The 288,358-nt window shown below is 42.2% G+C and overlaps 1 protein-coding gene, 2 non-coding genes and 1 pseudogene across 3 annotated transcripts; 2 read left to right on the top strand and 2 right to left on the bottom strand.

The window, feature by feature from the left end:
* Nucleotides 1-63,321: 63,321 nt before the first annotated feature.
* On the bottom strand, nucleotides 63,322-273,697 carry LOC124717038. The gene is made up of 8 exons (XM_047243693.1): nucleotides 273,598-273,697; nucleotides 184,528-184,667; nucleotides 167,215-167,245; nucleotides 119,828-120,079; nucleotides 110,443-110,829; nucleotides 104,975-105,140; nucleotides 82,884-82,985; nucleotides 63,322-63,998 (listed from the first exon to the last, which is right to left on the bottom strand). The coding sequence occupies exons 2-8, from the start codon at nucleotides 184,663-184,665 to the stop codon at nucleotides 63,410-63,412; spliced, it is 1,665 nt and encodes a 554-aa protein (XP_047099649.1). The 5' UTR covers nucleotides 184,666-184,667; nucleotides 273,598-273,697; the 3' UTR covers nucleotides 63,322-63,409.
* On the top strand, nucleotides 73,201-73,275 carry Trnas-cga. Its single transcript has one exon. It is a non-coding gene; the product is annotated as a tRNA-Ser (tRNA).
* LOC124717577 lies at nucleotides 183,698-183,815 on the top strand (annotated as a pseudogene).
* Nucleotides 196,943-197,017, bottom strand: Trnar-gcg. The gene has a single exon. It is a non-coding gene; the product is annotated as a tRNA-Arg (tRNA).
* Nucleotides 273,698-288,358: the final 14,661 nt, after the last annotated feature.

Below are 288,358 nucleotides of genomic sequence, written 5' to 3'. Positions count from 1 at the left end.
GATTTATATCTATCGGCGGTTGGAAGCTTTGTGGTTTGAAAAAGTTGAATAATTTAGCTGTTAGACCGTCTGGATAACTTTCAATAACTTGCAAAGACCGCTTAAGAAACAAGGCAGTAGATCGTTTGTGGACATCTGTGAGACCAAGGCCTCCCTCTTCCAGTGTTAAAGTCAACGCGTCCACAGCAACTCGAAAGATATTCCCGTGCCAAATGTAGCTACAAACGGTTGACATTATCGCTTTGGCTATTCCCTTGGGTATTGGCAAAATCTGTCCGATGAAAGTTGCCCTAGATAAAACTGCTAAATTTATCAACTTAATGTTTTGCTTGATGTTGACGTCCCTCATATAATTTAAAATGAGCGTGCCACGGATCTTGTCGAGTACAGTTCTCCAGTTAGATGCTATTATCCGAAGAGGGCAGCTGTAGAGAGTAACTCCCAGGGCTGTATGCCGGTCCACACTCTTCGCTCAAGTGATGGTGACGTCAGATTGTCCGTGCAGATTTAGAAAAACACTCTTCGTGTCAGTTATTCTCGCACCCGATGCGATGCAGTACAACTGCAAGTTTTCTGTGAACCTTGCTATGTCTGCGGAGCTTCGAATTATCACTCCTACGTCATCTGCGAATGCATTCGTCACTTGTTTCATGCCTGATACGAGCATTCCCTCTAATATGTCGTCTAACCTCCTTAAAACTGGTTCCAAGGCGACTACATATAACATCATTGACAATGGACTCCCCTGAGGGACTTCACTGGCTACGGGAATATCTTTAGTGCGATGACCATTAATAGTTACTTTCGTCGTTAAACCATTTAAGATGTTGGCTAAAACGTTCACATTACCATCATCAAACCCCATGCAGGTCATGGATTTCAGAAGATATTCACGATTGACCCTGTCAAATGCCTTGCTAAAGTCTATAAAAGCCAGACCACCATTTGACGTTGTATTTGCAAAAATTGAAACTATGTCCCGGTACGCTCTTACAGTTGTAAAGATACTGCGCCCTGGAAGACGTCTGATGACTACCGATGATCTTTCCTAAAATCGGTTGCAGTCTCTCTTTAAGAACCCTAGCTACGATTTTGTAGTCAGAATTCCATAGGCTTATGGGCCGCGTCTTAGTGATATCCTTTAAACCTCTGTTCCTGCCCTTTGAAATTAACGCTGTTATATGTTTGAATGCCACTGGGACATCCTCTCAATGAAGAATATCGTTTATCATTTCCGTAAACTCATTTCCTATAACATGCCAGTACGTTCGGTAAAATTTCAGTGGCAGTCCATCTGGGCCTGGTCACTTCTTGGAAGGTGAGCACCTAATTACGTCAAAAACGTCATCCTGAGTGACATCAGCATAGAAGTTGCGGTTGTCCTCTTCCGTTATAGTGTTCTCTAGGTCTGCTGATGACAAGAGCTCTCGTACAGCGTTTCGCCTATTTGATGCACACTATATAGTGTACTGAAAAATCGATACGCCTCGTTGATCGTATCCTTCTGATTGGTGAGGACATCTTCGGCTCTGAGGGACCCTATAAAATTTCGTCGCCTTTGTTTTGCGGTATATTGAGGTGGTATATTGAGGCATTTTCAAAAATGGTTCAAATGGCTCTGAGCACTATGGGACTCAACATCTTAGGTCATAAGTCCCCTAGAACTTAGAACTACTTAAACCTAACTAACCTAAGGACATCACACACACCCATGCCCGAGGCAGGATTCGAACCTGCGACCGTAGCAGTCCCGCGGTTCCGGACTGCAGCGCCAGAACCGCACGGCCACCGCGGCCGGCTTGAGGCATTTTCGTCTTCCACAATACTGTGTGAGTGCGATATTATTTTAAATCCTTCTAGCTGTGATCTCTTAATATTGAGGAGCGCGGCTTTTGTTTTGTTGATCTACATTAAATTTCCTGTGACATTAGCTCCTCGCAAAGATCACGTAAGCATGCGTAGTGAAACTCTGCTGTGTGTGTTATCCACCTCATTCTCTCCTTGCTAAATGCTATCAGAGTCGCCCTTAATTTTTTCTTCGCCACAGCGGTCCACCATTCGACGTTCGTCCGATGTTTGGGACGCACTCGTAAGGCGGCCCTCCAAGTCTCTTGTATTTCTGCAGCTAATGCGGTCTCCAATAGCACGCTTATATTCAGTTTCCAAAAGGGCCTGCCCCAGTAAGCTGACTGTTTTTTTTTTTTTTTTAAACCGTAAGCTGCACTTTACTCCTAGGTGGTCGGAAATAATGGTGGGTACTTCATTGCCAGCGACTTCATTTTCTAGAGTAGATAATACATAGAATCGGTCAATCCTACTTTGGGACCTGCTACTAAAGTAAGTAAATTTGACCATTGTAGGAAATTTCAGTTCCCAAGCATCTGTCCATTTCATGTTCGACACCAAACACTGTAGCTCCTTGGACTTATTAAAATTTGGCCGTTGGTCCTTGTCATTTAATACGCAATTCCAGTCACCTCCAAGCAAAACATCAGCAGAAAATCCTGAAGTAAAATTAAGATATCACTTTTGTAAAACTTGGCCCTTTCTTGTCGCGCATTATTTTCTGATGGTTCATAAACATTTACAATAGCTATATTATGAATGTTACACCGAATGCCCCTCCCAGAGTCTAATTTACAAATTTCTGTCATTTCGATGCCCTCTATGGCAAAAATAGCCGTCCCACAACTATGTTCGTGAGCTATATTTAAAATTGCATTGAATCCAGGGACACGAAGATCTCGAAATAAGCACTACCAGTAAAAGGGCAATATCGCTGTCTGACTGATAGATAAAATCCTGAAGAACGGCCACTTTAGTAGCATTTTGAATTTTGTTAATATTTAATGTGGTCACATAATAGGTTTGGAACATGTGTTGGAGTGATCAGGTAAGTTTACTGACTGCGTAGTACTTTCATATGTAGTCTTTCTGCCGTCATCCGTCCCACGTTTAGTCTCAAGGCTATCTTGCCAACTCGTCTAATAAAAAAGGTCTTCCTCTTGACTTGGGTCATCGTCCATGTTATCTACACCCTGATCTTCTTTGTCGTCAGCCCACTTGACTTGTGCTGATGATGCGCTTTAATCTGTCAGTGTTCCACTTTCTGGAACTTTGTTCGTGAGCCCAGTTTGCGAAGGATGATGTTCACCCCCCGGGTCTTCTTGTCTGTCCGTTCTTTCCGGGCGCCCAGTAGTCCCTACTGTCTCCAGATCTTCTGCCTCCTGATCCTTGCCCTGTATATCTTTCAGCTTTTCCCTGAGAGCGAAGGCCAAAGTCTCTGCCGCTTGGTGTGCCAAACGACGCTTTTGAGACGTCTTCCTCCTCCGCAGGGATCCCGTAGGAGACAAGCCAGGCGAATGTTCCGGTGGTTCGGTGGAAGAAGACTGTGGTGAGATCGGTTCTGTCGTTGTCTCAGAGTTCCTTGTATGAGTTTCACGGGGAGTCACAGTTGGTGGTTCCTTCACTTCCGCATGTGCTGGTTGGGGTTCTGTGGGTTGTCCTCCTTGCAGTTCCGGTTGGTGTACGTTTCGGTGACTGATATCCGCGTCGCCACTACTCGACATCTTGTCAGCTCATTCGCCGTGTGATTCTGGTGGGAGGTCGAGTAGTTTGTCGCCTTCCATCGGCGTCTTGGTAGAGTTTTGAAAGACGAGATGAAAGATTTGAGTTGTAAGAAATTTACATACAGTCTGTCTTAGCAAATGGAGGCATTGCGGTAGACTGGAAAAGGACCTGGCTTGATTTTAACGAACATACTTACTTTCCACAACGTCAAGTGAAATAATGATTGGACAGATAAACACATGCAGGAACTGCGAAGGGTAGTGGAGGAATGGAGGTTGGATGTAATCTGCCATACTCCCAAGCTGTTCATATTTCCTTAATGGCTGCCACATGGCAGATAATTTACACTGGAGAAGAGCCAAAATTACTCTAATTGTAGCAAATAAGGCCCTACAGGTCACTCCCATAACACATGTACTTCCAATATGGAGTTAATTTCGAAGATTTCTAAGATCATCTCACTCGATCCACCATGGCGTTACGAGGACCGACATCAATTCCAAATCCCCCCTCGGGTACTGCAGCACTAGATATGTCAATGGGGAGTAGGCTAAAGAGCTAATCATTACCTCCCAAATGGACGAGGAAATCCCCACCTATAGAAGTTGAGGCGGATTTGGAACGAACATAGATGTCACCCTGTCAACACCCAGTGCCATCAGCAACATCAAGAACTGGAGAGTCTTAGATCAAGTCACAACAAGTGACCACAATCTGATTGTTTTCAGCCTTAGTGACGGGGTGCCGCTGGGATCTGTGATGGGAGATGCAATACAACTTCAATAAGACGGACTGGGAATGCCTAGCTCAGGAGTGTGGCATTCCTCCATTGCCTGAGGGTGACGTAGACGTGGATAGGTATGTTGAAGAACTGGTGGGGTCAGTAGTTAGAGCGGTGAAAGCTGCTGCACCAACCAGGAGCAGAGCCATTATGGCCTCCCCATCACCATGGACTGCCGACCTTGAACGTATGTTCCAGTCTGTGAGATGGGCGAGGAAGTACTACCAGCGAAGTGTCGTCTGGCAAGAAAAAGAGTTCTGGCTGCAGCGATACCGAGAAGCCAAAGTCGTCTTCCAGAAAGAACTGAATGAGGTTAGGGATGAAAGCTTGTAAAGATATGTGCTGTGCCAACTGGCCACTGACCCTTCGGGGAGTACCCTATAAGCTGGTCAGAGAAAAAGTAAGATCTCCCGCGGTTCTTTCGACGATCAGAGATGGCGGCCAAATGTCAGAGTCATGGCATGCCGAGGTACTCCTCGGACTGGTAACAGACGATGAGGAGAGTGAGGACAACGAAATCCAACGCCAGATCCGAAGGGAAGATCATGAAGAGTACACCAACAACACCGTGGTGTACGTCTTTTTGGAGGAAGAATTGGAGATACATATCAAATCTCTCAATAGGGGGAAGGCTCCAGGACCTAATAGCACCTTCAATGCGTGCCTAAGGTTTGGTAAATTTCCGAAAATTCGGAATACGTTAAATGTTGTAATTATAAAGAAAGGGAAAGACAAAGACCCTATGGAAGACAAGTCCTACAGGCCAATACCTCTGCTGGATATGTTGGGGAAATTACTGGAGAAGCTATTGGCTGACAGACTTACGGCACACAGGATACTGTCCAGTATGAGCGACAGACAGTTTGGCTTCCGGTCGGGGCGATCGGCGTCTGACGCAATTGCCGTGGAGGCCGGGGTATGTGGTATAATGGTGGATATCAGTGGCGCCTTTGACAACCTGTGGTGGCCCTCACTCTTCTCCCGCTTGAGTGAGAAGGAGTGCCCACGTCCCCTCTATGGTTGTCTGAGGAGCTATTGCGAGGACAGGGAGGTTTGGTTATCATTGCCTAGCGGAAAAATAAGTAAAACCATTACGAAGGGGTGCCCCCAGGGATCTGTCCTGGGGCCACTCTTTTGGGATGTAAATATCGAACCGCTACTAGAAAAATTAAAACTCAGCGAGGACGTGCTAGACATGATAGCCTACGCAGACGACTCCTCCTGCTGGTTGGCGGCCATAGCTGTGAGGGCCTAGAACCCAAACTGGAACGAACAGTAACATCACTTGTTTAATGGTGCCACGAAGTGAAAATGGAGGTTGCAATAAACAAATCCAGATGTCTTTTGCTGAAAGATAGCGTGATTAGAAATACAACCGTAAGAATCGAGGGAACACCAGTTCTTTGGTGCTGCGAGGCTAGATATCTAGGGCTTATATTTGATGAAGAGTGGAATTAAACATCACATATAGATACCATACCTCAACGAGCGCTAAGTCTTAAGCAATCTCATCAACATAGGCCTCCAAAGATTCCATCTGCCAGCCAGTCTCATTAAACTTTATCACAAGAGCATTTTAACGTCAGTAGTAGGATGTGGGGTCTGGGCACACATGCTTACGAGGGTGATGCTTGCCATGACTCTAAGAAGCGTGCAGCGGAAAATACTGTTACACTCTGTTGGGGCATATCGAACTACTCCAGGGGGCAGGGGGGCGCTACTGGTGTTAATGGGGCTGTGTCCATTAGACATCAAGATGTGGGAACAGGCAGCATGGTAATGGATAACCAAAGGGAAAATCGAAAAGACCAGGGAAGTCACGGGTGTACAGGTAGGTGGCAAGTTTGCTATTAGAAGAAGTGGGAGGAGCTATGGCAGGAATCATATGGAAAATGAAGGAACGGGGAGAAGGGAATTTCAGCTGCTGTCTAGTATTAAGGAAAGATTAGAGATGGGTTACTTCGAGCCAAGTAGAGGTCTACTGCAGTTTCATACAGGGCATGGATCATATCTGACATACTTATGTCGATTTGGTAAACGGGCTACACCAACGTGTGACTATGGCGCTCAAGACGGCGCACCCGATCACATCGTCTATGACTGTCCAATATATGAGGACATGGGGAATGAACTGCAACATCTGCTACCGAACAGAGACACTTATTCCCTAATACGACGTGCTCACGCCTTTCATGTCCTAAATAGGCTTGGCAAACGAGGTATCATGTAAGATTATGAGGGAATTTATTAAAAACCAAAATGGTCAATAAGCAAAACACCGGCAAAGACTGAGTTGCACCTGCCCAATACCGCCGGGTGCAGAATGGCCGGCCGCTGTTACGACCGAGATCCGCCGCGCTCCAGGATCAGGCAGGCAGCTGTATGAAAATTCAACAGAAACAGCACTTCCAATTAGATACTAGGTATTAGAAGAATAAGTTAGAATGTAGATATAAACTAACAATACTAACAAGATTAGGGACTGCAGCGATTTTAAGTAATTGGCTCTGAGCACTATGGGACATAACTTCTGAGGTCATCAGTCCCCTAGATCTTAGAACTACTTAAACCTAACTGACCTAAGGACATCACACCCATCCATGCCCGAGGCAGGATTCGAACCTGCGACTGTAGCGGTCGCACGGCTCCAGACTGTAGCGCCTAGAACCACTCGGCCACCCCGGCCGGCGATTTTAAGTAATTCTGCCAGGCCAGTGCAAGGGGCACGCCCACTGGGATCAACTCGGTGGGCAAGCCACAGTGAGTAACGCTGCACAATAGACTAGCATTAGAGTAGATTAATAGATTAAATTAACCTTGTCCATAGAAATAGTGCCAGACACAAATTAAGTAGAAGCTGCATTTGTTATTGTATAAATAAAGGCCCACTAATTAGTTTAGGTGGTGGGTTATTTTGTATAGTTATCATTGTATTGTATTAATAAGGAAATTAATTAAAACTTAGAGCACTATGATTCGGATGCTATACCAGCCGATAAGTCTGACCAGGCCCTGATCTCTCAGGTCGAGTCGCCCCTTGCAGGCGACTACCCCAAGCAGCCACAACAACGAGCGGGTACACAGCCGTACGAACAGCCACGCAGACATGGAAACAGGCCTGTGAATTTAATGAAGTCTTGCCCTACATGTTTTGCTAGCCATAAAATACAGGACTGCCCATCACGTAACGCAGCGTGTTACATGTGCGGAAAAAAGGCCATTTCCAAGCAGTTTCTTTGAAATGGCACAAAAACACCAATTTTTGCCCGCTCCCAAAAAACCAGTCTCGTGCACATGCAATGATCGCTGGGTTTTCAAAACCTGCAACAGGCTCTGACAAAAGTGAGATTAAGGTTGTGCCTCCTTCTCTCCCTAGTGCCGTGCAACGACGTTCTGACAAAGTATTTGTCTCATTACGAACTGCTGGCCGTCGTGTGAACTTTCAGTTCGACACAGGTGCCTCAGTAACTTCGCTTAATCGTGGTACATACGAACAGTTAGGCTTACCACGCTTTTCTAAATCTAGAAAGCACCTCCCTGCTTAGAACGGACAGGAAATTGCAGTGCTTGGACAGTGTGGTTTGCCTGCCACTTACAGATCTCACACTGTTGTTGTTGTGGTCTTCAGTCCTGAGACTGGTTTGATGTAGCTCTCCATGCTACCCTATCCTGTGCAAGCTTCTTCATCTCCCAGTACTTACTGCAACCTACATCCTTCTGAATCTGCTTATTGTATTCATCTCTTGGTCTCCCTCTACGATTTTTACCCTCCACGCTGCCCTCCAATGCTAAATTTGTGATCCCTTTACGCCTCAGAACATGTCCTACTAACCGGTCCCATCTTTTTGTCAAGTTGTGCCACATATTCCTCTTCTCCCCAATTCTATTCAATACTTCATCATTAGCTATGTGATATACCCACGGATTCAGCATTCTTCTGTAGCACCACATTTCGAAACCTTCTATTCTCTTCTTGTCCAAACTATTTATCGTCCATGTTTCACTTCCATACATGGCTACACTCCATACAAATACTTTCAGAAACGACTTCCTGACACTTAAACCTATACTCGATGTTAACAAATTTCTCTTCTTCAGAAACGCTTTCCTTGCCATTGCCAGTCTACATTTTATATCTTCTCTACTTCGACCATCATCAGTTGTTTTGCTCCCCAAATAGCAAAACTCCTTTACTACTTTAAGTGCCTCATTTTCTAATCTAATTCCCTCAGCATCACCCGACTTAATTCGACTACATTCCATTATCAGCGTTTTGCTTTTGTTGATGTTCATCTTATATCCTCCTTTCAAGACACTGTCCATTCCGTTCAACTGCTCTTCCAAGTCCTTTGCTGTCTCTGATAGAATTACAATGTCATCGGCGAACCTCAAAGTTTTTATTTCTTCTCCATGGATTTTAATACCTACTCCGAATTTTTATTTTGCTTCCTTCACTGCTTGCTCAATATACAGATTGAATAACATCGGGGAGAGGCTACAACCCTGTCTCACTCCCTTCCCAACCACTGCTTCCCTTTCATGCCCCTCGACTCTTATAACTGCCATCTGGTTTCTGTACAAATTGTAAATAGCTTTTCGCTCCCTGTATTTTACCCCTGCCTCCTTCAGAATTTGAAAGAGAGTATTCCAGTCAACATTGTCAAAAGTTTTCTCTACGTCTACAAATGCTAGAAACGTAGGTTTGCCTTTCCTTAATCTTTCTTCTAAGATAAGTCGTAAGGTCAGTATTACCTCACGTGTTCCAGTATTTCTACAGAATCCAAACTGATCTTCCCCGAGGTCGGCTTCTACTAGTTTTTCCATTCGTCTGTAAGGAATTCGCGTTAGTATTTTGCAGCTGTGACTTATTAAACTGATAGTTCGGTAATTTTCACATCTGTCAACACCTGCTTTCTTTGGGATTGGAATTATTATATACTTCTTGAAGTCTGAGGGTATTTCGCCTGTCTCATACATCTTGCTCACCAGATGGTAGAGTTTTGTCAGGACTGGCTCTCCCAAGGCCATCAGTAGTTCTAATGGAATGTTGTCTACTCCTGGGGCCTTGTTTCGACTCAGGTCTTTCAGTGCTCTGTCAAACTCTTCACGCAGTATCGTATCTCCCATTTCATCTTCATCTACATCCTCTTCCATTTCCATAATATTGTCCTCAAGTACATCGCCCTTGTATAGACCCTCTATATACTCCTTCCACCTTTCTGCTTTCCCTTCTTTGCTTAGAACTGGGTTTCCATCTGAGCTCTTGATATTCATACAAGTGGTTCTCTTTTCTCCAAAGGTCTCTTTAATTTCCCTGTAGGCAATATCTATCTTATCCCTAGTGAGATAAGCCTCTACATCCTTACATTTGTCCTCTAGCCATCCCTGCTTCCTGTCGATCTCATTTTTGAGACGTCTATTCCTTTTTGCCTGCTTCATTTACAGCATTTTTATATTTTCTCCTTTCGTCAATTAAGTTCAATATTTCCTCTGTTACCCAAGGAATTCTACTAGCCCTCGCCTTTTTACCTACTTGATCCTCTGCTGCCTTCACTACTTCATCCCTCAGAGCTGCTGTACTTCTTTCCTCCATTCCTGTCAATTGTCCCCTTATGCTCTCCCTGAAACTCTGTACAACCTCTGGTTCTTTCAGTTTATCCAGGTCCCTTCTCCTTAAATTCCCATCTTTTTGCAGCTTCTTCAGTTTTAATCTACAGTTCATAACCAATAGCTTGTGGTCAGAGTCCACATCTGCCCCTGGAAATGTCTTACAATTTAAAACCTGGTTCCTAAATCTCTGTCTTACCATTATATAATCTATCTGATGCCTTCTAGTATCTCCAGGATTCTTCCATGTATACAACCTTCTTTCATGATTCTCACACTAGGACAGTGAATTTTACTGTGTTGAAGTCGACAGATGCCTCTGATTTATTTGGTCTTAGGATCCAAGACAATGTACTTTCAATGACAGCTTTTTCTTCGATAGAAAAAGAGCTAGCGTGCTTAAAGATTTCCCAGAACTATTTTCAGAAGGAATGGGATAAGCTACTAATTTTGTAGCGCATGTTCCATTTAAAGACAATGCTCAGCCTAAGTTTTTCCGGGGCTTCCAATTGCTTTAAGAGACAAAGTAACCAGTGAATTGAAAGAATTGCAAGATAATGGTATAATTGCTTCCATTCAAGCTATTCAATTGGCGAGGCCTCTCGTTTTGTTACCTAAGCCTTCTGGTCGCATCCGCATTTGTGTTGACTTCAAATCTACAGTCAACCCACAGACAGCAATTGACACTTATATGTCACCTCGCTCTGAGGAACTCATGGACACGCTTAGTACAGGACGTTACTTTTCTAGGATAGACTTTCGTGATGCCTACTTGCAAATTCTATTGGCTGAAGAATCACGGAAAGTGCGTTTGCCCTTCGGCAGTGTTTTCACACCTACCATTTTTCGACGTTACTTCGAACGGCTGACTGCAAAAGTGTCATTTTGTTCAAACTACCTTGACGATATTGTCGTCTCGGGTGCTACACCAGAGGAACATGTTGGCAATTTGTGTACTTTTCATGAGTGTGAAGCTGGACTAAAGTGTCGTCTCGAAAAGTGTGACTTTCTTCGAACTGAGCTACAGTACTTAGGTCATGTGATAAGCAGTTAGGGTGTGTAGCCCTTCCAGTCTCATTTGCGTGCAATCCGTAACCTGCATGTTCCTCGCAAAGTTTCTGGACTGCTGTCAGTACTAGCGAAGATGACAGATCACGTTCGGTTCATACCGAATGTAGTTCAGATACCGGCTCCATTTCATCGCTTGCGTGGCAAAAACGTACCTTTCGTGTTGACTAAAGAGTATCACGATGCATTTCAGGAACACAAAAATGCTGTGCTCAGTGACAGATGTGTACGGAATCGACGATGTGGTTTCACGCTAAATTGATGCACAAGACAGACCCATTACTTTTGTCTCAAAGTTGTTAACTCAAACTCAGTGCAATTATTCGCAAATAGAAAAAGTGGATCTCGCTATTGTGTACGGGGTGACAAAAATCCATCACTATTCGTTCTTTTTGGTGAAAGCCTTCGCAGTCCTTCTCTCATCCGTCAAAGCCGGTTCCTACACGCACTGCTCAAAAATTGCAACGTTTGGGTTTGTTGCTTTCGCAGTATCAGTATGTGTAAGGATCTATGCCAAAACATGGCATTGCAGTCGCCCTACCTCCACCTTCCGATTGACCCAGACTCTGATTTTGATGCATCTGCTGCATCTTTTTGCCATATCGAGGTGCACGCCTCTGATTTGCTGAAATCTTTTCCCTTGCACTACAGAAAAATTGCGCAGGTCACGGAACCAGACCCAGATCTCGAGATTTTGTTACATTACATTCGCACGTCTTAGCCGCGCTCATTGAACAGTATCCAGAACTCAGTTGTGAGCCGATTTTTGCACGTCGGCATAACCTTTCAGTTCAAGAGGGTGTGGTTCTAGTTCAAAATTGCAGAGGATAATAGCTATTGGTTATTTCCAAAATGTTGCAAGGATGTGTTGCGATTGCTCCACGAAGGACATCGGAGAATTGTTCATACTAACGTGACGACACCGTACTTGGCAGGGCATGGACGCCCACATTGAACAGATGATGTCACAGTGACGAGCATGCGCGGAAAGTCGATGTGTTCCACCGCAGACATTCTCAGCATGGCGAAAGACTCGATCGCCATGGCAATGATAGCACATAGACTTTGCAGGACCATTTTGGAACACTCATTGGTTCATAGTGGTAGATACTTTTAGCAAGTCTCCATTTGCGGCGCTTATGGCTTCTACCACATCGCGTAGAACCATTCAAGCGTTCTCCTCCATATTTTGCATAGAAGGTTTGCCAGAAGTACCTGTGTCAGACAATGGACCATAGTGCACTTCACGTGATTTTCAACAGTTTTGTGAACAAAATGGCATTCGTAATCTAACAAGTGCTCCGTTTCACACACAGTCCAACAGAGAAGCAGAATGTTTCGTACGCACTTTTAAACGACAAATAGTCAAGCTTCGTACCAACCACACACGCGCACAGGCGCTGTAACTTTTTCTCGCCTCCTATCGCTCCCTCCCAAAAGAGGGACCATCACCAGAGGAACTTTTCCATGGCCGCAGCCATCGGACCCTGCTACACTTGCTACACCACCGCAGCTTCCGGTGCCGCCAATGGTCCGCAAGTATTGCTTTGCGCCGCGCGATCTTGTTTTTTTTTTTTTTTTTTCAGGGTTTATGGCAACCGTTGGCGCTGGGAAAGAGGCGTGATCCAGGAACGCATTTCCTCTTTTATATACTTGATAGCAGGTCGCAATGGTTTGCAGCGCTGCCACCAAAACCAAATTCCTGCGTCTCATTTGCCCTGTGATTCTGCTGCTTTTAATCCCCCAGATTACCGATCTCACGGGACCATGCAGCCTTCGCACCAGCCCACTGGTTGCCTTCGGAGCACGCAAGGAGGAGCGGATGGGTGCTGCGTCCTCACCCTCGCCATCCCCATCTCGTCGCTGTCACCATCACTGTCATCGCTCCAGGAAGATGTTTCTGTTGCCTCACAAGCCAGATGGCGGGGTACAGTGGGGAGTAAGCCGTCCTCCACACTCACAGCTCCTGGTTCATCTCTACGTCTCGTCCTTACTCCATGTTGTCGTTCTTGTCCTCCCTACATGACAACGGTGCAGCATTTCGTGAAAGGGGGGGAGGGGGGAGGCAGGGAATGTGCTGATTTAAGCTGTCGCCAACATCGGTTGTCAAAGATGAAGTGTAAAGATCGATGAGTACGTACAGGATCAAGCACGCCAATCATGAGAGAGGCCAGAGACACACCTACAAGCCACACGCCGCCAACGCCCTCTCGACCGCATATATTTAGGCCGGCGCCACCGTCTGGAGAGCCTCATGGACTCACTATTCCAGTTGGCGTCTGTCAGCGCACATCACAGGCTACGGCAGTACACTGCGACCAGATCAGTGACGATAGTGGGACGACTTTACCAATAGCAAGACTAAATGTTCAAATGTGTGTGAAATCTTATGGGACTCAACTGCCAAGGTCATCAGTTCCTAAGCTTACACACTATTTAACCCAAATTATCCTAAGGACAAACACACACACCCATGTCCGAGGGAGGACTCGAACCTTCGCCGGGACCAGCCGCACAAGCCAAGACTGAAGCGCTTCAGACCGCTCGGCTAATCCCGCGCGGCAATAGCCAGACTAAAGCTTGTAATAGCAAGAATACCGATATTGTATGTAAGAGGATTATTACTGATGAGTTTGTACCACAGCACTTGGACTCTATTCGAGATAAGTACATGTTCATGTACATAAAGGACCGTATTATACCATGTTTGCATTTGTGTTACAGAAAGAGTATACCGGCCTCCCATAACAGCATCCTCTCCCTTCCTTCCTTGCGGTACAAGACTCTACAGTGGCGACGAGAATTCTACACTTATTCCACTATTAATACCAAACGCTTAAAGCAAGTTGACACTCGGTGCTGTGGCTGAAGGGAGCAACTGAGAATGGGAAATGCCTTTATGTCGCTCCCAACATCCGCTGCACTGAGTGTCAACTTACTTTGCCCGAATAGTACATTCGTCCCACTGTGAGACAGGACGGTCACTGCATTCGTGCAAAAATGTTTGCAGTTTCCTTTGAAACCATGACTGTACTCAGGCGTGCACTTCTTCGTCCAGAGCAAATCCACAGCCACGACATCAAAAACATGTAAATTGGTGGGGTGTGTGGAGGATGTGTAGCAGCTTTCATTGACTTCAAGGGCCACCCGCTGCTCACTAACCTTCTGGAACAGGGCACCACAATTAACACAGAGCTGTACGTGGGCACTTTGCAAAAATTTAAGCTTCCCATCAAATCCAAACGCCCAGGAATGTTGGAGGACAGCACTATTCTGCTTGTTGCTAAGGCTGTTTCGACTCCACTGGAGACGATTCCCTGAGAAGCGCTTACACATCCTTTACCCAGTCCTGATATCTCTTAATGCGGGTTCCATATTTCTGATGCCCTTGATTTGCTTCAAACGGCTGGGTGCAATCGTGGTTCCGTGGGCAACTTCAGCACTCATTTTCCATAAAGGCGTTGATCGCCTTGTATCACAGAGGGATGATGTTTGAAATGATAAACAGCTTACTTATTCTTTTGTCATGTGTCTCGTTTTCACTTGACTGCCACTTTTACTAACAACGTGGAGAAGGCATTTTTGTGAGATGTTTAAGCATACATAATGCGCCTGTCTCATAGATACGTGGTACAGAGTATGTGTATAGTGTTTGGTCTATGTGTGGAAGCAGTTGTTCATATATTAGTTCCACATGCTGTAACCTCCACCACATTACCATATGTTTATGCTAGCACAGTACAGTCCTGATAATTCCAAGTGAAACGGACCGGGGCCATCTCGAACTACTCCAAATCGGGCTATAGAAATCGATGTGGAAAAGAAAAGAAAGATGTTTATAGGAATAAACCACGTGAACAACGCCTCAACGTTTTTCTTAAAACCCCTACTTACTTATAGTTTTTCGGCTGGGAGATTCTCCAGTCAATTTCTTTGAAGAAAACGGTTCCAGTTTAAGTCGGTTCCTTGGCCAGTCAGCAACAGTTCCTTCGTCTACATCATATTCCAGAGCAACCTTTTGTTTGTTTCTCCTTTGCCAAGTCATTTCAATTCTTCTAACGTCAGCAGTCATTTTTAGATGTACAAGCAAAACAGCCAACAAGTAAGACGAAACACAACACTGTACTTTACTGATAATGAAAAACTTAAAACACCACTTTCAACAAAGGGTGTTCTTATGTAAACAATTGAAAACCAGGAGAAGCGTATGTGTGCACCCGTGGAACATTTGCTGTGCCACCCGCAGCTGAGGGAAGCGGATCGAGGTTCGATACGCTGTACAGTAATTTTTTATTTTATTATTATTTTTTTAAGAGGCTCGGATGTATGGAACACTCGTAATTCCAGGAATAGAAATAGCGAGACTCTACTGTGGTTTAAAAAAAATGCTATTATTGGCAACTTATGGGATCAAACGTTTGTAAGTGGTATCACACTCTTACCAAATGGTCATGATGGTAATGGTCTTTTATAAATAATTTATTTTCGTTACTTGTTTTCACTCCTCAGAAAACTATTGTCTACCCCTTAGGGCTGGGACTACTGCTCTACGGCTACAAGAATGTATGGATAACGTTGTCTGCTAGTCGTAGCAGGTCCGTACAAGTCAACGGCTGTCAAATGACGTAGTTTAACAGGAATGAGAGGGTACATCTGAGCAAAATATGAAGCATTTGATGTTTTAACCTTTTAATGTAATTTACATTTCACTAGAACGTGTCGAATCCATTTTTCATGTTGGAAAAGTAAGTAGTTTGTCGAAGTATGTAATAACATAGTGCCTGTAACCCAGACGAATGTACCATAAAAGTTTGCTACCAAAATCTTCAGTAATACAAACATGTCCTGTAGTACTGTCAGGTTCCAATTGTTTGAAAAGAATGTCGTGTCTTACAAGCTAAAAGAGCCTTACTGAAGAGTTGGTTTCGTCACGCCTCTGTTGCTTAACGTTTTTCCATATCGGGTCTTTGTCTCGTTCCGTTGGAATGTCAGTTAAAGCTGATGAAACGTAATTTTCCAGTGCTACTTGTTGTGTGTACAGTACGCTGAAATTGGACTGAATAAAATCTATAGATGAGCCACTTTGTACTACTCTCCAAAAGATTGTGATAAAGTATTTGCTACAACATTTTATTTACCAGGAACGTATACAATGCTAAGGTTATGTATTGTAAATACATTGCCCGTCTTGTTAATCGATCATGAATAAATTTGGCTGTCGAGAGAAACTGTTAGGCTTGGTGGTTTGTGTAATCTTTAGTGTGTCTTCCACATAAGAAATTTCGAAATTTAGCGAAAGTCCCAATTACTGCAAATCCCTTGAGCACATTGATGGTATAATTACGTTCAGAAGATGATAATACTCGGCTTGCAACTGCGATATGTTTTTGAACAATAACTTCCTTTTCTTCAATCTTTTGGAATAGACATACACCAGTCGCCAGTAGTCAAACAAAAGTCGCGAGAAAGATCGGGCTGTGAAAGTAAAGGTGTATCTAGCAAAGCCTGTTTTAAAGTGTCAAATTCTTTTTGAGCCTGGGTGTATTTGTACCACTAAGCTGTCATAACCGCGGACTGTCAAGAGCATTGTAATGAATGAAACGACGAAAGAAATTTATGAGGCCAAGAAACTTCTCACTTGCCGTTTATTTGTTGGAGTAACAATATCTCGAATGGCCTGAAGTTTGTCTTGATCGGGTGTAACTCAAGAAACTGGAATAATATGTCCTAAAAACATTATTGAAGTCATTCGAAATTCAGATTTATTCAGATCCACAGTAATTCCATGTTTTGAAACAATTTCTAACAAGGAGTTCCAAGTGCTGTTGTGTTGGTGCCACGTTTGCTCCGCAATGAATATGTCATCGACATATGTAGTGACTCTGTTCTTTAATTCTTCAGCCAGAATGGAGTTTAATTCTCTGATAAATGCTGCTGTAGAAATATTCAAGCCGAAATTGAGTTTTCGAAATCTGTGACAGCCTTCAAAGCCAAGAAACGCTGTTTGGATGCAGTTCAATTTGCGACTTTTTTCCGTCTTTGTGGTTCCGTTCAGCCCCTCCTAAATGAGAATTTAAGAATCCTGTCCATGGGGCTGCTGTAGCCCTGCTGTGTAAGTATCCACAATGAAGTTTCCACTCTGCAGAGGAGTGTGTGCTGATAACAGATTTTCTGGCAGATTAAAACTGTCTGCCAGACGGAAATTGGAACTAAAGAACTTTGCTTTCAAGACAGTCAATCAGTGGGAACACGTGGAAAGGTAAAAGTCCCGAGTTCGATTCGAGATGTAGCACACAGTTGCAATTCCCCAGGTAGTTTAACAGTATAAGCAGGTCGACTGGTCCTAACCAGATGTAACTTAGAGCAATACATCTCGCTCCGGAAAGGAAATATTGGAAGAAGGAAGAATAAATAGGTGTTAGTATCGTCTTATTCGGTTAGTACACTATAAATCAATTTCAGCAATATTAAATACAGATCTTGTTGCGTCATCCCACAAATGACAGAAAAGGAAATGATGATAATGTAATGAGCACACACACACGCTGCGTTAATTACAAATAGTGTGTAAAAACACCGTTTTGCTGGTCGGCTTATTGGCTGCGGGCGTAGGTTTCCCTTTTGGTCTGCATTTGTACGATGCAATTAATATCAACATATCTGCAAAATTTTCATTACATTTCTAGCACTTCTGTACTTTGATACGTTCCGCAGTAACGTAGAACTTTTAATGCACCAGACATTGCTTCGTTTTCTATATATATTTTACCTGTACTGATTGTGAGACTAGCTGGGTATTAGTTATTGTTATCCATTACCTTAGGATTGCACCATTAACCGTTCAGGAATGCATGACGACACCACAATCATAACACAGGGTATGTCTTCTTAGATCGTCAGGGGTATTTTCTTTGCTGTTTCTGCAGATACTAGCAATTCCTGCTTTGCAGTGTACTGCCCATCACATCTTTCGTGCAACACGCATTGTGGACGGAAAGCGTCTGTCTGTTTGCGGTTACAACCGAAATAGCTTTTAAAGCGGTACGTTACGCGCGCGACCTCCGGAGCGGCCCGAGCTTAGTCTAGGGCAGGGCCGGCCAGAAATTGTGGACGCGTGCGGTGCTCCAGCACATGTGCAACTTCCGGGTCACAGCGTGCACGCCGCAGCTGTCAGCGTTCATGTAGTGCATGTTTCCACCCACAGACGTCCCTTCATCCACTTGCTGGGATACTCTGTACCGGCGCATTCTAGTGCTCTTTCCACAGCTTGCAAGCCAACCATGGGAAGGTATTTCGCGTATTAAACATTTAAAATAGTCACAGTCTACTCATTGAGACGTCAGCTTTTATGTTAAGAGTTTAACCCAGTTTAACCCAGTTTATTAAGGCAGCTTGACTGACGGCACATAAATACGAGTAATGTTTTTGATCTAGTATTTAAGAAAGAGAGGACTTAGCGACTTCCACCCACCCCCGCCCGCTGCCGCGCCTGTATTCCCACGTCCCGCCCGGTCTCCATCTCTCCACCCTCCTTACCCTCTCCCACGGTGGCTTCCGCCAGCTCCCTCTCCCTGATGATGCCCTCCTCCCCTTCATCTACCCCTCCTACCAACTTTGATCCTCCCACCCTCCTCCTGTACTTACTCCTCTGGGCACCCTCCCTCCCTTCTCTCCCTTTTCCCTCCCTCCTCCTTTTCTCGTCCCTCGTCCCCCGGGCCTCCCCTCCCCTGTCCCTATCTTCCTGTCCCCGTCTCCTAAGCCGTGGCATCCTCTTTTCCTCCCCTCTCCCCCTCCTCACCCCTGTTCCCCTCTTGGCAGGTCCCCGGACTCGCACACGCTCAGTGGACATTCGCGCGCCGGAGATCACCGCCATCAGTGTATCGTGTGTGTCGTCTTGTTTAGTGTTCAGTTTCGCCGTCACGCTCCATTGTTCACCAGTGCCATCGTCTTCTTCAGTGTTTGTGCGTCGGGTCTCCAGTTCATAGTATGGATTGTCATCAAGTGTGAACGGCTTCTTGTGCTTTTATGTTCTTGTGTCTCCTGTTTTTTCCCGCCGTTTTTCTAAGTCATGTATCTTCTCTCTTTATATCATTGTGCTATATTCGGCTGAAGAGCGGCGTGTTGTGCTGCTGCCAGCCTACCTGGTTGATCAGGTATCAAAATTACAATAAAGTAAAAAAAAAAAAAATTAGCGACTTCCAACGGACTTTATTCATGATTTCAAATAACATTAAAATATGCAAGGTTTCCTATAGCTAATTCTCGGTGCCCCCAGTTACACCCACATAATTTCTGTCTCACTGACCTCTGAACAGAATGATAACCGCAGACCTCTCGATGATCACCTGTTATTTCAATACCATTATTGCTACATCTTTCATCAGCTCCGTCTGAAATCTGCATAATAACCGACAATTATATGAATGTTATGTTTTATCGACTTCAGCTGAGCGTATCCCTTCACACATTAAAAAAAAAAACCTAAATGTAAGTATCCATTGGAACAATCGGTTTAATGACCAACTTTCCTGATAATAATGTAACATGGAGCAGAATGAGGTACTAATGCACAGTTAGTAAACAATAATTTTTAATTGTGGAAGTAATAAATCCAAACACGTTTATCACTGGTCATGAGAAATGATAATCGAGTTGATGTGTCTCATCCATTTTCTTAAGGACATTTAATTTTGCTTGCCGTTCTTCACTCTTGAGTATACTACACTCGTCTTTATGATATGCACTGTAGTGTCTTTCAATTGAAAACTTACGCTGGCCGCCTATTATTCGGCGGCATAGCAAACACTGTGAGTTTTCACCAACGGCTACAAAAAAGAATTGCAGTTCCCAGTCATTTTTAAACGACTGAGAACATAGATCTCCCGTCCTTTGCTTTTTCACAGTACCTGCCATTTCTCAGTACTTCTCTGTTAAGGTTACGGTTACCAGGGGTAAACGAGACTGGGTATGTTGCGCTCTTGCTTGTACCACATAAACAGGTAAGTGGAGCCGCCGCCGTTCATTTAGGACACATGTCTAATAACAGATGTCGCTGTCGCTCGCTGTCGCACACGTGCGCACATGTGCAGCACTTCCGCACGTCTGCACACTGTGCAGCGTTTGACCGGCCCTGGTCTAGGGCGATATGCGTCCTGTGGATACGTAATAACAGTCACTGCCACACGTAAGGCAGCCCACCAGCGACGGCACCTCCCTGGCTCTCCAGCCTCTGCTGGAGTCTCCCGCTGGACCACTCTACGGTACGGGCACGTAGCATTCCAGTTTAAAAACCATTTTGTTTGTAACGGGAAACAAACCACACAAAAGACGTGATGAGCAGTATTTGTTTTGGCTGATTATAGCTACATACTGCAAAAAAATAAATTGCAAATCTGTGCAGAAACAGCAGAGAAATTGTGCATGATGACTCTTAAGACGCCCTGAAAACTACCTCTTCGTACCTAAGACATAAATTAAAGCTTCTGAATATTTTATTTCTTACTTAAAGCTGTTTTCACAATTTTCAAAACTGCAATTGTAAAATCGTCACCTTTTAACACAGTGACGGAATATGGGAAATGTTACACTGCGAACACCTTGAATGAGCGCTGGACCAAACTTACATTCCAGTGTACTCATGTCCTTGCGATATGTTTAATCTTTTTTTATTTTCAGTACATAAAAAGGCCATCCCCACAGATGAGTAATGGTGTTACTACGTTTGGGTGACTAAAACTTCAGCTAATTTGCGTGTCTAACTCTACTAGTATTAAAATGGCACTGCAATACAATTTATGGAAGTAGAGACGTACGTTCAAATGTAGCACAGAACCTGTCTCTTCTTTCTCACTTGTAGGCGTCAGCAGTGGGAGGGGTTGGGTTTAGGAGGGAGCGTAACGGAAGAGAGGAGAGGGGAGTACTCCCCCTCCCCCAACCGCCACCCCCACGCACCATGACTACACTGGTATCTGTAGTGCAGAGCTTTTACTCAGTACAGAACATTTATACGCTTGTAGAAGGAATCCCGCAACACCTCTCGCTCAGCAGTGACTTACCGCAGTGAGAGAAAGTTACGGCTGCAGCAGTTGTCGCACGACCTAGGTTTGTTTGGTTGTCACGACGAGTACGGCTCCTCTCCGCTTACTCACCCTTCCCGGGTAAATTTCTATGGACGTGCTTGTTCGCAATATATGAAAAAAAAACTTGGCATCTGAGCTGTGACACTTGTTCCGAAGTAGAGAAATTCCCTCTTGAAAACCTTGAGGCAAGTTCATTCTAGATATCGAAGGAAATTTATGAAAATGCCAATCAGAAGCGCATATAAAACCAGAGGTGCTCTTGAAAGGGACGTGTCTGCAGTAGCGGTGTAGTGACGTTCTAAATATGCAGAGCGGTTCCTGGCAGTCCTTGTTTTGTACCAAGTTGATACAATTTTCGTGTAAATGTACTTTGACAACTAAATTTTGTTCTGGAAAACTGACTGCTTACTTCACAGATATTCCTACTACACTGGTGTCCAAAATTAAAGCAACAATCGGAAATTTTGGAAGGTTGCGTTTATTTTGGCACAAAACAGTATAAACAGGTGACAGTAAAGTAGAAACAATGTAAAGAATGCAGAACGTAAACAAGTGCAACATGCAAAACGGTAGACGAAATGTTCTTCGTTTCTTTCCAAGTCAAATGGTTTTGCACACTCATTCTGACAACTGGTTAATGTGCTCAGTAAGGTTTGTGATTACCTCTAGCCTGACAACGACGGTACATGCTGTGAATGACGTCATCATTCCCTTGTTGAAGCAATGATGCCATTCTTCTTACCGAGCTGCTCACAAGTCTTGGGGAGTGGTTGATGGATGTTGACGTGATGCAAGCCGTCTCCCTAGTGCATCCCAGACATGCTCTATTGGATTCAAATCAGGAGAGAAGGCAGCCCACGTCATGCGTGCAATACCTTCCATTCCCAAAAGAACATCAACCACTCGTGCTCTATGACGTTGAGCATTATCGTCCATCACTACGAAATCGAGGCCCACAGAAACTCGCAACAACCGAGCATGAGATCCCAAGGTCTCCTCACTGCACCTGACAGCAGTTAAATCTCCCTGATTCACCGGCACAATTTCATGAAGAGGGGTTCCAGTGGTCAACATAATCCCTGTAAACTCCGTTAGGGATCCTCCTCGATAGTCATCCCTTTCCACAATGTTTGGGTTCCGAAACCATGATCCACGTGCCCTCCAGATGTGAATCCGTCGAGAATAGCATTGGGACAAGCAGCGTTTCAGGACAAAGAACCTTTATCCGAGAGGGCGGCTGTGACGTCAATCAAGATGGCGGATTTTGGCGGGAAGTTAGAATTTTGGTGGGAAAGTGCCACTCCCCCTCACCCAGAAAAATGGCGCAAAGTTCAAATTCCAACATGATAATGCGTCACACCTTAGTAAATGGCGGAAAAAATTGACTTTATTATTTAACCAATTTCAAGCAGATGTGTTCGACGCTGGGTTTGGACTGCAACTGGCTTAGTTCACATCGTCGCAACCAGAGGGCGCCACCGCGATGTCAGATCATGATGCAAGTACAGTCATTCAAGATGGCTGCACCCGGTGTATCCAGCACGAGCTCCAGAGCCCAACTGGCTTAGTTCGTATTGATGCAACCAGAGGGCGCTCTCCAAATGTCAGATCATGACAGAAGTACCGGTATTCAAGAAGACGACACCCAATGTGTTCACCGCTAGCTCCAGAGCCCAACTGACTTAGTTCTTCATATCGTGACCACCAGAGGGCGCCACCGTGAAGTCGTGTGAAGGCAGATCGTCTGCTCTCTTACTCGCAGTCGTTATAACCGGACACTTGCCACGCCGGCGACCCGCGAGTGACATCACAGCCTCAAGAACGCACCTTTATACTCGTGTTGGACATTGGACATAGTCTTCTGTAAATATGCTAATTAAAGTAACACTCACATTCACATCTAACCTATCAGTTACTGAAGTACTTAATTCCATTTCAATTTTAATCATATTCAATAAGTCAATTTACAATTTCAATAATCAATGATCAAATGAGAAGTTCCACATCTTCCCACTATCAGCGCTGTGTTCATCTATGACCTAGAATCCCCCCCGCCCCCCCCCCCCCCAAACCCTAGAATGCTGAACTCTTATTGGCTACTGCATTAGTCATCTGATTCAACTACATAGAACCTAGGACTAGAAATCATTCACCAATACCACACCCACCTGGACTTGGAATCAAACAGTTAAAATTTTCAACCACGATCCTCAACCCAGCTTCATGCCCCCTTACCGACCCACTATGGCATGCTAACGTTCACTAAGCTGTACTAACGTGTTCTAACTTGCACAGCGCATGACATCATCCAAAATGGTGGGGCGAAATGACGGGAAAACCGATCTGAACACAAGTCTTTATTTTTCAGGTGGTGTGTCCACCACGACGTTTACTGTCCAACTGACAAGTACACATTACTGCCATCAGATCGCACTGTCATCCATCCTATGACCTAATCCCATATGGTGGTTTGTAGTCGCTAGAATAATGCTAAAATTACTCAGTTTGCGCTAAGCTGCTGGGGAGAGTAAGGAGGGAGTCCACCCTATTTCCTTCGAACATTTTCTACATCTACATCTACATGATTACTCTGCGATTCACATTAATTACTTGGTAGAGGGTTCATCGAACCACAATCATGCAATCTCTCTACCATTCCACTCCCGAACAGCGCGCGGGAAGAACGAACACCTAAACCTTCGAGCTCTGATTTCTCTTATTTTATTTTGATGATCATTCCTACTTATGTAGGTTGGGCTCAACAAAATATTTTCGGAAGAGAAAGTTGGTAACTGAAATTTCGTAAATAGATCTCGCCGCAACGAAAAACGTCTTTGCTTTAATGACTTCCACCCCAACTCGCGTATCATATCTGCCACACTCTCTCCCCTATTATGTGATAATACAAAACGAGCTGCCCTTTTTTGCACCCTTTCGATGTCCTCCGTCAATCCCACCTAGTAAGGAACCCACACCGCGCAGCAATATTCTAACAGAGGACGAACGAGTGTAGTGTAAACTGTCTCTTTAGTGGACTTGTTGCATCTTCTAAGTGTCCTGCCAATGAAACGCAACCTTTGGCTGGCCTTGCCCACAATATCATCTATGTGGTCTTTCCAACTGAAGTTGTTTGTAATTTTAACACCTAGGTACTTAGTTGAATTGACAGCCTTGAGAATTGTACTATTTATCGAGTAATCGAATCCCAACGGATTTCCTTTGGAACTCATGTGGATCACCTCACACTTTTCGTTATTTAGCGTCAACTGCCAGCTGGACACCATACCGCAATATTTTCTAAATCGCTTTGCAACTGATACTGGTCTTCGTATGACCTTACTAGACGGTAAATTACAGCATCATCTGCGACCAACCTAAGAGAAATGCTCAGATTGTCACCCAGGTCATTTATATAGATCAGGAAGAGCAGAGGCCCCAGGACGCTTCCCTGGGGAACACCTGATATCGCTTCGGTTTTGCTTGATGATTTGCCGTCTATTACTACGAACTGCGACCTTCCTGACAGTAAATCACGAATCCAGTCGCACAACTGAGACGATACCCCATAGGCCCGCAGCTTGATTAGGAGTCGCTTGTGAGGAACGGTGTCAAAAGCTTTCCGGAAATCTAGAAATACGGAATCAACTTGAGATCCCCTGTCGATAGCGGCCATTACTTCGTGCGAATAAAGAGCTAGCTGCGAACGATGTTTTCTGAAACCATGCTGATTACGTATCAATAGATCGTTCCCTTCGAGGTGATTCAGAATGTTTGAATACAGTGTATGCTCCAAAACCCTACTGCAAACCGACGTCGATGATTTAGGTCTGTAGTTCGATGGATTACTCCTACTATCCTTCCTAAACACTGGTACGACCGCGCAATTTTCCAATCTATGGGTACAGATCTATCGGTGAGTGAGCGGTTGTATATGATTGCTAAGTAGGGAGCTATTGTATCAGCGTAATCTGAAACGAACCTAATCGGTATACAATCTTGACCTGAAGACTTGCCCGAATCAAGCTATTTGAGTTGCTTCGCAACCCCATAAGCTATCTACTTCTAAGAGACTCATGTATGCAGCTGTTCGTGTTTCAAATTCTGGGATATTCCATTCGTCTTCCCTGGTGAAGGAATTTCGGAAAACTGCGTTCAATAACTCCGTTTTAGCGGCACAGTCGTCGGTAACAGTACCATCGGCACTGCGCAGCGAAGGTATTGACTGCGTCTTGCTGCTTGTGTACTTTACATACGACCAGAATTTCTTCCGATTTTCTACCAAATTTCGAGACAATGTTTGGTTGTGGAACATATTAAAAGCATCTCGCATTGAAGTTCGTTCCAAATTTCGCGCGTATGTAAATTTTAGCCAATCTTCGGAATTTCGCGTTCTTCTGAATTTCGCATGCTTTTTCTGTTGCCTTTTATTTAGAGATCGAATATATTTATCGCACTGAACCAAAACACTCTCCATCGTATGCTTGTGCACACAATACACAATCTGCTGACACGCAAATAACTTGAATTACAGACATTCATACTCCTCCTAAATAATTCATCACAGGTATGTCTAGACACGCTCAGTACTCGTAAACTGTACAAATAACTCACAGCACAGCCTACACACCTGCTCCGCCGACCGGTGTCCAGTAGAGCGCACAGACAAGCCCACTGACGTGGAGCGGCCGCCAGCTGTCAAACCACGCACAGGCACCCGGCCGGGTCCCTCAAGCGGCGACATCCCTTTCATGCTTCATTTCTTCTTCATTTCACCTAGACGCCTATGATGACGCGATCTACATCTACATGTACATTTATACTCCGCAAGCCACCCAACGGTGTGTGGCGGTCCGCAGCTCGTGATCGTGCGGTAGCGTTCTCGCTTCCCACGCCCGGGTTCACGGGTTCGATTCCCGGCGGGGTCAGGGATTTTCCCTGCCTCGTGATGACTGGGTGTTGTGTGATGTCCTTAGGTTAGTTAGGTTTAAGTAGTTCTAAGTTCTAGGGGACTGATGACCATAGATGTTAAGTCCCATAGTGCTCAGAGCCATTTGAACCATTTTTTGGTGTGTGGCGGAGGGCACTTTACGTACCACTGTCATTACCTCCCTTTTCTGTTCCAGTCGCGTATGGTTCGCGGGAGGAACGACTGTCTGAAAGCCTCCGTGCGCGCTCTAATCTCTCTAATTTTACATTCGTGATCTCCTCGGGAGGTATAAGTAGGGGGAAGCAATATATTCGATACCTCATCGAGAAACGCACCCTCTCGAAACCTGGCGAGCAAGCTACACCGCGATGCAGAGCGCCTCTCTTGCAGAGTCTGCCACTTGAGTTTGCTAAACATCTCCGTAACGCTATCACGGTTACCAAATAACCCTGTGAAGAAACGCGCCGCTCTTCTTTGGATCTTCTCTATCTCCTTCGTCAACCCGATATGGTACGGATCACACACTGATGAGCAATACTCAAGTATAGGTCGAACGAGTGTTTTGTAAGCCACCTCCTTTGTTGATGGACTACATTTTCTAAGGAATCTCCCAATGAATCTCAACCTGGTACCCGCCCTACCAACAATTAATTTTATATGATCATTCCACTTCAAATCGTTCCGCACGCATACTCCCAGATATTTTACAGAAGCAACTGCTACCAGTGTTTGATCTGCTATCATATAATCATACAATAACATTTATCTATGTTAAGGGTCAGTTGCCACTCCCTGCACCAAGTGCCTATCCGCTGCAGATCTTCCTGCATATCGCTACAATTTTCTAATGCTGCAACTTCTCTGTATACTACAGCATCATCCGCGAAAAGCCGCATGGAACTTCCGACACTATCTACTAGCTCATTTATATATATTCTGAAAAGCAATGGTCCCATAACACTCCCCTGTGGCACGCCAGATGTTACCTTAACGTCTGTAGACGTCTCTCCATTGATAACAATATGCTGTGTCCTGTTTGCTAAAAACTCTTCAATCCAGCCACACAGCTGGTCTGATATTCCGTAGGCTGTTACTTTGTTTATCAGGCGACAGTGCGGAACTGTATCGAACGCCTTCCGGAAGTCAAGAAAAATAGCATCTACCTGGGAGCCTGTATCTAATATTTTCTGGGTCTCATGAACAAATAAAGCGAGTTGGGTCTCACAGGATCGCTGTTTCCGGAATCCATGTTGATTCCTACAGAGTAGATTCTGGGTTTCCAAAAACGACATGATACGCGAGCAAAAAACATGTTCTAATATTCTACAACAGATCGACGTCAGAGATATGGGTCTATAGTTTTGCGCATCTGATCGACGACCCTTCTTGAAGACTGGGACTACCTGTGCTCATTTCCAATCATTTGGAACCTTCTGTTCCTGTAGAGAGTTGCGGTACACAGGCGGGAGGGAAGCCATATTTACAGAGCGCAAACGCTAGAATCTCGGTCGCGCGCATTTGCGGTCGACGCGGCCGTCAGCCGTCAAAGCACACACAGACGTCCGCGCTCCGTCACTGCCCGGAGGTGCGGCCGCCGGACGCAGCTGAAAGTCGGGTCTATACAGTCTCCGTTATACCGTCGCGACTCGCCATCTAAAACGTTCTCAATATTATTCTTACTTCACAACGCTACCTCCACCTAATTCTATAGTCCCCAGAAACAGTTAACCTCGCTATCTTAATCTCTCACTTTTATGAACGGAAATTCTTCTCCTAACAGAACCTCTTTCCCAAATAAGATCCAATTCACTCGTCCCACCGCACCTAACTTGATACCCTTCCTACTCTCAACATATGTAAGCGTCCTCAACCCTGACGCTCATATATCGCACCACAAATAACGTTAATCAATGTAGCATTCTCATTGGCTCTTATCGAGTTTACACACCGAATTACAATTGCCACCTCTATCCAAGCACCATTCACTTTCTCTTTCTCGAACTTTCAACGGTAAAATTATTTTCACACAGACAGCTAAACCCCAAACACAGTTAAACTGCCAACTTATATACAAATCATCAAACACATATCACTCTCACTCAAGTGCTATCAGTGATAATGAATACCCAACCAGCGCACATAATGCTTGAGAAGACATCATCGACGTGCGCTTGTGTGCTGTAATCATCATCACAATCCATAGAACAAGGAAAACGCGAATTCGCTCGTCCTCGATGTTCTAATGTGACAATGTTTCCATCATGCATTACATTTCATACTTTCAACATACACATTCGTTCGCGCCGAACACAGAGCATCAATCAAGCATTATCATTTGCTATTATCTCTAATTACTCATCCATCTGATATGGAAGCAGGGTCTGCCTTTTGTTTCTTTCTGCACGCCTGACTTTCAACAGCAAACAACTATTTCACACTGATCGCTTTATTGCACCGGCAACTAAACATAGCTAATTGCCATACATACCGTCAAATACTGAAACACTCTTACTCAGTTACACTGCGTTCCCACCGAGGACATGAACTTGAATATTAATGTTCTAAATGCAGGAACAACCAAAACCAATACTAAATTGTCAAACCATATTTCATCTTTAATGCTCACAACGCTTAAACAAATCCCGGAGAGAAAAATTCAGTCCATAAACACTCTTTGCATATAGATAGGTCGAGCGTGCTCTATACCGCTGAGTAACTAGAAACAAACAGATAAAAAATGATATCTCCACCCGCAAATATCGATCACGCTCATCTAACAAATTTAAAACCATCCCTATAATTTACAAACCAACTAAGGTCTGTCCCGTGTCTAGAGAATAGTCAAACTTATCTTCCACACAACACATTCGATCTTGTCTTCCCTTTTTCTATAACAGTCATCCAGGTCAAATCCATACCTTCACTAAAACAGCGTATAGTCATCTTTTTTTCCACAAAGACATACTTTATAAGCCTAATTCTCAATTATGTACATATCACGCACCCACCGCTACTACTAAGTACAAAAGTTCGTCAATAAATCATTGCCTACGATACTAAATAATACTGACCCAAAATCAACGATTCGTGTGCATGTCCCGTAAGTTCTTCTTGCGAGTCCTAGCACTGTGTGATAGAAAGAGAGACCTAATCGAGCAGAAGTTAAAAAAAAAACTGAATCAGCGAAGTATCGGAAATACACCGTTCCGAAGGCGGTGGCTCTGGAAATTGACATATCTGTACCTACCTTATGGCTAGACATACTCTTTCCTTCGCTATCACTATACTTCAAGTCAAATCCATACCCTCACTACAACAACACATAGACATTTTCTTTACACAAACACGTATACTTTTAAAAACCTAATCCTCAAATGCGAACATATCACACACCCAGCACTAATACTGTGTATAATATTACCTCGTCAATAATTGGATGCATACGATACCAAATAATACTGATCGAAAATCAACGATGAGTGTGCATGTCTCGTAAGTTCTTCGTCCTACCACCCTGTCAGAAATGTAATCTAGAAGACGTTAAAGAAAAACTCTCGATCCCACTAACTACTGCATGTTAGTCTCACAAGCGCTCTTAGTTCTACAGGTGCACCCAAGTCTCCGTGCTAAAACGTATAACCGCTATAAGAATCGAAGTACGACATTACCCCTGAATGAGGTGGTGTTTTCTGGACAGATACCGTGACGGTGATCGTAGAAAGCCGGCCGCGGTGGTCTCGCGGTTCTAGGCGCTCTGTCAGGAACCACGCGACTGCTACGGTCGCAGGTTCGAATCCTGCCTCGGGCATGGATGTGTGTGATGTCCTTAGGTTAGTTAGGTTTAATTAGTTATAAGTTCTAGGGGACTGATGACCACAGATGTTAAGTCCCATAGTGCTCAGAACCATTTTTTTGATGGTAGAAATATGTGTATTAACAGTCAACGATGCAAGCTCGGGATAAAATCACTGATCTTTAAAAGTAATTCGTCTAAGGACCGTCGTACGTACGCGGTATTTGCGACTCCATCACACTGCACGCAAAGAGATAATTCATAAGTTGTGCAACTGATACCATTTCTACAGCTTCGCGCAAGCGATCTGTACCATTTAAGTCTGAACTGAGCACAAGGCGGAGGAAGACATATCCACCATCTTCTGCAACATCTGAAGAAACAGAACGACCTGAATTACTGCAACAGGACCGTGTTTTGACCAATCGGTGAAAATGCACGCAATTTCATTTGTCCCCAAACTAGATAGAAGCACTACAGATCCACGGCTATTCAATTCAGTCAGCCCAACACATAAAAATTACGAACTATAAAAGCACATACGTATTAGAAGTCACCAAGGCAAAGGTTTGACACACAGCTGCGGTCGGGCTCCAGCGTGAGGAAGCAGATTTCACATTACTTCCCACAATAGCGTAGCATTCCTAGCGGTATAGCCCCTTCCTCACCGGCTCTCACCTCAAACTGCTACTCCTACTGCTGCTGTATGTATGACACGATTCTATTAAATATATAGACACCGCCGAGGCCACTTTAAAGTTTGATCACCTATACTCTAGGCGAAATATCGTATGACACGCTCCCTCCGGTCCTGTTTAGTGGTCTCAAACATTGTTTCCAAACACGCTTTTGTACAACGCCAAACATTTCGTTTTTCGGCCACGAGTTCCATACCTGTCTCATGTTCTAAACTAACATTAAGACACCCTGATTCACGGCCTCTGACAGAAAACTAGACATCGCTCTGGGTAAATCATGTTATTACTACAACTACCATAACACGCCACACATCTTATTTTAAATAAAAACCCACTTACAACATAACAAAAGTAGAATACTTTTACGGTGTAGGTGTAGGTCTCCAAACTGATATCCGAAAGCGAATGACGACCTATACATTTAGACTCGTCTCTCACACAGACGGAATAGCTGACAGCTATGCGTCCCTTTCGACACATTCTTCATATTGCACTCATGAAGGCGATCACTGTTTCGGTGCTAGCAACCCCCATAAGTTGCTGTCCATCCACGAAATTTTTTGCCTCAACTCAAACAAGCCATATCAGTCAATCATTATCTGCTAACCAATGCAGGGATGGGATGGAAAAGACACCATCCATGTACTCTAATAATAAACATGAAACTTGATAGCGCGAACAATTTTATACTATCTTCCCTGGCCAATAATGTGACAGGATTTTTCCTCATTTCAGTGTCATAGCTAAACTACCCCTTCTCTACTTTGCGAGTACCATTGCGAACATGCATAGATGACTACTCAGTACGTCCATTCACAGTTAATTCTCGAACACTTAAATCACCAAAGTATACCAGACAGTGCTCTACATATTTCTAAGACCTCGAGCATAGTACTTAATTTACGATCCATCTCTCTGCGTATGGGAGTCACAGAGCATTCTCCCCGTCTTAGGATAAAAGACCATCCTCACACATTGAATAAACCCGCCCTGCAGCACCGTTAGAGAATTAATCTCCAACCGATCAGAAGAAGACCGCTACATTCCACGTCTCGTGAAAGAGGAAAGCTTTCCTAGTGCTAACCCATCCAAGTGCACGAGATTTCTCGAGATGTGACCCTGTCGAGGAGCTTAGCACTCCTTATCGATGTATAGTAACAGACATCAAAGTGCCATAATGTAATATCATAGTGTTAGGAAGAACTATAAAAGACCTATTTTTATACGCGATCGAGTTCGAGACGAATTGAGTTGGTCACATTTTTACCTAATTCAACGAAGCTATCAACTCCAAATTATTGTTCTAGAGTCTAGGATCTGTACCAGAGAGAGAACATAACCACACGCATTCCTAACACAACAACGTTCTGCACTTACAAACGGGCTATAATATTACATCGAATACCTTTCCGGCCTATCAGACATACGTCCTTCTTCACAGTTTCTCTACGCTGAACTATCTCATCGAATCGTAAAACGAAAAAATCACTTCCTTAAAACATTTACTTTGCATCATATGAGCACAATATATCTTTGTGGAGACGTATAGTGTCCACTGTTCACATCCGATCACAGTTCAGAAATTATAACATGCCTGCATCAGGGCTATGTAAAATGATAGTTAGTAGCAGGGGATACGTCCTACAAGGAAACAGATAAACGCATAGCAGCAGCGTCCGACATGTGAAAATTAAAAGTCATTCCGCCACTAACTCTGTAAACACAACATATGTCGGGCAAATGTGTACACTGGGATTGTAGCGCGTCACAAGCTCATACCGCTAACTTAGTTATGACGCTAAGCTCTCGATTTTACACACGAGATGCGACAAGGGCGATCGCATAAATAAAAGTTCGTTTAGAGGAGTATGTCAAGTTTCTTCACACATGAGATGGAAATCCTCTGATGACCGACAGGTTTACCGTTAACGTTCGTAAGTAGACAGTGCTTTAAAGCACATACGGAACACGTAGCTGTATATGAGTAGAATGCAGGCTATGTCACGTGACTTATGCATCCGACAGAACACTGGAAAAAAAATTTCACCACCATCAACTTATCCTTCTCTATAATGAATACATCACCCATTAAATCATACCTTCTTACAACTCCATGTCAATCGATCACTCTGTCCACTCTCTGTTATCCTTTCACGCGGAAGTAAGTTTAGAAATGAATCGTTCTATGTCACCTCAAAAATCATCAAATACAATAGTCAACTCGCGTGTATCACTGGTACCTCAATAGACATACATTATAATGCTGACTCAGTGGGAAAAAATTGACTGTCTGCCTTATTCCATTCATTTCGCTGTCCCTGTGTTTCCGGAGTCCTCCTGTTGCCGCATACTTGGTCCCATATACAAACTGTACGGCGCAAACCAGAAGATACCAAAGTACTTCCTCACTTTCACCACATTTGGGTCTATATTCGGTGAATTTATACCTATTAGCTCCTCATTTTTCGCATTTCAATCGATTTTAGGTCATATGTACCCATGCTATGATGACATAACATCCAGCTCCGTGTTATAAGATGCTTGTAAATGTAGCACCGCTGCCAACACCTACCGCAAATGCGTTGATCAGGGGTGGGGTGGGGGGTGTAATATAGCAATGTACTCGAACGTATGCAGTCATCTCCATATTCAGAGAGCATATGCTCTATTTTGTGAATGAATGTGTATATATAGCGTAATGCTAGAGGTCTGAGAAGTTAGTGTATATTTTTCTTCTTACGACCTCAATCAGCACATCATCTACTACTACTGTCTGTCATCCTGTAACTCAGCAGACATATCGCAGAACCTCTGATATGGTCTCGAGACAGAATGCGTTGCAAAAACTTATGAATTATCTCTTTGGGTGCAGTGTGATGGAGTCGCAAATACCGGGTACGTACCACGGTCCTTGGACGAATTACTTTTAAAGTTCAGTGATTTTATACCGAGCTTGCATCGTTGACTGTTAATACACACATTTCTACGGTCACCGTCACGGTATTTGTCCGGAAATACCACCTCTTTCAGAGGTAATGTCGTACCTTGTTTCGTGAAACGGTTATAGGTTTTAACGTGGATACGTGGGTGCACCTGTAGAACTAACAAGGGGAGGCCGCCAATTGTGAAATTCAGATTCGATTCATACTGCGCATAATAAAAGCTCATGGCCAGAGGTGTAATGTGGCAAAGCACCAAGATGCACTTCTCAGCCGATGTAGAGAAAATCGACAGTTAAAAGAAACCGTTGCGGTGAAATACTCTCTACGATGAATACTTTTCCATAGCGTCGTGGCGCAGCGGTAAGCGCTCGGGTTTGTAATCCAAAGGTCGCCGGATCGAATCTCGCACCATGCAACTTTTTTTTTAGTATTTCTTTTTGTAATTCAAATATATATATATATATATATATATATATATATATATATATATATATATATATATATAAAATTCCCGGCAATCAGTTGCAACAATTATGCATATAATAAGTTGTTGAATGTCGTTTGTCGTGGAAAAACTGGCGACTTCGAACATCATTATGGTTTTCCGCAAACAAAGTTGTATTTCACAAATGTTATTGTCTTCATAATGTTAACCACGTATAGTTAACGGAAGACGTAGAAACTATATTCCGAGACGAATACGTATAGCGTAAGTCAAACGTTCGAATTAGAATAGAGACCCCACGAACACAAATTCGCTGTGGCAGGTATGAAATATAAACTCCGTTACTCGCTCGTTACACTTGAAGGACAAATGTTGAATGGGCCGAAACGAGCCGCCGCATAATAGCGTAGTTGCCTGCTAACTTCGAAAGAAGGTAGATGCGGTCCCTAGCGCAGCTTATAACATCGTCGAAAATCAGTGCGGACGGGAGAGCTTTGGTACACCCTGTTAAAAAAACGGAAAAATGGAGGCGGTACAATTGGAGAGCGATCCGCCTTCACCAACTTGCATAAGCAATTCATTAATATATATATATATATATATATATATATATATATATATATATATATATATATATATTTGAATTACAAAAAAACTAATAATAAAAACATTTCATGGCGCGAGATTCGATCCGGCGACCTTCGGATTACGAATCCCAGCGCTTACCGCTGCGCCACGACGCTGTGGAAAACAATTAATCGTAGAGTGTATTTCACCGGAACGGTTTCTTTTAACTGTCGATTTTCTCGACAACGGCTGAGATGTGCATCTTGGTGCTTTGCCACATTACACCTCTGGCCATGAGCTTTTATTATGCACAGTATGAATCGAATTTTAATTTCACAATTGGCGGCCTCCCCTTGTAAGAGCGCTTGTGAGTGTAACATGCAGCAGTTGTAGGGATTGGGATTTTTTCTTTATCTGCTCGATTACGTCTATGACAGGGTGGTAGGACTCGAAAGAAGAACTTAAGGGACATGCACACTCATCGTTGATTTCAATCAGTATTATTTGGTATCGTATGCATCCAGTTATTAACGAGGTAATATTGAACATAATATTACTGCTGGGATTGTGATATTTTCGCATTTGAGGATTAGGTTTATAAAGTGTAAAGGAAATGTCAATGTGCTGTTGTAGGGAGGGTATGAATTTGACTTGCAGTACTGTGATAGCGAAGGGAAGAGTACGTCTAGTTGTAAGGAAGGTACAGATATTTCAATTTCCAGAGCCACCGCCTTCGGTAGGGTCTATTTACAATACTTCACTCAGTGTATTTTTTCCTTAACATCTGCTCGATTATGTCTCTCTTTCCTTGACACGGTGCTAGGACTCGCAAGACGAACCTAAAGGCCGGCCGATGTGACCGAGAGGTTCTAGGCGCTTCACTCTGGAAACGCGCTACCGCTACGGTCACAGGTTCGAATCCTGCCTCGAGCATGGAGTGTGTGATGTCCTTAGGTTAGTTGGGTTGAAGTTCAAGGGGACTGATGACCTCAGATGTTAAGTCCCATAATTCTCAGAGCCATTGAACCATTTTTGGTGAACCTCAGGTACATGTAGACGCATCGTTGATTTTGGGTCAGCATTATTTAGTATCGTAGGCAATGATTTATTGACGGACTTCTATACCTAGTAGTAGCGGTGGGTGCGTCATATGTACATAATTGAGAATTAGGTTTATAAAGTATGTCTTTGTGGAAAAAGAGATGACTATGCAGTCTTCTAGGGAGGGTATGGATTTGATTTGGAGTTCTGTTATAGCAAAGGAAATAGTATGTCCAGTTGTACAACAGGTACAGGTATTTCAATTTCCAGAGAAACTACCTTCGGTAGGATGTATTGACGATACATCGCTCATTGTCGAATGACATTCAATTGAAATCGTGATCATAGGATTGGGAGGGGGGGGGGGGGCTTAGTGATCAAGTGGAATTTTGAGAACATTGTGTATGGAGGTGTGTTTGCGCTGGGCCGTTATTCCCTCCCATGTAAGTTGTTCGGTTGACTGCTTCTGAACTTTTAGCGCGTTTATTTAGTTGAGACAAAATCGAATATGTTGTGAGGAAGATAAGTTTGGCTGTTCTCTAGACATGGGATAGACCTTAGTTGGCTTCTAAATTATAGGGATGATTTGGAATTTTTTAGATGAGCGGGATCGGTCTCCGTGGGTGGAGATATCATTTTTGATGTGTTTGTTTCTAGTTACTCAGCGGTATAGAGCACGCTCGACCTATCTATATGCTGTTGAAGCGTTGTGAGCGTTAGAGATGAAATACGGTTTGTGGATTTAGTAGTTGTTTTGGTTGTTCCTAAATTCAGAACTTTAATAATTAAGCTCACGTCCTCGGTGGGAACGCAGTGTAACTGAGTAAGAGTGTTTCAGTATTTGACGGTATGTATGGCAATTAGCTATGTTTAGTTGCCGGTGCAATAAAGCGATCAGTGTGAAATAGTTGTTTGCTGTTGAAAGTCAGGCGTGCAGAAAGAAACAAAAGGCAGACCCTGCTTCCATATCAGATGGATGAGTAATTAGAGATAATAGCAAATGATAATGCTTGATTGATGCTCTGTGTTCGGCGCGAACGAATGTGTATGTTGAAAGTATGAAATGTAATGCATGATGGAAACATTGTCACATTAGAACATCGAGGACGAGCGAATTCGCGTTTTCCTTGTTCTATGGATTGTGATGATGATTACAGCACACAAGCGCACGTCGATGATGTCTTCTCAAGCATTATGTGCGCTGGTTGGGTATTCATTATCACTGATAGCACTTGAGTGAGAGTGATATGTGTTTGATGATTTGTATATAAGTTGGCAGTTTAACTGTGTTTAGGGTTTAGCTGTCTGTGTGAAAATAATTTTACCGTTGAAAGTTCGAGAAAGAGAAAGTGAATGGTGCTTGGATAGAGGTGGCAATTGTAATTCGGTGTGTAAACTCGATAAGAGCCAATGAGAATGCTACATTGATTAACGTTATTTGTGGTGCGATATATGAGCGTCAGGGTTGAGGACGCTTACATATGTTGAGAGTAGGAAGGGTATCAAGTTAGGTGCGGTGGGACGAGTGAATTGGATCTTATTTGGGAAAGAGGTTCTGTTAGGAGAAGAATTTCCGTTCATAAAAGTGAGAGATTAAGATAGCGAGGTTAACTGTTTCTGGGGACTATAGAATTAGGTGGAGGTAGCGTTGTGAAGTAAGAATAATATTGAGAACGTTTTAGATGGCGAGTCGCGACGGTATAACGGAGACTGTATAGACCCGACTTTCAGCTGCGTCCGGCGGCCGCACCTCCGGGCAGTGACGGAGCGCGGACGTCTGTGTGTGCTTTGACGGCTGACGGCCGCGTCGACCGCAAATGCGCGCGACCGAGATTCTAGCGTTTGCGCTCTGTAAATATGGCTTCCCTCCCGCCTGTGTACCGCAACTCTCTACAGGAACAGAAGGTTCCAAATGATTGGAAAAGAGCACAGATAGTCCCAGTCTTCAAGAAGGGTCGTCGATCAGATGCGCAAAACTATAGACCCATATCTCTGACGTCGATCTGTTGTAGAATATTAGAACATGTTTTTTGTTCACGTATCATGCCGTTTTTGGAAACCCAGAATCTACTATGTAGGAATCAACATGGATTCCGGAAACAGCGATCCTGTGAGACCCAACTCGCTTTATTTGTTCATGAGACCCAGAAAATATTAGATACAGGCTCCCAGGTAGATGCTATTTTCCTTGACTTCCGGAAGGCGTTCGATACAGTTCCACACTGTCGCCTGATAAACAAAGTAACAGCCTACGGAATATCAGACCAGCTGTGTGGCTGGATTGAAGAGTTTTTAGCAAACAGAACACAGCATGTTGTTATCAATGGAGAGACATCTACAGACGTTAAGGTAACCTCTGGCGTGCCACAGGGGAGTGTTATGGGACCATTGCTTTTCACAATATATATAAATGACCTAATAGATAGTGTCGGAAGTTCCATGCGGCTTTTCGCGGATGATGCTGTAGTATACAGAGAAGTTGCAGCATTAGAAAATTGTAGCGATATGCAGGAAGATCTGCAGCGGATAGGCACTTGGTGCAGGGAGTGGCAACTGACCCTTAACATAGATAAATGTTATTGTACGATTATATGATAGCAGATCAAACACTGGTAGCAGTTGCTTCTGTAAAATATCTGGGAGTATGCGTGCGGAACGATTTGAAGTGGAATGATCATATAAAATTAATTGTTGGTAGGGCGGGTACCAGGTTGAGATTCATTGGGAGAGTCCTTAGAAAATGTAGTCCATCAACAAAGGAGGTGGCTTACAAAACACTCGTTCGACCTATACTTGAGTATTGCTCATCAGTGTGTGATCCGTACCATATCGGGTTGACGAAGGAGATAGAGAAGATCCAAAGAAGAGCGGCGCGTTTCTTCACAGGGTTATTTGGTAACCGTGATAGCGTTACGGAGATGTTTAGCAAACTCAAGTGGCAGACTCAGCAAGAGAGGCGCTCTGCATCGCGGTGTAGCTTGCTCGCCAGGTTTCGAGAGGGTGCGTTTCTCGATGAGGTATCGAATATATTGCTTCCCCCTACTTATACCTCCCGAGGAGATCATGAATGTAAAATTAGAGAGATTCGAGCGCGCACGGAGGCTTTCAGACAGTCGTTCTTCCCGCGAACCGTACGCGACTGGAACAGAAAAGGGAGGTAATGACAGTGGCACGTAAAGTGCCCTCCGCCACACACCGTTGGGTGGCTTGCGGAGTATAAATGTAGATGTAGATGTAGATCGCGTCATCATAGGCGTCTAGGTGAACACGTATTTGGATAGGAATTTCTCAAAAATGAAGTATGAAAGGGATGTCGCCGCTTGAGGGATCCGCGCGGGTGCCTGTGCGTGGTTTGACAGCTCCATGTCGTTGGGCTTGTCTGTGCGCTCTACTGTGCACGGGTCGGCGTAGGGCGCTTGTGGGCGTTGATTGAATTATTTTGCGAGCAGGTGTGTGGGCTGTGCTGTGAGTTATTTGTACAGTTTACGAGTACTGAGCGTGTCTAGACATACCTGTGATGAATTATTTAGGAGGTTAATGAATGTCTGTAATTCAATTATTTGCGTAAATTAGGAGTTGTTTGCGTGTCAGCAGATTGTGTATTGTGAGCGTGTGGTGTGCGTACTGTAAGACCTTCGGTACACACACCATCAGATTATTTGACTTGTCGCTCTAACGAAGTAGGTGAGTGTCAGCAATACGTCTCGTGGTCTTATCGTTTCGTGTTTATCTTCTGCCGGTAGGTCAGACGATAGAAATGCCACTTGCACGCTTAGAGTAGCAGATTGACGATGACTAACTTTAAACAGAACTTGATCAATTTTCACTGGATTCTGGATGCTGTTTACAATTGACAATCTGAAGTTCCTTTGGTCTTGGTACGTTAATCTTATTCTCACATATCTCTGATACTTGATGAAGTGTCTATTCATTAATCTTCATGGCTATGTACAGGAATATGTTAATCTTATTAGGCGCAGACTGAAACTTCACTATGGTACAGACTAATGCAGACTGATTCATCGAAGGTCTGTACACTCGTTACAATACCTCGCGCGTTCAGGTATCACTGCGCGAGTGTGATCCGCGAGAAGAAAAGGTTCTACGTTAGCAGCAATCTCATTGCCTGCGTGACATATTAATACGCGGATCGGCGGAAGCAGAATTTGGTCCGTCTCTAAGACAGCCCCATCTCGTAGTGCGGAGACGGACGAACGCTGCGCATGCGCTGTTGTGCTTAGCGGGGCGCGCTCTAGTGGGAAAGTTGTCTACGCGCTGACTACGCGGAACTACGTACACAACAGAGCTCAAGCATAAGATGGATAAATTTATGTTGTTGTTGTTGTTGTGGTCTTCAGTCCTGAGACTGGTTTGATGCAGCTCTCCATGCTACTCTATCCTGTGCAAGCTTCTACATCTCCCAGTACCTACTGCAACCGACATCCTTCTGAATCTGTTTAGTGTATTCATCTCTTGGTCTTCCTCTACGATTTTTACCCTCCACGCTGCCCTCCAATACTAAATTGGTGATCTCTTGATGCCTCAGAACATGTCCTACGAACCGATCACTTCTTCTAGTTAAGTTGTGCCACAAACTTCGCTTCTCCCCAATCCTATTCAATACCTCCTCATTAGTTATATGATCTACCCACCTTATCTTCAGCATTCTTCTGTAGCACCACATTTCGAAAGCTTCTATTCTCTTCTTGTCCATACTAGTTATCGTCTATGTTTCACTTCCATACATGGCTACACTCCATACAAATACTTTCAGAAACTACTTCCTGACACTTAAATCTATACTCGATGTTAACAAATTTCTCTTCTTCAGAAACGATTTTCTTGCCATTGCCAGTCTACATTTTATATCATCTCTACTTCGACCATCATCAGTTATTTTACTCCCTAAATAGCAAAACTCCTTTACTACTTTAAGTGTCTCATTTCCTAATCTAATTCCCTCAGCATCACCCGATTTAATTTGACTACATTCCATTATCCTCGTTTTGCTTTTGTTGATGTTCATCTTATATCCTCCTTTCAAGACACTGTCCATTCCGTTCAACTGCTCTTCCAAGTCCTTTGCTGTCTCTGACAGAATTACAATGTCATTGGCGAACCTCAAAGTTTTTGCTTCTTCTCCATGAATTTTAATACCTACTCCGAATTTTTCTTTTGTTTCCTTTACTGCTTGCTCAATATACAGATTGAATAACATCGGGGAGAGGCTACAACCCTGTCTCACTCCTTTCCCAACCACTGCTTCCCTTTCATGCCCCTCGACTCTTATAACTGCCATCTGGTTTCTGTACAAATTGTAAATAGCCTTTCGCTCCCTGTATTTTACCCCTGCCACCTTTAGAATGTGAACGAGAGTATTCCAGTCAACATTGTCAAAAGCTTTCTCTAAGTCTACAAATGCTAGAAACGTAGGTTTGCCTTTTCTTAATCTTTCTTCTAAGATAAGTCGTAAGGTTAATATTGCCTCACGTGTTCCAATATTTCTACGGAATCCAAACTGGTCTTCCCCAAGGTCCGCTTCTACCAGTTTTTCCATTCGTCTGTAAAGAATTCGCGTTAGTATTTTGCAGCTGTGACTTATTAAACTGATAGTTCGGTAATTTTCACATCTGTCAACACCTTCCTTCTTTTGGATTGGAATTATTATATTCTTCTTGAAGTCTGAGGGTATTTCACCTGTCTCATACATCTTGCTCATGAGATGGTAGAGTTTTGTCAGGACTGGCTCTCCCAAGGCCGTCAGTAGTTCTAATGGAATGTTGTCTACTCCCGGGACCTTGTTTCGACTCAGGTCTTTCAGTGCTCTGTCAAACTCTTCACGCAGTATCGTATCTCCCATTTCATCTTCATCTACATCCTCTTCCATTTCCATGATATTGTCCTCAAGTACATCGCCCTTGTATAAAGCCTCTATATACTCCTTCCACCTTTCTGCCTTCCCTACTTTGCTTAGAACTGGGTTGCCATCTGAGCTCTTGATATTCATACAAGTGGTTCTCTTCTCTCCAAAGGTCTCTTTAATTTTCCTGTAGGCAGTATCTATTTTACCCCTAGTGAGACAAGCCTCTACATCCTTACATTTGTCCTCTAGCCATCCCTGCTTAGCCATTTTGCACTTCCTGTCGATCTCATTTTTGAGACGTTTGTATTCCTCTTTGCCTGCTTCATTTACTACATTTTTATATTTTCTCCTTTCATCAATTAAATTCAATATTTCTTCTGTTACCCAAGGATTTCTATTAGCCCTCGTCTTTTTACCTACTTGATCGTCTGCCGCTTTAACTACTTCCTCCCTCAGAGCTACCCATTCTTCTTCTACTGTATTTCTTTCCCCCATTCCTGCCAGTTGTTCCCTTATGCTCTCCCTGAAACTCTCTACAACCTCTCGTTGTTTCAGTTTATCCAGGTCCCATCTCCTTAAATTCCCACCTTTTTGCAGTTTCTTCAGTTTCAATCTGCAGTTCATAACCAAGAGATTGTGGTCAGAATCCATATCTGCCCCTGGAAATGTCTTACATTTTAAAACCTGGTTCCTAAATCTCTGTCTTACCATCATATAATCTATCTGATACCTTTTAGTATCTCCAGGATTCTTCCAGGTATACAACCTTCTTTTATGATTCTTAAACCAAGTGTTAGCTATGATTAAGTTATGCTCTGTGCAAAACTCTACAAGGCGGCTTCCTCTTTCGTTTCTTCCCCCATGGATTCACCTACTATGCGTTCACTATGCTTTTCCTACTGACGAATTCCAGTCACCCATGACTATTAAATTTTCGTCTCCCTTCACTACCTGAATAATTTCTTTTATCTCGTCATACATTTCATCAATTTCTTCATCATCTGCAGAGCTAGTTGGCATATAAACTTGTACTACTGTAGTAGGCATGGGCTTTGTGTCTATCTTGGCCACAATAATGCGTTCACTATGCTGTTTGTAGTAGCTAACCCGCACTCCTATTTTTTTATTCATTATCAAACCTACTCCTGCATTACCTCTATTTTATTTTGTATTTATAACCCTGTAATCACCTGACCAAAAGTCTTGTTCCTCCTGCCACCGAACTTCACTAATTCCCACTATATCTAACTTTAACCTATTCATTTCCCTTTTTAAATTTTCTAACCTACCTGCCCGATTAAGTGATCTGACATTCCACGCTTCGATTCGTAGAACGCGTTTTCTTTCTCCTGATAACGACGTCCTCTTGAGTAGTCCCCGCCCGGAGATCCGAATGGCAGACTATTTTACCTCCGGAATATTTTACCCAAGAGGACGCCATCATCATTTAATCATACAGTGAAGCTGCATGTCCTCAGGAAAAATTACGGCTGTAGTTTCCCCTTGCTTTTAGCCGTTCGCAGTACCAGCACAGCAAGGCCGTTTTGGTTAATGTTACAAGGCCAGATCAGTCAGTCATCGAGACTGTTGCCCCTGAAAGTACTGAAAAGGCTGCTGCCCCTCTTCAGGAACCACATGTTTGTCTGGTCTCTCAACAGATACCCCTCCGTTGTGGTTGCACCTACGGTACGGCCATCTGTATCGCTGAGGCACTCAAGCCTCCCCACCAACGGCAAGGTCCATGGTTGATGGGGGGTGGGATAAATTTATACGACCTCTAAATAAAATGTTCGAATGTAAATGGAGTGGACTCCCTCCTTACTCTCCCCAGCAGCCTAGCGCCAACTGAGTAATTTTAGCATTATTCTAGCCACTACAGACCACCATCTGGGAGTAGGTCATAGGATGGACGACAGTACGATCTGATGGCAGTAATGTGTACTATGTCAGTTGGACAGTTAACCCCGTGGTGGAGGCACCACCTGAAAAATAAAGACTTGTGTTCAGATCGGTTTTCCCGTCATTTCGCCCCACCATCTTGGATGATGTTATGCGCTGTGCACGTTAGTACATGTCGGTACAGGTTAGTGCACGTTAGTTCGCCATCGTGGGTCGGTAAGAGGGCTTGGTGCTGGGTTGAGGATCGTGGTTGAGAATTTTAACTGTTTTATTCCAAGTTCAGGTGGGTGTGGCATTGGTGAAAACTGATTTCTAATCGTAGGTTATATGTAGTTGAATCAGATGACTAATGCAGTAGCCATTAAGAGTTCAGCATTCTAGGGTTTGGGATGAACACAGCGCTGATAGTGGGAAGATGTGGAACTTCTCATTTGATCGTGGATTATTGAAATTGTAAATTGACTTATTGAATACAATTAAAATTGAAATGGAATTAAGTACTTCGGTAATTGATTGGTTAGATGCGGATGTGGGTGTTACTTTAATTAGCATATTTACAGAAGACTAAGTCCGGCACGATTATAAATATGCGGGCTTGAGGCTGTGATGTAAGCCGTCGCTCGCGGTCTGCTGACACGGCGCGTGTCCGGTTATAACGAGTGCGCGCGAGAGAGCAGACGATCTTGTGTCTTCACGCGACTTCACGGTTGCTCTCTCTGGTGGTCACGATATGAACTAAGTCAGTTGGCCTCTGGAGCTAGCGGTGAACACAGTGGGTGTCGTCATCTTGAATACCGGTACTTGTGTCATGATCTGACATCAGGAGAGCGCCCTCTGGTGGCACCAATATGAACTAAGCCAGTTGCAGTCCAGACCCAGTGACGAACACATCTGCTTGAAATTTGTTAAATAATAAAGACAAGCCCATTTTTCCAACCATTTTGTTAGGTGTGACGCATTACCATGTTGGAATTTGAACTTCGCACCATTTTTGTGGGCAAGGCGGCGTGGCAGTTTCCCCCCAAAATTCAAACTTCCCCCCGAAATCGGACATCTTGATTGATGCCACAGCCGCCATCTTGGATGACGTCATCGTCGCCGTCCTGGATAACGGTACTTTGTCCTGGGACGCAGGTTGTCCCAATACTACCACACTACCATACCCAACACATCTACACCGTATGGGAGTAAGGCAAACCGAGGTTTGCACATGTGGCATGCTTGGAACGCCTGAACATGTTGTGTTAACGTGTAACCTACTCGACCATGCACGACCTGCTATGAGAGATGACGAGGTCAGTGCGGTTTTTCGAGACCCAGATAAATGGAACACCTTAAATAGTCTGGCTGACTCAGTGCGAACGACACTGCTTGACATATACAAAAATCAACATCCTACTGCCAGAACAAGAACACAGACAGTAACAGAACCTCAACACATTAATTGGGAAGATACAAGCTCCGACACTGGCACAGACACTAGAATAGACAGTAATTAATATTGACAGAAGGTGTAGAAAGGGCTGCGAAATAGATATTGATTAATACTATACGGATGTAGATGGGCCTAACTTACGATGATTGTGTCACAAACTGATGATGTACTTCATTAGACATATAATGTAGGCTCCCAGTTTTGCCTCACAGAGTATCAGAGATCTCACTGGACATTCATGCAGATTCCCCTTCCTGGTTCACAACCTTGTCACTTGTCTTGCCATATATACTGGATTTACTTGTAATCAATTTAAGCAACCTTACACTTGAATTATCACAGTTTAGACTTCTATGTAACTTAACTTTCGATTTGTCTAATATAGTCTTTTAGCTTTTATGATATATTAACATTGTTTTCTGTTTTTGTAATCTACTGCCCCAAATAAACTCTTGTATAGAAGAATTGATCATGTATAACCTTCAGCTAGCTGAATATTTCTGTAATTTCATTTGTGTTGGGGATAATTTTGGTATCAATTATAATTAACAGCCGCAATGTATAATTGTATTGCTATATGTCAATATTGATATTGTTTTACTATTCACGTGTAATTTGAAACAGTATTTATAATGTCATATAGAGGAATCTAGTTATGTTCAATCTGGAGGCACATACATAGCCTCCATACTCAGGAATTGCATGTAAGAGAATCAGACACTTATTTCCTTCTATTCTAAGTATAATTATATCCTTTTTATTAATTTTGGTAACTACCTAATTCTAACAGTTGATGATTGTATGTTATCTCATACTTAAATTGAATTTTTAAATTTTGAATTGAAGAATCCTATTATGTTTAAACATAGCTACCTGAATACTTCCTGTATCTAAGATTGTCTATGCAAGATATTTTAATATTCATTCTGCTATTATGTTTCATGTGAAATTCTAACATCGCTTATAATCTCACATAGAGAAATCTAGCTCAGTTTAATTTTTGGGGCACATGTATAGCTTTGTACTCTAAAACTGCATTAGGAAGAACTCGGTTCTCTGTAGATACCATATAGTTTAGAATTCTTATTCTTTGTTTTCCTTTGTGTATATATTTTTATATCTATAATGTTTTATTTTATACTTAATTAATTATATTAGTTTTTTATTAATTATTTTGCGTATAAACGTCACTCACTGTATTAAAGAGTGTACCAACACACAGAGCAACAGCCAGGGCAGAAACAATAGAAAAATGCCCGCCTTCAGGTGGCAGGGACGGTAACGGAATGGGGGCTTGTCAAGCTAATATAACTTGTCTGGCTTGTCACTTGTTTTAAGTAGGACACGGCCCACCTTATTAACCCAGGTGATGGGCTACTCTGTAGTGTTTAAATGAAAAAAAAAAATGTCCCAATACTGAGAATCACTCTTCAGCCTTAATCAGGCCTCATTTGTGAAAAGAACGTTGGCCCACTGTCCGACCATCCAGGCGTCCATGTTGACAGTTCCAGTCTAGATTATCCTTTCTGTGACGTATAAATTATGTGTCCTTTGGAAGTCATATCTGGGAGCTCGAGAGATCTGCAGATATTGAATAAGATCTTCAACATTTCGCGGCCCTGTCAGCAACTGTATAAATATTAATTTTAATTTAATAATCGACAGCCTCAGTTGCACCGTTTATCTAGAATTTACCCAGCCTTCTTCAGAATAACAGTAACTACCGTTTGTCCATAGTGGACATAGTCGCCGAATTATGGTACAGACTTAGTTTTTTCAAATGTAACTATATATTTTTTTGTGACATTTAGAAAAAATGCTAAGAGAACTTGAACGATACAACAGGTAGAGGACTTGATCGAATATTGTCAACATAAGAGCACCGCATACCAGTGTCCCGCCATCAGGACATGGGACAAACATCTGCCGTCTCATATTGAACGTATGTACATCGGCATAGTTCTTGTGTTTGCCTGTGAGTCTGAAGCTTAACCGTCTGTGTTCTACTGATGTAAGCAATCAGATATGTTACTCATAAAGCTATTGACAAATTCAAAATGTATACCACAGTCGGGTAGTGAATATCGTTTATGGCGAATGCTCCGAACTATTAGAGCAACAGTGCGGTTGAATGCTCAAGTGTAGCCAGATCGTGCCGAGCATTCATTATCCGTCTTTGCAAACATTTTAAAAAGATATGCTGCTGCCGCAGTTATTGGAAGACATCCCACTGCACGTAAGGCAGTCAGTATGGTACCTAAAATGTGAATATCCCTCTCATTTGGTACACATAATGAATATTATAGCAAGAACAAATACGCGTTATGGAACATAGTACTTTGTAGAGAAACACGTAAGATACAATGAAGCACAGATAGTGCGTAGCAGTAGCCGGCCGGTGTGGCCGTGAGGTTCGAGGCGCTTCAAAATGGTTCAAAACCAGGGTCTTCTAACCAAACAGCGTGTCTATGGAAAATCGCCTTAGTTGTACGCCTGGATTCGTGATTTCCTGTTGGAAAGGTTACAGGTCGCAGTAATAGATGGAAAGTCATCGAGTAAAACAGAAGTAATATCCGACGTTCCCCAAGGAAGTGTCATAGGCCCTCTATTTTTCCTGATCTATATTAACGACATAGGAGACAATGTGAGTAGCCGTCTCAGATTGTCTGCAGATGATGCTGTGTTTTACAGACTTGTAAAGTCATCAGATAACCATAACGAATTGCAAAATGATTTAGATAAGATATCTGTATGGTGCGAAAAGTGGGACTTGATCCTGAATAAAGAGAAGTATGAAGTTATTCACACGAGTACTAAAACAAATCCGCTAAATTTCGGTTAGGCGATAAGTGACACGGATCTGAAGTCTGTAAATTGAACTAAATACCTAGGGATTGCAATTAGAAATAACCTAAATTGGAACGATTACATAGATAATGTTGTGCGCAGAGCAAACCAAAGAATTCGATTAATTGGCAGAACACTCAGAAGGTGCAACAGGTCTACTAAAGAGACTGCTTACACCATGTTTGTCCGCCCTATTCTGGAGTATCGCTGTGCGTTGTGGGATCCGCATCAGGTCGGACTGACGGATGACACCGAAAAAGTACAGAGAAGGGCAGCTCGTTTTGTATTATCGCGAAAAAGAGGAGATAGTGCAGCAGGCATGCTACGTGAAATAGAGTTTCAGTCATTAAAACAAAGGCGTTTTTCGTTGCGACGGGATCTTCTCATGAAATTTCAATCACCACTTTTCTCCTCCGATTGTGAAAACATTCTGTTGGCACCCGAAGGAGAAATGATCACCACGATAAAATAACAGAAATCAGGCCTCGCACAGAAACATTTTAAGTGCTCGTTTTTCCCGCGCGCCGTTCGAGAGTGGAACGGTAGGGAGACAGCTTGAAGGTGGTAGGTTAACCCTCTGCCAGGCAGTTTATTATGAATATCAGGGTACTGACGTAGATGTAGATGTAGATGAAGCACTGGTACCGAAAAAACATTGGTACCGACGCTGGGAACTGAGTTTATGGGTCACAGAAAACACCAATGGTGGTGGTGACGTCCATTTCATTGGTCGACGGGAGCGGCTGTTCCAGCTTGTGGCAGTCAGCATGAGTAGGGTCGGAAGTGGCGAGGGAGCGGGTCGGCGCGTGGGAGGCCGTAGGGACGGGATCTCCACAGCGATGTGCTCGTGGAGACGTAAGCGGAGGCGTCAGAAACGATGGCTGCACAGCACCCGACGACCGGACCGTCTGTGACACGGGAACAGGTGTCGGCAGCGGCGGGGGCCGGGTAGGCAGTGCGCCATCCGGAATGGACCCCACCGTGCACAGCCGCAGCTAGTCAAAGTGACAGCAGTGCAGACGGCTCACAGACACCAGCCATAGCGATGCTGGATCACGGCAGGAATCGACCTCGGCCGGTGACCAAAACCACGAGCCCACACAGGCGCACCCGGCCGGAACAGTTGGGAGCCGGTGTCAGATACACAGGTGAAGGAGAGTCCTCGGTTGGCATCCGTGTAGTATCTCTGCCAGGCTCTTCTCCACCACTGGAGTGAAACGGTACGAACTTAAAAAATGGTCTACAGCAGATTCAGAGGACCTTCCCGATATGTACTTCCGCAACTGAGTTTTAAATGTCTGAACCGTGCGTTTGGGCTCACCAGCAGGTTGAGGATGAAACGCATGAGATGGTGAACACCACTAGCCTGACAAAAAGATGCAGATACTCGAGAAACAAACTGGGGGCCATCGTCAAACCCAATAATCTTAGAGAGGGCCTAATCAGTGGTAGCCATGGATGCAGACAGACAACACACCACATAGGGAAACGTGGAATAGGCGTCTGCTCCAATGAGCCACACTTATTTAGGAAGGGTCCAGAAAAATCACACCGACGGGAGCTACAGCATTTGCTGGTGGGGGAGAGACGCCCGCAGGGTTGTCTGTTGCTGAACACGTAAGTTCAAGCAGTGATAAGCCATGTAATGTCCCCATCTATGCCCGGCCAATACCCGTGCTTGTTCACCAAAACTTTGGAGTGAGAGGTCCCGCAATGATCGACATGCAGAAGCTGCAGTACATTACAGTGTAAGGAAGCGGGAATCACAATCTGAGGAGCAGTGCTCTACATAGCTAACTGACACACACAGTGGTTACGGTTACTACAAGCCACACCACAAGTGTGGTAGTTTACTAGTCGAGTTGAGATTTTCACTCACAAATGTTTTATTCATATCTTACAGAAACTAGCAGTACGGAAATAAATAGTCTTTTAAACACACCGCTAATGGCAATCAAAATATTTACAACAATGCAACAGTTTAAAAATTTCTTTTAAAAACGGCAATCAAGTCATTTGTAGTAATACAACAATTTAAATTAAAAAAAAAAAAAAAACACAGAAGCTAACAGTACGGCAATAACAGCCTTTCAAAACACGCCGCTAACGGCAATCAAGTAATTTATAGCAATACCACAATTAAAAGAAATTTCTTTTTAAAAAAAAACACAAAAGCTAGCTGTACGGCAATAACAGCCTTTCAAAACACGCCGCTAACGGCAATCAAGTAATTTATAACAATACAACAGTTAAAAAAAAACTACACCTGTCATCGGGCAGTAACTAGAGGAGGAGGAAAGATCACTGTCTTCAATTACACCCGATCGCTGAAGGCCACAAGGCAGAAGAGACTCTGGTTACGCAGACTTATTACTTAATGATTAAACCTTCCACTAACTTAACTTGCAATTATGCTCGAACAGGCAGTACACGACCTCCGATGGCAAGGATCCACACATCCGACCACGCACGCGTCGGCAGTGTACCCAACACGCCACGGTCACGCGACAACACGCTGTGTCACCGGAGTCCACGTCTTCTCTGCAACGTTGACGGGTAGTGATCGCTCCTTCATGTTAGGTATTTCCCTTTTAAACTCCAGTGTTGAAACGGAGGACTTAAAGGAGCTTGTTAACCTCCCACCGAGGTGAAATGAACAGCAACTACTCGTGGGGCGATTCTGTATACAACCAACCCGTGGGGAGCTCTTCCGTCAACTCGACCCGCTCGTTATACACAACCGATATGCATCACGTGGCGACTCGGTACAACCGACCACGCCTGGTCCGCGCTGGAGAGCCACACTGCCCTACCGTGTCCACCAGACTCTCTCAGCGCACAGCGCCCCTACTTCCGCGCCACCACACGAGGTTACAACTGGTCAAAGACATCACTTCCTCCATAGCAATTTCCCGGAAGCAAACGCAGATATCGATAGCAGAGGGAAAAGACAACCAAGCAGCCACTTAATGACAGACAACATACCAAACAAACATGTCAGGGGAAGAAAAGGAAAACCAAAGCAATCTAAGTACAAGGTGTAGCACGAGTCGATACACGGCTCACTGACAAAAGAAACCCGTCAAACACAGGAAGGCAGTGCTGCAGGGAGGCGTAATTACGCAAGGGATCCGAGACACGACCCGGAGAATTTCCCAGCCAATCGCGCTGCAAAAAGAGAGGACCCGACTAAGTACAGGATCCGCAGTGACGGCCGATGCTATTGTAGCACTAGTGATGGGAAAACCATCGCCCTCCTTCTGATTCCCAGTACCTAAATAGAAACTAAGCAAGTCGACTTAACTGAACACTGGGTCAGGCCAGAGGATGCGTCCGGTAAAAGCTTATGGTAGTACACAACTTTACTTGTAGTTCCTTAACAGAGGCCGCGCAGGATTAGCCGAGCGGTCTAGGGCGCTGCAGTCATGGACTGTGCGGCTGGTCCCGGCGGAGGTTCGAGTCCTCCCTCGGGCATGGATGTGTGTGTTTGTTCTTAGGATAATTTAGGTTAAGTAGTGTGTAAGCTTAGGGACTGAGGACCTTAGCAGTTAAGTCCCATAAGATTTCACACACATTTCATTTTTCCTTAACAGAGGCTGGCTTCAGCCAAGTTGCAGTTGCATCGGAATTGACCCCTGCTCAAGAAACCTCAAAACCTCCGTACTCAATTGACTGCTGAAATAATTGAGATTTGATAAGAGTGCACTAAAGTGCAGACCGCATAACGGAAAACAACGACCGGAGTTTTCTAAGGCGGTCTTCGGCGGAAGAACCTAAATCCGGTATTATCGTGGCAGTTGATGCTGCTGGGCACAGAGGCCGTCAGTCGTTCTAAAAGCCGATGAGAAATTGCGGACACGCCAGCAACGCCAAAAGGCAAGCGTTGGTATTGGTATATGTCGAAGTGTGTATTGACAACGAGAAGGCGCCTAGAAGCCTCATCCGAGGGCAGATGGAGGTATGCTTCCGATAATTCAGTCTGGGAAAAGTAGTGGCCCCCTGACAATTTTGCCAGCAACTCATCAGGGCGGTGCAAAGGGTATATACCTGTCACTGACTGTTAGATACTCGTGCCACTGAAGTCGCTGCAGAGGTGAACCTTACCCATCGGCTTCTTAGCTATCAGTGGTGGAGCCCATTCACTGGAAGAAATAGGTCGAATGACATCGAGCGTCGTCTAATCCAGCCTTGACAGAGTCACGCAACGCAACAGGCACCTACCACCCCCGAAAAAAATGAGGGTAGCTACACTCTTTCCTGGTAATGTCGGCCTGAAAACCGGTAGCACAACTGGATTCAAGTGAAAACAAAAACGGATGGGAAAACTGGAAATCTGTGTTCCTATGGGTCCAACACACATACCCATATCCAAGGGAGGTGCCAAACCTCCCAGGTGGGGGGGGGGGGGGCGGGGGAGGGAGCCACCATGCCGCGCGAACCGTGGCAAGGCGCCCTAGACAGCGTGGCTACACCGCATGGGCAGAGCAGGTGCTGATATACAACTTGATCTGAGACTACATTTACCTCATTGGCAATAGAGACACCGAAACCATTAAACGCATCTCACGCGAACACGTCTTCGGTGTGAATAACAGAGTTGTAAGAGACTGGAGCAGAGCAGAGCGTTGACCTAGGATCGGAAACTGTTGTTTATTGTAGCTAACCAACTTCTGTGAATCCTGCGTGAGGAGCGGGGGGGGGGGGGGGGAGGGTCAGCCCAAGTCGATACGTTTGTGCGTTTACTAATGTAACTGCAGGTCCTGCATTCACTTGCATTTTTATCGGTTTGTTAAACACACACGAGTCAATAAACTATTCGCTCAGGGAGACAGTCATTGTAGATATACAGTTTGTGTCCATCGTTACTGATGTGTCCACCACATTTGAAGAGGAGATACACACCGATGCAGTGCGGCCTTTCTTTCCACAGCCGGCCGTTGTGGCCGAGTGGTTCTAGGCGCTTTAGTCCGGAACGCGCTACTGCTACGGTCGCAGGTTCGAATCCTGCCTCGGTCGTGGATCTCCTTAGGTTAGGTTTAAGTATAAGTTCTATGGGAGTGATGACGTCGTATGTTAAGTCCCATAGCGCTCAGGGCCATTTTTCTTTCCACACTTGTTGCAAACAGCCCAACGCCTAGGGCACACAGCACATTTGTGCTGTACGAAGCAGCACCGTACGGGTAAGACGGAAAGGGGTGACGCGGGTGCTGTTGGGACGCGGCCTGTTCCTCTTGTAGCCGCAACGATGCTGCCCCATGCGACGCCAAGTCGAAGATTGTACTACTGAGGCGGTTTCCCTGTCATCCTGAACACCTGCAGTGTGCCAAACAGGGGCTCAATGACCAACTTCTGATACCTCTCCCCAAGTCGCAATCTGATGGCTGGCTTCACATGACACTTCAAAGGGCTGCGCTATATTGAGCACATCCGTAAATGTTTGGTTCTCCCATCAAATTGCTTTTTGACGGACTACCCTACCCGGGGCCAGACGAATAATAACATCACACACCGTGCGATCAGTGCATTGTTAGTGACGAGTAACAGTCTCAAATTTACAACGACGGCTCAACCCTTGTAATTCTGCACCCCTGGCTTTGTAAGACGGGTCTGGCATCTTTGACAATGATAAAATTCAACGCGTGTAGGACTGATATGCGTTTTGTCACAGTAACAGGTTGAGAGAACCTTGCACATTTTGTCAAATAATAAGCTGACCTGTTCTCAAAAGGCACAAGTTGACACAACAACTGATAAACGCGCGGCGAAAGCCAAGAAATAAAGAAAGCCCTGCACAGGTTTGAATCGCCCACACACACAAAAAATCTGGAAATGTTTGCGTAACCGTATCTAAATCTTCAAATGGCTCTGAGCATTAGGGACTTAACTTCTGAGGCCATCAGTCCCCCATAGCTTAGAACTATTTAAACCTAACTAACCTAAGGACATCACACACATCCATGCCCGAGGCAGGATTCGAACCTAAGACCACAGCGGTTGCGCGGTCCAAATCTTCAGCCAATTCATCGTGTGTCGGAAGGGACGACGGGTGTAGTGAGGGGACAGTGTCCTGCTACGAGCACACAGAGCGGCGGCGTGGGCCTGCAGTTGTTCCGCGACAGCTCGCCGCTGGGCAGTGGGGCGCTGGAGTGTTTCTTCCACCGAGATGTTTGTCCGGCGACTTTACACTGGCACTAACACGAAGAAGAAAATGTATCGCATCCTTGTTGCCAAGTTTGCTATAACATGAACAAACACGAGTTGTGGAACGTAGTACTTTATAGAGAAACACGTAAGATACAACGAAATACGCGCTGTGCGTAGCACAGAGTCCGCAGCTCGTGGTCGTGCTGTAGCGTTCTCGCTTCCCACGCCCGGGTTCCCGGGTTCGATTCCCGGCGGGGTCAGGGATTTTCTCTGCCTCGTGATGACTGGGTGTTGTGTGATGTCCTTAGGTTAGTTAGGTTTAAGTAGTTCTAAGTTCTGGGGGACTGCTGACCATAGATGTTAAGTCCCATAGTGCTCAGAGCCATTTTGCGTAACACAGAACATATGACAAACAGTTATTTACTGAGATGTCGTGGCGAAGGTATTATACCAAAATTTGCCAGATTTGTCCATTACGTAAATAAGAAAGCGGCCAATAGTATTAAGAGGCAAGCTAGTTTGGCCTTAAGGCGTCGGCACACGGACCGTGCATCCGAACGTCGAGCAGTGAGCGTGCCGAATTTCTGACGTCATAGCGTGGAATAGCACGTTCGGGAGTCTTTCCGAAAGTGCAGAGCAATAGTTTGCATGTCAGATATTCTGAGCGTGCGTCTGAGCGTTGACCAATGAGATGGCACAACGGCACCTACGTCACACGCACGCCGTCTCCCTTCAGTACAGAGTTGTGAGGCGCCATATTGGCGTTCATTTCAAGCCTATATGTATATATGCCGTTTCTGAGCACCAGCAAATTGAGAATCACTGGAAAACACGTAGTTAGTTGTGTGATTCGTTCCAATAAAATAATGAGAAACAACATATTCATGGCAAAAGAGTTATTGTAACTTGCGTATTATGAGAGTAGGCTATTTGAAGGCAGGGATACACTGAAGATCCACCAAAAACACACTGTTCTTGGTACAATTTGTTATAATTAAATTTCAGTTAGTAACATAATTATCTACGATTAAAGATTTTAGCAAGCACTAAGACACTATGGTTAATAAAAATATGGGAGTTGTTGGTTTAGCGTAATGAGTAGCCTCTCTATCGAGGAGTGAGATTTTGTTGGGGCGGTGGTTCGCGTCGTAACAGTTCCAATTTTTTTTCCTAACATTCGCGTTTTTATTAGGTTCTGATACTTTATTATTAGTTTAATATAAGTATACGCTAAAATATTTGATGTTATGTAAATATAAGTTCACCTTTTTTTGAGGGGTGACTATGTAGGATTGGCTTAATCTACAGGACAGCTTGCGCTACTTGTATAAAGATGCTCCTTTTTCTTTTACGCTTCGTAATTCACATGTTACAAAGATTCTGCTACAGGGTAGAAACAGTGATCAAGTAAGACTGACCTTGGGGTTTTACTAAAAAGTGGGAACAATGAAATAATGTTTATCTGATGCAGAGAAGTATTACAAATCCTTACCGCGCTGTTTGTAATGGAACTTTTATAAGCCTGTGTTCTTATTGATCGGACATGGTACTTTCCTTTTCGTGGACGATGGAGGAAATGTGCGTTTTAATAGAGCTAACGTGGTAATTCTACACACGTTCGTTGAGTAAACAGTATGATTTACGAAATAGAAACATCCCTCAACTGCCGCTGGAGTGCGTTGCGATCGCGTATACCACGTTGGGGCCCACGTACCGAATGCACAAGTCGCATCGTTCCTGAGCGTTCATCAGCACGTTGAACATGGCACGCTCAACTTTAACGTTCAACAGCACGGTCCGTGTGCCGACGACTTTAGTTAGAAAACGCATCCGTTTTACTCGTAGACGATTGGGTATTATATTCGAAGAATTATTTTATCTTCACTTGGAGATTTCTTCACTGCTATCTATAATATCTTGGGAGTGGGTTGATCTCTCTTCCTGGGCCTTATCAGATTGGGTGCACAGGAGTGCCTCTAGTAGGCAGTGCTCTACATTTCAAAGTCTTTGTCGTCAACATTTGATATCGGGAAACGATACTTGTCGACGGACTGTGATTAATCTTACAAGTAAGGAATTGCATGATGTCACGGTGTCAGTGTTGGAAAAAGGTTCAAACTTGGCATCCACGCCTAGAAGAATTCCCACCATGAAATTCATTTCTTCTATTGAACGAGTTGTGTTTCGTCTTCCGAAAGAACAGGCGGAAGAGATTAGACAGGATGTTTCTCACAACATGTCTTCAGCTGAACGAGCAGCCATTGGGTCGATTAGAGAGAACCCTGAATTGTTAATTTTACCAGCAGAATAAGGTAATGCTACGGTTTTAATCTCAAAGGCAGATTATGTGAATAAGATGTATGATTTACTTAAGGATCCGTCATATTGTATAGTACAGAAGGATCTCACGGATCGCATAAAACGGACTACGATTTCACTTCTGAGGAAGAGATCCTTACCTGAGGACACTATCAAAAAACTACGTCCTTGTGCGGCCGTTCCACGTATACGGTTTGCCAAAGATCCATAAAGATTGGGTCCCATTGCGCCCTATTGTTTTCCAATTTGGGTGCTCGAACTTACAACTCGGAAAAATATTTAGCGTCGGTTCTCAGCCCTCATGAGGATAAATGTGAACACCATATTTCCAACTCCATGGATTTTATTTAGCGTTTAAAGTTGCTTCATCGTGGTGCCTCTGATTTACTTGTTAGTTTTGATGTGGCGTCACTTTTTACTCGGGTCCCTCTGGAAGAGTCATTGATTTTAATTAATGGAAATGGAAATGAGCGTTTGGCGTCATTGGCCGGGAGGCCCCTCGCGGGGCAGGTCCGGCCGCCATATCGCAGGTCTTATTACATTCGGCGCCACATTGGGCGACCTGCACGCCGGATGGGGATGAAATGATGATGAACACAACACAACACCCAGTCCCCGAGCGGAGAAAATCTCCGACCCAGCCGGGAATCGAACCCGGGCCCAGAGGACGGCAATCCGTCACGCTGACCACTCAGCTACTGGGGCGGACATTTTAATTAATGAAAAACTTTGATATGGAAATGATGAATCTCTGCCGACATGTTCTGAAGTCCACCTATTTATTATTTGAGGACAAATAATTTCAACAAACCGACGGTGTGGCTATCGAGAGTCGTTTACCCCCCCCCCCCCCCCCCCCCCCCATAGTCGCTAATTTTTTATGGAGGACTTTGAGGATATGGCCCAGAAAACATCTTTGTTGAAGCCGTCGTGTTTTCTGATATATTTTGACGATATGTTTCTTGTTTGGCCACATGGAATAGACTCTTTACACCGGTTATTGTACCATTTTAATTGTCTTTATCCGACCATCAAATTCACAATGGAAATTGAAAAGGAGGGAAAGTTACCTATTTTGAATGTACTAGTTTATAGAAAAGAAGACGGAAATCTTGGATACAGGGTTTACAGGAAACCGACTCATACCGACAGATATTAACATGGTACCAGCTGCCACCCACCTTTTCAACGTACAGGAGTCCTTCGGACCTTGGTTAAACGAGCATATGCTGTCTCGGATGCTGAAAATTTACCGGAGGTGCAGCAACATCTTAAAGACGTGTTCAATAATAAAGGCTATGCGGACCGACAAATTCGACGTGCTTTTGAGTTTGGACCTTTACCTAAACCTTCTGAAGACACCTTCGGTCTGTGGCTTTTCTTCCATATTCTGGGAATGTGTCCACCAAGGTAGGTAGACATTTGAAGAAAAATAAGATCAGATGTGTTTTTCGTGCTCCAGCTAAGATTCGAGCACTTCTTGGCTCTGTCAAAGATGATTTAGGTTTGCGGAAGTCTGGCGTTTGCAAAATACCTTGTGAGTGCGAGAAAATTTACATTGGCCAAACTATTCGTATCGTCAACGACAGGTGTATTGAACATCATCGCCATACGCGATTATTACAACCAGATAAATCTGCGGCGGCTGAGCATTGCCTTTCAGAGGGACACAGGATGTTATACAATGAGACACAAGTAGTTGGAAATGCTTCTCGGTATTGTGATTGTGTTTTAAAAGAATCTGTCAGAATCAGACTAGCAGATAATATCATTAATCGTGATAATAGATACCCTCTAAGTAAAGCGTTGAATCCGGTTTTATTAGACATGAAGAAACAACGGCATCTGAATCTGCTGGCTATGAATAAATTTGTAACGATGTTTCTTTTTCAACAGTATCCACCATGGGAGGCTCTGCAACTCTTCTTGGCGCCAGGGGCAGCAGGAATGATTGAGCGCGTGCGCACTGTATCTAGCGCATGCGCTGTTGTACTTTCGATGTATATAAAGGTGCAGTCATTTGCGAGTGGAATCCCTCTCTCCATCTCCACACCCTCCATCTCCTTTCCCAACACAACTTCCACCATCTACCCCTCCCGGATGATGAGCTTCGCCCTGACATCTACCCTTCCTACCAACTCTAACCCCCTCCTCCTGCCTCCTCCTCACGGCTCCCTCTCCTCCCCCTCCCTCCTTCTGAGCGGCTTTCCCCTCCTACTCCCCCTCCATCTCTTGTGCCTCCTTTTAGTGTCTCTGCGCTCCCTCCTGCCCTGTCTTCCCTTTTCCTCTCCCGCCCCCACGTGTCTCCTGCCTCTTCATGAACCCACGGTTGCCCCTCCTCTCTTCATCCCGCCGCTTCCTCAGCTGCCCCATGCTCTCCCCTCCTTTTCCATCCTCTCTGACCTTTCCCTCGGCAGGTCCCACCTGGTAGTTTTACTCTTCATGGTGTGTGCTGCTAGTGGGTTTTAAGTGTGTTGTTTCGGAGTGTTTTTAATACTGTGGCCAACTTTTAACCTGTGCACGCGCATTCAGTGTCTTCTCTGTGTTTCAAGCATCGCCAACTGTGTTTTTTAACTTTCTGGTGACTTTTTTAACTGTCCCCCATGAACGTCTACATGTCCATGTCTTTTTACCTCCATTTTCTCCCCTTACTCTGTTTTATGTTCCCCTTTTTTATCTCCTTATGTATGTATCATTTTATTCTTGTTTTAGTTGTCGTGTCTCTCGGCTGAAGAGCGGCGGATTGTGCCGCTGACAGCCCTCCCCTGCCCATATGGGGCAGGGGAATGAAATCACAATAAAGAAAAAAAAACGAGTGGAATTAGTTATCGGTGAGAGCAGCGTAGCTTTTCTCACCTGATGATGGTGGCCAGGTGGTCCGCTGAAATATTGTCCTCAGATGGCAGTTTGATCCTTCTGCAAACCCGACAAGAATTTGATAAACAGTAATACAGGTTACAGAACAGGCCGAGGACTCGTTTGCGATAGCTCAAGTAAAACTGTTTGTTTTGCAGCTCACCAGGGCGCGCCAGGGGGTCGACCTAGATCGCCTCTATAAGCTGGATAGAGAACTGTGTGGACTTCAAATCTATGAAACCGCGTCCCCTTTAATGAAAGTACATCAATGGCAGAGCCTCTTAACAAAACATCTGGAATGGTAATTCAGCAAATGGAAAATGATATGAACACTCACCAAACTTAACAGTTCTATACTTTTACCTATGGCGAAAACTGAAACAAGAGGTCTAGGAGGGAACAGGCATGAAATGCCTTGTAACACGGTCCCTTGCCGCCGTTAATTCCAGAGGAAACTGAACATTCAATGTTATTTCTTCACAATAACTTTATAGCGCGTAGCAATGCTCGAGATCGACATTTTGAGCACTCGGTATGAGAGCCGAACACACGATCCGTAGCTGAGTTACGTACTTGCTCACATTTAGTATACTAGGGCAGACTTCTTACGCCAAAAAATTAGAGTTCTGCTTACTGAAAATCAGTGGAAATCTGGAAGCGGTTTTAATCACTGATGTAGTCCTCCGATATGAATAATCAGAGTTGGCCCCGATTTCTAGTAGAATTTCAGCTGTGATGAAAATAAAACCACCAAAATTTTGGAGTTTTTCTGCTTCTTAACATTCCTCCGAAACTAGGTGTTTAATGAAAAAAGCCAAAGTTACCAAAACTGCAGAGCACTAAATTTTGCGTCAGCTGAGCACCGAAACTCTGCTATTTCATTAAATATTCCTGACATTACTTTAAGAAAGGGAGATTATTAAGACATTTTAGAAATAATTGTTTCTTCGCTATAAAATTTTATAGCAGAAAATTTGTAGAGCATCAAATTGTATTTTCAAAAAGTGAATGAAAGATACAAAAACCTAGCTGGTAAGTATATATCACCATTATTCGATTATGTGTAAATCATATGGTTAACGACCAACATCAACTTTCAATGCTCCATGCAGTGAATTTTTCTATTATTCAATTTTTTGTTTTTGTTACTGTTACATAATCATCAACCTACACGTTATTCAGATAGTTGCTTTGAAAATTGTGAAATTAGCACAATAGTATTAATATATTAAACTATAAAAGTGGCACTAAGACTTACGTGGGAAAAATAGTTTAAAAAGGGTTTTTGTACTTTTATAAGGAATGAAGAAACTTAATGAATTACCAATAAATTTAGTTATGTATGATTATATTAAATTTCATTCAAGTAATACCATCAAACAAAGTACAGACACTCTCGTGATGTGACTCGTTGCTCAGGGAAATGTGGTTTAGATGAACATGAGGAAAATGTGGAAGAGGGAAAATTCGCTGAGTGACTGTAATGTGATAGCGATGGTCCTTCTACCTCACATGTGCTGACATGGTTTCAGATTATAAGTAGGTAATTTGATGTGAATATTGCTATCAACATAACATTGTAAATAAACACACTAGCTATCACATCATCTGTACTGCAGAGACATGAGTAAATTTGGTCTAGGTTAAAAAATAATGTGGTGTGAATACTTCCAATGACATCACACTTTACCTACAGACACAAATAACAGCATCATCCGAACAGGAGATACAAAAGTAATTTGCATTCAAATTTCAGAGCTTATATGGCATTAATCTGGGTATAGGGAAAGTTACAGTACTTTCACACGGCACAAACCATGAAATGCTAAGTACTTTTCAGCAAACAAATATTGCAAAGTATTGGTGTTTCTTAGTAATAGAGGATTTTTGCTTTTCATTGAGTTTCCAAAAAAGGAAGCTTGACTCTAGTCATTTACGTAATTTTATACGTACCTTTCGCTCTTGTTGTGAACATACTTGCATACTTACGTATAGCGAGAGTGTACCTAGGAACACATGATGTATTTTGGGTAGTACTTCAATCTAGCAACTGATTTCAGATTTACAAGGGGAAATGCACTGTAGAGACCAGAATAAGCAGTTTCTTCCATTTTCTGAAGTTCTCAGAAATGAGGATGTGATTTATGCAACATTTGCAAACAGTTAGGTGTTTGCATGTCTCAGTTGTGTATAACATATTAAAGCTATTTGAAATATATTGTAAATTTTTCATGTACAGAGTTTTATTGCCTGTAACATTCAGTATATTTTTAGAACTAGTTACATAACTTGTGGTGAGTTAAATCATAATTTTCCAGTGGTGCAGCTCCCATACCTCGGAAAGGTTGCAGGGCTACTAGAATGGAACACGTGGTACTTGCAAATGCTCTGACTTTTTTTAGTGACTTAACTGTTGGTAATAGTTACACTACTGGCCATTAAAATTGCTACACCAAGAAGAAATGCAGATGATAAACGGGTATTCATTGGACAAATATATTATACTAGAACTGACATGTGATTACATTGTCTCGTAATTTGGGTGCATAGATCGTGAGGAATCAGTACCCAGAACAACCACCTCTGGCCGTAATAACGGCCTTGATACACCTGGGCATTGAGTCAAATAGAGCATGGATGGCGTGTACAGGTACAGCTGCCCATGCAACTTCAACACGATACCGTAGTTCATCAAGAGTAGTGAAAGGCGTATTGTGATGAGCCAGTTGCTCGTCCACCATTGGCAAGAGGTTTTCACTTGGTGAGAGATCTGGAGAGTGTGCTGGCCAGGGCAGCAGTCGAACATTTTCTGTATGCAGAAAGGCCCGTACAGGACCTGCAACATGCGGTCGTGCATTATCCTGCTGAAATGTAGGGTTTCGCGGGGATCGAATGAAGGGTAGAGCCACCGGTAGTAACACATCTGAAATGTAACGTCCACTGTTCAAAGTGCCATTAATGCGAACAAGAGGTGACCGAGACGTGTAACCAATGGCACCGCATACCATCACGCCGGGTGATACACTAGTATGGCGATGACGAATACACGCTTCCAATGCGCGTTCACAGCGATGTCGCGAAACACGGATGCGACCATCATGATGCTGTAAACAGAACCTGGAATCGTCCGAAAAAATGACGTTTTGCCATTCGTGCACCCAGGTTCGTCGTTGAGTACTCCATCGCAGGCGCTCCTGTCTGTGATGCAGCGTCAAGGGTAACCGCAGCCGTGGTCTCCGAGCTGATAGTCCATGCTGCTGCAAACGTTGACGAGCTGTTCGTGCAGATGGTTGTTGTCTCGCATACGTCCTCATCTGTTGACGCAGGGATCGAGACGTGGCTGTACAATCCGTCACAGCCATGCGGATAAGATGCCTGTCATCTCGACTGCTAGTGATACGAGGCCGTTGGTATCCAGCACGGCGTTCCGTATTACCCTCCACCCACTGATTCCATATTCTGCTAACAGTCATTGGATCTCGACCAACGCGAGCAGCAATGTCGCGATATGATAAACCGCAGTCACGATAGGCTACAATTCCTACAATTCAACCTTTATCAAAGTCGGAAACGTGAAAGTACGCATTTCTTCTCCTTACACGAGGCATCACAACAACGTTTCACCAGGCAACGCCGATCAACTGCTGTTTGTGTATGAGAAATCGGTTGGAAACTTTCCTCATGTCAGCACGTTGTAGGTGTCGCCACCGGCGGCAACCTTGTGTGAATGCTCTGAAAAGCTAATCAAATGGTTCAAATGGCTCTGAGCACTATGGGACTTAGCATCCACGGTCATCAGTACCCTAGAACTTAGAACTACGCAAACCTAACCAACCTAAGGACATGACACAACACCCAGTCATCACGAGGCAGAGAAAATCCCTGACCCCGCCGGGAATCGAACCCGGCACGACCACGAGCTGCGGACAAAAGCTAATCATTTGCATATCACAGCATCTTCTTCCTGTCGGTTAAATTTCGCGTCTGTAGCTTGTCATCTTCGTGGTGTAGCAATTTTAATGGCCAGTAGTGTACTATTTCAAAAGTATTTAATGTGTAGCTGCACTTTAATAAATCCTGTTCTTAATATCGTCTTTCTTATTCATTTTTAAAGTGTAATGAACTAATAATGTAGCAGAGAGATTATTAAATGCGGTATTTATGAGAATTTCTTGACTGAATTGCTTCTAAGTTTCAGGATAGCACTTGTTCTTAGGTCCACTACTAGAGTGTACCTTGGAACATGTTTTCGGTTTGAGAAACCTTAACTTTGGTAAGTATTTCTTATAATATAATAAAAAACATGCACCACGTCAAAAACGAATGGCATCACTTAAAATTCGTATAAAAGATCTACTAAACGACTTTTACGTGTCTGGCGGGATGTGAAAACCTGGGAAATGTACCTCAGTACATGGGTACAAAGGACAGATTGCGTAATTAACATTTTCATATCATTTATTTGAAAAATACTGAAAAACATGTAAGGAAGCTCCTTTCATTTGAGTTCACAGATGTCTGTCGGACATCAGCTTAACAGATCGATAAGCTGCTGGTGGCTGTTCTCCCTGGCGAGGTCCAGCGGCGTTTTCCCGTTTTCATTTCTGGCCCCCTTGTCGGCCCCTGCTTCCAGCAGCGTACTTGCCATCTCTGCATGGCCATCCCGCGCCGCGAAGTGCAGTGGTGTCCAGCCGTACCGGTTCTTCGCACTGTGGTAGGAGGAGTGCGCCAGCAGCAGCCGCACCAGAGCCAGGTGGCCGTGCTCTGCTGCCAACAGCAGCGGCGTGCTCCGAATGTCGTTCCTGGCGTTGGCGTCTGCCCTGGCCTCGAGCAGCTCCCGTGCCACGGCCGCGTGGCCCTCCCTCGCAGCCCAGTGCAGAGGCGTGGCCTGATAGACGCCGTCCCTGGCGTCGACCTCCGCTCCGGCCCTCAGGAGACACCTCGCAACCGCCACGTGCCCCTTCTCTGCTGCCCAGAGCAGGGCATTTTTCCTGAAATTGTCGTCGTCCCTCGCCTCCAAATCTGCACCAGCTGCCAGCAAACTCTGCAGCTCGCTGACTGCCGCCTCCTTAGCTGCCTGGATCAGCCTCCTCCCCTTCACCTCTGCAGGGAGGCTCCTGTGCAGAAAAGGCAAGTTCTAAAATTTTTGTCGAAATGCACACTTACAGAGGAAACTACAATAGTTACGAAACCAGACCTGTCCAGTGACAACTAAATATAATTTTCCCATTCAAGTTGATCCGTATTTCTAGTTTTCAGGAAAGCTTTTGACACCGTTCCTCACAAGCGAATTCTAAGCGAAGTTATTGAACGCAGTTTTCCGAAATTCCTTCACCAGGGAAGACGAATGGAATATTCCAGAATTTGAAACACCAACAGCTGCTTGCATGAGTTTCTTAGAAGTAGATACCTTAGGGGTTGCGAACCAACTCAAATCGCTTGATAAGGACAAGTCTTCAGGTCAAGACTGTATACCGATTAGGTTCCTTTCAGATTACGCTGATACAATAGCTCCCTACTTAGCAATCATATACAACCGCTCGCTCACCGATAGATCTGTACCTACAGATTGGAAAATTGCGCAGGTCGCACCAGTGTTTAAGAAGGGTAGTAGGAGTAATCCATCGAACTACAGACCTATATCATTGACGTCGGTTTGCAGTAGAGTTTTGCAGCACATACTGTATTCAAACATTATGAATCACCTCGAAGGGAACGATCTATTGATACGTAATCAGCATGGTTTCAGAAAACATCGTTCTTGTGCAACGCAGCTAGCTCTTTATTCGCACGAAGTAATGGCCGCTATCGACAGGGGATCTCAAGTTGATTCCGTATTTCTAGATTTCAGGAAAGCTTTTGACACCGTTCCCCACAAGCGACTTCAAATCAAGCTGCGGGCCTATGGAGTATCGTCTCAGTTGTGCGACTGGATTCGTTATTTCCTGTCAGGAAGGTCGCAGTTCGTAGTAATAGACGGCAAATCATCGAGTAAAACCGAAATGATATCAGGTGTTCCCCAGGGAAGCGTCCTGGGGCCTCTGCTATTCTTGATCTGTATAAATGACCTGGGTGACAATCTGTGCAGTTCTCTTAGGTTGTTCGCAGATGATGCTGTAATTTACCGTCTAGTAAGGTCATCCGAAGATCAGTATCAGTTGCAAAGCGATTTAGAAAAGATTGCTGTATGGTGTGGCAGGTGGCAGTTGACGCTAAATAACGAAACGTGTGAGATTATCCACATGAGTTCCAAAAGAAATCCGTTGAAATTCGATTACTCGATAAATAGTACTATTCTCAAGGCTGTCAATTCAACTAAGTACGTGGGTGTTAAAATTACGAACAACTTCAGTTGGAAACACCACATAGATAATATTGTGGGGAAGGCGAGCCAAAGGTTGCGTTTCAATGGCAGGACACTTAAAAGATGCAACAAGTCTACTAGAGACAGCTTACACTACACTCATTCGTCCTCTGTTAGAATATTGCTGCGCGGTGTGGGATCCTTACTAGGTGGGATTGACGGAGGACATCGAAAGGGTGCAAAAAAGGGCAGCTCGTTTTGTATTATCACGTAATAAGGGAGAGAGTGTGGCAGATATGATACGCGAGTTGGGATGGAAGTCATTAAAGCAAAGACGTTTTTCGTCGCGGCAAGATCTATTTACGAAGTTTCAGTCACCAACTTTCTCTTCTGAATGCGAAAATATTTTGTTGAGCCCAACCTACATAGGTAGGAATGTTCATCAAAATAAAATAAGAGAAATCAGAGCTCGAACAGAAAGATTTAGATGTTCGTTTTTCCCGCGCGCTGTTCGGGAGTGGAATGGCAGAGAGATAGTATGATTGTGGTTCGATGAACCCCCTGCCAAGCACTTAAATGTGAATTGCAGAGTAGACATGTAGATGTAGATGTACATGAACAGTGTCCGTATATTAACTTACAGATGTACAGTTACATCGACTGCTCAAAATCTTCATCCACTCTCTATAAACAACTTCTGCCTTCCATCTCTCAGGACGTTTAGTCATCATATTTTCTTGTATTGATCCTCAAGAATGAGTTTCTTGACCTCAGAATGCTGCTGTTAAGCAGTCATGGACCGAAACTAAGAGAGATTCTTCGTGCAGCTAATTATATTCTGCCAGTTTGTAGCAAACCTATATACTTCCAACTGTGAGACTCAAGACTAATCTCATCTCCAGGTGTTAGAAAACAACTTCCTGTCATGGTAGAAATAAATTTAAGTCTTTCTTTTTTTTTTTTTGCAAATTTCTCAATACAGCCCCAGCGGAGAGAGAAAGCTAATGTTTAAGAGGAAACAAATGTAATCGAAGTAGTTCAGATATAACAACGACTAATTGAATTCCCTTACCCAGACACAAAAACACACTTGCATGCATGCACATACACACACACGCACGCACGCGCGCACACACACATACACACACACACCCACACACCACACACACAAACGCACGCACGCACCCATGTACACACAGGTTTCAACTTTAGTTCTTGTGGCTGCAATGTGTCTAAAGACAACAGCATCCTGCAATTTATGAGGATAAATTTATATATCATACATCCTTCTAGACTACCATTCGACATAAAACTCCAAATAAATCTTTGCTTCGTGAACACACTATAGACATTGCACTACCCACGTGTATTCTGAGGAACACAACATCTCATTTATATGTGACTGCCTCATTACAATGAGTCAAAGACACAGTACCCACAATTATGGTACTACAAACTGTGTGTTCCATGTCATTGGGAGTAATATTTTGCAGATCTTTATAACCTACGCCAACTACAAGTAATTTCTCTGTATTATTCTGCCAAGTGAGATATTACAGCAGACAAATGCAATATCCGCCCATCAATTGAATATTCACTTTCTTTTTCTACAAGTATTATAAGTGCATGTAGATACTAATGTCGCTGTTTCAACTGAAAACCATACAGTCCATATACTCAAATGGATCGTGGTGTCCTGATAACTGTGCGAAATACTTTTCGATGTTCTTCATCAAATATGAAGACATAAAATGTGAGTTATGATTATGGTGGCCGACAGCCTGGATGTCAGTTTGACCACCATGTTCTTTTAATAGTTGAGACCCAGTTGGAGGCGATGCGCCACTGCGTGCATCTGGTGTGTGCACCTGTTCACCCTGACCAGCGAAATGGAATACTGATAACGGTGCTACTCAGCTTTAAAACACACAGAGCACTTACAGATGGCAAAGTCACATCCGCAGAATCAAAAAATTATGCAAAAACGAGTCAGGCCGTAAGCTTTGGAACCAGACACATTGGTATACAGCCAGCAAGATGGTTCACCTACAGCCGGCAGGGGTGGCCGAGGGTTCTAGGCGCAGGTTCGAATCCTGCCTCGGGCATGAATGTGTGATGTCTTTAGGTTTTTTTTTTGGTCATCAGTCTACCGACTGGTTTGATGCGGCCCGCCACGAATTCCTTTCCTGTGCCAACCTCTTCATCTCAGAGTAGCGCCTGCAACCTACGTCCTCAATTATTTGCTTGACGTATTCCAATCTCTGTCTTCCTCTACAGTTTTTGCCCTCTACAGCTGCCTCTAGTACCATGGAAGAAATTCCCTCATGTCTTAGCAGATGTCCTATCATCCTGTCCCTTCTCCTTATCAGTGTTTTCCACATATTGCTTTCCTCTCCGATTCTGCGTAGAACCTCCTCATTCCTTACCTTACCAGTCCACCTAATTTTCAACATTCGTCTATAGCACCACATCTCAAATGCTTAGATTCTCTTCTGTTCCGGTTTTCCCACAGTCCATGTTTCACTACCATGCAATGCTGTACTCCAGACGTACATCCTCAGAAATTTCTTCCTCAAATTAAGGCCGGTATTTGATATTAGTAGATTTCTCTTGGCCAGAAATGCCTTTTTTTGCCATAGCGAGTCTGCTTTTGATGTCCTCCTTGCTCCGTCCGTCATTGGTTATTTTACTGCCTATGTAGCAGAATTCCTTAACTTCATTGACATCGTGACCATCAATCCTGATGTTAAGTTTCTCGCTGTTCTCATTTCTACTACTTCTCATCACCCTCGTCTTTCTCCTATTTACTCTCAAACCATACTGTGTACTCATTAGACTGTTCATTCCGTTCAGCAGATCATTTAATTCTTCTTCACTTTCACTCAGGATAGCAATGTCATCAGCGAATTGTATCACTGATATCCTTTCACCTTGTATTTTAATTCCACTCCTGAACCTTTCTTTTATTTCCATCATTGCTTCCTCGATGCACAGATTGAAGAGTAGGGGCGAAAGGCTATAGCCTTGTCTTACACCCTTCTTAATACGAGCACTTCGTTCTTGATCGTCCACTCTTATTATTCCCTCTTGGTTGTTGCACATATTGTATACGACCCGTCTCTCCCTATAGCTTACCCCTACTTTTTTCAGAATCTCGAACAGCTTGCACCATTTTATATTGTCGAACGCTTTTTCCAGGTCGACAAACCCTATGAACGTGTCTTGATTTTTCTTTAGCCTTGCTTCCATTATTAGCCGTAACGTCAGAATTGCCTCTCTCGTCCCTTTACTTTTCCTAAAGCCAAACTGATCGTCACCCAGCGCATTCTCAATTTTCTTTTCCATTCTTCTGTATATTATTCTTGTAAGCAGTTTCGATGCATGAGCTGTTAAGCTGATTGTGCGATAATTCTCGCACTTGTCAGCTCTTGCCGTCTTCGGAATTGTGTGGATGATACTTTTCCTAAAGTCAGATGGTATGTCGCCAGACTCATATATTCTACACACCAACGTGAATAGTCATTTTGTTGCCACTTCCCCCAATAATTTTAGAAATTCTGATGGAATGTTAGCTATCTCTTCTGCCTTATTTGACCGTAAGTCCTCCAAAGCTCTTTTAAATTCCGATTCTAATACTGGATCTCCTATCTCTTCTAAATCGACTCCTGTTTCTTCTTCTATCACATCAGACAAATCTTCACCCTCATAGAGGCTTTCAATGTATTCTTTCCACCTATCTGCTCTCTCCTCTGCATTTAACAGTGGAATTCCCGTTGCACTCTTAATGTTACCACCGTTGCTTTTAATGTCACCAAAAGTTGTTTTGACTTTCCTGTATGCTGAGTCTGTCCTTCCGACAGTCATATCTTTTTCGATGTCTTCACATTTTTCCTGCAGCCATTTCGTCTTAGCTTCCCAGCACTTCCTATTTATTTCATTCCTCAGCGACCTGTATTTCTGTATTCCTGATTTTCCCGTAACATGTTTGTACTTCCTCCTTTCATCAATCAACTGAAGTATTTCTTCTGTTACCCATGGTTTCTTCGCAGCTACCTTCTTTGTACCTATGTTTTCCATCCCAACTTCTGTGATGGCCCTTTTTGGAGATGTCCGTTCCTCTTCAACTGTACTGCCTACTGCGCTATTCCTTATTGCTGTATCTACAGCGTTAGAGAACTTCAAACGTATCTCGTCATTCCTTAGTACTTCCGTATTCCACTTGATTGCGTATTGATTCTTCCTGACTAATGTCTTGAACTTCAACCTACTCTTCATCACTACTATATTGTGATCTGAGTCTATATCTGCTCCTAGGTACGCCTTACAATCCAGTATCTGATTTCGGAATCTCTGTCTGACCATGATGTAATCTAATTGAAATCCTACCGTATCTCCCGGCCTTTTCCAAGTATACCTCCTCCTCTTGTGATTCTTGAACAGGGTATTCGCTATTACTAGCTGAAACTTGTTACAGAACTCAATTAGTCTTTCTCCTCTTTCATTCCTTGTCCCAAGCCCATATTCTCCTGTAATCTTTTCTTCTACTCCTTCCCCTACAACTGCATTCCAGTCGCCCATGACTATTAGATTTTCGTCCCACTTTACATACTGCATTACCCTTTCAATATCCTCATACACTTTCTCTATCTGTTCATCTTCAGCTTGCGACGTCGGCATGTATACCTGAACTATCGTTGTCGGTGTTGGTCTGCTGTCGATTCTGATTAGAAGAACCCGGTCACTGAACTGTTCACAGTAACACACTCTCTGCCCTACCTTCCTATTCATAACGAATCCTACACCTGTTATACCATTTTCTGCCCGATACTCATTTGACCAGAAATCCTTGTCTTCCTTCCACTTCACTTCACTGACCCCTACTATATCTAGATTGAGCCTTTGCATTTCCCTTTTCAGATTTTCTAGTTTCCCTACCACGTTCAAGCTTCTGACATTCCACGCCCCGACTCGTAGAACGTTATCCTTTCGTTGATTATTCAATCTTTTTCTCATGGTAACCTCCCCCTTGGCAGTCCCCTCCCGGAGATCCGAATGGGGGACTATTCCGGAATCTTTTGCCAATGGAGAGATCATCATGACACTTCTTCAATTACAGGCCACATGTCCTGTGGATACACGTTACGTGTCTTTAATGCAGTAGCTTTCATTGCCTTCTGGATCCTCATGTCGTTGATCATTGCTGATTCTTCCGCCTTTAGGGGCAATTTCCCACCCCTAGGACAAGAGAGTGCCCTGAACCTCTATCCGCTCCTCCGCCCTCTTTGACAAGGCCGTTGGCAGAATGAGGCTGACTTCTTATGCCGGAAGTCTTCGGCCGCCAATGCTGATTATTTAGCAAAATTTAGGCAGTGACGGGGATCGAACCCGGGATCGAAGAAGTTTTGATTATAAATCAAGGACGCTACACGTAGACCACGGGTAGCTCCCTAGACCACGGGTCTTTAGGTTAGTTAGGTTTAAGTAGTTCTAAGTTCTAGGGGACTGATGACCTCAAAAGTTATGTCCCAAAGTGCTGAGAGCCATTTGAACCATTTTGGTCCACCGCTACTGATATTGTACTTCGAATCAGGATCGCTGGTATTTTAAGATATTTTGCCTGGCCTACCACGTTCCCTTATTACTACTCTGCTTTTTCTGGGCCTTCCCTTTAATTAACAAGTGGTCACCTCATCATCACTTCCAGAACGAAAAATCCCTTGCACCTCTTCTACAGCCGTTCTCAAAGAAAGTTTACGCTCATTTAGAAAAATCGTATGCATGCTTCAGTTTCTCGAAGGTTTTGGCTGTTAAAAGATGTACAGCTCTACACTGTGCAACTCTGTACTCTTGTAGCACCCACCAACAGTGGGAGGGAATCCAGTTTACACGTGTGAGGTTACTGGGAATGGCAGAAGCGTCAACTTGTGTGGGTGTGCCTCCCGCTACACTCATGTAGGCTGGCAGGACATGGCACAACAGGTAGTTTTGTGAGTAATTTTCCTGGCACTAATGGACAGTTTGTGGACCTGATGAAAAATCGTTCATATCAAAGCATGACTGTCATGACATAAAATTTCTTAGCTTTTTAAAAAAAAAATTCCTCAAATACCACATAAAAATGCCTTCCGTAATAACAATGTTTCAGTCCAAAATAATCTAGTGTTATCGTGGGTTGCTAAGCCATATTTAAATTACTGTGTTTCGAAATGTTAACAAGAGACAATTGAATGTTATCATTTAGTGAGAAAACTAAGGACATTACCAAAAAAATTATTCTACTTGGAAGTATTTTTTACTACGTGGTTCCAGAAATTTTTTTCATTTGTAATTTTTATCATACATTTTTTCCCTCTCTCTCTCTCTCTCTCTCTCTCTCTCTCTACTGGTGAAAATTACTATAACAATGATTCATAAGATATTAGGTGGCAGAACAATAAGCTAATATAAAAACGCTATTCAGATGTAATGACTAGCTTTAAGAAACAGTACATTACATAAGCAATAATTAGGTGAAATGAATATAATATACTGAAGAGAATGAAAGACTCAATTACAATGAAATCAATGAAGATACACTGGATTCAAATCATTTCAGTGCAAACCAGGCAGATTTGTTGAACCTGGGATGTAATGCTGTGGACCTTTGGCGACAGTTTAAAATTTGTGCCAGACCTTGGACGAGAATCGAGGTTTTCCTGCTCATTGTGAGCACTCATCTTAAACGTTCTTTTCTAATCTCTCACTTTGAGAGATAATTAAAAGGATCCATTTATTCCTCAAAACAGGAGTTTCTTTGACCTTTCTATCAGTGTGAGAGTGATTCGTCCAATTCAGTTGAAGGATTTTCTCAAACTCTATGTTTGTCTATGTTCCTCTTGTGTTGAAAGCTATTTTTGTCCCACTATCCAGCTCAGCCTACGACAAGGTACTGCAGTCACTGCAGCTGGGGAACTCCTAGAATCTGTATAATGTCTCCGATACAGACCAGACCAAAAAATATGTTCTCCCCATTGACTTGGATTTTTGTGGTCGGCATGGGATTGCTTATATTGTCCCTTGTCAGTGGCATTCATGTAATATGGTTAGTATAAATCAGTTGTGATTTGTCAGGCCTACATTCATTGAAAAGTCTTTCCTAGGGGATTCCAACAAAATGAAAAGATACGAAATAGGACTGAAGTCAGTAGCCTTGATTTGTGGTTTAAAATTCCCTTATTGTAGTTCTCTGTCGTAATACATTTCAAACACTGGAGCAGGACCGAGGCTCCAAGCTGCCACCCTCATGTGTGTACACAATGTCCCACAACGCTGACAGAGTACAGCATGGCCGAGCGGCTCTGTAACACCTCTGCTTCCGTCAGTGACATCCTTCGAGCTCTGTGGCTAACGTAGGGGCCAGCATCCCCAGTACTGCGGCAGCCGTTACCCACTGCAGAAGCACTCTGGCCACTGCGCTAGTACACGAGAGCTCGGCGGGCACGAGCTGGTGGCAGCACTGCGTCTCGTGTCTCAGGACACGTTTCCGTGATGCGAGGTCGAACTGAGGACCTGTGCGGCATTTCAGACGTCACTCCAAGTGATTGCCCTACAGTGATGCTGTTGTGGAACCAACGCAACAATGTTTCAAGTGCAAAAGTTGTTGGGTATTTATAAGCTCACGATCCACACCAGCTGGGGTTTTGCTATGTTCTTGTGGTTCCCACACTAAACACTTCCACTCTTGAAACTTCCTGGCAGATTAAAACTGTGTGCCGGACCGAGACTCGAACTCGAGACCTTTGCCTTTCGCGGGCAAGTGCTCTACCAACTGAGCTACCCAAGCAGGACTCGCGCCACGTCCTCACAGCTTTACTTCCGCCAGTATCTCGTCTCCTACCTTCCAAGCTTTACCGAAGCTCTCCTTTCTTTCAGGAGTGCTAGTCCTGTATGGTTCGCAGGAGAGCTTCTGTAAAGTTTGGAAGGTAGGAGACGAGGAACTGGCGGAAGTGAAGCTGTGAGGACGGGGCGTGAGTCGTGCTTGGGTAGCTCAGTTGGTAGAGCGCTTGCCCGCGAAAGGCAAAGGTCCCGAGTTCGAGTCTCGGTCCGACACACAGTTTTAATCTGCCAGGAAATTTCATATCAGCGCACACTCCGCTGCAGAGTGAAAATCTCATTACTTCCACACTTGCTGGTATGGAAACACTTGTGTCTCACTCTGCTTAGCTGCTCCTGTGCTGGCCGTTTCCAGAGCTAACCTGGCGAGCTGGCGGGCTGGCGGGCTCGCCTCGCAGTAAGCGACGGCTGCCATGTTTCGCAAGGCGTAACATCTGCTCTGACCTGTGGCTGCCTCGGCTGCCATCTCCTTCCTACGTTGCACATTTCTGGCGCTGCGCTAAGTAAATTTATATGTAGGGTTCTGGTTTCTTCCAGTGTCTTCAGTGACGTTAAGCGCCATTGCTTGACCTACAGAGCCTCCGACTGTCAGCAGTACTCATGTGGCCTGGAGCGTTGTGGCACTGAAGGCAGTCTTGAAGCTGTTGCCACGTCTTACAAACTGATACAACACTGGTGGCGTTCTTCTAGAAAATGTGGTGGTCAGTTGAACAGCTGCTGCTAATAATTTATTTTAATGACGATATATGCTTTCATCAAGACTGCCAATCTGTGTTTATAATAATCACATATAATTAATATTTTTTTGGTTATATGATGACAGTATGCTTCAGTGTAGAAAATACTGATATCTCATAAACAATACCATGTAAGTTTCCGAAACGCACTACTTATAGTTTACATAAATGTCTGGCGAAGCTCTAACTATTTATAATATCCCTAATTTTGTAGACTTTTGAAGATGACAAACTGATTTGTCAAAACTGATAAGGTAAGATAAAAATATCTGTGCAACTGTTGACTGAATTTTATTCTGAAATATGCACTACTGTTGCTGAAGCAGTAACAGCTATGAATAAAATAATAAAGGCTACTATTAAGGCATTATCACAGATTTTGCTCAAAAATACCAGTCTAGATTGCACATTACTGAGCTATTCACAATGACCAGTTTCGGCTTACTGCCATCACTAGATCTGTTACACTATAGAAAAAAACACTATTGTAACAATAACAGGCCAAGTTTACACAAAATGTAAGAGAACATAAAAAGCATAAGATGGCTGACTGTCATCACATACCATTAGGAGTATTCTGATACATATACATATATAGATATGGTATCTGTTCTTTCAGGCATGTCCGATCGAACAGATACCATTGATGACCAGCAGCCGTCTAGAACGAAATTAGAATTGTATACTAATACCTTCAGCTGCTGACGGGCATTGATACAAATGTAGTGTGTGGACATATAAGGTGAGACTGTGGGTCTTGCGGGAGGCGTGCGCGAGATAGTCTCTGCAGTCTCACTGTCGTCTGTGCCTTTGGTAGCAGAGATAGATAGAGCGTCTGCCATGTAAGCAGGATATCCCCGGTTCGAGTCCCGGTCGGGACACACATTTTTATCTGTCCCCGTTGATATATATCAACGCCTGTCAGCAGCCCAAGGTATTAATATATAATTCTAATTTATTCTGATACAGGTCTCAGCATGACAATTTGGGTTCACAGGTAAAGGAGCAAGTGCTGTCGATACCCTGACGTCATCCTTACTAACACGAATATGAACTGTAGCTGGTAAATGGTGCTAGCACTGAGGTACATAAGTGACCAGCATCAAAGATGCAATAGATACGATTATAATATTCATAGTTATTAATTCCAGCTCTCATACCACACTTAGACTTCTGGCAGTTAAGCAATGGCTGGATTCGAACATAAGACGAAAGACATTTAATTACTAGTCGGAGATGCTAAGCCTAGAGCACAGCTAACAGCACATGTCATAGGAAAGGTAAAAAATCGAGAAAGGGGGATGCAAAGAGTCAATTTGGATGTAGTGGTGGTTCAGTGAAGTGAACTGGAGGGAAGATACGGATTTCTGATCAAAAGAATACAGAGTACATCAACATCAGCCGAAAATAATATGAGCAGGACCTATTATGACCAGGAAAGTAGGACAGGGAGTACGTTGCCGTGAACAGTTCAGGGACATGGTTGTTCACGATTCCACAACAAATCAGTGCTGCCATCAATAGCTCACATGCACATGCCGACATCGCAAGTAGAAGATGAAGAGATGAGACCCAGTATGAGGGTATTGAACGGGTACTTCAGGATGTAAAAGGAGAAGAGAATTTACTAATCATGGGGGATTGGAATGTGGTTGTAGGAGAAGGAATAGAAAGGAGAGACGAGAAGGGCTAATTGGGTTCCATAAAAAATTCAGTTCGGGGATCACTAGAGGAGGAGGTACACCGGAAAAAGACCTGGAGACATGGATTGAATCCAGTTGGATTACATCGTTCTCAGACAAAGATTTCAAAATCAAATATTTCATTACAAGGGGTATCTAGAGCAGATATAAACTCAGATCAAAATTTAGTAATGATGATGAGTAGACTCTAGTTCAGGAGAAGTATCCAGAAGCACCAGTGTAGAAGAAAGTGGGATATTGAAGTACTGAGAAATGATGAGATGAGTTTTAAGTTCGCTAAGGGCGTCGATACTGTGATAAGGAATACCAGGATAGGCAGTGTACCTGAAGAGGAGGGGACATCTATAAATAAAAGATCGTCACAGATGTTGGACAGACAAACATTGGTACAAGGTAGGTAAATGTGAAGAAACCTTCGGTAACAGAGAAAATACTTCAACTGATCAATGAAAGATGGAAGCACAAAAATGTTAAGGGAAAAACAGGAATACAGCAATATAAATCACTTATGAATGAAGTAAACAGTAAGTGTAGGGAAGTCAATGCTTAATGGCTGCATGGAAAATATGAAGAAATCGATAAAGAATTACTCATTGGAAGAACTGACTCAGCATACAGGCAAGTAAAATTAAACTTCAATGAAACTCAAAGCAAAGGTGGTAACAATAAGAGTGCAACAGGGATTCCACTTTAAATGCAAAGGAGCGAGCTGAGGGGTGTAAAAGCACACTGAAGGTCTCTACGAGGGCGGTGACTTGTCTGACAGTGTGACAGAAGAAGAAACAGTAGTCAGAATTCAAAAGAGCTGGAAAACGTGAGACCATATAAGGTAGAAGGGGTACATAGATTTCTAAAATCATTGGGGGAAGTGGCAACAAAAGGACTATTCTCATCAGCGAGATGAATGTACAAGACTGGTGATATACTGTCTGCTTTCGGAAAAATATCATCCACATAATTCCAAAGATTACAAGGGTCGATAAGTGAATGAACTATCACACAATCAGCTTAAATGCTCGTACATTCAAGCAGCTGATGCGAATAATATACAGAAGAATGGAAAAGAAAGTTGAAGATCTGTTAGATGGAAATAAGTTGGTCCTCAGGAAAGGTAAAGAAACCAGAAAGGTGGTTCTAATGTCGCATTTGATAACGGAAGCAAGACTAAAGGAAAATGGAGACACCATCGTAGGATTTGTGGACCTAGAAAATGTGTTCAGCAATGTAAAGTGGCGCGAGATGTTCGATATTCTGAGGAACATTGGAATAGGTTACAGGAAAAGATGGGTAAAATATCGTATAAGACTGGAAAATCAAAACAAAATGTTGGGGTTAAATAGGGTGTAAGACAGGGATGCAGCCTTTCATTACCACTGTTCAATCTACATATCAAAGAAGCAATGACAAAAGTGAAGGAAAGGTTGACAGCTGGATTAAAATTCAGGGCGAAAGGATACAAACGAAATGACAACATTCGTCGATGACATTTCTGTCTTCAGCGAAAGTGAATACGAATTACAGGATATGTCAAATGAAATGAACAGTCTAATGAGTATAGAATGTGGACTGAGAGTAAAACAGGAAAGGACCAGAGCAATGAGAAGCAGCAGAAAAGAGTAGTGAGAAACTTAACATCTAGTCTGGTGATCACGGCACAGGTGAAGTTAAAGAATTATGCCGCTTCGGAAGCAAAATAACCGACGACAGATGAAGCGAGGAGGACGTAAGAAAAAGACTAGTAGGTGGACCGATAAGATAAGGAACGAGGAGGTTCTCCGTAGAATCGGTGAAGAAATGAACGTACAGAAAACACTCGAAAGGAGAAGGAAATATGCAGAGACATGAGGGAAGAGCCACCATGGACCCAGAGGGAGCTGAAGAGGCTATAGCCTTTGGAGGAAAACTGGGACTGGAATACATCCAATACATAACTGAGGCCGTCAGGTGCAAGTGCTGAAGGAACTGGTGCAGGAGAGAGGTTCACAGTGGGCTGCACCAAACCAGTCAGAAGACTGATCACTCAAAAATAAAAGCCATTAATTAAATCATTTTCAGATTAAAATTGAAGACACTGCAAGAGAAGCGACAATATTTCCAAGAGAAAATTGTGGACTCACTAATGTAACAGACATGTGGATTAAAATAGAAACTACAGGCCTATAAATAAGTTTACTGATGAAATAGTAGTAGATGCTTGAAATTCTATGGCCACATCTGCTGAATGCACAACACTAGATTAACAAAAGAACTACTGAATATAATAAACTCGGAAAAGTAAAATTCACTTAGTTAGAAGAAGTGAAGTAGGACTTTAAAAAAATTACAACCACATACAATACCGTCAGGAAAGGCAAAACCTCTGGAATCCTTGCTGAAAATCGTACGTTTACAGGGACAACTAAAAAAGTAATTGGAAAACAGTGGGCCGAGGAACGTAAGAAAATATGCGGTAGATTCATGAAGAGATGTTAGGTGAAGAAGAAGAGAAGTAAGCTGTCACACCAAACTAACCAGATTATATACGCTCTTTAACTGGGCAGAGTCAAAGGGAGACCTTTTCGTAAGGCGAAAGTGTATGTCTAGTAGCAAAACGTAATCTACAACATGTAAAAGAAAAATCCGATGATACTCCAAGAATGAAACGTGTTGAAAAGATACAAAATCAGCTAACTGCCGCAGCACCACCAGAACATACCATCCCTCACACAGCCCGCTCGAAAAGTTCTATAAATGCACTACTGACCGCCGAGACTTTTAATTACACTTTTCCTTCAACACGGCGTCATGTTCTTTTTGCAGTGTCAGACTACATTTCCTGTCAGCAGAGACATGCTGGTAGATTTGCTACTAGTTCATTCGATGAACACTCAACTATTACTGATTTTTTTTCTTTTCTCAAAACCAGTATGAGAACATTTCGAGAACTGGTATTTCAAGCTGAATGAATGACGATTCTATTGCAGTCAACGTACATTTTGCATAAGGTCAATAAGGTTGAAATTAGAGCTCTTACAGAAGCTTACAGACAGTCGCTTTTCCCTCGTTCTATTTGCTTGTGGAACAGATAATGAACTGACTAGTAGTGGTTCATGGTACCCCCTGCCATGCATCATACGGTGGCTTTCAGGGTATATATGTACACGTAGATGTAGATATGTACTACTTTTACACGTTTTATTGTCATTTTAAGTATGGGTTTTGTTGTTACACGTCGTAATGTACATTTACTGTTAAGACACACACTCCAGCCACGTGGAAAGTATTTTAATTAATAACTGTTTTAACCTATTGCTTGTCACCTAAACTATCTAAGTGAAAATACCCTCTACCAACTACAGCTCTTTTTTGTGTAAGTACAGGATGCTCTCAGGTCATTGCTAGCTACTACTCACATACTTGCATATACAAGTTGTGTAATGTCGATACTGATATGAGAGTACTCATAATACAATGTTACGGCTTTCAGTCTTCTTACCCTTTTACATATTCTAAGATTTTTCTATAAACTTAACTCTCTGCCAACATAAGATATTGTTCCATTACTATTTCTTTTCCTATTTTGTAACTGGTCTGATTACGGCAGTCAGACGAAATAAGCAACTGTGAATTTATGAATGAAGTGTCAAATATGATTGCAGACTTGTTTACAGGCTTTACATCTTCAACTGAGTACCAAAAATTATCGTGTCATAATCCTTGATCGCTTCAAGTTTATTATTCAAGTTTATTATAATCCGAGTTAACTGAAACGATGTTTTCCAGACTGGCAACTATAGGAGTCTCAACAGTACAGTCCCCGTAGTTACATTAAGATTTTCATGCTTACGGTAGTTCCATTAGCCAGAAAATTCTTATAGTCAATTTTCTCACGTGTCACTTTGATATATGTTAATTTTTTTTTTGTATTTTTTTGCAAATCTTCCTTGTAGTTGATCAGAAGACTGCTTTCATGAGGATATTCCTTACATATTATCTTCACAATGAAAACCCTAGAGTGCTTGTAATGTTTACGGATGTGGTTTCATATCACTTACATGTAACAGCCCTGTCGAATCAAATTTTTTACTGATAACGATGTCGTAAGTTTTCGTTGACATTGGTACTGGATGCCTCATCCATACGATGTTGTGTATAACATTTGCCATCTGTTCATTACATCCCACTGTCCTAATACAGAAACGGTTTTAACACAATCATACACTTTGTCTAAGTGCACGATCATTGTGGCTAGTTATGATCCACACACTGAGTGAGACATAATATATATCTTTATATTCTGCCAGTATATCTAACTATAGTTATCAAGGAATACATTATGTTTCATAAGTAGTTTTAGTTTGCCATTTAATAAACATGCTAAAATTTGTAAGAGGTATTAAGTAATATCGTCAATCTATAATATTACACTTTATAAGTCACGGCACTGATTTACACTTCACTGTATCTCCAAATAACATTTTTCCACACGTCACCTACATTGCATACTGTCTCTATTTAATTTAATTGTTTTGTATTTCTTGTAAGAAAATTATACCTAACTCCGCTGTGTAAAGATAGTCTTTGAGAGTTTGTACCTTTACCCATGACTGTAAACAGTTTACGTTTAAAGTAGCTGGTTTTAGTTTTCCATGCCCTGTGATATTTTACACAAGACTTTTTTGTCATTCTCAAAACTGTCTACTGATAATCACAGAGGGAAGTCTTCACTTTCTTCACCCTTACACCGCTATTCTTATTAGTGCCATGCCTACATGTTGTTGCTCAGTACACATTCTGCATTCCAACCAGGTTTACCTATTCTCTTTGTCAAAAACATTTTTTCTCCTTTTTTTAAAGTCCTGTCTTAGTTCATTTTAGCTTCTTCCTTTATTTCCTCTTGCAACTGATTCTTTATTGCATTCACCAAATGTGATGGCACAGAGGTTAGCACACTGGGTGATAGTTCTAGTTGCCATTCACCATTGAGATTTAGGTTCTTCCAGTATTTCCCCAAATCGCAATGGGAAAATACCTGCATGTTTCCTTTGAACACGGTGTGGCTGATTTCTTTTGCCATACTTTCCCTAATCTACGACTCTGCTCTGTCTCTAATGAGTGCATTTATGGTGGTATATAAAACAAATTTCCTTCTTTTCTTATAGCTTTTGTCGGTTTTTTGTAACCTTTTTGTTTGCTTTCAGCATGTTGTCTTCATTCTTTATTGTGATGCTTTTGCGGTGTAAATTTCTCGTTTCCATGTCTTCTTTATGATTTCATTCCTTTAATTTACTTTCTGCTTTGTCTTCTGTCACATTCTCTACCGATATTCTACTGGATTCGATTTTACTATTCGTTGCATCAATTAAAGTCCTTTCCTGGACGCCATGTTCACTCTGTTTAATATTACTGACCGGCAAACGAAAATGTACGGCTCCAGAGACTCTTTCAAGTAATGGGTAAATGCAGACTTAAGTGACTAACGAAATTTGTAACAAGGTTGGGAGTTGAACCCAGGTCTGCTGCTCACTAGAACCACTACGCCACCATGGCACAGTGGCTTTGCAAAACACCATGGGCTACCTTAGTTCCCCTCTCTCCACAATCCAAATTCCCATGCAGGCCTCAGCCTGCTCAGTACTCCCCCTAAACCCAAACACTATTGCATAGGTTCTCCAACAGTATTGGAACACCACATCAGCATCGAACGAAACAAGGCATCCTGCCTGAAACCCAGGCATAGATGCTTTAAGCAAATGAAATTATATGGTTCGAAACAGCCTGCACGAGCAGCGAGACCCCCAAGGACACCTCATGTTACAGGAGTAAAATCAAGCGGTTATGATGTCATGGTGTTCCGTGCAGAGCACAGACAGATGGTCAGACACACGGTCTAGTAATCTAAAGAATCGGTACACTGATAAGCAGATAATCGAGGTTTTGCTCTTTGTCTGATTCTCTGCTGTTATACACGTTAAGATTCGAGCGGGAATGTTAATTTATGTGTGGTATTCAGCCATGTGGCTTGATCTTAGGTCCTGAAACCGACTGAGAAAACTACTCGCTCACTACAGTGTTGAATCTCACGATTTGCTTTACACACTAAACAGCACAAATAATAGATAATTGCACTCCATATTTTGACGTGTTCAAACTCAACTAAATAAAGAAAATAAATACCAACACTCTGTTTTTAAATATTGTTACATAGCCTCTTCCGAAAAACATCCCCACCTACAGCGGTAGTCGGAAGTCTCCCTCCCACTGTACTTTTATAAATTAATAAGTCACATATCTAACAAATTTCTTTGACATTTCTGTACGTGTGCCTGAGACACACTTACAGGTCACCTACAGTGCTTCTTTCCACGCAGGATATAACAAGTCAACTTCCAGTTCTTAAGGAATTGGACACGCCTGGTTAAAACAGCATTAAACTCTTGATTACTGTACAAACGAGTTTATGTGTGAAATATTTGACGTCGGGAATGTCAGCGAGGGAAACTGTAGAAAAATTTTGAAATTACGTTTAAAATTTGTTGGAATTGTCTAAGTGCTCCCGTTATGAAACAGTGGATTAGTGTACTCTGGGTAGCTTCAACTTAATTTTATGGAAACTTAGTTTTTCAGGCGTCTCATTCATTTGTGTATGTGGATACTATCTGCAAAATATACTACAAAAATGTTACTGGTAAAGAAGTTACAAATTAAAACGTCATGCCTGATGCGGCAGATTTTCATGCATCACCATATTTGTGATGTTATATGTCCTGAACTTTGTATTGTAGAGTTATATAACTTTTCAGGCACATTCTGTGTTATATTTTAATACTGTCTGCAAAAGCCATTACGAACGGAGTCAATATTAAAGAAGCAATAAATTTAAAAGTTCCTGTCCTAATTGGCAGTTTTATTGCCGGAATAGCGAAAGTGCAAAAAGTGATAATTTTTTCCTTATCATTGAAGGGACTGGGGAAGTCAGGAGAAAAAGTTTGTAAAGTTTGAAATTACATTTTGAGTTTGATCGCAAGTCACTAAGTGCTCTCATTCTCAAATAGTGGACGAATACAGTCTGAATATTTGTGCAGCATATCACACTTCTTTTTCTCGTCCACACTCACTGACTCAGCCATTTGAGAGGTTGGTGGTTGTTACTCCCATGAGCTTCAGGCTAGATAGGAAGCGATATGTGTACCAAATCTGGTTGAAATCAATACAGTAACTTTGGATATGTTGCAAATACATTTAAAAAAAAATCATGCAGCAGTTTATGAGATGTTGAACATACATACATAATACATACATACATACACACTTACATTTATATTAGTTGACCATAACACTCAGTTGCAGCTCTCATAAGATGTACTGTGAATGTGGAAAACGTGCACACCGAGTGACGGAACTCACCGCATGAGAGAGACGGTGGGGTCGTCAGGTGGAGGAATGTGGCAGGCGGCAGTGTCTGGGCGAGTGACAGCGTTGGCCTCGCTGTGTGCGGCGGCTAGGGGGCTGCAAAGACAGACAGACAGACGCGGCATGGGAAGCATATTCACGTGGCGACCAGAGGGCACACCATTACAGACAGTATCACTGAGGGACTCTCCACAAACACACGTCACAGAACACACACTGCCCGAGAAAGTAGTGGGCTGGCTAATATGAATGAGTAATCATTGAAGTAATCAGTTTACGCACTGCCTCTTACCAGTTGCTTAGCATACCAAACATGAATTTGCACAAAATTACAGCACGAAGTAAAGACATGCACAAGTTTCGACAATGAAGCTAAAGTGATACGCATCAGCTGGACGGCACAGTTTGAAAACATAACAAAAACAATCACAGGGAAATTAAAACTGCAAATACCTTTAAAGGTACATAATGCGGTACTATTATAAAAATATTATTCAAAATATATTTATGTTACCTTCATCAAACAGAGTGCACATTTGAAACTGAATGCTTTCATACACACGAAACTAAATATAAAATAAACATGCCACGCTTTGTTGTAGTATTTCACATTAACATAAAACATGTGCAATCATGGAACTCCTCAAAAGTGTGCACAACATGTACTGAGCTGTCAATATGTCAACTCTGTCATGACCAATGGAACACTTGGTGCTTGACTGTGTCATGACTCCATTATTTAAATTACAAATCGTTTGACTGATTTGATGTAGCCTGTTACAACTACCTCTCATGAGCAGCCTCTTCCACTCAGAATGACACACACAACGTCCTAGATTAGTTATGAGACGAACTCCAATCTCTGTCTTCCCCTGCAGTTTTAAACTTTTACAGCTCCCTCAGGTACCATAGAAGTTACTCACTGATGTCTTTAACGAAAGCCAACCATCCCGTCCCATCTTATTTCCAATATTTCACACACGGTCCTCTCCTTGACGTTTCTGTGCAGAACCTAATTTCTTTTCACGTCGGGCCACCTAAATTTCAACACCCACTTTCAGCACCACATCTCAAACCCTTGCATTCTCTTGTTTTCCATAGCTAAGCACCATACAATGTTGTGCTCCAAATGTGTATTATCTGATATTTATTCCTCAAATTACCACCGACGTTTGATGTTACTGAACTGCTTTTGGCCAGGAATCCTACCAATGCCTGCTGGAGTCACCTTTTTATGCCCTCCTTTCTTGTTTGTTATTGTAGTTCACTTGTAGCAAAATTTCTGCACTTTGTCTACTTCATGGTCTCCATTGTTGATGCCAAGTTTATTGCAAATCTGATCTCTGCTGCTCATCATTACTTTTGACTTTCTTCCGTTAACTTTCAGTCCACAATTCGAGCCGAGCGAGGTGGCGCATTCGTTAGCACACTGGACTCACATTCGGGAGGACGAAGGTTAAATTCCGCGTCTGGCCAACCTGATTTAGGTTTTCTGTGATTTCCCTAAATAGCTCCAGGCAAATGCTGGGATGGTGCCTTTCAAAGGGCACGGCCGAATTCCTTCCCTGTCCTTCTCTAATCCGATGAGGTCGATAACCTCGCTGTTCCCCCCTCGCTGATCCCCCAAACAACCCGTCCATAATTCGTGCTCCTTAGACTTACTTCTATTCAACTTTTTTCTAAGTTTCAGTGAGGATAATAATGTCATCAGCAGTATCGTTTCACCTGTAAGCTTAATCACATTCATTTAACTTTCTTTTATTTACGTCATTGTTTTTCCGATGCACTGATTGAACAGTAGGATACAATGACTACATCCCTGTCTTATACATTTTCTAATCTGAACACTTCATTCTTCATACTCCATTCTTATTTCTCCCTATTGGTTCTTGTACATATTGCGTAATACCCATCTTTCCCCATAGCTTACACTTATTTTCCTGCTTTACTTCAAGAAACCTTTTTTCTAGGATGACAAATCCTGTGAACGAATCTTGATTTTTCTTAAGTCCTACCCCCATTATGAAACGAAACCTCAGTACTGCCTCCCTGTTGAGTTTACCATTCCTAAAGCCAAAATAGGCATCTAACAGACTCTCAACTTTTTTTTTTCTTTTGTACACTATTCTTGTTAGCAACTTGTAGGTTCGAGCATTTAAGCTGACTGTATAATAGATGCTCTTATCTTAGATCAGGTGGCATGTCTCCAGACCCATATGTTCTACAAACCAACTTCGGTTCCCTTTCCCCAATAATTTTTGAAATCTCACCAAGCCCTATTTCGTTTTCTACCTATTATCAGAGGTTTCCTCCCTACTGTAGAGGCCTTAAGTGTTCTCTTGTGATCATTTAGCTCTCTTCTCTGCATTTAAGAATCAAATTCTTCTTGCTCTTTTGCTGTTGACACCACAGTTTTTAATTTCACTGAAGGCTGTACTGATTTGTCTATATAGTGATTCAGTTCTTCTCACAACCATAGCTACTTCGATGTCTTCCCATTTTTCCTGCTGCCACTTTGCTGTGACATCCCTGCACTTCCTATTTATTTCATTCCTAAGTAACGTAGATGCTGTATTACTGTGTTTCCCTGAACACTTCTGTACTTTCGTTTTCTTCAGTCCACTGAAGTATTTCTGAACAGCTATCGATGATCGGTTCAGGGACAGGTAAACATATTGGTGACACATCACTCCTGGTTATGTGATAACATCGAAACTGATATACAGTGAGATAGTAACGTCAGTCCAATCCAAAACAACTATCTCATCACTTCCATTTCAGTCTATACTTCCAGTGTCAGGTTACGCACTCAGGTGTCTTACAATCATGATTACCCCCCACCCCTCTCCACTAGAGCAACCACCAGCACGTGTATGTGGTCCATTCATGTCATTGAGAGGAACCCTCGCCCCTGCTCCCTCTCCTGCTCTCCCCAGAATAAATAGTAGCACATGGAAATGGTGGAAAGCCTCTCCCATCCACTTATCTCTCTCTGCTACTAGAAACGCAATAAAATGATGGGAAACCCAATGGACCTAGCTCTTCCTTTACTACCTTTACGTGTCAATTGTATAGGCCTGTTCAGTCGAGGTCTGTCCTGCATGGGGAGAGTTTCAGATTTGTTATAAATAATAATTTCATAGGGAAATGGTTTCAAAATAATAACATTGATGTAAGAAACTAGCTTTATAGTTTATTATTAACAGTTTCTTATTTTCAGTACAATTTTTTCCAAAAATTTTTATTGTTTATTCACTACTTTCTTCTTTTATTTAAAACCTATTGCTTCTGATGACATATCTTATGATTTTTTACAAAATTATTTTTGTTATCATTAAATGCTAATTTTTTCAGTTTATTTGTTGATGTATTTACATGGCTATTTTATTACATATATAATCCCTTGGATTTAGTAGTAATTTTTTATTTTTTCTGATGGCTTATAACTATCACAGGCATTTATTGCTGTGCACACTTCTCTTTTATGCAATATGTTTTATGTCTGATCATTCTATATCCACTATTTACATTTTATTTCTGATGACTCTATATACAATATTTACATTAAATCACTTCTTATTATGTAATATTTACATGGGAAACGAAGACTAGCAGCAGCAATTCGGGACCAACCCACCTCCACCCTCTTACCACACGCACGTATAACTATGACAAGTGATTCACCCGACTATTCTGCGCACACTGTCACATACATATCAACTATATACATGTGATTCTTGAGTTTCTCCCGGCGTATTTGATAGTCAAAATATCCACGGGTGTGCTGCCGGTCTACAGTGTCCAACGGGCACAATATTTCGGCGATCATACATGTCGCCATCATCAGGTGAACTGACGGACTGAGCTCCTGTGAACGTGCCGGCACGGAGATCCGTACGCTATGGCTGCTCAGAGGGAACTGGGTTCGGTCGCGGCGGCGGCCGATTTAAATACCCTCCGCCCGCGGCGCGCTCCCTCCGCCGTCCGCGCCCCGCGCCACGGTCGCGCGGTGGAACAGATTGCGACGGCGTCTGAGATGACGTCGGAGTGATGGCTCTGTCCGCCGTGGTCGTCACAACTATACGTTTGCTCGATTTACTCTTGATTAACCCGATCGCTGCTTCCCAGGCCTTGCTAAGATTATAGCCACAGTCACGGTTTATGAGGTCGTCATTGGTGCGAATTTCGATGGCCTCTCTAACAACGCTGTCCCAATATCTCGACGTCTGTACCAGAATCCGCGTGCGGTCATATTCCATGGCGTGATTTTCCGACAAACAATGTTCAGCGACCGCCGACTTGCTCGGATACATCAGACGAGTGTGCCTCTGGTGTTCACGGCATCGATCCTCGACGGTACGCATCGTCTGACCAATATACGACTTGCCACATTGACACGGAATCTGGTACACGCCGGCCTTCCTCAAACCTAGGTTATCTTTGGCACTCCCCACCAGTGCACGAGTTTTATTTGGAGGACAAAACACAGTTCCGACCCGGTGTTTCTTCAGAATGCGAGCGATTTTCCCCGAGAGTGCGCCTGTGTAAGGAATAAATGCAGTGCCTACCTCCTCCCTCGTGACTTCATCCATCTCAAGAGGTTGTGCTGCAGTGGTTGGGCGGAGAGCACGTTGAATCTGCCACTCTGAGTACCCATTTTTTCGAAATACAGTTCTCAGATGTTCCAATTCCTGGGGTAGACTCTCTGCGTCAGAGATAGTGCGCGCCCTATGTACTAGAGTTTTAAGTACCCCATTCCTCTGTGAAGGGTGGTGGCAGCTGTCTGCGTGCAAATACAGATCAGTGTGCGTAGTCTTCCGATACACCCCATGACCTAGGGTGCCGTCAGCCCTTCTCTTGACCAAGACGTCAAGGAAAGGTAATTTATCCTCCGTTTCAGTCTCCATAGTGAATTTGATGTTGGGGTGTATGGAGTTTAGATATGTAAGGAAGTCAAGGAGTTTATCCATACCATGTGGCCAGATGACGAACGTGTCGTCCACGTAACGGAAAAAGCAAGTAGGTTTCCATACGGATGACGACAGGGCTTCCTCCTCGAAGTTCTCCATGTACAAATTCGCTACCACCGGTGAGAGTGGGCTACCCATGGCGACTCCCTCCGTTTGTTCGTAGTATTCTCCATTAAAAAGAAAATACGTGGAAGTCAAGACATGCCTAAAAAGTTCAGTGGTCTTCTCGTCAAACTTCTGACTAATCAATTCTAGTGACTCTCGCAGGGGTACCCTCGTAAACAAGGAAACGACGTCAAAACTCACCATGATATCTGACTCATCCAACCTGAAGCTGTCAAGGCGTTTAACAAAATCCACGGAATTACGGATGTGATGAGGGCATTTACCCACATAAGGACTTAATATTCCCGTCAGGTATTTGGCCAACAAATATGTAGGTGCCCTGATGTTGCTGACAATGGGGCGTAATGGTATCCCCTCTTTGTGAACCTTCGGGAGTCCATATAGTCTAGGCGGTACCGGACCTTGGGGTAACAATTTCTTAGCGTCACCCTCCGGTAAATCTGCGTCCTTGAGAAGCGCCCTCGTCTTGTTCTCCACCTTCTTTGTAGGGTCAACGCTGATCTTCCGGTAGGAATCGTCATTTAGCAGGCTCTGCATCTTATCAGTGTAGTCCTTATGGGAGACAACAACTGTAGCATTGCCTTTGTCAGCCGGTAAGACCACAATTTCAGAGCGCTCCCTCAGATCACGAATGGCCGCCCTCTCTTTACTGCTGATATTTGACTTCATCGGCTTGGATTTCGTCAACGCACGACAAGTTTCACGACGTATTTCCTCCGCTGATTCTGGCGAAAGTCAAGCTGCAACCTGTTCAACAGCACTAACAATTTCTGCGACCGGAGTGAACTTGGGGGTGGGAGCGAAGTTGAGACCTTTCTGCAAAACCGAGACTGCATCATCACTCAACACCATGCCACTCAAATTGATGACAGTCTTGCACGGAACCTGTAGAGATGGTTTGTCAAGGAGACGTGAGAACTTAGCTGTTTGACGTCCCGTAGCCTTCTTATGGGCGGAATCAGCTTACACCCAGGTGACACCATCAATCCAATCCCAGGAACAAGGAGTAAACTTACTAGCCAGTTGCAAATGTAGTTTGAGTAATTCCTGTGAGATAAACTCAAGGCTCCGGCGGGTGAATTGCACTCTCTCACGTACCAATGCGAGGCTGGCTCGTTTCTTGATTCTCTTAGCTGCTGCAGAATCGATGTGATGCATAACCTTAGCAAAATTTGGAACAACATTCTCGGAACGACATCTCTTTAGAAAGGCAAGAGTACTTAGCAAACGACATCTACGGTGGCGCAACTTTTCAAATTTCTTCATGCTGCGATACATCTCCTCCCCGTAAAGGTGTATGATGTGATTCTTGAGTTTCTCCCGGCGTATTTGATAGTCAAAATATCCACGGGTGTGCTGCCGGTCTACAGTGTCCAACGGGCACAATATTTCGGCGATCATACATAACGCCATCATCAGGTGAACTGACGGACTGAGCTCCTGTGAACGCGCCGGCACGGAGATCCGTACGCTATGGCTGCTCAGAGGGAACTGGGTTCAGTCGCGGCGGCGGCCGATTTAAATACCCTCCGCCCGCGGCGCGCTCCCTCCGCCGTCCGCGCCCCGCGCCACGGTCATGGGGGTGGTCATGGGGTGTATCGGAAGACTACGCACACTGATCTGTATTTGCACGCAGACAGCTGCCACCACCCTTCACAGAGGAATGGGGTACTTAAAACTCTAGTACATAGGGCGCGCACTATTTCTGACGCAGAGAGTCTACCCCAGGAATTGGAACATCTGAGAACTGTATTTCGGAAAAAATGGGTACTCAGAGTGGCAGATTCAACGTGCTCTCCGCCCAACCACTGCAGCACAACCTCTTGAGATGGATGAAATCACGAGGGAGGAGGTAGGCACTGCATTTATTCCTTACACAGGCGCACTCTCGGGGAAAATCGCTCGCATTCTGAAGAAACACCGGGTCGGAACTGTGTTTTGTTCTCCAAATAAAACTCGTGCACTGGTGGGGAGTGCCAAAGATAACCTAGGTTTGAGGAAGGCCGGCGTGTACCAGATTCCGTGTCAATGTGGCAAGTCGTATATTGGTCAGACGATGCGTACCGTCGAGGATCGATGCCGTGAACACCAGAGGCACACTCGTCTGATGTATCCGAGCAAGTCGGCGGTCGCTGAACATTGTTTGTCGGAAAATCACGCCATGGAATATGACCGCACGAGGATTCTGGTACAGACGTCGAGATATTGGGACAGCGTTGTTAGAGAGGCCATCGAAATTCGCACCAATGACGACCTCATAAACCGTGACTGTGGCTATAATCTTAGCAAGGCTTGGGAACCAGCGATCGGGTTAATCAAGAGTAAATCGAGCAAACGTATAGTTGTGACGACCACGGCGGACAGAGCCATCACTCCGACGTCATCTCAGACGCCGTCGCAATCTGTTCCACCGCGCGACCGTGGCGCGGGGCGCGGACAGCGGAGGGAGCGCGCCGTGGGCGGAGGGTATTTAAATCGGCCGTCGCCGCGGCACGTTCACAGGAGCTCAGTCCGTCAGTTCACCTGATGATGGCGACATGTATGATCGCCGAAATATTGTGCCCGTTGGACACTGTAGACCGGCAGCACACCCGTGGATATTTTGACAACTATATACAAGTAAATATACAGCCATCCACTCAATTGCTCCAACAAATAGTGCGAGTACAGTAGGCTGCCGATTCAGTCCCTACAGATGAATAAGTGACAGCCTTACTTTCACACATACTGTGCAGTATGTTTCTCATGAGCTCTTGACTGAAATATTACCTGATGCATCACATTTGGAGCAGAACCAACCCCCTCGAGTGGGCACGTCCTGTAATCGTCAATTGTGAGAGCCTTTGAGGCAGCACTATGCACATCCAAAGCCCTGCTCTGGATGGCATCTACATCTATGTGGCATGTGTACATTTTGGATGCGAGCCTACACGTTCTACAATCTGCAATCCGTTCACCATGTCATCCATCAGGCCAATAACCTTCTTATTTTGAGCTGTCATTACAAAAAGCCACATACACAGATGTGTCAAATGTTTCAGGGTTGTGCCTAAGTACTAATATGGATTGCAGCCTTTCACCCAGTAGACGAACCTGTTTATACCCATATAATGTACACTGGGATCAGCGAAGTTTGACATCGCAAAGTAACAGTGAAAGCAGTACATGGGGCGTCCAGAACACATATTCTGGCAGACAGGCTTTGTGAATCGCATGGAAACCCTGAACTTCTCCACGGTGACTACTCCTTCATTGAAGATGGTGACCCATTTCAAATTTGGTGTTGCAATGAAACTGCTTGTGCCAAAACGCCCATCCCACCAGTAAAGTAAATGAATTTCACAGTACTTTCTTAACATTTTCCATGGTGTTTCCAAAAATAGAATTGTTCATTAACTTGTAAAAAAATCACGTCATGAGAGCACTCTATTTGGTGTTAAAATCATGAACTCCTTCAATCAGCAATACTGTTTGTAGAAGGTGCCACTGGTTATACAAACAAGTTCCATCCCCAACTTTAGACACAGCTGAAAGTCTCTGAATAGCAGACATATTGCTGCTTGTTCCCTAGCATAACAGATTTGTAACAGAGCCGTTATGTGGGACTAGGCACTCTGGATACAGTAGTTAGGTGCTGTGTGCGTCATACAAACTGATGGGATATGCCAGATCTACCTCCAAGACACGTCCTCCACCAAAATCCGCTGGCACATCACAGAATTTTCTTTGGTATAGTGATTTCCCTTTTCAACAGCCAATGGAACTCTCAGTGGTAGCTTTTGTTGTGTGGCGTACCTGCTGAGATTGTTTACATACAAGTAAAGGATGTAACTTAAATCGTCAGATGGCCTGTACTCTTCCCATTCTTTCATGGGTTATTCATCTTCTCATACCTGCACATGCATTGGCAAAGTCCACCACCCATCTAGCATCTGAAGAAGAACAGCATGTCAACTTCAACCAACAGTTCAGTGTTTACACATCTCCCTTAACATCTCATCCCTTCAAATCCCTGGAATGGTGCAGTACAGGGCAGGATCACATCGAGGATGCTGATCTCCTGCCAAACATTTATAGCATACTAATATTTCCCATCTGTTATGACTTTATTAGTTTACTGGAGATTGTGGTTACATCTGGGAATGTGGTTTCATGGAATATCCCTAATGAAGCCACCAGAAGCTGAAACTTTGCATCATTGGGTTATGTGGTTGTGATGAAATGCATGTGCTTCTGAAGCGTTGTCTCAGCAAGTTTCCAATGAGACACGTGCATGAGGAGAGTGCAGTAATAAGAGCAGTATCACATGATTCACACAGAAAATGATAAGTTGATCTTAACAGTATCAGAGATAACACTGACTTTAAAATACTTAAAACCGAAATCATCTAAGAGGTGAGCATGAAAATGAGTATTGCACATTACATGGAAGTAGGCAAGCGATTCGGCTGCCTCGAGTTGGCGTGAGGGAGGTGAATTTGTTTTCTTAGCTGAAGATATCTTATAGCCCAAGGGCTGAGGGCGCATTGCAGCTGTTGTGCTAGGTGAGAGAGGTACACAGACTAGAAACGTGACTGGATATGGGCAAATCCTAGGATGGAGAATTTTGACGATGCTCAGTTGCTATAGTGGACAGACAATGCTCCAAGCAATACTGGAGTGTCAGACAATCTTAAAGATGGCTAAGTTTAAACTCTTTCAAATTCGGCAATAATTCACGGTCGAATACTAAAGCATATCTGAATGCATCTTTGATGTCTTAAAAATAAGACACATCAAATGACACAATATTTTCAATGTGTTTAAAACTAATTCACAGTGAGTAAACATTAACACCATTAACCTTTGAATTTATAACTTCTAAACTCTTCATGCAATCAGCAAACAATATCTCATGAAGAACCAACTGTGTGCGAGGTCGCAAGTTCAGTTTCTAATTTTATTTTACAAGTCTAGTTCAGTAGGACCAAATTCAGGAGCAAATTTCCAAATTACAATGTAAAAGTAATTACAGAACAAATAAAATACTTATGAAGCCAAAAATAGACAAGCCATAAGCTTAAGTAAACATAATCAGCAATACAACAAAGGAATCAGCTTAATTTTTCATGGAACTCCTTGACAGAATAAGAGGAGTGACGCATGCGGAAACTCTTCAGTTTCGTTTTGAAAGTGTGTGGAATACTGTTAGGATTTTTGAATTCTTGTGGTAGCTTATTGAAAATGGATGCAGCAGTATACTGCACACCTTTCTGCACAAGAATCGAGGAAGAGCGATCCAAATGCAGACTGGATTTCCGTCTAGTATCAACTGAGAGAAAGCTGCTAATTCTTGGGAATAAGCTGATATTATTAACAAGAAACGACAGTAAAGAATACATATACCCCCTGATAGGCCAATGTCATAATACCCAGACTAGCGAACAAGGGTCGAGAAGAGGTTCGTGAACTTAAACCATTACTGCCCAAACTGCCCGCTTCTGGGCCAAAAATATCCTTTGAGAATGGGAAGAGCTACCCCAAAATATCATACCACACGAGATAAGTGACTGAAAAATAAGCAAGGTAGACTAATTTTCACTTACTTCAGATATTGTTCGAATAGTAAAAATGGCTGCAATAATTCTCTGAACAAGATTCTGAATGTGGCACTTTCCACGACCGTTTACTACCTGAATACCTAGAAATTTGAACTGTTCAGTATCATCAATCATATGTTCATTCTGTGAAATTAAAACGTGGCGTTTTGTTGAATTGTGTGTTAGAAATTGTAAAAACTGAGTCTTACTGTGATTTAGCGTTAGTTTATTTTCCATAAGCCATGAACTATGTCATGTACTGCACTATTTGAAACAGAGATAATATTGCACACAACATCCTCTACGACCACGCTAGTGTCATAAAGGAACAGAAATATTTTACACGTAATACTAGAGGGCATATCATTTATATAAATAAGGAACAGGAGTGACTCCAACGTGGATCGCTGGAACATCCCCCATTTGACTATACCCCACTCAGGCCCCACATCACACTCATTCCCAACACTGTAACGATCTTTTGCTGTCTGTTGCTAAAGTAAGAGGTGAACCAATTGTGAGCTACTCCCCGTATTCCACAATGGTCCAACTTATGGAGTAATATTTTATGATCAACACAATCAAACGACTTAGTTAAATCACAAAAATATGCCTAGTGTTCGAAACCTTTTGGTTAATCCACCCAGTACCTTACACAGAGAGAGAGAATATAGCATTTTCAGTTGTTAAATCAATTCTAAAGCCGAACTGTTCATTTGATAACAAATTATGTAATATAAAATGATCAATTATCCTTACAAACACAGCCTTTTCCACAACTTTAGCAAACACTGATGGCATAGAAATAGGTCTAAAATTGTTTACAATATGCCTTTCTTCCTTTTTATAAAGCGGCTTTGCTACTTTTGCTTTAATCATTCAGAAAACTAACCATTGTTAAAGGAAAAATTACAAATGTGGCTAAGTACAGAGCTAACATGTGCAGCACAGTACTTCAATATCCTGTTACAGACTCCATCATGTCCATGAGAGTCCTTAGCCTTCAGTGATTTAATTATTTACTCAATCTTCCCCTCGTCTGTATCACGGAGGAGTATGTCAGACATCAGTCTCGAAAGGCATTTTCCAAGAGAGTATATGATTCCCTGTAGAAACTAAGTTTTTATATAATTCGCCAGCAATGCTCCGAAAATTATTGTTAAATACTGTACATATATCTGATTTATCAGTAACAGAAATACTCGTATTTTTACTACGAACTGACTTCACGTTGTCTGTTGACGGGACACTTCCTTCGGAACTGACCACATGGTTCTAATTTTATCCCGTGAATTATCTGTTCTATTTGCGGACCACATACTCTCTGCCTTCCTAATGACATTTTTAAACACCTTAAAATTGAGCTACTGTAGCTTGATCGTGGCTACTTCTAACATTTTCAAATAATTCCCAATTTGTTCTACATGATATTCTTATCCCACTAGTCAGCCACGCAGGCTGCCTTTTACTGCTAATGGAAAGCATCTCTCAAAGAGCATGAAAGATGTGTTAAGGAAAGCATTATATTTGTTATCTATGTTATCAGCAGTATAAACATCCTGCCAATCATTTTCCTTGACGTGGTTGAAAGAACTTTCTATTGCTGTTGGATTAACTCTACTACATAGTTTGTAATTATATGTAACATTTGCTTGAGCACAAAAGCCTTTTAGTGTTGAAATTTGTGCATCGTAGTCTGAACGGCCATTCACCCTTTTACTAACAGAATGCCCATCTAGTAATAAAGAATGAATAAATATATTGTCTATTGCTGTGCTACTGTTCCCCTGCAGCCTAGTTGGAAAAAACACAGTCTGCATCAAATCATATGAATTTAGGAGATTTACCAACATCCTTTTTCTTGCACTATTATATACAAAATTAATATTCAAGTCACCACATATAATTTCTGGTACTTCCTCTAAAGTGCATCAAGAACCCTCTCTTGCTTGAGCATAAATGCTCTGATGTCAGAGTTAGGGGACCAATAAACAACAAAAATTAGAAGTTTAGTTTCGCTAAATTCAACTGCCCCTCACAACGTTCAAATATCTGTTCAGTGCAGTGCTGTAATACGTCTATGGATTCAAATGGCAAACTATTTTTCACGTACATGGCCACTCCAAACTCCGCAAAGAATTCCTTGAAAAACTGCCAGTTAATCTGTATCCTGGTAGACAAAGAACAGTAATCCTTATTGTTGTTTTAGTAGGTATGACATTTACTGTGTTCTGTAGTTGGCGATGTTATTCTGCCAACACAAAGCAGGAGGTTATTCCAGTCATGTTCCTGCTACTGAGAAGAACTTAGAGAAAGTAGTTAAATGATGGAGTGGGACAGATAGGATTTTGCTGTGATGGGAATGAGTTTTCAGCCATGTTGTTCAGGTAAGAGCGTTAAAGTCAAGGGGAGGTATGAGGGACACTGCACATTGATAAGACAGTACAGAAGCCAGAGGGTATGGAAATCTCTGCACTTGTTTGCACACAGCCAGGATAGCTGTGCATAAGATGATGAAATATGAGTACAGAGCTGAACATCACAGATATCATGAATTCAGGTGTTCATAACAAGTTCCAGGTGCAATGAGCTTTCTTGGAAAGGTCTTGCCAGATAACATCGCTGTAATCAGTAACTCAATGTATGGGTGTTTGTACAAATTTTCTCATCATATGAAGAGGAAATAGCTTTTTCATATCACCGCACACTCCGCTGCAGAGTGAAAATCTCATTCTGGAAACATCCCCCAGGCTGTGGCTAAGTCATGTCTCCACAGTATCCTTTCTTTCAGGAGTGTTAGTTCTGCATGGTTCGCAGGAGAGCTTCTGTAAAGTTTGGAAGGTAGGACATGAGATACTGTCAGAAGTAAAGCTGTGAGGACCGGGCGAGAGTCGTGCTTCGGTAGCTCAGATGGTAGAGCACTTGCCTGCGAAAGGCAAAGGTCCCGAGTTCGAGCCTCGGTCGGGCACACAGTTTTAATCTGCCAGGAAGTTTCAGCTTTTTATAGTTTTGTAGAACATGTAGAGATGTTGATGCCTTCTTACACATTGCAGTTACATGCTCAGTCCAGTTTAGATCTTCATCTGTATTATTCAGACTTTTTTCTGAAGCGGAAACGTTGATATTTGTCCCATTTGTGGTCAAAGATGGTAGGGATTCCCAATATTTTGGGATAATTAGCCTATAATGACCAACCAGTATCACCAGGGTTTTGATTGGATTGAGCTTTAACCTTATACCCAGTGTCCATTCTGGCAGTGCACACACGGCAGTATTGAGGTTCTTGATTGCAGTCTTCAGATTTATTTGTTTTGCAGTTAGATACAACTGGAGGTCATCTGTATACATGTGGTATTTGCAGTAGGGCAAAAGTGATGACGCAGCATTTACGTACAATGAAAAGAGTGCACGACCTAATAATGAAGCCTGGGGTGCCAGTTTCAACCTACCTGCATTGTGACTATACAGTGCCAGACATAATACATTACTGTGGAGATGTCACGTATGATTGAAAGCAATGCACTGCACTTGGCAAGAAATTTAATATGCTACGTCAGTGTCAGAGGCTTTTCTGAAGTCTGAAACACATAGTAGTTGGTTCTTGTGCATCCGTGGCAAGATTCAGGTCATACGTTATCTTCATTATTGCAGATGTTATACTTCAATATTTATGGAAGCCTGATTGGTATTCATCTAGTAGGTTGTTTGTAGGTAGGTGGTTTATTAGCCGGTCATGTAGTATATATTTTAAGGAATTAGAGAGTGCAGGAAGAATGTAAATAGGTCGGTAATTGGAGGGAGCTGTGGCAACGCCTATTTAGATGGTGGCTTAACCAGTCCCTGTTTCCAGATTGAAGATACCTCATAGTGGGCATAAATGGGTCAGTAGTAAGCTTCGTCGTTTCGACTGTGATACCATCGTGTCCAGTAGATGTTGATCTGATACGCATGATGGGATTTTTGACGGTCACAATTTTTCATGCTTGAAGTCGTTTAGCCCCGTGAAGTAATAAATGAGTCTCTGTTTTGTTTGTGGTTCAGTTGTGGGTGTAGGTAAGAAGTGCTGGTTCAGTTCTTTGACTAGGGACAATGGGGTCAGCTGCAGTTTTTCCTTTGTCTATACCGAGACCACACATGTGTGTTGTCCTTGAGACAGCTCTTCTCGGTTAATGTATGGGCACGTCTGAGCTTTGAATTTCTCATGCTTGACTAACTTTTCCATTTCTGCTTGTAAGCAATATGATTTTCAGGCATGGGGTGTAATTTGTATGCCTGATTTGCAGCATCTCAGAGATTCATGAGCTGTTTTAGTTCTTCAGTTATCCAAGATTCAGGTTACTTCTTACTTTTATGGTGTTTGGGGGAGCATATTTGTCATACAACTGAGTAAGTTCGTTGTGAATCCATGAAGTTTTTCATTTACACCTGAGAAGAGAATGAAATATGTCCCCCATACTATTTATTGTGTCTCAGTTGCAAGTTTGGATAAACTAATGCATTTGAAGTCTCAGTATTCTGTCAGTTGCTTTTCCCTTCTGGGATATTCCAGTGAGTTCATCTGAAAATTAAGTCGTGCACACACATGCCAGGGGCAGATATCAGAGAGGTAGAAATTACTCTAAGGATTTTGTTGGAGATATATCAGTGAGAGTAGAACAAGCTGAAGTAGCAACACATTTGAAGACGAAAGCATCCGCTCATATTTCACACTGAATGGATTATTGTATAAAAAACATATGCTGGTGTCACTATCTATAATCATACGATTGTGAACCGATTCCAGACTTGAAAGAGCAGTTTCAAAGCAGGTAAGCCTGACTACTTTAGGAGGATTGTAAATGACTCATATCAGGTATTAGGTGATTAACCAAAGCGCCTGTATGCACCTATTCCACCCCTCTGTCATGTCTTCTAACGGTGTAGCTGTTTAAGCTTACTGCACTTGTGGAAATGCTTAGTTTAATCCATGTCTCCAACAGAAATATTACATGGATGTATACGTCTTGAAATATGTAACAGAACTCAATATGAGTTGGCAGAGATTGGACATTTTCATGTGCAATATGTAGCTTTGTGCACTCAGGTGCAAAGCTCACAAAGATTTTCGCTGCTGGATGTTAGCCACTCTGGGCCAGTGAGGGTGGGAGAACAAAACATGATGGGTGATAGGAGAGCACAGGTTTCCAGAAATGAAAGCACTGGTACCTTCAGGGAGAAGGGAAATTGTATGGCCGAGACCAACAGGTTTTGGCAGTGGTTACTAAACAGCTGACAAGTGTCAGGAACAGCAACTCACTAAACAGACCTAAAACAATTTGTGCCCAACGGTATTGAACACAAGCTAAACAGAATAAAAACAAATTGAACTATCAATGGTTATAATGATAAGTAACAACAGAGACATTGTAAATTGCTGCGCAAAACTAGAAGCAAGACAGTAAATTAATCGCCTGAATGAAAACCCTGTCAGAGTAGTGAAGTAATAGTGAAATAAGAAACTACGAGTGTAACGGTGTTGGAAGTATGAAAACTGAACAGAAAATATATAATTAGTATTAAAATTAAATTTGAACGAATGCATGAAAGACTGATCTTTTCTCCATTTTCCGTCTTCACCATTATCCTGCTGTCATTTCCCCAAGTGTTTTGTAGCCAAAATCTCAAGACTGAAGTATTCAAAAGCTTTAGCCTTTGAGAGTTGAGATCCTGCTATACTGTCAGACCTGACTTACGAGTTTCTTCTTCTCTTTGAAGGTATCAGATCTTTTCCTGTAAGACATGAACTTCACTGTTTTGAGTCTAGGTTTTGAAGATCCTGACGTCTTATGCCGAACTCCATGACACCTGTCTGTATCATTCAGTGTCACCTGCAAGCTTAGCTTCTCTCAGACAAGGCTGATATTTTAATCATCTTTATTCTCTCTGCTGTTCTCAGGAATCCTGAACTTTCTGAGATTATCGAATCTCTGGTACTGTTTGAGCCCATCAGATTTCTCGACTAGCTCCTGTTAGAGCAATTGTGCCCTACCCTCAGCTTCTTTTAAGGATCTGTTAATGCAGGAGTCTCGTTCACATTTGTCTCCAGGGTCTCCCGTATTTTGGTCATCACTACTCCAGTGACCCCATCAGTGATGGTCTGTACAACCATCCTGAGCGTGTCTTCTTGTGCCTGGAGCATGACACTCAGCTCGGGCTTCATTAATGTGGTGACGTCGGTGATGTTGGGCGGTGTGACCACGGCCCCTGGTGCTGGTTCGACTCCAGTACTGCCTCCCGACTGCCTGTTGGCGATTCTGCGTGTTGTTACACAGATAACCATTTTAAATTCAATTTCAGGTTACATATTTTCAAAATGAAACGCTAAATGACACTAGTGATTCGCAACACACTTCTCGTATAAAATAGCTTAAATGCTTAACAACACCTCCAAAATTCATGTGAATTTTCGAGCAAAATTAACGGGTGTTATTCACTTGCTGCCAGCTTCTTTTCCATATAGGATTATATTTCAGTACAGGTTCATACTGGTCTTTCATGCAGGCCCCATTATGCTGTTCAAAGAGTAAGAAGAGTTTACGGATGCTGTCAAGGCCTGTTGCATCAGATAATGCTGTCAAGGTATACCACACACATTTTAGTAGTGCACCTTTTGCAGATGTTTGGTAGCACAGAAGTCATCGACCTAAGTATTATGCCACTCAGTGCTGTGTTGGTAGGAAGTATCTCGATGGCATAGGATATGAAAGAGTCATTAAAATGAAAATACTATGTTGGGCAGCGTGCTCAGTAAATGGGTGGTCCACCTGTTTCTTGGCCACAGTTTGTCTGTTGTCATTCATACAGACAGAAAGCTTGTTGGATGTCATGCCTACGTAGAGTGCAGCACAGTGGTTGCAGCTTTACTTGTGATTCACATTATTGGATTCACAGGTAGCTTCTGATGGGACAGGTGTTTCTTGTGACTGGACTGGAGTACGTGGCGGAGGAAGAACTGATGGGACAGGGATTGCATCCAGGTCTATTACAAGGCTATCAGCCATGAGACAAGGGTCTTGGAGCAGGGGTTGTGTAGGTATGGACAAGGACATTGTGTAGGTTGGGTGGGCGGCGGAATATCATTATCGGAGGGATGGAAAGGATAGTGGGTAGGACATTCCTCATTTCAGGGCACGACGGGAGGTAGTCGAAACCATGGCAGAGAATGTGATTCAGTTGCTCAATTCCTAAGTGGTTCTGAGACACAAGGGGATTGCTTCCTTGTGGCTGAACGGTGGGATTTTGAGAGGTTGGGGGTGACTAGACAGATCTATTTATGTATTTCTGTTCAAGGTTGGGAACGTAATTACAGTCTGTGAAGGCCACGTTCGGTTAGGCTGTATGGAAGGAAAATGTAGCATTTAGGTTCTTCTCCTCTATACTAGCTTTATCATACAAACATGAATTAGATAACTGTAAGCCATCAGAAATATATAACTTTGCTAATAAAACAAAGCTATACATGTGTAACAAGAAAATAGCTGTAACACATCAACAAAAATTAGTAAAAAGATTACAGGATGTATACATGGCAGAGGAGAAAAACGGTTTCTTAGGGACTTTCTGGTTAAAAATAAACTTCCTCAGAGGTGAAAATACACTTTTTCTGTGTTGACTGACAGTATACTTCCCCTCTGAACTGTAAAACTTATCAATCCTTTGAATGGTAAAAGTTTTATACACCGGCATAGAACGTACCGGCCCTTTAGGACATGAAAATCAGCAAAAAAAAGAAAAAAAGTTAAAAATAGGAAAGAAAGAAAAGACGTTTTGGGAAGGTCTTTGATGTGCACCAAAATGTACACTGCATTACATAAATATCAATACGAATTCCACCAAACACAGCACGAAAGTTTCCGAAGCGTTGAAATCGATATGGTGATGCGTTTTCGTCAATCTCACCTCACGTCACGTGATCTCGACAGCCAATGACAGCTGATATTCCGAGCATAGGACATGTGATGTGGTCAGCCAGCAGCAGGATCACTGTTAAGCAGCGCAAACTCACAAATAGAAAAAATTAATGGTTTAAATTACTATGTACAGCTAAAAGAATTATGATCTTTTTTTGCTTGTATTATCCTTTGGGAAATACCAAACACAGATGTGTCTGTAAAATTTTAAATAATTACATGAATGTCTGGTCTTCTGGATCCGAAATTTTGCGAAGTGGCTGCTCCTCAAAGTGTTAAGTTTTGAATGCTCTGTGATTTAAGAAATTCACTGTACATTCTTACACATAACACAACCCATTTTGCATAAAAGGAAACTTATTTTGAAAGTAACGCTTCTCAAATCACCATTCACAATATTTTCCTGCAATCTGTTGGAAATTAAACAGTTGTGAGGGGATGCTCGTCGAAAGATGTTCGTCGTTACGAAGTGTTGAACACTTTTCATCCTAAATACTTTCCTTTGCCAAATTTTGCTGTCGGCAGACGTTTATGTGCAAACTGTGTTTTTTTTGTTGTAAATGGAGCATTTTCTTTGCAACTTAAGTTTTATTTTGGAGTTTTTCTTGCATTTGTCTGTTGTTGCTGCAGTATTATTCAGTAGCAGCAGGCTAAAGTAAAATTCTTTGTTAGAGTATCAGTTCTTACAAGTCAAAATCCCAAAAAGTTAACTGAAAACTAAAACAATGAAAAATACACGGAATTTTAAACAGTTCCCAGAATTCTGAAAACTTATCATGTTTTTTTCTATTTTCTCCCAAATGAAAAAACTTGCAGGAGTTTCCCAGATTTCCCGGTTGTCCCACAGCATATACATCGTAAATTACTTTTGCAAGTTACTGTGTACAGGAAATAGCCTGATAGAACAATCCAATGAGATATGTTATCAGAAAAAAATAGGAGTAGCTTTGTAAATAAAAGAAAATATTGTTAACAAATAATGAAAAGTTCTTGGAAAAACTGTGTTGCAGAAAAGAAACTGTTAATAATAAACTATAAAATTAGTTTCTTATATCACGGTTGTTATTTATAAATGCTTCCACTGTAGAATTATTGTTTATAAAATATATGAACCTCTCCCCATGTTGCACATACCTCAACCAAAGAGGCCTACACAGCCTTAGTTAGTTGTAAACGATGGCAAGAGAGAGGACGGGAAGATTGGTCCATTGGGTTTCCTACCATTTTATTGTGCTCCCATTGTCTCAGAGAGATTGGGGGATGGGAGGGGTTTCCCACAACTTTAATGTGCTCTTGTTGGTTCAGAGGAGAGGGCAAGAGAGGGGAGCAGGCACGGGGGTTTCACTCGATTACCTTCAATTGACCTCGACTGCTTGTCACCCAAATGGGTAACCTGAGTCACAAGTGACAAGATCGTTATCTTCAACTGAATTCTCCTTGCTATCCTACTACTTCTCATTACGACATTATCATACAGGGTGTTTCACAATTTGTGATATATTCTTCTAGATGTTGTAAAGGGCACTTAGATCAACTATTACATATAACCTCATATCTGGAAACGTCATCCAACCATGGCATAGATCGTCAAAGTTACTGGCACCAGTGTCTTTAAAGGATTGTATATACAGGGAGAATCTCATAATGTTACAAACTCTCTAGGATCATGGAGAAGGATAATTGTATCAATTTGAGGTAAGGGTCTCTCTACTTGAAAGGGACAAGTCAAAAGTAATAAGTGAAAACTGTTTTTATATCTGCGACAGTGGAATACAGGCACTGGTACTGTTGTCGCTGAGACTGTAGAGTAGGCAACCTTCAGAGATGGTAGTATGGACTAAAACAAGGAAACGTGTCCAGCAAACATTGGCTCTAAAACGTATATCTTAAGAGCTATTAACACATGTTCAATAGAGGAGATGTGTTTCAATGTAGCGAAGATGAACCCGTGCTCATAGCTTATTGGTTTAGAGCCAATGTTTGCTGGACACGTTTCCTTGTTTTCGTCCATGGTACCACTTATGAAAGTTATCTATCACACAGTCTTAGCGACAGTATTACCAGCACATTGTTAGAGGTATCAGAATGATTTTCGTTTATAACTTTCGACTCGTTCATAACAGGTGCAGGGAATCTTACCTCAAGCTGATATATTTATACAGGCGCCAGTACCTAAAACTTAGCTCTGTAGCATCAGTGGATATCGTTTCCAGACGTGGGTGCCTATGTAAAACCTGATCCTCTAAGTTCACTCTACAACCTCTATCTAACAGGAGATTGCCAAACACCCTGCATCAGTGGAACTGATGTGTCACCTGATGCCCTTAATAACTACTTTCCTTTGCATTTAACTTCTTTGTATCTATACTTTCTGCAACTTTGTTTTTAGATATGTCCAGTCCTCTTCACTTGAAAAGCCTATTGTGGTATTCGTTATAGCAGTATATTAGCTTTAAATAAATTCAACTGTGCCTACCCGTTCGCTTGTAATTCTTTACTACAATACTTTCACATGATAATTCGTACGATTTTCTTCAGCCACAAGTCTACCCTTTACTATCACTAAATTGTTACATCACTATGTATATCTGATCTCTTGTACTTGACATTGGTTTGCTGTCCATTATAATGAGAATAATCCAATAGCTTAACTGTTTGTAGTCACTCCATCTCTGCCCTACGTTCCTATTTTTGCCAAATCTTATTCCTGTTTCACCATTTTCCGCTGCTCTTTGTATTACCCATATTCATAGGACAAGAAGTCGTTGATTTCACCCCTATTGATTTCAGTGACTCCCAGCAGGTCTAGAACGAGATTTTGCTTTTATTCTCAAATTTATAGAATGTTACTCTTTTTTTTATGTTCGCTCTAGCTTTTTCTCATTGGCATCCCTTCCTTGGTAGTTCCCTACCGGGTCCGAATGGGAGACTAATCATGGATGTTTTACCAATGGAGACTGTTTCTCAATTACGAGTCATATCTCTTATTGGTATGCGTTATACGTTTCTGCATCAGTGCTTTCCATTGCCTTATGCATCCTCATGTGGTTGAGCACTGCTGATTGTTGCACCTTTCGTCTTCTGTTAATTGTTACCAAGGAAACGAATATGTTCCCAATCATGCATAAACCCAGCACAAGCAGAGCTATTAAGAAATGACATCTGCCGTCCAGAATGTGTGTGCAGGATGCAACTGTTTATAAAGCAACAAATGCATTTCTCAGCACACTAGCGAAGTGTTCTGCTCGAAGACCAAAACGAAATGGCATAGCTCATTCTTAAAGTGGTTAAGAACAAACTGACAGTTGCTAGGGCAAAATGAGAAATATTTAGTCGTATTTCAGTTGCACAGATTGTTGAGGCCTTCGTTCCTTTCCCTGCTTTTTTCCACAACGTTATTTTTGTATGCAGCAAGGAGAGAGTCGCACCCTCCTACCTGTGTTCTGGGGATGTCAACTCACTTTATGGGCACTATCTCACAGACGAAGGGCAGTTCCAGGTCGCAGCGCACGTCGTCGTAGAAGCCCGTGTCCGACAGCGCCAGGCAGTCCTCGGAGTCCTCTCGGGTCTTGTTTTTTGGCTCACCAGCCTTCCACACTTGAAATTCCATGTCTTTTAGGTGCCTGCCTGTGAAAAATAAAAAAGCTATGGACACTACAAATATGTTCAGATATGACACAAAATATCACTGGGGCATAAACCTGCTATGAAAAAGACGGAATTCCTGTGACACATTATGAATACTTCCTCAGCCAGCTCTCACACCCAGCCTGCACAAAACACACACACACACACACACACACATACACACACTAGTGGCACAGGCAGGCAAGAGAGAGGGGGGAAGGGAATGAAGGGTGAGGGAGGGAGGGGGAGAAGGATAGCAGCAGATACAAATTCTTCAACATTTTATTGCAATCAAAATAGATAAAACGTAAACAAGGTCATAACATACAATGTAATTGTGGAAATCATCATAGTAGTAATAAAGCATTTAACATTCCTCATATATATACTGATTTATAGCCCATTCAGAATAACTGAAGGTGTCATGAAATCTCGTCTTTGTTTTGAAACCTCTTAGAATATTAATACTGTGTCCGGGACCACGACTCGAACCAGGTACCTTTGCCATTCACACACAGATGTTTAACTAGTAAGACTATCCAGGCAGAACGTGACTCACCCTCACATCTTTTTATCCACCAATACCTCTGCTCTACCGTGCTAACTTCACCAAAGTTCTGTACACGTTGTGGGAACAGCAGTCCTGGAAGGAAGGCTATTGTAGAGAAACGACTTAGCCACAGCTGAAGGGATTATTTCCCGAGTGAGTTTATACTCAGCCGTGACGTGCCTGTGTGCCAGAGCAGCCTTGAACCCTGAACCTTTGCTTCTCACAGGCAAATGAATCAACAACTGATACAAGCAAATTATCTCAGTATTAAAGGTATGAGACTGGGTCACGAGTAGTGCCTGCACAGCACAACATTTACCTATGAAAGGCAAAGGTTGCAGGTTCTAATCCCAATTCAGCTTTCGGTTCTAATCTCATAGCAAGTTTCCAACTAGCACACACACCAGTGTAGAGTAAAGTAATCCCCTAGCCTAAATGTAAGCCATTGCTCCACAATAACCTTTCTGCTTGACATACTAGACCGCAAGTTATGTGGGAGAACGTTTGTGTAGTTGGGTTGCTAGGACATATGGTATATGTTATGTGGGAAGAATTAAAGCTATGAGCATGGGCCGTAAGTCGTGTCTGGGTTGCAGAGTCAGAAGGCCATTTTCGGGTGGAAGGCCCAGTTCGAGTCCTGGTCTGGCACAATTTTAACCTAACAGGAAGTTTCAAATCAGCACACCCTCTTCTGGAGAAAGACAATATTCACAAATCCGACTGGCATGCTGTCGTGTGTCATCCGCGTAAGTGCTGGCTGGAGGCAACTGAAGATATAATTACATGAGCCAGAAATTAAACAGTGTCTAGCAAGTGCCCTCCGCCACACACCAATGGGTGGTTTGCGGAGTATAAATGTAGATGTAGATGTAGAAGAGCCATGACTGCGGTTGAAAGCAATCGTGAAGCTAAAATTTATCTCCAGTTGGACATGTTACATGTTATTACTAGGGTTAACTGAAAAGATCGTAATTAATGCATCTTATTTTGTACTATCCCTGAATGATTACAGCCAGCCATTAGGTTCAGCTATAATTTCATGACGAAAGTCATGCTGCAGTGAAAGTAGTACATGACAGTTTGAAAAGTGTGTAGTATTGAGGCTATGTAATTTTGTACAAGTATGTCTGCTGAAGTACAAATTGATCTGATAATATCAATAATGTGGGATTTTTATACTTATTCATGAATAATATTTAAAAGGGTCACCATTCTATGCACAACGAAAATCAAATGTACATTAACACTAAGTAATGACCATACAACCGGTATTTAGGTAAAATGCTTGTACGAAATAGAAAACTGTGGAGTCATGACAAACTATATTACTACCTCTGGTACTTTCATCATTTGAATCTGAGAGGTAACATAAATAGCGTCGCAAAAATTTTCGGCTGTTCACTAAAATACATGACACAGTGTTGCCTAAAAAAAATGGTTCAAACGGCTCGGAGCACTGTGGGACTTAACATCGGAGGTCATCAGTCCCCTAGAACTTAGAACTACTTAAACCTAACTAACGTAAAGACATTACACATATCCATGCCAGAGGCAGGATTCGAACCTGCGACCGTGGCAGTCACGCGGTTCCGGACTGAAGCGCCTAGAACCGCTCGTTGCCTCAAGTACCGCCTTGCTCGTTTACTCATAACCACTTTCTACATAAAAATATAATTGTTAAGCATGAATTACAGTGAGAGACACTTAGAGAATTTTAACAAAGTTGTTTATTTCACTCCGCAGTCAGTGAAATAAACAATAGAATGTATTCACTGTGGAAGAAGATGCTTGCTGTATTAAACCTTGCTATACATCCCGGAGAGATGAGAATACATGATAGCTGCCAAATGCGTTGCAGCAATCTGTACTTTTATTGTCGTTAGTGTGAGTGATATAAAGGCACAAACTGGATTCAGTGTGGATGAATGACAGCGTTCAAATTGCGATACATACATCTCACGACAAAATAGTACACATTCAGGATGTCTACAACTTCAATTAAAATACTATCTACTTCCAAATATGCCATATCAAACTGTAACGTTTGCTGCTATCTTCGCATGACATCAAAGATTCTAATCAACAGGTACACGTACGACAGATTGAGAAGAAACATACAGTCTCATCACATTATCTTACAAACATGTCGTTGCTGATTTAAAGAATCCATGGCAAGTTACTTTAAGGATATACATTAATAGTGTTCACACATATGAAACATACCAAACGTGAATGACTTCAAAACAAGGAAATATAATGCAAAACTTAAGTTCTACATAATTATAAGGTCCATCTTTGATTTTATTTCCTGTCCATTGACAAGGTCAGATCTTTGTAAAACTCATGGTTGTATTCAGTCAGATCAGAGCATGTTGCCAGTGTGCCAACTGCAATTCCATTTGGGAAAATCTAGAGGAATTTACAAGTCCAGGAATAGCCCTTCATTCAAATTAAACATGTGGTTATACATTTTGAATTGTACGTTTCATTCCTCCCAAACGAACACAATTGGCAGTAATATATTTCTACATCTTCTTATTCTTGTTCCTCTTCTCCTTCTTCTTTTTCTTATTTTTTAGCATATGAACAGGAGGACAATGCTGTTGCTCTACACTGTCATTGCAGTTACTTCACAAGCCAATGGTGGCTCAATGACAAGAGGGTAACAGAATCCTGTAGGAGAAAACGAACTTGATGTGGAGGTTGATCTTTGGGAAACAAATCATTCGAAACCTTGTAGAGATGTGCACGGCAAATTACTCAGCCCGCAGCTCATGCAAGTGGTTAACGACTGAACACACAATAACAGCACGCAGCCGAAGTGCAGGGCAAGGTCTTTAGTGGTTGAATTTGGCATAAGCACTGATCCACTTGGCTTACAGTTGCCGGAGATGTAAACGTTTCACCTGCCACCATTGGAATGTCCCCTGGCAGGAGTATGATATCTCTCCGCCGTGAAAAGGCCATGCAGGGCCGAAAATGGTCATTCGCGGACTGCAAAAACCAGACGAGGTCCGACCACCGAAGGAGGCAATGTCGGTGCCACATGCTCTGCCAGAAAGGTGTGGGGATATGGAGGCTGGGGCAGTGGCGGATCCACTGGTGAGAGCGAGGACGAGTGTACCCATGTCAGGGAAAGGGGAAAGAAGTAGAAAGTCGGGGGCAGTTCGAAATCCATCGACTCCAGCCCAGTAGGCAGAGGCATGAGGCATAATAAGGACTCAGGCTGGAGGCGATGGGACTATAGCTATGCTGTGAATCGGGATGGAATGGAAGGTGTGCTTCCACAAGTGGGAGCCGACCTCTGGAACAACCTTGTGACCAGTCTTGCCACTCAGCTCACCAGAAAGCGGCAATGATGAGACCCCATCAGGGCATGGGAGCAACTGATTTGCATGACGGATCAGCTGCTGTCTGACGGTATCCACCACCAGGAAATGCCGACCTTGTGGCCCACCGTGACTCTCGGCAGCTACCCCTACCACTGGCCGAAACACCAAGCCAAAATAACAACCCTGGAGGGACACATGGCAGACCTCAATGCTCCACGGTTAGATACTCAGGCTGCAAAAAATTCAAGAGACCGTCTGGCAGACTGCATCCAAAAAAACATAGAGCAGAACCTCATACATGGATAAAATTTAAAAATGGCATAGTACAAGGAAGCACACACATGCACATGGGAATCTTTTCCCAAAATGCGTTATGTAAAATATGAATAAAGGAAAAAGGGACTGGTAGCAGAAAAGTTGTTTATAAACAAGCCCATTATGTTCACAGTCGTGGGCTTCCGAGAAAACAAAAAAAAACTATGATGGACAAAAGCAGAAACAAAAGTTGATGTAGAAGAGATAAGGGATCCAGTGTTAGAACCAAATTTAAAAGAGCTTTGGAAGACGTAAGGAGAAGGGACAGATAACACCCAATCAGTATTTCTAAAATCATTGGAGGAAGTGGCAACAAAATGATTATTTATGTTGGCGAATAGAATACCATCTGACTTTCACAAAAACACCATCCACACAGTTCTGAAGATTGCAACAGCTGACAAGTGCGAGACTTATCACAGAATTAGTTTAACAGCTCATGCAACCAATTTGCTAACAAGAAACACAGAAGAATGGAAAAGAAAAATAAGGATGTGTTAGCTAGTGATCAGTTTGGCTTTAGGAAAGGTCAAAGCACCAGAGAGACAGTTCCAACATTGCGGTCGGTAATGGAAGTAAGACCAAAGAAAAGTCAAGACACGTTCATTTGATGACCTGGAAAAAGCATTCGACAATGTAAAATGGTGCAACATTTTTGAAATTTTGCGAAAAAAGGGGTAATTCTCTAATTCATTACTATACCATTCCATCCTAGAGTTTCCAATGTTTGAAAAATAGGGGTAAGCTTTACAGATAGTTGAGTAATAAACAGGGTGGGGCAAATAAAAGTTGCCCAGAGTTCCAGGGTAAAAAGAAACAGCAGAGGAAATGCCCTTTTATATCTCGAGTAAGCGACGCTGCCTCCATCTGGATACACGCGTATCGCTATCGCACGACTTTTGCCACCTTAGAGTAGTTCCGGCAACAGCGGTAGTAAAAAACTCTAAAGGCTTTCTGTGTTGCATTCCGATATGTAGGTATCGGGAAAGAACCGGAACACGATCTTTGTAAATAGTGATAAACCTGATCACAAACATTAATCTGCTTCGCATGTAATGTTTCGAGGAGCTGATGGAAATGCACAAGAAGTATATAACATACGAACCTGTTTCAGTAAAGAAGTCACCTTCGACGGTTTTATCTGTGAAGCCTATCAGGTAGAGTTGGGTTTTCGGCTGTAAGAGGCTCAGCACTGCCTCGGCGCGGCGCGACGTGTCGGGGACGGCGAGCGTCGCATTCTCGGAGCGGCACGCACTGGCTGCCGGCGCGTGGGCCCTCAACTCCGTGTGCACCTTGTAGAAGCGGCCGGCGTCTTCGATCCACACGTAGCTGTCCGGTACGCCCACCGAAAGCCGGCGCTCACAGAAAAACGGCGCAGGGTTCTGGCAGGACACGACGCCCGTGAATCCGTCTCTGTCCAAGATGACGCAGTCCTCGTCGTCTGCACTGTGGGGCCGACTAGGTAGTGATGGCAGACCCGACACGGGACGACCTGGTGCAGTACGGGAGTGTTAGTAAGGTACAGGCTTACGCCAGACAACAACGTAGATCATAACGTAAGTACTGCAACAGACATTACAATCGAACCACAAAATAAACCTAGCAGCAAAACGACATTTTGGAAGCTGACGTACATTAAAGTACTTCAGTAACAATTTTACTTTACACTGTTTTGCCGAGATCATTCGTTGAGAAAATTAAAACACCGCGACAAGAATACTAAGATATTTGTCACATGCATCACAGAATTTGTGAAGTGATAGGAGAAAATATAAAAATGCAGTAAATGAAACAGGCAAAAAGGAATAAAAACGTCTCAAAAACGAGATCGACAGGAAGTGCAAAATGGCTAAGCAGGGATGGCTAGAGGATAAATGTAAGGATGTAGAGGCTTATCTCACTAGGGGTAAGACAGATACTGCCTACAGGAAAATTAAAGAGACCTTTGGAGAAAAGAGAACCACTTGTATGAATATTAAGAGCTCAGATGGAAACCCAGTTCTAAACAAAGAAGGGAAAGCAGAAAGGTGGAAGGAGTATATAGAGGGTCTATACAAGGGCGATGTACTTGAGGGCAATATTATGGAATGGAAAGTGGATGTAGAGGAAGATGAAATGGGAGATATGATACTGCGCGAAGATTTTTGACAGAGCACTGAAAGACCTAAGTCGAAACAAGGACCCGTGTAAAGGCTCTGAGCACTATGGGACAACATCTGCGGTCATCACTCCCCTAGAACTCAGAACTACTTAAACCTAACTAACCTAAGGACATCACACACATCCATGCCCGAGGCAGGATTCGAACCTGCGGCCGTAGCAGTCGCCCGGTTCCGGACTGAGCGCCTAGAACCGCGAGACCACCGCGGCCGGCAAGGCCCCGGGAGTAGACAACATTCCATTAGAACTACTGACGGCCTTGGCAGAGCCAGTCTTGACAAAAATCTACCATCTGGTGAGCAAGATGTATGAGACAGGCGAAATGCCCTCAGACTTCAAGAATAATATAATAATTCCGATCCCAAAGAAAGCAGGTGCTGACAGATGTGAAAATTACCGAACAATCAGTTTAATAAGTCACGGATGCAAAATACTAACGCGTATTCTCTACAGACGAATGGAAAAGCTGGTAGAAGCTGACCTCGGGGAAGATCAGTTTGGATTCCGTAGAAACGTTGGAATACGTGAGGCAATACTGACCCTACGACTTATCTTAGATTCTAGATTAAGGAAAGGCAAACCTACGTTTCTAGTATTTGTAGACTTAGAGAAAGCTTTTGACAATGTTGACTGGAATACTCTATTTCAAATTCTGAAGGTGGCAGGGGTAAAATATAGGGAGCGAAAGGCTATTTACAATTTGTACAGAAACCAGATGGCAGTTATAAGAGTCGAGGGGCACGAAAGGGAAGCAGTGGTTGGGAAGGGAGTGAGACAGGGTTGTAGCCTATCCCCGATGTTATTCAATCTGTATATTGAACAAGCAGTGAAGGAAACAAAAGAAAAATTCGGAGTAGATATTAAAATCCATGGAGAAGAAATAAAAACTTTGAGGTTCGCCGATGACATTGTAATTCTGTCAGAGACAGCAAACGACTTGGAAGAGCAGTTGAACGGAATGGATAGTGTCTTGAAAGGAGGATATAAGATAAACATCAACAAAATCAAAACGAGCATAATGGAATGTTGTAGAATTAAGTCGGGTGATGCTGAGGGAATTAGATTAGGAAATGAGACACTTAAAGTAGTAAAGGAGGTTTGCTATTTGGGGAGCAAAAGAACCGATGATTGTCGAAGTAGAGAGGATATAAAATGTAGAATGGCAATGGGAAGGAAAGCGTTTCTGAAGAAGAGAAATTTGTTAACATCGAGTATAGATTTAAGTGTCAGGAAGTTGTATCTGAAAGTATTTGTATGGAGTGTAGCCATGTATGGAAGTGAAACATGGACGATAAACAGTTTAGACAAGAAGAGATTAGAAGCTTTCAAAATGTGGTGCTACAGAAGAAAGCTGAAGATTAGATGGGTAGATCACATAACTAATGAGGAGGTGTTGAATAGGATTGGGGAGAAGAGAAGTTTGTGGCACAACTTGACTGAAAGAAGGGATCGGTTGGTAGGACATGTTCTGAGGCATCAAGGGATCACCAATTTAGTATTGGAGGGCAGCATAGAGGGTAAAAATCGTAGAGGGAGACCAAGAGACGAATACACCAAGCAGATTCAGAAGGAAGTAGGTTGCACTAGGTACTGGGAGATGAAGAAGCTTGCACACGATAGAGTAGCATGGAGAGCTGCATCAAACCAGTCTCAGGATTGAAGACCACAACAACAACAACAACTAGATAAACTACATATCATTACATTCTGTGCTTTCTATGTCTTTATTGGCGCTTAACTGGTGTACAGATAAATTTCTCCTCGATCCGGGGAAAACACGACACAAATATGTGAAGTGTAGGGGGACATGATCCATGTGTCAAACTTATGCTTCCCAGAGGAGCTGTTGTTTTATCTGCATTGGGGTTACTAGCTTTATCACGTGCAATAATGAAACCCATCGGCTGCAGTCCCATTCGTCTGATACAGGTTTTCATCCTGACATCTCATTCCCGCTGTGCGTTCACCACGAAATTTCTTTTGTGTCCCATATTATGGGTAACGTGATATTGTTGGCAGAGGTGTTCACTTTGAGCTTCTGCTTCACAGGAAAAGTTCTAATTTTTCTACTTTATGGAACCCTGCCCTGTCTTACCTGGCTAAATATGAAAGTCATCCACCAATAGGAATGCATACCTGACATCTATAGTTTTCATAGTATCCACCAGCCGGTTTTTGTGGTTATATTGGAAATACAGCAGTCACTGTTGCAAAGTTATTTTTATGTAGAAGTAACACGCTTCGCCATGGTTAGGCACCATCAGATTATATAAAACTGTCACATGAAATTCAATGCACTGGCTACCTAAGTTCAAACTCGACCACATACACTTAAGACCATCTGGATGAAAATCGAGCGAGTCACCAGAATTCCAGTGCCGTTGCCAGTTCGACCACCTAGCTGAATGTAATCTAGAAAATGTGATGTACGCATGTGCTCTATTTGCTGATCCAGCCGTTTAAAGGTCCGCATCGCTCCTTTTAGTAATTCCGATGGGATTTTCCGCCAGACTGTTTCATGTGTACGTGCTTGACATAGAGCTTTGATAGCCAGCACAATAAACTTTATTTTACAGTTTTACCTAGTCTGATGGTGCTTAACCACAGCAAAACACATTATTTTTAAATAAAAATAACTTTGCAACCGTGACTGTTCCATTTCGAGCCTAACTATAATTTTCTTATTTGTACGCAAGATATGCTGCAACTTTATTACAGTTCTCTGAGATACTGAGATAACTGTACTCCTTTTTGTGACAGTCATGCAGTCGACGGTCGTACTTCTCCACATACCATCAACAGAATTCTATTCCATTCGTGTGACATGGCGATCCACAGTGGAGAACCGCCATAATCTCTGCCTCAGTCCTGTCGGTAACACGTCAAAATGCCATCATGACGCACCGTACACGGAGTGTGAGCACACTCCAGTGAAGCCGCTTGTTTCAGGCTATTCTCCTTCGTGTGACACATAGTGAAACCATAAAATATCCTCCTGGGTCTCCGAAACACACGAATATGAGAAATACACATTCTGAACACCATCCTACATTTTTACTAAGAAGGTATTGGACTAGCTGTTAATATTATCATGAAGTCTACCTGTCTTAGTAGCATGTGATCACTGGTATGTTTCTGTATGCTTACATACTTCCTACTTGAGCTACTTTTTCCAATTGTTAACGTTATAACAAAAGTAGTATGAGGTTACTGTTTGGTTCATATAGAGCTGATGGCGGTTGAGAGCAGTGTACCAATGGTCTGTCTGAATTCGGTTCTCAGGCGCAGTTTTCTTCTTCTTCCGTGTCCGGATGCACCAATTATATCTTCCCTTCCCAGTAATTAGCAACATAGATTGCTTTGTCATTGACTTTCAAAATATCATCTTTAGTGCATGTCATAGACATATCTGGGCAGATCAGTAGGTGGTCAAAGTCCTGTATTGCTCCGCATTCACACCTATCGCTATCACTGTAACCCCATTTAAATAGGTTTGATTTGCACCCAGTTACTCCAGTGCGCAGCCGGTTTAATGACCTCCAAGTTGTAAAAGGTAGTTGAAATCCTGCAGATCCCTCCTCAAGTAGTTCCATTGTGGAGTGTGGCACCATTTCTTCCCAGAGAGATAGTCGCCTTGCGACGGGCTTGGTGGCGAGCTCTTCAGTAGTTTCCATGAAACTCCTGCGGGATTTCAGCCGGACACGTTGTTTTCGGTGCATATACATCGGGTGTCGAGGATCATTCTTTTGTTTTGATCTTTCGATCTCGGCGGCTACTTGTCTGCGGATAGTGGGTGGTGCTATGCCTATGATGGGGTAAATAATGTCTGTGGGAGTTGGTTTGAGGCATCCTGTGGCAATACGTACAGTTTCGTTTACGGCGAAGTCAACTTGCTTAGCGTGGGCAGAGTTCCTCCAAACTGGTGCCGCATATTCCGCAGCTGAGATACTCAGCACCAGACCCGTGGTGCGCAAAACATGTGGTTGAGCTCCCCACGATGAACCTGTTAGCTTCCGCAGTATGTTGTTCCTGGCACAGACCTTTTTTTTAGTGTTGTGACAGTGCTGCTTAAAAGTAAGTGCTCTGTCCAATGTTACTCCCAGGTATTTTGGGCTGTTTGTATGTTTCTGCTCTTCCCCTTGCCACATGACTCGGAGTTTCCGTTTGGCTTGTTTGCTCCTAAGATGGAAGGCGGATACTTGTGATTTACTGGTGTTTGGTTTGAGATTATTGCCGTCGTAATAGGTAGCAAGTTCTGTTAAGGCTCCTGTGAGATTCTCCTCCACTTGTTCAAAGGTTTTGTCCTGTGTGGCCACTGCTGCATCATCAGCATATATGAACATTCGTGTCTGGTGGCTGATGGGAAGATCATTGGTATAGATGTTAAATAATATTGGAGCCAAAACACTGCCCTGTGCAAATCCATTTTTCTGTGTCCTCCATCGGCTGTTTTTAGATTGTAAGGTTACATAGTAGCATCTGTTCTGTAGCATACATTGCACGAACATAGAAAGGGTGTAGTCCTTAGTGACATTATACACTTTCTGGGTAAGCAACTTATGGTTAACTGTGTCATATGCAGCACAGATCCAGGAATACGACCCCAGTTACTTCTCCTCTCTGATAGCCGTCTTCGATGTACTGTGTGAGATTCAGGATTTGGCCACAGCATGATTTTCCTGGTCGGAATCCAGCTTGTTCGTTAATGAGGACTTTGTCCACATAATCAGCTATGCGTTTGAGGATCATTCGCTCCAGCACTTTAAATAAATGACAAAGCAGTGAGACAGGCCGGAAATTTTTAGCTTCAGCTGGGTCTTTCCCTGGTTTTAGTAACGCAATAACCCGGGCTTTCCTCCACAGTTTAGGAATTTGCATTGTTGTAATACAGTTATTCATTAGCTCTAGGATCCATGCTTGTACTCCCGGTCCAAAATGTTTAATTTGCTCAGATCTCAGATCGTCGAGGCCAGCGGCCTTATTGTTTTTCAAATCTTTGATGGCATCTTGTAGCTCCTGAATGGAGAACGGGTGAGCTAGAAAGCTAATCTCCTCATTCAATTTTCTTTTAATTTTTGCCATTCCTGATCTTCCTTTTAGTTTTTCCGTTCATGAGTAGTTGGTGAGCTATCTGATCAGGTGTAACTTCACTGTAATTTGGTTGTGGTTCTGTTGGGTCGTTGTTCAGACTTTTGACCAGTTCCCATGCCTTCCTACTACTGTGCTTCATGTCCGTCTCTTGTAGGAGGTTGCACCACTTTTCCTTTCTCGCTTCGGAGATACCAGACATCAGTACCTCACCTGCCTGGATCGTTTCCTCTGAGAAGGGGTCCTTATTGTACAGTTCTTCATACTTTTTCAGAGCTTCCTTGCTGCTACCATTGAGTCCAGCGATATACTGGGTGCGGCACCCTCTAGGTATGCGCCGACGAGAGATTTTCTTGACAAGGTCTATAAAAGTTTCATATGTTTGTATCTCTGGTTTAATTTCCAGGACCTCCTTATCAAGGTCCTCTGTGAAAAGTTCCCAATGAGCTTTTTTGAAATTGAAGCGTCTCTTGAAGGGCATTACATCTGATTTGATTACTGCAGTAATGCAGCAAGTTATTGCTCTGTGTTGCGATCTTGGAATTGGGTCCTCTATTTGCTTTACAGTTTGCAGGGATACCTTTTCGGAGACAAAGATGTTATCTGGATTATATCCTCGTTTCCATCTTCCGCTGTTAAATGATGCAGGCAACTTTGGGTCATGTATCAATTTCAGTTTAGTCTGGTCTGCCCAGGTCTCCAGCATTTCGCCATCGTCATTTCAGGCGCAGTGAACATCCGTCGAGTCAATTGCAGGCTAACAATCGTGCAAGCATCATGCTGAGAAGTTACTGTACCGTACTGTTGCCAATTATGTTTAAACACGTTAACAGTTAGAGCGCAGTTACTTTGCCCAAAGGTAAGAAATATTTGGTACATCAAACACTTAGAGAAGGTAACAGATGTATCACATGAAGTGATAAGTAATTTGCTCATTAAAGTTTTCTGATAGACGGTACTACTGAAATACAGAATGGGAGAGAAGCTGACTGACTGGGAGCTCTTCGAGTCGTAACATTATGTATACGTGCAGAGACTTTGGCTCTACGAGAATAGAACACGGTTTCAATTGTGTTAGGCCTAGCATATTTAAATAATCAGAGAAGAGAGAATAGACAAGTCCTCGGTCTTAAAGCAGGATTGCAGTGTTTACATACCTCAGCAAGTCGACGAGTGTCATACTTGTTACACCCACTAAGGTGTAAGAAATATACTTCAGCGCACAGTTTGTATTACTACAGAAGTGACACTGGGAGTTCACAAAATACAGTAAGTGCCAGTAGCCGAAAGGAACTCGAAGCTAAGACCGTTGTCCAGAGAACCACATCACAAAGAATTCTGGAGCAGAGTAGTTAGCAGCCCTAAGAGACATCCACGTTAACAGGCAGGCAATGACAGCCCACTGGCGAGAGAACAGCAGCAGAGCACGGCGTGGTACGAACCGTCGTTCTGTTGGGGACTGGTCTGCTTTGGGGGCAGCCCGTCTTCAGAGGCCGTGCCCTCTCGGTAGCCTCCGATCGCCTTTTGTCAGCCACTTCCAGACTCCTCACCATCCCATGCATCTTTATTTCTATAGACTCCTCTATTACGCTTTCCCAACAGGCGCTAGCTGGACGCAGCAACTTGCTGCTCCCAAAATCAAACACACTGCCGAAAGTGACTCTGTACTCTGCCGCTGATGACATCTGTGTTCGTCTGGGGCAAACACGCCAAACTTCTCCTCGTAACATTCTGCGAGCCAACACTGCATTTACCCAGTGTATCAGCTGTGAGAGGCTGTTACGTTCCACTGCTGCATAGTTTCAGTAGGTCCTTCAACGAGTGAAAAAATCCTTCGTCGTCTTTGCTAGAAGCCGGTGGACGGTTTTCATGTCCCACTTTCAAAGAGTCTTCATGATCTCGAGTCAGAGTGAACCCATATAGACTGCTTCTTAAGTGATCCGCAAACTGGGGAGCCTTACCATCCGTGGCATGGTGGGAGGGGGGGGGGGGGGGGCGGCGACACTCACGCCAGTCTATAAATGCAGTGAAATTCGCAATATCTTTGTTTTGGTTGGCAGGAGAGCCAACACCGGGTTACTAGAGGAGGCCGAAAGGCACGCGTTGTAGCTCACGCAGGCTGGCGTGAGGTCTGGAACAGGACAAGGAAATTAGAATTTAGAAAAACGGACGTAGCTGGTCGAATACTTAACTTTAATCCGTTAATGAAGAACGTCGGTCTTGCCGGTACATGATTCACAATATCAATGGTAACATAATGGCGCCTTGCTAGGTCGTAGCAAATGACGTAGCTGAAGGCTATGCTAATCTATCGTCTCGGCAAATGAGGACGTATTTTGTCAGTGAACCATCGCTAGCAAAGTCGGTTGTACAACTGGGGCGAGTGTTAGGAAGTCTCTCTAGACCTGCCGTGTGGCGGCGCTCGGTCTGCAATCACCGATAGTGGCGACACGCGGGTCCGACGTATACTAACGGACCGCGGCCGATTTAAAGGCTACCACATAGCAAGTGTGGTGTCTGGCGGTGACACCACAACCTTGACACTTCACCATAACCTGACGAGTGTGACACTCATTGAAATGTTTGCATTAAATGGTTCAAATGGCTCTGAGCACTATGGGACTTAACTTCTGAGGTCATCAGTCCCCTAGAACTTATAACTACTTAAACCTAACTAACCTAAGGACAGCACACACAGAGGCAGGATTCGAACCTGCGACCGTACCGGTCGCTCGGTTCCAGATTGTAGCGCCTAGAACCGCTCGTCCACCCCGGCCGGCGTTTGCATTAAACTTACAGTTCGGAAATCGTACGATGGCTTTCACAGCACCCATTGTTATTGTAAGTGCAGTGTCTTAGCCACTGCATGATCACATCCACAGACAAATAAGTGTTTCCCGTTAGTGCTGAAACGTGTTACATGCACAAAAGTCAAGTATATGAGTATGGAAGTTTGCAGCAATCTGATGACATCTTTCAACACACCACAGGCTCCGTGCATTTCATGTGATATAGTTCACGCAATGTACCATTTTATTTTGATAAAATCTGAAAAAATCTACGCTGATAAAAAATGTATTCTGCACCCACTCGAAGTGAAAAAATTATAGCCACTCGAGAAAAGACGAATGTACACCAAGGTAAACAATGAAGAACCACGGGATTTGAAACTGCATGTGTAAGTATTGTATCGAAACAACAGAAAATCCAAATATACATACTAAAAGTGTAAGCGGTATTACCATGTATGTCTACAAATTCACCCTCTTTGGCTCGATCTGTGATTCCAAGGTAGGCGTACGAAACCCCTTTTACTTTCGCGAAGATCTGCTTCAGCCCGTCGTAGTCGTGGTGGCCTGTCGGAACGGCCAGGTGTGCCCGCTCGTCCTCGCAGGTCTTCTTCGCTGCCGCCCACGGCTTGAAGATGCGGGACAGCCTGATGAGTCCATAGCCGGGCACGTGGTGGTAGCCGCGCGGGATCTCCACCACCTCGGCTGCAACAGCGGAAGTCGCACCAGATGGGATGGGCGTCACTGTAGCAGATGACAGTTCTACTGTACAGAGGCACACGTACTTACCGATTATAGGTACTAAAGACTGTTAACTGTGGGACAGACAATTAGTTTATTGAGAATGGAGTTTTCCACCCCTATGTGTGCTTCAGTAAACTGGGGTTTTTGGAGGTGTTAACTAGCGGAAAATTCTCTTCTACGATCCTTCTTGCTTACTTATGGAGTAGACAGTAATTTGACGTGCACTCAACAGCCGAAAGAAGCCATATTGCATGAATATTAAGTGTACCTTTTGAATAATATGTGCCATCTTCTTTGTACCCGTCCGTGAAACAGTGCTAGCACAAAGAGGCCATTCTATCAGGTGTAGAAGTATGAAACCGGAATTTGGTCGTAATAATTACACATGTATGAGACAGGCGATATACGCTCAGACTTCAAGAATAATATAATAATTCCGATCCCAAAGAAAGCAGGTGCTAACAGATGTGAAAATTACCGAACAATCACTTTAGTAAGTCACGGATGCAAAATACTGACGCGTATTCTCTACAGACGAATGGAAAAACTGGTAGAAGCTGACCTCGGGGAAGATCAGTTTGGATTCCGTAGAAACGTTGGAACGCGTGAGGCAAATCTGACCCTAAGACTTATCTTCGATTCTAGATTAAGGAAAGGCAAACCTACGTTTCTAGTATTTGTAGACTTAGAGAAAGCTTTTGACAATGTTGACTGGAATACTCTATTTCAAATTCTGAAGGTGGCAGGGGTAAAATATAGGGAGCGAAAGGCTATTTACAATTTGTACAGAAACCAGACGGCAGTTATAAGAGTCGAGGGGCACGAAAGGGAAGCAGTGGTTGGGAAGGGAGTGAGACAGGGTTGTAGCCTATCCCCGATGTTATTTAATCTGTATATTGAACAAGCAGTGAATGAAACAAAAGAAAAATTCGGAGTAGATATTAAAATCCATGGAGAAGAAATAAAAACTTGGAGGTTCGCCGATCCTATTGTAATTCTGTCAGAGACAGCAAACGACTTGGAAGAGCAGTTGAACGGAATGGACAGTGTCATGAAAGGAGGGTATAAGATGAACATCAACAAAAGCAAAACGAGGATAACGGAATGTAGTCGAATTAAGTCGGGTGATGCTGAGGGAATTAGATTAGGAAATGAGACACTTAAAGTAGTAAAGGAGTTTTGCTATTTGGGGAGCAAAAAACTGATGATGGTCGAAGTAGAGAGGATATCAAATGTAGACTGGCAATGGCAAGGAAAGCGTTTCTGAAGAAGAGAAATTTGTTAACATTGAGTATAGATTTAAGTGTCAGGAACTCGTTTCTGAAAGTATTTGTATGGAGCGTAGCCATGTATGGAAGTGAAATATGGACGATAACTAGTTTGGACAAAAAGAGAATAGAAGCCTTCGAAATGTGGTGCTACAGAAGAATGCTGAAGATTAGGTGGGTAGATCGTATAACTAATGAGGAGGTATTGAAAAGGATTGGGGAGAAGCGAAGTTTGTGGCACAACTTAACTAGAAGAAGTGATCGGTTGGTAGGACATGTTCTGAGGCATCAAGAGATCACCAATTTAGTATTGGAGGGCAGCGTGGAGGGTAAAAATCGTAGAGGGAGACCAAGAGATGAATACACCAAGCAGATTCAGAAGGAAGTAGGTTGCACTAGGTACTGGGAGATGAAGAAGCTTGCACAGGATAGGGTAGCATGGAGAGCTGCATCAAACAAGTCTCAGGACTGAAGACCACAACAACAACAACAATTACACATCTGTTGTTTGAAACTCATAAACAATACTTTATTCAAAATGATCTCCATTGCTATTTATACGTTTCTCCCACCTATCTGGCAGGCTATGAATGCCACGCCAAACAAACAGTTCTTCGTTTGAAGCGAACCAGTCAGCGAGCTATTTTCGTATATTTTCATACGATCTGAAGCGTTGTTCAGCGAGAGCGTGTCGCAGAGATGGAAATAGATGATAACCGGATCAAGTCAAGTCTGGAGAATGAGCCGCATGCAGTACTATTTCCCAACTGAAGGCCTCGATCGTCTGCCTGACCCGTTTTGCTGTGTTTAATGGAGCGTCGTCGTGGAGCAATATGACTTTGAGTTGCCTTTTTCCATATTCCTTCTGATCCCACCAGACACAGAGCATTGTCTTCTTTCTAAGGCAATTATATCTTGCGGCGGATGTCGATGGTTTGCTTGGATTCACCCATGATTTACGACGCTTAGGATTCTTATACTATATGCATTTTTTATCACCTGTCACTATTCGATGTAGAAACGATTTTCTTTTGTGCCTGGAGACTACAATTTCACAAGTGGTCTTTTGATTTGCTTGCTGTCTTTCATTCAGTTCATGTGGAACCCACTTTCCCACTTTCTGTACCTTTTCCATAGCTTTCGACCGAAAAGAAACTGCTTTTCCGGCACATTTAATTGTTCCGAGAATTCCTGTTGAGTTCGAGTATCATCTTCATCCAATAAGGCCTGCAATTCGTTGTCTTCAAACTTTTTCGGTGGTTTCGCGCGCTCGTCGTTTCTCACGTCGAAATCACCACTTTTGAATTTTCTGAACCACTCTAAACACTGTTTTCCCAAGAGCATGTTCGTCGAAAGTTTGGAAAAGCATTCGTTGCGATATTGTAGCAGTTTTCTTTAAATGATAACAGAAAATCAATGCTGTCAGCAAATCGTAGTTCGCAGGCAAAAAACTCGACATGTTTAAGGGTTTAAACAGATACCGATATATGGAACTTGGGTTACTGTTGGTTGACATTCGTCGTCAGCCGTTACAGGAAGCAGATGACGCTGCCGACGCGGTTTCACGGGCCCTATACTGACGGCTAGCACCATCTATAGGGAAATTCCGGTTCCATACTTCTACACCCAGTACTTTTCCCCATAAACTCTGCAATATCTTCGGCACAAGAGATCATACAGCCAGGTCAAATATGAAGTACTGTGTCGCTAAATCAAAATCGCCTAACCGACCGTCTTATAATGTCCGCCACTGAATGTTTCATACCGGAATGACAACCCGAAGAGAACAAATCGTGCTTAAGCACGTAACCACAAAACGGATGTGGTTGTGATAATAAATCGTGTACTGTTTAGCAGTCATATATTCTAGAAGTTGTTGTTTGGGATATTCTAAGTATCAAAATTTTGAAGACTGAAACGTTATTAATGTACTTATAATGTTACCTGGTATTCATGTGGTCTCACATTGATAAATACATATTTAGATCTTATACTTTTGTTTACAACCGCACAGTATAAAATTCTGATGCACTCACAAAATTGAAAAAAAAAACAGTAAATATTGTAAACCCTAGCTCCATTATGTTAACTGATTTATAAGGGTAATATCATTACGTAGGCTTATATGCTTTTCTGTTTTGTCTGCAAGTTGAGAACAATGTGTTGACAATCTGAGATCGAAACTAGACTGTCATGAAATAAAGAAGTATTTTCAAACAGCCTCTGCGATTTATGAAGCATTCATTGGCTGTTGGTAACATAATTATAAAAACATTTGAATTAAGCTCAGCAGTTGAAGGAAGCGGTTCTTCTGATTTGACGAAAAAGACGGAAGCTTATGAGATACAGCATGCTAATTAATTTAACAAAAAATGCATTTCACTGGATGTTACCTGCCATTGAAAAAGTTAAAATGAATTAAAGGAAATGTGCAGTCGGCGGTCATGGCAGTTTGTCCCACGCTCTAAGCACTCTGGCGTCAGCATCAGTGGTGGGGCCACGATGTTGCTGCTGTTTTACTTACAGTACAGGGCATTTCGTCTTTCTGGGCAGTATCTGTCCAATATTGCAGTTAACCGACCGTATGCAGGTCAGATACACGCAAAGCAGGAAGTGAATTACACACGAGCCAGACGCAGGCGAGTGCAGATGTCACGCCTTAAGCCGTCGGCACACGGACCGTGCTGTCGAACGCTAACGTTGAGCGTGCCAATTTCAATGTGCTGCTGAACGCTCAGGAACGATGCGACTTGTGCATACGGTACGTGGGCCCCAACGTGGTATACGCGATCGCAACGCACTCCAGCGGTAGCTGAGGGATGTTTCTAGTTCGTAAATCACACTGTTTACCAACGGGAGCGCGTAAAATTCCCACGTTAGCTCTATTAAAACGCACATTCCCTCCATCGTCCACGAAAAGGAAAGTACCATGTCCAATCAATAAGGACACAGGCTTATAAAAGTTCCATTACAAACAGCGCGGTACAAGTTTGGAATACTTCTCTGCATAAGATAAACATTACCAGTATTTCATCATTGCCACATTTTAGTAAAACCCCAAGGTCAGTCTTACTTGATCACTGTTCCTACCCAGTAACAGAATCTTTGCAACAAGTGAATTACGAAGCGTAAAAGAAAAAGGAGCAAAATATCTTCATACAAGTACCACAACCTGTCCTGTTGATTAAGCCAATCGAACAAAGTCGACCCTAAAAAAAAAAGGCGAACTTATATTTACATAACAACAAATATTATAGCATAAACTTATATTAAACTATTAATAAAGTATCAGAACCTAATAAAAACGCGAATGTTTGAAAAAAAAATTTGGAAGTGTAAAGACGCGAACCACCGCCCCAACAAAATATCATATGCATGCACGGACGCTTCTCATTACGCTAAAGAAACAATTCACATTGCCTGCGTAACCATATGAGTTACCCTTGCTAAAAACCTTAATGTAGATAATTATGTTACTTATTGAAATTTGATTATATCAAATTGTACCAAGGACAATGCGTTTTTGGTGGATCTTCAGTGTGTCGCTGCCTTCAAATAGCCTACTCTCATAATACCCAAGTTACAATAATTCTGTTGGCACGAATATTATGTTTCTCATTATTTTATTGGAACGAATCACACAACTAACAACGGGTTTTCCAGTGATTCTCAGTTTGTTGGTGCTTAGAAACAGCATATATACATATAGGCTTAAAATGAACGCCAATAGCCGGCCGAAGTGGCCGTGCGGTTAAAGGCGCTGCAGTCTGGAACCGCAAGACCGCTCCGGTCGCAGGTTCGAATCCTGCCTCGGGCATGGATGTTTGTGATGTCCTTAGGTTAGTTAGGTTTAAGTAGTTCTAAGTTCTAGGGGACTAATGACCTCAGCAGTTGAGTCCCATAGTGCTCAGAGCCATTTGAACCATTTTTTTGAACGCCAATATGGCGTACTGAATGGAGACGGCGTGCGTGTGACGCAGGAGGCGTTGTGCCATCTCATTGGTCAACGCTGAGACGCACGCTCAGAATATCTGACATGCCAGATATTGCTCTGCACGTTCGTAAAGACTCTCGAACGTGCTATTCCACGCTATGACGTCAGAAACTCGGCACGCTCAACGTTCGGATGCACGGTCCGTGTGCCGACGGCTTTAGGCTGTGTCCACAGTGACACCAGCAATGGTCGCCAGAGGTCACACGGTAACATCGGCCGACAGCTTGATCAATGTGCGTCTGATCTCATTCGTCAGTTTTTGACGGGATCGAGGAGGGTTGGTTAGCTTAGGTTAGAATCTCGGCTATATCTTAAAGTCTAAGGACGGGACGGATAGCACGTCGCCTCTGTGCTTGGCATACGAGCGCTGCAGTGCGGCTTTTGCCAGTGTGAGGTACCTGTAAACGAGCTGCATCTGTCTCGAAACGAACGTGGTGGGCACTGCACACACTGTCCTCACTTACTGGAATTGCCAGACAAGTTTTACGAATATACGAGATGAAGGGAAAAACATGCCACAAAAGTTTAAAACGCATTTACTTTGTGAAGCAACATTTCTTCTCTCACCAGCGATTAGCGTTAGAAGGGACCATCACCTTATAAACTACACGTTTTTTTCACATCGTGGTTTATTATGCTACAGTAGCAGGATGTGCGTCTTCGGTCTGTAAAGTTTTTGCCAATGAGGTTATGAGCAGAAAATGGTTAATTTACGTGGCGAAAATATATGTTTCTATTATACGATGGACGGATAAAATTTGTATGTAAGGAGGCAGGTATCTGACTAATTGAAGCAGCTTTCTTTCTCCTAAGAACGGTGAAAATTAATGCAGTACTGGCTGGATATTCAGATAATCAGATTCTAGTACACTTCACTGCTCTCTAAACACTTACCCAAAGGATTTAAGAAAGGAAGTAACAGTATTCCTGGTAGCAGTATTATTTCAGATTCAGTGTTGCTTTTAATAAAGAAAATCAATATTACAGTGACTTTTAGTGCACTTGCACAGCTTGAAAATTTGGTTTATAAAAAGCAAAAATTTCGTACAAGACGTGTTTGAGGTGCAAGAGTAAAAATATTGGATTTTAAATTAACATCTAACACATCACATAAAAACTTTTAAACTCGCCTTTTCAGAACGTGTTATCAGGAGGTTGCAACCGACAGATGTCAAATGTTGAAGTGTCACTTCTGGTTTTACTTGATAATCTTCAATGACCGTCGTTCAGTACACAAAGTTTAGTCTAAGATACTTTTAACACCTAGAGCACTGAAAAGTGCAAACCACTTCACGTAACAGAATCTCGGTCCTATTGCCATAAAAACAACTACAGTAAGCGTAATAACTTGTAGACAGCCTATGACCACCTACCACTACCCAAAAAGATGCACCACAGTAACTTTAATCAAAAATAAGCCATCCTTGTCACCTGAACAAATTACTTTTTCCAGGTTATAATCCCACACCCAAAGAAGCTTTCCTGCCTCGTAAAGAATGCGGCGAGTACTATACACTCTGCCCTCAGTTATTGGAATAACCAGACACGTTTTACGAATACATGAGACGACAGAGGTGTCTGCGCTACAACGCGCACCCCACAGCCGAGTGCCACGAGGCCCCCACCTGCCCACATTGTAGGCAAGCGCATTTCCTCCGGCGGTGCCCTAACCTTCAATCCCCTCCCTCCTGTAATACCAGCAATCTCCCCCATCCCACCTACTCCCAATAGTGTAAACAACCCCGACCACCTCCGACGACTCCTGAACTCACCGTCTCTGTCCATCCTCTGGATGCCCCCACCCCTCCTGGCAATTCCCTTCGTCCCCCCCCTCCCGTCCCACCGCTGAGGACATCATCAGGTTCCTCACCATTGTCCTGCAAAACGTCCACCCTTTCCAGCGCCCTCACACCCTCCAACAGGTCTCCATCGCCGACGGTTCCGTCTTCCACCTAAAAATGTATGCCACCTACTCCCACACAACCAGGCCCATTTCACGTTCTCCCGTCTCAACACCCTCGTCTAAATCCCTGTCATGGCGCGTCAGCATCGTATCCTGTTCAACAACATCCGTTCCCTTCCCACCAACAAGAACCTCTTCATGCACACCCTTGAAACCCACCGCGTGTATTCCTTCCTCCTCAATGAAACCTGCCTCCAACCCCACCACACCGTCCATACTTCGCCCTACCTTCTCCACCGCTCTGATAATCCCCTCCCGATTGCGCGTGGCGGAGTTGCCATTGGCTACCACCGCCGGATCCCGATTCGGCTCCAACCTCTCCTTCCTGACCCCACCGAACACCTGATCCTTAGTCTCTTCTTCCCCGGCCTTACCGTCACCTGCACCACCATCTATGTCCGCCCTAACGCCCCTATTCCTTTCGACTTCCTCTCTCACATTGATTGTACCTCTTCCTCCTACGTGATCGCCGCCGACCTCAACATACATAGTCCTTCCGCCACCCAGTTACAGCGGTGGCATCGGTTCCTCTCCACCCTCCAAGGCGACCTCATCCCCATTCCCCAGCACACCCACCCCGAATCCAACTCCACTCCCGATGTCATCCTCTCCTCCCCAACCTCCTTGGTCGCATAGCAGTGGATGTCCTGGACCCCATTGGTAGCGACCATCTCCCTGTCTTCCTCACCATTTCAGACGGTCTTCGCCCCCGCCCTGACCCTTGCACCGACCCTCCCCCGAAGTACGTCCATGACCATTCCTGTGCCGACTGGAATGCCTACCGGGATATCCTCACCACCCGGGTCGAAGGCCACCCCTTCACCTACCACCACCCTGACGATGTTACCCATGCTGCCTCCTTTCTCCAGCAGACCTTGTCTGAGGCTGTGGAGGCCCACGTCCTTACTGTCGCCATCCACCCCCACCATTCTACCTTACCCTCAAAGGCCGTCCTCCGTGAATCCCACTATCTCTACTGTGCCTTCCTCCACACGTGTGACCCGAACACACTACGACGCTACCGGCAAGTCCAGCGACACATCCAAAACTTGCTCGAGGCTAAGAAACGCCAGGACTGGCGACAGACATGCACCCGTTTAAATGCTACCCTACCTATAAACTCGTCCAAGTACTGGTCTGCCTTCCGTCGCCTTACCGGAACTACACCCTCCCCCTACTGTCCTCTTCTCCATGATGATCACCCCTTCCCAGACACCCTTAGTAAGACCAATCACTTTGCCTCCTACCTTTCCGATGTCTTCTCCATCCCCGATGATCCCCAGTTCGATTACTCCCTCTTCCCAGATGTCCGCGATCAAACTGACACCTCTGTCCCTCCCCTCGCACCTGGTTTCCAGTAGCTTGACATGCCCCTATCACTACACAGGATCCCATTGCTACACTCCGCACGAAACGCAACACCGCTCCTGGTCACGATTGTGTCACCTACCACCACCTTCGTGAAGCTCCTGTCTCTTTCCTCTCCATCCTGGCCAGGTTCTACAATGTAGTCCTGTCCACCAGCTACTACCCTGTGGAAAACCTCCTGTACCCTGATGTTCTTAAACCCGGTAAACCGCCGTCCGCCATCTCCTCCTACCGTCCCATCAGCCTTACCTCTGTCATCAGCAAGGTCCTGGAATCCATCCTCACCCGACGCATCCATCAGCATCTTCGCCAGCACCGCCTCCTTCCCATTACCCAGTGTGGCTTCCGACCATCCTGCTCTTCCGATGACCTTCTCCTCCACCTCCCTCATCTCCTTTCCGAACAGTTAAATTCCCGTCGCTCCACAATCTTCCTCTCCCTGGACCTCGAACGTGCCTATGACCGTGTATGGCATTCCAGTCTCCTCTTCAAGCTCCAAACCTTCGCCCTTACCATTAACTACGTCTATCTGATCGGCTCCTTTCTCTCCAACCGTCCTTCCTACGTCACCATCCGTAACACGGATTCCTACACCTTTTTTCCCTCCGCCGGTGTGCCCAAAGGCTTCGTCCTCTCCCCCCTTATGTACCTTTTGTATACGGCGGACATGCCGCCGCCGTCACTCTCCGTCCACCTTCTCCAGTTTGCCGATGATACCGCCTTCCTTGCCCTCGCCCCCACCCTGCAGCGTACCCAACAACTTCCCCAATCCCATCTTGACCGGTTCACCGCTTGGTGCAACCAGTGGTTGCTCAAGGTCAATCCCTCCAAAACCCAGGCGATCATTGTAGGCAAAACCACCCCTTCCTTCCGCCTCCTTGATTTCTATCTCACCATCTATGGCTGTCCTATCGTCCTCACCCCCACCCTTAAGTACCTTGGCGTCACCCTCGACCGTCGCCTCTCCTGGACCCCCCATATCCGGACAGTCCAAGCCAAGGCACGCTCCCAACTCTGTCTCCTCAAGCTCCTTTCCGGCCGTACGTGGGGTCTGGACCCCTCCACCATACTCCACACCTATAAATCCCTCATCCATCCTGTCCTCTGTTACGCCCATCCTGCCTGGATCTCCGCCCCCCCCCTAACTTTTACAAATCCCTTCAGATCCTTGAACGCCATGCTCTCCGCCTCGCCTATCGCATCCGTCTCCCCTCCCCCACGTGGATACTGTACAACATCATTCCGTTCCCCCACCTCCTCCTTTTCCTTGAATGGATATGGATCCTGTACACCTCCCGAAAACTCAATCCTCCTCACCCGCTTTTCTCCCCCATCCTCTCCCACCCCCGCCCGCTGCCACACCTGTATTCCCACGTCCCACCCGGTCTCCATCTCTCCACCCTCCTTGCCCTCTCCCAAGGTGGCTTCTGCCAGCTCCCTCTCCCTGATGATGCTCTCCTCCCTTCCATCTACCCCTCCTACCAACTTTGATTTGGTAGAAAAGATAATTCTCGAAACAATAATAATTCAGAACCACGAAAATTTAACAACAACAATCATAGCCGGTTTTGTTATATAAAACGTCAATCTGACGATAAAGAGACCCAACAAAAGCGGGCTAATAACTCTAAAATCGGAAATTACACAACAACGATAATAAGATAAATCATCCTCACGTAATTAATGTAGGTCAAGTTGTAGATGACGTTATCATAGAAAGTTCGGAAAACTAGTCAAGTCCTTTAATACGGGTCGACTAAAGGGAACTGTTAGTCAAAATTATACAAGACCCAATTGCAATTTATCATTACGCTGCCAAAAGAACATGCTATAGAACCCTCATTTCAGGTAGGAGACCTTGTGTTAGTACGATCTCATCCTAAAAGTTCGAAGATCATTAAGGAATGTAGGAATTCTTCATTACCTTTGAAGGTCCATATGTTGTTCATAAGGTTGTACATCCTAAAGCGTTACTTCTTATGGAACCTTCATCAGGTGTAATTAAAGGATTATATAGTGTCGATCAAATTAAACCCTTCATTCCTAAATAAGTTAATATTTAGTAAATGTTACATATGGACGAGCGTTCATAGTTTATCCATGTGAAGTTTTTTGTGATAGTTACGTGTTATTTTAAAGAAATGACAGGAAGTTTAAACAAGTGTTCTACAATAATCTACCGGTACTTCAAAAAGGGAAAGATAACTAAAAGGGGATTTATATGGAAGAAATTTTTGTTATTAGGTCAGAAGGAATTTTGAATATTTTATATTTACTCAGATAGTAGGAACCAAAGGGGATGGTTAATAATTTTAGGGACCATGGGCGTCCAGAGCTATATGGCTCACGAGAACATAGCAGATTGCCTTTAATAGAGATTTTTAATAGTGTTAATATAGAACACACCAAATGGGGCTCTCTCGCTTGTTTCTCCTAAATAAATTGCCATTGCCCTACAAAGTGTCCGAAGGTAAAGAAAGCCGCACCGAGATTCTAAAGAAAGTTTTGCTTGATTTCTTCTTGACTTCAGGCATAAATAAAGCATTATGGAAAAGAACGACGTAAAGTAAATAGTACTATTAGTTATTGTGAGAAACTTATTAGTAATATATCTTTTTGGAAAGAATAACTCTAGTAAATGAATAAAACTGAAACTATCCTATCACAATTTGAACGCTCTGTCCTAATGTAACAACGTTAAAGAACGTACTAAATTATTATTTACTAGCAACTATTAAATGAAAAGGAGTAATCTCCGTATATTCAGTTATGAATTGCCATAATAGCATAATTAAAAGTAAATGACAAATAGTCGCAACAATATCGTCATAAAAGGATTGAATCTATCTAAGAGCAAGGACTTTAGATTACGGAAAGTGTGAGAAAAATGTATAATATTAACAGTTAAATATTGTATATAGAAGAAGTTTTATTTTCGGTTAAAACCTGACAAACTGAGCTTGTTGGTGGGGTATGTAGTGGGACGCGAAATTGAAGCGTCACCCATCCACCAGTGTCAGCCCAGTTTGCAGGTGAATATAAGTTTAATTTAGTGTTTTGTTTATGTATTTTGTAATATTTGTAATGGTTGTGAATTATCTAAAGTTTTGTATTTATTTTTATGTTTCATGTACGGAGAGGGTGACGCAACGAACGGAGACAGCATCTTCATTGCCGGGACCAGAGAGAAAATTGCTGGCCACTATACGTCGCGAGTCGACAGCCAAAGAGCAACAGAAGATCCTCAAACCGAGTTGTTGCGTCGTGCTTCTAAAAACTGAAAAAGTAAGAAATTGTAATGTTTCTACAACAATGACGTCATAGAAAGTTTAATCATGTTGTAAATGTTCAGTCCTATCTTGTCACGGTTCAGGTTCACGTCTATATGTAGTATATAGGAAGATAATAAACTAGTGTATACTACAAAAGTTTAAATACGTGTTCCGAGAATTTATTTATGAAGAATTATGTTAAGGAAGAAGTATTACTAATTTATTTGACAAGATTATTAATTTTTGAGAACGTTCATCCCGAGTTTGAGTCTTGAAAGTTTATTCAATGTGGTTTTAATATTTATCAAAGCAGATAATTTGCATTAATATAATTTCTGAGAAGAAACAAACGACATCTAAATTGAAAAAAGTTTGCGGAAACCAACTGGACTGAGTGACGTAATTCGGCGCATACGACTCAAATGATGATGTTTTAATTACAGCTTCGTTCAAGAACCATTCAGAAACAACTTTAAAAAGAATTTTAATAATTTTGAAGTGTTTTGTAACTGACGTAGGTGACGAAGTATGCACATGGTCATATGTCAAAAGAAAATCATTTATACAAAACTTACGTCGTTACACTACAGCATTGGTCGGCGCTGGGAAACGACGCATAATTAACGCGAGTTACGCTGCAATTGGCGTAAGTGATTTTGCTGGAGGGGAAACCGAGGCGAAGAGCGGACTGGGAGAAGTCTCCGTAGTGGTTTCTGTTCCCAGCTTGCCTAGAGTGCGGACGTGGCGTTCTTTACTCAGCTTGCCTGAGAAAGAGTGAGCATCTCTGCAGTTTAGGACTTAGAAAATGGAACGATTGAGCTTGCAGATAGGAAGTTCTGGTTCAGCTATGTACTGAGCAGGGTAGCTAGGAGTGAATAGACGAGTGCAGCCTTGCAGCACCACGAGGTCGGCCGACGTCCGCACAACGACGACGCCCCGCCACGCTGTATTCGGTGATATTGCGCCCACTCTGGCCACTGATTAATTTGTTGGATGACGTCGGCAAAGTTTCCACGAGGGTTTCATGGACCATGTATTGTAGAATTCTTCTCACACTTCGCATTACGCCTGGGTCAGTCGACAGGAATTACTTTTGAGTTATCGCGCTTTACTCCACGCAAATGCAATTTATTACCACTGTCTGATAGGAGAGTCTTGTAATGTGATGATTGAAGGTCGTGAGTTAAAATAAATGTGCTATTCGACTGCATCTGTTTTCAATCAAGTAGTTGAAATCCCAAGTCACTTTCTTAATTAATTTTATGTTCAACATTTGCATCTGGTGTTCAATAGCTGAATATAACATCAATGTGCACCCCTTTTTAATTAAAAGTGATCAATACTGAATCAATTAATGTCAACACTTACCACCGCAGTTCAATCAGGAGTCACAGGGCCTTATTACTTATTTTTTGCGTTATCCGATATTGTGGCAGTTTTGCACTCTCTGTTGATCTGTTAGTCAATTAACTGGGGCGAACACACGCCAAAACCAGATAAGTGACGGGTGGGGTTTTACAATACCGTGGAAAAGCCCTTGGACGTTTGTGTGTAGGTACATCTAATGTGCGGCCGCGAGCTCTACCCCAGCTTTGAAAAATCATCAAAGGTTGACCAAAACACCCGAGACAGAAGCCAAATGGCACTTTGTTAATAAACAATGGTGTTAGTGATATACGTAATGAGTCACTGGCATTGGAAATATTCCTAGGCCTAATGAAAGAAGCAGTTGTTAAAACTCTTTATAAGCAGAGTCACAAGAAAGCGTCAAATAAGTATTGTTCTGTTTCGTTTTCCACTGTATTCTGAAAAGGAATGTACTCGAGGGTAGTTTAACATTTAAGTGGAATTAATTTACTTACATGTCACAGTTGGGAATTCAGAAGCGTTGTTTGACTGAGAATGGTATTTGTAAATTCACTCACCACATATCACACAACTTAAATAATAAACAAATCGCTAGATGGTACTTTTTTCCCAAGGCATCTGACTATAGACCATGCTTCTCACATAGGAATACTTAAGTTTTGTGGAACTGATGGCTTTATACACAACTGTTTTAAATCATATTTAAAAGTATAGAGCAATAAATGGTGCTGAATAATTGAAACAATGGTGGAGCTGTATTATCTCATTTTTTTTTTTTTTATTCCTATGTTGAACTTCACTGTAGAAAATTCTGCACTGATTGTTGAGATTTTATTTTAGTTTCACTGGCAAATAGCAACAGCATCAGAGCATAAAACTTAGTTAATTGTAGAAGTTTGGATTTCTTAGTGAATTTAAACAGATGTCAAAGTGTACTTAAGGTATGTGTTTCAATGTTGGACATAATGCTGTGAGATTATCTCAGTAATTTCATCAGCCTTGTACTCAATCAGCATTTGTGACAAGGTTAAGACCATTCAGCTTAAATGAGTGTGTAATATTCATTAAAGTGACTGTCCTGAGTTTTTGCAATCTCATACATATCCTAATTTCAACACGGATTTGCATAGTTGTGCTTTCACATACAACTTCAAGTTTAGTAGCGAACGAGTTCTCATTATTCGATTTGGATGTAGTACAACTGCGTCAATGACACAAGCAAAAAATGAAAGATATGTTAGGAAAACTAATCCTGTACTGTTTGTTGCCAAAATTGGAATGTATAAAAACCAGTATGTGTAAATAACAAATCTGTGAGAACACAGAGCAAGACTCAGCTGTGAAAAAGTCGGCACAATGGATTCCACTGAAGATAAAGTAAGTGCAGTAGAGTGTAGAGTGAAGAAAAATAAAAGCGATTGCTCATATCAAACCTCAGACAAGCCACTTAACCAGTGAGCAAACTAAAACACATGAAACTGTTGAAAAATCTGTATCGAGATATGAATTGCATTATGGACGATAGAAAAACATGTCGAATGGGAGTTTGATGAAGAAGTTTCCTCGATGCGAGAACAAATGTCCAGCTAGGTTGAACGAGCAAGTACATAAATAATAGAGCCAACTGATGACTGAATTTCCACTCAAAATGAATGTAGTATCTACTAGTGCCACAAACAAAAAAGAAAAAGAAATTCATAGCGAAAGTGGTGCGTGCCTCCAATGCCAGCCTAAAGAGGCCGCCTCACATCACCTCAGACGGAACAAGGGCTACGCCACGTGCAAACAGCCATATACACTTCAGAGGCAAAGAAACTGCTACACCTGCCTAAAATCGTGTAGGGCCCCCGCGAACACGCAGAAGTGCCGCGACACGACGTGGCATGGTCTCGATTAATGTCTGAAGTAGTGCTGGAGGCAACTGACACCATCAATTCTACAGTGATGTCCATAAACACGTAAAAGTACGATGGGGTGAATATCTCATCCGAACAGCACGTTGCAAGGCATCCGAGATATGTTCAATATTGTTCATGTCTCGGGAGTTTGAAGGCCAGTGGAAGTGTTTAAACTCAGAAGAGTGTTCCTGCAGGCACTCTGTAGCAATTTTGGATGTGTGGAGTGTCGCAATGTCCTCCTTGAACTGCCCAAGTCAGACGGAATGCGCAATAGACATGAATGGATGCAGGTGATCAGACAGGATGCTTACGTACGTTTCACCTGTCAGAGTGGTATCTAGAGGTGTCAGGGTTCCCGTATCACTCGAACTGAACAGTTACAGAGCCTCAGCCAACTTGAACAGTCCTCTTCTGACATGCAGGTTCCGTGGATTCGTGAGATTGTCTCCATACCCGTACACGTCCATCCACTCGATACTATTTGAGACGAGACTCGTTTGACCAGGAAACAGTCCAATGTTCACGGGCCCAGGCGAGGCGAAAATCTTTGTGTTGCGCAGTCATCAAGGATACGCAAGTGGGCCTGCGGCTCCGAAAGCCCAAATCAATGGTATTTTGTTGAATGGTTCGCACGCTGACACGTGATGGCGCAGCATTGAAACGTGAATCAATTTGGAGAAGGGCTGCGTTTCTGTCACGTTGAACGGTTCTTCTCAGTCGTCCTTGGCCCCTTTCTTGCAGGATCTTATTCTGACAGCGGCGATGTCACAGATTTGATATGTCCGCAGCTCGTGGTCGTGTGGTAGCGTTCTCGCTTCTCACGCCCGGGTTTCCGGGTTCGATTCCCGGCGGGGTCAGGGATTTTCTCTGCCTCGTGATGGCTGGGTGTTGTGAGCTGTCCTTAGGTTAGTTAGGTTTAAGTAGCTCTAGGGGACTGATGAGCATAGATGTTAAGTCCCATAGTGCTCAGAGCCATTTGAACCATTTTTTGAACAGATTTGATGTTTTACCAGATTTCTGATATTCACGGTACACTGGTGAAACGGTCGCACGGGAAAATTCTCACTTCATCTCTACCTCAGAGATGCTGTGTCCCATCGCTCGTGCGTCAACACCACGTAGAGACTCACTTAAATTCTGATGACCTGCCATTGTAGCAGCAGCAATCGGTCTAACAAGTGCGCCAGATACTTGTTGACTTAAATAGGCGCTGCCGAAAGCAACGCCGTATTCTGCCTGTTTTCACACGTCTGTATTTGAATATGCATGGCTGTAGCAGTTTCTTTGGCGCTTCAATGTATAAGTCGGCTCTCCAGGCTCTCAGCCACTCTAATGTCACCGTAACTACGGATCACTTGCCTGTTAGACCGAACCATAATGTAACCCCTGATTTTGTGTATTTGGACTTATTACTACATCATTCATCATGTCTGCATTTTCCTTTCCGTGGAAGCGAAGTAAAAGGCGGTTGGTGGGAATTCTAACATTGTGATGTGCAACGTTACAGTATTTCTAGCCACGAGTGTAGTAAATGCGTTTCGTTTCGCAGTTCACTGTGGCCAATATGTTGGTGGAATAAATTCTTCAGTCTCTCGTTTACCAGCAGTGAGCTTTGAGCAATAAGCGGCGAGCCCTCTCTGCGGCACTGAACAATTTGCCAGCCTACCTGACGTGGCACGCTTCACTGCCGCTGACGCAACCCCCCACTGATGATGCAGCAGAACGTTGGGTCGCATACGGAAAAGCCTTCGGCGACTTTTCCGAGCGTTTGTGTCGTCGACCCCAGTGTGTAATAAGGCTTTCAGGCTTTCTTTCCGTCAGGGACTTCTCCCCGCGTTTATCGTGTCAGGTACGGGGATGGTACCATAAGTACCCGACCCAACAAAGAAAACACAAAAATTTAGGAAAAAAATTTATTTATTTTTCCACAAAATCTGGTTTCAGCTCAGTACACTTTTCCCAGAAATGTTCAATAAGTTCGATACCCTTTTTATACTGAGAACTGTCTAACTCATCAAAATAGTTACTAACTCCAGAACGAGGTTTTCACTCTGCAGCGGAGTGTGCGCTGATATGAAACTTCCTAGCAGATTAAAACTATGTGCCGGACCGAGACTCGAACTCGGGACCTTTGCCTTTCGCGGCCAACTGCTCTACCAACTGAGCTACCCAAGCACGACTCACGCCCCTTCCTCACAGCTTTACTTCTGCCAGTATCTCGTCTCCTACCTTCCAAACTTTACAGAAGCTCTCCTGCGAACCTTGTACAACTAGCACTCCAGTTAGAAAGGATATTGCGGAGACATGGCTTAGCCACAGCCTGGGGGATGTTTCCAGAATGAGGTTTTCCCTCTGCAGCGGAGTGTGCGCTGATATGAAACTTCCTGGCAGATTAAAACTGTGTGCCGGACCGAGACTCACTAACTGGCGACATTACGCCTTCATTTGTTGACAATTTTCGGCCATCGAGCCATTTTTTCAAGTTTGGAACAGAAAATAATACTAGGGTTTAAATCTTTTGAATAGGGTACATGAGGTAGCAATTCAAACTTTAATTCATTAATTTTGGCCATTGCAATAACGGACTTGTGAGCTGGTGCATTATCCTGAAGAAACAACACTTTCTTCTGGGTCAAATGACGCCGTTTTTGCTTGATTTATTCGCCCAAACGTTGCAAAAAGTTTGCATGATACCAGCTGTTGATAGTTTTTCCTTTTTGAAGGTAGTCAATGGAAGTTATGCCACGTTGATCCCAAAAAACCAACGCCATGACCTTGTCTGGAGATGAAACGGTCTTCGCCTTCTTTGGAGACGGTTCTGAAATCTGTGTCCATTGTTTTGATTGGTTTTTTTTTTTGTCTCTGGAGCGAAGTGGTGAACCCATGTTTCATGCATGGTTATGAAACGGAGCAAAAAATCAGATTTGTTGCTGCGAAACGTCGCTAAACAGTCAAGTGAAACAGCTTTACGATACTGTATTTGCTTGAGCGTGAGCAAACGTGGTACAAACCTTGCACACAATTTTCGCATGTCCAAATTGTCAGATAATATGCACTTTTGGAAATGCCTACTATGTCCGATAGCTCGCGCACTTTCAGTCGACGATCATCCAGTACCATTTTGTGGAATTTCTTCACCAGTTCTGTAGTCGTCATCTCATTTGGTCGACCACTGCGATGCTCTCCTGGCAGCTCGTACGGCCTCCTTGAAACTCAGCCACCCAATATTTTAGTGTTGGAAACGAATGAGCAGCCCCTCCAAAGTAGAATCTAGCTCAGCTTTAATGCTGGTTGACCTGAGGAACCTCAAAAAAAAAAATATGTATCGCATAACGATGGCCAGTTTTCTCCGTTTGTACAAGTTCACTCAAAACGTTCACTATTGATGGCTGCCAAACAAATACTAAACAATGTGGCGTCTTCAAACTTGAAAAATGTGCTTCATAGATCGTATACTTTCTAATCCAGAGAGATTTTTCAACACGACTGCCATCTCTCGGTCAGACCGGGTACCTAAGGGACCAGCCTCGTAGCTCCTGTGCAGGTACCTGCCACTCTCTCTTTAGATTAAATGTGTCAGTTGGTGTCTAATTACCATTGTAAACGTACTCACGTTATAGCTGCTCGCTTTGAGCTCTACCACTCTTAAAGGCGGCTGCAACTGTCATGCAGAACTTGGGCAACAGAACACATTATTGACAGGTTGCTACTGAAGCTCACTGGGACTCTTATTGTGATTCGACAGTTCGTAATGCTATACTACGCTCGGCTCCTGATAGAGAAGTTGGCGAACGTGCTTAACAATGAGAAAATTGTTCTCTGTCAGAGGCTTTGAATATTTCCCAGTCGTTTGAAGTACCTGTGTAAGGAGGAAATGAGGTAGAAGCTCGGTGCGAGGTAGCCGCTGTCAGATCTCCTCCTCAGCTGCTGTCGGTTAGGTGTCGGGGGCAGGACGACACGGCGGCCGTGCGGCCGCCTTGCTCAGCAGCGTCCCAACGGTGGGGCCACGGTCTCCCCCCTCCCCCCCCCCCTCCCTGTCGTGCCCTCATTGTTTGTGAACACGGGCAGAGCGCGTGCCTAAAGAGTTGGGCGACATCCAACAATTGTAAAAAAAAAAGTTATGTATTGCGTCTGTGTGCGACTCTCACTCTTATTCATCAGACATTAAGATGGATGTGAACTGTGTTACATGTTACCGACAAAATGTTTAAATTTCAAGTAGACGTAGGTGTGGCAGTGACTTTGTTGAATTCACCAATCTGTGTGGAGGTTTGATCACTGGTTTCGTTACCTGTCTCTTGCCAGTTGGTGAGTTACAACAAGTATTCATATTGGGATTGTTTTCTAATCTTTTAGTGTATAAAGCAGATGCCTTTGATGTCGCTAGAGGTAGATGATGGCAACAAAGAAAACGTATTGGGTTTGGAGCCTTCAAGATCTTTGGACCCTCTATTTCTGACGAAGTGCACCTCTTGAAGGGTCAAGTACTGTGCCAACAACTGGACACGCTCTGCTCGGAATTACTCTGTTTATGACAGACTTAGTGTGTGCTACCGACTTCCAGGCTCAAATCAAAACGAAATCGACGGCACGCCCCCGTCTTTCCCATGCCCATTGCTTTATGGGAGCGAGGCAAAGCCGAACTCTATCGACTCACGCCCTTGGGTGTTGCCACGCGTATGTCCTGCATAGTCTACTCCAACGGTAATTGTTACAAAACCTAACGGCAACCTTCCCCTCTGTGGCGGTTTTAACAAGTCTGTGAATTCCATCTATTATTGATACCTATCCCTTACCCCACCAGGAAGAACTCTTAGCTCGGCTGCCTTGAGGACAATATTTTTTCAAAACAGACTTGTCCGGAGCCTACTTGCAGCTGCCTGCAGATGATGATTCCCAGCATACCCTCTTAGTGGACACTGCCTTCGGGTTACACCAGTACCACCACCTGTCATTCAGCGAACCTAGCGTCTCTGCTATTTACCAACGATTTCTGGAGCAAGTCCTGGCCTCCGTGCCACGGTGCACTAGCTACCTCGATGATACTGTGGCCTCTGGTTTCTCGTGAAAAAACTGTTGCAGAAAAATGGTTCAAATGGCTCTGATTACTATGGGACTTAACATCTTAGGTCATCAGTCCCCTAGAACGTAGAACTACATAAACCTAACTAACCTAAGGACATCACACACATCCACGCCCGATGCAGGATTCGAACCTGCGACCGTAGCAGTCCCACGGTTCCGGACTGCAGCGCCTAGAACCCCAGGCCACCGCGGCCGGCAACTGCTGCAGAACCTTTGGGCCTTAATCACGGTGCTGGAAGCAGCTGGGCTGAAACGTAACTTGGGCAAATCAAAATTTTTCAGCTGTCATCGTATATATCAGTTTACAAGTGTCGCATGCTGGCGATGAAATTACGAATTTGCTGCTCCCAAACAATGTCAGAGTTGTAGGCATTTCTAAGGAAGATTGTTTCCTACCATTAATTTTTTCCTGATGCGGCCATCGCGGCTCAGCGCCTTCGTGCTACGTAAGAGTGTTCGTTTTCACTGGCCTTCCACCTGCGAGCTTACTTTCACCCTGTAGAAGTCAAAATTACACTCGGTACCTCCCTTGGTTATCTTCCAACCACCCAACATCTGGTTCTGGTCACAGGCGTCTCCCAGTGTGGCCTCATGGCCGTAATCACACACAAATATCCAGACAGTTCTCAAAGTCCTATTGTGTACACTTCCATAATTCTGAATCAGGTGCACCAGTGCTACCAACAGATACAACAAAAATTCCTTGCTATTGTGCACGCCTTCAAAATATTTCATGTTTTGCTCCGCGGGTCTAAATTTCATTTGATTACTGATCATAAACGTGTGGTTTTTCTTTTCCATCCTTCAGTACCACTTCCAGACAAAGTCGCAAATCACCTGCAGTGCTCAGCTCAGTTTTTGTCGATTTATCACGATCCGTCATTTGATCAGGATGAACTATTTTTGTTTCCACTCAGACGTGGGAGCCCAAAACACTTTGGATGGTTTCTCCATTACCTGTTCTTGGACTGTTGCGTCAGATCCTGTCTTACGTCAAGTTGTTCAATTTGTCCGTTGCGGCTGGCCAGGTAAACCACCAGGCCGAGCATCAGATCCATTATTATGCTCTCTGCCACCGCCTCTCAGCTGTAGATGGTATATTACTCTTGGCTACTGAAGAGTCGGCGCCCACGTTTGTGATTCCGTCCCCATTGCGGCGTGACGTCATGTGCCTGCTCCACTTGGACCATTGGCGTGTATCTCTCCTACAAAACTGTTGGCCTGCCACCACGTTTTTCGGTTGACAATGAGATCACACGTGTTGCATCAGCCTGCTCGAAGTGTGTCACCCATCAGTGGGGACCACCGGCCTATCTTCCTCCGTGGTCCGCCGCCGCGTCCCTCCCCCCCCCCCCCCCCCCCCACCACCACCACCCACTCTCTCGCTCCCTGGGAGTATATTTGTGCTGATTTTGCATATCCCTTTCTTAGCTTGTTTTCGCTTGTTGTAGTAGTCGCTTTCTCAGAACTTCATCATTGCCCGTCCATATCCAAAGCTATTACAGTCACGGCATCTGCAAAGATTTTTTTGCTCGAAAGGATTACCGTATATGCAGTTTGTGACTCAGGATTTTGCCGATTGTTTTTGTACAGGAATTGGTATTTGGCACGTTACGGCCGCTCCATTTCATCCTCAATCAAATGCTGAGGCAGAGCTGCTGGTCCATACCTCCACAACAGCACACAGTCTTGTCCCGAGGAAGCCCTCGATAGTTTCGCGAGCTGCTACAGCTTCACTCCGGTTGGCGATCTTACCCGACCCGAGCGTGGCCGACCACACAGCAGCGTCCCCACCGCCGCTTCCAATGTCCAATGTCTTTTTCGATTCCTGCGCCATTTTCGTTGTGGTTGCCGCCGCCGCCGGGCGGAGCAATTGACACTGGGCCGGCTCTACCCCTGTGGCCTCCGCTGGCGCCGCCTTTGTCCCGTCTGCTGCCTCTGCCGCCGAGTGCTCGCACACAGCTGGGCACGGACAAGCAGCGTCCACCGCCGGCGCTCCCTCACGGGAGTGGGCACTGCGCCTGGTTACGCCTGCACCATGTCCTGCTCCAGCAGTCGTGCCCTTCCGATCGAGAGTAACATGACTAACGAAGAGTAGTGAAGCAACTTACGTCACTTAATCAAAGCAAGTCTTCTGGTCCAGACTGTATACCAGTTCAGTTCCTTTCAGAGTATGCAGATGCAATAGCTCCATACTTGACAATAATATACAACCGTTCGCTCTACGAAAGATCCGTACCGAAACACTGGAATCTTGCACAGGTCACACCAATATTCGAGAAGGGTAGTAGGAGTGACCCATTACATTACAGGCCCATATCGTTAACGTCGACATGCAGCAGGATTTTGGAACATATATTGTGTTCGAATATTATGAATTTCCTCGAAGAAAACGGTCTATCGACACACAGTCAAGCCGGATTTAGAAAACATCGTTCTTGTGAAACACAATTACACTATGTTATCAAAAGTATACGGACACCAGGCTCAACGAATGTTTTTGGGAGTGTCCAGATACTTTTGATCACATAGTGTACTTATAATCCAATTTTAAGAAAACTATTTGGTGAAAAAATTTAATTCTTTCGCATCTTACAATTTGACATCTTTGCTCGGTGAAGATCTGAATTTCTTTTCGTTATTCGTCATAGTTACTGTGCTGCACGAAACTGGGTACATGACTGCACGAAATTTTTAAGAGTTTGCAGAGGTAAATGGTTCAAATGGCTATGAGCACTATGGGACTTAACTTCTGAGGTCATCAGTCCCCTAGAACTCAGAACTACTTGAACCTGACTAACCTAAGGACATCACACACATCCATGCCCGAGGCAGGATTCGAACCTGCGACCGTAGCGGTCACGCGGTTCCAGACTGAAGCGCCTAGAACCACACGGCCACACAGGCCGGCGACATATCAAAAATACAGTGTGTATCAAAAAGAACTGCTGCAGAGGTAAAATCATGTTGCTTAGACTTTTCGTATAGTTCATTCTAGGCCATACATTATTGCGTATAAAATGTAACCAATGTATCTAAATTGTATTTAAAGCCGAGAGCGGAATGATATCTCTTTTCATCCATGTGATATTGGTTGTTATACTGTTGTCGTGAAAATCGGTTCGTTACCGAAACGACGCAGAAAGGGCTATTTTATCATTTGATTAACACTCGATAAGTTTTTGTCAAACGTGTGAGCAGAGCGGAAACAAGACTTCCTATAAATTACACCATGAGGTCGGAATTTTCATAGCGAAACAAAGAAAGAGAAACGGGCAAACGGGGTATCAAAGTAACCAGCGTGAGGTCTAGTTTTGCGTGGAAATATTTAATTTCTGGAAAGCAGTAGGGTAATTAAGGAAAACTTAATTGCTGAGCTGAGGAAAAATTGAAATATTTCACGAAAAGCTGCTGCCAAGCTATGTAAATAAAGTGTCAAAAAGTTCATTTTTTCAAGACCTAGATAATATGCACATAGAAAGATACACTGGTGCAATATTTAAATGTCGAAAACGCTTCCTTCGAATCAGGTACCGAAGTTAGGATTTTCGAGAACAGAAGACGTTAGCAAGTCAAGTGAGGTGTCAGTAAGATCATGCTTTCTAAATAAAACTCGAAAATAAAAAATAAAAGAAATCGGTCGAATATTTTGTAAAATAATTTGCGTGAAAGAAATAAATAGATCAGAGAAACATTCTACGTGCCTTTGAACTATGCTGGAAATCATGAACGGAAAATGAGGTGCATCAAACGGCTGTATAATATTTTTTATTTCATTCTTTTAGACAAATCCTTTTCACAAAATATTTGACTTTCTTTTCGAAAATTGCCGCTCGGAGTGGCCGTGCGATTTGAGGCACCATGTCACGGATTTCCCGGCCTCTCTCGATGGAGGTTAGTCCTCCCTCGGGCAAGGGTGTGTGTGTGTGTGTGTGTGTGTGTGTGTGTGTGTGTGTGTGTGTGTGTGTGTGTGTATCTGTCGTTGTTAGCATAAGTTAGTTTTTTTTTTTTGGTCATCAGTCTGCTGACTGGTTTGATGCGGCCCGCCACGAATTCCTTTCCTGTGCTAACCTCTTCATCTCAGAGTAGCACTTGCAACCTACGTCCTCAGTTATTTGCTTGACGTATTCCAATCTCTGTCTTCCTCTACAGTTTTTGCCCTCTACAGCTCCCTCTAGTACCATGCAAGTCATTCCCTGGTGTCTTAGCAGATGTCCTATCATCCTGTCCCTTCTCCTTATCAGTGTTTTCCACATATTCCTTTCCTCTCCGATTCTGAGTAGAACCTCCTCATTCCTTACCTTATCAGTCCACCTAATTTTCACCATTCGTCTATAGCACCACATCTCAAATGCTTCGATTCTCTTCTCTTCCGGTTTTCCCACAGTCCATGTTTCACTACCATACATGCTGTACTCCAGACGTACATCCTCAGAAATTTCTTCCTCAAGTCAAGGCCGGTATTTGATTTTAGTAGACTTCTCTTGGTCAGAAATGCCTTTTTTGCCATAGCGAGTCTGCTTTTGATGTCCTCCTTGCTCCGTCCGTCATTGGTTATTTTACTGCCTAGGTAGCAGAATTCCTTAACTTCATTGACTTCGTGACCATCAATCCTGATGTTAAGTTTCTCGCTGTTCTCATTTCTACTACTTCTCATTACCTTCGTCTTTCTCCGATTTACTCTCAAACCATACTGTGTACTCATTAGACTGTTCATTCCGTTCAGCAGATCATTTAATTCTGCTTCACTTTCACTCAGGATAGCAATGTCATCAGCGAATTGTATCATTGATATCCTTTCACCTTGTATTATAATTCCACTCCTGAACCTTTCTTTTATTTCCATCATTGCTTCCTCGATGTACAGATTGAAGAGTAGGGGCGAAAGGCTACAGCCTTGTCTTACATCCTTCTTAATACGAGCACTTCGTTCTTGATCGTCCACTCTTATTATTCCCTCTTGGTTGTTGTAGAAATTGTACATGACCCGTCTCTCCCTATAGCTTACCCCTACTTTTTTCAGAATCTCGAACAGCTTGTACCATTTTATATTGTCGACCGCTTTTTCCAGGTCGACAAATCCTATGAAAGTACCTTGACTTTTCTTTAACCTTGCTTCCATTATTAGCCGTAACGTCAGAATTGCCTCTCTCGTCCCTTTACTTTTCCTAAAGCCAAACTGATCGTCACCTAGCGCATTCTCAATTTTCTTTTCCATTCTTCTGTATATTATTCTTGTAAGCAGCTTCGATGCATGAGCTGTTAAGCTGATTGTCCGATAATTCTCGCACTTGTCGGCTCTTGCCGTCTTCGGAATTGTGTGGATGATGCTTTTCCGAAAGTCAGATGGTATGTCGCCAGACTCATATTCTACACACCAACGTGAATAGTCGATTTGTTGCCAGTTCCCCCAATGATTTTAGAAATTCTGATGGAATGTTATCTATGTCTTCTGCCTTATTTGACCGTAAGTCCTCCAAAGCTCTTTTAAATTCCGATTCTAATACTGGATCCCCTATCTCTTCTAAATCGACTCCTGTTTCTTCTTCTATCACATCAGACAAATCTTCACCCTCATAGAGGCTTTCAATGTATTCTTTCCATCTATCTGCTCTCTCCTCTGCATTTAACAGTGGAATTCCCGTTGCACTCTTAATGTTACCACCGTTCCTTTTAATGTCACCAAAGGTTGTTTTGACTTTCCTGTATGCTGAGTCTGTCCTTCCGACAATCATATCTTTTTCGATGTCTTCACATTTTTCCTGCAGCCATTTCGTCTTAGCTTCCCTGCACTTCCTATTTATTTCATTCCTCAGCGACTTGTATTTCTGTATTCCTGATTTTCCCGCAACATGTTTGTACTTCCTCCTTTCATCAATCAACTGAAGAATTTCTTCTGTTACCCATGGTTTCTTCGCAGCTACCTTCTTTGTACCTATGCTTTCCTTCCCAACTTCTGTGATGGCCCTTTTTAGAGATGTCCATTCCTCTTCAACTGTACTGCCTACTGCGCTATTCCTTATTGCTGTATCTATAGCGTTAGAGAACTTCAAACGTATCTCGTCATTCCTTAGTACTTCCGTATACCACTTCTTTACGTATTGATTCTTCCTGACTAATGTCTTGAACTTCAGCCTACTCTTCATCACTAATATATTGTGATCTGAGTCTATATCTGCTCCTGGGTACGCCTTACAATCCAGTATCTGATTTCGGAATCTCTGTCTGACCATGATGTAATCTAATTGAAATCTTCCCGTATCTCGCGGCCTTTACTAAGTATACCTCCTCCTCTTGTGATTCTTGAACAGGGTATTCGCTATTACTAGCTGAAACTTGTTACAGAACTCAATTAGTCTTTCGCCTCTTTCATTCCTTGTCCCAAGCCCATATTCTCCTGTAACCTTTTCTTCTACTCCTTCCCCTACAACTGCATTCCAGTCGCCCATGACTATTAGATTTTCGTCCCGCTTTACATTCTGCATTACCCTTTCAGTATCCTCATACACTTTCTCTATCTGTTCATCTTCAGCTTGCGACGTCGGCATGTATACCTGAACTATCGTTGTCGGTGTTGGCCTGCTGTCGATTCTGATTAGAACAACCCAGTCACTGAACTGTTCACAGTAACACACCCTCTGCCCTACCTTCCTATTCATAACGAATCCTACACCTGTTATACCATTTTCTGCTGCTGTTGATATTACCCGATACTCATCTGACCAGAAATCCTTGTCTTCCTTCCACTTCCCTTCACTGACCCCTACTATATCTAGATTGAGCCTTTGCATTTCCCTTTTCAGATTTTCTAGTTTCCCTACCACGTTCAAGCTTCTGACATTCCACGCCCCGATTCGTAGAACGTTATCCTTTCGTTGATTATTCAATCTTTTTCTGATGGTTAGTTTACTTTGTGATTAAGCCTAGAGACCGATGACATCAGGATTGTGGTCTGTTAGGAATTCAAACACATTTGAACATTTTTCGAAAATTTTGTATGCTTTAGTTTTACAGACTATATTAGATTCACTGAAACATTGACTGCTGATTAATACGTTCGCGACATCAAATACCAGTAAAATTTCACGGTTGTTCATTGCATTTTGTTAGGAATTTAATGTGCGTGATATACTGGGATAGCTGTGTATACAATAAAATAAAGTTTTTCAAGTACTTTGGCAAGACCTTAAAAATATACTTAGCGATGCAGTGTAAACAGCATACATAAAACCTAATACACAGAATTGCAGCTGAGTCAGATACATTGTAAGAACCCGGCTCCTTCAATCAGCCGCTATCACCAGCCGAGTACGCTACCATTACGACACAGATAGCTCTCTAGTGCCACCCTCATCCGTTTGAGTGTAAGGCAGTCAGTCATTCTTCCGCATCTATCGGCTGTTAAAGGTTCTTGATCACGTAAAAAATAATCGTTTTTAATTTATTGATGAGATAGTCGAACGCTCTTCTGCTCATTCGCGTCTGTTCGAAGAATGTGTATGGTGATCTTCGTAGTTGATATAAATTATGAAATTCTCCTTGAAGATTCTTCCGTTTGTAATTTTCAGGCACAGCATTCCTTTTCACTTTGTTTTCCTAAGTAAACCTAGTTTTGTAGTTTTACTCTCCATTACAGTATTCTACAGTTTAGGGGCGCCATTTTATAGAAACAGCTGGTTGGCTCGGCTCTAAGAAGCCATTTCGTACAAGGAGATGGTCACTCGCACGCAGGACACCCGAGCTTTTCGCCCGATGCTGCTGCTCGTTGCTGGAGCGTCGCATATCCAGACGTCGTTCGCTGTCGGCCGCTTCTAACGCTAACGTAGAACATGGCCTTAGTCTGACAAACAGGTTCCAGGTGTTGTCTGTGGCTGGTACTGTCGCTCAACCAGGTGCAGTTGCCTGCCCTGTTCCAGAGGAAGCCTCTCAACCCTCAAGGCCCGGGCAGTCACAGAGGGTGGGATTATTGGTAGTTGGGAGCACCAATGTTAGGCCCATTAAGGGGACCATTAAGGGACATGTCTGCCGAGAACGGAAAGAAAAGCAAAGTGCACTCCATATGCATACCGGGTGGAGTCATTCCAGATGTGGAACGGGTCCTCCCGGATGCCATGAAGAGCACAGACTGCAGCCAACTACAGGTGGTGGCCCACGTCAGTACCAATGAAGTGTGTCACTTTGGATCAGGACAGATTCTGTTTTTTTATTCTTTATTGTGATTTTAATACCAGTATAACAGGTAGGCTGGCAGCAGCACAATACGCCACTCTTCAGCCAAAGATAGTACAATGATAAAACAGAGAAGACACATGGGTTGGAACAAAACGGCGGGGCAAAAACAGTAGACACATGAACATAAAAAACATGAAGCCGTTCACACTCGATGACAATCCACACTACAAACTGTTGACACGAAGCACAAACACTGAAGATGTCGATGGCACTGGTGAACGATGGAGTGTGACGGTGAACACTGAACACTAAACACGACGGCACACACGAGACACTGATGGCGATGATGTCCGGCGCGCGAATGTCCACTTAGCGTGTGCGAGTCCGGGGACCTGCCAAGAGGGGAAGAAGGGTGAGTTGGGGGAGAGGGGAGAACAAGGATGCCAATGGCTGAGGAGAAGGGGGGAGGAGGAGTGGGACAGGGGAGGGGAAGCCCGGGGGAGGAGTGGGGAGAAATGGATGAGGGAGGGAAGAGGGAGAGAAGGGTGGGAGGGTGCCCAAAGGAGCAAACACAGGAAGAGAGGGAGGATCAAAGTTGGTAGGAGGGGTAGATGGAGGGGAGGAGGGGATCATCAGGGAGCTGGCGGAAGCCACCTTGGGAGAGGGTATTCTGGTTTCGAGCGGCTAACAGAAGTGGTAAAGGCTGCCAGTCTTGTTTGCGAGATGAAAGCACAGCTCACCATTTGCAGCATAGGAGGCAGGACCGATTGCGGACGTCTGGTACAGGGCAGAGTGGAGGGTCTGAATCAGCGGTCAGACTAGTGATGGGCTACGATCGCTCTCGAGAAACGCTCGACGCGAAGGCAATTTCTCGAGAATGTCTCGGGTACGCTCGAGAAGTTGACAGTGCTGCGCTCTCTGAGAAATTGCGCAAACCTTCAGTACACGAAGCACTGGGCCGCAGCGGTCGTACTCGTCCTACGTACATGCACGGAAAACATTGAAATTCTATTATTGATATCAACTGTACTACCGTTATTAATGTGTACTGAGGTATTAGTATATGTCTCATAAGGCAAAAGTCATAGAATTGTTGTTTACAACAAAGCACAGAATTCGCATGAAACAAGCTTTATTCTTACAAAATAAATTACCTTGTACATTCTGCATGTATGCATGCATGCTTAAACGTAAAAGAGAAGTGCTATAGCCTTTTATATACAGAAACTACGTACATGCGTTTACTTACTGATGACAGAAAGGAAACAAAAGTTGTTCAGCAGAAGGCATTTTTACATCCCATTGCTGCACTGCCGTCGATTTTTGTTTAGAAATATTATTTTACTAACCAATTTGAGCCAGATCGCTGGTCGATCATCAGCGATCGGCTTGTTATCTTTGACGCGTCCCCGGGCATGAGCATCTTTGCGTTTTCGGCTGGGGCGCGCGGGACGGCGAGAGGCAGTCGGTTTGGGGCGGCCGGTGAGACTGGCGGAGTCGTGGCTCGGGCGTAAGCACACGTGTGATGTCTGTTACGCTGGGGCTGTTCGCTAATTGTGAAACTCCTGCGGCGGTTACTGGTTGCCTGGAAGGCATTTCATATAAACTGTGCCAAGCCACGCAGTGAGAGGGGAGTCCGGAGTTAGTGTTGGCCGAGATGTTTGTACAAACTGAGGTGCCTGTGTGAGAAGCACGGCGTGGGCCTGTAGGTTGCTTCGTCCTTCTGGCAGCCACCGCAAGCGGATGTTCAGCCGGAATGTCTACAGTTTGTGGTGAGCATAGTGTGAACAAGTTCTCGTAGGATGTGCTCCCAGCCTGACTCTTAGCCTGTGTTATTTGTGGGTGCCGACCCCTTGTCTGTTACTGCTTCCGGGTCTCCTGTAAGATTTCACAGCAAAACTGTGTTTTAGTGGCATTCTGTGTCTCTGGCTCAGCCTCCGCCTAGAAGGGGGAATTCCTTAATACTGTAATTTAAATATATAAGAAAAAATTGTTCTTTCAGAATAAGCACCTGTTTCTTAGGGACACTGCAGTTCAAACAAGAGTGGCGTAATGTTAATGAGTATTGGTTATTCGTCAAGTGAAGTGTTTTTAATGTCTTGCATTTTTATGGGGCGCGCAGCTGTGTTATTGAACTCATTTTGAAGTGTTCTGTCGGGTTAATGACTGCTCCCCACTTCAGTGTATTCTTTTGAGTAGTATTGTAAGGTTTTTTGGATATTTGTCAGTGGGGTGTATTGATTCAATTTGGTTTTCCTCTTTCTTTTGAATTACGGAGAATTGTTTAGTTTATCTGGTTATTGGCTTAACTCGCGCTTCACGCACTTAATCAGCTCATACTGAAATCGTTTTTTTATTCCTGTTTAATGTCAGACAGATTCAAATGTAACTTCATTTATGTTATTTGAAATAAATGTGTTGGATTGACGTTAATGAATTATGTGCAATCGAGGTAAGGGATCCAGCCCTTCATTAGTGCTTAACAGTGGCGTGTGGTTCGGGTTGTGAGCCCCGTGCTCGGACCACAATTGGCCTTTTAGTCTGCTTTGTTTATAAGTAGTCCTGTTTTCGAAAATATTCTTTCACTGGGAACAGAAGTTGCAGGTATTGCAAGCTATTTTTTTGCCACGAGAGCTAGACCTGGTTAACTGTTTTCATTTTTTTTCCAGTAGTGTAAAGGATTATCCGTGTGTTGTAGGTACGGTTCTTCCAAATATCGTTGTACCTCCAGGTCTATGCTATCACTACCGCTTTTCATTAGATTTTTATTGGAAACCTCTTAATCGAAAGAAGCCCATAATGAACTACTGGCGTTTTGTACGAAATGGTACTCGTGGCTAGTGTCGTTAGTAGCCGAATGAGTAGATCGTACGGTCTCTACCACGTTTGTGCACTCTGCAATTAGGCTTGCAATGGCATGTTTTGAATGAATGGGATTCGTAAATAGTAACGTTTTCAATCTTGGCTCGAGAACTGTGGCAACGGCATGTACTTTGTTTCTTTCTATTGATCCTAGCCGGGCTATTAGTGAGTTGTGCAGATGTTGCTGTAGCTCTTGCGCTGTCGTGGTAGCCCACTTCCCATTGCATACGATTATGATTAGCTGTCTGATTATTGGAATAGCTTTCGAAAGAGAGGTATAGTTTCCAGTTGAGATTTTACTTGTTACCACTTCAAATGGCTCCAGTATACATAAACATTCGCTCAAAATTCGCCACTCGTCAGCTGTGACGTTCTCTACACCTGAATACAAAAATGATAAACAGGCTGCAATGCATTCCTTTTGCACCACTAGACGTTGTAGCATATAAAACGTACTGTCCCATCGGGTTTCGGTTTCCTGAATGAATTTATGAACAGGTTTTTTCATTAGATCCTGGATCTCATGGAGTTTTTCATTAGCACTGCAACTTGTTTCAAAATAGCTAACAATTTTTCTGGCCTTTTCCCGCATTATGCAGAGCTCACCGTTGCTGATCAAAGAACTTTTCACACACAAATTGATGGTGTGTGCTAAACAAGGCACATGTTGCATATCTATGTTGCCACTGTGAATAAGTTGTACGGCTGCCGTCATGTTACTGGTGTTGTCAGTTGTGATACTTACAACTTTGTTTTAATGTTCCACTTTCATATCACGTTATCTAACGCCTCACTAATATTTAGCGCTGTATGCTTTGCCGGGAAACGGAATTTCTCGAGAGCTAAAGCTTTCAGGCACCAATCAGTGTTAATGAAATGACCAGTTACAGCAATATATGCCTAACCATTTAGTGAAGTCCAAATATCGGTCGTTAAAGAAACACAAGTAGAGTCTTCCACGGCCAAGTTTACAGCCTCTTTCTGTTTATGGTAATCGTCCTCAATCATGAGGCGCAACTTTTTTCGATTTGGTATCGAGTATTGTGGATGCAACAGTGAAACAAAACGTCGAAAACCAGTGTCCTCGACGATTGAAAGCGGTTGAAAATTGTTTGTTATCATGGTCACTAGTGCTTCATCTAGCTGTTGCTGCCGTTTACTTCCCTCTATGAAGAGAAACAAAGGATTTAGATCAGTGCTCCTGCAAGGGGATACGTTATGCTCGATCACTAGTCCAATAAAATTACATATCTTATCGTGCAAAAGCTAGGATAGTATAGGTTTGATTTTGGGGTATGTTGCATGTTATCAGAGTACGATTAAAAAATCAATGTTTTTTAAACGTGGCGGACCGCTTCGGACACTATCCGAACTTTTGCACGGAATTCACCTTTTGTACCATACTTACCTGGACATTTTGTCTGCCTCGCACTATTGGATGAATGAGCCTCTATATCCACCGACGTCGCTGTTTTATTGCTCGATAAATTGTGCAGTTATGATGTCTAATTATGCCCGTTGTATTTTTTTATACATTGAAACGTCCCCTTTGAACAATTATACAAGACTGTGCTTAAACTGACACACAATATTTTTAGCGCAACGCAATCTGACTTTTAAAAATCCCTACAAAAGAATGGCCCTGACTAACATTAACCTATACGTTTCACAAATCACTTACCTCACAAAAATCTTCGTTACTCGAACTACTGGAATACAGCGAGCGCCACTACTGCCAGCTAAATAAAAGATTCAAACTACTGAAGGCACTAACTACTGATAGGCACAGTTAGCAAAAGAAAGATTTTGATAGAGAACAAACAATGTATTTAGCTTAATATTGTTCAAAAGTCATATTATATATATCAGTTCATGACATCCAGTCTTACAAATTTACTCTTTCTTAATGAGACACGCCCAGACCGTCCGCTCTCAAAATTCCGCCATCTCTCTCCCCACATCCACCACTGCTGGCGGCTCACCTCCAACTGCGCAACGCTACGCGCTGTTAACATCCAGCTGCCCAACACTACAATGGCCAACAACAACGCAAACCAGCCACAGACTGCACACAGCACAGCCAGTGATTTTCATACAAAGCGCTACGTGGCGTTACCAATAAGAAAACCTAAACAGCCTACTTACAACATTACGGAGACTTTTACGACAAATGTTGCAGGTATCGTTATCTCCATCCGTAAAGTATTGCCAGCACCATGATGTTCGTTTTCGAGTGTCCATATTGATTTGAATAACAACCTTACTCGAATGAAACCTGAGACAAACTAGTTACGAGAACAGCGAGCAGCGAGAGTGTTTGTCTAGTGGCGGCGTTCAGTTCCTAAAACAACAGCGGCGCGGCGTATGTTGTCGCAGCTGCCGCGCCACGCCATCCCATCACTGGGTCAGACGGTTCTGCGACCGTGTAGCGTACAGATTCCTCAACTTGTGGGTGGTTGGGTTTCGGGATCCGCTAAATAGGTCAGGAGACAACTACACGCAGGAGGCGGCTACACTGGTAGCAGGGGCTGTGTGGCGTGGCCTGGGCGGTTTTTTGAGGGTAAAGGGACACGAGAAAACATAGACAGGTCTTCAGTCTAAAAGGATGCAGGCCGAACACAGGATGAACTAGATGCAGGAACCATCGGTATAGCAGATGTAAACTGTCGTAGCTGTTTTGGGAAGGTACCAGAGCTCCAGGCGCTAATAGAAAGCACTGATGCTCAAATCGTTATAGGCATTGAAAGCTAGATAATACCGAAATTTTTCGGAAGGACCTTACAGTGTTCCGAAACGCTAGGCTAAACACAATTTGCGGTGGCGTGTTTGTTGTTGTTACATGTAGTTTCCACGTCACGAAATTGGAATAGGAGTTCCTGTGAGTTAGTATGGGCGGGGTTCATTCTTGGCAACCGGAATACGATAGTAAATAGATCGTTTTATCGACCTCCCAATTCAGAAGATGCAATTCCTGAAAAGCTGAAAGAAAACTTGAGTTTTATTTCAATCATGTACCCGACTCATACAATTATAGTTGGTGGTGACTTTAATGTACCCTCAAATGTTGGCGAAAATACATGTTAAAATCCGGAGGTACGCATAAAACGTCATCCGGAATTGTGCTAAACGCATTCTCTGAAAATTAATTCGGGCAGTTAGTTCACAAGACCATGCGAATAGCAAACGCTTGTGAAAACACACTCTACCTCCTAGCAATAAGAAAGCCCGAGATAATAACGAGAATCAAAACGGATACAGGGATTAGTGAACACAGGGTTGTCGTAGCGAGATTCAATATTCTAAGCCCCATATCCTCCAAAAGCAAACGAAAAATGTATCTATTAAAAAAATCAGATAAAAATTCACTTGACGCCTTCTTGAGAGACAATTTCCACTCCTTCCAAATTAACAATGTAAGTGTAGACGAGATGTGACTTGAATTCAAAGAAATAGCATCGACAGCAATTCAGAGATTTACACCAAATGAATTAACAAACCTCGGAGCTGTCCTCCTTGGTACACAAAATGGGTCAGAACGCTGTTTCAGAAACAACGAAAGAAGGATATCAAATTCAAACGGACCCAAAATCACCAAGATTTCCAAGCTCCAAATTCAGCGCAGACTCTAATGCGGGATGCTTATAATAGTTTCCACAACGAAACTTTGTCTCCAAACATGGCAGAAAATCCAAAGAGATTCTGGTGGTATGTGAAGTATGCTAGCGGCAAGGCACAATCAGTGCCTTCTCTGCGCGATAACAATGGACATACTATCGAAGACAGTGCTGCCAAAGCAGAGTTCCCGAACACAGCCTTCCGAAACGCCTTCGCAAAAGAAGACGAAGTAAATATTCCAGAATTCGAGTCATGAACAGCTGCAAAGATGAGTAACGTAGAAACATATCCTCGGAATAGTGAAGCAACTTAAAAATCACTTAAGAAAAGCAAGTCTTCCTGTCCAGACTGTATAACAATTACGTTCCTTTCCGAGTATGCTTGTACGATAGCTCCATACTTAACAATCATAGACATCGTTCGCGAGAAGAAAAATCCGTACACAAAGCCTGGAAAGCCGCACAGGTTACACCAATATTCAAGAAAGGTAGTAGGAGTAATCCACTTAATTACAGGCCCATATCGTTAGTGACGATATGCAGCAGGATTTTGAAACGTATTTTGAATTCGAACATTATGCATTATCTCGAAGAGAAGGTGTATTGACACACAGTCAACATGGATTTAGAAAACATTGTTCCTGTGAAACACAACTAGCTATTTATTCGCACTGAGTGTTGAGTTCTGTTGACAAGGGATTTCAGATTGACTCCGTATTTCTGGATTTCCGGAAGGCTTTTGACACTGTACCACACAAGCGGCTTGTAGTGAAATTGCGTGCTTATGAAATATCGTCTCAGTTATGTGACTGGATTCGTGATTTCCTGTCAGAGAACTCACAGTTCGTAGTACGAGGTGCATTCAAGTTCTAGGGCCTCCGATTTTGTTTCTCCAGACTGGAAAGAGATAGAAACATGCGCATTGTTTCAAAATGAGGCCGCGTTCATTGTCAATACGTCCCAGAGATGGCAGCACCGTACGGCAGATGGAATTTTACCGCCAGCGGCGAGAATGAGAACTGTTTTAAATACTTAAAATGGCGACGTTTTCCTTACTTGAACAGCGTGCAATCATTCGTTTTCTGAATTTGCGTGGTGTGAAACCAATTGAAATTCATCGACAGTTGAAGGAGACATGTGGTGATGGAGTTATGGATGTGTCAAAAGTGCGTTCGTGGGTGCGACAGTTTAATGAAGGCAGAACATTGTGTGACAACAAACCGAAACAACCTAGAGCTCCCACAAGCTGGTCTGACGACATGATCGAGAAAGTGGAGAGAATTGTTTTGGGGGATCGCCGAATGACTGTTGAACAGATCGCCTCCAGAGTTGGCATTTCTGTGGGTTCTGTGCACACAATCCTGCATGACGACCTGAAAATGCGAAAAGTGACATCCAGGTGGGTGCCACGAATGCTGACGGACGACCAGATGGCTGCCCGTGTGGCATGTTGCCAAGCAATGTTGATGCGCAGCGACAGCATGAATGGATCTTTCTTTTCGTCGGTTGCGACAATGGATGAGACGTGGATGCCATTTTTCAATCCAGAAACAAAGCGCCAGTCAGCTCAATGGAAGCACACAGATTCACCGCCACCAAAAAAATTTCGGGTAACCGCCAGTGCTGAAAAAATGATGGTGTCCATGTTCTGGGATAGCGAGGGCGTAATCCTTACCCATTGCGTTCCAAAGGGCACTACAGTAACTGGTGCATCCTACGAAAATGTTTTGAAGAATAAATTCCTTCCTGCACTGCAACAAAAACGTCCGGGAAGGGCTGCGCGTGTGCTGTTTCACCAAGACAACGCACCCGCACATCGAGCTAACGTTACGCAACAGTTTCCTCGTGATAACAACTTTGAAGTGATTCCTCATGCTCCCTACTCACCTGACCTGGCTCCTAGTGACTTTAGGCTTTTTCCAACAATGAAAGACACTCTCCGTGGCCCCACATTCACCAGCCGTGCTGCTATTGCCTCAGCGATTTTCCAGTGGTCAAAACAGACTCCTAAAGAAGCCTTCGCCGCTGCCATGGAATCATGGCGTCAGCGTTGTGAAAAATGTGTACGTCTGCAGGGCGATTACGTCGAGAAGTAACGCCAGTTTCATCGATTTCGGGTGAGGAGTTAATTAGAAAAAAAATCGGGGGCCTTAGAACTTGAATCCACCTCGTAACTGACGGAAAGTCATCGAGTAAAACGGGAGTGATTTCTGGCGTTCCCCAAGGTAGTGTTATAGGCCCTTTGCTGTTTATTGTCTATATTAACGATTTGGGAGAGAATCTGAGCAGGTGTTTTAGGATGTTTGGACATGACGCTGTCGTTTATCGAGTAATAAAGTCATCAGAAGACCAAAACAAATTGCAAAACAGACTTAGAAAGGATATCTGTATGGTGCAAAAATTGGCAATTGACCCTAAATAACGAAAAGTGTGAGCTCATACACTTGAGTGCTAAAAGGAATCTGTTAAACGTCGATTACACGATAAATCAGTCTCATCTGAAGACCGTAAATTCAACTAAATACCTAGGAATTAGGAAGACCGAGAGACAGATGGCTGAAAGGAGTGGATGAGTGCGTCCAGAAGAAAGGAGAAGACTGGACCCAGGTAAAGACGGAGTGATGGTGGCAAGACAGAAGACGATGGAGAGGCTTATGTTCCAAACAGACCCGGCCAGAGGCTGGAAACTGTCCATGTTGATGATGATGATGATGATGATGATGATGATGATGACATTGGAATTATAATTACGAACAATTTAAATTGGAAGGTACACAGAAAATGTTGGGGGAAGGCTAAACAAAGACTGCGTTTTATTGGCAGGATTGTTAGGAAATGTAACAGATCTACTAATGAGACTGGCTACACTACGCTTGTCCGGCCTCTTTTAGAATAGTGCTACGTGGTGCGGGGGATCCTTACCAGACAAGACTGACGGAGTACATCGAGAAAGTTCAAAGAAGGGCAGCACGTTTTGTGTTAACGCGAAACAGGAGCGGGTGACGTAGAATTCGGAGTCGATATCATTAAAACAAAGGCGTTTTCCGTTGTGGCGGGATCTTCTCACGAAACTTCAATGACAAACTTTCTCCTCCGAATGCGAAAACGTTCTGTTGACGTCGACCTACGTAGGGAGAAACGATCACCACGGTAAAATAAGGGAAATAAGAGCTCGCACGGAAAGGTATAGGTTTTCATTCTTTCCGCGCGCTATACAGGATTGGAATAGCAGGGAATCAGGCACTTAAATGTGATTTGCAGAATGTCGATGTACATGCAGCTGCTGTGACTGTTACAAACGATTCCATTTGAGAACAACTCGCAGATATACGCTGTCTTTGTTTTTGCTGGTAGGAGTTAACGGTTTATGGTCTTAATCTTTGGTCCGCCTGTTACCTGAGGTATATTTATCGCAGCTCTACACTAGGTGCTTGGCCCTGAACTACTGGAAAAAGTAACACTATGTGGATGATGTGTTAATTATCACTGCCACCTGGACAGTGGATGTTACGCTTATTCAAAAAGCAAGCCTTTAGGCAAGCAGGAACTATAGCTGACTTGGAGAAATAGAACTTTGGGCCATCCAAACATAAATTTCTTGCACATAGAAATCAGCAAGGCAACATCCCTGATAAGGTGAAAATGAAAACTATCATCAGTTCCTCAGAGGAGGAGAAAACTGACGTCATTTTTAGGCCTTTGTTCTTTTTATAGATGTTTTGTCGACGAGCATGGTCTAAATAGTACCGTGTTGACCAGTCTGTTAAAGAAAAATGTGCATATCTGGCTTTTGAGAAGTTCGAGGAAAGCTTGTCTGAAGGACGGATGTCAGTTTATCCTTGCTCGAGTCTAGACTTTTGTCTAGCAGTTAATGCTTCAAAAATAGGAATAGGATGGTGCCTATTTCAGACTAAACAAGAGGACAGACAAACCACGATACGAACAATCAGTTTTGTTAACAGCATCTTCGATAATTGTTAACAGGCTTGTTCGACAATCAAACTAGAAGCATTGGCAGTGGTGTGCGCGTTCAAGCGCTTCCACTAATATTTATAGGGACAACGCTTGGATGTTTGAGGTGATCACAATGCCTTAAGCTCTCTGTTTACCTGCTGACTGCTATTCTCGCCCTTAGAGCGTCGCCACATGACATAGTTGTCGGATAGAACATACAATTCTGTCATTAACACATTGACGAGCCTATTACAAGAATTATTGTTAGAGGTACTTCAATAATTTTATTTTTATTATTTTTGATGTCCTATGTAAAGCCTTTCTGTTCCATTTGTAATTGCTTCTTTTTTACTACATTCCCTTTGAATAATACTGAATTTACTGTAGTTTTGATGCCCAGCATTGGGCCATTCAATTTCATTTGCACGCTCCCTATTTGCTACAGCACACATTTTTGAGGGAAAGTCCTGAATTAAGTGTTTGACGTGGAAAACACCAAACTCTTGCCACAGCTGACGACAATATCTGAGGTTCACAACGATAAAGGCAGAAGCTGCTCTTTCATCAGTTCTATTGCCGAGTGGAAAATGGGCATTTAGAGAACGAAAGGCAACAAGCTGTTATGTTTCAGTTACAGACACCTTCCGCATTCGTACACTGCCATAAAGAAAAAAGAAGAGTATTTTAAGAGAAAGCCCATTGCCGTACTAACGCCGAAGTCTCTTTCCTGTGCACCTTTGTATTCACTCACCTAGCCACTGAAACCATGAGAACAATACGCGTTGACGATTCGCGGAGGTGAGGCCACATCAGATGGAAATACTCCACGGATTACAGTTACCGAGATATAAACATCGACACTAGCCTGCTAGGACACCTGTAGTTGTGTTCGCTATTTTCTGTGCCATCTGATGCTTATTGTTGCCACCTGAAGAACATTATGTTCCGAACCTATGGGCATTGTGCTGAATTATTCTAAAGGAAAACACATCTGGCCAACAGCAACCTCTATTGCTAGAATAATTATTGATGGCACAACAAAAACTTTTGAATTTCTCGTTTTACGCAAAAGTAGCTGTAATGTTTTCCATGATGTAACGCAATCGAGTCAATAACACAACAAGCAACATACGATGCCAGAGAGTATCGATCTCTCCATTTGGATATAAATAACTTCGGATAAACATGTACTGACAAAAATGGCTGTTTCATTTTTAAATATTCATATTACACATATTTTATCAATGTTGAAGCAGTTTATTTAAATTTTTAAAAATTTATTTTTTTGTTTCCAAGATGTATCAGCGATTATTGATGACACACTTTCAACTCTTTGATTTTATACTATGTCTCTGCCCTTCCATGGTAACAGTCTTCGCAGGAATGTAATGTGAAAGGACTGCCTTGGCAGAAGAGCTATTGTAAACGCCGCTAATGGCTTTTGTAATACTCCTGAAGTCAGAAGTATCTTTTAGTAATAGTTCAGTGTGCACAAATATTAGTTAAAGTAGTTGTGTACACAGTGGCAGCCACTCAAGGAATATATAAGGGAACTGATTTAAAAATATATTTCAAAGGCCCAGCCGAGTCTTTACAAGTTTTCTCTTTGAGCAACCTTGGCTGTGCCTACACGACACAAGTTCCTTCCCTTTCACAACCGAGGCAGTTCTGTCCAGTTAAAGCTACTGACGAGATATGCCCTCAGCCCTCTGCTGAAGTATGCTTGCCAGTTAAAGCCATCGGTATAGCCAAGAGCCGGAACGGAGGGGCGCTGGAGAGTTCTGCAGGGCAGTGCACACAAGCTTCTTTCTCTTGCGATCCAGACCTTGTCCAGGGAGACAGATCCTCTGGCTCAGCACCGCCTGACTGGCTGCCAGCAGAATTTAACGCTAACCGCCTCCCCTTCCATCGCCACCTCCTAGACTGTCTTACACATGGTAATTTCCTATTCTAGCCGTGCACTGTGAATTTCACACACTGCAATATACAGGATCTATCAAAAATAATCATCCAGTTCCGCACGTCTATATTGTTTTTTGATGAATGGGAAACTCAAATAGTTCTTTTTCATACCTTTTCAAGGATGTTCAGTACGGCCCCCTTGAGATGCATAGGATATGTCAATCCGGTATTCAAACTGCTCCCACACTGCCGCGAGCATGTCTTGAGTTAGAGCTCCCATAGATGCTGTTATCCGATATCTAAGTTCATTCATTGTTGTTTGGTAACGGCGGCACATGATCGGTGTCTTTTATAAGCCCCCACAAGAAATAATCACATACAGTCAGGTCCGGCGACATTGGAGGCCAGTAATGAAAGAGCGAATCATTTGGTGCAATGCGACCGATCCATCGTTCAGCAATCCTTCACTTAAAAATCCCCACACTGCCAGATTCCACTGTGACGATGCCCATCCTGTTGGTAAATGATGTCATTTGAATCAGTCTCCAACTGTGGAAAAAGAAATTTCTGAAGCATATCTAGATATGTGAAAGGACTGTATCAGTGTTATCAGCAAAGAAAAATGGACCATACATCTTTTCCCTTGAAAATTCTAGAGAATCCCTCGTAATGTTATACAGCTTCATGTGGTTCTCCCGTACCCCACACTCTCGCATTATGACGGTTCTCTTTTCCATTTAAATGGAATGTTGCCTCGACACCTAAAGACTAAGAGCTGAAGAAAACTGTCATGCTCCATCTTGCCATGAACGAAATTACAAAACTCTACACGTTGTTGTTTGTCACCTTCACGACGAGCTTGCAGTAGCTAAATTTTGTACGGTTTCATGTGTATACGTCAACACAATAGACGTCAGACGGACATCAGGGGTATGTTGAGCTGTCGAGCTGCACGGTGAACGGATTTGTGCAGATGTGTTTGACGTCTGTGTCAGACACTCGGGGACGGCCCAGCGATTTGCCTTTGCACAAACAGCCTGTTTCTTGGAATTGTTCATGCCATCGTCTAATGCTCTGTGCTGTACGAGGATCCACACCATGCCTAGTACGAAAGCCACGATGATCAGTTATTACTGACCTGCACTGCGTAAATCGTAAAACACAAAACGCTTTCTGTTGTCCCGACACCATTTTTTGGTAGACGTGAAGTTGTCGTACACTGCTGCTACCTAGCGGGAACCATGTAAAACTCGAGTGTTTGCTCTTTCGAGCAGTATTTTGTTCACGCACGTATCTCAGATAAATTAATAGTTACGAGTTTTTTTAAATCGGTTGCTTCTTTTTGATACACCCCGTATTTTCTTTGCTTGACCAAATTACCTGTTCTATCGCTTAAGGTCAGTCCTGGACACCCACCCGTCAAGCCCTGACTGCTTGACCTGGATACAATGCCGCCATAAGCGGGATGCAACAATGTCCCTCTCCCCACTCCTGTACAGCCGATTAAAAGTTCAGAGACACTACTTCATTGAATAATCATTGTAAGCAGGCTGAATAATACAATCATTTCACCAGTTAATCTTTCTTCTTATCAGAAATAGCGTCCGAGACCAGCATGCTATCCCACAGAAGCCAACGCGACCACCAACAAAATGTCAGGATAAGTAATTATGTGGATGAGGGATTCGATGCAACTTATTTAAAACGAATGTTCAACTCCTTGTTAGAAGGAAGATCACTGAACATTAAGCACTTACTACGTTTCTTTCATGGCCGTATTCCACATTAGCTGCTGAAATCAGTTATTATTGGTTTTCTCTCTTGAGCTTATTGCAATTTAATTTAAAGAGAATTTTACATTGAATGTGGTTATAATTATTTGCAGAATAACCGTGGAAGATGCTACACAAATAAAAGCGGAATGCGTCTGCCGTAAAGTTCTCTTTACTTAAATTGCAGTGAGCTCAAGACAGAAAACCAATACTAACTAAGAAGGCACTTAAGATGCCATTACCTTCGACGGCTGTTCCATGACACGTCACAAGCATTCATAAACTGTGGTAGATTGGAGCTCCAGATTGTGAAGCTACTGAAAAAAGGACAGATAACAACTACTGTTGTGTCTACTACAGCAGACACACCTATCCAGTCATCATGAACGAAAAGAGTTCTAAAAGAGTTCTAGTCACACTCGCATTTTCGCCACAGCCTTGTTTATTTGTCCTCAGCAATAAATTCAAGCTTTGGGTGTTTCTTCCTAGCATTACTTATCCTTAGAGAAGAACGGAAACTGGAGATAAGATCTGCACATAAAAACATATCAATTTTTGTACATTACAGAAAAATATTGGGCGGCTGATTGCTTTCAATTTTATCTGTTGCACATCACTGGTGACAAATACACCACATTCTTTGACAGAAACGCAAAAGAGTTTCGGTGCTCTGTCCCGTCATTTTTTGCAGGAATAGTATTTGTTAACAATAGTGCTAGTAACAGAACGTATGCTTTACCCTTGTATCAGGGGTCTAATGTCACAGTACTAGTACAGGCTGTAAATGTGCCACTCTCAAATCACCTTCTGTAATGACATGAGAAATATACATCGGAAGCCACGCGAAGCGGCCGCGAGACTTGAGACGCCACGGCATGTCACGGACTGCACAGCCCCTCCGGCCGGAGGTTCGAGTCCTCCTTCGGGCATGGGTGTGTGTGTTGTTCTTAGCATAAGTTATTTAAGTAGTCTGTAAGTCTAGGAACCGATGACTTCGCCAGTTTGGTCCCTTAGGATTTCATACACATTTGAACATTTTTTACACACTGGAAAATGAAATAATTTGTTTGTCACAAAGATCTACTCAGTTACATAAGGTTCACATAATTTTCTGGTAGAAAATAGTTCATTCTAATTGTTGTTGTTGTGGTCCTCAGTCCAGAGACTGGTTTGATGCAGCTCTCCATCCTACTCTATCCTGTGCAAGCTTCTTCATCTTCCAGTACCTACTGCAACCTACATCCTTCTGAACCTGTTTAGTGTATTCATCTCTTGCTCTGTCTCTATAATTTTACCCTCCACGCTGCCCTACAATACTAAGTTGGTAATCCCTTGATGCCTCATAATACGTCCTACCAAGCGATCATTTCTTCTAGTCAAGTTGTGCCACAAATTTCTCTTCTCCCCAATCCTATTTAATACCTCCTCACTACTTATATGATCTACCCACCTAATCTTAAGCATCCTTCTGTAACACCACATTTTGAAAGCTTCTATTCTCTTCTTGTCTAAACTACTTATCGTCCACGTTTCACTTCCATACATGGCTACACTCCATACAAATACTTTCAGAAACGACTTCCTGACACTTAAATCTATACTCGATAATAACAAGTTTCTCTTCTTCAGAAACACTTTCCTTTTCATTGCCAGTCTACATTTTATATCCTCTCTACTTCGACCATCATCAGTTGTTTTGTTCCTCAAATAGCAAAACTCTTTTACTACTTTATGCGTCTCATTTCCTAATCTAATTCCCTCACCATCACCCGATTTCATTTGACTACATTCCATTATCCTCGATTTGCTTTTGTTGATGTTCATCTTGTATCCTCCTTTCAACACACTGTCCATTCCGTTCAGCTGCTCTTCCAGGTCGTTTCTGTCTCTGACAGAATTACAATGTCATCGGCGAACCTTAAAGTTTTTATATCTTCTTCATGGATTTTTATTGCTACTCCGAATTTTTCTTTTGTTTCCTTTACTGCTTGCTCAATATACAGATATAACAACATCTGGGATAGGCTACAAACCTGTCTCACTCCCTTCCCAACCACTGCTTCCCTTTCATGCCCCTTGACTCTTATATCTGGCATCTGGTTTCTGTACAAATTGTAAATAGCCTTTCGCTCCCTGTATTTTATTCCTGCCACCTTCAGAATTTGAAAGAGATTATTCCAGTCAACATTGTCAAAATCTTTCTCTAAGTCTACAAACGCTAGAAACGTAGGTTTGCCTTTCCTTAATCTAGCTTCTAAGATAAGTCGTAGGGTCAGTATTGCCTCAAGTGTTCCAACATTTCTACGGAATCGAAACTGATCTTCCCCGAGGTCGGCTTCTACCAGTTTTTCCATTCGTCTGTAAAGAATTCTTCTTTTTATTTTGCAGCCGTGGCTTATTAAACTGATAGTTCGGTAATTTTCACATCTGTCAACACCTGCTTTCTTTGGGATTGGAATTATTATATTCTTCTTGAAGTCTGAGGGAATTTCGCCTGTCTCATACATCTTGCTCACCAGATGGTAGAGTTTTGTCAGGACTGGCTCTCCCATGGCTATCAATAGTTCTAATGGAATGTTGTCTACTCCCGGGGCCTTGTTTCGACAGGTCAAACTCTTCACGCAGTATCATAACTCCCATTTCATCTTCATCTACATCCTCCTCCATTTCCATAATATTGTCCTCAAGAACATCGCCCTTGTATAGACCCTATCTGTACTCCTTCCACCTTTCTGCTTTCCCTTCTTTGCTTAGAACTGGGTTTCCATCTGAGCTCTTGATATTCATACAAGTGGTTCTCTCTTCTCCAAAGGTCTCTTTAATTTGCCTGTAGGCAGTATCTATCTTACCCCTAGTGATATACGCCTCTACATCCTTACATTTGTCATTTGTCCTCTAACCATCCCTGCTTAGTCATTCTGCACTTCCTGTCCATCTCGTTTTTGAGACATTTGTACTCCTTTTTGCCTGCTTCATTTACTTCGTTTTTGTATTTTCTCCTTTCATCAATTAAATTCAATATCTCTTCTGTTACCTAAGGATTTCTATTAGCCCTCGTCCATTTACACTATTTCATCTCTCAAAGATACCCATTCTTCTACTGTATTTCTGTCCCCCATTTCTGTCAATCGTTCCCTGATGCTCTCCCTGAAACTCTCTACAACCTCTGGTTCTGTCAGTTTATCCAGGTCCCATCTCATAAGCTCCCACCTTTTTGTAGTTTCTTCACTTTTAATCTCAGTTCATAACCAATATATTGTGGTCAGAGTCCACATCTGCCCCTAGAAATTTCAATTTAAAACCTTGTTCCTAAATCTCTGTCTTACCATTATATAATCTGATACCTTCTAGTATCTCCAGGCTTCTCCCATGTATAGAAACCTCCTTCATGATTCTTGAACCAGGTGTCAGCTATGATTAAGTTACGCTCTGTGCAAAATTCTACCAAGCGGGTTCCTGTTTCATTCCTTATCTCTATTCCATATTCACCTACTGTGTTTCCTTCTCTTCCTTTTCCTACTATCGAATTCCAGCCACCCGTGACTATTAAATTTTCGTCGCCCTTCACTATCTGAATAATTTCTTTTATCTCTTTTATCTCATCATACATTTCATCAATTTTTTCGTCATCTGCGGAGCTAGTTGGCGTTTAAATTTGTACTACTGTGGTACGCATGGGCTTCGTATCTATCTTGGCCACAATAATGCGTTCACTATGCTGTTTGTAGTAGCTTACCCGCATTCCTATTCATTGTTGAACCTACTCCTGCATTACCCCTATTTGATTTTGTATTTATAACCCTGTATTCACCTGACCAGAAGTCTTGTTCCTCCTGCCACCGAATTTCACTAATTCCGACTATATCTAACTGAAACCTGTCCATTCCCCTTTTTAAATTTTCTAACCTACCTGCCAGATTAGAGGATCTGACATTCCACGCTGCGATCCGTAGAACGCCAGTTTTCTTTCTCCTGATAACAACGTCCCCCTGAGTAGTCCCCGCTCGGAGATCTGAATGGGGGACTATTTCACCTCCGGAATATTTTACCCAAGAGGACGCCATCATCATTTAACCATGCGGTAAAGCTGCATGCCCTTGGGAAAAAACTACGGCTGTAGTTTCCCCTTGATTTCAGCCGTTCGCAGAACCAGCACAGCAAAGCCGTTTTGGTTAGTGTGAAAGGCCAGATCAGTTAATATGCAGACTGTTGCCCCTGCAACTACTGAAAAGGCTGCTGCCCCTCTTGAAGAACCACACGTTTGTCTGGCCTCTCAACAGATACCCCTCGGTTGTGGTTGCACCTACGGTACGCCTTTCTGTATCGCTGAGGCGCGCAAGGCTCCCCACCAACGGCAAGTTCCATGGTTCATGCGGGCGGGGAATTCTAATTATCATATTATTCCTACCAGGAAAGTTTGTGACATGATATTTCATGATAAAATGTGTTTTTCTGAGACACTGTTGAGAAATGATTTGAGTAACGCTGAATGTGGTTATTGACAAACATTGTAGGGCTCCGAAAATGTTGACAACGCATCTCACTTATCACGCCCACAATCGTGAATCTCTCTTCAATTCTTACTGGTCTCTAAGTGTACTCACCCTTTTGGCACGAAACCCCAGAGGCTCCATCCTGAAAAATTACAAAAAGATCGTGGTATATTACATACTCCCTTCTACTGTAAATTTGTTTACATACGTAAACTAAGAAACAACAGGCTGTTTGTTACGTTGTGTCACATACTTAAAGCGAAAGCAATTATAAGTTTGTGTAGGTGACAGTGTCGGGATCCTTGCCGTTACTGTGCATCTGCAAAAAAGAGTGATAAAGAATTGCACTCTTCAATGTGCGCTATTTAACAGACGTGCGGTAGTTCACTGACTCCCGCAAACGCAGAGGCGCGATAACAACACCGCACGGTAACCGCTGTTGAACTAACGATCAGTGCAGTAAGAGGCACCGTGTGTACTATGCGATATACGGTGCTGACCGTTGGAATTGTAGAACCGTGGATACGCCACGGAACAATCGTTAAATATGTGTGCTCGGATATGCAAATGGTTATTACATCACAGCTTAGGTAGGAGTAACAGTATTTTCAACATTTCGCGGCCATGTCAGCAACTGTATGAATATTAATTTTAATTTTTAAAATCAACAGCCTCAGTTGCACAGGACACCTAGATTTACCTAGGTTTCTGTCGGGATAACCCAACCTCGTTCAGAATAAAAGTAACTACCGTTTGTCGATAGTGGATATCATCTAGCTAAAACTAAAAATCCATAAATTATCGTCAGACTGTACAAACTTATCTGAAACTGCGTCGGCCCCTCTTCGCGAGTTCCAGTACAGCACTCGTGGCTGCCGCATCGCGGTCGCGAAGTGGGGCCGAGGCAGTTTCAGATAAGTTTGTACAGTCTGACGATAATTTATGGATTTGCAGTTTTAGCTTGACGATATCCACTGTGGACAACCGGTAGTTACTTATATTCTGAAGAAGGTTGGGTAATCCCGACTGCAACCTAGGTAGATGCCCCGCGGCCCACCCACGCTGCGGCCCTCTGTCCTGTCCTGTCCTGTTCTGTCCTCCAGCACTGCCCGGGTCTGTCAGGGCCTCACCGCTGACGCGCACGCAGGGAACTGAGTGTAGAGGAGTGGCAGGCGGGCGGGAACCCAGCGGCCTGGGGAACTGACACACTCTTCGCACGGCCGTGGAAGATCGCACACCGTGTTGCGTACTGTCACGCTCAAAGACGTCCGAACGACCTTTGTTGCGTTCCACCTCAGTTGTCTGCAGCCCTCATAACGAAACTGTCCTGTGCCTCTTCTCGCCTCATTTCTACATACAAATCTGACAACAACAAATGATTTCAAAGGAGCCCACTAGTGTTCAAAAAAATGGTTCAAATGGCTCAGAGCACTATGGGACTTAACATCTGAGGTCATCAGTCCCTTAGAACTTAGAACTACTTAAACCTAACTAACCTAAGGACATCACACACATTCATGCCCGAGACAGGATTCGAACCTGCGACCGTAGCGGTCACGCGGTTCCAGACTGAAGCGCCTAGAACGGCACGGCCACACAGGCCGGCGACATATCAAAAATACAGTCTGTATCAAAAAGAACCATGCGATTTAAAATGAATCATAACTATTACGTTATTTGAGACATGTCCGTGAACAAGGGACTGTTGGAAAGAGCAGACTCTCGAGTTTTACATGGTTCCCGCTAGGAAGCAGCAGTGTGCGCCCACTTCAGTTCTAGTAAATAGGGTGACGGGACAACACAAAGCGTTTTGTGTTCTACGTTTCGGGCAGTGCGCGTTAGTAGTAACTGTTCAGCGTGACTTTCGTACTAGGTATGGTGTGGATCCTCCTGTAGGACAGAGCATTAGACGATGGCGTGAACAATTCCGAGAAACAGGTTGCTTCTGCAAAGGCAAACCGGCGGCGCGTCCTCGAGTGTCTGACACAGACACGCATCCGCTATAGTTTCACAAGGAGGCCGCAGAAATCCGTTCGCCGTGGAGGTCGACAGCTCAACGTGCCCCCGACGTCGGTCTGGCGTGTGCCTCGTCGACGTTTACACATCAAACCGTACAAAATTCAGCTACTGCAAGCTCTTCGTGAATGTGACAAACAACAATGTGTGGAGTAATTTCGTTTTTGGCGAGATGGAGGATGAAAGTTTTCTTCCACGCCTAGTGTTTAGTGACGAGGCAACATTCCATTTAAATGGAAAGGTGAACCGTCATAATGTGAGAGTATGTGGTAGGGAAGAACCACATTAAGTTGTAAAACATAAGAGCGACTCTCCAGAATTTAATGTGTTTTGTGCGGTTTCGCGGGAAGAGTTGTATAGTCCATTTCTCTTTCCTGAGAACACTGTTACAGGAGGCGCATATCTCGATATGCTAGAGAACTTCCTTTTCCCTTCAGTTGGAGACTGATTCGAACGACTTCCTTTACCAACAGGATGGGGCACCGCCATTGTGGCATCTGAAAGCGCGGGAATTTTTATATCAGAGGATTACTGAACGATGGATCTGTCGCACTGGACTAAATGATTGAGGCTTACATTACTGGCCTCCAAGCTACCGGACCTGACTGTATGTGATTAATTATGGTGGTGGTTTATAAAAGACTCCGTTTATGTGCCGCCGCTACAAACAACAGTGAATCAAGAGAGACATCGCATAGCTGTTACTCAAGACATGCTCGCTGTAGTGTGGGAACAGTTTGAGTACCGTATTGACATATCCCGCCCCCCATGAACCATAGACCTTGCCATTGGTGCGGAGGCATGAGTGCCTCAGGGACACAGATAGCCGTACCATAGGTGCAACCACAACGCAGGGGTATCTGTTGAGAGGCCAGACAAACGTGTGGTTCCTGAAGAGGGGCAGCAGCCTTTTCAGTAGTTGCAGGGGCAACAGTCTGGATGATTGACTGATCTAGCCTTGTAACATTAACCAAAACGGCCTTGCTGTGCTGGTACTGCGAACGGCTGAAAGCAAGGGGAAACTACGGCCGTAATTTTTCCTGAGGGCATGCAGCTTTACTGTATGGATAAACGATGATGGCGTCCTCTTGGGTAAAATATTCCGGAGGTAAAATAGTCCCCCATTCGGATCTCCGGGCGGGGACTACTCAGGAGGACGTCGTTATCAGGCGAACGAAAACTGGCGTTCTACGGATCGGAGCGTGGAATGTCAGATCCTTTAATCGGGCAGGTAGATTAGAAAATTTAAAAAGGGACATGGATAGGTTAAAGTTAGATATAGTGGGAATTAGCGAAGTTCGGTGGCAGGAGGAGCAAGACTTTTGGTCAGGTGAATACAGGGTTATAAATACAAAATCAAATAGGGGTAATGCAGGAGTAGGTTTAATAATGAATAAAAAAATAGGAGTTCGGGTAAGCTACTACAAACAAAATAGTGAACGCTTTATTGTAGCCAAGATAGACACGAAGCCCACGCCTACAACAGTAGTACAAGTCTATATGCCAACTAGCTCTGCAGATGACGAAGAAATTGAAGAAATGTATGACGAGATAAAAGAAGTTATTCAGATAGTGAAGGGAGACGAAAATGTAATAGTCATGGGTAACTGGAATTCGGTAGTAGGAAAAGGAAGAGAAGGAAAGATAATAGGTGAATATGCATTGGGGCTAAGAAATGAAAGAGGAAGCCGCCTGGTAGAATTTTGCGCAGAGCATAACTTAATCATAGCTAACACTTGGTTTAAGAATCATGAAAGAAGGTTGTATACATGGAAGAACCCTGGAGATACTAAAAGGTATCAGACAGGTTATATAATGGTAAGACAGAGATTTAGGAACCAGGTTTTAAATTATAAGACATTTCCAGGGGCAGATGTGGACTCTGACCACTATCAATTGGTTATTAACTGTAGATTAAAACTGAAGAAACTGCAAAAAGGTGGGAATTTGAGGAGATGGGACCTGGATAAACTGAAAGAACCAGAGGTTGTAGAGTGTTTCAGGAAGGGCATAAAGAAACAATTTACAAGAATGGGGGAAAGAAATACAGTAGAAGAAGAATGGGTAGCCTTGAGGGTGAAGGCAGCAGAGGATCAAGTAGGTAAAAAGACGAGGGCCAGTAGAAGTCCTTGGGTGACAGAAGAAATACTGAATTTAATTGATGAAAGGAGAAAATATAAAAATGCTGTAAGTGAAGCAGGCAAAAAGGAATACAAACGTCTCAAAAATGAGATCGACAGGAAGTGCAAAATGGCTAAGCAGGGATGGCTAGAGGACAAATGTAAGGATGTAGAGGCTTATCTCACTAGGGGTAAGATAGATACTGCCTACAGGAAAATTAAAGAGACCTTTGGAGAAAAGAGAACCACTTGTACGAATATCAAGGGCTCAGATGGAAACCCAGTTCTAAGCAAAGAAGGGAAAGCAGAAAGGTGGAACGAGTACATAGAGGGACTATAGAAGGGCGATGCTCTTCAGGACAATATTATGGAAATGGAAGAGGATGTAGAGGAAGATGAAACGGGAGATACGATACTGCGTGAAGAATTTGACAGAGCACTGAAAGACCTAAATCGAAACAAGGCCCCGGGAGTAGACAACATTCCATTAGAACTACTGATACCCTTGGGAGAGCCAGTCCTGACAAAACTCTACCATCTGGTGAGCAAAATGTATGAGACAGGCGAAAAACCCTCAGACTTCAAGAGGTGTATAATAATTCCAATCCCAAAGAAAGCAGGCGTTGACAGATGCGTAAATTATCGAACTATCAGTTTAATAAGTCCCGGTTGCAAAATACTAACGCGAATTCTGTACAGACGAATGGATAAACTGGTAGAAGCCGACCTCGGGGAAGATCAGTTTGGATTTCGTAGAAATATGGGAACACGTGAGGCAATACTGACCCTACGACTTATCTGAGAAGCTCGATTAAGTAAAGGCAAACCTACGTTTCTAGCATTTGTAGACTTGGAGAAAGCTTTTGATAATCTTGACTGGAATAATCTCTTTCAAATTCTGAAGGTGGCAGGGATAAAATATCGGGAGCGAAAGGCTACTTACAATTTCTACAGAAACCAGATGTCAGTTATAAGAGTTGAAGGGCATGAAAGGGAAGCAGTGGTTGGGAAAGGAGTGAGACAGGATTGTAGCCTCTCCCCGATGTTATTCACTCTGTATATTGAGCAGGCAGTAAAGGAAACAAAAGAAAAGTTCGGAGTAGGTATCAAAATCCATGGAGAAGAAATAAAAAACTTTGAGGTTCGCCGATGCCATTGTAATTCTGTCAGAGACAGCAAAAGACTTGGAAGAGCAGTTGAACGGAATGGGCAGTGTCTTGAAGGGAGGATATAAGATGAACATCAACAAAACCAAAACGAGGATAATGGAATGTAGTCGAATGAAGTCGGGTGATGCTGAGGGAATTAGATTAGGAAATGAGACACTTAAAGTAGTAAATGAGTTTTGCTATTTGGGGAGCAAAGTAACTGATGATAGTCGAAGTAGAGAGGATATAAAATGTAGACTGGCAATGGCAAGGAAAGCGTTTCTGAAGAAGAGAAATTTGTTAACATCGAGTATAGATTTAAATGTCAGTAAGTCGTTTCTGAAAGTATTTGTTTGGACTGTAGCCATGTATGCAAGTGAAACATGGACGATAAATAATTTGTACAAGAAGAGAATAGAAATGTGAAATGTGGTGCTACAGAAGAATGCTGAAGATTAGATGGGTAGATCACATAACTAATGAGGAGGTATTGAACAGAACTGGGGAGAAGAGGAGTTTGTGGTACAACTTGACAAGAAGAAGGGATCGGTTGGTAGGACATTGTCTGAAGCATCAAGAGATCACAAACTTAGTACTGGAGGGCAGCGTGGAGGGTAAAAATCGTAGAGGGAGACCAAGAGATGAATACACTAAGCAGATTCAGAAGGATGTAGGCTGCAGTAAGTACTGGGAGATGAAGAAGCTTGCACAGGTTAGAGGAGCATGGAGAGCTGCATCACACCAGTCTCAGGACTGAAGACCACAACAACAACAATATTGACATATTGTGTGCATCTCAAGTGGGGCGTATTGAACACCTATGGAAAGGTAAGAAAAAAAATTTTATGAGCTTCCCGTTCATCGAAGAACAAAACTCATTGTACATGTTTATTAGTTTCAGAAATATACGTGTGCCAAATCGGATAATTCTTTTTGATACACCCTTTGTAACCATTCCCATTACCACTCAATCGGATCACAATTTGTCATGGTTAACAGATTTCTCATCAATATCTGGGATCCCAAAAGGAATGTAGAATGCCACGCTAAAAGATTTCTTAACCACCCATCAACTGTCGGTAACTTGGAGAGCGGATTTTTATGAACTGGTTATTGAGGTAACAAGTTAGAAAAACCGCTATTAACGTCGTCAAGCACTGCATGTAAACATCAATATCAACAGTTTATCATTGCTACTTTCGCTGTATTTCTGACGGCTTGTTCACCTACGTGAATTTCGGAGAACATCTATCCACATTGTTGTGGAGCACAAGTGGCTTTCAGTATACAAGGTGTACATGATCAACTAGATATGTATTTATATGAACTTCAAATGTGATGAATAATTTCCTTCGGACATAGAATGTAACCCAGCACCTATGACCACTGATAACTACGTAACGCTTCCGTGCCTAACAGAGGCGTGAGCACGGCACCGGTCGTCATTGCTGATTATGGAGAAGGCACATGAAATTTCTAATTTTTGGCCACTAGCAGTTAGCAAGACTCAGTTTAAATTTGCACGGCAAAAACTTCCCTATTTGGAGTCTTCTTCATCGCCTACTGTTCATTTTAACTAACCAAGAAAGACACTGAACATGGTTTCTTAAACAGGTAACAAAGTCTTCACATACTCACAATGAATCCTTTCAGTGCGATGCCGCGAAAGGACAATGACGTTTACGGCGTTGGATATCGCACATATTGTATGCCAGGCAATCACAATATTGGCTGCTAATGGCAACAGGCGGTGGGACAGTGGGTTTCCAGTGGTGAGTGCAGTGTGAGGCTGTGGAGCGTAGTCGACTAGTAACTTCACGACAGGGTCAGCCGCGCGCGATTAGCCGGGCGGTCTAAGGCGCTGCAGTCATGGACTGTGCGGCTGATCGCGGCGGAGGTTCGAGTCCTCCCTCGGGAATAGGTGTATGTGTTTGTCCTTGGGATAATGTAGGTTAAGTAATGTGTCAGCTTAGGGACTGATGACGTTAGCAGTTAAGTCCCATAAGATTTCAGACATAATTGAACTTTTTTTTTTGACAGTGTTACAATGCTGGTGGTGTTGACACAAAGCAGAGCTATGGCAATGGTAAACAAAGCAAACATTGCATTATATCTACTACAACAGTTGCCGAAGTTGACATTTCGTCGGAAAGGAACTCAAGGTTCAAATGGTGCTGCTGAAGAGAAAAACCTGAACTACATCTGGGGCCGTAATTGGGTCATATCTCGGAGCACATCAATCGCCGTGTGGTATCGTGAATCCACCATGGGTACTATACTGGCCAACTTTTCTGAGATAGAAGTAAGTGGGTCAGATAAAGCACTCAGCCAAATACAACACCTCATCATTCACAGACATCTATTAAAATGGGGGTCCAGTTATAAAAACTCCCTAAGGATATAGCTGATAAGAAGGTGTGTATTAATGTCCAAAGTGAAAATGATCAGGCTTGTTTTGTATGGTCAATCCTGACTTCCGAAAGAAAAATTAAACAGAATCCGGAGTGCACATCTCGAAAGGGAATAGGCCTTAATATTCGTGGATGTTATAAGTTTGTCAGTATCGAGTTCCCCGTAAAGATTCAGAATATACCTTAGTTTGAGGCACAAAATGCTGGAGTATCAGTTCACGTTTATGGTCTGAAGAAACGCAAATCAAATGTGCGGAACATATCATTGTCCGACCCCTCCATTTCTCAAAATTTGTCAGTGAGCTTGAGATGGATGTAAATATGCTCTTATTTTCCGCTGAGAAATATAAGGAGAGATACAATTATCATTTTGTTTGGATCAAAGACATGGCCCAACTCCTTGCCTCCCAGTTGTCAACTGATAGTTATTTAAAGCATATTTGCTAAAGGCATCTGAATTATTTTTCCTCAGACAAGTTACTAACAGCGCTTCTAGTAGAGTGCACTTCCAAGGAACTGGTACATGTTGTTATGTCTACAGAAGAAAACAAGTTAATTAAGAAATCCTCACCACCAGGAATGACGTCCATTTGTTTTATATGCTGACTTGCTCCTATCATCCACAGTGAAGGAAACCCCTTAGCCTCACATACCACCTTCACACAAAAACACATAATGTATGTGACAGTGTACTAACTTGTATGCTTATATCGTTCAAGTCTTAACCACTTCGAAACTTACAGCAGGGATAATCCTACAGTTTAGTTTTTCACTGAGCTCTAACAACTTTCATGAGATTTTGATAGGATTTATAGCACCAACATCCCAATGACAGCATTAGTTGAGGATAAAAAATTATACAATGATAGAGTTAATTGTCATATTTGTGGGCTGCTGTTAGACAGAAAGTTAAAATTCCCCATAGAGATCATTGTCATCTTATGGGGCAGTTCTGTAGTGCAGCTTACAATGCTTGCAAGTAGAAGTTTATCATGACACATACCCGTCTTCTTTCACAATTTTAGTGGATTTGATGCTCACTTTCTAGTTGAGCAATTGGCTAATTTCGGTATGAGGAAAGTCCTACCTGAGAGTGTAGAGAAGTATATTTCTTTCTCAAAACGAATTACTCCAGAAATTATGATCCTCTTCCTTGACTCTATGTTTTATGCAGACTTCACTCCAGAATCTTGTTGACACTCTACCTCAGGAGGATATTCACATTACCTGATCTGCATACCCCAATGAGGAGTTTTCCATAATGAGTTTCCATATAGTAAAGCAAAACCCTATGAAACAAGTTTATCCAACATAGCTGCATTTACAGAAGTCTCACAGGCAATCCTATAATTAGTGCAGATTATGAGCATACCATGTCTCTCTGGCGAGAACTCAACATTCCCAATTTGACTATACATGGACTCCAATCCACAGTTGCTTGCAGAGCTTTTTGAAAAGTTCCAGAGTGTATGCACAGCCACATACTCTCTGGACACCTCCCTCATTTATTACAGGGCACCTGCGTTGTCCACGGATGCAATGCTGAAGAAAATGAGATGCAGCTTCGAACTTTTGAAGGATGCCGAAATGTTTCGTTTCTTTGAGTGCAAGATCCGTGGGGCAGTTTACCAGTGTGTCCATAGACATGCCAAGGGAAATAATCCACATATGGTTGTGGGGTTCACTACATTCTTTGCTTTAAGTTATATTCTATATTTTCATGTGAATAACATATATGGACATGCCATGATGCAGCCATTGCCAATTGGTGGATTTCAGTGGGTGCCCAAAGACAAATTAGAGGGATGAGGTGGATGTGGCAGCTGATCCTGATCTTCAGTATGTGATGGATTTAGACCTCACATACCTGTCAGTATACATGAAATGTCAAGTGACTAGCCATTATGTCCAGACCAAGAAGTTCCACAAGGAAACACTGTCCATGAATTGGTGGGCATAAGCAGGGGTATGTAATTCATTATCATAATCTCTAGTAGTGTCTCAGCTTAGGAATGGATCTAGGTAGAGTCACCAGGGATATCTCCTTCAATCAGTCTCCCTGGTTGAAGGGGGGAACTAAACACTGAAAAGTGAGTGGATGTGACCAGTGATTTCGAAAAAGACTTTTATATAGTGATGAATAATTCCATTTTGGTAAAACCATACAGGATATAAGTAATGGACATGATATTTAGATTAGGACCAAATGGTAGTGACGTTATGTGATAATAAATTGCATCGCCAGACCAACTTTGAAGTTGGTCGTTAATTTCAATGAGAACTTTGTTGCTGTGGAGACATAGAAGGTTTCAGCATAGTCTACGAATCCTATCTATTTGGGGTTGTGTATACTGGAAATCTCCAAACTTCACATGTACCACTTCCACTAAGAGTTTCCCAAAATTCATTTCATGGAACCAAAGTTACTTTATATGGATACAGATAGCTTCCTCTATTGGGTGAAAAACTGCGATCTTTATGAAGTAATGAGTTATCACAGTAATGAATGCGACAAATCTGGATATGCAGGTGGTAATAGTTATAGTATTGTTCCTCAGAACAAGAAGGTTATCAGCTTAATTAAAGCTGTGGGGAACGGATTGCCGATTGTGGAGTCTGTAGTTACAAAATATAGATCCAAAATGTATGCATATAGTACAGCAGATGGGGCCACCCAGAGGTGGGCTAAGGATGTGTGACATGTGGCATCACGTGTACCCATGATCAAAGACTACTTCCAGTGCATTTATGGAGGTGTTTTCAGTGCTCCACTGCAATCTTCGCATATGGTATGACGAACTAGTATTTAATCGCGATGTCAGGAGGTGTACACCGTGCTGAAGTCTAAAGTCAGATTGTCATCTCATAATGATAAAAAAGCCATTTATAAAGACAAGATCGAAAGCTTCCTCCTTCTGGGTCATCAGTCTTCTGACTTGTTTGATGTGGCCTGCCAGGAATTCTTCTCCTGTGGCAGCCATTTGATCTCAGATTAGCAGTTGCAACCTATGTACTCAATTATCTGCTGGATGCATTCCAGTCTCTCCCTTCCTCTACAGTTTTTGCCCTCTGCAGCTCCTCCTAGCACCATGGAAGTCATTCCCTGAAGTCTTAATATATACTCTAACATCATGTCCCTTCCACTTGTCAGTATTTTCCACATACTCTTCTCATCTCCGAATCTGTGCAGAACCTCCTCATTCCTTACCATATCACTCCACCTGATTTTCAACATTCATCTGTAGCATCACATCTCAAATGCTTCGATTCTCATCTGTTCCAGTTTTCCCAAGGTCCATGTTTCACTACCATACAATGCTGTACTCCAGACGTACATTCTTCAAATTAAGCCCTATATTTGATACTAGTAGGCTTCTCTTGGCCGGTAATGACCTTTTTGCGATTGCTAGTCTGCATTTTAATGTCCTGTTTGCTCTCTCCATCATTGGTTACTTTACTGTCTAGGTAGCAGAATTCTTTCAGCAGATCCTCCAGTTCTTCTTCACTTTCACTCAGCAATGTCATCGTACCATTGATATTCTTTCACTTTGAATTTTGATTCCACTCCTGAACCTTTGTTTAATTTCCATCATTGCTTCTTCGATATACATATTGAACATGAGGGGTGAAAGACTACTTACATGTCTTACACCCTTCTTAATACGTCGTCCACTCTTCTTATTCCCTTCTGGCTCCTGTATGTATTGTATATTACCCATCTCTCCCTATAGTTTCCTCCTCTTTTTGTCAGAATTTAGAAGATCTTCCACCATTTTACATTGTCGAATGCTGTTTCCATGTCGACAAATCCTATGAAAGTCTATTGATTTTTCTTTAATCTTACTTACATTATCAACTGCAGCGCCAGAATCGTCTCTCTCATGCCTTTACCTTTTCTAACGCCAAACGGTCTTCGTCTAGTGCATCCTCAATTTTCTTCTCCATTCTTCTGTATATTATTCTTGGCAGCTACTTGGATGCATCAGCTGTTAAGCTGATCGTCTGATAGTTCTCGCACTTGTCAGCTCTTGTAGTCGTCGGAACTGTGTGGATAATATTTTTCCAAAAGTCAGATGGTATGTCGTCAGACACATACATTCTACACACCAACGTGAACAATCGCTTTGTTGCCACTTCCGCCAATGATTTTAGAAATTTTGATGGAATGTTATCTATTCCTTCGGCCTTATTTGACCTTAAGTCCTCTTTTAAACTCTGTTTCTAATACTGGATATCCTATCTCTTCTAAATCGATTCCTGTTTCTTCTTCCATCACATCACAAAAATCTTCCCCTCATAGAGACTTTCAATGTATTCTTTCCACCTATTTGCTCCCTCCTCTGCACTTAGCAGTGGAATTCCCATTGCACTCTTAATGTTACCACCCTTGCTTTTAATGTCACTGAAGGTTGTTTTGACTTTCCTGTATGCTGAGTCTGCCTTTCTTTTTTGATTTCTTGACATTTTTCATGCAGACATTTTGTCTTAGCGTCCCTGCACTTCCTATTTATTTAATCCCTCAGCGATTTGTATTTCTGTATTCCTGAGTTTCTCAGTACATTTTTGTACTTCCCCCTTTCATCGATCAACTGAGGTATTTCTTATGTTACCTGTGGTTTATTCACAGTTACTTACTTTGTACCTATGTTTTCATTTCCAACTCCTGTCCTTTTAATTGTCCTGTCTACTGAGCTATTCCTAGGAAAACATTAATTCATAATCTATCAGAAGATTCTTTGGGTCTGTTGTTTTGAATATTGGTCACAACTTTCTAAAGTCTGGTGTACTCACTAAAACACACAAGATTAACACATTTCAGTCATGCCATTATCACCCATAAGGATTAGTTATTTTGGCCCCAAATGTGAACAGTTATTACAAACTGTCTGCAGATAATGTGAGAGGGAATTCATCAAATAAGACTTAAATCCCTTGATTTCTATATTGCAGCAGCCAAATCGTCTATCTATATGCCATAATTTTTTTTGGAAACTTAAAATTCATTCAGCCAAATATTGCATTACCACTTGACAGAAGGTCCCAGTTAAAGGACATATCGAGCGTTGAATCAATGTTTGGAGGATTTTATCTAAATACATTACCAGTTGAATGAACAAGTCTACCACTTGTGCCTAAGGATAGTAAGAAGGCACTTTTATAGATGGACTTGCATTGTATGTGTAGTGAAATCTCAAAGTTTAAAGACCTCCAGGATCAGCAGTGTTATCAAATTATCAGTAAACTTGCTAAATTGTTTCTTTCACTTCCACATTCTAATGCTGAAGCCGAAAGAATATTTTCTATTGTAAGTGATGTAAAAACAAGAAAATGGGAAGAGAACTGGAGATGAGAACTTAAGTTCCATATTTCGTGAGGTCTTCATTTGAAGCAAACGGAATAGACTGCACATCTCATGAAGTGGAACAAAACATCTCAGTCTTCACAATAACACAAGCTTGTATTAAGGGAACATTATATGTCCTATGCTGCCAATGTTAAATTATCTAATTTTGTGAACCATTATCTTGGAAAATTTTTAAGACACCAACTTAAAATTTTCCATAAGCTCATCCAGTTCTCGCAATCCTTTAGCCGTGTTCTGTCCAAATCTTACCCCTAACTTTGTCTTTCATAGTCCCCACCATTAAATGTTATTACAGCATCAGACACGCCTAACGTTCGAGTCATAAGGCCAAGAAATACATTTTTAGGCACATGGCACCACATAACATTATTGAAGGACTCATTCACGTTCTGGGTCTTCCTATGTAAACACTTGTTTAGTAGCTCAGGATTTGCCAAATCTCTATAAACAGGTTGATTACCTCCATTACTGCCAAAGGAAGATAATGTTTATGTGTAAATTCATGCAAGGTACCAGAAAATTCAGCTTGCCTGTATTTACGCCGAGTTTTTCGTGGAGGTAGACACAAAGCATGACATGGCTTTTCATTGGTTGATCTTCGATGAACGAAAGTGCTCCACACAGCTCTTTTCATCTTCTCTAAATTGTCACAGTTATCTCTAATGGCCTTGCCATAATATTCCTGCAGTTCATCAGTTACTTAGTCCTTTAGTCTTCCAGCACATTTTATTGTCTTGCCATCAGATAATCACATTACTTTCAATGAAAGCTGGTATCAGAAAAAAGGACTGATTTGTTTATTCGTAATGCTGACGTCTGAGACGTTGCAGTAGCCACAAAACAAAGCAATTCACAGCCTAATACACTGGGTAATTACCAAGATAAGACTGCTCAACTGTGGCAGTATATTCGTAGCCGCAAAATTTGACAGTCACACATCACCATTCAAAATATTATTTGAAGGTCTCACAATTGTTTAATTTTAATGTATTATATACCAAAATGTTCAGGAAAGTCCAAAGTACATTGTGGAGTAGAAAACAGAAAATTTCAAATTTCACGTACAATGTCCCCTTAAATGAAAGTTTAAGCGTGCAATGGAGACTAAAACAGGAAGGAGTATGTGTTTCTGGAGTAATATTTCTGCAAAAGGAAATCTTTATCCACTGAATGTAAAAGCAAGCACTTGAATTATGTCCTAATTTTACATTTTATTCTGTAGAATTGGAAATGTGTTTTCAAATATTGTAGTTGTACACCCTAAACTCTACTACTAGTTTATCGTGTTGCATGTGGAATCGTTGTCCATTGTTTCTTTCGTTATACTCTCTCTCTCTCTCTCTCTCTCTCTCTCTCTATTTGCATTCTTTTCCTTTTTTGTAGGCATCACTTGTTTTTCTTTAAGATGAGACACTTTATAAACAAAAGGTATACTTTAAGTACTCGGTTGGGACTTCTGAGTTTCAGCGGTTGGCGTCGCTGGATCCACTGGCAGTAGTGGTTTCTCTGTGCTATTGTATTATACTCTCTGTCTTCGTTCTGGATTCTCTACGCCTCAGTTTTACACCTTAGTATATTCACTGCACGTGTTATTCTGTCGCTCCACCTCCACCGTCTGTCGTTCCCACTTGTTGCGCACGTGCTACAGCGTGTCGGCCAAGCGGCCAGTATCCGCTCGTTATCGCGTTGTTCCCTGTCTTGTTTCATTCCTGCCACTTTAATGGTCTGCCGGCTTTTTCATTGATTTCACACATGTCGAACCGTTCAAGGATTGAAATAACCAATTTCGTTCAGTTACCAATGGTAAGCCTTGTTTTCAATATATCTTCACCATAGCTAAAACAGAGAACTACACTCAGATAATTGTGTGTGTGAGTGGGGAGGGGGGGGGGGGGGGCGCGGAGGTTCTGCAATGGCCTGAAACAATCGGTTATCAGGACCAGACGACAGTCTGCAAGAGACCTCTTCACCTGGTTGCAGGTCCATATTAAATGTGATATCCATACCACAGAAACGTCGGTTTAGGTTTACCAATGTAAAATGTGTAAATCGTGACAAGTAGAAACTGACTCATGAGCAATCTTTCTTACACAAGAAACTTCATTTTGTTCAAGCAGCCAATGCCAGTGGGTAAAGTAACAGGGAACTTATTTCTTACTTTGTCTGAACTTGATATGTCGATGATATTTATGCTGGAATGGGATTCGAACTGGAATCTGTCTTTCCATGGGATTTGACCCGTTTATAACGATACAGAGCCATCATTTCGTTGTTTCGTTAAATTCCAAACGCCTCAAGACCTCCACTAAAGTCGCATCTCTGGGTTCGAATCCTCTTCTGGCACAAAAACTTTGTCACTTCAAGCTCTAACACGTGCACGGCTGAGTTCTGGTGAAAAAAAATTTAATTTTTAACGCGCCACCGTGCGTTATCAGCAATAAAGATAGGTGCCGGTCTGCCTATGTAACTGTGATTTCCGTCACATCGTTTACAGTGCAAACATGTCGGTCCCAGCTACAGAAGAAAATCGATAGTTACAGTCTCTTTGTGAGTAGTCTACGACGAAGATACGTGTGAGGTTCAACTCTTAAGTCATAATAGTACTTACCGTCAAGTTGTTTCTATTTCAAACACGCGCACATCTCTGTACTGGTGAAAGGCACGTGAAGGAAATTTAACGTCTATTTGTGGCTGCAAAAAGAAACGGCGGTAACTGCCGGATTCTAATCCCAGTGGGCACAAATTCTTCGTCTCGGCATCTCCAGTGTAAAAGAAAAAAAATTGTTATATCTAACACTTTAATGTGCTTACATAGAAGTACGATTCATTTCTAATCATGTCGGATTTATTTCTAATCATGTCGGTCACGAAACCGTACATCACATTATTTCAAGTCTGAACTTGCGAACAGTTTCTTAATTGGTAACGAGAGCCATCAACATCTTTCGTGATGGACAGTAGTACCGGTCGAGTTAAAAAAAAAAAAAAAAAAAAAAAAAAAAAAGCCACGTAATTTCATACTGAGGCTATCTAACTGATACTAGGAAAAAAAGATATTTTATGCCTATTTGTGGTTACAGAGTAATTAGTGTCTCGGTTAGAGACGAAAGCTTTGCCTAGTTACCATTAGGTACAGGTGCTGGATTTGAATTCTATTGAAAACAAATCAGTTTTTTGTGCCATTTGAAAGTTCAGACGTCTACTATTAGTTTTCCTCGAATACCTTAGATACTGAATATCACCAAGCGCTAGATAATAAGAGTGAAGTGAGACGCTGTTGATGTTTTCATAGAGTGCTTGCCACTGTTGATCGTGGTTTTTCTAATTGGTTAGTTCATTAACCAGTTTATTCGAAAACACTCGCCAAGCGGTGACAGGTGGTAGGTAAACCATTTAGCCAACAATAATATTTCAAGTTATAATATGACTATGGATGTCACATATTATTGTGAAATCCCTTACGCACAAAACATTTTATTCAACTAAGGTTTAGTGACTGATCTATGTGATATCGTTATAGGCATTTGTTGTCTTGCCAACGGCCTCGCCACAGTGGTGACACCGGTTCCCGTCAGATCACCGAAGTTAAGCGCTGTCGGGCTAGTCTAGCACTTGGATGGGTGACCATCCGGTGTGCCGAGCGCTGTTGGCACGCGGAGTGCACTCAGCCCTTGCGAGGAGCTACTTGACTGAGAAGTAGCGGCTCTGGTCTCGGAAACTGACATACGGCCGGGAGAGCGGTGTGCTGACCACATGCCCCTCCTTATCCACATCCAGTGACGCCTGTGGTGTGAGGATGACACGGCGGCTGGACGCTACCATTGGGCCTTCCAAGGCCTGTTCGGATAGAGTACGGAGAGTATATGTTGTCTCAGATTCTAATGAGTGTGGTAAGGTCTTAGAAAAAGTATATGAATATTCTGGTGGGGAGGGGGGTTGAGGGGTGGTGGAGGGGAATGAGCAGAGAGGGTGAGGTTCTGGTAGAACCAGTGTATTTGCCTCCCATTCAAAGAACTTTGAGTAAAATCTGATGCCACATAGCAACAGCAGTTAATGTGAAAAGTGTTTTCGATTCGAAAGGCAATTACAAGAGATTCAACATGGCAGTATAATCATTGCTTGTTTTGTAAATAAAAATTTTGTAGTCTTATGCGTAAGATAAAATGTACAAGTTTCTAACTTCGTTCTTGTGGTGGTGTAGTCTAGTGAACCAGAAAAAATCTTCCGAAACACACTGTAGATCTTGGAAGTAGGTGGAACGAAACATTTGACAGGCATCGCTTGACATTCAGATTCGATTTCAGTGGACTGTCTCTACACGAACGGCTTAAACTGACGAACGCGTTCCAAGTGGAGATACGCACCTGTCCGCTGGTGCAGTGGATGGCGACGGAGGTGTCCCGCAGGTGCCACAGGCGGCAGTCGCACGATAGGTGGCCGGCGGCCAGGCACCCGCTCAAGCCCCCAGCGGCGAAGGCCGCTACCAGCGCCACAGCCCACATCCCTGCAACAGGCCATGTCCACGTGAAACGTGTGTGAATAAAGCGAACCGACTCTCAACGTTTCAGCAGACGATCACGTGTTTATATCACTCGCCATCTTTCGTCCATTCTCCGACGCTGTATCCAGTAAAATGTTTTTATCTTAAAATACATTTAAATGCCGAAGAAACAAGTACACCTGCCTAATGTGCACGCAGAAGTGTTGCAACACGACGTGGCACGGACTCGAATCTGAAGTAGTTCTGGAGGGAACTGACATCCTGAATTCTGTAGGGCTGTCCACAAATCCGTAAAGAGTACGAGGGGGTGGTGGTCTCATCAGAACAGCACGTTGCAAGACATCCCAGATATCCTCAAAAATGTTCGTGTCTGGGGAGTTTGGTGGCCAGCGGAAGTGTTTAAACTCAGAATAGTGTTCTTGGAGCCACTCTGTGTAAATTCTGGATGTGTAATGTGTCACATTCTCCTAGTAGAATTATTCAAGTCCGTCGGGATGCACAATGAACGTGAATCGATGCAGATAATCAGACTGAATGCTTACATACGTGACACATGTCACAGTCGTATCTTGACGTATCAGGCGTCCCATACTCCAACTGCACGCGCCCCACAACAGTACAGAGCCTCCAGCAGCTTCAACAGTCCCCCGCTGACATGCAGGGTCCATGGATCCGTGAGGTTGTCTCTATTCCCATACACGTGCATCCACTCAATACGATTTGAAACGAGACTCGGCCGACCAGGCAACATATTCCAGTCATGAACAGTCCAATGTCGGTATTGACGGGCCAAGGCTAGGTGTAAAGCTTTGTATCGTGCAGTCATCAAGGGTACTGGAGTGGGCCTCCGACTCCAAAAGCCCATATCGATGATTTTTCGTTGAATGTTCCGCACACTGACACTTGCTGATGGCCCAGCATTGAAATCTGTGACGATTTGGGGAAGAGTTGCACTTCTGTCACGTTGAAAGTTTCTCTTCAGTCGTCGTTAGTCCCGTTATTGCAGGATCTCTTCCCGGCCGCAGCGATGTCGGAGTTTTCACGTTTTACCAGATTCAAGTTATTCGCGGTACACTCGTGAAATGGTCGTAAGGGAAAATCCCCACTCCATCATTACCTCGGAGATGCTATGTCCCATCGCTCGTGCGCCGACTGTAACACCACGTTCGTACTCACTTAAATCTTGACATGTCATTGCAGCAGCAGTAACCGATCTAACAACTGCAACAGTCACTTGTTGTGTTGTACAGGCGTTGCCGACCACATTTCCGTATTTTGCCTGTTTACATATCTCTGTATTTGAATACGCATGTCTAAACTAGTTTCTTCGGCGCTTCATTGTAGTATTCTCAGTTTTTCTAGTCGCATTTTTTATTTGGACCATAATGACTAGCGGCAGTGTCGCTAGGGATGTCTCTGATGCTTTTGTCGTATGATTTGCAGAAATGATTGGCTTTGTGATGCTCGTCATGTAACCTAATGTCATAAACTTCGATGGTCACTAGCAGGTGTCTAACGTCGGTTAAGCGATTTCTATTGTTTACCTGCACGTTGGACCACTGTGTTACGGTCGTTATGTTAAATTGAGTTGTGACGAGTATTCTGTGTTACCGTTTGACACCATCTGTTATGCTGCTCCTACCTTAAATTTTTTGTGCTTTCAGGTACGTTTGTGGAGACGGAATAATGTGTAACTTTGCGATACACATTTTTACATGCTGGACGAAAAGTATAACTCTGCTCCAGAGTACGCTTTCACTGTTTGTACCCGAAATGTTATTTTTCGTGCTATTAGCGTGATCCTTCGGCTGCTGTTGATTTTGATTTTGTTGTTGTTGTGTAGCGGGTTCAACATCGTGGCTATCGACGCCTATACAATTACAGCATGGGGTGCTACATAAGATAACATTCGTTCTCTCTCACCCTTCCTCACATTTGCACGCACACGGTCAAGCTTAACGGTACAAAAGTGGAAACGGCATAAAAGTGGATACTGATACAAGACGGACTATTAAAATGTTGTCACCAAGAGGAGCAAGTCAAGAATGCATTGTTGACTGCTCGATGAACCTTCGGATCCTTTTAGTGACAGTCCCTGATTATGATATAGGCTTTGTACTTTTGTATTAGTGGCCCTAGGATCTGATACATTTATCTTCAATTTTATCATGATATACCTAGTGGAGAACCTGGAGGCCCCAGGTCTGTACCTATTACAATTCTATTAGTCCATACCTTCGTTCTGCCTCCTTCTGTCCTCCTACTCCGCCCCCTATCTCTGTCCATCTCCTCCTACCGCTCTCTCTGTCCATCTCCTCCTCCTCCCTCTCAGTCCACCTACTCCTCCCACCTCTTGTCCATCTTTTCCCCCTTTCTCCATCTCTCGCCTCTTTCCTTTCTCCATTTCCTCCTCCCCCTCTTTCTGAGCATCTCATCCCCCTCCCCCACAACTCTTTGTTCATCTCTTCCTCATTCCTTTCTCTGACAATCTCGTCCTCTTTCCTCCCTCTGTAAATTTCCTTCTGTTTTTTCATATCTGTGTCATCATCCCCCAGTCTGTTCGTCCACGTTTCCTCTCCACTCCTTTTCTCCACATTGCCACTTCCACCCCAATAGAAGGTTGTTTTTCTTACCCTCAAAGTATTTCTTTCCAGACTTTAATTAATTTGTGTACTGTGTATGATTGAAATCGATCGAGCCACCATTGGAGGAGGTTTTTTACCAATAACTTTTCCCTTTTCCCACATGTCACATATTTCACATATATTTTACGAATTTCATACATATTTGTACACACATTTCGCCTTTAACTCCAGCGATTTTCACTCTGCAGTTTCATTTTCACCCAGCTCAATGTTTATGACGTCACATCATCGGAACTACTGCCGTCAGCGGCAGTAGTAAGTGGGTATGTTAGCGCACTCAGGGGTAACTTAGTGTGCAAACCAAACCCACCCACAAAAGAAAATTAAATCAATAAAAATTTTGTTCTTTCATTCCAGAGGTGAATGTAAGAAAAAAGTGCAAAACATCTCCTATCGAACATTTTCACTCAGTGATCACTGTCTTCTGTATGTCAGCCCATCACAGAGAAATGCCTCTGAGTTAACAGAGTGCTCCATTATTTCGGGCTGAAACATGCCATCTCACCAACAGACAGGCCTTAAGCCTTCCTCAATGGCGATAAATCATACAGAAATGAGGATAGAAAATGTCTCCTTGAGATAATGGCCAATATCCTTCTGTCTACATACTTCGTTAAGAGGCTTGACAGAGTAAAAAGGCTTGAAGATTGTACATGTAGTTGGTATTTGAGTGACAAAGTTGGTACGAGAGCAAAAAAATTTCGAAACATGTAATGATCACTAAAATCGATTTTAATCACTTAGAAACTATAGGAAACTGTTTAATTCAGCGACTGCTGAAGCAGTCTTAGATTGTGTCAGCTTCATTTGAAAGTATAAATCATCACAATCGGTTTAGAAATAGCAAAATTATCGTAATATTAATTTTCCGCAGTTAGAGGCATCTACTGACAGTTTTCTCAACTGCTGCACGACAGGTGTAGCTGAGATCGACAGTGACAGAGATATGGAAGTGGAGCTAGTTATCTGAAGGCCGCACCGGCTGCTCTACAACAGGCTGCTGTTTCCTCTAGCGGCTATTGGATTTAGCGATCTCATACGGATAAGAGTTACGCAATTTCTCGCGCATGCAGTAGTCAGCGGCTGCCGATACTTAGTGATACTTAGATTTTTCGCTAATAACTCACGAAATATTAACCAATTTTACAAAATTCAAAATGCTGACATGAGCAGTCAAAGAATGGTTTAGCTGCCGCTAACACTGTTTATAAAGAAGTAAAAATTAAAAATTTTCTGCCAAAATTCTGTATTATGAATCGTATGTCAAATTTTTCTCACCATACATTACTAAATATGCAATTGCGCTTTTTGGAATTTTGTCATTCAAATTGGCAACTAATTTCATTGTTGTTTCCTGTGTAGCTAACAGTCATTCTTCCACATTAACAGTACCATTCAATTTTGTAGCTCTTTCAAAATCTAGGAAAGCATCATATACTTCCAGGTAATTACTTGATGGATCTAGATCACACATTACTCGAGGAAAAACTTCGTTTCTTCCAATTTTAATATAGAAATTCTGTAATTTAACATGACCCAATAAGGAAGAGTCAACGAACTGATTATTTTTCCTTTTTGTCTGGAAAACAACGAAGATGAAATAAGGCATATCAAATACTGCAGAGTTATAGAAATTTGTAATATCTAATCCAGAAATTTGTAATATACAATCCAGAAATCTCTACAGTTTGTTGTTCAAAGAAATATATGGGAATTTTAGTCTATGTAGTTCTAATTCTAGTGAATATTCAGGTTCAAATTTAACCACAAAACACGAATTTCTATCGATTCTATGACAATTTTACCCTCATTTGGAAGTGTTGTCATATCTTCAACTGCAGCTTGGGTAGGATCTGCCCAGTGAAGAATACAATGTCCAGCACTTGATGACCATGTAAAAATTGCTGTTAAATCTCTTTCCCACATTGTTTCTTTATAATCATTAAGAAATCGGCCAAATAACTGTAATGGATAAAGCACTTCATCTTTCTTACATTTTATCATTCTGTTACTAAGAACATATCCTTCCAAGGTTAGGACATTGGCTAGAGTCGAAGTCAATCGAATAAGAGCTAATGAAGAAATAAATGGAAATTGTATTCTAGACAAAATATTGTTTCCTTTCTTTATGGTGATAACATCTAACAGTTTTGCTAAATAATTATCAATAATTTTTTTGTCGATTTTCCATCATAAGTTGGATAATCTGTACCATCAGTTCCAGTAATACTGAAGTTCATGCATAATTGTGCATGATTAAGATGAACCCAAAAATCTCAAACTCTCGACTTTGTTCATAATTTATTTAAGAGTAAAAAAAATTAAAAATTTTTAAAATAACTGTTACACAATCACCATTAAAATCAATCAAATTATCATTTTCATCTGTTATAGTAATTTCTAAATCTTAAATTGGATCAAAAACTGGAATATTTACAGATAATGCAGCTCATGAATGATTCGTCTGCCAAATTCTGCATTAGGTTTGAACGAAGCAATAATATTAGTTTCTGGATGAAAATTCTCATAATGTTTCACAAACATACCATGAGCCAAATTAAAATTTGTATTTATTACTTCAAATGGAATAATTTTAGGAACATTGTTAGCAACAGTCGTATATTAGCCTCAGCAACCTGGTTACTAAAACCAAGCACACTTCCAATACTATCTTTTATATCTATACACAATTTTATGTCACTCTCAATGACTACTTCGAATTTCATCTGCTTTAATCTGAATATTAGGCTTTTTCCAATGAATAAATTTTTCCAAGTTTTTCAGACAGTACTGACCCATTGGAAATTCTATTGTTTCTCCATAAAAATAATCATTTTTGATGTAATATTTGGAGTTAGAAAAGTTGAATAAAAACCAACCAGTATAATATTACTAAAGCTGTCTCGTAAAGGTACAGTCAGTCTTTTTTTTTTTTTTTAAGAGCAAATTACTTACCAATCAATTGAAATAACCTACTCATTTATTATTAAAAATTTATTTAATTAAAAGAAAACTGATTGGGAACCAAAAATAAGAATTCCAGAAAAAATTAAAAAATAAACTTGGTAAACTTTTACTAAATTCGATCTGATGTGCAATAATAGGACCAAGTGGTTGTGGAAAAACTACATTAATGATTGACACTTATATTCTTGTGCCAGGATGGTTAAACTGGAATAGAATCAATCATTGGTACATTTATTCTAAAAGGTTCAATCAACCAAAATATTCGTAATTTATAAGAAGATGAGAAAAAATTACAGAGTAGTCGCCACTTTTATTGAAAACAGTGAAGAAATCATTCTATTAGATCAATGTCAAGATAATTCAGTTGTTATTTTTGATGACATCATTCTAGAAAATCAAGATATAGTTCAAGAACATTTCACAAGGGGGAAGACATAAAGGAATAGATCGCTTTTTTTTGGCTCAAACTGTTTTTATATCTTTAGACAAGATGACACTAATTTAAATCACATTTACGATGACTTTGTTCAAGGTGATTTCGAAGTTTGATGAATTGAAAGAAATATGTAGTAAATGTTGGAACGAAAAGTTTGGTTTTATTACAATAGATATGACAAGAAAACTGAATGATGGGAAGAAATAAAATACAGCAGTTATTAAATTTTTATTCTATATAAATGGACAGCTTAAGAAATGACATTGCATGTCTATTAGATCATGTTGATGGTATTTGACAGAACATAAAAGCGAATTTAAAGACACTCTTGATTACATAGCAGAATATGAAAATTTAAAAAAAATTAATGAACATTACACTAATTGTCTGATGATGAAACTACAGATGGTCTGTATACATGTAGTTGCTAGTGTTTCGAAAATTGTATAATGAGAAAGCGTTATCTTTCTAATTTTTCTAAACACTAATGTTTTTCTTCTTTATTAAATGTTTGCAAAATATGATACGCAGGTTAAAAAGAAAACAGACGAAATATGAAAGGAACAATCAAAAGAAGAGTTAAAAAATGAAAAAAAACGCCAAGAGCTGAGTACAAAAAATTTAAATAAGATGATCAACCATTTTTCGATGCCATTGAACAAGTTAAACAAGGGATGGATGGGTTAGGTGATAATGTTTTGAAAGAGAAGTTGAAAAGCAAATGGTTCCTTATTCTCATTATCAGTTAAGAAGTATTTGATGATGCACCACCAATTAATGTGAAAAACCACAGCATGGCAATACTTTAAGTGAATCAGAAATACAAGATTTATTAATGAACTATGGAGAAGAGAGAGAAAGAAAAAAGGATAAAAATGTTAAAAGACAAATATAAGTGAAAAATTGTTAGAATATATTAATCATAGTGAAGATAAAGTTTTATGAATAAGATCTTTTAGTTCATTTAAATACATTGGTCAATTACCAGTAAAATTTGATGGAGATCAATTAACTATTGGTGATAGGACATACGAAGGTGCAGACTGATTAATGAATCTTTTATCTATAAAACAAGTAACTGAGGATGATATTAATACATTATTTACTAGTTCAGATTTGTCAAATTATTCATATATATTGATTCATTCAGCAGCATTATATTCTGATAATAATCCAAACGAAATAAAATCGAATAAAGTTAATGGACACAAATATTTGATAAAAGAAATTGTCGATATTTATCTTCCCAAAAAATTACCACATTCAGATACAGATGAAAAAAGTGGTGAAGGTGTATTTAAAAAATATACAGAAAAACCAATTGAGTATGCTTGGTTGGATGACATCCATCAATTAATCGATAGATGAGCAGTTATTCATGGTGAAGAACACACAGGAAATAAAAATTATCATAATTAGAAAATTGGAATAACACATATGTTAACCAATAAAGTTAAAGATTTCATAATCCATAATCTGAAAGGTATTCCACATTTGGTTTGATTTTTGAATAATTTACCACACACATTTTTGAAAAGTGAAAAACATAGAAAAGGATTAGTAAACACATTGATTAACAAATTGCCATTTGAAATTCATCTTCCAGGCTATGTGTACTGTGGGCCAGGAACCAAATTAGTAGAAAGATTAGCTAGGGGAGATCAAGGAATTACTCCACTAAATGACACATGTAAAAAACACAGTATAATAAAGATTTAGGAAAAAGATACCAAGCAGATAAATAACTTCAAATACCTACAAAAGAAATAGTGATTCAAGTGATACTTCAACTGGCGAAAATAGCTGCAGCAGGAGTTAGAGGAATAATGTACAGAAAACGAAAATAAGGAATGGGGCTCTTTCCAATGAATGCTTCAGCTGTCGCCAACTCAGGCGTGGATGACAATGGTTGGGGAGTTCAATCTTTATTAAATTTTTTATCTGTATGAACAACCAACTTTTCTATCGATTATATTTCGCTACCTAGTGGCAAAAGTAAGAAGAAACCGATTAAACCTAATTTTAATAATGAACAATTAAATGTTATTGAGCCACTTTTAAAGAAAGAGAAAGAAAGAACAGGTTGAAATTTGATTAATATATTAAGTATTCCCATTGTGAAAAAATCGTTGAATATCTAATGAACAGGAAATAAACAAAACAGAAAGGTGGTTTTCTTCCTTTACTATTAGCAGTTTTACCTTCTCTTGCAACAATCAGCACACTTGGTGGCAAATCTGCAGCAATCGCAAATGCAGTCATAGACAAGAAGAAAGCTGATAAAGAGGTAGAGGAACAAAAAAGACCTAATTTGGAAATGGAAAAGAAAGCCTGATTAAAAAAAGAAATATCCAAAAAATTATCGAAAATTTTAATAATCCTTTATCTAATTTTAACATAGGAAAACTAGTTAAACAATTAAAAATTAAATACTTTTGAGGTATATATACGATTGAATTGCCAAATAAACCATTAAAATTGAATGTAGAATAATTCATTTAGAAATTTGTGACCATGCTGGCACCCATTGGATTTGCTATTATAAGAATATGAATAAAAAATTCGTTTTGATGAATTTATTTGTGGTTATTTGTGTTTGTTTATTATAAGTTTAATAATATTTACTCGTTAAGAATTTTCAGTCATCAGACCAAAATTTGAAAGCTTTCAATCAAAAATAAATCCAAAATTTATTAACGCAATCACACAATTTCGGAAAGAATTAAAAAACTTCTTTAAAGCAACTAAAGGTTACATTGATTTTAAAGGTCGAAGAATCATAGATATAAAGATCCAGTAAATGGTTATGATTTTGTTACTAAACAATGTTTAGAAATAAAATGTTACAAAACTGACTATACAATATTCTAACACAATTCAGTAATTATGCCAATAAAGAAGAATTAAAAAATCTTGTCACAAAAAATGAACACAATAAGATTCTATCAGATTGACGGTAAAGAAATGGTATTTTTGATGGTATCATGGGACATCGTAATAAAGAAATAAGCAAAACGAAAACAAGTCTCCTTCATGCTTTAGTTTCAAGTGACTTACATTATATTTGTAAGTTAATAAAATCTTAGACAAGAAAGTTGACAAAGATCTAGAAGTATTGAGGTTGTTAGATTAATTCAAACTTTATTAAATTTTTTATTTATGTAAATGGTCGAACACATCTGTTTGAAGTGTAAAAGATTTACCAATGCTCATGAACCTCACAGAGTTATCACAAGCAATGGAAGACAAAGAATTGAAAGTCTTTGTACAATTTGTAAAAAGAAGAAAAGTAAATTCACTAAATAAATTTGGTAGGCTAAGGTCTAAAACATATTCGTGAACAAATTATAAATGAACTACATAAGCCAATGAGAAAAAATTTTATAAAGACATTTCTTCCCTTTAAAATTTCTTTCAGTACTGATGAACTATGGCAAGCCAATCGTGAACAAATTATAAATTATAAATTATAAATGAACTACATAATCCAACGAGTAAAAACTTTATAAAGACATTTCTTCCCTTTAAAATTTCTGTCAGTACTGATGAACTATGGCAAGCCAATCTAGTCGAAATCTATTCCATCTAGTTGAAAGGAATTTAGAAAATAAATAAAGGATATGAATAGTTATTGACTGTTATTGATGTCTTTTCTAAATTTGTTTGGGGTGTTCCAGATAAAACAAGTAAGGATGCAGTTGATTCATTTGATAAAATATTTATAGATGGACATAAGCCAAAAAATTTGCTAACAGATATGGAAAAGAATTCTATAATAAAGACTTTAAAGAACTAATGAAAAAATGCAACATTAATCCCTATCATACTTTTACAGAACTAAAAGCATCAGTTGTCGAAAGACTGCCGAGAACACTGAAAGAAATGTTGTGGAAGAGATTTGCACTTCAAGGAAATTACTTAGCTAAAAGTGTAGTTGATGAATACAATAACACAGTTCACTGAACTATAAAAATGAGGGCAATAGAAGTTAATGAAAAGAGCTATAAAGTAGGGTTCATTATGCATAATTTATAAAAAGAGATAAAGTGAGGATCAGTAAACTTAAAGGACTCTTTGAAAAAGGATACCCTGCTAATTGGTCGACAGAAATGTTTGAAACTGAAGATGTTATCCATTCTAATCCAGTGACGTATAAATTGAAATATATTGAGGTGAAATATTAATGAGCAAGAGCTACAGAAAACGAAATATCCAGATGTGGATTTCATTGAAAAAGATTTGAGAAAGTAAGGAGATAAAGTTTATCTTAAGTGGTTGGGATTTGGAAATTCACACAACAGTTGGGTAAATAAAGGTAAAGTAATAGCTCGTGATTGACCACTATTATATATTTGTTGAATTTTTCATTGCCTCTTAGTGTGGCTACAGCCAGTCCCCCCTTAAATTGATCTATTTTCATTATAAGTCAGACCTCTGTTGTGAAGAGGTTTAAAAATTTCTTCATGGAAAATCCATAATGAATAAAAATTCAACAACCAAAAATGTTTAATTTTTGTGAGGGAACCACCAGTCCTCCCACCCCTTTCAATTTTTATAATCATTACATAAAATTTTTCCATATAAATGTACCAAATAGTGCGAATGAGGAAACTAACACTTTCATTCTATCTGTATGTTATCCTGATGCTGATCATGATGGTGATGATGGAGATATAATCTCCACGTTCATAAATCAATTAACTGATGAAAGTGTGAATTGTTTATGCAATCACAATGGAGATGAAATTTTGTATTGTTGATGAATACCTTAAAAACGATATAAAAATTTAGAGATTGGAAAAAACGATCACTGAAAAAGTTGATTTTTTGTGGAGGGACCGAATAGACCCCATCCATTTTTATTGAAATTTTCAGTTCTTATATTAATTCAGCCTGCTCTTTAGGCTTTAGCTTTTCTCAGCAGTCATAAAGTTCGTCCACTGGTTTTCGACTAATAATTAAATTCCTGTGAAATTCCTGTATCTACAGACAGGAAATCTTTCCGACCTGGAATTCCAAACATGAATAAAGCATGAGATACTTTTTAATTGTTTCAGCCAGAACAGCATTTTCAGGGTAAATGCTCATAGACCCTGGAATTCTGTAATGAACAAAAGCAGAAAATTTCTTGTGCACAGATTAAATATTTAATCTCTGGAATTCCAAAGACAATCTCCTTTGCATTTTTTTTAAATCGGCAGAATGCGTGTTCCTTTAATTCGCTTTATTTTCTCAGAGGATATGCTCAGATCCTCTGAAACTCCAAAAATGAATAAAGCACGAAATTCTTTTTAATTTTACAGGGTACGGCATCGAAAACCCTGAAATTCCATAAAGGAAGATGAATTTTTGTGAGGGGACGAAAAGATGCACTTCACAGCATCAGAGCAGCAAACATTGCCATGCTGACTTTTATTAGTTTAAGATTTGCAGGGGGGAAATTATTCCCTTCTAGAATTCCAGAAAAAATGACGGTCGGAAAAATAGTTGAATTTTTGTGGAGGGACAGAATAGAGCTCACCTATTTCTTACTCAATTTTGGCAAAGATTCATTAATCAATTTTTCTTGTGTATAGTTATCCAAAGCATTGAAATAATTTCGACAGCAAACAATTCTTAATGTTTCATTCATTCGATGATATACATTTATTGAATTCGCCACGTAATCAATTCTTAAAAATTTTACACTGTTTTGGTGCACGTTTCTGACATCTATTTGCCTTTGTGCATTTCTAAATTTTGCACGAATATCATAGTATTCACAACAAGAATTACTTCATCTTAGAACAACAAAAATTGATCTTAAATTTTGCTCATTCAATTGTGGAACAACATGGGGCAGTAATGTATTTATTTGCTCATTTTTTTCACGCATAATTCAACAGTTCTACCATACATTTCATCCAATTTTTCTATATAGATATCCTTAATTTTATTCAGTTGCTTTAAATGATTTATTTGACTTTCATAAAGCTGTTTTACTTGAATCTCTCTTACACTCTCCATGTTTTCGAATGGCTGGTGAAATTTCTTCATAAATCCAATCTTGAAAATCTTCCACGGAAGGCATATTGGATTTCGTAACTAAAGAAAATAAGGCAGGTTCATTGACGAATTCCGTTGAATTTAACTAGCAACATTTCAGTGCAACCAAATTTTTCAAAAGATTTTTGTTTAACATGATCTTTAATTGAATTCTTAGGACGTAACTTCCTGGCAAATTAAAACTGTGTTCCGGACCGAGACTCGAACTCGGGACCTTTGCTTTTCGCGGGCAAGTGCTCTACCAACTGAGCTACCCGAACACGACTCACGCGCCATCCTCACAGCCTTAATTCCGCCAGTACCTCGTCTCCTACCTTCCAAACTTTACAGAAGCTCTCTTGCAGACCTTGCAGAACTAGCACTCCTGAAAGAAAGGATATTGCGGAGACATAGCTTAGACACAGCCTGGGCGATGTTACCAGAATGAGATTTTCACTCTGCAGCGGAGTGTGCGCTGATATGAAACTTTCTGACAGATTAAAACTGTGTGCCTGACCGAGACTCGAACTCGGGACCTTTGCCTTTCGCAGGTAAGTGCTCTACCAACTGAGCTACCCAAGCATGACTCACGCCCCATTCTCACAGCTTTACTTCTGCCAGTACTTCGTCTCCTACCTTCCAAACTTTACAGAAGCTCTCCTGCGAACCTTGCAGAAATAAAGATTTTAATTGTTTTTACTCGAATCCTATGTCTAAAAGCAAACTATCTAGTAGAGGTTAGATTTATATTCCTGATTATTATGAATAAAAAAATAAAAGTAATAGAACTTTGTGCGATTATGATGATGAACAACAAACAGACTGTAAAAAATGGATTGGTTGTCAAAAAATTAAGGATTTTGATTGTTTTTGCTTTAACCATTCAACTAAGAACAAGCTCTCTAGCAAATGTAAGATTTGCCTACTGGAAGGGAAGCGAAAAAACAAAATAGTGTGTTGCGGAAAAGAAATAGTTAACACCGTTTTCAAAAGACATTTAGTCAAACAAGCACAAGAAATTAACTGAAGGTGAAGAAGCTTAATTTTGCTATTTGTTTTTTTAGGGCTTATTGTTGCTCTGCTGACAAAGTTTACAGTCGCCTAACTTCATGATTATTGCAGAAGGAATAATTTACCTGTTTATAGTGGATTTAGAAAAGCTGCTTTAATTAACTTATTTATTTCAAATAATCTGCCTCCTTCTACAAGAACTCTCGATAATCTGAGACTAAAGGAACTCAAAGCTCTAGATAAAAATCTTGCCATTAGAGGAAGCTTTACATTAGGGAAATCGCAGTTCATTAATGCCATTGGCTTATAAGAGGTTACATTTCATCCAGGAGTATTCAAAGCAACAAGATCAAGACCACAACTTGTACCTAATATAAATTATTTCTACAGATTTCATGATGACATTATTGAAAAACCTCACTTGCCAAGAGAAGAAGAATAGCGAGGCTAGATCAAATTAACGATTTCAGTAGCAAGGTATTTCAGCAAGAAAAGAAGGCTAAACCATTTAAAAAGAAATTATTCCAGATTAAAGAAATTTGATGAAGATTTTACGAAAAATTTAAAGCTTGGTCTGTTGACTAAAACCTGCCTTTAACGATACTAATATTGCCAACCTCTATACCAATAGTGAGAAAACGGATCATATAACGAAAGCACTTTATTCTATGGTAAACGTAGATAAAAAGAGAACTAATTTTAGAAAACGGGTTGTTGTTGTTGTGGTCTTCCGTCCTTAGACTGGTTTGATGAAGCTCTCCATGCTACTCTATCCTGTGCAAGCTTCTTCATCTCCCAGTGCCTACTGCAAACTGCATCCTTCTGAATCTGCTTTGCATATTCATCTCTTGGTCTCCCGCTACGATTTTTACCCTCCACCCTGCCCTCCAATACTAAATTGGTGATCCCTTGATGCCTCAGAACATGTCCTACCAACTGATCCCTTCTTCTCTCCTCCCGAATCCTATTCAATACCTCCTCATTAGTTATGTGATCTACCCACCTAATCTTCAGCATTCTTCTGTAGGACCACATTTCGAAAGCTTCTATTCTCTTCTTGTCCATGTTTCGTCTACGTTTCACTTCCATACATGCCTACACTCCATACAAATACTTTCAGAAACGACTTCCTGACACTTAAATCTATACTCAATGTAAACAGATTCCTCTTTTTCAGAAACGCTTTCCTTGCCATTGTTAGTCTACATTTTATATCCTCTCTACTTCGACCATCATCAGTTATTTTGCTCCCCAAATACCAAAACTCCTTTACTACTTTAAGTGTCTCATTTCCTAATCTAATTCCCTCAGCATCACCCGACTTAATTCGACTACATTCCATTATCCTCGTTTAGCTTTTGTTGGCGTTCATCTTATATCCTCCTTTCAAGTCACTATCCATTCTGTTCAACTGCTCTTCCAAGTCCTTTGCTGTCTCTGACAGCGTTACAATGTCATCGGCGAACCTCACAGTTCTTATTTCTTCTCCATGGATTTTAATACCTACTCCGAATTTTTCTTTTGCTTCCTTCACTGCTTGCTCAATATACAGATTGAATAACATTGCTGAGAGGCTACAACCCTGTCTCATTCCCTTCCCAACCACTGCTTCCCTTTCATGTCCCTCGACTCTTATAACTTCCATCTGGTTTCTGTACAAATTGTAAATAGCCTTTCGGTCCCTGTATTTTACCCCTGCCTCCTTCAAAATTTGAAAGAGAGTATTCCAGTCAACATTGTCAAATGCTTTCTCTAAGTCTACAAATGCTAGATACGTAGGTTTGCCTTTCCTTAATCTAGCTTCTAAGATAAGTCGTAGGGTCAGTATTGCCTCCCGTGTTCCGATATTTCTACGGAATCCAAACTGATCTTCCCCAAGGTCGGCTTCTACCGGTTTTTCCATTCGTCTGTAATGAATTCGCATTAGTATTTTGCAGCCATGACTTATTAAACTGATAGTTCGGTAATTTTCGCATATGTCAACACCTGCTTTCTTTGGGATTAGAATTATGATATTCTTCTTGAAGTCTGAGGCTATTTCGCCTGTCTCATACATCTTGCTCACCAGATGGTAGAGTTTTGTCGGGACTGGCTCTTCCAAGGCTGTCAGTAGTTCTAATGGAATGTTGTCTACTCTCAGGGCCCTGTTTCGACTCAGGTCTTTCAGTGCTCTGGCAAACTCTTCACGCAATATCATATCTCTCCTTTCATATTCATCCACATCCTCTGCTATTTCCATAATATTGTCTTCAAGTACATCGCCCTTGTATAGACCCTCTATATAGTCCTTCCATGTTTCTGCTGTCCCCTCTTTGCTTAGAACTGGGTTTCCATCTGAGCTCTTGATATTCATACAAGTGGTTCCCTTTTCTCCAAAGGTCTCTTTAATTTTCCTGTAGGCAGTATCTATCTTACCCCTAGTGAGATAAGCCTCTACATCCTTACATTTGTCCTCTAGCCATCCCTGCTTAGTCATTTTGCACTTCCTGTCGATCTCATTATTGAGACGTTTGTATTCCTTTTGGCCTGCTTCATGTACTGTATTTTTATATTTTCTCCTTTCATCAATTAAATTCAGTATTTCTTCTGTTACCCAAGGATTTCTACTAGCTCTCGTCATTTTACCTACTTGATCCTCTGCTACCTTCACTACTTCATCCCTCAAAGTTACCCATTGTTCCTCTACTGTATTTCTTTCACCCATTCCTGTCAATTGTTCCCTTATGCTCTCCCTGAAACTCTGTACAACCTCTGGTTCTTTCAGTATATCCATGTCCCATCTCCTTAAATTCCCGCCTTTTTGCAGTTTCTTTAGTTTTAATCTACAGTTCATAACCAATAGATTGTCGTCAGAGTCCACATATTACAGTTTAAAACCTGGTTCCTAAATCTCTATCTTACCATTATATAATCTATCTGAAACCTGTCAGTATCTCCAGGATTCTTCCATGTATACAACCTTCTTTCATGATTCTTAAACCAAGTGTTAGCTATGATTAAGTTGTGCTCTGTGCAAAACTCTACCAGGTGGCTTGCTCTTTCATTTCTTATTCCCAATCCATATTCACCTACTACGTTTCCTTCTCTCCCTTTTCCTACTGCCGAATTCCAGTCACCCATGGCTATTAAATTCTCGTCTCCGTTCACTATCTGAATAATTTCTTTTATTTCATCATACATTTCTTCAATTTCTTCGTCATCTGCAGAGTTAGTAGGCATATAAACTTGTACTACTGTAGTAGGCGTGGGCTTCGTGTCTATCTTGGCAACAATAATGCGTTCACTATGCTGTTAGTAGTAGCTTAGAAAACGGTATAAGTTGAATTTAACAATCAACAACCCAAAAATCTTTTATCCAATTTTCTCACAGATTACCAAGCATCAGATAATCCGAGAATCTGTTCACACTTTATGCAATAAAATGAGGGATATCGTAACATCTAATGAGACTATTGATATAACAGAGACCTCATTTAATATTCGGATGATAGCAATTCCTAGAGGTGGTAAAGGTAAAAAATAATAAATCTAGCTTAAGACAAAAAGAATAAAGGTTGTTTCACAAGAATTAAGGTTGTTGATAATTTGTATTGTCCTAGAGCAGTAATTGTTGAATTAACACACTGTACAAATAATATTTTGGTAAGAGAATTAACTACAGGTGAGATTAAGAAGATTAGAGAAGGAGATAAATACACATTAATAGACAGAGTTAACTGACATAATATGTGAACAGTTCGGTGAATACAACAAAGAAGGATTTTCTGCAGATGATATTAGAAACCTAGAGCAACTACTAGATATCCAAGTAAATGTTGTATGTGCTGCAAATTTCAATGCAGTTATCTATAGTGGTCCAGAGAAATGAAGATATATTTTTATAAAGATTACAAGGATTTCGATGTGATTAACAGTATGACTGCTTTCCTTGGATCAGTATATTTCTGCAGTACATGTAAGAAGCTGTACAACAACAAAAATGAACACAGATACAAAATAGAGAGAAAAGTGTGCATATTATGCAAAAGTTCAGAACACAAAAGTGAAGAAAATAAGGTTTGTTATAACAAATGCAATACATACTGTTATAATGAAGAATGCTGAAACAATCATGAACAAGTTTGTGCTACATATCCTAAATGTACAGAATGTAATAGGATTTGTCTTATATCTGAAAAACATGAATGTGACTTTGAACTTTGCAGGAACTGTAGACAAGTAGTTATAATTAAATACCATAAATGTTATTTGTGATCTGTATTGCAAAATGGTGGTATCTGTAAAAGAGAATTTAGTAAGGATTTTATAGCCCAAGGTTGTCCAAATTGTAATAAAGATAGTTGTTCAAATGGCTCTGAGCACTATGGGACTTAACATCTATGGTCATCAGTCCCCAAAAATAGTTATTGCATTAATGGAGAATTTAAAGACTGATATGTTTACCAATGCTTTGAATGCAATAAAATAGTTGCTGGTAAACAGTTTAAATGCTGTGAAGATGGATTCCCTAAGAGAGTGAATTGTACCCATCCTGAGAGATACATGTGGTTTGATTATGAAGCAACTCAAGAATCTGGAACACATATTCCAAATCTCATAATCGTTCACAATTTTAAAGGTGATACTGTTTATAAATTTAAGACAAATGATGAATTCTGTAGGTGGATGTTATCTCAAAAAAACATTAATAGCTCACTACACAATAGGTTATGGTTAACAATTTATTTAGAAGTACTGTGTTGAAATTCAATAAAGCCATATACCAGCTACACAGGAACTAAACTGACGTTATTGGAGATCAAACAGTTAGGCATAAAAATTATAGAGAGCAAGAACTTCATCCAAGGCCCCCTTTGTTGTTTTACAAGAATTGAGGAAAGGCTACTTTCCACATTTATTCAATACACCAGAAAATGAAAATTATATTGGACCAATTCCTGATACTGGATATTACTGTACTGACACTATGAAGCAAAATGATAGAGAATCATTTCTCAAATAGCGTAGTTCCAGAGTTAAAGAAAATTATGTGTTCAATATGGAGAAAGAAATTAACAGGTACTGTGATTCTGGTGCAGATATATTGAGAATAGGCTGTTGAAACTAAGAGAACAATTTCTAGAAATAGCAAACACCTATCCATTCTGTCATTTAACCATTGGTGGAGGTTACATGGCTATATACAATAAAGTCATACACCATCTACACAGAAAATAAACTGAAAATACAGTTGCTGTATTAGATAAAGAACAGAAAGAGAATTTCAGTAAACAATCGATAGCTTGGTTAAACCATTGAAACCATAATAATATCTTGCATGCTCTCAATGGTGGAGAAGTAAAAATAATTGGAGCAAAAGCAGATGGATTTGATAAGGAAACTAATAATGTTTATCAATACCATGGTTGTTTCTGGTGTAGATGATTAATTATAAAAATAAGGAGACATTGGATGACCTTTATGAAAAGACTGAAAAGAAGTGCAGAAATACGAAGTACCGGATATAATTTGTTGGAGATGTGGGAATGCAATTGGATTAGCTTGCAAAAGTAGAAAGCTCTGAAAAAATTGCCAGAAATTGTCGAACCATTGAATCTGTGAGATGGGTTTGATGGTTCTTGAACAAATGCAATAATATTAAGAGCTATAGCCGATGGTGTTCAAACAAAAATTAAGTATGATGTTGTCTGTAGACTTTATCCAACAGTACCGTATTATGACTACTATCTGCACAACATAAAACAAGAATTTATAGACCAAAATACTATACTAAGAAATGGTATGGATTCATAAAATGCGAAGTATTAGCTGTTAGAGGATTGTATCTTCCTGTAATTTTGAAACTGATAAATAGTATATCAAAACAGTTAAACAGAAACTGGAGACTGACTTATATCTTGAAAGAATAAAGGAAAATCCTGGAAAATGAGCCATTGCTAAGATATATCTTAATTCATTATGGGGAAATTTTGGACAAAGACAAGATATGAATAAAACTGAATTAATGACAGATTTGCAGTAGTTTCACAAGATACTATTGGATTATTGCTTATATAATTTAGATATGAATTTAATTATGGAGAATATCGTACAAATGAGATATAATTTCAATTATTATTATGTGGAAAACAACACAGCTACTAATATATTTATAGCTGCATTTACTACATGGAATGCAAGACTTAGGTTGTATGATAGATTAAATAAATTAAAAAATATATATATTTTTCGATACCGATTCTGTGGTATATATTGATGATGGCATAGTCAGTTCAGAGAATGGTTGTATGATGAGTGAGTGGACTGACGAGTTGGGAAAAAATAAATGGACTACTAATTGGGCTTCCACTGAACCGAAAAGCTATTATTATGAGAAAAATGATAAGAGTAGTGTGATGAAGGTAAAAGGCTTCACTCTAAATTACAAGAACATTCAAATGTTGAATGGCGAATCTATGATAAGGCTAATTGAGAGTGAAGTGAAGGAAAAGATACAGCTAGAGTACAGATAACTAGAGATATAGATACTAAAAACTTAGTCAACAAGCAAGTTAAGAACGAATTCTTATTTCAATATGATAAAAGAGTGGTTCAAAAAAATTTTGATATGGTGCCTTAAGGATTTTGGATCTCTAATGAAATAATTATACCATATTCCTTATACAAATAGAATAAATTAGTTATCTTTTATTGTATTAATTGTTATCTAATTTTTTGTTACAGAGTGAGATAGTTTAAAAATAATGGTTTTAATCTAATTTTGTAATTTTGTTGGTAAATTATTTATAGGTAAATTATGTTACGCTATTATTTTTCCAGTCATAAAGAAGAGAGTCTGAATTTTGAATTTCTCACCATATTTCTATACCATTTTCATCATATTCTTCTATATCATGGTTCTGATTTCTCAAATGTTCTATAATTAAAGATTGTTTAAAATAATACTTGAAAACATTACATTCAACTTGTCTCTCTTGTGGTTTATTATTTATATCGACAAAAATGGCAAATTTAAATTCCTCCCACACATTAGTCATATTTATAAGATCAAAATTTATAATCTTATTAAATTTTTAATCTGTATAAATGGAGGTTCTACTAAAGAAGCTAAATAATTCAAGCAATTCTTATTTGTTTACAAAGATTCATGAGCTGGAAATAAATGAATTGTATTATATTACTGATTGCGAATTTTTAAAAACTAGATGTGGGGTAGAAAATCTGTATAGAGCTTGACAGAAAATTTAAACTTATTTTCCCTGACAGATTTAATAAAATAGTAAGTAACTGGGACTTTTAGTTTTTAAATATGGTGATACTAAACTCAAATATAAAGGAATGAAGAAAATTAAAAATAATTGTGGTGTGCATACTATAAGACCTTCGGTACAGACACCATCAGATTATTTGACTTGTCGCTCTAACAAAGTAGGCGAGTGTCAGCAATATGTCTCGTGGTATTATCGTGGCATGTTTATCTTCTGCTGTTAGGTCAGACGATAGAAATGCCACTTGCACACTTAGAGCAGCAGATTGATGGTGACCAACTTTAAACAGAACTTGATTAATTTTCACACACATTTATTAAAATAATAAAAGGCATAGATATTACGTAACTTTATTCTGGATGCTGTTTACAATTGATAATCTGAAGTTCCTTTGGTCTTGATACGTTAATCTTATTCTCACATATCTCTGATACTTGACAAAGTGTCTATTCATTTATCTTCATGCCTATGTACAGGAATATGGTAATCTTATTAGGCACAGACTGAAATTTGACTATAGACTGGTACGGACAAATGCAGACTAATGCAGAGTAATGCAGACTGACTAATCGGAGGTCTGTACACTCGTTATAATACCTCGCACGTTCAGGTATCACTGCGCGAGTGTGATCCACGAGGAGAAAAGGTTCTCTGTTAGCAGCAATCTCATCGGCTGCATTACATATTAATACGCGGATCGGTGGAAGCAGAATTTGGTCTGTCTCTAATACAGCACCATCTCGTAGTGCGGAGACGGACAAGCGCTGCGCCTGCGCTGTTGTGCTTAGCGGGGCGCGCTCTAGTGGGAAAGTTGTGTACGCGCTGACTATCCTGAACTATGTACACAACAATAATGATAATGATTTTCACAATCTAGAGTTCACTGCTTGAATAAATTTTTTTATAATTTCATTTCCTTATATCTTATCTTAGTTTTTATATCCTGCTTTTTTGGGTGGCTTAGGTTTGCTCACTAAATTACCCCATAGTGCGCTCAATGTACCCATTTACTACTAGCAGCTTATGTGGATACTGTCTGGAAACTGTATAGCTAATATAGTTGCAAACAACTAATAAATTTAAACATCGTGCATAATGCGATAGTTTTTCATTCATCTTCAATGTTTATGGTCTACAAAGATGTAATTTTGAATGTACATTCAATGATATATGTGAGTAGTGTCTGCTAAGTTTGTCACGAGCGTAGTTAGTAGTGAAGAAATAATAAATTAAAAGGTCAAGTGGGCGATAACATTTTTTTCTTTCAACGTTTTGTGGGGGCTGTCAGTGGGAAACTGTTTCGTTGAGGTTGGAAGTTGTGTCAATTTTGCTGCAAGAGCTCTTTTTCTCAAATGCTGGATACATAAATTCTGGGGACTCGGTCGTCAGGGGCCAAACTTCTTTTCCACTCCCACCCCGATACCTTTGACAGGAAGGTGGTTCTTACCCCCACACTGACTCTTTCAAGATATGTTTACCTAATTTTGTATAAATCTATCCAGTGGTTTAGGAGATGATGCGAAACATACATACATACATAAATATGTACATTCATTAAGTTTTATAATGTGTATTGATAAGATAATGTAAATTCGGAGTACTTTACTTTCTGCTTCAGGAAGACAACTATGAACTCACTTTTCCCTCTCCTCAGGACACGCCTTTTGACATGTAAGCTCCATCATCTCATGTGTTGCACGTTTCTAAGATATTTCACAGTGTAACAGTGTCGTTCAGGAAGTATGTGCAGGAAAGAAGGGTTGATCATTTCTCAACTAAAAGTCTTTTTCAGTATTCTTACAATCTCAGTAAGAATACTTGTATGACAGCTGTCTTGAAATTTATAATTGCGTTACCTGTATGAGAACCACCGTGGAGTGTTAGGTAAAATCACATATGAACTTAGCTTAGGCATGATGAACAAGATGTAACAGGAGCACCATTCTCAAAGTAATCCTATTTTTCGGCTGTGTCCTTGGGATCCTCATCTAAAAAGGGAGCAGCCCTTCCAAATATCGGTTTCGTATTTTGTTTCACTTGTTAATAGTGAACGAATATTGGTTCAAATGGCTCTGAGCACTATGGGACTTAACATCTATGGTCATCAGTCCTCTAGAACTTAGAACTACTTAAACATAACTAACCTAAGGACAGCACACAACACCCAGCCATCACGAGGCAGAGAAAATCCCTGATCCCGCTGGGAATCGAACCCAGGAACCCGGGCGTGGGAAGCGAGAACGCTACAACACGACCATGAGATGCGGGCGAACGAATATTGCAAAGCAATTAAATCCCGAATAACAAGACATCTTAATATACACCTTTAAATGTAGGTCGGTATTCGAGGATAACCGAAAATATCTGGCGACCATATACAGAATCGATGCTTTCACTGTTTGATCAGAACACTTAAATTTTCTAGGTAGATGTGGTGCATAAGTATTTTTGTCTGTTATGTTATGCAGACGTTCGTGACCTTACAGGCCACACCTGTGAACTTTGGTGAAGTTTCTCTGCAGAGAACATAATGTGTGAGCCGCCTCTTCCCTTCAGATGGCAGCGTAAGGTCTATTAGCGATGAAAGCTGACAACATCGTGGTACGAGGAATGTACGGACGCTGGCGAATTAGCACTTCAGCACCAGTAATTTTTCGTATCCAAAAGACGTCTTCCGACTCCAAGCATTCAACGGAGACAGGATTGCACAACGCTGAGCTCTGATCCGGCCACTCAAACTAATAAGTTTTTGCATTGAAAGGGAACGTAAATAAATCGCAAACAACCTTCAAAGCTTTTTTCAACACATAAAAAAATACTAGCAATTCATTATAAGTAGTTCCCGATTTGTAAAAAAGATACAGATTTACTGTTAGAAATGTAAGAACATACTTTGTATTTATCTGTTAAGAGGAATATATATAGTGTTTATTCTACATTTCATGATGATTCCAAGAACTCAAATAAATAAAATTCTGCGACTGATTCAATGAGTGACAACTTGGTACAAAAACTATAGACTATACAAGTAGGGTATCTCTTACTCCATTGCTCTCCCTGCTTTTACCAAGACTACTAACCATTCAAAACGCAACTGAAGACATTCAATACTATTTTTGTAGCTTTTTCTATAACTTTAAATTATTTCTTGCCAAAGAGACACTTTCCCTTAGCAGCAGACTACGATTCCTCAAGTTGTGTTCTGTGGGACATTGGTGTTATGTGGCAAGCGAATAAGTTCTCTATGGGAAATCATTAATAACAAGGCGTTTTCCTTTTTGGACATTTTGACGGTACTGATTACTTTTTTTAGTTTCATAACGATTCCTGTGTTGTTAGGATTTAAAATTGAGGTAATCACACTGAATAAAAGAAGTTATGCTCAATGATTAAAATGTTATTAGCCTTAAAAACAAAGAAGGTGTTCCGTGAAAGTATCACAATTCTCAAAGTGTTCAGTCGGACGAAAATTTTGGGAACACTGCCAAAGAGTTATGCATTCCTAGTTTTTTTTTTAATTTTTTAATTATTGAAATGTACAAGGCGCCCCTAGGCCTCAAACACGACTAATTTCTGTTATTTAAATTTTGTTCACGCAGGAACAGGCCGAATCGTCGCCAGCAAAGCCGTCTTCCCAATCAAATCACGTCGCCAGATCACGTGACTGTTGAGATTGAAGCTACCGGAGCTGCAAACGTTAAATTTCTCTCTCTCACTCTCTCTCTTTTTCACACACACACACACGCACACACACACACACACACACACACACACACACACACACACTTTTGTTCAGAACAGACGCAAATTGGTGTAGTTCCTTCATCTTTGAATTTTTCCATTCTCCTTCGAGATGCTTGTATTCTCTCGTGTTCATGATAATCCTCTTCATGTAATTCCCCATAACAAATAAACCGATTACACCTATAGAGTTCCTTTTTCTAAAACTGAGCATAGTGTATTAATTACAAGTCCACAAGGCTTTCCAATCCTGAATGCAATTTCGAGGGAGCGAAGTTCGCAGCCCTGACGCCGACTACGAGCGCTTTTCGCTTGCTGTGTTACGAGATAAGTGATTCATCTAGTAATTTAATTGTTTTTGCTGTATATTCTATAGTATTTATGTGCATTAGTGTCAGATAGACTTGATAGATTGAAGGTTTCAGTTTTTATTTGCGTCTGAACAGGAAAAGCGAAGTTTCTGTTTAGGACTGTTTCGTGTGTACGCAAACGTTTGTTTACATTCTTAACTGCCGTTAAATACGCGGGATTATGAATTACTTAGTGTACAATACTCAGTATATACTTTAACAAATAGAAATAAAATAAAATAATCACATACAATAATAATTTTTAGTAATAATAATTATTGTTTGGTTGGATAAGTAATTGAGAGATTTAAATTCACGCCGTAATTTTATCGAGCTTCGTACGTCCGAAGATGTACGGAACCTAGCCAGGGCTCATTATATATTTTTTGTAGACAACGTCTGATAGCTGACCTCAGCTTCAATTATGACAATGGGGTGACTAAAACTACTAAAACAGAGAAAAGCATATTATTAAATAAAACATATACTCATTACAACATATACATTACGATATAAATGACACTTACGTTAAATTCTATCTAAATAATTGCAAATAACTCACAAATGAGAGCGACTTATTAATTCTGCGCCTCTTTTCTGCAAATAAATATCAATGTGGCTAACTGTGGAGCCACACAAAATGTTACGTCCTTCTAGGACAACGAATGACATAAGAGTGTGTTGATTCCTAGTGGCTGTGTCAAGAGAGCGGTGTTAATTCCTTTATTTTGCATTCTCTTGTCTTAAAAAATCGATACATATAATCTAAGTATGGTTAAATGATGATGGCGTCCTCTTCGGTAAAATATTCCGGAGGTAAAATAGTCCCCCATTCGGATCTCCGGGCGGGTACTACTCAAGAGGACGTTGTTATCAGGAGAAAGAAAACTGGCGTTCTACGGATCGGAGCGTGGAATGTCAGATCCCTTAATCGAGCAGGTAGGTTAGAAAATTTAAAAAGGGAAATGGATAGGTTAAAGTTAGATATAGTGGGAATTAATGAAGTTCGGTGGCAGGAGGAACAAGACTCTTGGTCAGGTGAATACAGGGTTATAAATACAAAATCAAATAAGGGTAATGCTGGAGTAGGTTTAATAATGAATAAAAACTAGGCGTGCGGGTAAGCTACTACAAACAGCATAGTGAACGCATTATTGTGGCCAAGATAGACACGAAGCCCACGCCTACTACAGTAGTACAAGTTTATATGCCAACTAGCTCTGCAGAGGATGAAGATATTGATGAAATGTATGATGAGATAAAACAAATTGTTCAGATAGTGAAGGGAGACGAAAACTTAATAGTCATGGATGACTGGAATTCGAGTGTAGGAAAAGGGAGAGAAGGAAACATAGTAGGTGAATATGGATTGGGGCTAAGAAATGAAAGAGGAAGCCGTCTGGTAGAATTTTGCACAGAGCATAACTTAATCATAGCTAACACTTGCTTCAAGAATCATAAAAGAAGGTTGTATACATAGAAGAATCCCAGAGATACTAAAAGGTATCAGATAGATTATATAATGGTAAGACAGAGATTTAGGAACCAGGTTTTAAATTGTAAGACATTTCCAGGGGCAGATGTGGACTCTGACCACAATCTATTGGTTATTAACTGCAGATTAAAATTGAAGAAACAGCAAAAAGGTGGGAATTTTAGGAGATGGGACCTGGATAAACTGAAGGAACCAGATGTTGTACAGAGTTTCAGGGAGAGGATAAGGGAACAATTGACAGCAGTGGGGGAAAGAAGTACAGTAGAAGAAGAATGGGTAACTCTGAGGGATGAAGTAGTGAAGTCAGCAGAGGATCAAGTAGGTAAAAAGACGAGGGCTAGTAGAAATCCTTGGGTAACAGAAGAATTATTGAATTTAATTGATGGAAGGAGAAAATATAAAAATGCAGTAAATGAAGCAGGCAAAAAGGAATACAAACGTCTCAAAAATGAAATCGACAGGAAGTGAAAATGGCTAAGCAGGCATGGCTAGAGGACAAATGGAAGGATGTAGAGGCTTATCTCACTAGGGGTAAGATAGATACTGCCTACAGGAAAATTAAAGAGACCTTTGGAGAAAAGAGAACCACTTGTATGAATATCAAGAGCTCAGATGGAAACCCAGTTCTAACCAAAAAAGGGAAAGCAGAAAGATGGAAGTAGTATATAGCGGGTCTATACAAGGGCGATGTACTTGAGGACAATATTACAGAAATGAAAGAGAACGTAGACGAAGAGGAAATGGGAAATACGATACTGCGTGAAGAGTTTGACAGAGCACTGAAAGACCTGAGTCGAAACAAGGCCCCGGGAGTAGACAACATTCCATTAGAACTACTGAAGGCCTTGGGAGAGCCGGTCCTGACAAATCTCTACCATCTGGTGAGCAAGATGTATGAGACAGGCGAAGTACCCTCAGACTTCAAGAAGAATATAATAATTCCAATCCCAAAGAAAGCAGGTGTTGACAGATGTGAAAATTACCGAACTATCAGTTTAATAAGTCACAGCTGCAAAATACTAACACGAATTCTTTACAGACGAATAGAAAAACTGGTAGAAGCCGACCTCGGGGAAGATCAGTTTGGATTCCGCAGAAATATTGGAACACGTGAGGCAATACTGACCTTACGACTTATCGTAGAAGAAAGATTAAGGAAAGGCAAACCTACGTTTCTAGCATTTGTAGACTTAGAGAAAGCTTTTGACAATGTTGACTGGAACACTCTCTTTCAAATTCTATAGGTGGCAGGGGTAAAATATAGGGAGCGAAAGGCTATTTACAATTTGTACAGAAACCAGATGGCAGTTATAAGAGTTGAGGGGCATGAAAGGGAAGCAGTGGTTGGGAAAGGAGTGAGAAGGGTTGTAGCCTCTCCCCGATGATATTCAATCTGTATATTGAGCAAGCAGTAAAGGAAACAAAAGAAAAATTCGGAGTAGGTATTAAAATCCACGGAGAAGAAATAAAAACTTGGAGGTTTGCCGATGACATTGTAATTCTGTCAGCGACAGCAAAGGACTTGGAAGAGCAGTTGAACGGAATGGATAGTGTGTTGAAAGGAGGATATAAGATGAACATAAACAAAAGCAAAACGAGGATAATGGAATGTAGTCGAATTAATTCAGGTGATGGTGAGGGAATTAGATTAGGAAATGAGACACTTAAAGTAGTAAAGGAGTTTTGCTATTTGGGGAGCAAAATAACTGATGATGGTCGAAGTAGAGAAGATATAAAATGTAGACTGGCAATGGCAAGGAAAGCGTTTCTGAAGAAGAGAAATTTGTTAACATCGAGTATAGATTTAAGTGTCAGGAAGTCGTTTCTGAAAGTATTTGTATGGAGTGTAGCCATGTATGGAAGTGAAACATGGACGATATATAATTTGGACAGGAAGAGAATAGAAGCTTTCGAAATGTGGTCCTACAGAAGAATGCTGAAGATTAGATGGGTAGGCCACATAACTAATGAGGAGGTATTGAATAGAATTGGGGAGAAGAGGAGTTTGTGGCACAACTTGACGAGAAGAAGAGACCGGTTGGTAGGACATGTTCTGAGGCATCAAGGGATCACAAATTTAGCATTGGAGGGCAGCGTGGAGGGTAAAAATCGTAAAGGGAGACCAAGAGGTGAATACACTAAGCAGATTCAGAAGGATGTAGGTTGCAGTAGGTACTGGGAGATGAAGAAACTTGCACAGGATAGGGTAGCATGGAGAGCTGCATCAAACCAGTCTCAGGACTGAAGACCACAACAACAACAACAACAATAATCTAAGTTAAGTAAATTAAATACTGTCTGTGCTCGAGTGCAAATGGTTCCTTAAAATACGTTTATTAGTGTCCTTTAGACTCGGTACATTGAAGGTAGCAGTTTTTATACGTTTTATTAGGAAAAGTGAAACTGACAGTGAATTCTAACCTCACTTGTATAAGTTTGACTAGCGCAACCTGCGAGGGTTAATAGTTAACCAAACGTAAAATACGTGGTAAATTAGTGTTACACTACAAAATGTAAGTAAATCAGTGTTATAATATAACTTCTCAGTCCTTCTTACATACGGTTTTAGTTAGCAGAAAGCTATAACACAACTCGCCGTCTGCTTAAATTCCTTAGCTTGTTGTGGATTTTTGTGACTGTGTACTGTAAGCCCATCGGTTCCTATAAAATAGAGTTCATATTTGTGCTTTACATTATGAACTCTTTTTTTAGCTAAGGATTTGTTTTGCACCTGTATTGTCAGTTTACAATACTCAATATTTATCTTTATTAGTGTCATTTAGACTCGATACATTGAGGGTAGCAGCTTCTTAGGTCATTTTCGCATGTATTCAAATGTTTATTTATATTGCAAATACGAGGGATGGGGGGGGGGGGGGGGCAGAGATGTCACAGCTCCCTGTCCCTGAGCCGACCTCAGGTGCGACTGAGCTGGCTGTCTCACCCTCACCTCAGTGTGGGTGGCGGACTGTGTCGAGGTCTCCAGCCTCAAGGCGAAGGCTGCATGGGGAACCCAGGCTCCTCATAAATCCCATGCACTTTGTTAATAGATTCAGTATGATATCTGATGCTAGTGGTAGGATGAACTGGATCAGAATGCACCTTCTGCCAGGATAGTGGCCGCTCCTTCAGCAAGGTCTGGGGATGCAGGGCTGTTAGTTATTGGGAGCTCCAACGTTAGGCTAGTGATGGAGCCCCCAGGAACATAACTGGTAGGGCGGGGAAGAAGTCCACCATTCACTCGGTGTGCTTGCTGGGGGGCCATGTCCGGGATGTGGAAGAGGCTCTTCTGGCGGCTATCGAGCATGCGGCTTGCAGCCAGCTGCAGATTGTTGCACATGTCGGCACCAACGATGCCAGTCATTGGGGTTCCGAGCAAATCCTTGGGTCCTTTCGACATCTGGCTAAATTTACGAAGGCAGCCTCCATCTGAGGAGTGGAAGCCAAGCTGACGATTTGCAGCATCGTACACAGAGTGGACCAGGGCCCTCGATTGAAGAATCTAAACCAGAGGCTACATCGACTCTGTGACGAAAATGATGGTAGATTCCTCGATCTACGCTATGGGGTGGAAGGTTGTAGGACACCCGTCGATAGATCAGGGGTGTACTACACACAGGAAGCAGCTACATGGGTAGCACAGTACTTGTTGTTTTTTAGATTAAGTTCCTCCCCACAGGAAAGAAACCGTTCATCTGAAAAATTACCAGTTCATGACACTAATGTGGGTATGCCAACAGTGAAAATTGTTAGTTCTCCTAAACACGTCATTCCAAAGGATTTAAATATGCTAAATCTCATGTTAGTGAATTGTCGAAGAGTAGCAAGATCCCCGAGTTACTCTCCGAAAAAAACAGTAGTAATGCCAATATTGCATTAGGCACCGATAGCAGGTTGAAACCAGGCATAAATAACAGTGAAATTTTGAACTCGCATTGGACAATGTTTAGGAACGATAGGACTGATGCTATGTGATGTGGTGTGTTCATTGCAGTTAAAAACTGTTAAACGCAGTTGAGATCGATACTGGGCCGGACTGTGAAACAGTCTGGATAAAGCTGTCAATCAGACAGGGATTGACCATTGTATTAGGATGTTTTTACAGACCACCACCATCCGCAACAAACGTCGCAGAACGTTTCAGGGAAAGTCTTGAGTACATAGGAAATAAATATCCAAATTAAATATTTGTTATAGGTGGAGACTTTAATCTGGCGTGCATTGACTGGGAAAATCACAGGGGTCAGAAGCAAAGACCCGTGTAAAGCCATTCTAGGAGTACCCTCAACATACAACCTTGAGCAATTGGTTACAAAACCAACTTGAGATGGAACGTATTAGATATCTTGGCGACAAACAGACCTGACATTTTTAAGGAAGTTAATCTAGAAGAAGGTATTAGCGAACATAATGTCGTTGTGGAAGATGGAAAAAAAGCGTAGAGTTTTCTTGTTTGGGAAAGCAAATAAAAGTGTCATTAATGAATATCTTCATAGCCAGCTTCAAGCATTCAACGCGGGAAACAAAGATATTGAGCATCTTTGGTGCTAGAGAAATATGTGCTTTACAAAAATATAGTGAAGGGAAAGGACCCACCTTGCTGAGAAAGCAGAGAATTTTGCACACTCGTTTTAAACGTAGTCACTGCCCCGCTGACAAACAGAAATTATGCGAAATGAAAGCAGCCATCAAAAGGTCGATGAGAGAGTCTTTTGACGAATTTGAAAGCACTATTTTATCTACAGATTGCAAAAGCAACCCCAAAAACTTTTGGTCGTACGTAAAAGCTATTAACGCTACAAATAATTCCATACCTTCTCTTGCTGACAGTACGGGTAATGTAACGGATGATGATAAACGGCCGAAAATCTAAAAGCTAGCTTTCAAAAACTCGTTTATGGTACAGAACTGCAGCACCATTCCCTCTTTCAATTATCGAACAAACGCAAGGATGGCTGACATAGTGTTTAGTGTATCTGGGATTGTAAAACAGTTAAGATCCTTAGACGCCAGGAAGGCATCTGGCCCATACGGTATCTCCGTAAGATTTTATGTTGACTATGCTACAGATATAGCACCATTCTTATCCATCACCTATGAAAGAACATTGGAACAGCGGAAAGTTCCACGGGACAGGAACAATCTATATAAAGGGTAGAAAATCAGATGCACCTAATTACCGGCCAATTTCACTGACATGGATTTGTTGTTGAATCATGATGACTTTTCTAGGCTCGCAGTCTTGCGAGACACAGCTGGCCCTCTTTGTGCATGATATACAATAGGCTCTAGATACCGGCTCCCAGGCTGATGCCATATTCCTCGACTTTCGAAAGGCGTTCGACTCAGTTCCGCACTATCGCTTGCTCCAAAAAGTGCTCGTTTACGGTCTATCCGATGACATATGCGGTTGGATAGAAAGTTTTCTAACAGACAAAGAGCAGTATGTCGTCCTGAATGGTGAGACTTCAACAGAAACAAGCGTAACATCAGGTGCGCCCAGGGCAGGGTAATAGGTCCGCTTCTTTTTACTATTTACATAAACGATCTGGTTAATGGTATTGACAGCGGTATTAGATTGTTTGCCGATGATGCTGTAGTCTACAGGAATGTAGTACCACACGAAAGCTGTGAACAAATCAATGAGGATTTGCAGAAAATAAATGTGTGGTGTAATGACTGGCAGATATCTCTCAATATTAGTAAGTGTAACCTAGTGCGTACAACAAAGCGAAAATCTCATTAATGTACGAGAACAATATAAATGCCCAGTATTTGAAAGCGTTAACATCCGTCAAGTACCTGGGTATCACTATTGGAAATGATCTCAATTGGAACGATCAGATTACCCAAGTAACGGGTAAGGCGAACTCTAGATTGTGGTTAATTGGTAGAATCCTGAAGCGATGCTGTCCTTCAGCAAAGGAATTGCTTAAAATGCTTCAGTTCGTCCAGTCTAAGAGTACTGTTCAAAAAAATGGTTCAAATGGCTCTGAGCACTATGGGACTTAACATCTGTGGTCATCAGTCCCCTAGAACTTAGAACTACTTGAACCTAACTAACCTAAGGACATCACACACATCCATGCCCGAGGCAGGATTCGAACCTGCGACCGTAGCAGTCGCAAGAGTACTGTTCGTCTGTATGTTACCCTTACCAGTTGGGTCTGATTCAAGAGATTGAGAAGGTCGAAAGAAGAGGGGAAAGATTCGTGACTGGTACATTAACGATTGCGAGAGCGTTACAAATCTCATAGAAGGTTTGAAGTGAGACACACTTACAGATAGACGACGCGCTAAACGGAAGGGGCTGGTCACTAAATTCCAAAATCCGATCTTCGCTGAGGATGTAGAGCATATATTACTACCACCACCTTTCATATCATGCAATGATCACCATTCAAAGATCCGCAAGTGGAACGGGGGGAAGGGGGGGACTATTACATTAGTGCGAATGGTGCCCTCCGCCACACACCGCTTGGTGGCTAGTGGAGTATACATGTAGATATGTAGACGTATAACTCAATGCGTTTGCAGTTAATTACTTGTGTTGTATCAGTAAACTGATGTGAATGTAATAATTTCGGATCTATGTGTAGTATAGCAAAAATTCGAAAACAAGCCAGAATGGATAACCAACAAGAACGTAATATTCAAGACTCTGTGGAAAAAACAGAACCCACAACTCAGCATATAGAGGATAGCGATCCATTAATGGTATTATTCAGTGAAATCGACAGAATTAGCGTAGCTCTTAAAGCCGTTCTTAAAAAGGTGGTCACTATTTCAGAAAAGAAACAGAAAATTTAAAAAAATGAAAACAAGAAACTATATCCGAAAAATAGGAGGCTACGCCAACTCAACAATATCTTATCAAGGAAAACCTGGTCCGTAGTAGGCTGTAATATTCTTTATTAACTGTGCAATCGGCCGATTTCCATGTTTATGTCTTTTTGAAGCACATGTTGGTAACCATCACATGATTTTTCACGTTTGACACGGCACATAAATCGATTTACTACCCCTCATATTTGATTTATGGGCCACATTTAATGTGATATATCATTTGATGGTTATCCATATGTGCTAGAAGATGAAAAAAACATCGATGTCGACATATCGCACAATTAAGAATATTACAGCATGTTACGGACTATGTTTTCTTTTATAAAATTTTTAGAGCTTGTGACCCAACACATAAACAAAATTAAGAACAAGAACTACTGAACAAACACGCTAGCCTCACTAATTAACAGCCTTACACAAAGATACTAACCAACCACTGACATTTTGGCAAAAGATATCTATTGTCAAGTAGCTTTACGGAGAGACTAAGCAATCGCACGCAACTTTGCGCAGCGAGATTTCTGAAGGGCAAGAAGCTTTACGTAGAGAGATTAGTGAGGTGAATATGAGTTTGTGAGATTTTTGAGTTATAGAAATCTAGTCAGGATGTGTCGAAAAATTAGTGAGCGAATTGTAAAACAAATGGAAACAGCAACTTAGTAACTTGGACGTCTACAAAAGATGTGCAGCTTGCCAGTCAGATTGAGGATGGAGTGAAGGTGGCTGTTGATGACATATCGTCTGTGTGGATAGTGTAGGGCGAGACCTTACTCATGGAATAAGTAACACCAGAAACCAGGTAGATGGTAATATTTTGCAGCGGCAAGTTGCCATATGTGAGTTGGCCAAAGTCAAAGAAGCAGTACAAGACAATCAGTCTACAGCTTACAAATCAGAATGGCCGCAAGTCTCTGCTCCATTATTATATAACTCACGACGTTTGAACTATGAATCAGATGTGAACGTGTCACCTCCGAATCAGTTATGCTACTACGCTGGTGGAAGAAAAGCTCTTCAAGCAGAGGCAATTTCATGTTCTTGTTCCTGACAAGAAAGCGGTACATGCCTTAGTTTTCGTTCGTGGTTTTAGGGGCGCACTGTGTCGATCCTAGGGTAAAATATAGAAACATACATACGACATTTAATAGTTTTCTCATAATGCGGGGCCACAGTCATAATATATTTCTTTAAAGTCAGTTGTTTATTTACAGTGTTACATTTACATTTAGTGCAAATGTAACACTGTAAATAAACAGCAGTCTAATGGCGGTACTGACTTTATCGAAAAAAGTTGGATACGACAGTTGCTACACATTGGCGGCAGAAATACACTGAAAGGTGCAAAACCCATGATGAAATTGGGAGAGCACTTTTGGCGAAGTACTGGTCCTGTTGAGTACAGTAGCGGTTGGGAAAGAAAAGTTTCATCCCACAGCAGTTCCACTTCAGGCAAGGAAGCTTACGAAAATACTTCAGAAACACACTAACAAAACCTGGTATTGGCATAAATCAGTGTTGTGCAGATATATTTCGTGGATATTAAAGGCTACATTGCCAACTGAGATCACGAAAAGTTAATGCGTGTATCTGAATCCTACATCGAAGAGAATATGTCAGTTTCAGATTTAACAGGCATAATCCATGAATATGTAAGGTCGAGAACTGCACATGCGCAAATCAGAGATCGGTAGCTGGGTATAGCAACAACAGAGGATTCAATGGGTCTGTTGAAGATCGTGGTGTTCCTAATGATGCACCAGAAAGTTCAGAAACAATCATGTAGGAAATGGTGAAGTATATAGTACAAACAACAGTCGGCACAAGATTAAGTGACATCAACAATCTGGTTACCGACCATTGAATAACAATAATGAGTGGCAGAGTCACCGAAGATTGCAACCGAGTAACACTAGCTAAATCAATCTTTGGTAATTACGGAAGTGGTTCAAGACAAAAACTGTCAACCCAGTCTGGAGCTGGAAAATAAGGCCAACCACACTTAACCCCGGTGTGTTTGTCGTGGAACTGGAAATGGGTTGTGAGAGAACAATTACATTTTTATAATACAATGACAGCTCATACCTCCAATCCTTGGATATTAATGCATGTACACTATGTGATGAAAAGTATCCGGACACCTGGCTGAAAATAACTTACAAGTTCGTGGCGCCCTCGATCGATAATACTGGAATTCAGTATTGTGTTGGCCCTCCCTTAGCCTTGATGACAGCTTCCACTCTCGCAGTCATACGTTCAATCAGGTGCTGGAAGGTTTCCTGGGGAATGGCAGCCCATTCTTCACGGAGTGCTACACTGAGGAGACGTATCGATGTCGGTCGGTGAGGCCTGGCACGAAGTCCGCGTTTCAGAACATCCCAAACGTGTTCTTTAGGATTCAGTTCAGGACTCTCTGCAGGCCAGCCCATTACAGGAATAGTATTGCCGTGTAACGACAGGCCGTGCATTATGAACAGGTGCTCGATCGTGTTGAAAGATGCAGTCGCCATCCTCGAATTGCGCTTCAACAGTGGGAAGCAACAAGGTGCTTAAAATATCAATGTAGGCCTGTAGTGTGGTAGTACCACGCAAAATAACAGGGGGTGAAAGCCCCTCCATGAAAGACACCACCACACTATGACACCACGGTTTCCGAATTTTGCTGTTGCCGTTACACACGCTGGCAGATGACGTTCACCGGGCATTCGCCTTACCCACACCCTGCTATCGGATCGCCACTTTGTGCACCGTGATTCGTCACTCCACACAACATTTTTCCACTGTTCAATCGTCCAATGTTTACGCTCCTTACACCAAGCGAGGCGTCGTTTGGCATTTACCGGCGTGATGTGTGGCTTATGAGCAGCCGCACCACCATAAAGTCCAAGTTTTCTCATCTCCCTCCTACCTGTCATAGTACTTGCAGTGGATTCTAAAGCAGTTTGGAATTCCTATGTGTTGGTCTGGATAGATGTCTGCCTATTACACATTACGACCCTCTTCAACTGTCGACGGTCTCTGTCAGTCGACAGACGAGGTCGGCCTGTACGCTTTTGTGCTGTACGTGTCCCTTGACTTTTCCACTTCACTATCACATTGGAAACAGTGGACCAGGTGACACTTAGGAGTGTGAAAATCTCGCGTACAGACGTTTGACTCAAGTGACCCCCAATCACCCGACCACGTTGGAAGTCCGTGAGGTGTGCGGAGCACCCCATTCTGCTGTCTCACGATGTCTAATGACTACCGAAGTCACTGACATGGAGTACCTGGCAGTAGGTGGCAGCACAACGCACCTAATATGATAAACGTGTTTTTTGGGGAGCCCGGACACTTTTGATGACAGAGTGTACGTAAGATTACTCAGCTGAGCCAGAGTCAATGTTCAATGCAAAGATTGCTGATCTACAAGTGGTGCTTATCTTAAACATTGGCTAATCTGTACTACTTCGACCGATTTATTTAAGTGTATCATGAATGTAACGGTGCGTCTTTTCGGTAACTAGTTGCAGAATCATCCGGGAAGTAGGAAACCAATCGAAAAACATAAGGGTGTAAACCAGCCTTATAACTGAACAAGGAACTGTAGTAATACGAGACACTTTCTACGTAGTTGAGAATGTAGTCTCTTTTTTTTACGGCGAAAAAACAACCAAGGGTATACGCGACCATGTCAGCGTGTAGTGGCCTTTAACTTTATTCTTAGTGTTCTAAGGTCCTAAGTCCAATCGACGGAAACACAGACAGCTAAAAACAAGGATTTACTCTTGGAGAAAGTGAAAGTCTGGCGTTAACATTTCTTTGGAAACTTGACCAATGATTCTCCTGTGCTGTGTATACACAAATTCTGAGTCTGAGCTATTACCATCGCGAGTAGTAGAGCGAACAGTTGTTGAGAGGAGTCGGATGTGGTCGGATGCAGCATGCGTGGGAGAGAAGCCGCGCGACACGAGAGGCACCAGCCTACCGCGACCGTTGCCAGTAGCGCCGGAGGAGACTTTGGCATTAACTTTGGATTTTTTGGCAATTTACATTTTTGCTACAAGTAGCTGTTGGTTGCTCGCGCACTGGACGGATTTTGTCAGATTCGTGTAGACATGCATTGAGAGTATCTTGGTTGTCGGCAGGAACCTGTTTATTGAGTGTAAAAAATGGTTCAAATGGCTCTGAGCACTATGGGACTTAACAGCTGAGGTCATCAGTCCCCTAGAACTTAGAACTACTTAAACCTAACTAGCCTAAGGACATCACACACATCCATGCCCGAGCCAGGATTCGAACCTGCGACCGTAGCCGTCGCGCGGTTCCAGACTGAAGCGCCTAGAACCGCTCGGCCGCTCTGGCCTGCTATTGAGTGTAGACATTGTGGAATAATTAAAAGTCTGTGTAAACTTTGTCAGTGTTTCAATAATATTTTGCAAATATCATAGAATATAGACTTTATTGGTATCTTTCATTTTTCTTTAGATCGTTTAAGATTAGTTCAGCAAAGCCCTCCTGATCATTCAGTTTCTATGTATAAAAATATGGCAGCAATTGTTGCAATTAGTCCATACATTTCATTCTGAATGGGTCGCAGCGTTGCTTTTGAAGCATTTTAGCGTGTTTCTCATGACGCAGTTGCAGCGGCAAGACGAGGTAAGTAAAAATGTTCAAATGTGTGTGAAATTTTATGGGACTTAACTGCTAAGGTCATCAGTCCCTAAGCTTACACTCTGCGTAACCTAAATTATCCTAAGGACAAACTCACACACCCATGCCCGAGGGAGGACTCGAACCTCCGCCGGGACCAGCCGCACAGCCCATGACTGCTGCCCCTAAGACCGCTCGGCTAATCCCGCGCGGCGAGGTAAGTAAGTTGTCTGTTGTGCACAGGAGCATTGCAGAATAGTTGTAAGGAGTTGTTAAAGAATATTTTAAACTCGCAGTCAAACAGTTGAGACTTGATTTCTTCATGATTCGTGGGAGGAGTAATTAATCTCTGGTTTTTTCTTCTTCTCAATCATAGTTCTAATATTGTCAGAGATGGAACGTAACACATTTAATTACGTCCTTCGCCAGAAGAAATAATAATTAAAAATATATTGAATTTTAAATAAGACACACCTTTCAAAAGGTCCACAAAATACGCCGTAGAGGCAACGAAGGTCGTGAAATAAAGATTAAATATCCTTCGTCATATTGCTACGACGGCTAGAAAATAAAACCGGTCACTAAAAAGGCCGGTAACTCAGACCGCAATCATGCAATAGAAAGTAAGTGGATAAAGAAAGGGCATTCGGTCAGGAAATGGTGAACCGTCAAAGGTTGATGACAATGGGCACAATGTGGTGGGGGATCACCCCTTAATAAAAGGCTATGGCTACAAAGACCGTGCCCAATACGCAACCTTGCAAAAATGATCTCCCAGCGGCATGAGGCCGAGAGGAGGTCAGCCAAATAGCAGAGGTTTAACTCACCGGAGCTTCTTCCCATCAAGAGAGGACCAGTGGCGATGTCCAAGTGACACCATGTGCTGACAGACGGCAACACGGAGATCATCAGAAGGGACGGAAGAACTAGCGGGCCGAGGTACGACTGCAGCTTTGGCACCAGCGTCAGCAGCCTCGTTTCCCATCAGAGCGACGTGACCAGGAAACCACAGAAACACCACAGTGGCTTCATCGATAGTGAGCAAGTGAAAGCTTTCCTACACCTGTTGCACTAAGGGATGGACAGTGTACAGCACGCAGAGGCTCTGAAGGGCACGGAGAGAGCCGGAGCAGATGACACAACTGAAAAGCCTGTGTCGCCGGATGTACTGCGTGGCTTAATACAGGGCGAAGAGTGTGGTGTCACTGCCAGACACCACACTTGCTAGGTGGCAGCCTTGGTCCGTTAGTATACGTCGGACCCACGAGTCGCCACTATCAGTGATTGCAGACCGAGCCCCGCCACACGGCAGGTCTAGTCTAGAGAGACTTCCTAGCGCTCGCCCAGTTGTACAGCCGACTTTGCTAGCGATGGTTCACTGACTACTTACGCTCTCATTTTCAGAGACGACAGTTTAGCATAGCCTTCAGCTACATCATTTGCTACAACCTAGCAAGACGTCATATTCAGTTACTATTGATATTGATATTGTGAATCATGTACCGTCAAGAGCGACGTTCATCATTAATGGATTAAAGTTAAGTATCCAACCAGCTACATCCGCTTTCTGAATTCTCATTCCTTGTCATGTTCCAGACCTCACGTTAGTATAGTTCTTCCCTCCTCACGCCAGCCTGCGTGAGCTAAAACGCGTGCATTTCGGCCTCCTCTAGTAACACGGTGTTGGCTCTTCTGCCAACTACAACAAAGAGCACCGCTGTAAATACTGAGCAGTGTTCTGAAACCGATGCCGAAAATGGTCGGCGCCAATGACGAAGGGACATCCGACACCACAGTCAGTCCAAGAGCCATATGTGTACGCAAAGGTACCTTCGTCAAGTTGCGTGCAAAGATCGAGAAACTTGCGGCGATAATTTGAATCTGGAGTAACATCCTTAGCAAGCTAATTAAATCCAAGGTGAACACAGGCTGCCGCACAAAGCCAAGGTGGTGACGCGTTGACACCCACTGGAAATGTGGCAGGTAGCGTGACGTTAAGCTGCCAAAGCAATAGCCGAAAGCGAACTCCAGGAGGTAACAGAGAAGAGGGACGTGCCCCATACTGGTTATGAAATGATTCATTGAAGGAGGTGGCAAAGGATGCGTGGCCAAGCATTGCAGACAAACAGCACGCATATATGCTGAGGAGAAAATTAAAGTGATAGGATGGTGGTAGTTTGGCAGTTGCATACAAACACTCAGCCGGGCTAGTGTACAGGGTGCCAGTGGCCAAACGGATGGTGGTGTCTGGACAGCTTGATGGACGGCAGCTAACTGAAGTACCTTTCTGGCTGTCGTGCAGTGCAAGGACGAGAGCGTCAGCCGAGCGGGTATTTTCGTTTATGTGGCAAACTACGTGCTGTGGTCGTTGTGAAAAGTAATGTGTGCAGTTGTGTGGAACGTACAAGAAATTCTAAACCAAAATCCCGAATTAATAACCTAAACGTCACACGTCTCAGAAACATGAATTTAAAAATAAACGAATACGTCAGTAGCGCACGTTTCCTTCCTAATTTCAGGGCAACGGACACCTTCAATTATTTATCTTCATTCCCTACCGGCGTCATCGAAAAATATCCCGTACTGACTTTTCATAAAGTTGGTCGCCTTAGCCAAACAGAATTTGTGCCAGGAAGGGTGAGTAAGCTGAAGGTCTCTTCTGAACGAAAATCTTTAAGGAACGAGTCGGTACCGGATGCAGCAACAGCTTCATTAAAAAGAACATTGAAGTGTGATAAATCAGATGTCGTGCGATTACGAAATAAACTGAGAAGAGGCAGTGCGGAAATCTGTCCGCAGCGGAAGCAGATCAAAACAGTGTAACAGACGGACATGATCTTCTTGGTCATTTATAAACGCAGTGGGAAAATGGAAATAATAGCTGGGACAACGTTAAAAAGGTTCCATCTGGAAAGCAATACAAGAATGCGCTTTTATAAGCAGTTTCTTCAGAACACATTATATTAAAACTCAACTTGTAGTAGACATTGTATGAAGCTTGAATTATTGTCACACGCCTTCGAAAATACACTCCTGGAAATTGAAATAAGAACACCGTGAATTCATTGTCCCAGGAAGGGGAAACTTTATTGACACATTCCTGGGGTCAGATACATCACATGATCACACTGACAGAACCACAGGCACATAGACACAGGCAACAGAGCATGCACAATGTCGGCACTAGTACAGTGTATATCCACCTTTCGCAGCAATGCAGGCTGCTATTCTCCCATGGAGACGATCGTAGAGATGCTGGATGTAGTCCTGTGGAACGGCTTGCCATGCCATTTCCACCTGGCGCCTCAGTTGGACCAGCGTTCGTGCTGGACGTGCAGACCGCGTGAGACGACGCTTCATCCAGTCCCAAACATGCTCAATGGGGGACAGATCCGGAGATCTTGCTGGCCAGGGTAGTTGACTTACACCTTCTAGAGCACGTTGGGTGGCACGGGATACATGCGGACGTGCATTGTCCTGTTGGAACAGCAAGTTCCCTTGCCGGTCTAGGAATGGTAGAACGATGGGTTCGATGACGGTTTGGATGTACCGTGCACTATTCAGTGTCCCCTCGACGATCACCAGTGGTGTACGGCCAGTGTAGGAGATCGCTCCCCACACCATGATGCCGGGTGTTGGCCCTGTGTGCCTCGGTCGTATGCAGTCCTGATTGTGGGGCTCACCTGCACGGCGCCAAACACGCATACGACCATCATTGGCACCAAGGCAGAAGCGACTCTCATCGCTGAAGACGACACGTCTCCATTCGTCCCTCCATTCACGCCTGTCGCGACACCACTGGAGGCGGGCTGCACGATGTTGGGGCGTGAGCGGAAGACGGCCTAACGGTGTGCGGGACCGTAGCCCAGCTTCATGGAGACGGTTGCGAATGGTCCTCGCCGATACCCCAGGAGCAACAGTGTCCCTAATTTGCTGGGAAGTGGCGGTGCGGTCCCCTACGGCACTGCGTAGGATTCTACGGTCTTGGCGTGCATCCGTGCGTCGCTGCGGTCCGGTCCCAGGTCGACGGGCACGTGCACCTTCCGCCGACCACTGGCGACAACATCGATGTACTGTGGAGACCTCACGCCCCACGTGATGAGCAATTCGGCGGTACGTCCACCCGGCCTCCCGCATGCCCACTGTACGCCCTCGCTCAAAGTCCGTCAACTGCACATACGGTTCACGTCCACGCTGTCGCGGCATGCTACCAGTGTTAAAGACTGCGATGGAGCTCCGTATGCCACGGCAAACTGGCTGACACTGACGGCGGCGGTGCACAAATGCTGCGCAGCTAGCGCCATTCGACGGCCAACACCGCGGTTCCTGGTGTGTCCGCTGTGCCGTGCGTGTGATCATTGCTTGTACAGCCCTCTCGCAGTGTCCGGAGCAAGTATGGTGGGTCTGACACACCGGTGTCAATGTGTTCTTTTTTCCATTTCCAGGAGTGTATATTTTCGTAATTCAGTTCACGATCTGAAAAGCCGATACAGATTAACACACACGCTGTGGAAGCAGTCGGGAACAATTTTTTGGGAGATGATTAATAGGGTACACTTTCATATACAACATTCTGACTACGCTGAAGATTGGAGAATTACAGCTGAACAAAAGTTGACTGAAAGTAAAGTATGTCTTTAATACATGGGAATACACTTCATACTCATACACTTGTGAATATTGCCCTACAGTTTATTTTTGTTCCTCTGTTGCGTAACTGGACTGACTTTCCTGTGTGTGCGAGTCTCGCCTCATGTCCTCCTTACATCATAATTTATCACCCTGCAAGAGCAAGCTAGAATAAGAATAAGGAAATTTCTAGGAATTAGGAAGGTAAAAAATAAAGTTAGTTCCTCTATACCAAATCGTACTGAAGGAAACCAGACAAATAGGGCGTTTTCTACCGCCATGCATCCAACAGTCTGAATAAGAAATTACAACAAAGTTGATGCACTTTACGATGATGACATGGTCTCCTATAATTTTTATTGACTAACTGATGAACAGAATAACTACCCAGAATTCCATTGTACTGTATCTGACGTCAGTTCAATCAATGAACATCAGTTCAGTCAATGAACACAAGGTCAGTCCTGTAGTGGTTTATTAGCTCAGTAGCCAAGCGTATAAAAGTGTTCAGCAACATAAATGCTGTAGGATCCTAAAGTAGTGCGTTAACAACACCACTTACAAGGTATGTCAGTAACTTAGTGAGCACACTGGTGTTCTTTCCCTGACGACGCTGTGCATGAAAACGCAGATTCACGAGATGTTAATGGAATATTGATACATTCTAAACATAACTTCATTGCTTCGTAAGAACTCTCCAGTTCTCAACACTAACTATTTAAAATGCCTTAAGAGGATCGCATCACGTCTGGAAAAGGATATTCAGCTGTGTCATGACATAGATTTAATCAGTCTCGTTTTGAACTTGATTTCGCTATTGTAAGTTGCGATGATCATCCATCAGTAACAGACTTCAATAGTTTTCTCATATATCTGTAAACAAACGCTAATATTCGTTGACATCAAATGGAAGCCGCATCTATATTAGCGAGATAGTTTCAGCAAGGTAACAGAAAAGGAGTTTTGGAATTTAAAAATGCAATTAACAAAACGCTACGTGTTCCACATACCTCCATATGCGCTCAGTAGCAGTTACAACACGTCTATTAGCACTCCAGTTACGCTGAATTCGTTAAAAATTTCCAGGAAAAATTTTTCAGAAGAAATTAGAAAGAAAATTTTGGAATCGTGTAAGGGGAAATGGCACCTTAACGTGGAATGTAAAAAAAAGTTAAAGTAGGAATTCCTCCGAAAGAAATAGCAGACAAGGTCCTGAAAAAAGCACGCAGATCCAGAATGGGCAATAGAAAGTTACGACAGAAGTCCTGCGTCTGCAGTGAAATGGTAGTTAGCATGTACTGCTGTAAAAGAATGGTACGAGAATGGTCTGAAACCGTTCTAGATTCGATGGCAGTCAAAAATCTTCCGTCCGTTCAACGACGCCTCTCAGTACAGTTACCTTGCCGTCTAATCTAACGGCTGTTCGAACTGGTCTGCAGTGCTGGTTGTGCATTTGCAGAAGGTAGCGTAACAACAGATGTACATTATCGGATGTGTCGCAAACTTATCAGCGAGAACAGCGTAGTAACAAAGAATATTTTAGGCTCTAAGCACTATCTGAGGTCATCAGTCCCCTAGAACTTAGAACTACTTAAACCTAGCTAACCTAAGGACATAAGACACATCCATGCCCGAGGCAGGATTCGAACCTGCGACCGTAGTAGCAGCGCGGTTCCGGACTGAAGCGCCTAGAACCGTTCGGCCACAGCGGACGGCTTGAATAACATGTAAGGGATGCAGCACATGAGAAGACAAAAAACTTTTATTACGACTATACAATGTCAAAAATTCATACGATCTGAAACATCAAGGTGTCCTAACTTGGAAATATTATTCTACCTGAAAATTTTATTTGGCGTGCACTGTTACCTTTTATGCTGCAATACTGCCCGTATAAGTGTCCGTATAAGCGGGACACATCACTATAAAACGATATGAAGTGTACGCCAACGTACTTTTATAAATATAACAGTATACTCTCACCCACAAAAATCACAATTCTTTATGTTTTGCCTTCTGCGTCAAATATCGTGTATAAAAATCAAACCTAAACATGAAGTATTATATAATTGATATCGCGGTGGAGCATGTTCCAAAAATAAATATACAATCACGTTTCTACTTCTCGGGCAGTTTACGATGTGTGACGCAGGTGTTTGTCGCGCCAAGGCCATCCTGCAGCCGCCGATGCGACAGCCGCACTGGAGCACACCTCCCTCCCCCCACCCCACCCCCCCCCCTTCCCACGGGGAAGCCCCGGTCTCTAATGACCTCAGCCGCCGAGCTGCAGATACCGCTTCTTGTGGACAAACAGCTGCTTTGCAGGGCCAACACATTTCGCCTCGGCTTCCAGACTTGCAGAGAGAATATTTGCTTCCGCCTGTATCACAAGGCTCAATCCGACCTCATACCTGGCAGGAGACATTATTTGTCTAGGTATCTGTATGTGCTAACTGTACGCTCAGTACTGAAAGGAGCGACGTGACGCGATCGACGGGCATACTAGAGAGTAGAGACACTGCTCAGCCAATCTGTGTAAAGATTTATCAGGTTTTCACTGTCGTTTCCATTTCGCGCCCAGTCGTACCTTACTTTGTGAACAGCCCTCGTAAGTATGAAAGCAAACACTATTTCGCAAAGATTTTTTGGGAGCAGAACATCCACAAAGCTTTTATTACTTCTTGTTCAGTTTATTCCGGTATTACTGTTCATTGTTCCATACAGTTTCACTACACAAAAAAAATGGTTCAAATGGCTCTGAGCACTATGGGACTTAACTACTGAGGTCATCAGTCCCCTAGAACTTAGAACTACTTAAACCTAACTAACCTAAGGACATCACACACATCCATGCCCGAGGCAGGATTCGAACCTGCGACCGTAGCGGTCACGCGGTTCCAAACTGACGCGCTTAGAACCGCACGGCCACACCGGCCGGCTTCACTACACAATTTGTTTAGATGTTCACTTCGTCCACAGAAGATTTCAAGTCAATACTGTTTCATCATCAGATACCATACGTGGACGAAAAACAAATTCAGCGTGCCGCAAGTTCCACACGCTGAATTTGACAATGGCTAATTTCACCATGGTGACTTCCCGTTCTGTAGTAATGGTCGTGGTACTTACGGCTCTCGATTTCCAGGGCACCTTTGTATCCTTATTAATTAAAGCAATAAATATCTTGAATGAGTCTGCGATCGTTGTGGATATTTTGTGAAGGAAACAGTCTATATCAGCTAATAAATTACTTGATTTATAACGTGTTTTCGGCTACTGCCATAATGAGAGGTGTAATTATCATTAAAGGAATATGAGAACGATGAATGTTCGTTGTCCATTATCGGGATATAAAGGACGGAAACTTAAAAGATTGAAAAAATTTAAAAAGTTCGCTCACCAAGACTTTGAACCTGTTGTTTTACAACGCTCCATGTCGAGCAGTTGATTCTAACTGGCGCCAACTGGAACCGCAATCGTTTACTAGTAAGACGGTCGTATACGACCGCACGCGCCAGCTAATCCCGAGACAATAAAGCGGCACTGGCATACCTTCACTGCATACGATCGAGTCGGTCCCATAACGGCCCTGCACGACCGGCTGGCGGACGGTTCCCAGTGAGACGATACTGGTTGGACGCAGTCGGTGGAAGTGAGTGCTGTTGCTTGTGTCTGCGCTTGTTGCAAACCAAATTACCAACTGTGGACGTACAGAAGCCTCCTAGATTTGTGAATGAGGTTACTGCGGAATATGCGAGAGACATCACCACCGTGACTGATTGACGAAACTATGAAAGCTGCAAAGAATTGGAAACGTTCATCGTGACGTAGCAGAAAATTGTAGCACTCTGTGACCAGGTTTAGTCAGTGCTAGACGAGACGCTGGCGTTGCCCAGGTTTGTATATGTTCCATTCTTCTTCCCCCCTCTCTCTATTTATTCCCTCCCCCCGCTCTAACTGTCCATCTCCTCCTTCTTCCTACCTCTCCACGTTACCACGCTCACCCCAACAGGAAGCTGCTTGTCCTTACCCCACAATATTTCTTTTCAGATCGTACCCAATAATTGTACCACATTTGGTTGAAAATTTTCCACGGGTTCAGGATGAACTTTTTACCCGTGGCTTCGTCCGCGTGTGCACACGTCAACCACACAGGATGATTCGTGAAGATTTACAAATATTTTAACATGTTATTCTACAAGTAAAACTAAAGGAGAAAATTCAGATAAACATAGGTCCGCAAATATTTAGTTGCGGAGTTACGGTTAATAAAAGATATTGCCTGAAATTTAGTAAATTAGCTCATATGAAGCCATTGGAAAACTGTATAGTTTAAAGAAAAAAACGATTTCCATTTATTTTCTTGTCATTGATCTGGTGAATCTAATAAAACAAGCCCCAGACTTTTATCTGCAGTATTTTTTCCAGAACATCCACAGATGCAAAGAAGTAATTATGTAAAATTTTAATTTATTATCTACCTGGCCCCATCTATTTTTTTTTTAATTCCAGACAATTGTACACAGTTTTCACAGAAGTTGTAGAGAATTTAATTTTGTAAATATGATGGTAATAATGTTAACGAAACTGTATGAATGTGTCTGATAATCTACTTTTATTAATACCATAACACATGTGAATTCATGTTAAACCGGGGAAAAAAACAAAGCTCAGTGTTAAGGAAGTTGTACAGTGTGGATACAAGGCTAGGAAATGACTGTAACAACTCACTAATGGTTGCCAACAATGACATAAACGTTTCTACATTCTTAATGGGAAGTAAACAAATTTACTTGTATAATAATCTTTGTTTCTCTAGATGTTCTGGAAAACTACCGCAGCTACACGATTGGGACATGTTTCATTAGTATCACCAGATCAATAACAGCAACATAAATGGAAATCGTGCTTTACTTTAACCTTGCACAGTTCTGCGATGGCTTCATATTAGTGAAGTCTCTACACCACAGGCAAAATCTTTTATTAGCCGTAACTCCGTTACTAACAAATTGCGGACCTACGTTTACATGAACTTTTTTCTTTAGTTTTACTTCTAGAATAACGTATTAAAATATTTTCAGATCTTGGTGAATTACCCCTAGAATAACGTATTAAAATATTTTCAGATCTTCGTGAATTACCCTGTATTTCACACATATGTACCCTACTTTACCAGTATCTCCAGCGATTTTGCCCTGCAGTTTTATTTTCGTGCAGCTTATTGTTTAAGACATATCACCTCATCTATGTGCTGTACAATGATATAATTTTGGAGGAAAATCTACTGATGCATGTGGCTACTGTCTGCGAAATGCATCGTGAACAAAGTCAGTAGCAAATAGTAAACTAAAACGTCATGCCTCGTGCTGCAGCGTTACTGCATGATCAACGAAGATGTAGTAAACGGCAAACTTTTTCATTTTCATCATTTTGTGGGGCTTGTCAACGAGAAAAAGTTTTGTGAAGGTTTAAAATAATCTGTTAAGTTTTTTCCAAGTCACCAAGTGCTCTCATTCTCAAACATTGGATTACTCGCATACGACTGTTTGCGTGTCATGGGCCGCACTGCTTTTTTACTGCCACGCCTTTGCAAATCGTCGCTATGGGGGTAAGAACCACATTCCTGTCAGACAGTTAAGTGATATTCATACCAAGTTTAGCTGAAATCGGTCTAGTGGTTTAGAAGGATATATGATACATACATACAGACATCCATTTTTATAGTTGTATGGATGTAGTACGTGACGTACAGTGTACATTCAGTAACACTGTTGAAACAATTCTAGAAACTGAATTTAGGAACAAAATTGAGAAGAAAATAAACACACACCACAATCCTGTCTTAGCTACTTCTGTCAGTGCGGAGTGGCGACAAAAACATTACAGGTCTCGGAAAAAGTACATCCTGTGGTATTTTTTAACTGAATTCTCCGCACTTTTTGTATAACGAAGACCAACTGCAAACACACCATTCAATAAGAGTGTTTAAAACTTTCGGGAAACTGAATTTAAAATCAGAATTTTTTTCGTTCAATTATACGCTCACCCTGCGTAGCTAGCATTATCTGAAGTACTTAAACCGATTTCATATGCTAACGTCTCACGCGCAAAATAACGTCATATACTCATCTCCAATACAGCGGTTCCCGCCAACAGATGCGTATCTTTTTGTCGGTTCCGTTGGCTGGCGATTAAATGCACCTGCTGGTTCTTTCCCCCCCTCCTCAATTGCTATGTTGCGTAACCAGCATATGCATTTCAGTACAATGTCGACATTATCAGGTTTATTAATTTCAATTATTTTTTGCACCTATCTCCATTTACTGATCACTACTTCAAACACACATTGTATCACTTATAGAGTCTTAGAAAAGCATCTATTGAACGTTGTTTGCACTGGTCCAAGTTTTGACACTGGTAGTGGTCTGGTCAAATGAAACTCCAGTTGACTCTTGAATCACTGGCTGCAACCTGTGTATCGTTTAGTTATTCAGCTGTGGTGAACGAGCTTTGTCAGTAGTGGGGCAAAGAGAGTTTTGGCACACATTGTGGGGTGCCCACATAGTGGCAAGCGTACATTCAGAGACAAACATATTGTTTTCTTTCCATTGACAGGTCCTTAACCTATTGTTCTGCTAGGAACATTATCACTCCCTATCGATAATCAATTCTTTTGAATAACAGGTCCGAAACCTATTGTTCAATTAAGTGTTTTTCGATGTCACATACACACCCTTCTCATTCGCACTCCTCCTCCCCCATCCATCTGGCAAACCCCTCGCCAATACAAGCAGACTTTTGATATCAACTTGCTTGACTAATTAATTAAATCAATCTACTAATTAACCCCTCCCACTTCGAGAAGCCACCTAGCCCTCGCCCTCCTCTACCCAACCTTGAAGTTGGTAGCAAAAACTAAGTTTATTAGCCATTTGGTGGGAAATCGATTGCAGTGTATGGAATTTTGTTTAAACAATTTAAAAAGGTGCGTAATATCGTTTATTTAAACAATTTATATTATATAAAGCAGTATATGAAATATTGTTTATTAATTTATTTAAGGAATTTGACAGTAAATCGATTGCAGTGTTTGGAATATTGTTTAAACAATTACACTTGTGTCGAATATTGTTTAAACAACTTACACTTGTGTCGAATATTGTTTATTTAAGCAATTTACAAGATACAGAATGGTATATGGAATACTTAAACAATTGGGGCACACTTTCATACTGATCACATAAGGAAACACATAATGACACCATCACACACCAGTTAAAAATACCTGAAAAACTTTCTCAAGTGTCACCCAGGGTGCCAGAGGCTGTCGGATACCAGTGCACACAAGAGATGCCTTCTTCCCAAAGAAAATTTCTCACAGGAAATCAACCCAGAAGTACTGCTAAGCTTAATACATAATTTCTGGTCACATGATCATGATGTAGGGAATATAAGGAAGATCCAGTACCTATTTTACACACACAAATTGACAGTGTCACAAAGCTAGTAATGGCTGAGTCGAAATACACTTTAAAAAAGATTCTTATACACACACACACACACACACACACACACACACATGCACACAGAGAGAGAGAGAGAGAGAGAGAGAGAGAGAGAGAGAGAGAGTTAGTTGTAGTTTACTTTGCAGATGACATACGAACAAGTACATGATATTTCATTCTTACATGAGCTCTAAACTAACTAAGCCTACCTGCCTGCCACCCTTTCTTGTGGTGTGTTTCAAGAATTGCTTCAGGAGCTATTAAATTTGGCCGGCCGAAGTGGCCGTGCGGTTAAAAGGCGCTGCAGTCTGGAACCGCAAGACCGCTACGGTCGCAGGTTTGAATCCTGCCTCGGGCATGGATGTTTGTGATGTCCTTAGGTTAGTTAGGTTTAACTAGTTCTAAGTTCTAGGGGACTAATGACCTCAGCAGTTGAGTCCCATAGTGCTCAGAGCCATTTGAACCATTTTTTTATTAAATTTGGTGTGGAATATCTCATCTTGAAAATGTCACAAATGATGATTCAGAAGATGTGCCACAGGACATGTTACTTGTAACATTATTACAGCATTCAAACAATATGCTTCACACAATTTAAAACTACACAAAATAAAAAAATCGACATTACACAGTAGTTTGCTTGTATAAACAACAGTGTTATGTTTTAGATGAGAAATTTCATTAAATAATCCAAATTTATTATTGTCTGATGTCATGATTAGAAGTGGTGATCTATGAAATGATAATTGGAATTCCAAATTTCGATGTGGATGATGCATGGATGATGCATGCACAGACACAGACATACAGAAAACAGAGTAAATGCACTGCAACTTTAAAAAATGTGGTTGGAGGTGATTGGATGCATTCAAGTACAATGCTATACTATGCCATCTGACCAGAAAAGCGGTGTGTTTACACTAAGTGTTGGCTACTATACTGCATTTACAAGCAATTTTAGAATACGAAACAAGAAGTGCTGGCATGACTGCATGGGCCAAAGTGACATAAAATCAATAAAATTACGAAAAATGATGGAAAATACGTATAAATTGGGGAAAAATACGCCGAAATGAGGAGAAATTGAGTGAGTACTTGCAAGTATTCTACTTGGTATAGGATAACTCTTGTACACAGTAATGGGTATGCGACAGCATGAGGAGTATGAGAAAAAGTTGACATGGGAGCACTGGGAATCTGGAAAACAGTTTTCGTCAATAGTGATAAGATGATTGGAATAGAATGTTTAAGATGGATGACAACCACATTTACAGTGATAAATTATCATATGTCCAATCCAAAAGACCAGGTGTGACCCCAAAGTTATTGGCAATCACCTTATAAACTTTTATGAAGTGTCCTTACTTAAAGAGTGTTGTATTACCAGCTAGCAATATACAATTACAGAACTGATTGTGCGTTTGAAACCCTAACATCCAGCATCAAGAATGTGCTTCTATGTACTCCCTGCCAGTCACAACCTTGTGTAGTCAGTTAACAAACACTTGCTGTACAGTTCTTTCAACATTATACTGACTGTCTATTGAGGCAATCATGATGTGTGCAAGTTAACTGGTGTCTTTGATGATCTCCTGGAAAAGAGAACCATCTGCTTCTAAACTTACATGGATCTGTGTTAAAGGATGATAGAAAGTGGATGGAGTGATCAGTTCTGAAGGAGAGAAGGAGCTGTGGTTCCAGGTCATTTATCACTCATGTAACCATTTTTCTCCCTTGTTCTGTCAGGGTGTATCAGTTGTGCAAACTTGCGATTGACTCGCATACAACTGTGTTTTGCATTTGTGACCTTGGGCACTATCTGCGATCGCCAACAGCAAACCTCTCCAAACCACAATCATCAGAGGACTTCCAACTGATGTGTGATGAAACACCTGTTACGGTATCCTCTTCTAGACGAATGAAGATATATGTGAAGTAGCTCATTTCTCTGCCACATCTTGCATGTAAATTGAGTCTTCAGTTTCGTATAGGTATGAAGTGACTGTTACTATACTTTTCATGTTCATCCTATCATAAATGCATGCAAGTGGACCATCAGAGACAGGGCATGTCTCAGGATTTTTTAGGAGGTTGATTTTCTACAAGAATATCTGCACATCTTACACACCAAACAGCAAATGGGTATGTCGGCAATATGACCATATCCATATGGAAAACTGGAAAGAATATTAAAAATTACGTAATATCTGTAAAATTCGTGAGAAACCTGGTGCAATCACGAAAATCTGAAGTGAGGTACATAAAAATTAAGGAAAATACAATGAAATATGTAAAATCGCGAAAACGCAGTAAAATCACAGAAACTGATGGAGAATACATAAATTACGAGGTAAATACCATTAAAAGAGTACTGAATAAAATCATTAAAAATGTGTGTTAGATGAAGGTTACCAGGGGCAGTAGTAGACTGCAATAAGGCTATTGCAGCTCTCTGGCGACTGACTGTGGTGTTTATTTCCTTGTAAGATGTCTCTGCTTCTTTGTATGCATCTTCAGCTATCGGTGATCATTTTATAGGGCTGTTGTGAACATATCATAATCTCCCAACTGTAACTGGGCTTGAATTTAGTAAACAGCAAGCGTCATACAGCTTTGGAAACCTATGTAGCGTTTGTGTTACAAAGAATGGATGTTTTCTTTGGTGTACAACATAGGAGTTTTATCACTTTACAGTTTGTCACCATAGTTTATCGTAGAGAAACTTGCATGGAGGATGTATGTCACGTGCTGGGAGTATTTCTTACATTGCGATATTAACAATATAGCTTTCTGTGCGACGAATATGTTGGAAAGCACACCACTCTAGCATTATAGTGTGCTTTACATGTAGAACCATGTAGCCCTTGGAATGGATTTGTTTGTGACCCATGAGCATTTCTCTTTTAATATTACCTTCTTGGTACTGACCCCAACACTAGAACAATACTTCGGAATTGATGGCGCAGCTGATTTACGTAAAATGCTTGGAACTACATCTGTCTGAAACCCCGTCATGCAATCTATACATTTCTCCTTCATAACCACTATCATCACAGCACTCTCATATCAATTATACATCAATAAGTGGTGCCAGTCTCAACATGCACACATCTGGAAAGACCTTGTACACTTGGATGGGTGCTGTGAATAAGACTGGTGTGGAACAGTCTTCGCTGAACAGCAGTTCCACACATGGATTGCTCTGTTCTTTTATGCGATGTGGAACATAGGGTATATAGTAGCCTCCTGCTTCTACTCAGTTGCAAATGAAATTGGTGACAGTGTTGCAGGAAGGGTTGGTTAACGACAATGCAGGGAGTTCTTTCCATCTCTAACTTTATCCTATGAATGCGAGAATGCTCTGCGACTCCCACTTGCATAGGGGAAGGTAGGCTATCGTAATCGTATATTATACACTATCATCGAACTGCTAGAAACATGTAGAGCGATGTAGGATGTTGTGTGGAATACTTTGGTATACACATGTTCAGGAATTAACAATGAATGGACATGCTGCTCATGCATGTATCTACATTTGCAATCTAGTACATGGTACTCGCCATGGTGGGGTGGTTTAGTGATGATACAGAAATTAGAAAGCATACAGGCATGACATTGGTCGGTGTTGAAATTCCAGAAATACTGATAAAATTGCTAAAATTGATCACACTATCAACTGTGGTGCTTGTTACAGTACATCGATGGTGTCTTTTCAATCCCATCTGCCCGCAGCTACGCTGTTGATTAGCACATAATGACTGACTGACATCACTTGATTGAAATGGAGAGAGAGTCTTAGTGAGAACAACACCCTGCATTGGTGGCCTGCACCAAAACAGTGATCACATACATTATTGCAATGTGAGGGATCAATCAAAACAAAACACCTAGACATGTGCTATCATGCCACTGTGAAAGGTGACTTTAAAAGTAAAGGTCATCAATCACCCTTGGACAAGCATTTGGAAACAGTCCCCCTTGCCACAAAATCTTCCATTTCTTTATGTTGTATCTTTTATTTCTATCTCCCTGTGTGTTGTGAGAGTAGTAGCACCATAATTTACACTATGTGATGTCCAGCTTTCAGTAAGCCAATGGATCTAAAAGTGTTATTGTCAGTTTAGAACCTGATACAGACGTTGAACCTGTGGTAGGTGGAAAAAAACAAAATAAATGGCAGTGTACAAAACTGCAGTCACACACTGCTTGGATGTGTTACAGCCGAAAAAAATAATGTATCAAACAACAAAACAGAGACCCACTCTTGTGACTGATAGTCTGTGACATATGATCCTCCTGTAGTACAGGCGATGAAACTTTACATTGGTTTGTGTAGGTCACTTTGATCACTGGCCACCTGCTCCAGTGGATCAATATCTGCATATTTCAAATGGATCAATACCTGTATATTTCATAGGATCGCTAAATATGATCGATGCCAGCACACAGATGGTATTTGTTTTCGATACATATATGAGTATATTGGAAAAGAGTGAAGTGGTAAAATGTTACTGAGTTCTCTGTCAGCTCCAATTTGCTGAGTTTTTATAGTTCTTGGTTGTTTTTTCTTCGTTGGATGGCACAAAATAAAGATGACACAGAGAATGTTTTGGTGATGGACGTGAATGCAACCTGGGAGATGCAAATCTCCTGTATGTAGTTTGGAGACGCATCGCAATGCAGAAGAAACATTCTCTTCCTTTTCCAGCAACTGTTTGTATTATCTTTCCTACTACTTCCTGTTGCAGGAGAAAGCTTCATTTGGCAATGGCCTTACACATCATAGACAGTTGGTGGGGCTAGGACAATACATTCTCATTTCCACCATGTAGTCAAAAAAGACGGCCCTGTCACATTAATTCAACTCACTCTTTTTTCCCAGGGATGCCGTGTGTCTTAGATATAGCGCTCTCTGACTTCTGCTCAGGTGCAGCTTAAGCTGGAACGATCACACGGACAAAGCTATGGGCCAGAGATTGAGGAACAATTAAAAGATGCAGAGGGATCGTCTAAAATACCACGCTGGCGTTTCATTGTAACAGATACGTTAGAAAAAGGTGACTTGTTTCGTTATATGAGCATTTGATGAATATGATTCACTAGTGGCTGTAATCATTATAAAAGGTCTCCATACGAAGAACGCAAGTATGTAGTTGAATGGAGAGACATGATTCCAAATCATGAACAGCATTTCTACCAGAAAGCATAAGACTATCAGCAACTCTTGTGTGTGCCTGTAGAACCAAGACTGCTTTTTATGCAGTGTGACAGTAATATAGGCATTGTGATTTTTAATAGGGCAGTCCTTACTTGAAATGTTTGTTCATAGTGGTAGAACCCTTCTTCAGTAGCTTCAAATGACGGTTCTCAATAGTGTTCCTCGAAAAACACGTCGTCTTCCTTCCAGGGATTCCCATTTGAGCTACCTGGTGAGTGTAATCTGACTGCTGGAAGAAACTTAATCGCCATGCAAAGTTACTCTCATGACCAATTTAATTAATTAGCCTGTCAATTTCAAATCAGTAACATGTCGTCTGGTGGGTGAAAATGATGGCTATGGTGGAACAGACACAGAATGAGAATTTTGCTGCTGCATTGCAATGCGTCTCCAAACTATGTACAGGTACTGCAGTCTGAAGGAGAGCTGCGTCCCCCAGCTTTCATTCACGTTTGACACCCAAACATTGCCTTGGTTTGTAGCAGTAAACAGACGTTTTTCTGTTGTGGTGATACCTTTCAACGATATTTAAGTCTTTCACCTGCACAGGGAGAGATGATCATCGTAATAAAGTCAGATGTGTTGCCGAGTTTATAAAGGGATACGTAGTATAAACCTGATAAAAACAACTTCTCTGTGCTGGAACCTTAAGAGACTTCATATATAGTTAAGAGGTGTCCTGTGATAGAGGTAGATCTTAGCACTCCGTCATGAGTCAAAGATGGATTTAATGTTCTAGCCCTGTGGTGCACGATGTAACAGATAAGAAAAGATTTTCCGACCTGATGAGGAAATACTTAGAGGAAATGAAGCCTATGCCATACTGTTACAGGGTTTTCACAACAAGTAATGATACTTTAGCCAAGTGAGAACGCGTGCATGCCTTGGTTTCCTCTGTCTTCGAAAATAATTTGTATAAACGGGAGGAATCTACATTTCACGTGAGAAATTCGAGATGTTTGTTGAACATCACTGCCACGGAATGATTTTTTAAACTGGTGTGTCTATGTCAGGGTGGAACTGTTTAGAACTACTGTAGATCTCCAAGCTGAAGCTGCATGTTTTGCTGTTCACAGCACCTGGCTGCAAGGGCGGTCGCAAGGCTTGAGCGATCAGATGTTTTATATTAGCTCAGTGTGTGGTGGTTACAAAGAATGCACTGACCTGTCAGGTCTTGCCCATGGCAGTGAAGGCTGGCGAAATGACCAGTGTGCTGTGTGAGTGCGACAGAAGCGGATGGCTGTGTGTTGCATGAGAGATCAAAAATGACTGATGTTTGCATTGGATGTGTTGATAACATCTGACTTCCTACCATTCCAATCATCGCTGGATGCCCACAACGGCTGGGGGTGGTGCACTCGGGCATACACATGCGTCCACGGCTCTGGCTGCAATTGCAAGGTAATTTTCTTCAACCACAGAGCGTTGGCGCTGGCGGCATATGAGGGGTTTGAGGGTTGGGGTTGGGTTGTTTCGGGAAGGAGACCAGACAGCGAGGTCATCGGTCTCATCGGATTAGGGAAGGATGGGGAAGGAAGTCGGCCGTGCCCTTTCAAAGCGAACCATCCCGGCAGTTGCCTGGAGCGATTTAGGGAAATCACGGAAAACCTAAATTAGGATGGCCGGACGCGGGATTGAACCGTCGTCCTCCCGAATGCGAGTGAGGGGTCTGACACGCTGCATGTAGACCTTGTAACATGAGTGCGTGGGATGTATGAGTGTTTTAGCGATCTCTGACATCTAACCATTGCAACTACTGCTACAGACTAGATTGTGGTATAAGTGTGTCGTGTTTAGTGCTTCTCAATATGTTTCAGTGGACTCTGTCTTGCAGTGATATTTGCTTTTGTCTTGTCCTATCGTACAGTAGGCCTTCCTGCTTCCGAATGTAGGGGAGAGACCCAGTTTAGGAATTATACAGTGAATTAAAAACGCAATCGCAACGTCAAAATCCAGACTGAAGCAATCTCTGACATCTAGCAATGAAAACTTACTACTACAGATCGGATCGCAATTTAAGTGTGCCATGTTTAGTGCTTTTCAATACATTGAAGTGGGTTCTGTCTTTCAGAGGTACTTGTTGTTGTCATTCTGGCAGACCTTTTCCTCCATTCTTCTTGGTCCTGCAGTAGTGGAAGGAACTTAAGAATCGTATAGCACATTAGAAAAGAAAACTCTATAAACGTGACAGTATAAATTAAGGTCGAAATTTGAAATTCCAGTTACAATTCCATACGTCACCACTTTCAAACATGATGCCAAATAATAATATATTTGGATTATTCAATAAAATTTCTCATCAAAACATAAAACTTGTTTATGCCTGCAAACTACTGTGCACTGTCGATCTTTTGTATTTTGAGTAGTTTTAAACTGCGGGAAGCAAATTGTTTGAATGTTAAGTCGATTTAATTAATATTTCCGAAGTCATATCTCCCGACGCATTTGTGACATTTTCAAGACGTGTATTTCATAAACTGCTTCAGGAGTTATTAAATCCGGTGCGGAATACCACAACAAGGAAGTGTGCCAGGAAGATGAGACAGTTCAGAGCCAAAGGCAGAATGAAATACCCCATGCTATTTCCTATATCATCTGCAAAGCAAACTACAGCTCTCGCCCCCTCCCCCCCCCCCCTCTCTCTCTCTCCCTGTCTGTATGCAAGAATCTTTTTTAAACTATATATTAATTCCGTCTACCACTAGCTTTGTGACACTGGCAATTTGTGTGTGTAAAATAGCCACCTCATTTGTCTTATATCTCCTACAACATGATCAAGTGACCAGAAATTATTCATTCACTTCAGCAGTATTTCTGGACCTATTCCCTGTCAGATACTTCCTTTGGAAGGAAGGCATCTCTTACATGCACTGGTATCTGACAAGTTGGTTCATACGTACAGACCACACGAAATAGCAGCAGACAGCTGACAGCAGTACAGTGATCCTGGCGGTGCTTTCAATGCCCTCTAGTGCACATTGACTCCTGGCAGCCTGCGTAGGCGGCGAGACGTGAGTAAGTTCTTCAGATATGTTTAAGTGGTCTGAGTCACTGTAATTACACATTTCCTATGTGATCAGAATAAAAAAGCGCCACAGTTGTTGAAATAGTCCATACGTCACCTTGTATCTCATAAATTGTTTAAATAAATAATATTCCACAAATTGTCTAAATTGTTTAAACAGTGTTTATCCACTGTAGTCGATTTCCCGACAAATGGCGAATCAACTGAGTCTTTTTCCCTCCAATTTCCAGGCGGGGGAGGGGAACTGGAGGGCTGGGTAATTTCTCCAAGGGGGAGGGATTCATTAATCGATCGATTTAATTAACTGGTAATAGAAATGAGCGTTTGGCATTATTGGCCCAGAGGCCCCTTACAGGGCAGGTACAGCTGTCTGGATGCAGGTCTTATTACATTCGATGCCACATTGAGCGACCTGCGCCCCGGATGGGGATGAAATGATGATGAAGACAACACAGCATTCAGTCCCTGAGCAGAGAAAATCCCCAACCCAGTCTGGAATCGAACCTGTGCCCCTCAGGACGGCAGTCCGTCATGCTGACCATTCAGCTATCGGGGCGGACTAATTAACTGCTCAAACAAATTTATATCAAAAGTGAGCTTGTATTTGTGAAGGGAGTTCACAGAGGGATCGTGGAGGATAGGTTAGGGACCTATCAATCAAAAGGACAGATTATCTCCAGAGCGTCATAATCCTCTTAGCAGAATAATAGGTTAAGGACCTGTCAACCAAAAGAAAAAAATAGTTTTGCACGTGAACCTGGAACGTGTGCCAAAACTGTTTTTGCACCGCTACAATCGTAGCTGTAGTCATATGACTGTATTGACACAATGTTAGACGGAAACGTCACCAGTGGACGTCCGAGTTTAGTCCTTAGCAGCAGATCTATCCACCCACACCGCACAACACAGCTTCAGACACGCCGAGAAGCACAGTATGAATCTAACGCACGCTCCATAAATTTTGTGTGTCGAAAGCTTTAGCATGGTATAAGCTACACTGCAGAGTTCCCAATGAAGAGGTGTGGACTGATTTGTATGGAAAGTATTCAAGCCTCAAATCGGATAGATAACAGCTATCTTAAGATGTTACAAACTATGCTGAATGTTTATCAGTCTAAGAAATAGGCAAACTCTTCACAAATATAGAAACACAGTCGCAGTAGAAGAACCACGTCTGCGGCAGTGGGCACTTTATGCCCATTCTCCACATCTTTCTGCCTCTCCTCCTCCCGCCTACCAAACGGTTTTATGTTTGAGTCACTGCTCGACTCTAGTGGTCCTTACCACAGGTACTGCTAGAACGAGCAGTGTGAAGGAGTACCCAGAGGGGGCCTCTCTGTAGTATCAGGAATCCCCTCCCCTCCACTCACACGGGGCATCGAGGCAGTATAGGACTGGAAGAGGAAATCAGGCACCGTCTGCTCGTTTCGTTTATGAATACATCAGGAAATGCGGCACTGGGACTTCGACTCGCCCGCTGGCTAGTTCACAGCTCTGAAAGGAGCGTTCATTCACTCTTTATACGCTTAAGAGTAGACAAAAGTTCTTTATGCTCAAACAAGTGTGCAATAGTTTGAGGAATTAACAGTAAAACTTCAATCACCCACCAAAAGGGACTATGCGCTGAGGTTTTCACTAGCGCTTAATATAATCTGTCTCATTTTGCCACAAGACTGTGCACCGGGATTTTCCTCGCCTGCAAGAAACGGATCCTTAACTACCATGTAAGTCGAGCCCCGAGACATGTGGAGTGTGCGTTTAGAATTCTAACGAATGAATGGGTAATATTTCAGAGACCTGTCGAGCTGAACATTATCAAATGTTGCTGTTCCTTCATAAGTACTGCCATTGCAGACATGCTCGTAACTTTGAACACACCCTAACCATACAAGGACTATGTACTCTTGACAATGAAATCCCATCAAGCGAAGGCAGAACTTCATGTAACAGTAGAAGTAATGCTTACTTTAAAGACATGCTGGCAAAGTACCATGACCGGACAAATATTTGTAAATCTGGTCTGTAACAATTATAATCAACACTTCACCGATTTATTACCAAACATGAAGTACTGTTTAATCTACACTAAGATGAGAGAACTCATGGGACAGCAACACGCTCGTATATAGGTGGCAGCACACAGGGTATGAGAGGGCAGTGCAGTGGCAGACCTGCCTTTTGTACTCGGGTGATTCACGTGAAAAGGTTTCTGAAGTGATTATGGCCGCGCAGCCGGATTAACAACCGGCCGGAGTGACCGAACGGTTCTAGACGCTACGGTCTAGAACCGCGCGACCGCTACGGTCGCAGGTTCGAATCCTGCCTCGGGCGTGGATGTGTGTGATGTCCTTAGTTAGTTAGTCCTAGGGGACTGATGACTTGAGAAGTTAAGTCCCATAGTGCTCAGCGGCTCTCCTGAAATCGTGACTGTAGGTTGGACACTGGACGACTGGAAAAACCGTGGCGTGGTCACATGAGTCCCGATTTCAGGTGGTAAGAGCTGAAGGCAGGATTCGACTGTAGCAAACACCCCATGAAGCCATGGAGGGAAGACGTCAAAAAGCCACTGAGCAAGCTCTGGCTCCACAGTGGAGTGTGCTGTGTTCACACGCAGTGCACTGGATCCTATGGACCACCTCGTTACTTTCGGCTCCTTGGAGACCGTTATTTGCAGCCACTCATTGACTTCAGGTTCCCAAACGACGATGTAATTTGTGGTGTCACCGCCAGACACCACACTTTCTAGGTGGTAGACTTTAAATCGGCCGCGGTCCGTTAGTATACGTCGGACCCGCGAGTCGCCACTATCAGTGATTGCAGACCGAGCGCCGCCACACTGCAGGTCTAGAGAGACTTCCTAGCACTCGCCCCAGTTGTACAGCCGACTTTGCTAGCTATGGTTCACTGACTAAATACGCTCTCATTTGCCGAGACGATAGTTTAGCATAGCCTTCAGCTACGTCATTTGCTACGACCTAGCAAGGCGCCTTATTCAGTTACTATTGATATTGTGAATCATGTACCGTCAAGAGCGACGTTCATCGTTAATGGATTAAAGTTAAGTATTCCACCAGCTACGACCACTTTCTGAATTCAAATTCCTTGTCATGTTCCAGACCTCACGTCATTATCGTTCTTCCCTTCTCACACCAGCCTGCGTGAGCTAAAACGCGTGCATTTCGGCCTCCTCTAGTAACACGGTGTTGGCACTTCAGCCAACCACAACAGAATTTCTGTGAATGACAAGGCGCCATGTCACCACGCTACAAATGTTCTCGTCTGGTTTGAAAAACATTCTGCACAGTCCAAATGAATGTTTTGCATTCAGATTGACCAACATAAATCCCATCCAGCATTTACGGCACATAATCGAGTGGCCAGTTCGTGTACAAAATCCTGTGCGGTAACACTTTCGCAATTATGGACGGCCGTGGAGGCAGCATGCCTCAGTACTTCTGCGGGGGAATTCCAACGACTTGTTGACTGCGTGCCAAGTCGACGTGCTGCATCAGGTCGGGAAAAAGGACATCCGACACGATATTAGGGAGGATACCAGGAATTTTGTTAATTCAGTACGTTTCAGCATTGCAAAATGTGCAATTATGCATTTTGTAGATGCTCTAGAATAAAACATGTAAATCAGTGAAGTTTGGTATGTATGTAGACAAGAAAGAAAAATCCCGGGTTTCCCGGATTTCCCGTTTAAAGGTACACTTTTTCCCGGGCGAAAATATACTTTTCCCGGGCAAAAATACACTGTTTCCGTGTTAAGTGACAATATCTTTCCCTCGGAACTGTAAAATATATCAATCCTTTGAATGGTAAATGTTTTGTACTCCGGCGTCGAACTTCCCTGCACTAAAGGATACGAAATACAGCAAAAAAACCAACGTGTTTTTGAAAGATCTTTGATGCGCAGCAACATGTACACTGCATGTTTTCTTATCCTGAAAGTATAAACACGAATTAGACCAAATACAGACATTAGTTCCCGAAGCACTGAAATCGAGATTTTAATGTGCTTTTGTCGTAGCTCATGTCACGTGATTTTGACAGTCATTGAGAGCAGACGGCCAGAGCACAGCACACGTTACGTTGTTATCCAATAGCAACATCACTGATAAGTGGCGCGAACACACAAGTAAGCAAAGTTAACAGTTTACATTAATATACATATAGTACAACTCTAAGCAAAGGCAAGCTGTCAAATATAATATAGGGCATTTTTTGCGTTTTTTACCCCTTAACATATACTGAAGAGCCAAAGAATCTGGAACACCTGCCTAATATCGTGTAGGGCTCCCGCGAGCACGCAGAAGTGCTGCAGCACGACGTGGCATGGACTCGACTAATGTTTGAAGTAGTGCCGGAGGGAATTTACACCATGAATCCAGCAGAGCTGTCCATAAATCCGTTAGAGTACAAGCTAAATAATGTTCGTATCTGGGAAATTTTGTGGGCAGTGGAAGGGTTCAAACTCAGAAGAGTGCCCCTGGAGTCACGCTGTAGCAATTCTGGACGTCTGGTGCGTCGCATTGTCCTGCTGGAATTGCCCAAGTCCGTCGGAATGCACAATGGACATGAACTGGTGCAGGTGATCACAGTCAAAGTCATATATAGACGTATCAGGGGACCCATATCACACCAAACGCTCACGCCCAACACAATTACAGTGTCCACCAGCTTGAATAGTCCCCTGCTGACATGCAGGTCCATGGATTCGTGAGATTGTCTCCATACCTGTACACGTCCATCCTCGCGATAGAATTTGAAACGAGAATCGTCCGACCAGGCAACATGTTTCCAGTCACCAACAGTCTAAGATCGGTTTTGACGGCCCCAGGCGAAGTGTAAAGCTTTGTGCCGTGCTGTCATCAACGATACACGAGTGGGCCTTCGACTCCGAAAGCCCATATCTATGATTTTTCGTTGAATGTTTTGCACACTGACACTTGCTGATGGCCCAGCATGAAAATCTGTAGCAATATGTTGAAGGGTTGCACTTCTGTTACGTTAACGATTCTCTTCAGTCATCGTTGGCCCCGTTCTTGCAGGATCTTTTCCCGGCTGTAGCGCCTAGAACCGCTCGGGCACTCCGGCCGGATCTCTGATTTAATCGCACATTCTCACACGTAACGTAATTCATCCTGCGTAACAAGTAATTTACTTTGGAAGTAATGCTTCTCAAACCACCATTCCCAATATTTTCCTGCGGAGTGTTAGGAATAGGTTCGTCTGGAGATTTGCCAGAGAGCGTTACTGCGCATGCGCAGCTACGATGATGTAGAAAGCCCTTTCTTTGAGTTTGCTCTGCTCATACGGATTTCGTCGCGTTTTTGTTTGGAATTTCGTGCGTCCTGGGGCATCACGTGACCTTGTGTATCGCTTGTTCGGACGACACATACGGAGATATTGTACTAAGGGCAACTGTTTTAGAATACGCTACTCACATAAGGAATCGAAAAAAATAAGCAGTCCTTGGCATAATATTCATTTCAAAACTAGACATCAGAAATCAAAGTACCCCAAAAATTTCCTGTGTTCTGACTAACAGAAATTTCTTTTTTATTGGAACTCTGCAATAGTGTCATCTAGCATTTAAAATCAGGTTTGCGTCCACACAGCACTGCAAACAGTTTGTAATAAGGAATACAAATTTCTTGAAAAAACATGAAAAACAGCTTGTTGTGTACCCCAAAACTAGCAGTTCACATTCATCTCCAGAAGTAAATATAATACCTTGTGGGAAGTTACAATGATATAACACGGTGTGCCACGAGTAAAGCATTTACCGCAGAATGGCGTTCTGTAAATTTAAGAAGTAAACAACACAAATTAAGAAATAATGTCAAGGCTAGAGGTTGAACATGTGATCAAAAAACATTGTGTTAGACGGAAGGAAGATTTGTAACATTCTGCTTAAGTTGTCAATATATTTGAAACAAAACATGTTATTCAGTAGTACTGACCAAATTAGCCTGGTTAGTCATTTTCAAGTGAACATTTACGGATGTTCGTACATATAGAGCATTGACAGACCTTACATTATGTGGCAAAAGAAACAGGACCTCAGAATACTCCGAGAGCATCTGAATCTTACGAACAATACTAAAATGCGTAATTCGGCTGAAAGAGCACATTCGTATGATCAGATTCACATTGAAGTAGGCCCGTACCTGATATTAAGCTATTCAGTGTGGTTTTTGGATGCTAATTTTCTTGAAGTATCGGTTCTGTATTATTGTATTCTTTATTATGACATACGTGTCAGAAAATGAATATGTACACTCGAAATTTAGCGAACAGCTGAAACTATCCAAAAGCGTAGCATGAAATATTTTCAAATGAAATGGCTCCCTCTGTGGAAAAGATATTTAGCGTTTATATTTTTCTGCCAAACCAGAAAATTTGCAGAAAAGTAATTTAGACGATTAATGCTTGATTGCCAATAGTGTGGGAATAAAGTGAAATCAGAAAACTGAAACTAATAAATTATATTCACAAGAGAAAAATCTGTTAATCCGCCTGATACTCCCCAGCCACAGAAATGTGTTTTGTTTTCATTTGACGTGAGAACTGTAAACGAAGAGAAAATAGCAAATCACGAAAGATACACACGGGCAACCTCCGCTCCGCAACTACAACTCCGACTGCTCTACGCATTCACCAGTGTGGCAGCTTGGACACACTAGAAATGTTTTTCTCGGTATCATCTGGTTGCATGCTGCTACTGTTTATACCGCTAACTCGAGAAGTGGAAGAGGGCGCTGCTCTTGCGGGACATCAGCTCTGCGCATGCGCCGTATTGCGTACCCATCGTCCTAAAGCCTTTGACACAGTTTGCTGAATGAACAAATCGAAAGTATAAAAATAAATTCTGTTCAAATAGTATGTATGCGCTCCGGAACAACTGGGAAATCCTGGAAAAAAATTGGGATTTTTTTCATCCGGGAGAAAACCGGGAAAAAGCATTTGCTGCTTAGCGCTATTTGAAGTTCTGTATGTCTGCACTGGAGCAAAAACACCACCATTAGAAGCAAGGTAATTGACAGTGCTGTTCAGCAGCGACACCTATGTCACTTTTCTCCTGAACCAGTTTCCCAGCAAAACTCTCTGAAAATATATGAAATGAATACCCCTAGCTGCATACAGGCATTGATATACTCTTTGAAACCTTTCCTTACACACTCGAAACTATGTAACTTTGTTCTTAATCCTTAACTAACGAGATGTGGTCTCTTAGACCGCGCCAGAATTTTCCAGGTCGCTCTCGTAGGTCAGTAATGGCGGAATGCTTTTATACACCACTTACCCTCTTTTAATCACCAACTCTACAAATTATTATTGTCAGTTGCGTCATCGCCTTGCTGGATTGTCGTGTGTTGTTGACATTTGATGGGCTCTCCTAGACCGCGCCTAGTGAACTACGGATCTGCTTTCCTCAGTTCAGTAGGAAATGTGTTAGCAAGAATGTGACAATTTTACGTACTCTAAGTTCGATGACATTTTTAGCCAGTGGATGGAGAAAATAATGTCAATGATACAGCACAAGAAGTAGACGAAGAAGACACCGATTTTTCAATAGCCAGTGATCGCAATTCCGCTAGCGAACGAGAGGACCATTCAGAGGAAGAACATGGGGACAATGGTGGTGAGCATCTTTCTGTTTCTCCAACAAAATACTTAAAGTGTTAGTCAAAATTAAATGTGATCTGAGTGGTGGCAAAGAAAGATGTAGATTTCAATAGTGATTGTTAATTTCTCAGCCTTTCTGTTTCTGGCTATCGAGCTCAGTTTTTACACGCAAGTTTAAACCCCGGAATTTAGTTTTATGTGAAAATTTTCTCTCTACAGAGATGCCATAATTTTTCAGAATGTGAAATTCAGTTCTCTAACAGTTCGTTTCGTCTACTACTGAAAAGCTTCACAAAAGTATGTGATTTTTGCTTGATACAAAAATAAAATAATGTTGGCTTTACTTAGTTCAATAACATTAATAAGGAGTATTTAAACAACTCTACTATAATTGTAACCATAAATGTTATACAACATAAATTAAAGTTTCAAATGATTTACAGCTTAAATCGTGGTTTAAAGATAGGGGTCTCAAGATCGCACCTCGTAGTATACGTTACAGAAAAGTCACCCTGTGAGTTAAGGGTTAACCTACCCTCAGACTCCTTCTGAGATGTGTCCCATGTTTGAGGGTATTTCTTCATCTGCTTAACGAACAACACTACGCGCAAACCGGCTGCATCCGCGGTGGCTGACAGAGGCTGTCGTTACGTTTGCTGTCACGTCTGCATTGCTCCACTCGCCGTCATCGACAGCCGCTTCCCAGCGATCGCGGGGGGCAATGGCAGCTGCGAGGTGGCTTGCCTGGTTAGGCAGACGCCGCCTGCTCAGCTGGGGCGGCCGACCTCGACCGCTCAGCGCCTTGACCGCAGACGCCCCTGACCTCTCCCTCTGCCGCTGCCTTGGCAAACGAGACCCGTGTTTCCGAGGCGGAAGGCGTGCTGCGGCTCCGGCAGCCAGCCACGCAGTCGGCTGAGGAGCGGTATGTGGAAACCCGAATATCCACTCGTCTGCCGCCGAGCGCGTAGCCAGGATTTTGTCAAAGCGGGCGGGAGGGGGACCACATTTGTCAGAGAGGAGCATAAAAGAGGCTCGTGTTTTTCACTTATTCTGAAAATACATTTATTTATTTTTTTATTTTATTTGCGCGATTGGCTTTTGGGTGGCCTACATACAAACACTATTCGGTGTATATACTTGGAAGGACAAACAGCATTGGTCGTGTAACTCTTCAGGCTTTCCCGGCGATCTAATGACATCTTGGGTTGTCGGGTGTTCTGCCGGATATCAGCGTCGTACTTGCACGATATTTCGGTCACGTAGCTCGTAACCTTCATCAGGTGCGACCTGAGACTCAGGTCGCACCTGATGAAGGTTACGAGCTACGTGACCGAAATATCGTGCAAGTACGACGCTGATATCCGGCAGAACACCCGACAACCCAAGATGTCAGCATTGGTCGTATTTTTTTTTTGTTTTATTATCCGCAAAATCGATTTTCGGTCACTTAGTGACCATCCTAAGTGCTGTAATATACAATTAAAATTGGTAGGCACTGGTATCAACAAGCTTAGAGTTTATGTGATCGCTCTAAGCTTGTTGATACCAGTGCCTACCAATTTTAATTGTATACTACAGCACTTAGGATGGTCACTAAGTGACCGAAAATCGATTTTGCGGATAATAAAACAAAACAAAAAAATACGACCAATGCTGTTTCTCCTTCCAAGTATATACATTATCTGGTCGTGGTGCACAGAACACTCCATGGAGTCGCCAATCAATACTATTCGGTGTATAAAATTAAACAAGAAAATCTTGTCTTAAACAAGTAAACATGACTTTTTTGTAGGAATTTTAACTCTTAACTCACGAGGTGACTTTTCTGTAACGTATACTACGAGGCGTCGTCTCTGAAACCAAAATTTTGGAAATTTGTGGTAAGGTCTTATGCGACCAAACTGCTGAGGCCATCGCTATGGACAACACACCTATAGCCGAGGCAGGACTCGAACCTCCGACGACAAGGGGGGGGGGGGGGGGGGGGTGAGCCGCACGGACCTTGACAGTGCCCTTAAGACCGCGCGGCTTTAAACTAAGTTTTAAGCTGTAAACCATTTGAAAATTTAATTTTTGCTGTATAACATATATGGTTACAACTATGTAAGTGTTGTTTAAATATTCCTCGTTGATTTTATTGCACTAGATAAAGCCAGAATCGGTTCCCTTCAGATCACCGAAGTGAAGCGCTGTCGGGTTGGGCTAGCACTTGGATGGGTGACCATCAGGTCTGCCGAGCGCTGTTGGCAAGCGGGGTGCTCTCAGACCTTGTGAGCCAATGTGAGGAGCTACTTGACTGAGAAGTAGCGGCTCCGGTCTCGTAAACTGACAGACGGCCGGAAGTGCAGTGTGCTGACCACATACAGGCCCCTCCATATCCTCATCCAGTGACGCCTGTGGTCTTTGGAAGACACGGGTAGACACGGCGGCCAGTTGGACCTTCCAAGTCCTGTTCGGACGCAGAAATAAAGCCAGTAGTTTTTATTTTGACACCACGCAAAAATCACATATTTTTGTGAAGTGTTTTCAATAGTACACACAAACGAACTGTCAGAGAACTGTATTTTACGTTCTTTACCACCACTCAGAACTCATTTAATTTTAACTAACACTGCAAGTATCTTACTAGAGAAACAGAAAGAAGTTCATCACCATTGTCCTCAAGTTCTTCCTCTGAATGGTCCTCTTGTTCGGTGGCAGAATTCCAATCTGGATATTGAAAAATCGTTGTTTTCTTGGTCTACTTCTTGTTCTGTCATTGACATCATTCTCTATACACCGACTAAAATTTTTAATCGAACCCCGAGTGCGTAACATTGTCACATTATTGCGAACACATTTTGTACTAAACTGGCAAAACAGATGCGTAATTCACGAGAGCGGTCTGGGAGATCCCCCAACACATGTCAACAACACATGTCAACAACAATCAAATAAGGCGGTAACGCAACTAACAGTAATAATTTGTAGGGTTGGTGATTAAAGGAGTGTAGCTGGTGTATGAAACCCTTCCGCCATAACTGACCTACGAGAGCGACTTGGAAAATGAAACTCTGGCGTGGTCTCAGAGACTACACCTCGTGAGTTAATGGTTAATGCGGGTAAATTTTGTAAGGGGATACGTTTTCGCTAGAGGCCGTTGTTCTCGAATTATTCCAGAAAACTTAATACAAGTGATCTTCAAACACGTCTTTCTTGAATAACTCAAAAACCGTGCTCTCCAGCAAGAACGTACTCCAGCACAAAGTTAAAGTACATTAAATTTGGTACAGAAACGTGCTGTGCATCTTTTCTGTAGAACTAAAAGTGTGCGGGCGAGTAGCGAGTAAAAGAATATGAAAAATCTCATGTGTGATTTTTGAAGGCGTTGTGGGTTTTATTTGGCAATACAATTCCACTTACTGCCAAACGAATCAAATTTCTAATATTATGTATTGCTTCTTTGGAAGCAAAACACAGGTCAGAATTCTAACATACGGTTAACTATCGCAGAGCACAGAATCTTAACGTTGGTTGGAATAGCTTATAAAGTTACTCGGACTCAGACCTCGTTTGACAATACTATCCTTTTCCTTCAGCAACCTTGTATTTGAATTTATGACTTGCCAGAAACTAAGTCAGATACCCTTCACCACAGCTAAACACCCCAAGTTCCTCAATCCAGTATTAAATTTTATTAAAGTATCACTTCATTAGAATTCTTCAATTTTCTTAAGTGAGCAATAACTTCTTTCTAAATGATTATTTGCAGTCAGCTTGAGACTAGGGCCACAAAATTAAATTATAAAGCAAAAGGCATCACGAGGCTGAGGGCCGAGTCCACCAGGGTCCAGCCCTTTCACCGGGAAGTCGCGACGACTACTCGCCTACGGAGGCGGACTATTCATTTATAAAACAAAACAAAAGACACAAGTTAGTGGCTACAATTTTGAAATCTTAACACTGACTGATTACAAGTAGACTTCTAACCCATGTGTCATCATAAATGAGTTACTATTTATCTGTGATAATATGGTTATACAGTCTTTGATTTTAAATACCTCTACGATGTACAACATACGTTGCTGTTTGTACGACATTTATTTACAAATACTTTACACTTCTGACAGTTGCACTCACTTTCCAAGGATATTACGAATAAGACACCTACATCTACAGTCTGCAAACCATCACGAGGCGCATGACAGAGCATACATTCCATTGTGCCAGTTACTGGGATTTCTTCTTGTTGCGCTCACGTATGGTGTGCGGAAAGAATGATAGTTTGAATGCGTTCAGTAATTATTCTAATCTTATCCTCACGATCCCTAGGTAACCGATATATCCGGGGTTGTATTCCAAGACTGATGATTTCAAGCCAGTTTTTGAAACTTTGTTAATAGACTTTCTCGGGATTGTTTGCCTCTGTCGCCAGGAGACTGCCATTTCAGTTTCTTCAGTATCTCTGTGATACGCTTGAGCAATATTCTAAAACCGGTTGCACGAGTGGTATCTAACAAATCGCCTTTGTACAATGACTGCGCTTCCCCAGTATTCTTCCAATAAATTGAAGTCTACCACCTGCTCTACCCGCGACTGACCCTACGTGATCATTCCATTTAATATCCCTACAAAGTGTTACACCCAGGTATTTGTATGAATTGGCCGATTCCAATAATGACTCTTTGACATTGTAGTCACATGGCATTACATTTTTTCGTTTTGTGAACTGCACAATTTTACATTTCTGAACGTTAAGAGCAAACTACCAATCTCTGCACTACGTTCAAATCTTATCAAGATCTGACTGAATATTTATGCACCTTCTGTCAGATAGTATTTCATTACAGAAAGCTGTAAAACTGCCAAAAGCCTCATTCTCTATTAATATTGTCTGCAAGGTCATTAATATACAACATGAACAGCAAGGGTCCCAACGCACTTCCCTCGGGCACACCCAAAGTTACTTCTACATCAATGACTCACCATCCAAGACAACATGCTGTGTCCTCCCTACCAAAACGTCCTCAATCCAGTCACAAATCTCACTTCATACCCCATATGATCGTACTTTTGACAACAACCGTAGGTGCGGTGCTGACTCAAATGCTTTTCGGAAATCAAGAAATATTGCATCTACCTGATTGCCTTGATCCAAAACAAAACTTTCAGTACGTCATGTGAGAAAAGTGCGAGTTGGGTTTCACATGATTGATGTTTACGAAATCCATGTTGGTTGGCATCTGGAAGTTCATTATGTTCAAGATACCTGATTATGTTTGAGCTCGTGTCACCCATGCATTTTTCCAAGAACTAGCCACGCTTTTTTGTTCGAGGGATCTATGATACACTGTAGTTAGAAGAGGGACTAACTCAGCCATAAATTCGGTATTACATGTGACAGGCATTCCATCAGGGCCTGCAACTTTGCTCAGTTTTAACGTTTTCAGCTGTTTCTCAACAGAACTGACACCAATACTAATTTCATTCATCTTTTCCGTGGTACGACGATTAAATTGGGGGAATTTTCCTCCGTTCTCCTTTGTAATAAACATTTGAAAATCTATTTAAGCATTTCAACCTTTGCTTTGCTACCCTCAGTTACAGTTCCTTTCTCATGCACTAGGGACTGGACACTGACTTTGCTGCCACTAACAGCTTTTACCTGTGACCAGAATTTCTTTGGGTTCTGTGAAAGTTCACTTGACAATTTCTGCTACAGTAGTCATTAAATGCATCACGCACTGCTCTTGACAGCCAAACGAGTTTCATTCATCATCTCTCTATCAACAGCCTTACGCTTTGTTTTTCGTCTAATATGCAGTAATCTCTGTTTCATAAGAAGATTCTTTATAGTGACTTTATTCCATGAAGGCTCCCTACCATTACAGACTGTTGTATTGGGTACATATCTATCAACTATTCTAAGCCAGAATTGTGCTACGTGCTCCTGTCCTGTGCCGAAAGTTTCACGTTTCTCAGTGAAATATGACACTTCCGATTTTTTGTCTAGTTTACTGAACGCGTAGATCTTTCTCCTTCTTTTACTTGTTCTTTCTAGTTGGGTAACCATTGTTGCCACAACCGCGTTATGGTCACTGATTCCAGTTCTCATATGGACATACTTAAAGAGATCAGGTCATTATGCTGCCATTAGATCCAATATATGAAACCATACTGTGAGGTGTAGGATCAACACAGGATTGACCCCTTTAATGAACGTCACAGAAAATGCATTCGTATCGATACTGTGCTATGGTCAATTATTTTAGCTGCAAGACATGTACAGCAGCTCTTCCTGAGGCATAGTAGCAGTACTGTTTTCAGTGTTACGCTATCAAGATGGCGGCAGTAGAAAAGTGCAGTGACACAATGCTCTTTAAAAGTAATAAGTTAAATACTTCAGAATGTAAAAAAATGTCAAAAACATGGTATAAAATGAATCAGGTGTGTGATGTCCAACTACTGGCTACACTAAAAGTGTGCGAAAACGTGTTTAAAATTCATCAGCGACGATTTTCAATGTTCATGTTTGGAGTGTTTACATACGAAAAACGTAACGTTAGAGACATCAGTGAACACAAAAGAACGAGTTATTAAATCTCTGAAAACTGAAATAGACAATCTAAAATCAGAAATAGCACTACTGAAAGAAGTAAATAGTGCGCTGATGAGACATGAATACAGTAATTGTGAAAAATTCGAAAATGAAAAACACCATCTCAAAAGCAGTAACAGATCTGTAAACAAACGTAACAGTGAAAACTCGCGAATGGAGTACACCCAGTTTACGGTATCTTCTAACTACGCCATATGTGTAGAATATGAAAGTGAAACGCCGGCCGAAGTGGCCGTGCGGTTAAAGGCGCTGCAGTCTGGAACCGCAAGACCGCTACGGTCGCAGGTTCGAATCCTGCCTCGGGCATGGATGTTTGTGATGTCCTTAGGTTAGTTAGGTTTAACTAGTTCTAAGTTCTAGGGGACTAATGACCTCAGCAGTTGAGTCCCATAGTGCTCAGAGCCATTTGAACCATTTTTTTGAAAGTGAAACTCAAAAAATCTCCTTCCAATGCAGAAATAGTGTGGTAAGCAAACTTAACCGTGAAAACTTGCGAAGTGATGATATCCACTTTATTGAATCATTAAGTTCCACGGTTTGTGATGGTCAACTGTAAAATCTTCTATCCGTTGTTGATGGCAGAAGTTCCAACATCGTGTTACTAGAGGAGGCCGAAATGCACGCGTTTTAGCTCACGCAGCCGAGCGTAAGGAGGGAAGCAATATACTGACTTGACGTCTGGAGCATGACAAGGTATTAGACTTCCGAAAAACGGACGTAGCTGGTGGAATACTTAACTTTAACCCATTCATGATGAACGTCGCTCTTGACGGTACATGATTCACAATAGCAATATCAATAGTAACTGAATATGGCGCCTTGCTAGGTTGTAGCAAATGATGTAGCTGAAGGCTATGCTAAACTATCGTCTCGGCAAATGAGAGCGTATTTAGTCAGTGAACCATCGCTAGCAAAGTCGGCTGTGCAACTGGGGGCGAGTTCTAGGAAGTCTCTCTAGACCTGCCGTGTGGCGGCGCTCGGCCTGCAATCACTGATAGTGGCGACACGCGGGTCCGACGTATACTAACGGACCGCGGCTTTAGTATCAGATTTTACTCTGCTGTGTATCAGGCATTTTATATCACTGGGTAAGTGAGCAAAACTTTTGGTTTCAGTATTTTGAACCACTGTTTGTGCTACAGACAACCTTCACGGGGCGTAATGAATGCTTTTCTTCTTTTTTGCTTCTGGCATTGTAATTATGTACATCATCGTGCCTGTTGAATGGATTATAGGATACACCGTCTACCTTTTATGCAAAAACACTGTTTTTTACGCAAACATCACCTCTGTGACACCATGAGTGGGTTTTGTTTATTGAAAAGTGTAAGAAGCGAATATACTTTAGGTAGTAACAGATCTAACAAAGTGACGACTAACGAAAAATTTTGATTCGTTTTTACATTATATGGCTTTGGAAGACTATCTGTATGATGTTCTGCACTGATTGCTTGTCATCTGTAAACCTATGTCCTATAATTTATCTGCAAACACGGAAAGAACAACAAGAGCTGCAGATCCAGAGGATGAATATCGAGTGGATTATTCACACCAAAAATCAAGGAATGGCTGTACTGTGAAGCGGATAGATTTTATCACACGCCTAGCAGGAGGCATGTACGACGAAATGAGACTTTTTCAGAAAGGAAGCGAATCACACACACACATTCATACAATCATACACACAAACACACATACACACAAAGGTCACATAGCCATGTATCGTCCGGGGACGAGGCCGTTCATACAGTGCGGCTCGGCTGTCAGAGAATTGGGCTGATAGGAAATAAAACTAATACAATAAAAGTAAATAATGTGACAGTCTGCGTTCGACCCACATACAACCACGTCTTGTGTGCATGGCGTAGAGCACTGTCTATCTGCGATTGTCAACAGCAAACCTCTCAGTCATCAAAGGACTTGCATCTCATGTGTCTTGAAAAGTGACCATCCTATTTCCTCTAAACGAACGAACATTTATGCGACGTACTCCATTCCCCTGTAGCATCTTGGGTGTAAAATCAACTCTTCAGTTTCATAACTACGGTGATTTTAAGTTAGCGGCAGATGTTAGTGAGGTACTGTAAGCCCCGTGTATTCTTCTGCTTGACAGATGCCCTGTTTATAGAGTTAGTGGTGGCATGACGTCTAATTTCACATGTCGGAGGCCGCTGCTATACGTTTATCTGTTTGCTTGTAAGAGGTATTCTCCGTTACTAACGATCATTTTTATATAGGACTGATGAGAGCATAGTATAATTTCTGAACCGCAATTGGATGTGAACAGTGGGCGCTGTACATCTCTGGAAAGCTATGTTGTGCACGTATCACACAGAATCGATATTTTAAGGAAGTATTTTTTTTTTTCATTTTATAGTTTGTTACCGTGGTTTATCGTAGAGAAACCTACAGGAAGGAGGGAAATATATGTCTTGCATTGGAATGTTAACAGCGCTGCCTTCCACATGACTCATAGGTTGGAAACAAAAGCGATCTATCATTACAGTCTGTTTAAGTGCAGAACCGTGTAGCCTTAGGAATGCGTGTGTTTATGTTCTGTCTTACCAACACCCTCCTGGTACTGATCTCAGACACTAGAACAATACTTTAATATTGATAGCGTAGTTGGTTTACATAAAATGCTTTGAACTCCGTCCGTCTGGAGCTCCAACATGCATAAAAACCGCTTGTTTCCTCTTCTTCTTAACCGACTGCTATTACATCACAACACTTTCATATCTACTACTAAACACCGATAAGGGCTGCTGACCTCCTCGACATGTGTGTATCTAGAGAAGCCTTGCGCATTTGGAAGGGTGGGCAACAGCAGTTACGGACTTGGTACCCTCCATTCTCGCATGAGACGTGGAATGTAGCGGTCTACATCTGGTCAGTTCCAGATTAAATTAGTACAGTGCTGCAGGGCGGGTTGTTCAAAGACAGCGAGAGAGGATCTTGCAGTCTCTAACATTATCCTAAGAGCGCAATAATGCCCTACAGAAAGATTGTAAATTACACACTACTCACGAAGTGCTAGAAATATGTAGATCGCTGTCTGGTATACTTTCATGTACATATTCGACAATTAACAATGCATGGACATACTGCACAGTCACCTATCTACATTCGCAATGGTACTCGCAAAGTAGAGGAGGGATGGATTATCGATGATACTGAAATTGGAATGCATGCTGCTGTGTCATTGGTCGGTGTTGAAATTATCGTAAAATTGCTAAATTGTTCACACTATCAATTGTGATGCTTATTATTACAGTACACTGACGGTGCCTTTTCCATCCCATCCATCCACTGGTACGCTGTTGTTTACCACATAATGATTGACTGACATCGCTTGTGTGAGATGGAAAAAGAGTCTTGCTGGAGGGGCTACACCTTCTGGGGACGGCTAGCACGGAAACAGTGATCGCATACATGACTGCGATAGGAGGAACCAATGGAAATGGAACACAGAGCCATCAACCATCCTGTCACTGTGATAGATGAGTTTAAATGTAGAGACTGTCAGTCACCTTTGGACAGCAGTTTGGAAATGCTCTTCATGTTTCGATATGTTATGACTGTCTTTCATTCCAATTATCCAGTGTGTGTGTGTGTGTGTGTGTGTGTGTGTGTGTGTGTGTGTGTGTGTGTGTGTGTGTGTGTGTTTTGTCGAAGCAGCAGCAACAATATGATGTACACTGTGCGATGTCTAGTTTCCTGTGAGAGGCATCGAAACGGAATTTTGAACCTGACACAGACCTCGAAGTCATAGTGGAAAAAACAGAATGTGTGGCAGTGTACAAAGCATGTTAGAGCAGAAAAAAGCAATGTTTCAAACATTCTTGCGAATGATAGTCTGTCGGATATGGTCCTCATCCTCCTACAGTTGACACTTTACGCCGGTCCGTGCAATGGATCAATACCTGAATGTTTAATGCCACATATGCATGATGCCGGCATGGATACGGTATTTGTTCTGAAATATCGGAAGAGAGAGATGCGTTAAGAATCTTACGGAGTTCTGTATCAGGTGAAGTTAGCGGAGCATTTATAGTTCTCAATTTTTCTCTGACGAATGGTAGAGAATAACAATGATAGAACGTTGGAGTCATAGACTTGAATGGACCCCGAGGGATGTGGATCTGCTTTGGACTGCAGTACCCCGGTGATGAGTCGTCCTCATTTTCCCGATAACAAACATCACCATAACTGTTCGTATTATTTTTATACTGCCTCGAGCTGCAGGAGCAGGCTTCGTTTGGTGCTGACCTTACACATCATACACAGTTGGCGGAGCTACGACAACATGTTCCTGTTTCCATCGAATGGTCAAACACTGCCATGTGGCACTAACTCAGCCTGTTTCTACAAGGGTTGTAGAATGTGGTAGATACAGCTGTCTGACTTCTGCTCACTTCCGACTTAAACTGGAATGGTTACATGAGCAAAGCTGCAGAGATGGCAGGGCAGTCTGAGGAGCAGTTATAAGATGCATAGGGACTCCTGTAACTGACAGGTTCGAAAAAGGTGACTCGTTTCGAGATATTAGAGTGCCACAAATATGATTGACTAGTGGTTGTAAGCATTAAAAGCCTTCTCCATAGGTTCCAACGCAAGTATATGGTTGAATGGAAAGACTTGATTCCAAATCGCAGACAGGATTTCTACCGGAGCACTAGAGATCTGAAAAGCCTGTATACATTTCTTGCGACCTTAATCAGCACACCATCTACTGTATGTGATCACTCTCAATCAACCATCACCTATAACTCAGTGTATATATCGCACAACCTCTGACGTGGTATCGAGACAGAATGCGTTACAGATACTGGAGAAATGTCTAGTGATGGCACGAGGGTGTTGCAAATATTGGCTCCATACCATGTTCCTCAGCCGAATAACCTTCTAAATTCGGTGATTTTATTAACAGCTTACACCATCGGCAATGTGAAACTGCACCGTTGGTCTGATAATATACACTCTGGTGATCAACGTCTATATTCAGTGTCTCGGCATTTTTGTGGAAAAACTACTTCATTTGGAGGCAATGCCATACCTCTATTTATAAGGCTTGTATAGTTTTTTTACATGGACATCGTTAGCGATACTTGAGAGCACCTTTAGAACCAAGACCGATTGTACAGTAACATAGTCGTTGCGATCGTGTTTTTAACATCTGGTGGCTTGTAAGACGATTACTCCTCGTTTTCTAAGACACAGTGGTACCGCTCACAACAAAAACTTATGAGACATGCCATCCTATCGCTGTTTTTTGCACAGTATTGTTTCATATCATTAGCATTCATTTGTAGGCGACGTATTATACTTAGTAGTAGGGGCTGCGTGATAGTTTTGGATTGAGCATCAGGCTTATGAAGTGTGTATGTTCCGACGTGTCCCAAAAAAATTGGTATCTCCTGTCGTGAGGGAACGTATGGATTTTGTGTGGAATACTGTGATAGCTGCAAAGGGAAAATTATGTCAAGTCATAAGAATGGTACAGATATTTCTATGTCCAGAGTCACAGTCGTCAGGAAGGGGTATTTCCGATACTTCGCTCATCATCGGATGTCGTCCGATTGAGGCTGAAATCGTAATATTTAATTGTAAGTACAGTGATCAGGAACATATGTTGCCGGATTCCTAGGACGATTCTGTCTGGCGGTGCGTGACACAGTGGCGGTGGCCTGTCGCAGAAACGATTCACGTTTCTGGCTTACAGAGGGAGCTATCTAAATGGAACAGCCTGTTGGGGCACAGGACGTAGCTGACCAAACTGCGTCGCCCTCTAGATGGATGAATTGTATGTGTTGGATAGCCTTCGTAATCACGTGAGTCCTCCATGGAAATTTGAGAAGATTCAATATGGACGTGTGTTTCTGCTGTAGCATTACTCTCTCCCATGTAAATTGTCCAGCTGACCACTTCTGCACATTTCCCGCCCTTATTTCGTTGAGAGAACATTGATTGTGGTTTGTGTTGTGTGCATGTAGCAGGTGAAATACGGGTGGAAGACATGTTTGCTGGTTCTCTAGACATGAAAAACACCTTAGTTGACTTTGTAAATTATAAGGATAATTTGGAATCTCTTATATCATCGACATCGTTATTCGCGAGTGGAATTATCAGTTTCCTCCATTTTTTTTCACGTAAAGGCCTTCGCAGGCGAGAACGCAGAAAAGATATGTATCTAGTTACTCAGTGGTTTGTAGCACATTCCACCTCGCTGCACCCCACTAAAGTTTCGGATTTCTAGACAATTTCCAGTCTTTATCTTCGGAATTATACTGCGCAAGCGATACTGCTATGCGAGCGATATTGCCACGTGCTTGATATCGAGAAGTATCACGGAAATGGTATGATATTCTGGCAAACCATGTGAAAACACGTATGTTCTTGTAATCACAGAGTTTGGAGCTGGGTGTAGAAAGTAAACAGGTCTGGGTCAGAAACAGTAACTCCTTTGTGCCAAGGGGAAACGAACCAGTCTTTGTGCAACAGTTCGGAGAGTAACCTCGGTCCGCTGAGGGTGCTCTTGTCATGCATTGTGCCAGCGTATGTGCGAAGTCAGATGACTTGTGACCATCAGCAGTGGTGGATGACCGCCCAACCTCACAGGAAATATCTAGTGCTGCGTGGAGTATATACGGTGCATGTGCTGATGCCATCTGTCTTTGTGGTACATGTGCGAGTGTCTGGTGGTCGATAGCTATATTCAGGATACAGAAGTAGTGATTTTATATGGCGCAGGATACGAATTGTGTGTTTACTACAGCGATATGGTATGTGATGATATAGCCAGATTTGAGATTGATTTCACACTGAAATATTCAAGCTTTCCTAGACAGTAGCAGAGCAGTGTGATTGAGGAAGTCTCCTTAAATATTTAACGATATTTAGACTACTTTTGCAGGGTTTGAGTGTCAGTGCAGTATGGTAATCTGCACAAAATAGTTTTGCTGCTGAAAGTGTCATCTGCAGAAAAAAAAAATGCCGGACAGTGCTCCCACAATGGCAGCAGCAGCAGTTTGGTGAGTAAATTCAGTCAGAGTCAGTCAGAATGCTCTATTCATTAACAAGATATCCTTTGTGAGGGGTGTAGGGGTCTCTACAGACTGTATAGATACCTTTCCCCCATCTTGTTCGAACCAAAGTTCTGAGAGTAACGTGATGTCTTCTTTGTTCAAGTGTTCAAAGACAAGTTGAAGCAGGTCATTCATCTCTGGTGGGATGCTGTCGCAGATCCGCCATTGTGGCATTCGGACATCTCCAGACCAGCAGCTGTAGGACACGGAAAATTCCAGCCATTTTCCTCTTCTGTACGACAGTACCTCGAATTATTTTTGCGAATTGTTCTGATTTTCACGTCTGTGCTTATACAGTGCTCTCTTTCCAAACAAAAAGAATGCTTTTATGATTAATGGGGTTTCCACAAGCATGCACAGACATGATGAAGGCTTTTAGCAGTGAGAACAAGAGTGAACATGCACCGTTTCTGAGACATATGTTGAAATCAGGACGTTACGACTACCAGGAAGCATAACATGTGACAGATGGGCTGTCCCAGTAAATTTGCTAGGAAGAAGGCTTCCTGTATTATTATGTGATATTTTTTGTAAACAGTTTCTGAAAGCATACTGAAAGATTTCCATAGAGCATCCAGAGGGAGACTTTGCTTTTATTTACACAGACATGAGGCATCAGTATAACACTGACTACCTCCTAGCTGCACTGCAGGGCTGATTCGCTAGACAAAAATCTCGCTCGGCGATTAGGTTTGCGCTGGACCTGCAGGTGTGAAGGCTACACGTCAAGTGCAGCAGCAATGGTCAACACGTGTACATGGCGAGAGACATCTCGCATGTGGGACAGGCGTGCGCGCGTTGGACCTCTGTGGGGAACAGTTTGTTGGTGTGTCGCAGTCGAATTTCTTACTGACAGTTTGAAAGTGTTTTTACATGCAATGAGAGTTTGTTCTCTGCATTATTTTCGACTGTTGCCGTATTTTCGGCTGTTGCAGAGCATTATACATGCATTTTTTTGACAATTTTACGCATAGTGAACATGTCTGTGTACTGCATTATTTTGGGAACATGTCTGTAGGCTGTACAATGCTTTATTTCAACATTTTACGTTAGTGAACGTGTTTACAGAGCATTTTGCATTAATTATTTTGACAATTTACTAATTGTTTGCATGTCTGTACGTTACATCAGTGTACTGCATTATTTCGGTAATTTACGAGCAGTTTGCAGGTCTGTAGGCTATGTACTGTGACCATAAGCATGTCAGGGTAAGTGTTTCGTATCAGCATAGTAAATGAACCATATGAAATCCGTCCATAAATAAATTGTTCCCACTTCCTACTGAAAATCAAGTACATTCCTTGCTCTCCAACAGCTGCACACAGACTGAGTCCTGTTCCCACAATTTCTCCCCAAACTTCCATCTTGGATTACATCATGAGAGGGATAACAGCACCCTCCGGTGGCGGAATGGTGTACTAGGTCAGTTGGACTCCAGACCTCTTGGTGAGCACACTCCATGGAGCTACTGCATATGACAAATTGTTTAAATGAGCACTGGATGCAAAATAAGGACTTACGGCCATCCTATCCAACAGCGCAGCACAGACTGAGTCCTTTTCCCGCGAATTCCAAGGAAGAGGTGGTGGTTGGATGACATAGGATAGTGGAGGTAGCACAACTGGCCTTTTTTTCCCACCAATATTTTCCCTCCATCTTCTTGGGGACATTAGGGGATGGGGTGGTAGGTGAAGGAAGCCAAATTTTAATTTGCCAGGACATCACTGCGATGTTCCCACATCTATCGCCGCCATCTTGAATAAATTTGGCAACAGTGCAGAGTGCACTGATGTCCTCGTTGCCCTACTACTCTCTGTTGCCTTGTGAAATGCTGAAATATTTTAACACCAAAGTTCTACCAGTCTCCAAATAACTACTCATGTGCTAACATTAAACTGCAATAGATAGGTAATTAGGTGCATACAAACAATTGTCTTACCAGGCCGCTCGGTTTTCCTCTATTTTCTTTTCACAAACTTATCCATAATTAGAAACTGTCACAACAGCATACAGCACAAATGCAATAAACAACAGCACTTACATTTTAGACAGTAATGAGTAAGTATTGAAATGATTAGAAAGACAACAACTGAGCGAGGTAAGGGCAACAATGTACCGCTGTTTGCCACGGCTCAAGTATAGGTGGACAATAGCGACAGTTGTATCAATGTATCTCCATAACTTAAATATATCAATGACGTTGTTGATCTCGATACTGCGTATCTGTTCCTCGAAATGAGACTGAAAATAAAAATATTTTTCAGTGTCGCTATATCGCAACTAGGTTGTGAGTAATTTCACTTTGGTGGAAGGTAGGCTGAAGTTCAAGACATTAGGAAGAATCAATACGCAAAGAAGTGGGATACGGAAGTACTAAGGAATGACGAGATACGTTTGAAGTTCTCTAACGCTATAGATACAGCAATAAGTAATAGCGCAGTAGGCAGTACAGTTGAAGAGGAATGGACATCCCTAAAAAGGACCATCACAGAAGTTGGGAAGCACAACATAGGTACAAAGAAGGTAGCTGCGAAGAAACTATGGGTAACAGAAGAAATACTTCAGTTGATTGATGAAAGGAGGAAGTACAAACATGTTCCGGGAAAATCAGGAATACAGAAATACAAGTCGCTGAGGAATGAAATAAATAGGAAGTGCAGGGAAACTAAGACGAAATGGCTACAGGAAAAACGTGAAGACATCGAAAAAGATATGATTGCCGGAAGGACACATTCAGCATACAGGAAAGTCAAAACAACCTTTGGTTACATTAAAAGCAACGGTGGTAACATTAAGAGTGCAACGGGAATTCCATTGTTAAATGCAGAGGAGAGAGCAGATAGGTGGAAAGAATACATTGAAAGCCTCTATGAGGGTGAAGGTTTGTCTGATGTGATAGAAGAAGAAACAGGAGTCGATTTAGAAGAGATAGGGGATCCAGTATTAGAATAGGAATTTAAAAGAGCTTTGGAGGACTTACGGTCAAATAAGGCAGAAGGGATAGATAACATTTCATCAGAATTTCTAAAATCATTGGGGAAGTGGCAACAAAACGACTATTCACGTTGGTGTGGAGAATATATGAGTCTGGCGATATACCATCTGACTTTCGGAAAAGCATCATCAACACAATTCCGAAGACGGCAAGAGCTGACAAGTGCGAGAATTATCGCACAATCAGCTTAACAGCTCATGCATCGAAGCTGCTTACAAGAATAATATACAGAAGAATGGAAAAGAAAATTGAGAATGCGCTAGGTGACGATCAATTTGGCTTTAGGAAAAGTAAAGGGACGAGAGAGGCAATTCTGACGTTACGGCTAATAATGGAAGCAAGGCTAAAGAAAAATCAAGACACTTTCATAGGATTTTTCGACCTGGAAAAAGCGTTCGACAATATAAAATGGTTCAAGCTGTTCGAGATTCTGAAAAAAGTAGGGGTAAGCTATAGGGAGAGACGGGTCATATACAATATGTACAACAACCAAGAGGGAATAATAAGAGTGGACGATCAAGAACGAAGTGCTCCTATTAAGAAGGGTGTAAGACAAGGCTGTAGCCTTTCGCCCCCTCTCTTCAATCTGTACATCGAGGAAGCAATGATGGAAATAAAAGAAAGGTTCAGGAGTGGAATTAAAATACAAGGTGAAAGGATATCAATGATACGATTCGCTGATGACATTGCTATCCTGAGTGAAAGTGAAGAAGAATTAAATGATCTGCTGAACGGAATGAACAGTCTAATGAGTACACAGTATGGTTTGAGAGTAAATCGGAGAAAGACGAAGGTAATGAGAAGTAGTAGAAATGAGAACAGCGAGAAACTTAACATCAGGATTGATGGTCACGAAGTCAATGAAGTTAAGGAATTCTGCTACCTAGGCAGTAAAATAACCAATGACGGACGGAGCAAGGAGGACATCAAAAGCAGACTCGCTATGGCAAAAAAGGCATTTCTGGCCAAGAGAAGTCTACTAATATCAAATACCGGCCTTAATTTGAGGAAGAAATTTCTGAGGATGTACGTCTGGAGTACAGCATTGTATGGTAGTGAAACATGGACTGTGGGAAAACCGGAACAGAAGAGAATCGAAGCATTTGAGATGTAGTGCTATAGACGAATGTTGAAAATTAGGTGGACTGATAAGGTAAGGAATGAGGAGGTTCTACGCAGAATCGGAGAGGAAAGGAATATGTGGAAAACACTGATAAGGAGAAGGGACAGGACGATAGGACATCTGCTAAGACATGAGGGAATGACTTCTATGGTACTAGAGGGAGCTGTAGAGGGCAAAAACTGTAGAGGAAGACAGAGATTGGAATACGTCAAGCAAATAATTGAGGACGTAGGTTGCAAGTGCTACTCTGAGATGAAGAGGTTAGCACAGGAAAGGAATTCGTGGCGGGCCGCATCAAACCAGTCAGTAGACCGATGACAAAAAAAAAAAAAAAAAAAAACAAAAAACAAAAAAAAATGGTCTTTCGCTACGTCCTTGCTGCCGTGCCTCTAAAATAATTGTTTTATCTAAACGAAGTTTTTCAGTAAAACTTTTATTTTTCACGTGAACATTAAAAAGACCTCTTTTCGGATCCGCATTTGTTCTCCGCTTAGCGAAAGTTAGATTTCTCTGACTGGCTAGCGATTGCTCTGGATCGCTTCAGAACCTCGTTAGTTGCACTGATAAACTGAATACGACTTACTGCGAATAGAAGACGCCATGTAAGTCACTGTCCATTACCTTACAATATCCAGAAATGAAACGACATCTACTGCCAAACTTTTTATTCCAGCTACAAATTAAATGTGTTTACGTATCACATGACATAACCAAAGGTTGGTTTTTTTTGTTTTAATGATTAGAGCAGTCAGATTAGAAACTGCAGTCGGTTCTCATTTCCTGACCGCACTAGTACAGTAGGCCCACTATATGATTTCATACATTTCACTTGTAAAGTCAGTAATTCTGCATTGCTGCTCGTTTCCACCAGCCAACGGCGTTCATGGCGTTTCGCTATTGTTGTCGTATCCTCTCAAACTATGTATAGGCTCTTGAGATATCACTTGTGTCATTTTTAGTGTAACAAAGGCTAGTGATTAAGATGAAATATTTTTCAATCAGTTCGCACTGTGGTATTTAATTCATCAAGAAAATTTTTATCTGTCGTTTGTTCTCTAAACGTGTAATACCTACTCTTAGACAAAAGGACCATTCTGAGCGAACCCATAACTTCCTTAGACTTTTGTTCCGTGACTTAGTCGCGAAATGAACTGATAGCACACAGAAGCCGTCAACAAAAGAATGTCTAACACGTTTCTCTCTTTTTGTTATAGCTAAAAGGGAGAGAGAACCACTCGTTCGTTTCAGAGTAAACAGCACGCAGAGATGGCAACTTTCAAGAAAAACAATTAGTAATGTGTCAGATAGTGCAGGCGGCGTGGGTAGGGGGGAGGCGGAAGCGCGTTTGTTGTGTTCTACAAGGAATGTCGTAAATGACAACTCTGCGTTTGTTATCAGACTTTCGTCTTCCGAGGATTTAGAAAAATGGTTAAATTCTCGTCCGTGTGAAAGAATTTTGCTAGCCACGTGGTTATGGTAATCGTTTCTTCCACAATGGGCAACTGGAAAATCCTTCCTACACAGGCAACTTAAATTGGAAAGAACACACAGGATATGTTTCGGGGAAGAGAACGACTTCGTCTTAGAAGATGCAACGGATCTTCTAAAGAGACTGCCTACACTACGCTTGTCCGCCTTATTTTGGAGTACTGCTGCGCGGTCTGGGAACCTTACGAGATAGGATTAATGGCGTACATCGAGATAGTTCAAAGAACGACAGCACGTTTCATGTTACGGAGAGGGGAGAGAGCGTCACGAACATGATGCAGAATTTGGGATGGACATCTTTAAAAGAAAGGCGTTTCTCGTTGCGGCGGGATCTTCTTACGTAATTTCAATCACCAACGTTCTCTCCGAACGCAAAAATATTTTGTTGACGCCTACCTACTTAGGTACAAACGATCATCATAATAGAATAAGGGAAATCAGAGCTCGCACGGAATGTCATAGGTGTTCGTTTTTTCCGCGCACTGTTCGAGAGTGGAATAATAGAGAATCATTGTGAAGGCGGTTCGATGACCCTCTGACAGACACGTGTGATATGTAGAATATCGATGTAGATGTACAAAACATATGTCAGTTAGATTTGGTGGAGTGCAGTAAACAGGGCCATGCTTTCGAGTATTCCTCCCTACATTTCTGAACTATTCTTGGTTTCTTACCAGTGTCACTAATCCCGGTACCGTCACCACACACATTTGGTGCACCAGAAAGCGCTGCATTGTTTACTTCAAAATCTTTCGAAAATATTTCCTCGACGCACGCTTAGTATTAACTAAGGACATTCTATGTTAATTTGTAAGTGCGATAAACGCTTGTTAATATGTTAAACCCACACACGTTGTTCACTACACAGAGCTTCACTCCAGATTTGTCATCACAACAAAACAAAGACACCTGTGCGGGAGCTCGCCAGTAACAGTCATTATGTAACCACCAAAGAGAACAACTGCGGAGGATATAGCACTACATACTCGGTTATACGTTACGAGGAGGAAAGTTACATACCATACATGCTACTTTGTGCAATCAAAATTCTATGAGTGGCAAAAAAGGACAAGTATACCAATAATTTATTAAGAGTTTGAAAAGAAATATCGTTGAGTATTCAAGCTGTAAAGAATGATTTTCCTTCGTGCATCCTTTTGAGCACTTTATACACTTACACTTACAAATCACCAAAAATTTTAAAAAAATCCTAAATTTTGCCATATCGTTCTTAAAGTCGTAAATACTGGAGGGAATTCATAATATTTAAAGCAGTGGAAGACTTCAATTTATTGCTGGGGAAGCGCAATCAGTCTACAAGATAGATCGCTTACAAATCACTCCTGCGAATCATCCTAGAATATTGCTCAACTGTATGGAATCCGTACGAGATAGAACTAACAGGGGATATTGAACGTATACGGAGAATGGCAGCAAGAAGGGTCACAGGTTTGTCTAATCTGTGTGAGGGTATTACAGAGATATCGAAGGAACTGAAATGGTAGATTCTTGAGGACAGACGTAAACTATTCCGATAAAATGGCTCGAAGCACCATGGGACTTAACTTCTGAGGTCATCAGTCCCCTAGAACTTAGAACTACTTAAACCTAACTAACCTAAGGACATCACACACATCCATGCCCGAGGCAGGATTTGAACCTGCGACCGTAGCGGTCGCGCGGTTCCAGACTGTAGCGCCTAGAACCGCTCGTTCACTCTGGCCGGCTATCCCGATAAATTCTTCATTTGTGTGGCCATAGTGTCTGCAGTTGCTTTATAATCCTTGAGAATATTTTTGTTCTGTCGTTTCAGCTACAAAAATGCTTGATTTTTTTTCATCAGAGGCGTTTCTAATTTTAAAAAAAAAAAAAAATGTAGGTCAAAGAAAAACTAGTGGAAAGGTTATTTTGGCAACCCTACAAAACACAAACCATAACACGTACTTGAAGTACAAAAACAAACAAAATACAGTGGTGTGCATAAAAGTGTGTTGTGAAAAACGTAAGAAATGCATAGTGCTGCAGAACAACTAAATATTAGACCAGAATTATCGGTGCCTAACGCAGAAAAGCAACGATGTGCTCCGAGACGGCATTTCCCGATGTATGCCAGAGATCAACTTATTCTTAACGACCTGTCTTTCGATCTAAAAGCAAATCAAAATGTAAAGAACTGATGATGCTTTACCTCAATAAAGCGAAACGCGACTGGTGAAAAAATAACACTTTTTTGTTGCTGCAGTGAGAGATCTCGAGAAAGTCTATTAACAAAGTTCCAAGAACCGGCTTTAATTGATTACTAATAGGTGTATACTACAACCCGCTACGTATCGTTGGCACAGGGATCGTAAGAATGAGATGAATAATTACTGCAAGCACAGAGACATTCGACAATCACTCTTCCCGTGCTCCGTACGTAAAAGGAAGAAGAAGAAACCCTAATAACTGGTACAATGAGACGTACCTTCTGTCATGCACCTCACGTAGTTGAGCAGAGATATAGAAGTAGACGTAGACACTGAGCGTGCGGTGGTCTGAGTCTGTACAATTGGTCGCGTTTAGTCAAGACTGGAAATAGAAACGACACTGCTTTCAGCTACAAAAGTAATTTCGATGTATCAGCGACAGTTTCCATGCGACCTTCAGTGCACCGGCTACAGAGCAGGCAGCGACTAATTCGTAAACTCAGACTCTACAAATTTAAGACAAGTGGTTCCATAAATTTCAAGAATCGTAATAAGTATGAATGACAACGAGAATATAACTACTTCATTGTAAAATAGTCAAGCGAGACTATAATATGGTTTTTTAGCAGAACAGTTTAGTCTAAATATTCTGACAATTCTTTACTGCCTCCGTGTATTTAACGGACACACGCCCACACACACACGCTCAAACGCACGAACTGTCTGAAGTCAGACGCGCAGTAGCGGCTGACTGTGGAAGATCCACTTCGCCACTCCAGGCACATATAGACATACACGGCGTATAGAAAATAATCATCTGATTTGCCATGTCTGTATTTCTGAAACTAATAAACATATACAATGAATTTTGTTTTTTTGATGATTATGAGAAACTCAAAAAGTTTTTTTATACCTTTTCTTAGGTGTTCAATATGCCTCTCTTGTAGTGCACGGCATATGTGAATGTGGTATTCGAATCATTTCCACACTGCATCGAGCATGTCTCGAGTTACAGCTTCCACACCTGCTGTTACGCGATGCCTTAGTTCGTTCATTGTTGTTGGTAACGGGGGAACGTAAATGGAGTCTTTTATAAACCAGCACAAGAAATAATTACAGACAGTCAGGCCAATAATGTAAGCCGAATGATTTGGTCCAGTGCGACAGAGCCATCGTTCAGTAATCCTTTCACTTAAAAATTTCCGCACTTCCAAATGATAGTGTGGCTACCTAGCGGGAACCATGTAAAACTCGCTAGTTTACTCTTTCCAACAGTAAGTTGTTCATGCACTTATGTCAAATACCATAATAGTTATGATTATTTTAAATGGGATTATTCCTTGTGATACACCCAGTACATAGTTTTCTGTGGTTTGAAAAGGTGGTTTACACGTTGGATGAGGTAAGAAATTGGCACTCATGATTTCTTGTTCTGATATGTGCCCACTAAAATGTTGATATCAGAGCGACAAGTTTCTCGCTCCCTATCTCCCGGCTACACGAACACAGCCCTCGTCTGATTTCCCAAGAAGAGTTTACCACAGCTGTCCGCCACAAAAGGCCATAATGAAATGGAACACGGCTGTTTTTCAGAATCGGAAAAGTTGTCCTCGCCCCTATATCAGAGCAAAGTCGCGTCTCTATCTCAACAGGACATTCTGCTTCGTTAGCACATCCTTGTCTGGAATGGTTCACACTTTGAAAAAAGTTCGACGTCAAACACGCCCTGTTGTTTAATTTCCGTGAGTAGGATTTGCATTACAACTGAAGACCTCTGACGTAAGAAGTCGAGTCTGGCGGGCAACGCACACAAAGAAGGGGGGGGAGGGGCGGGGTGTCTATACAGCCACCCACACATGGAGACACTGAAGATGGGCAGACAACCCTCACTTCCTATCTGATTGTACCAATTCGCTAGTCGCCTTTTCCAGTAGTTAGTACATTGAAATTTCAGTTCATAATTCGTGTCTTTTAAATCTGAGCTCAGAACCGAGAAGATGTTGAGTAACAGCCGTTCTGGCTCGGCGCTCCTACCTGCTGAGAGAGGCGACACTTCTCCGCTCCCGCGCGTCTTGATCACTGCGACGCACCGCGAACAACTGACTTCCTCAAGAGCCGCGGCCGCTGCGCTGTAGTCACGTGACTGCCGCTGTCGGTAGCCCGAGACGTCCGAAGAACGTGCGAGGCGAGTGACCTTCGCTACTTCGTTTTCTCAGAAACTTCTTGCGTCACAAAGCCGAATACTGTCAGTGTCGTTCGGGTTTTTCGCATCGATTCCCTCATGAAACGGCAAGTACAAAGATTCCAATCGTGTCGGCGTCAGCAGAATGGGTATTTTTCGACAGGAGTTATCGCAGTTTTTAGTGCCTTTCATTTTTGACGGCTTCAAGTAAGTGGCAGTTACCTCTTCTGTGATTGAGTCATGAGGAACAGATCGCGCAGACGACTATTTGGTTACATTCTGCCGAAATTTTTGTCTCATATTTAGCGGTTTTTGTTTCAAAACTTACATGCAACGTAGACAACCCGTCAAAAATTTCTATTCGCTGTACGGTATCTTAAAATACAATGGCGCATGATGAGATATCGGCACATAAAAAAGTAACCTCTACATAGGGTTGCCATGTACATCTGGGACCTTGTCAGAGCACTCTGGGATGTTATTCAATGTAATTACGTTTTGTTTAGAACACAATTACGTGAAACTTGTTCACCTTTTTCAGAAAGTCTTTCTTTTTCTCTTTTAGATACTCATAAAATTCCACGCAAGTCAGTTTGTAGTTAAACTGGCAACTGTAAGATTGATTCCACAGTCCTTGACAGCAGTGTATTTATTTCATCAGTCCACTGGGCCGACATCAGCGAAAATGCGCTTTCCACAGTGGCGTCGTGTGCAGGAATAGAAATCAAATACTCTCATAATTTTAGCTCTTGGCATCTGCGTTCAGGACTTTCGGTTTTATTGTGAATGTAAATCCATGCTTCTTCAGCGGGGGTTTCAGACTTCCGTTCTTCCGAGTCACGAGTAGTTTCTAAAAAGCTCTTCAGATACACGTATTCCTGAAAACTATTAGCGCCTGAAATCTCCAACTTTTTTTAGTAAGGTATATAAAAGTGTTTTCAGTTACCACCCAACTGGGGCAACACATAGTGTCATCTAATTAAATGATATTTATTAATTTCTTCAAATTCATCTTGGATTGCATGCCAATAAAGTTGCCGGTCTTACTTTCATTCAGACATCTTTGATAGTCAGTATATTTCTTATTTCAAATACCAAGACTTCATTCTTCTCCACCTTTTTATTTTATTTTTTTCAAACAGACAAGTCTGACTGCAGATACATGAAGTAAATTTCAATGAAATGACGTCGAAGGCAGCCCACCTAAAATATTGTTTTAATAGAATCCAAAGCTTAAGAATTCTCCCAATTGCGGACATTAACGACAGCCATCTTGTTTTTGACTGAGATAGAACAGTCTGATGACTGACAACTTATAACATCTCTTTCAGCTTCTCTGCCCTTGCCGTGTATATCGGAAAATAAATATTTTCATGACGATTATTTCAGTGTCGGCTGCTAAGACTCCACCAACGCTTGATATGGTGTTGTGGAGAATATGGGCAGGACATTCAATTCCTTCTACATTTTTTCCAAGTTCTTCTTTTGGTGAAACACATTCCGCTGGCCGCGGCGATGAAGCCGTCCGAAGCTACTAGTGATATTGTCTCCACAAAAACCGATAAATTTATCTAATGTATTTTGCAGGTGTCTCTGAAGTTTCGGTATTCAACGGTTGAAACTTCAACAGCTTCTGTTGGATACCGTCAGTTTTAGTAAAGCATTGAACAACTAAAGAAAACATCTTTTCAGCCTGTTGGTTCGATGCATCGGTGCGTATTACCAAAATGAAACTTGTTTTATGCATGCGGACACGGAGTGTGGTGTGCGAACATTTTTTAACAATACAAAATTGTTAAGGATATCGTGGGCATTTGTTGACAAACCGCCTGCTGGCTTCTGTCTTGAGTTCTTCGGCCGATGTTTGACAATTTTTCTGGCATTGTCAAAGCTGCACCCTCTATTGCTGGTGGTGGACTGGAGTCGGGCTCGCGGTCGCAGAGTGTTATGTACCTGACGCGCCAACGTCCGAGGGCTTCTCCGCCACAATGCAACGCTCGTTCGCCACAGGACGGGAATTGAGGATCCGTTCACTTTGAGACTTTCTACTTGCTTGTTGAAGCTATTCTCATGTTTGTGTACTTCTGTAGTTTCTCTGAACAACCGAGTTTTTTTTTATTATTATTATAGATGGGGCCCCTCCACGCCCGCACCAACGTGGTGACCAAACCAAAAGTTCTACTGTCACCTCCGTAAACATGTTAGTTATCTAGTAAGTGGATCACAGGATGCTGGGCTGTGATGTTGTCCGTGCGTCTGGGTAAGACTACGCATTAACACGGTCCATCAGGTGATAGTTTTTAGTGGACGAAACGCTAGTGAGGGTAGCGATTTGAAGAGCAGAGGGAAAAAAAGTGCAATGGCTCGTGCCGTGGGAAAAAAACCTCTGCGACAGTGGGATGGGTAGTAAGAGCAGTAGTGGCTTACTAGCTGCGATAGTTCACGCAAGGTTGGAATTGTTAGTGCGGGTATCATGCATCAGTACCGTGGCAAGCGATGGCGATGTATCCCAGCTGCTGCAGCTGCTGCATTCCTGGAACAATCAAGATCGTTATATAGTAGTGGGAGATCGGCCATAGATCATCACACTGTGTGGGGTGTGTGTGGAGCTTGTCTGCGTGCAGTGTACGTACGCCATCCCTGCGTGGTGCCAGTTATCCGGCAGTGTATTCCAGCTGGAGAACAACCGAGTGTAGTAGCTCCTCTCTATAGCCAGAACTTCCGTGTTAGCGAATTTTGCTATGTGGTCGCTCTCACATAGCACATGCCGCTTATGTTCTGTGAAGCTGGTGTCGATCATTCGTCCAGTTCCTGCAACATAAATTTCTCCGCATGTTCATGGTATGCGATATATTCCCGATGTTGTAATTTGGTTCCTTTTCTCATTTGTCGACCTAAGACACTCTCTGATGCTCCTTGTCGGTTTACAAATAGTATTCACGCCGCGTCTGCGCTATATTCTGTCCGTCACTCTGGGACTGTATGGCAGAGAGGCCTTATCGAATACCGACACATATGGACCGACACCTGCAGAAACTGCCAACTCACCACTCGAACAGAAGCACGATTAACACTCTCGTAAAATGGGGAGGACGGAGATGTGAACATCTCATGTAATATTTTGTAGTTTTGATGAAAATTATATATATATATATATATATATATATATATATATATATATATATATATATATATATATATACTCCTGGAAATGAAAAAAAGAACACATTGACACCGGTGTGTCAGACCCACCATACTTGCTCCGGACACTGCGAGAGGGCTGTACAAGCAATGATCACACGCACGGCACAGCGGACACACCAGGAACCGCGGTGTTGGCCGTCGAATGGCGCTAGCTGCGCAGCATTTGTGCACCGCCGCCGTCAGTGTCAGCCAGTTTGCCGTGGCATACGGAGCTCCATCGCAGTCTTTAACACTGGTAGCATGCCGCGACAGCGTGGACGTGAACCGTATGTGCAGTTGACGGACTTTGAGCGAGGGCGTATAGTGGGCATGCGGGAGGCCGGGTGGACGTACCGCCGAATTGCTCAACACGTGGGGCGTGAGGTCTCCACAGTACATCGATGTTGTCGCCAGTGGTCGGCGGAAGGTGCACGTGCCAGTCGACCTGGGACCGGACCGCAGCGACGCACGGATGCACGCCAAGACCGTAGGATCCTACGCAGTGCCGTAGGGGACCGCACCGCCACTTCCCAGCAAATTAGGGACACTGTTGCTCCTGGGGTATCGGCGAGGACCATTCGCAACCGTCTCCATGAAGCTGGGCTACGGTCCCGCACACCGTTAGGCCGTCTTCCGCTCACGCCCCAACATCGTGCAGCCCGCCTCCAGTGGTGTCGCGACAGGCGTGAATGGAGGGACGAATGGAGACGTGTCGTCTTCAGCGATGAGAGTCGCTTCTGCCTTGGTGCCAATGATGGTCGTATGCGTGTTTGACGCCGTGCAGGTGAGCGCCACAATCAGGACTGCATACGACCGAGGCACACAGGGCCAACACCCGGCATCATGGTGTGGGGAGCGATCTCCTACACTGGCCGTACACCACTGGTGATCGTCGAGGGGACACTGAATAGTGCACGGTACATCCAAACCGTCATCGAACCCATCGTTCTACCATTCCTAGACCGGCAAGGGAACTTGCTGTTCCAACAGGACAATGCACGTCCGCATGTATCCCGTGCCACCCAACGTGCTCTAGAAGGTGTAAGTCAACTACCCTGGCCAGCAAGATCTCCGGATCTGTCCCCCATTGAGCATGTTTGGGACTGGATGAAGCGTCGTCTCACGCGGTCTGCAAGTCCAGCACGAACGCTTGTCCAACTGAGGCGCCAGGTGGAAATGGCATGGCAAGCCGTTCCACAGGACTACATCTAGCATCTCTACGATCGTCTCCACGGGAGAATAGCAGCCTGCATTGCTGCAAAAGGTGGATATACACTGTACTAGTGCCGACATTGTGCATGCTCTGTTGCCTGTGTCTATGTGCCTGTGGTTCTGTCAGTGTGATCATGTGATGTATCTGACCCCAGGAATGTGTCAATAAAGTTTCCCCTTCCTGGGACAATGAATTCACGGTGTTCTTATTTCAATTTCCAGGAGTGTATATATATATATGAATATTTATTACCACGAACCTACTACGGTGTCGTAGCAGGAGGAGAGGTGATACTCCGACGTGGCGCGTCCCAGGTGGCGGATAGGGGGGTCCTCACCGGTTTACCGGCGGACTTGAGCGTATGATTGCATCCATAGATCTTCAATGATGAAAATATTAAGGAATTTTGGACTTCATCCTAAATTAATAAAAATGATACAGTTAACCTTAACAAACACTAAATCCAAAGTAAAATTTAGAGGAGAAATATCTGAACCATTTACGATTAAAACAGGGTTGAGACAGGGAGATTGTTTATCACCATTGCTATTCAATTGTGCTCTTGAATATGTAATGAGAGAATGGTACAAGGAAAATCCTATGAATATTAAAATTGGAACTAAGAAAGATAAAATAAACCTAAATTGCTTGGGATTTGCTGATGACCTAGCATTACTAGCTAATAATATTCAGGAAGCCACGAAACAAATAACAAGCTCACAAAATATAGCACAAAAATTAGGACTCCAGATATCATTTGAAAAGACTGAAATAATGGTAACGGATCCACTTGTAATAGATCACATCACAGTGAATAATAGGGAAATTAAAATAGTGAAACAATTTAAATACCTGGGTGAAATTATAACACATAAATTGGACGAGAAACCTGCATGGCGAGCAAGAACTAATAAAATGATAAAAGCTCAAAAACTAACATGGTCTACGTACAATAAAAAATGTCTATCAATTAAAACAAAATTAAAACATTACAAGACGGTGGTTCAACCAGAGGTTACATACGGAAGTGAAACTCTTTTTAAAGTCACCCAGAAAAACAGAATTGACAAAATTTTAAAAGTAGAGAGAAGAATTGCTAGAACATGCATAAATAAGAAATATCAAAAAGCTGGGCAATGGCGGATAGTTCCAAATGAAGTGGTATACAGAGAACTGGAGCCCATCACTGATACTATACGAAAGAAAAGGATCTCTTTTTGTGGTCACATTCTGAGGACACCAGAAACCAGATTATCAAGGAAAATTATTGAGAAACTCTGGAAGTTGAAACAACAAGGAGGATGGCTTAAGGAAATAAGAGAGGATATGGAAGAACTGGAAATAACTCTGGATGATTTGCAGAACAAAACGCCAAGTTTAAAGAAGTTGAGGGACACAGAAATAAGATTTAAACCAAAAATTGACAAACGACATACAATGAAAAGGGTATTTACAGATAAGGAGCGACGAAAAGCATCGGAACGAATGAAGAGATACTGGGCCACTCGGAAGGGGAAAATACCAAAGAAGAGGACCAGAAATGATTGACTGAAGTGGTCCAATGAGGCCGTAAAAGCAGAAGAAGAAGAAGAAGAATAATATTTATTATGGAAAATGAATGGATGAAAATGGGGAAGAAATGGCTTTAAATATTTTTGTTATTTACTCTTTCAGTACGAACTTTGTTGTAGAACCCCTTTTTCTTACGTGTGGTAATAAAAATTCATTTAGACAGAATTAAGCACATTTAAAATTACGTGAACTTTAGCAACCCTCTAATGCTGATAAATTCAAACTAACTGATTAATAACATTTATGACTTTGAAAATTATTTAAATTAAATTGTTTACGTATTTCGGCCTTGGCACATATATTCTAGATGCAGTGGGTTTTTAAATATTTACTAAATTCTTTCCCGGCGTTAGCTGTGGAACACAAGACTGTCTCTGTTAGCATAAAATGGTTAAATATTGCCAAGCCGACCTGAACGTTTAATTATCATTGACAAAACACCCTTCACTATGCGTTTAGGTTATTTGCTTTAGAAATTGAAAGAACCAACAGATTAACAACTTCAACGTTAATTATCCGCCTATGAATGCACAAATGTAAAACCAGTAATAAATTCAGTCAGCCTCAGGATCGCTGCAAAAGAAAAGTATTTCGTAATTCACTGCTAATTTTACCTGCTCCCGATTTACGGGTTTGGTTAATTTTATAGCGGAACAATTTTTTAAATGTGCCGCCGCTGCAAATCGTTCGGTCGCGGCACAGCCCAGCAACACCAACGATAATCGCTAAAAATGCTGAAAATTCTTTAAAGAAATATTATAGATGACATGGGCAAGCTTATTTACATTAGTAATACACAATTTTGATAAATTATAATGTATTTAGACCATAACAATAATTAAAATTACACACCTTTATAATTTATACTCTAATGGCGGCTAAAGATAGATACAAACAAAAGAAGTCTACTCATTCATATAATGCTACGTCACAGGTTCCTCTCTCTCTCTCAGCTCTCGAGGAAGACGACAAAGAATGCACATTATGTAGTGCTATTTATATTATTGCTGATTATTCATATCTCTTTGTAAATCTTACAACATTATTTTCCTCTGTTGCTATATTTTACATTTTTTCATCGCAGATATTAACATATTTCGTAATTACATTATGAGTATAGAAGTAATACAATCACAAATACATCGAGAATATTATTACAGAAAATATTACAATAATAACCAACGTCCTTTATACAAAATTAAATAATATTTTTTGTTAAACAATTACGGTATATACGAATTGCTTCATAGCGGCGTACATAGTACAATTAAATGTCGTTTCAGTTGATTAATAGTGTGTGTGCTGCCAGGGAACGTTACATAGTTCACGTCTAGAGAGGCCACAAAATGACAGTGATGAATGTAAAGTTATTGTAATGTGATGTATACTTGAGAGGAAAGCTTTAATTTTGAGTGTTTCTCTGGGAATCAAACTGGGACGCAGCGGTGTGAGACGTGACGGAGGGCAGCGACAGGCGCAGACCGCCGTCCTCTCCGCTTTCCGTGTCTTTCCGGCGTTCGGGTTTCGGCAGGGGTGTCTCCTGGCGGCGGGTCATTCCGGGGGCAGCTCACGCGCGGTAATCCCGCAGGCCGTGTCTGGGCGGCGAGACGGCTGTGCGGGTTGACAGCAGCGCTTGTGTGCGAAGCGTGGAACTTGGCGTAATTCAACTGAGCTCAGCCTCACATCGTCGCTTTCAGCAGGATTAGGAACACTCTTTTGCACTAGCGAGAAGCGAAGCAGCAATGGACGTAGACAGTTTTGGTACAACTGTTTTTGACTGATCGCGGCAAATATCGTCAGTATTTGCACGCTCTTAAGCAACCTGCAATTTTGTGAATAAATACAGTCACAGAACTCATTTTCTTTCAACAAGCTATAGAGGAAAGTAGCTAGTGTAAATTATATGTCGCCGTATATGACGTCGGGATAAGTGAAGGAACAGTGCTGCTGCAGTCTGGATGTTTGTTTGCAGGTGCACTTTCGTAGTGATATCTGTATAATATCAATAAATATTTATTAGATGTGGATTTCTATATTACTGCATTAGTAAACATTATTATTCCTATTGGATGTATTAACTCAATTTTTTTAAATATTTTTATATACATTTCTACACATTATCTTGCCAAAAGCCGAGAAGCGATTCTTCTTAGTGTTTTATCTCTCTGGGGCACTCTGGGATGCTCTCTGTGTGACTCTGGGATGCTCTCTGGGACACTCTGGGATTCTCTCTGGGAGAGTTTTGTATGCATTTTGTTTAGTATTTGTTTATTTATCTTTCACCTTTTGATTTTTAATTTTTTTATTTTATTGGTCATTATAAAGTTGCGAAGCATCCTTATCTATCTCGTGAGATTTTTTAAAAAAGAGTCTACCTCTAATTTCATCTTAAATTCTTATCTTTTAGATCTCTAAATTAATTATTTATTATTTATAATATGTCTTTGGGTTGCAGGGGTTCCGACCCCTGGGGAGGTGGGTGGGTGTATGTGCAGGGCTGTGTGCGCCGCCATATTGGCGGGTGACCTTGAACGAGCTTCGCTTGGCAGCCAATAAATTACTACGAAATACGAAGTTTTATACTTTGACGACACGAAGAAGATTTACATTTCAAGGAGTTCAACAAATTCGAAAGTAAAGTTCTCTCTACGATAATGACGGAAGCTGAAGGAATGAACCAAATTTTTTTTGCCACGGCCGGCACACGAACCCAGATCTACGGCACGAACCAGTCAAGTCCAATGCCCTCTCCAGCACAAACTTCAGTTCATACCTTCATTTCCCCCTACATTGTCACTATTGCCAGGGCTCTCCGGCATTGGAATAGCGGCCCAGCGATGGACGTAATGGGGAATTCCTATACCATACGCGATCTTATAGATCTTATAATTAGATTTTCCCCGAGACATTTAAGTCTCGTCTTTATCTATGATAATGATCGACTTCTAGTGTCCGTGAGCAGCCGTGACTGTAGTGCTACGATGGTGTAAGGTTTAGCATTTCTGTCTCCTGAGCACGAAGAACTGCCTTTGAGTCCCAGCCGTGTCACAAATTTTAATTCGTTTCTTCAGCTTCTACCATTATCGTAGATGAAGATGAGACTTAAATGTCTCGGCGAAAATCTAATTATAAGCACTCGTGACAGTGGCCAGCTTGGACTGGGAAAGAACTGGGACTTTGCCCGGGTGCTGACAGTTGAGCGCCCCACAAACCAAACATCGTCACCTTTTTTGTTCCAAAATTACCTCACTCAGGAAGATCGTATTGTGGTTTCTCTTTTAAACCGTCACACGAACACCTGAATTGCAGGTATCAAAATACGTGAATACGAGATAGAAATGCAACTAAATTTACTCAAGAGAGGAAAGACCACTCGTTCCAACGGGATACCAACACAATTCTACATCGAGTATCTGAATGAACTCGTACAGCAGCAGTGCACCGTAAGTCACTGAAGCAGCGAAGCTACACTAACTAAGATCCTGATTTTTATTTTGAGTTATGTCTTCTGACTGGTTTGATGCGGTCTCTCTCAAATTCCTCTCCTGTGCCAACCTTCTCGTTTCAATGTAGCACTTCCAACCCACGTCATCAATTTTTTGCAGGATATATTCCTACCTCTATCTTCCTCTACCGTTTTTACCCTCTACAGCTTCCTCTAGTGCCACGGAAGTTATTCGCTGATGTCTTAGCAGATGTCTTACCGCCCTGTCCCTTCTTCTTGTCAGTGTTTTCCATATATTCTTTTCCTCGCCCACTGTGCGGACAGCCTCATCGTTCCTTACCTCATCAGTTAACCTCATTATCAACATTCTTCTGTAGCACCAAATCATAAATGCTTCAATTTCCCTTCTTCCGAAATTCCCACAGTCAATGTCTCATTACCATACAGTGCTGTGCTCGGAACGTACATTCTCATAAATTCCTTCCTGAATGTTTGATACCCATGTTTGATACCAGTTGACAGCTCTCGGCAAGGGACGCCCTTTTTGTCAGTACTAATCTGCTTCTTATGTCATCCTCACTCCATCCATCATGGGTTAGTTTGCTGCCTAAGTAGCAGAATTCCTTAACTTCATCGTACTTCGTGGCCATCAATCACGATGTTATGTTTCTCTCTGTTCTCATTTCTCTCACTTTTACTTTCGTCTTTCTTCGATTTAACCTCAATCCATATTCTGTACTCATTAAATTGGTGATTCCATTCAGTAGATCATGTCATTACCCTTCACTTTCAATGAGGACGGCAATATCGTCCATTCAACTTGAATGTTAATCTCGCATTTAGACCTCTCTTTCATTTCCGTCATCCATTGGTATTTCGATGTTTGTTTGTCATACATACTGTACACTGAAGCGCGAAAGACACTGGTATAGTCACACGAACTCAAATACAGAGATACAAGTATGTAAAAAGGCAGAATACGACGCTGCGCTCGGAAACGCCTGTATAAGACAAAAATGTCTGGCGCAGTTGTTAGATCGGTTACTGCTGTTAGAATGGCAGCTTATCAAGATTTAAGTGAGTTTGAACACGGTGTTATAGTCGGCGCACGACCGATGAGACACAGCATCTCCGAGGTGCCGATAAAATGGGGATTTCCCGTACAACCATTTCACGAGTGTATCGTGAATATTAGGAATCCGGTAACACATCAAATCTCCGACATCGCTGCGGCAGCAAAACGTTCTTGCAGGAACAGGACCAACGACGACAGAAGAGAAACGTTCAACGAGACGGAAGTGCAATCCTTTCGCAAAATGCTCAGATTTCAATCCTGGACCAAGTGTCAGCGCGTGAAACATCATTCCACGAAACATGATCGATATGGGCTTTCGAAGCCGAAGGCCCACTCTCCTATCTTTGATGACTGCGCGACACAATGCCTTACGCCTCGCCTAGGACCGTCAACCCCAACAACAACATGTTGACTACTCGGACGAGTTCGTTTCAAATTATATCGAGTGGATGGACGTGTACGGGAATGGAGACAACCTCATGAATCCCCGGATCCTACATGTCAGCAGGGTCTGTTCAAGCTGTTGGAGGCTCTGCAATGGTGTGGGGCGTGTGCAGTTGGAGTGATATGGGACCCCTGATACGTATAGATGCGACAGGTAACAAGTACGTAAGCATCCTATCTAATCACCTGCGTCCATTAATGTCCATTGTACATTCCGACGGACTTAGCCACTTCCAGCAGCACAATGCGACACCTCACACGTCTAGAATTGCTACAGAGTGGCTCCAGAAACGCTCTTCTGAGTTTAAACACTTCCGCTGCCACCAAACTCCCCAGACATGAACATTATTGGGCATATGTGGGCTGCCTTGTGACGTGCTGTTCAGAAGAGATCTCCACTCCCTTGTACTCTTACATATTTATGGACAGCCCTGTAGAATTCGTGATGTTAGTTCCCTCGAGCACTACTTCAGACATTAGTCGAGTCCATGCCGCGTCGTGTTGCGGTACTTCTGCGTGCTCGCGGTGAACCTACACCATATTATGCAGGTATACCAGCTTCTTTGGCTCCTCATTGCATAAGTGTAGTGGACAGCTGTTTTCATAAATGAAGTTGAAAAACAAATCACACAATAGTTGTACATGAGTTAGTGAAAATGTGACACTCATATCTGTCATATATGTGGGGCCGTGCTCCAAACCGACAGTAAATCTAGAAATACAGTTTTCTTTTACTTCATTTGTTCAACATTCTCCACTACAATATCTACAGGGTGTTACAAAAACTTTCAGGAAACATTCCTCACACACAAATAAAGAGAAGATGTTATGTGGACATGTGTCCGGAAACGCTTAATTTCCATGTTAGAGTTCATTTTAGTTTCGTCAGTATGTACTGTACTTCCTCGATTCACCGCCAGTTGGCCCAATAGAAGGAAGGTAATGTTGACTTCGGTGCTTGTGTTGACATGCGACTCATTGCTCTACAGTACTAGCATCAAGCACATCAGTACGTAGCATCAACAGGTTAGTGTTCATCACGAACGTGGTTTAGCAGTCAGTGCAATGTTTACAAATGCGGGGTTGGCAGATGCCCATTTGATATATGGATTAGCACGGGGCAATAGCCGTGGCGCGGTACGTTTGTATCGAGACAGATTTCCAGAATGAAGGTGTCCCGACACGAAGACGTTCGAAGCAATTGATCGGTGTCTTAGGGAGCACGGAACATTCCAGCCTATGACTCACGACTGTGGAAGACCTAGAACGACGAGGACACTTGCAATGGACGAGGCAATTCTTCGTGCAGTTGACGATAACCCTAATGTCAGCGTCAGAGAAGTTGCTGCTGTACAAGGTAACGTTGACCACGTCACTGTATGGAGAGTGCTACGGGAGAACCAGTTGTTTCCGTACCATGTACAGCGTGTGCAGGCACTATCAGCATCTGATTGACCTCCACGGGCACACTTCTGCGAATGGTTCATCCAACAATGTGTCAATGCTCATTTCAGTGCAAATGTTCTCTTTACGGATGACGCTTCATTCAAACGTGATCAAATTGTAAATTTTCACAATCAACATGTGTGTGCTGAGGAAAATCCACACGCAATTGCGCAATCACGTCATCAACACAGATTTTCTGTGAACGTTTGGGCAGGCATTGTTGGTGATGTCTTGATTGGGCCCCATGTTCTTCCACCTACGCTCAGTGGAGCACGTTATCATGATTTCATACGGGATACTCTACCTGTGCTGCTAGAACATGTGCCTTTACAAGTACGACACATCATGTGGTTCATGCACGATGGAGCTCCTGCACATTTCAGTCGACGTGTTCGTACGCTTCTCAACAACAGATTCGGTGACCGATGGATTGGTAGAGGCGGACCAATTCCATGGCCTCCACGCTCTCCTGACCTCAACCATCTCGACTTTCATTTATGGGAGCATTTGAAAGCTCTTGTCTACGCAACCCCGGTACCAAATGTAGAGACTCTTCGTGCTCGTATTGTGGACGGCTGTGATACAATACGCCATTCTCCAGGGCTGCATCAGCGCATCAGGGATTCCATGCGACGGAGGGTGGATGCGTTTATCCTCGCTAACGGAGGACATTTTGAACATTTCCTATAACAAAGTGAAGTCACGCTGGTACGTTCTGTTGCTGTGTGTTTCCATTCCATGATTAATGTGATTTGAAGAGAAGTAATAAAATGAGCTCTAACATGGAAAGCAAGCGTTTCCGGACACATGTCCACATAACATAATTTCTTTCTTTGTGTGTGAGGAATGTTTCCTGAAAGTTTGGCCGTACCTTTTTGTAACACCCTGTATATTACTAGATGTTTATAGACACCAAGATACATGAAGAAGAAGTCTAATTATTACCAGATACAATAGTGTGAATGAAAAGTATTCACAACAGTGAACTTCTGTATGATCGATATAAAGATAATATTGTTTTAACTTTCAGTAACATAAATATTCATGTCCTGAGAAATGTTATTGAATTGTGAAATTTGTGAAATTCGTTCCCGTATAGCTTTATTAAAACTGGTTTATGGAGGAGCCAGCTGCCTCCCTTTCCTGTAATACTCCTCCTTAGGGCGTCCCTCTCTGTATGGGGCTCGCGAAACACACATGGCAGCTCATCTGCTGCTTGATCAACCTCTCTGCACGTACAGGTAGCAGTTGAGGCTAGCGCGAACGGATAGTAGTAAGAGGTTAGCTTTTCATGCCGGTAAACACTGTTGTAAGATTAGATGACTGCCGTAAATTTACGGAAAGACGATGCTGACAAGTCGGAAAAATATCTTCTGTGATAGCCCGCTTTGCAGTTTCAGCCCATTCTCTCTCCTGTCCTTCTTTCGATTGCATCTTAACTTGCTTGTGATCACAGATGAAGGGATTCTCTTGTAGCTTTCTGGTGCGCTTTCTGGAGCTGTTTGTTTGTCAAGCTTGTCTGCCAGTTCTTTCCCACTTATTCCTAATCGTGCTTTCGTCCATTCGAAATTAACAGACCATTTCCACCTATGCAATTCCCTAATTTTGTTTCTGACCTCTTGTATAAAGTATTTAAGAGTCCTAGAATTTCTTAACGAATCCATCGTGACTCGACTGTCCGTGCATATTACAACTGCCACTTAAACTTTATTTCTCGTGAATTCTCTGGTTTCTCTAAGGCTCACAAGATTGTTAATAGTTCTGCATGGTTAATGGTTCACCCATTCATTAGTGTGTGCCGCAACTGATAATCAGGTGTGCAATTAATGACCATTACCATTTCTGAACCTGTTCCGTTTTCTGAATAACTCCCATCGGTGTAAACCTGAATGTGATATTCCTTCAGTTCGTAATTTTCTACTAAAGTTATCTAACGGAGTATCTACAAACGGACGTGTGTTCAGTTTTTGTAAGTTTGTGTTCTTTAGCTATTGACTGTAGTTTAGCAATTATTGGTGTAAGGCCTGTTAGAATGTACAATGCTTTATTAGCCGTCGTTCTTTAAACATTAGCAATCTTTATGTTGATCAAGCGCTGGATTCTTCGAATCTTCATACAATTATAGTCGGTTCTTAGTGCGCTAATCCAAACAGGAGCTGTATTTCAGTGCTCCTGGACCAAGTCAACAATTGAGCTTTGCTGATTTAGATAAAGAATGAATAAGTTTCGTGCATT

Source organism: Schistocerca piceifrons, chromosome 9 (assembly GCF_021461385.2).
Source record: "Schistocerca piceifrons isolate TAMUIC-IGC-003096 chromosome 9, iqSchPice1.1, whole genome shotgun sequence".
NCBI lineage: Eukaryota > Metazoa > Arthropoda > Insecta > Orthoptera > Acrididae > Schistocerca > Schistocerca piceifrons.
This window is presented reverse-complemented; position numbering and strand designations above follow the sequence as displayed.

Excerpts from the sequence above, each read along its gene's own strand:
- LOC124717038 (XM_047243693.1), bottom strand. The coding sequence starts at position 184,665 with ATGTGGGCTGTGGCGCTGGTAGCGGCCTTCGCCGCTGGGGGCTTGAGC. Across the intron at positions 120,080-167,214 it reads TGGGGTTTCGTGCCAAAAGG|CCGAGGTGGTGGAGATCCCG; the intron begins GTGAGTACACTT and ends CCGCTGTTGCAG. Across the intron at positions 63,999-82,883 it reads CCCACCGTCTCTCTCATGCG|GAGCCTCCCTGCAGAGGTGA; the intron begins GTGAGTTCCGTC and ends TTTTCTGCACAG.